This window comes from Clinocottus analis, unplaced genomic scaffold (assembly GCF_023055335.1).
Source record: "Clinocottus analis isolate CAN_PGR_092001 unplaced genomic scaffold, fCliAna1.0.p SCAF_24, whole genome shotgun sequence".
NCBI lineage: Eukaryota > Metazoa > Chordata > Actinopteri > Perciformes > Cottidae > Clinocottus > Clinocottus analis.
The window spans coordinates 6552136-6833001 of NW_027175976.1; the positions used below are offsets into that span (position 1 = coordinate 6552136).

Consider the following 280866-nt stretch of genomic DNA (forward strand, 5'->3'; position numbering starts at 1 on the left):
GCTTTAATCTAGATAATAATCATGCTGAGGCTTTAAAACCATGTGGTTGGTAAACAGCAAGCTGCTGACTGGTTTATCATTACAGGCGTCCACTCAGTTGCCAGGTAGCGCAGGTACTTTCCAGATGCATGTTTATCAAAGTGTTTGTCAAAGTCTATCAAGGTACTGTGTTACACGTTTCTGCATAGTCTCCTCCCCCTCAAATATGCACAGCCCACAACTCACTCACTGTTTACACTATGTTCACTATCTACTGGCCATGTTAGCCCCCTGCACAACGCCCCTACTAGCTACTGGCTATGTTAGCCCCCTGCACAACACCCCTACTAGCTACTGGCTATGTTAGCCCCCTGCACAACGCCCCTACTAGCTACTGGCTATGTTAGCCCCCTGCACAACGCCCCTACTAGCTACTGGCTATGTTAGCCCCCTGCACAACGCCCCTACTGGCTACTGGCTATGTTAGCCCTGTGCACAATGCCCCTACTGGCTACTGGCTATGTTAGCCCTGTGCACAATGCCCCTACTGGCTACTGGCTATGTTAGCCCCCTGCACAACGCCCCTACTGGCTACTGGCTATGTTAGCCCTGTGCACAATGCCCCTACTGGCTACTGGCCATGTTAGCCCCCTGCACAACGCCCTACTAGCTACTGGCTATGTTAGCCCCCTGCACAACACCCCTACTAGCTACTGGCTATGTTAGCCCCCTGCACAACGCCCCTACTAGCTACTGGCTATGTTAGCCCCCTGCACAACGCCCCTACTGGCTACTGGCTATGTTAGCCCTGTGCACAATGCCCCTACTGGCTACTGGCTATGTTAGCCCTGTGCACAATGCCCCTACTGGCTACTGGCTATGTTAGCCCCCTGCACAACGCCCCTACTGGCTACTGGCTATGTTAGCCCTGTGCACAATGCCCCTACTGGCTACTGGCCATGTTAGCCCCCTGCACAACGCCCTACTAGCTACTGGCTATGTTAGCCCCCTGCACAACACCCCTACTAGCTACTGGCTATGTTAGCCCCCTGCACAACGCCCCTACTAGCTACTGGCTATGTTAGCCCCCTGCACAACGCCCCTACTAGCTACTGGCTATGTTAGCCCCCTGCACAACGCCCCTACTAGCTACTGGCTATGTTAGCCCCCTGCACAACGCCCCTACTAGCTACTGGCTATGTTAGCCCTGTGCACAATGCCCCTACTAGCTACTGGCTATGTTAGCCCCCTGCACAACGCCCCTACTAGCTACTGGCTATGTTAGCCCCCTGCACAACGCCCCTACTAGCTACTGGCTATGTTAGCCCCCTGCACAACACGCCCTCTCCCTCCATCCCAGCCTGGACTTCTTCTCACCCAACTTGTTTTTAATTTTTCTTTGGATAATCCTTTTTAATAGTGTGTGCATGTACATATTATGTTGTGTGATGTCTTGAGCTACTTGGACCCTGAAATTCTCTTCGGGGGTCAATAAAGTAATTATCTATCTATCTATCAATGGCTGCATCACTATTACACAATATACATAACTTGGTACAAAATGGACAATTAACCCTCAACCTTTGCCCCTTTGGAGTCTGATCTTAATGGTTTTAGAGCGTTATTAAACGTTATAATGATGATTGGTTGATGATTGAGGACAGAGCTACATATCTGAGATTCTTCTTCTTCTCCTCCTCCACGTAGAGCAGTTAGGTTCTTTCCACCTGGAACTAAACACTTAAGAGGAATTACGCACAGTGACTTCCCCTCCGTGCTATTTTCCAAACAAAAATTTGGTGAGCACTTTAATGATGGTCACAGATCTTATCACAAACCACCAGAGGTGTGGTAGGGACGTGTGTCACACATCCTTTGCAGTGAAGAGATTCTTCTATATGACTATAGAAGAAGCAAATACGGGACTGTATGAGGATGAGGATTACTAAACATGACATCATTCAGTTCAAGGGGACATATTTGGCTCATTTTCGGATTCATACTTGAATTTGGGGTTTTTAAATGTTTGATTCCATGTTCTCTGTTTGCACACAAGTACAGTCTTGACTTCTCATCAAACTGGAGTCACATGTTACGAGAATTTGATTACAATAGCAGAGACTTATACTTCTGCTCTGGGAATTTTTCTGACCCCTAGAGATTACTGGCGCGGTTGCAAATACAGTACTAGCTACTGAATACAGTAAGTATGCGATTTACTGGACTCCACTGGAATAATAACAATAAAGAAAAGAGCAGAGTGAGTTTCAAATGATACTCATTCAATGTGCCCTCGCCATTTGCACTGTTATCTCGTGTAGTCAAATAATTTCATCAATAAAATATCGCATGAACAGTCAATAAGAAGATGTTTTACCTTTATAGTCCAGCGTCAGGGATATAGTCTTTTAAGGATCATGTTTATTCAACCCTTCTCTTACTAGCATTAATCAACCATCACGATGAAGCATTCATTGCTTGAGGTCTTAGAGAATTCCCCTCCTCCATCTTTCAGTTTCACTTTCAAGCTTTTTATTAAAGCTCACAGTAAAACTGAAAGAGTCTTGTGTCTGACTGTAGAAGATGATGTTACTCCTGATATTCACTGCTCTCCTGTTTAAAGGTAAGTGACACCGGCACTTTACATTCCCTGTAGTAGTGTTTATTATATTTAAGACTATAATCTTGTATGTATGTTAGTTGCAATCATGTATCCAACTTTTCATCTTTAAATAAATATGCTAAATGGATAAAGAAATGGATTTTGTTCTTCAAGTCTGCTTTTACACCCAGCTGTTTGTATGATCAGCCTCCAGGTCGCAGATCATCGGTTATGGAAATACAACAGCTGTCTATGGTGGAGATGCACACTACGCATGCTCAGAAGCCAACCCTGCAGGTGAGAATTCAATTGGTTTAAATGCCTTTTTTGCCAGTTAAGAAGTATTGAGATCCTAAACTCAAGTAAAAGTACCTTTACCACTGTACAAATCATTTGTAAAGCTGTTGAATAAATAAAGCTGCAGCGGTACAGCAGCTCTCACAGGAGATGTACCTGTGTGTGTCTTCATACCTGGTCCATTCCCAACAGGTGTGCTGCAGGTCACATGGCAGAGGCTCTTCAAGGAGGAGTCTGTAGAGAATTTGGCATCCTACAGCAAGCGCTTTGGAGAGCAGGTGAACGATCCTCACAAGGGGAGAGTGATCTTCACGGAGGCGTCGCTCGGCTCCACGTCCATCACTCTGAGGAACGTCACGTGGGCGGACGAGAGCTGCTACATTTGTTCCTTCAACAAGTTCCCTGAAGGCTCCAAAAGAAAGCAGACGTGCCTCACGGTGCGAGGTAAATTGTAGGATACAGGAGAAAAGAAGAAGACTTTTTCTAAAAGAGTTCAGTTAGTAGGCCTTCATTTGTGGCGTCATAATGACAAATTATAATTCTCTCTGAAGGGACATTGTAGCAATGTTGTGGCATTGCATAGTGTGTAAAGATACAATGAGCCATACTGTTATTATTATCATATTGTATCATATGTATCAGAGCAATACTATTATCATATTTTTGTGCAATACTGTTATATATTTTATATTTTGTGCCTTTATTTATTTTTTACCTTAAGTTTAATGTAATTCTGTGTTAGGAGGACCGAGCAAAATAAGCTTTTCAATGTATAGCATAACTGTCTGTTATCTGTGCATGTGACAGTAAAACATCTTGAATCTCTTAAACCTTGAAAGGGATATCCGAGGTGAAGACAGAAGTCCGTCAGCAGGACGGGGAGGTTGTGTTCCTCTGCTCCGCGACAGGAAAACCAGCTCCGACCATCGGCTGGGCCTTCTCTCCGGGGGCCAGCGGCTCACACCAACTGCAGAATTCGATGATAACCAACGGCGACCACACGTTTACCAGCAGCAGCAACGTCACCCTGCGAGCCCCAGCGGGGTGGACGGGTCACGTGGACTGTGTGCTGAACAGAGGAGCGGCGGGAGAAAGGCGGGAGAGGATTCTCTTTTCTTTACCTGCCGGGAAGGAGGAGGAAGAGGAGGGTATGCATGTCAATCCTTTTGTATGGACCAGTATACTCTTTCTCTAATGGGTGCAACGCATCCTCATATGAAAAATGACTCACCAGAACAGGCGGGCCGTGTAGAGGGTGTCAAGTAACTCCCATTGCTTCAAGGAAGCTGATCTTTGAGTACATGAGAATGTGTCCTGGAAGATCAGCTTACTTAAAACTTCCCTGAACTTTTTTCTCAATTATTCTGATGAACTGGAAAGGATGTGCCACATCCACCTCGCACATCCTGGATACAAACACGTTTACCTGTTGACTTTGGAGTGCCACTTTACATAAGAGTGACTCAGAGCAAACAGTCCACATAGTCATCTGTGCAGGTCACACGATGCTTTTAGTTTCACTTCCGTCTAGCTTTCATGTCACAGGTCAGTGGATACTGACTGAAGCGTTCAGTGGAAGTCATGTCATAGATTGGGGAAGTTCACCCTCATCATTTACACAGCAACCATGTGACCATATCAGTGTCTCGTTGTCCTGTTGTAACCCTGTTGTTTGTCTCCAGGGAAGGGTGTGTCATCATTAGGGATTGCTGTTGGAGTCGGTGCTGTGTTGCTCCTTTCATTGCTCCTTGTTGCCGCTGTAATGGCACGACAGAGGTGAGATATTTGACAACGATATCGTGAATGTACATATAGTTTAATTCTCCTTCATAATAAATTTGTTTTCTCTCTCCCCGGCAGGTTAAAAGCTATAAGACGAAGGGAACATGTGTGACGCTGCCGTCCTGGATTGTGGACATTGAAGCATTATTCAAATCTGCATTTTATCGCTTCTAAAGTTTACAGGTGAACAGATAAGCTAAGAGCTGTTCCACAGGTAGTTTGTAAATGCATCTTTTCTTTTAAATGTCAATGCTCAGCACTTTAACTATTTATGGGGATCCAAGCAAAGCACATTTGCTGAACTCAAAATGATATAGGAGTAGAACAGAGCAACTAAAGTGAGGAGAACGACACGTGGTTTGCATATTTACATCATCTTTATGTCGTTGACTCTGCTCTTATTCACAGTCACTGTGACCGCAACATTGTGCAATAGTAAAGGTTTACTTTTATGTAGCAGATTTCAAGCATGACCAGCTGATGAGTTTTGGCAAAAACAAGGAAATGTGAGGTGGAGAAATGACGCCACCTAGTGTACTTTGTGAGGAAGATGACAAGTCGAAATTCTCTCCAAAGAATTTGGTAGATTTCAATATGTTAGTATTTTGCAAAGCAAATTGGAACTTTTTATCTGATTAAGTGATGTTTACTTTTTGTGTGTGCAAGATTAGCACATATAAATCTAACTATATGTATACTGAATATTATTCATAATATAGTAAACAATAGGCATAGTTGCACTTTAATGTTTGATGTTCGTGTATTAATGTCATTTATTGCTCAATTGACTTCTCTAACATGTTGACTGTAAGGTTGTAATTATAAATTGTATTAATATTGTTTGAATCCATCACTGTCAAAATGTTCAAAAGATCTTTCATTCAATATGTTTACTATTTATTGTCTTTTATTTATTCTCTGGCACATAACAAAATTAAAATAGCACTTTACAAAGCCCCTCGGTAAGGTCAATGCTTTTTCTGATTATTATTTTTGGTTTGTTTAACTTATTATAAACAATGAAAAACGTAATACAACACAAATTGCTTTGACAGACAATCTTATTTATTGCTTAATGCACCCTGATGTAACACATGTAGGCTTGTGGTGTTTAGAATCAGGTGAGAATGAAACCTTGTCAAACACTGGAAATGAATTAATAAAATGAATGCTCTTAAGATGTTGGTTAAGTATTGATTGTTATTATTCAGTCCATTTATTTCTATGCAAAACAGTTGTTAGTCCAGATATGTCTCTGAACAGTTACAGCGCCGCCCTCTGGATGTCAATCATTAACCCAGGAAGTCCATCTTCCCTCCAAAAATATGAAAATAAAGTGTGTGGTGGAAACAGAAATGTGTTATGTTCCTCTTCACTGCACCGACCTGCAGACTGAGACTCGGGATTAATAACGCTTACAGAGAATTACAAGAATGTAGCCACCATTGGTTGTTATATGAGCCAGAAGGTATTTATAGGGCACGAATCACATGGCGCATGCGCACCTGCAGGGCAACAGTGAGAACTTTCACTTTCACAATTTCAGGCGGGACATTTGAATCAGTGGAGACAACATGTCACAGCGAGCAGTCCTGCAGTTCCTTTGTGTGTTGGAAGTCTTTCTCAAAGGTGAGGACGAGGCACCGTGAGATGTGTTTCACAACCTTTATACCGGACTGTGTGATTTATTCCATTTGAATTAAAGTGTGCCTCTTCTCTTGTATATTAATTGTTCATGGCAGTTACGTTTTTGGCGGCTAATGTGATTCTAACATATTCTATATCACATTTTGCAAAAGAAACAAATTATTTGTGTTAATCAAACTCCATCATAATTGGACTTGCAGTATATTACATCGATAACGGGACACAATTAGATCCTGATGATCGTTGTTCTTTTCTCCAAAATGGGTCAGTTTAAGTTTGCTTATTATTAGTATGTTCATTTCAATAGTGTTACATTTTGTATGTCATGGTTCTCAGAAGGAAAGTGACGGTGATCTCTCTCAGAAACACCTTTCATGGTGTTTCATTGTATCTTGTGTGCGCCTGATGAGCAGCAGTGGATTCTGTGGGAGTATCTCACGATGCACAAGTTGTGTTTCCTGCAGGTCAGACCGCTCTGATCCAATCCCAGCAGACTGTGACGGCAGCGAGAGGAGACAGCGCCGATTTGAACTGTCAGCTGACGCAGTTGAAAGACGTCGTGCAAGTCACCTGGCAGAGAATCTCACCTGGGGGGAAGACGGATCTCGCCACTTACAACAAAGGCTTCGGTGCGAAAGTGATGACTGGATTTCAAGGACGAGTGGAGTTTAAAGATGCCGGACTGCAGAACAGCTCCATCGTCATCAGGAACGTGACGGACCAGGATGAAGGATGCTATTGCTGTCTGTTTAACACCTACCCTGATGGTGCTTTCACCGGGAGGACATGGCTCCACCTCTATGGTGACAACCCTGCTGCGTTACTGCAGACGCTCCCATCGTCCTCCGTCTCTTTTCTCATACGACCACTAATATTGTTTCTCTTCCAGAGCTGCACGAAGCCTTCCTACATGTCGGAGAAGCAACCTCTGCTGAAGAGCTGCTTGTGTCCTGCTCAGTCACAGGCCGTCCTGCTCCCACGGTAACACTGACTGTCCCTCACCACAACTCCACCAGCGTCCCCAACGCCAACGGCACCGTCACCGTCACCACCACGGCGGTGCTGTCTCGCCTCCACGTCAACAGCACGCGGGTTGGATGTGCGGCGAGAGTGCTCTCTCTCCCTCAGACAGTCGTGTATGCGGCGATTCCTGAGGTCAAGCACGGTGAGACACACTTCTAAACGCACAGATGTATAGGTTGATGAACACTGCGGAGCTCATTTGGTTTTGTCTCCAAGGTTTGGATGTGGAATCTGGATCTGATGTCTGGATCAGTGTGGTGGTCGCGGTGGGGATCTGTGCTGCTGCTGCTGCTGCTGCTGCTGCTGCTGCCTTGATTGTCTTTATTAAACGGAAACACCAGAACAGGTAACTTTAACTTTTAACTCGCCACCTTCCTTGTATTAATACCAGCTCCTCGCAGTTAATACGGTAATGTCGGATCCTAGTCTTTTCAAGGAGATTCCACAAACGATTCCACTGGGTTTAATTGAATCTGTCATTGTGTTACAAGAAGACTCTGAGGAGAACAAGAAAGACACACCTGAGTAAGTCAAAGTATTTATTTTTCTCGCAACTTGCTAATAAGACTAAACTATAGAGTCACTTCATTCATTCAGGATGATCCAATGGGTCAGAGGTGTTGAACCAACATGTGATGGACGTTATACTCTGCGTGGACCGTTGTGTTTAGTCTGCATGTTTATTGATTGTTCTGAATGATTTCTGACTTCCTGTTTTTGTCTGATGTCCCAGAACACCTTCAATGAACTCAGAGAACAAAACTCGGCTACGGGCGTCCACTAGAAAGGATAAAAGCAGCTCCCACACTAAATCATCTTGGAAAGGAAAAAACCTGTTCCCAGTCCGACGTGAAGACCCTCAAGACTGAAGTGCCAAAACAAATGCTGCTGGAAAGTCCTGAAACCCTGGTTGATGTTTGCAGTAGTTTGGATTTTGAAATAATAGTAATTCTCTGCTGCATTTGCGTCCTTTGTTTTTACGTCTTTTATAGTTGTTTTTAATTTTGTACTTGTTTATTTCATTTAAAAATAAACTAAATTTTGAGACTACGGGCATTTTTACTGGATTCAAATATTGAATGTGGATGATTCTTGTGTTAAAGGAGTGTTAGAAAGGTGTCATCAGAACACACCTCCGATCTAATAGTCAAAAGTATGGACTTGTAGACTTTGAATATAAATATTGTTCATCATTACTTTCTTCAAGGAACAGTTAACAAATTAAGATTTTAGTGCAAATGAAAGTCTCTTAAAATATGTTTTTTTTTTTCATATCTGGAAGGAAAAACATATTGTAACTCAGCTTTGCACGAGGAGCGCCTGCTGCAGGTTGTCAGCAGCAGATGCGCCACGTGGCCACTAGAGGTCGTGCGTTCCTCAAATATACTGCGGAGGAGTTGACGCTGTTTGAGAAATCGGGGACTGAAACTTGGCAGCAGGAGACGCGACGCAGCTGGGCGGCAGTTCAGTCTGCAGCATGGCTCCAGTCTCTCCTCACCTGGAGCACAGACAGCCTCACAGCACCGGGAGCTCACTTTGTCTTTCCTCTGTCTGCCGGTGAGTTCCGTCTTTTATTCTGAAAGAGTCTTCATTTTAGTTTCAGCAATATTGATTCGGGGTTTAAATGTGAGGAGTTGTAGACTTTCTTTCTTAATCCCGTAAATGTTAACACACCTAAAGTAGTTTGTTAGTTTTTTTTTTCATGAGCTCTAAAGGAAGATATGGATGTTTAAAACTTTGATTTCACAGAAAATATTCAACTTCTTTCAGATTTTTTTTCTTCTCTCCAACTATATAATGAACAGACACTAGAAAACTAAACTTCTTTGCCACAAAATGATTTCAATGATCACACTTTTAAACAAAACATTTCTGAAGAGTTGATCGAGCTGTAGAAAAGCTTTACTATGTTTTTTTTTTACCTAACAAGAGACAGATTTACAACCACAAAATTGGTTTGATTATTTTTTTTCCCACTCACCAATCTGTTCAATAAATCTCACGTATCATCTGTTCTCTGGACTGGACCAGCTGTGCTTCACATCTGGAAGTTTAGGGGCCAACGTTCAGGTACCAGTCTGGTTTCAGGCCCTCTCTTGGTGAACATTACATCTTCAGCTCTATTGAATGTGACACCTTCTACTTTCCTTCAGCTGTAGCTTCTTGAATTTCACAATAAAAGCCTGGGGAAGACTTGATTTTTGCAGTGAGACATCAGTGGCTCTTTTCTAGTGTCAAACATGATTTAGCATTTGCCCAACAGGAGCACGCTGCATGCTTGAAGCCAGATGGTTGGAACTGTAAATGAGCACAAGACGCCCGTAAAGCTCTGAGGTCTGGACCTGCTCTGTCTTGTGGTTTTTAGGCGTTTTGTTTGAGTCTGATCAAAGGCCAGATGCTAGAGAGAAGTGGTCTGAGAGCAGAATTCTGACATCACACACACACACACACACACACACACACACACACACACACACACACACACACACACACACGGCCACTGTAATTTATTTGAGAGTGAGGTATTGATTTTGAAATCTCGAGGTCGCTGCTGTCTAGACATCAAAGTGTGGCAGCTTGTTTTGCTGCCGGATGATTGTGGCTGAACTGTACTGTGTGTGTGTGTGTGTGTGTGTGTGCGGTGGATTATCATGTAAAACCTCCAGGTGATGTTTCATGACTCACCAGCTGCTGTTGTTGATGCTGACACATTGTATTACCCTGGCAACTAATGTCTCAAAGCTGCAAAAAAAAACAACAACAGTAAATTCCCTTCCAAGCAAAACGTGTCGGGATTTACGAAGATGTGTGATGGTGCTGAGAGGATGCTGTCATTGCTCATGTCGTCCTCTGGCTTCATGTTTCCCATTCCAGCAGACGGTAGGATGCAGCTGCGCCTGTGCTGACCAGCAGCAGCAGCTCTAACAAGTCACCACACTGGACCGCTGACGGGGTACGTCTGCATCACAGCCTCGGCATGCACCCTTGTGTCTTTACTAATGCTGTTACGTTGTATGTGGTCACAAGCCAGGAGAAGGGTGTTGGTTTTGGTTTGGCCTGTCTCAGCTCTCTGACAGTGTTTTGTGTTTGCAGCTGCAGCCTGGATGTGATTCTGGCTCAGCGAGTGAGTGGGTAACCCAGCCTCAGTGTGCGATGTGTGGACCGGCCTCGTCCCTGTGTCTGCTGCTCTGGACGCTCGGAATGGGAGTTTACAGGACGCAAGGTACGTCCTGCATCCATTTGGGGGACGGAGAGAGATCTGCTGTTTTCATTTTCTGCTACTTTATACTTCTACGGCACTTTTTCATCTATCTGAGATGGATTTGATCGTATTCAAAGAACATTTTCAAAATACAAAAGGATTGAACCAGCGGTTCCTTTTGGCTTATGGCTTTTTTAGAAGCGTCTTGTTGGGGCTCAAAAGAAAAGAGACCCCTCGTATGAAGGACTACATCTTGAAGTTGATTTTATACTGTTGTAAAAGTAAATGTTCTCACTAGCTCTCTCAAAACTGTATTCTTCCAGTACATGAAATTGTAACGTCACATGGTCTCTAATAAAACTCAGGTCAGGTCATGGCTCCTGCCAGTCTGAGGGCAGAGGTCGGCCGGCCCCTGCTGCTCGGCTGCAACGTCACCACGGAAGCAGGCGAAAGCGTCCGTCAAGTGCGCTGGCTCAACATGCACAAGAAGGTGCTCCTGGCGTACCAGCCGGGCACGCCGGTTCGGGTCAGCCATCAGGAACCCGACGTGCAGCTCACGGCGTCGCGCAACGACGCCAGCTACATCACCATCAAGAGGGTGCGGCCTGACGACGAGGGCTGCTACCGGTGCATCTTTGATGTTTACCCCAGGGGCTCGCTGGAAGGCAGCACGTGCATCAGCGTCCCTGGTCAGTTTGGGGGTCTTGATCCGTTATCTGAAAGAGCACGTTATCTTCAATACACGTCTTCCAGTGCCGCAGCTCACACTAAACACCTGAACCGTTTACGGGTCACAGAGGCTGTTTGTTTTTCTCGCTGGACCCCTGAGGAGACAGGAAGTAGTAGCTTAGGTTTGAACTAGCGGACCAGCAGGGGAGACGGGCCACCCACCCCGCTGGCCTCGGCACTTCCTGTTGTTGCTCATAAATGTGCACACACATTTTTACCAAACCCAGACTCCTCTTGTTGGACAGAAACGGCAGTCCTGTAAAGTTTTTACTGTACAATTTGATGCCAGCAGAAATCCACATACACCCAACACACAGCCATCGGTCCCCCGATGTTAAGAAGAATAACGGGAGCATTCTTTGTCCCAGGTGAAGTGCGTCTGGAGGGGAACAAGACGGCCGTGAGCGGGAAGCCGGCCACCCTCTCCTGCTGGTACAACCACCCCGAGAGGGTGCAGCAGGTGCTGTGGAGCAAGACGGCCGAGCAGGGCGACACCACCACCGTGGCCTCCTTCACCAAACGCGGCCACCAGAAGACCGAGGAGCCGTACAGGGGTCGGGTTCGCTTGAGCCCAACCCTGGGCGACACCCAGCTGACCATCCAGGCGGTCAGGACGGAGGACGAGGCGTGCTACACCTGCGAGTTCCACACGTACCCTGACGGCACCAGAAGAGACACCGCCTGCCTGATTGTTTACGGTGAGTAGCTGCGTGCCATCTCTTCCCTCAATCGAGAGCGTAATACTGTTTGCGCGCCGCATGTGTCTCCACTCTTCTCCTTGCTTTGTTGATGCATTGCTCTGCATTGCGCTCATACGGCGGTTAGCACCGCTGTCATCGTTTGCACCGTTAGCCGCGAGCTACCGGCTGAGCTGCCGCCATGTTCACCCTTCAGCCCTCTCAGGGGACGCCACTGCAAAACGAATGAGCATGTTTGATCGAGCTTATTTTTTTCCAGACTGTTCTGAATAATCAGATCAAAATAGTGAGATGTTTTCCGTTTGTTCCACTCCTCTTTGCTGTCTTTTACTGAGAAATAATGACGCTACTGGAAGCTCTGAAGCTCTGATCTAGCGCCTAAAACACACATTACCAAGACTTTCCACTTGGACTTCATTCCCTTAATGAAAATATTAAATACAAATACACAAAACTCAACAATGAAATACATATGGGACAGCATAAAAACTATATTAAATTGTATTAGACTCATGGATTCGCTTTTGAATTTGGGGAGCTATAAATGAACCGAACACTGAATACTGAATACAAACACCTTCGGGATTATTTTCCTAACAATCTTGAGCGTATTGTAATGGAGATGTACTTCAAGCTGAGAGGAAATGTGTGCTACTGTGTGTGTGTGTGTGTGTGCGTGTGCGTCCCGTACACAGCTCAGGAAAGGGAAGGAAGCTCTGTGAATAAACAAACCCTGAGGTGAGAGTTTCCCGAGTGGGTCAATAAACTGCAGTTTTGGTGACGGCGCTTCGCGACCCTCGCCAACGCCAAGCCCCGCCCCTGTTTCCCCGCCACCGCACCAGAGGGGTGTGAACCACAACGTTAAAGAGAGCGCGACCTTTCTGAGACGTTCCAGGAGTGCGAGTGGCTGTTGATCTCATGCGTGTGTGTGTGTGTGTGTGTGTTTTGGGAGGGTGTCACTGAGGGGAAAGGCGTGATTAATTAATCTGGGAGAACGCCCATGATGGGGATGAGTGGCTCACTGTTTCCCCAGACACAAGGCCTCAGTGTGTGTGTGTGTGTGTGTGTGTGTGTGTGTGTGTGTCCTTCTCCTCGCTCTGCTAAACAGGCTTTGTCTCAACTGACAGGAGATCCAGACGCACAAACACAACCACACAGAGTTAGTAAAAGCTGCTTTGCTTCTGTTTTCTGGCGGCCCGTCGCAGGATAACTTGTGTCATTGTGTCCTCGGGGCGGGGGAGAGATTGACGGGTCTGTGTTTTCTGTTGTCTGTGATTTGCTCCGAGAAAATACAAAACGGATGCTAATATCCACACATGCTCTTTTACTGATGGAAAAAAAAAAAGCACAAGCAGCCCCTGAACACCGTCTTTCTCTCGCCAGTTTTACCCAAACCAGAGGTGAGTCACGTGACCTCGTCCTCAGGGGTCACTGAGGCCAACTGCACCGCCCAGTCCCGCCCCGCAGCGGAGGTCATGTGGGACGTCGGCGGGGACAACCGGACCCTCGGCCCGCCCGTTTCCTCCGCCTACGAGCAGGGCGACGGCACGACGGTGGTGACGAGCACGCTGCTCTTCCAATCGGCGCTGCTCGGTGATCTGTCCTTGAGGTGCGTCGTGCACCACCCGGGTCTGGAGAAGCCCCTGACGGTGTCCCTGAACGCAGAAGGTGAGAAACCCGTAGATCCTGTTCTGATGAGTCCAATTCATCTTTTCTCTGACGTCGAGCGTCGTATCCTATTACGGCAGCGAGAAGTCAAGAGTGCAACGACCTTCCCGTGAAAGCTCCGCACACAAGTGTGTTCACTTTTCTGGGTAATTAGTCTTGTATGGAGCTTTTCTGGGAATTGTAGTGAGGAATCCATCGAAAGAACGGTGCAAGAAGACGCCCCAAATGCACATAAAACACACAAAAAAAACCCGCAGACACATCAACAACATGGATCAGCTGTTCCAGCAGCACAAGAAACCGTCCAGAAGTAAATCGACGTACCAAAGTGTCTCAAATTGTGTCGCATCCAGTTATGTTTCACATTCTTGGGTGCTGAGGTGAGGCCTTTTGTTTTCCACATGTGTGTATTCGCAGCTATTTTAGTCTCCGGCAATTATGGCGGCTTCGATGGAGTCCTGGATCCTGTGTTGTCTCGGCATGCGAGAATGATTATTTTTCACTAAAGAAGGTCGTTATTCTGGTACCAAAGCACTTAACATGTTTAGTCCAGATGTCATAAAACATAAACAGTAGTTTAAATATAAGTATATTGTGTGTCTGTGTGTGTGTGTGTGTGTGTGTGTGCTGCAGTCGGTCCAGTCACGGTCATCCTCCTCTCAGTGTGCGGTGTGGCAGCAGTCCTCCTCCTCTGTCTGTGTGTGTGTCTCTGCAAGTGCTTCATCTGTACAAACGGTGAGTCCCCACCGATATTCACTCCTTCACGCCACACTCACTCGCTCACAAATGACTTGATGAAATGTAACAGTTTCTGTCCACGTTTGTTGAGGGGCCATTTTATTATTTAATCCACCTTAAACAGGAAACGGTATCGGTAAAATACCCAATGTTTTCAGCAGCTGTGGGCAACAAGCCTTCATCCCAAAGGCATTCTGGGAAATGTGCAGGGGGGTTGTTGCAAAAGAGTAAATTACAGCATGTCCTCAAAAAATACTGTAAATCCTGTTGAATGAAGGAGGATGTTTTCTTTTCAGGCTGCCAGCAGCTCAGGAAAAACGTGGGCGAAAGTGAAAAGGGCACTTTGAGTAAATCCTAAACTGTTTCAGAGTTCAGCAGAAAACTGAGGTTGTTGTGGGCGGCTCTCAGGAGCGACTGTAACTGTAAAAACATGCTGGGCATCTTTTCCATCAGCTTTTCTTTATTACAGGATCTCCATTGTGAGTCAAACACCGACATGCAGCGCATTGTTTGTCTTGTGGCCTGCTGTGCCGGCCAAGTCTTGAGAGCCTCTTGTCATTGTAGTGATTCTGATGAAGTATTTCTACTGGTTACATAAACATGGAGCGCACGGTGGAGCATTTAGCTGCTAAATATAGAGCTGAAAGGAGGCCAAATGTTGGACTGAGTAAGTAAGGCGTAATGTGTTTTCGTTGGCAATATTGGCAAGAAAAAGAATATGTACAACTTTCATGAACTGTAAACACACTGTGAAGAGTTCAAAGTTGCGAGATAAAAACTCCCAGGCCCCTTTTCAGACCCGCAGGTTGTTGCGAGAGAGAGAGAAAGCTCTGAGAACGGGAACAAGGGCGTCATCAAACCATGAAATACCTCACATTTCTCTGACGACGCACTCAAAAGGTCAGCGGGGCTCTCAGCAACCCTCCACGCCGAGGTGGCGCTGCTCACTCATGTGTCATAAACCTTCCTTTAACATCCTCTCATCACCTTTCCCACAATCCTCTCTGGGTGTCGTGGAAACGCTGTGGTGCCAGTGTAATGTGGCGTGTGGACCACGGCCCCGTCTCCCCCTTATCTTACATTTTCTGCCCACCGAGGAGAGGCAGGGGAAGCCAAAGTGAACGCGGCAGCGACAGAAGCCTTGGCTGACGTCGCCGCTTCTGCCGGCCAAACAAGAGGCACGAAGGGAAGAAAGAACAAAAGTGGGAGCCGACGTGTCGAGGTCAGAGCGGTCCCACGGATAGTCTCGATTCGGTAATGCAATATTTGCGACCCAAACGGAGTCATGCGAGAAATCCCAACTAATATAGCTTATATTTATATCTTAGGAGGTTTTTAAAAAGGTCACGAGTTCTTCTCGAGCAATTCATTTCCTTTCCCTTCTCAGCTCCTCCTCGTCTGTGTTTTCTTGTGCGATAAGATAAAAAGGGCCCACATGCGCCCATTTGGAAACACGCAGACACGTCGCTTTAATTCCTATGTCAAGCTCCAAATTCCACATTCGCCCGAAACAAAGGCTTTAATCACGCTGTTGAGTTAAGATTGTTTGTGTTTTTCTCACGTCCCAAACGTTAAGGGACAGTCTTGTCATCTTAAATACTGTATTTGCATGTGATTGATGGTTTTGTGTTGACCCAGAGCCTGCTCAAGCATCTGTGGGATGTCTTGAATAGAGCTGTGTCACTGCAAAAATAGATTTTTTTTCTCCCGTTCGCTTGAGACTTTCCACACTTTTCAACTCCGTGCACCCTGAGCTGAATACCAAGTGGTTGTGCTGATTGTTGTGCGTTAGCAGCCGGAAGAAAAGGCCCTTCTTTCTCTGTCTAATCCTTTGGACCGCGGGGTAACAGACAGACATTCAAGGCCTGGAGGAGGAAGCGGTGACGCGGAGGAACGCAGCTCAAAGTTGAGACCCTGCCCAGTTGATAACAACACTCGACTGTACAGACACACGCGCGTTACGTCCTTCCCGGTCTCGGCTTGGCTGAAGTGTGCCGGGAACGCAGGCTTTTACTGGGATGGGATTCAGATTTCAGTCGAAGGGAGGAGAGCTGTGATGCATCGGTCCTTATTTGGCGCGGGGCTCGTTCATTTTTGTCCTGTCCGTTAAGGCTTTTTAAAAATTGCATCATACAGGCGGAGAGCACACACACAAAAGAGTAAGAAAGAGGTGCAGAGAAAGCCACTGTGGACGTCTGGGATGTATGCGGCCGCAGTGGAGCCACGAGCTGACCACAAAAAGGCTTTTGTGGTTCCCCTCTGAACCAGTGGGCGTGATTCGGCCTTCAATCACGGCTGGGAAGTAGAGCCGAGGCTCTTCCAGTAAAATCCTGCTCGTCTATTTGTGTTTCTATGTTGTTTTTTTCGGTGTGGTTGAGATGTACAGACGATACGGTGCCGTGGTGGCCCAGCTACGAGAGCAGGAAGTTAACCTCAGATAAGAGGAGTTTGTTTATGAAAAGCCAATGTTCTCGGTGGCACCTTTTTAATCTGCCGCACCACAGGAAGCACGGGGCAGGGACCACATCCGGTCATGAGGGGCAGAACTGAACACTGATTTCTCCTTCAGAGATCAGACGGAGAAAACACGCCGACCCGAGCGGCGCACCTCGTGCGTTAACAGGATGATAGTGACACCTGCGGCTCGCGCGACGCCTTCTTTTCCGGACACGTTCTGGCCTCTGTTGGTTCTCTTTCTCACACCTAACTTGCCACGCTCGCTCTAATTGGCTTTTTGGGCTCCATATGTGTCGATTCAGCCGCCGCGAACACTCTCACGTTGCTGCCACATGCGCGCTGAGGAGTGGCAGGCGCCTTAATCACGGCTGAGGAATTTGTGCCGTGTTTCATGATTTTAGCGCACGCGGCCTTTTTTGGGTGGATGCGAGTGGGGATGCGTGTGTGTGCTTGCTGTGTTTATTTTTGCATTCCTGTGTAGGATTTATATTGCGTAAATGCAACCCCCGCCCAAGACATTATGACATTTTAGAGAAACTCTCGTTCTTTTCTGGTTTGAAACTGCAGAAACAACATTGATTTCCTGCCTTCATTGCCGGCCGTAAACCTTCACCCCAACTTCCACCTCATACAAGTAGCCGACTGTAATTATCTGATTTGCAAGAATTTGTTAACTTGTCTGAGCTCTAATCTTTATTGTTACAAATCAAAAAGATGGTTCATGTCCTGTTAGCATTTAGCTGCAGAGAGCTGCTAGCATCTTTTTAAGCTGTATGTCTAATTATTAGAAAGAGTTGGAGAAGATTACGTTCATTATGATACATGTAACTTCCTAATAACCTGATGTGTCCCAGTGAAACCTCAGGGGTGCTCTGTCAGGAAAAGGGTGTCACAGCCCGACAGGACGTGCGGACTGCTGAGGAAAGATTTGTGTCGGTTCATGCAAGATTGGGAAATGAAACGTTGTGGAAAGTTTTCCAACCGTCTGACAGTGTGTGTTCTCCTCTCTTTCTCCCCGTCCAGACTGATTTGGAGGCCCGACGTCACTGCTGCTTCGACGAAGGTCCGGCGGCGCTCCGAGCCTGACCGAGCTGCTCAGCATCGTGCTCAGAGGGCAGAGGAAGAGGAAGAGGAAGAGGAACGGGCAGCGAGGCTGGTTCTGCTCCCACGGGCCGGGAAAATTCTGCAAGTGCAGAAATACATTTATTTTGTCATTTACCACAACGTAGACCGAACTAAAACCACATTGTGTAATGCTATATGTCACACTTGCAGTATGAAGTGTAGTGATTTGATGAACTGTGTGTTTGTGTGCGTGTGTGAGCGTGTGTGTGTGCGTGTGTAATCGATTCTCAGATGTGATAAGTTATATATTTTTTATATTGGTTGCTATTTTTACATGTCTAGCTTCAGAAGGGTTCTCAGTTGGTTTGAAGTGTTTTTGATTTTGTCACATATCTCATTCAAAAATTATTAGGAAGTAAGCTAAAGTACATCCAAATTAACACAAACCAATCATTGATTAGTCGAGAATCGATGAGTTCCTATTCAAAAATAGCACTAACATTGTCTGGATAAATTTAAAGCTGCTGAAAACATTGTTTTAAAATCTTCATTCTTTCTATGTGGCATTGTTTTTTTAAACTTCAGAGGCACGTTCGTGGCCATAGCTGCCTGGTTCAACCCGCCCACCGCAGGGTGCTACGTCACCTACAAACCCTCCATTAGTGGCTGTCAGTGAGACAACCGATTCTGGACACTACTGTAGAAAAGAAGGGTGACTCGAAGGACGCCGTGCCAAGACTGAACTTACAAGTTCCAGGAACGGAGGCTGAAATGTGACTTTTAGTGAACCGGCCCTGGTGTGACAAATGTGTGTAGGAAATAATGAAAGGTGTGTTATTTATAGCTGCTGTGTGGTGTGGGACGGAGAAGGGTGGTCGACTTGTCACCCTCGCTCGGTGGCTTTACTCGTGGCGGCATTGTTGTGCAGTATTTCATGACATACAGAGCCGCGCTGTCGGGACCACCAGTGTTAGAATCTAACTTCTTTATTTGGGAAAACACTAATGTAGGCCGACAAGTTTGTTGAAAATATAGTTGTTGGATTTTTTTCAGTATTATTTTAATAATCTTTCAGTAATTATCTGTATATGAAGTGGATTATAAGGATTTAATGTTAATAAATGTCTCCATTGAAGTAAAATAAAGTAATCTTTGTCTACCTACTGTTTTCTTTTTTTTTCTCACATTGATCACATTTTCAATATTCACCTTTTTTAGTATCTGTATGATTTAATAACTAGCTTCATGGTCTAGTGCTGAGAAAAATATGAAGTTTAAAGTGACTCTGAAGTAAAACCTGAGACTTGATCTGCTCTTTTGTTTCACTGCTTTTAAAAACACACACATATATATATTGTCTTTTGGAGATATTGATTATGAATTCTAAATGTTTTCCTTTCAAATAATTCCCTCAAAAACTCTCCAAAGCCGCTTGAATTCCTGAGATATTGTTTTGTTGTGATATTTGATATTTGATCGTTAGCTAAAAGTAATGGGAAAAAGGTTGAATTGGATCAGATAAATGGTGAAAAGGGCTTATTTGTCGAGCTTTATTTTGATTGGACTTCACATTAAAAGCACTATTATGTTTTTGTAATGTTTATTCAATAATGATTAAAGTCGTTATTTCACTTTTCCTAAAACTGAATTCATCCTGTTTTGAAAATTTCTCTCAATTGAACCATTGTAACATTTTCCCCAAACATCTGTCACGTAAACAGACATTTTGTTTCCTGTCACAGTTTCCACAAACCACACAAAGACAGGAAAGGGTAGTCACTTTGTTACGTGAAGGCACTTGACATATTTATTTTATTTTGTATCTAAAGCCAATAATTGGACTATTAACAAAAACAGGGGGGCTTATGTGGAGGAAACTGCGAACCTCGAGCGGACTTCACAATAAAACCCTTTTGTTTTGGTCCCTCGTTGCTTCACGGAGACGCTGGTCAGAAACATTCATACTTTCATAAAACATTTGGCCCGTTCAGAATCCTGAGTTTGACTCTTACACCACTAGATGGTGACCATGTTTTATTTGCTTTAAAGTGAGTTTTTCAAGTTGTCCCATTCAGCTTAATTCCCATTCCTGTGCAGAATATCTCCACTTCCACTCCACCTGCTCAACAAAATGGAGAAACGAGCATAGCTGTACTTCCTTGTTTGTCCCTGTAGGGGGGCGACGCGTCCCTCTCCCTGCATGTGTCACATCAAGGGTGGTGGGCGATGCAGTTTTTCTTGGGTGGGATGTTTGCGTGCAAGTGTGAGTGAGTGCCTGCGCCATACTGTGCAAGCAACGCACGTCGACTTTTAACACTTTCAAAACCACAAACATCCCACAGGAGAGTTTTGGTTCAGTTGTCATTGGCAATGTAGCGGGTTTCAGTCAGAAATGAAAGGTGCTATTTCCTGGATTCACAGTGGGAGTTGATCGTGTGATAAGCTGAAATACAGCAGCGAGAATGTTTCCCCCCCCCCCGGCCGCTTGCTCCAAACATGCTTTCACACCTGTCCGTTAAGGGTGAGTCATACTTAAATAAGGAAGGCAGTGATTTTTTGGAACCTTGGACTACTTTTAGTGTCAAAATCTCAACGTTGGAAATGTCCAAGTAATGCAGCTCTCCCTGCAACATCAGCATTAAAGACAAAAGTATGTTTTGTGTGCAGAGACTTGCGTTAAATCGGATAACACTCCCTGTTGTCTTTCATTTTCAAACGCAACATAATTCAATAGACAGTAAATAGTCATGGTGCAACTTTTTTGCAGGAAATAATGTGCTCAACATTGTTCAAATCTTCGCTAACGCCGTTAGCTAAGCCTCACCCTCGTTTTCGACTGCACAGCACACGTTATTAGCTTGCTAGCAGAAAGGTCACCTGGTTGGTTTTTGTACTAATACCCATCAAATTCTTCAGTATGTATTGAAGATGAAGATTTATTTGAATGTCTTTCAACTCCGAAGGCAGACTGAAATGTCTCATCTTTCTGATGGATTTAAAATATATGTCACTGTGTACAGCTAGTTATGGTCCCCAGAGGATGCATCCTTGTGACTTTGGTGAAATATCACTTGACAGGAAACACAACTGTATCTGTAAATGTGTTGCATTGTGCACACACACACACACACACACACACACACACACACACACACACACACACACACACACACACACACACACACACACAGTGCAAGATCAACAAAAGTGGTTTCTCATGTGAGAAATTTCACACCAGTGCAATTGCAGTTTGATTCAAAGTGATACAAAAAGAGCAAGAGGGAGTCTACAGCAATATTCAATGTTATCACAACAGTTAAACACAAATATTCATATTTTGTTAATGTAAAATACTTTTTCTAAAGCCATTAAAACCCAATCAATAAAGCATGCTACATACAAAATACAAAGCATAACACCAAAGCACCTTTTTGAGGGATACAGATCGGTAAATATGTGAATAAATCAGATGCAAGTGGCTCGTAATCTTGAAATGATGGCGATGAAATGTTTGGATATGAATCATTTTAACTAAGTGGATGCATTTCAAGGCTCTACAGATCGTTGTCATAGATATGAGAGGGAGGCGGAGCATCTCGGGACGGCTGGCGGTTCGCTGTATTCCTGGATTTATCTGCACAGTTTGATTAAGAGGAAAGATTAGTTATTGTTCCCATAATTATTTTAGGGAATATGTACTGTATTCTTGTAAAAAAAAGAAAAAAAAATACAAACAATTCTCACCATCACCCCCACAGCATGCGAAAACACATAAAATTATTATTAAGACGGCAATCACTCCGACCCCGACAAAACGGAGAATAAATGGGAAGGGCTTTTTCGCAGTCACTGCAAGATAAAAGAGAATATTTGAGTCAGCATCCAATTCAGGCCATGTAATAGAAATGTTTCATGTGAAATAGTGACGTCATTGTGAGAGAGTGAATTATGTTCTTTTACCCAATTTTGAAGTTGTCCATGTAACAGTGGTGAGTTCCTCTTAAAAAAAGCATCCAGATAGTTTATTCACCACATAAAAGTGACACATCTTCACTCAGGTTATTTGGGGATACACTTACGGCTTCGAAATTAATGATTCATCTGTGTAGATTTTGTCTTTCTGTGTAGAAAGTCTCACGATAAAGCTTATTTTTACATCCATACATGATATATGAGCGTGACAATGTGAACGTGCGTTTCTTCAGTGTCAGCTCAGTCCAGTCAGGATGTGTTACTGTAAAGATCTCACTCACCGTGGACAGAGACGTTGATATTGTGGCTGATACTTCCTCCACTTCCACACTGATACACACCTGCGTCGTTGCTCCGAACGTTTTGAAAGATCAAAAACGCTGTCCCCACTGAACGTTTTACAAGTTTCCACTCTGTTTTAATGTGACTGCTGCTGCTGACGTTAACAGGGACAGCAGTTGTCTCTTGTTTGTACCAGAAGACCCGAGGCGGTGAACCGCTGCAGAATTCAACTGTGCAGTTAATCCGAAGGTCTTCTCCAAGGACAGCTGCACGAACTGTGTTTTGATGGACTCTGACTGCAACTTCACATTCTGAATCTTCATCTGCAAAAGGAATATAACAACAAACATACAAATAAGAAATTATTGCAAAAAGTATTTTAAAAATCAGTCTGTAGGCCACAGAAACCGCTCTGTGGGGTTTCCACGCTGCAGCTGCATGTAACCGAAGATCCAGGTCAGCAAATGGTCTTTGTGGTGAAAGGTCTTTTAGTGACTTCTGGCTAACTGAAATCTATCACATGAAATAGGTTTGCTTCAACTGAATGTTAGAGTTTGGGTCTTGAAGCCGTAGATGGGACGCAAAGCTAATTTTATACGATTTAGTGGCTGAAATGTAAATAAAGAAAATGTAATATAAAGTATGGTGAACATTTTCCGTCAACCATCTGCGCATATGGATATAAAAATCCCCCTGAGGTGCAAACAATGACCTAAAATCACCGCCTCGTAGCATCAAAGAACCAATTTCTTTGGATTCGGAGAGTTTAAAAGCCATTCATTGATTTTCTTTAGTTTTTGACTGAAATGTTGTATAATCTTTAACATGCAAGTCATCTGATTCCTGTCCGTGAAAACGTTACTTAGCGACAGAGAGACGAAAACCTGCTCAGATTAAGAATGAGCGATGAAGACAGACAAACACAAACTTACCTCCAGCATCCAGTGGGAGGATGAGCGCCGCAAAGGTGGACACACAAAGGACGGTCAGGCAGCAGTTAGGTCTCATGGTGGGAATGAAGTCCAGCTACGACTTCTGTGAAACAACTATCAGTGAAAGTCTGCTCTGGATGTGAGCGTCAGTGGCATGTGGTTGACTTCAGTTCCTGCCTTTGAGCAACGTGGTCTTTGGCCTTCGCACAACCCCATTGCACTACCTGTCGTTGTTTTAACTCGCTTCAGCTGCATTTTGGTCGTCTTTCTGTGAACATTTTTGCTTCCTTCTTTCAGTGTTTTAAAGACAAACGGTAGAAAAAAACAGTCCGCAGTGAACGATGGCTTGATTTAATCTTAATTTGAATCCAACAGTTCTGGAGACACGTTATGTGATTTCATTGCACAAAATGATGAGATCATTATTACATTTTTACTTTAGTTCATAACCAAATGCATGCCAAACGAATGACATTCCCAACATCCTCAGCTGCTGTTAATGTTGACTTCTAATTTGCACGCCAAACTTGATGTGTTAGCATTTAGCTAAAAGCAGTGTTTTGGTTAAGGCCTCACAGTTAGTCTTGTTGTTAATAGTTGGCTCACTTTATGATCAGCTAACTTGCCTCTTCACATGTTAATAGCTAAATTAGTCAAATGTGTATTCTTTACTGTGAAACAACCTCCAGCTTTAGTGTCCATATGTGACGTGTGGTTTAAATCTTTTTCCTGTCTGTCTGTCTGCTCCATTTGACACAACAGACACGGGAAGATACTTCAAAAAACATCAGAATAGTGCATAAAGACCAGAGATCCTAACAAAAAACACACACACACACACACACCAGTATAGATAAAGATACATTTTTTAAAGGACAGCTGCACCGGTAATGTGAACACAAAGAGTTACACCTTGACAGGAAACACAACTGTACCTGTAAATTTCACACCTGTGCAATTGCAGTTTGATTCAAAGTGATACAAAAAAGAGCAAGAGGGAGTCTACAGCAATATTCAATGTTAACACGACAGTTAAACACAAATATTCATATTTTGTTAACGTAAAATACTTTTTCTAAAGCCATTAAAACCCAATCAATAAAGCATGCTACATACAAAATACAAAGCATAACACCAAAGCACCTTTTTGAGGGATACAGATCGGTAAATATTTGAATAAATCAGATGCAAGTGGCTCGTAATCTTGAAATGATGGCGATGAAATGTTTGGATATGAATCATTTTAACTTAACGGATGCATTTCAAGGCTCTACAGATTGCTGTCATAGATATGAGAGGAAGGCGGAGCATCTCGGGACGGCTGGCGGTTCGCTGTATTCCTGGATTTATCTGCACAGTTTGATTAAGAGGAAAGATTAGTTATTGTTCCCATAATTATTTTAGGGAATATGTACTGTATTCTTGTAAAAAATAAATAAAAATACAAACAATTCTCACCATCACCCCCACAGCATGCGAAAACACATAAAATTATTATTAAGACGGCAATCACTTTGGCCCCGACAAAACGGAGAATAAATGGGAAGGGCTTTTTCGCAGTCACTGCAAGATAAAAGAGAATATTTGAGTCAGCATCCAATTCAGGCCATGTAATAGAAATGTTTCATGTGAAATAGTGACATCATTAAGAGAGAGTGAATTAAGTTCTTTTACCCAATTTTGAAGTTGTCCATGTAACAGTGGTGAGTTCCTCTTAAAAAAAGCATCCAGATAGTTTATTCACCACATAAAAGTGACACATCTTCACTCAGGTTATTTGGGATACACTTACGGCTTCGAAATTAATGATTCATCGGTGTAGATTTTGTCTTTCTGTGTAGAAAGTCTCACGATAAAGCTTATTTTTACATCCATACATGATATATGAGCGTGACAATGTGAACGTGCGTTTCTTCAGTGTCAGCTCAGTCCAGTCAGGATGTGTTACTGTAAAGATCTCACTCACCGTGGACAGAGACGTTGATCTTGTGGCTGACACTTCCTCCACTTCCACACTGATACACACCTGCGTCGTTGCTCCGAACGTTTTGAAAGATCAAAAACGCTGTCCCCACTGAACGTTTTACAAGTTTCCACTCTGTTTTAATGTGACTGCTGCTGCTGACGTTAACAGGGACAGCAGTTGTCTCTTGTTTGTACCAGAAGACTGGAAGCGGTGAATCGCTGCAGAATTTAACTGTGCAGTTAATCCGAAGGTCTTCTCCAAGGACAGCTGCATAAACTGTGTTTTGATGGACTCTAACTGCAACTTCACATTCTGAATCTTCATCTGCAAAAGGAATATAACAACAAACATACAAATAAGAAATTATTGCAAAAAGTATTTTAAAAATCAGTCTGTAGGCCACAGAAACCGCTCTGTGGGGTTTCCACGCTGCAGCTGCATGTAACCGAAGATCCAGGTCAGCAAATGGTCTTTGTGGTGAAAGGTCTTTTTGTGACTTCTGGCTAACTGAAATCTATCACATGAAATAGGTTTGCTTCAACTGAATGTTAGAGTTTGGGTCTTGAAGCCGTAGATGGGACGCAAAGCTAATTTTATACGATTTAGTGGCTGAAATGTAAATAAAGAAAATGTAATATAAAGTATGGTGAACATTTTCCGTCAACCATCTGCGCATATGGATATAAAAATCCCCCTGAGGTGCAAACAATGACCTAAAATCACCGCCTCGTAGCATCAAAGAACCAATTTCTTTGGATTCGGAAAGTTTAAAAGCCATTCATTGATTTTCTTTAGTTTTTGACTGAAATGTTGTATAATCTTTAACATGCAAGTCATCTGATTCCTGTCCGTGAAAACGTTACTTAGCGACAGAGAGACGAAAACCTGCTCAGATTAAGAACGAGCGATGAAGACAGACAAACACAAACTTACCTCCAGCATCCAGTGGGAGGATGAGCGCCGCAAAGGTGGACACACAAAGGACGGTCAGGCAGCAGTTAGGTCTCATGGTGGGAATGAAATCCAGCTACGACTTCTGTGAAACAACTATCAGTGAAAGTCTGCTCTGGATGTGAGCGTCAGTGGCATGTGGTTGACTTCAGTTCCTGCCTTTGAGCAACGTGGGCTTTGGCCTTCGCACAACCCCATTGCACTACGTGTCGTTGTTTTAACTCGCTTCAGCTGCATTTTGGTCGTCTTTCTGTGAACATTTTTGCTTCCTTCTTTCAGTGTTTTAAAGACAAACGGTAGAAAAAAACAGTCCGCAGTGAACGATGGCTTGATTTAATCTTAATTTGAATCCAACAGTTCTGGAGACACGTTATGTGATTTCATTGCACAAAATGATGAGATCATTATTACATTCTCGATTTCCCAGTCTGCGAAAAACAATAATTATGAAAATAATACAGTCTGCAGTCATTCGTATAGTCAGACAATGAGTCACTGGTTATTATGGAACAGTTTGTAAGCCCATGAAACCATTACTGTTATCAGGTTAGAGGTTACTCAACAGAGTAAATTCAAGTCATGGATGTGCATTAGCACAAGGTCACAGTTTTAACCCACAGTGAGTTTACGGCACAACACATTCAAACCCAGATCGCGAACAAACCCATTTTAGTTGGATACAGTTTAAAAACTCTGTAACAATTCATTTATTTTGGGAAGAGAAAGAGCTGCTTTTGGCCTCTCCAACATTCAGATTTACAGCTGGAGGACTTCATAGCCTGATTTCTGCCCTCATGTTCGAGGATTCAGTATTTTTCTTGTCAACAAATCCAATAAAATACAAAAATCCAACACAACATCGATCCAGCTCTCAACTCTTTGACTTCCCCTCTCTGTGGCCCCGAGCACATTGGATCTTACTGAAGACAAAACACTTAAAAAATGGAGCACAATATTGTTGCATTGTTGAAAAGTGGTTTCCTCAAACAGAAAGGCCCTGTCGGGTTTAGCAGAAGTTACTAAGACACGAGTAGAGGATGATATGGACACCAAACTCGACCAGCACCGAATTATGAAGATGCTAATTGTATCCTTGGGCATATCTTTCGGAGGCTCAGATAGATAGGGTGTACGTTTGTATCTGCAGCCCCTGTTTGATCCTCTGAAATGTGGTCCTCTGCTGAGGTTACATCAAGGCGCCTCGGCCCAGCGTGAGATGTCTTTGTCTCTGAAGTGATTTAGTCTGGTGGTTGACGGTTCTTACACACGGATAGCCGCGTACTCTGACGGCTCTTCCCTCGGCCTCCGTGGCCGAGCAGCAGCAGCAGCCGCCGATGGAGGCTGATGGTTGAGAGCGGCGTACACAACAGAGCTACCCACTTCCTCTCTCGTCTGGTCGTACACGTTGTCTCTCAGTGATGGCGGCTCATCGGGCTGCGAGGGCGAGGTCTTCCTCCGGGTCGAGCTCCGGGATGGCGGCGCAGAGGGACTTTCTCTTTGACCTCGCTCGACCAGGGGGATCACCATGTACTGCAAAAGAAAAGCATCTCGCATTAAAATTTTACGAAGAAAAAGGAACGTAAAGGTTTGAAATGCACTTTTGTCTGACCTGGTTTTCAGTTTGCGTCTGTTTCTTCGATTTCCCTGCATGAGGACATTTAGCTGATGTTAGCCATTATTTTTAGAATCACAATCATGTCCTGTATGAAGTCCTTATTCAACATCTCACCTATACAACCTCGCATTGATGCGACCGATATAATTATCACGATGATGACGAACGCCCCGATGCCTGCAGCGAAGTACAGGTACAGCCACAAATCTCTTGTGGGTTCAGGAGTTGTTCCTGCTGGAAGAAGTTAAGATGAATGTGATTACTCTTCAGAAGTAAATATAGATTAAAATGAAGACATAGAAAGCCAGTGGATTTAGCCACATAGTTTAATCTTACATGCATCGTTGTTCTTTGTAACATTGGTACGCTCACCAACACCTACAACACAAAGCACAGCAGCAATGCTAAGTTTTACTGGAAAGAAGACAGAAATGTTCATTTATTATTCAGCAGTTGGAAATATGAGTGTCAGGATGTGTTACTGTAAAGATCTCACTCACCGTGGACAGAGACGTTGATATTGTGGCTGATACTTTCTTCACTTCCACACTGATACCTACCTGAATCGTTTCTTCGAACGTTTTGAAAGATCAAAAACGATGTCCCAACTGAACGGTTTAAAAGTTTCCACTCCGTTTTAATGTGACTGCTGCTGCTGACGTTAACAGGGACAGCAGTTGTCTCTTGTTTGTACCAGAAGACCCGAGGCGGTGAACCGCTGCAGAATTCAACTGTGCAGTTAATCCGAAGGTCTTCTCCGAGGACAGCTGCATAAACTGTGTTTTGATGGACTCTAACTGCAACTTCACATTCTGAAGCTTCATCTGCAAAAACAGCAAACACAGACATAAAAAGGTTAATTCCTCCATACTTTACAGTTTACCGTCATGTTATCATGTCGCAATACGATCTGATTCCAGCTCTGCTGAAAGAATTAGGGCTGTATATTATAATTTATCATTAAATGGAATCGTATCGCAATTCAATCAAACATCGAGATATCACGATACACAATTACGGCGTCAAAGTTCTCTAAAAATATGTTCATTAGTCAAGGAAACCAAAGGTTGTATCTACTGAATCACCAGAAAACATGCTATATTGTTATCAAGATATGAAAATGACCGATATATCAAGGCAAGTATGAATATGATATTAAATCTTGAACAACAATACACTTTAGGTGACCAACAAATATTTGTTTCTGCAGGTAAAGCAAGTTTGGCCATTTCAATACCACATAACATTTTAATAATTTTAATAACTGTTTGGGTAAATATAATAAAACAATCCATTTTGTCAGTACTTTGGAGCAGCATGTAACAATAATTTTCTAATGATATAATTTAGAAAAGTAACACAACTTGGATCCAGAAAAGTAGATGCAAGAGTAAGGTTCATTTATTTTGTTTAAAAAATCAACACTTTATTATTTTAATGAAACGTAAGACTTTGATACTTTCTCAGGCTTCTTCAAGGAAACTGATTTCAAGGCTTTTTAAGACTTTTCAAGATCTACATGTACGTACCTTGAAGAGAATGTTTTACACTTGTGAAAGGACACCGAGCACTAGAAACAGTCAGCAGCAAACGTGGTGCACGACTTATACAATCAAACCAATGAAACCAACTGAAACTGACATTTAATTGCATGATGAATGGAAACACAATTTGCATAAAAAGGAAGTGAAAGTGACCAAAACACGACTTCTCAAAGGAAACTTTACTCCATCATCAGAATCCAACCCTCAGTTACTTTGCATGAAACCTGCACCTGTTTGTATGGATTTAACACCAGAGATTCTGCTGTTAATGAAAGTTGATTGAGAGTTAAATCTTAAGCTGAGGAACAGAAGTCTCTTATCACGTGGTCCAATTCGCTGTTTCGGAGGTTTCAGACATAAAAGATCTTTAATGACTCCGCACAGCTAGAAAGTTTAAACACACGCATTTTCCGTGACAACTGTTCGTTGAAGAACAGGGAATAACAGCCTTGGTCTTGGCTTTGTGACGCTTTTAATGTCAATGGAAAGGTTTTTAATGGTTTATTTTAATATTTTCCTATATCGTGACTATATAGTGAGTAGGAACATGAAGTGGGTAGACGACTTATAATGTGTTTCTTTTTTGTGCCATGTTTTTCGTAAAATATATCTTTCTGCCTCTTTTGCGCAATCTCTAGTTTCCATCAAGCTCCCATTTCCACCTGTTCTACAATTAGTGGTTATTTTTTCATGTCAGTTCAACAGAAATTCTTGGTTAAATTGACAGACCTTCAGAGACGTTAAGATTATATTGTTATACTTAAGGAAGAATAACCGTCATGACTTTTACACCTTACTGATCTAACTTGTTGGGTTTTGGAGATGACTGCGTGCCAACTTCTTCCTCTTAAAAATGGTATAAGCTGCTTGTAAACTCTATTATGACATAATTTTAAAGTTCATGACCTCTTCAGATACCTGGCTTCCAACCGTCGTCATCAGAGAAGTTGCATTGTGGTCACAAAGCTGACTTTTTAGTCCTTTGGCCCGATTAAACACGTGTCAGACCAGAGAGGAGGAGCGACACTGCACAAATACTGAGTCAAAAAAATACTAACTTACCGCCAGCTTTTAAGGGGAGAAGCATCCCTGCCAAGATGAACACATGCAGGACGGTCCAGCGGTGGTTAGGCCTCATGATGCCTCGGTCGTAGCCAGTTCAAGTATGAAATGTTCCTCGGAGCACATCATTATTTGGTTAACAAAACAGAGAAGTGCTCAACATGATGTTGAAGCCACTAAGGTATGCTGCTTCCTCTTACTCTTTGCACGCTACCCTCCTACCTCTGCCTCTTTCCCCTTTAAAGCAGAGGTGGTGGGTGAGTGCACTAGAGGGGAGAAAATGTTGGTGGATGGGCTTGCTTCTCTAAATGTCGCAGGTCCGATGTAGTAAAACATCTAAGATTAGGGGGATCCCACAGTTTCAGGTATTAAACTCGCTACGATACATCTGTATAGCAAAGATCTTTCTCTCTCACATTACCTTTCTTCATTTCCGAGTCTTGTTTCTGTCTTGTGACTTCTTGTCAATGTGGTTCACTCTCTTTAAGCTGACTTCCTCCACCCTCTCCCATCCTTTCATCTTCGCCATTTGCATCTCCTGCAAGCGTGTGCGGCTTGGTGCACAGCAGTGTGGTTTCAGTGGAGGATGCACAGCGCACTAAAGGGGAGATGGGGACGCTGTGGCCTCTGTAAATGCCCAATCTGTTGCATGTGTGTAGATGCTATCGGCAGTATCATCAGCTGCTTATTTGTCAATGAGTCTGCCTCATTCAGGTTTAAGAAGCAACTACACCAACTTTACACATGAAGTTGTGTTTATTTGTCACTGACTTGCTCGCTTGTTGTTTAAATTATTCTGTGGCTCTTTACATAACTTATATAAAATACAACTTGTGTCCATTTAAAAATCTTGAGAAATAAGTGTAATAAAATACTGATAAATACTGCAATAAAAGCTCTGCATTCAAATGTATACCCACATGAAAGTACATAAGTAGTAAAAACGTTGAGGCCCACCTTAACACCTCGAACAATGCATTGTATGAGTTTATGTGGAGCTTATTATATTAGCGTACTATGTTTTTGATATAAGACCTTGCTTTATCAGATTTTAAGTGGAAGGAAAGCACACTGTGGAGATGTATTCGGATATTTTGCTGAATTAAAGTTAACAATACCTCACTGTGAAAATACGCTTTTATTATTCATCGACAACATGTAATCAGGGTAGTTATAGTATTATTAAACTCATATTGAGGTATTATCACTGATGCCTTTAGTTATGATAGACCTCCCTATTATATACCCTGAGTATGTCATCTGTATCCATGCATCATATGTTATGAGCAAAAGAAAAATAAAGTAGGCTAAATGAACTTGGTTTAGACTATTAGATACACCTGTTGTTCTGCACACTTCAGAGGAGAAGGTGGATATATATAATTATGAATAGTTTTAGAAATATCTTGTTTCGATTCGTGCAATGATACAAATATGGTTATTTGAGGTAATAAGAACATCATTGTTGTTGAGAAAAGAATATAGATTTTCTAGAACAACAGCGCCATCATGTTTCGTTCAGGGTCAGTGCACGTTGTTGGATGGTAGCGACTGCGCAGTCGCACTACTCTACGTAATGACGTAGTCCTTACGTCTCCAACGAGCCGAAAATGGCGGAGTATCTGGCGTCCATTTTCGGCACAGAGAAAGACAAGTAAGTTTTATTTAATATGCATCGTATTTGTCGTGTAAACGGTGCATGTTATAAGGAGTATGATTGTAGCTGCGCTTCTTTGTCGCCAGTTGGACTCAGATTGTAGCCACAGCGCCGCTGAACGCTACAGTCAACCTAACATTAGCAACAGGAAGCTAACTCCGAGCTAACGCATTGAATGAAGCTGCAGCTGCTGCGTGCTGTTGGTTTGCGCCATAATGTGTAATTTTTTTTAGTTAATTACAACATGCGTGAAGATCCTAAACATGCTTTGTGGGTTATTAAATAGCCAGTTAATGTGTAATCAGCTTGTTTAATCAATGGGCTGGGGTGGCAGAATGCCGTTTGCTGGCGGGTTGTTTTGTTCTGTTTCACCGGTGGAGAGCAGCAAACTGCGTCCTGCACACGATTTACTGTCTGCAGTTCGGTTTGTTCATGGTACGTTTATTGCAGTAATGTCACGATTACTTTGTGTGAGACAGCTATTTTTTTTTACATTTCAAAGCAAGTCACGTAAAGTGGCTCCCCTCATTCAAATGAGTGGAAATTGTTTGATCTGATATTTTCAATCGATTAGACGACAATAGACTCATAGACAACCATAAACTCGGTCCACAGTGCACAACACACCATAAACGCATTACAAAGTATAAATAAATACAGAATGTATGTAATTTAACTACACGGCTAGTTGATATTGTCAAGTTACAATCCTTAGTTAGGTAAGCTAAGTCACATGTTGCCTGTGTATATATTGCTAATGCCTAATGTAGTGGTTCCTCTATGCAATAGAGAGCCATCGTTATCTAAACTATGTTATAAACACATCAGTGAACCAAACCATTGCCATGGTGCCCGAAAGAAAGTGCACCAAATCCACTTCTGAAAATAGTCCCCGTAAATACACTCTACTCCCAATACTCTTTTAAAGCAACTTTTTCACAATCCTACGGTAACAAATGTTTTTTCTTCTTTTACAGGGTCAATTGCTCCTTTTATTTTAAAATTGGCGCTTGCAGACATGGAGACCGCTGCTCAAGATTGCACAACAAACCAACCTTCAGCCAGGTGAGGATCCCATCATCGTGTTTCTTCGTAGAATAGTGTATTTCAGTTAATGACATATAATTGTTAATGGTAAATAGGCTGCTGTTATGTGGGCATTACTCCAAGGAGCTTTTCAATTTGCCTCTAATTCAGCCATTAAGACACAATCCTCACTTTCTTCTCAGGATTTTGTGTCTGCATAACTATCAAAAGATATTTTCAAGCTAAAATAGAAGTTTATGATCAGAAATAGCACAAAACTAAACGTTCATCAAAAGAGCCCGTCTGATCACATGCTGCTTTGCTCTTTCTCTTGCAGACCATCTTGATTCAGAACATCTACCGTAATCCCCAGAACAGCGCACAGACTGCGGACGCTTCTCGCTGTAAGTTATAAATTTGTCGGAAAATCTCCCTTTTCTGTTACCTAAAAGTGGTGCTTACATAACAACAGTTTTTAGGTACTGCTTCACCCTTTTTAAATGAAGACCTGGTTGTGACCTTATTATCTGCCAAGTATCCCAAACCAAATATTGAGTTATTCGTCAGGCATTACCTTATACCAACAGAAAGAACACCTGCTCATGATTCTTCCACGCTCTGGAAGAGACACAAACATTACCTACAGACTGTGCTGGTCAGGGTAGAATACTTAGAACTGTGTGTACAGTAAATTTGTTAGCCTAGTCTCCTAGAGTTGAAGCAGTGCCTCTCATGCAGGTAAGTGTAACTGACTTGTGTGTTTTCCTCTTGTCCCCATTTTGGAGTTATACATCCAGAGCATTTTAAAGCATTGCACTCACTCTGCCATTGATACACGATACATTTGTATTTTCAGCATCTCATATGACCGTCTGATTGAGCTGGTAAATTGTCCTTTACTTGGACAAGAGGCTTGTTTTACCTGTGGACTATGAAGTCTATACTACAAAGTTTGCTGTTTCTTATTATGCATTATTAAAAAACACTATTAAAAGCAAGAAAAAAGTGCGCGCCTTAAACTTTTCAGCTTGTATACAAACATGTGACCTTACTGTGTTTGATTGTTTTTGTTTTTCACTCCAAAGATAAGACTAAAATTCTTTTGACCTTGTTTATGTAGCTACGCCTATTCATGCTTCACTAATCAATATGTACGTTTGCCATAGCTTCTAACATAAAACGGGAATTAGTCCAATAATACAGTCAAATCCTCAAACTGTAGCAAATTTTAAGACATTTATCTGTTTATATTATAAAAATGTAATACAAAACAAATGCTAAAAGTAAAGGGAGAGAAGCGAGTATCTCAAAAACATAAACAGTGAGGGTGCAGGCAATACGCTTCTCTTCGAACAATCATAATGATAACAGAGTGGCCATATCTGAGCTTTTTAACGCAGTTTTATCCATCACAAAATTAAAACCTGGAACTGACAACACCTAATATATATCCAAGGGCCGCAATTTACTTACAGAAAAATATCTAATCCAATATTTTCCCTCCTCAGCTCTTTACTTTTGGTTGATTCATGTCACAGAAGTTTGCGTTTTGTATTTCAGACCAATACCCTCTTGAACATTTACCTTCATAACCTTCCAAACTCTGCCCAGTCTGCTGATGGTTTACACTGTAAGTTCTCCTTTCATCTGCAGGACCCTCCGGCACTGACTGTACTTGATTTACTTCATCATACCTCCCCATATCAATTTGGCTGAGTGTAGGAACATTTCCTCCAGAGATTTCTTAACCCATCATTTCCTGGAGATAGAAGAACAGGCCACGTGCTGTTCTGCATGTTTCTCTGGCTTAACTCAATCTAATGTACTATGATGTGTAATAATGTGCACATCTTTGGTGTCAGGTTCATTCATTTTGCTGATGGGTTAGACTTCAAAAGGCATAATTGACTTACTGTTCTTTGCTTCACACTTAACCGTTTCACACCGAGTACACAATTTTTTCTTCTGATTCATTGACGCAGGTTTTTACTAGTGCTGTCCTCAACGTAGGAAACTCTCCTTTATGTTACAGCCAAGTGTTGTCATGCAGGAGTCGAATAGTGTAAAACAAAACAAAAAACGTTCTTTGGTATTATGTCATGGCCCCTCTGCACATGATGTACACATCATTACACAAACAGATTTGTAGAGAAGGTAAATAATTTAAAAGTAAAACCCGACTAACCAGAAGGGAAAAAAACAGGATCCGCTCTAGGCCATTATTAAGACGCATTATTTGTATGTTCCTACAGTTAAAATGTGTTTGTGAAAAGCTACATAGCCCACAAGAAGACTGTCTTTTACCACCAGTTTCCATCTGGCGTTGCCCTGAATCCCTTGTTGATGTTTTGTAGGTGCCGTCAGCGATGTGGAAATGCAGGAGCACTATGACGAGTTCTTTGAGGTTCGTGACCTTTTGTGCCGCCGTCTCTTCTTCATTTCACATGTACGACGAGAAAAATTGTGTTATCTGCTTTTTGTAGCAATGCTCAAGGGAGCAAACTGGCATTGACCAAACACATACTGTTTGTGCTGAAGTAAGAGTCATTCAGGAGCTAATATTTACACAGGAGGAATATGCAACAGCTGCTTTTCTATATGAGAGGTTACCATATTTTTTTATTCCGTTTATTGTCAATTACATTTTTTATAGGTTTTTATATCATTCCGTAACCTCCCTTTGGTGTCTCTTGATATTATTCATTATCATATTTATTATCACATGGTTGAGTGAGAATTTTGATTTGAAACTCCCAAAAAAGTTCAATAACCTTCCTTGTTAACATCCCGTTAAAACTAAGCAATAAGAGCCTGTTTACATCCTTTATGTTTTTGTTTTCCCCCTCTCATTCTTATTTCTGACATAGGAGGTGTTCACAGAGATGGAGGAGAAGTATGGCGAGGTGGAGGAGATGAACGTGTGTGATAACCTGGGTGACCACCTCGTCGGCAATGTCTACGTTAAGGTTGGTTGCTTTAGTCTTTTGACAGTTTATGAATTTTTCTAAATGGTCCTTTTATTGTTACTTTTTTCTCACATTAATTGCCCCAAGTTGTCCGTTATCCTAAGCTGTCCTTGTCTATCTTTACTCTGTGCTCTCTGTGTGAAGTTCCGTCGTGAGGAAGATGCAGAGAAAGCCGTCATGGACCTGAATAATCGCTGGTTCAACGCCCAAGCCGTCCACTCTGAGCTCTCCCCCGTCACTGACTTTAGGGAAGCTTGCTGCCGCCAGTATGAAATGGGGTGAGTGGCACATGGTTAACAATGTGCTCTAATGTAATGACTCCTTTTTAATACAATGATTGTGTCCAATATTTCAGTGACTCTAGAAAAGCAGGAAACACCTCACAGCATGCACATATATGTAACGGTGAATCTTCACGCAGCATTTTTGTTGCTTGTTCATTCTGCTCGTCACTTCTTGTTTCACTGCTGCTACTAAACTGTCTGGGATAGCATCTGATGTGCTATCTGACATGATCAGGACCTTAAGGAGGTTGCCTCCTTAAGAGGCTCTCCCTTTGAAATGACAGTGTGTGGTCAAATCACCACGACAGTAAACTGTACACACTGCACACCGGATGGGTCTCAAGGATCTTATTTCTGCCCCGAGCACCTCTAGCATGTAAATCATGCCCGGCCAGGAGCGAGATATGACTGAAAACATGACAGCTGCATGGGTTCCCTGTGCAAATTATCACATTTTTCTTTCCACTGTCCTTGCACAGTGGGAGGAAACATTTTCTTTTTCTTTTTATGAGTCCCTCAGTGTTTTTCCATTTAATCAGTGGTTTGTTTGCTCTGCAAGTGATAGGACAGACTTGTGTGAGACTGAGGGGAGAGGGGGTAAAGATCATATGTTCTACTTGGTGGACTTTTCCTTGTGGTAATACTTCACCACATGCAAGCCTCGCAAGTTTAACCCAACCCTGTTTTTCCTACAGAGAGTGTACCCGTGGTGGCTTCTGCAACTTCATGCACCTGAAACCGATATCGCGGGAACTTCGAAGGGATTTGTACGGCCGCCGCAGGAAAGGAGGCGGAGGAGGAGGCGGAGGAGGTGGAGGGGGCGGCGGCGGCGGCGGCGGAGGAGGAGGAGGAGGAGGAAGAGGGTACAGAGATATGTTAAAGCTTAGCATTCATATTGGATCAATTGGGATTTGTCAATTAATATTTTTCCTCTCTCCCACCAGCAACCGCTCCGGATCGCGCTCCCGGGAAAGACGCTCCCGCTCGAGGGACCGACCGCCGCCGCGGCGTGAGCGCGAGAGGCCGAGAAGGTCGAGGGACCGAGAGCGCTCTGGACGGTTCTGAAAGAAGCCACGACTGGTCCAATGTCCTACCAATTTCCCCCTCTTAAACCCAGCATTGATGACAAAGTTATTTTCTTTATTGGTGAATCGTTGGAAGTGTTTTTCTTTTATTCCCTTTTTTTAAGACAAGCTTGTGTCGCTTTCTCAATAAAACAGATTTGTAATTCTGCACTGGCACCGCTTGTTTATATGAACATGAGGTTATTTCTTGTCTGATTTTTGGTAAACTGCATGCAACATGACAAATGCATGTATATGAGTCGAGTTTGAGTTCCTGTCAAGAATGAGTGGTAATGATTTTGAAGGCATCTCATTCAAACTGTGTTCCTGGAAAATGTGTAGTCTCACATAAAGACTAAAGACTTTAATAAGGATAAGATATATATCTTATCCTTATTAAAAAGGATAAGATATTGATCTTATACTTATTAAAAAACATAAGATAAGATAGTCCTTTATTAATCCCGCAGTGGGGAAATCGCAAAATTACAGCAGCAAGAGATAGTAGTAAAAAATGAAACCAGTAATAAATATAAGTAAACAGTAAAATGGTAATAAAATCCACAATAGCACTATTATATATACAGGCAGAACAAACAAGAATTTAAAAAATGTAATTTTACTGCACTAGTTTTTGGAAAAACATTTATGTTATACTTTAAGCACCAGTTATTTTTCATATAATCAATCATCACCTCTCTTTTATTACTCTTAAATTTACTAACTTTACAACAATCCCTGGTCTAAATGTACGAACTTTGCATATATATATATATATTTGGCACCAATATGAGAAGGGCTCAATAGGTCACATGCGTCAGAAGTACACGCAGTCAATAAAAGGTAAACAGATGGCGGAGGTAACTTTTAAGGCGTTTTCGCGAACCCTTATTAAGAAATCTGTCCCCTGATTGGTGGAGATGATCAAACAAACGCCCTCGCTGCAGCCAATCAGAGAGGGGCCTAAAACTTTCACCCCTCCCCCTTCGTCCGGTCCACGTGTGTCTTTGTCGACAGGCACTCCCTCCGCATTGTTGTACTGGCTGCCCGTGTACGTGGGGGTCCTCAGTGATTTGTATTTCATTTTACAGGAGTTATCGCATCATCAGGTGAGTGAGAATCAACGAGTGCCTGAAAACATATGCTGCAAAAAAAAAAAAAAATAGTAAATCCATGAGTCAAATCGCCGTGGTTTTCGGTGGGTCCGAATTCTGACGCAACATCGCAACTGCGTAGAAACCATTTTTGTTTCATCGTTTGTCAGCTATTTTGGCTCATTTCTCTGCTTGCACTAAACCCGAACCATGTCGTTTTTGTGTAATTATTCTTCGTTAATTCTCACGGTTACGTTTTGACTTTCCACGATGTCTGCGCTGAACTGTGCATTTTTCGCTTTATTTTATTCCCTCAATATATATATATATTTTAAATTATTTATATTTTTTACATCAGCTGCCTTTTATTTTGACATGCACTTGTCCTGCTATATTTCTACCGGATGTTGTGGCTGTAAAATAGGGCCGCAACGAACTGTTAATGTGACCTTTATTTTATTGACACAGCGACGATGTCAATTGAAAAGACGGTTTTGTGTTTCATCAGCAGTCCAAATTCCAAATAAATGTTTATTATTGCAAAAGATGACGAAAAGCAGCAGATATTCACATGTGAGCAGCTGGAATCAGTGAATTATTGGCATTTTGCCTGAAAAAAAATCACAATTGCTGTAGGATACGCTTATTTTCTGTGAATGTAGGGCTGAATCTAACAAGTGTGAGATCTGCTAATCAACCAAATGTAGTTTGAACTATATTATAAGCATTTAACACATGAGAAGAGAACCTGAGGAGATTTTTTCTTCTTCTTTTTGGCAACTAATCGGCTTCATTATAGTATTAGTGTTCCCACTTAGTTTTCCTCTTTATGACAGCTTTTACACTCGGTAACATTACACCTGTACATTTAATATGTGAGCTCCTGACCATGTGGGTAGTGTCCAGGTGTGTATTCCCTGCTTTCCTGTTTTACAGGCTGTTGTTGTTACTGCCAGCATTCCTGCTGCTCCCATTTGTCCTCCCATTTGTAATGGCTCAACGAATATCTATAGGCTGCTCTTCCCGTGCTGTTGGACCAGCTGATACTTTGATGCTGGCAGAGCAGTTGTTTGACTTTTTTTTAAAATAAAAATTGCCACTGTCCCGTGTTCATTATGCTTGGAGAGCCCTGCACATACCGAAGGAGATTAGAAGTGCTTCAACATAAGCAGATCAGCATGTCTGATAAGTGGGAACGGTCCATGGATTTGTCTTTAGATTGGCTTCGACGCTACTAGGCTCAGATCAGGTGAATTCAGCTCTGTATTGCCTCAGTCTGGATCGGTATTTGAGGATTTGATTCTCGGTTTAAGTGTGGCTTTTTATCAAAACAAACAAAAAAGAAGAAGAAGTTTATTCTTGTTTGAGCCCCTGCACGTCTCTGAGCCGCATGTGCTCTCACAGGAGGATCATATTGCCCCCATGAACCCTGCATGGCCACCAGATACACCACCCTGGTATTCCTACATTTGCCACCTGAATCAGCAGTAAGGCGTCTGGTGGCTGCAGAGATCTGATCTCACGAATCGAAGTAACGTGTGTTGGACTTTTAAAATGTGAAACAAATGAAACAACTCATAGTTTATCTAACATTGGCTCAAATAGTGCTTCACTAACTCCAAAGCATTCTCTCCCACGCAGCGCTGTTAGCTTAAGAAGATGTTGTTTTTCCAGTGCGAGGACGTCGTCTGAACTCAGCCCAAGAGGGGTTTTAACAGCTGGCCTCGCTGTGTGCACTGCGTATTAGTGAAGGTTCATCTGCGCCGCTTTGTGCCCGACAGTGGATAAGCCCAGTGCACGCATTAATACGTTTAGAAAACATCTCCCCATGTGTCGAGGAGTTGATCAGGAACAATTACAGATGACTAGAAAGCTCATCACCATTTATTCAGCTACAAATCCTGGTCATTTGTTTGCATTTTTGCTTGATCAAAATATTTAAACTATTAATCAACGACAAAAATCATTCCAGATTTTTTTCCCCCCATCTTTAAAGCTCCACCGGAATGAACACTCCCGTTTACGATTATGTTGAACATTTAGTTACTCATTTGCGACTTTTACAACATTGTCCAACATTGTAATGACTGGGGAATGAGTCAGTTCAGTTTTTTTTCATTCACAAACACAAAGATAATGTGAGATAGATAAGTACATGTCTACACATTCAACACAAGCAGTAGGAGATTTTGGCTCTTAATACACATTATTGATCTTTTTTCATGCATTAAATGGATGATGCAACATTAACAAAAGCTTGATCAGCCAAGCTTCTGGGACTTTCTTCCTCTCTAAATTTCTGTTTTTTTCAGACCGCGATGAGCAGAATCTACTTGACTAATTTGTTTTGCATACTAAGTAGCGTCTATGTGTCAGAGAGCAAATAGGTGGGGGAAGGTGGGGTTCCAGTGTTATGAAGCTTTATTTATTAGTGTTAGGATGACTCAGCGTTAAAAGAAGAAAGGAGTGGTTCAGTGTTTGTTTTCCATTGGCTGCTGCTTACATGTGGTAACACATCGATGTAGTGAGAATTCATTATAAGCCCTGAACTGGCTGGAGGCTGCCCCCACGGCATGTGCTCAAACATTTGCATAAAGAAAGTTACATAAACCTATTTCCTCTTCTTTGTCCAGGGTGAGCCATGCCGTCAGTCCCCTCAACCAAAGAAACCGCCGTGTGCCCTCACGCCGCCAAGCTGCTCCCCCACAGCAACGGAGATGGCAAACTCCGGGAGGGTTCGTTGCTGCTGAAAGGGGTCGAGAAGCTGACGGTGGACGCCGGGGACCCGAACGGCACCATTCAGATCAACACGAAGAACGTTGCCGAGAGGAAGTGGATCCGGCCCGACCTCCCCAGCCGCTGCACATGGAGCCTGGGAGGGTCCACAGCCGAGTCCCCTCACACACAAGTCCCAAGGTCAGCTCGGTGTCTGAAACAAAAGTAGCGTCTAACATTTGTTATTGTGTATAAATGACTTTTTTTTTCAACCAGTGGCATGTTCTAACTCACGGGAAGTGACTCATACCAATCAAGCTCTCAGCGCCAGAAACAAGTTTTGTTAACTTAGGCGGGTGGGACTGGAAAGAAAACAAGTTGAGTAAGGTTGTTGGTGTCATTGTCTTTGCGGTGCCTCTAAATGAGCCTTTCTCCCTGCTTTCTCCTCCCAGAGCCATCGCTCCAACCATCCTACCAAACATCCTGCACAGGATCGGCGACACTCCCCTGGTTCGCATCAACAAGATCCCCAAAGTGTTCGGACTCAAATGCGAATTATGTGAGTACGCATTATCCCATCAGACGGTATGCACATTAGCAAGCAACTTACATAGAAGACACACAAATATCTTAATGAAAAATACTCAATATATACAACAAAACAGCACAGTGTATTCTTTTAGGAAAGAAAACAATAAAAAAGGGCAAAAATGTGCAGTATATATAAGTATGTACAGTGACTAACTCAACAACAAAAGTGGTGCTAGGGCTGTTGATGTTGAATCAATTGAGGTGATTTACTATAAAGTCTAATAGCTGTGGGCAGGAATGTTCTCCTGTAACGGATCTTTCTGATGCGTGTTTTTGCAGTGGGGAAGTGTGAGTACTTCAATGCCGGCGGGAGTGTCAAGGACAGGATTAGCCTGCGGATGGTGGAGGACGCCGAGAGAGCCGGGGTCCTCAAGCCTGGAGACACCATTATCGAGCCCACCTCTGGAAACACCGGTAATTGTCTGCATGTGTTGCTATGGGGGATGGGAGGTATTTAAAGGTACAAGCGGTATGTTGTTAGATTGAAAGCAGCAGTGTTGTAAAACCTCTATGTGTGTTTTAGGTATCGGGTTGGCCCTGGCTGCAGCTGTGAAAGGCTACCGCTGCATCATTGTCATGCCTGAGAAAATGAGCATGGAGAAGGTGAGTTCTCAGTCATATTAAAACTGTCTCGCAGTCTTTTCCAGTAAACCAAGGTCTCACTACTTCTGTTCAGTCGCCAGGCCGTCTCTGCTGGCCTAAACAGAATGAAAAAGTTATATCTATTTTATAATTTAATTGTTTTCCATAACTACACTACATGTATTATAATTATTTCCCCCTATTTTTTTTTAGCTTATTTTCTCATTGCACAGCTCCCGACTGTTCCTCAGCTCAGGCCAGCAGCACTGACTGTCCCGTAGCTGGTTACGTACAGCTCATCCAATCAGATTTCACCTTTTGTTTCTGTGTGCAAGAGTAGTGCGTTAAACATTAAACAACATGCTAACGGCCGGCTAGCTAGCGTTAATATCTGCTCGCTTTATGGACGTTGTGATTAATCACAGCGCACCATTAACATGTGTGTCCATTAACATGTTATTGGGCAGTGTGTCAGTACACACTCTGGAGCTGAACTCTGATAAACTTTACAACCGCGTCGCTGAACTTTTTTTTAAGGAGAGAGGATGGACTTTGTCTTTAATGAACACAATCTGGTAAGTTTCCTGCTTTTTGTGTTTTTTCATCTGCTGTGGCGTTGTATTGATGTGTTTATGGTGCTGTTTTTACTGGGTGAGGTTGGGCCAATCAGGTGTATCAGTCAGGACGCACAACATCACCGAGGCGAGGTCGGAGGCGTCCGACCGAGCGGCGCTGCGTAACTGTGCGTTGCTCGGCGGGGGTGTCCACTGGTGGTAAAAGCGTCTTCGTGGGTCGGTCCACGCGCCCCGTGTGAGCTCCTTCCGAGCCCAGAATGACGCTCCATTAAAGCGCATTGCTTATGTGGAGCTCGCGGGGCGGTCCCCACGCCCCCCTCCCTCCATGCTTGTGGTGGTGCCGTGTGGCGGAGTGGGTGTCGGCTGTCCACACAGCTGCAATGCCGCGGTCAGCTGTTAAAATAAACAGCTTCTGTTGGTACCAAATCCACGGCCCGCCACTGCTTCTGCTAAATGCAGACAAGGGATGCCCGTGAGCTGGCATAATGTGATGATTGCTATTAAGTGAATAATAGGAAGCAACCTTTGTGGTGTGTTTGTGTCCCCAAATTCTGGTTAAAGGTAGTAAAAAAAGGTGCAAATCCAAGTCCAACGAAAATGACGCAATGTTACAGAAAGACCAATTTTGTGACATTGCATCATTTTCTGACGAACCTGCTGAGATTCTTTGAAACCGTCATAGTGATACTGAAACTTGATGATCCTCACAAGACACAAAATTGTGTCTCATTTGCTCACAATGGCAGTTTATTTGCAATAAAATCAACAGTAAGATGTAGTAAAAACAGGTTTATTTCATCAGCAATGTTTTGATGTATGTATAGCTCAGATGTTTCCTGTTTATTTTCTGAACAGGTGGATGTTCTGAGGGCACTTGGGGCCGAGATCGTCCGCACACCCACCAGCGCTCGCTTCGATTCACCAGAGTCTCACGTCGGCGTCGCGTGGCGCCTGAAAAACGAGATCCCCAACTCTCACATCCTGGACCAGTACCGCAACCCGAGCAATCCTCTGGCTCACTACGACACCACAGCGGAGGAGATCCTGGAGCAGTGCGGTGGTAAAAACATCTTTTAACTGTCTTCATCATAAAATCTTGAAGATGATTGATGTCAAAATGTACTGTTTGTTGCCTCAGCAGAAACCTGAATTTTCTCGTACCTCCTTTCCTCCTTAAAGGAAAACTGGACATGCTGGTGGCGGGAGCAGGAACCGGGGGGACGATCACCGGCATCGCCCGCAAACTCAAAGAAAGATGCCCCAACATCAAAGTAAGTCAAATATAATATTAATATCATATTGCTCACTGTCTTTGGAGTTACTCGTTGATCATGAACGGTTTGCGCTGTCTGCAGATTGTTGGTGTTGACCCAGAAGGCTCCATCCTGGCGGAGCCCGAGGATCTTAACAAGACCGATAAGACCCAGTACGAGGTGGAGGGCATCGGGTACGACTTCATCCCCACCGTGCTCGACAGATCCGTGAGTTCCAGGAGATTTTTTTTCTCTCACTTATCTCCCTTTTCTTACGTTTCCCTAACTCAAAATGTTCCGTTTTATTTTTTTCTCTCTGTCAGGTAATCGATACCTGGTACAAGTCAGACGACGAGGAGTCCTTCAACATGTCTCGCATGCTGATGAGAGAGGAGGGCCTGCTGTGCGGTAAGTGCTCAGGTTCCAACGCAAGCTCCAGACACCTCGGTGAGCCAGCGAGGTTACGAGGTCAGCTAACGTTTCGCTCCTTTACGTGACAGGTGGCAGCTCTGGGACGGCCATGGCGGCCGCAGTAAATGTCGCCAAAGAGCTGAAGGAGGGCCAGCGCTGCGTGGTCATCCTGCCAGACTCGGTCCGCAACTACATGTGAGAATCCCCACACGTCAATACCCAATCAGTATATTTCTGTAATGGCACACTCTTTGAATACTGATCTGTACTGAAAACTACTGAAAACTACAGAAAACTGTACGTACACCTGATTGTTCATTCGGATACTCCAAGTCAATTCATCCTTCATCATCCGACTCTTTTCAAAAAAAGAAAAGAATAATTATCATGAATTCAAATTGTGGGATTTCTGCTTGGGGAACAGGTGGTTGAAACGGTGGAGAGAATATTCTTGAGCTACTCTTAGCTTCCCGCCATAGCCAATCAAAGTAATCTGATCAGTCTCATATATCACGTTGAAAAGTTGGAGCGCTCCTCAGGAATTACACAAATAAGGAAACCGTGTGTGGTTCCAGTTTGATAATCAGGGTCATTGCTGATGATTGCAGATCTTTATTGTGTAAACACAGATGAAGCAAGTATTGATTTTTTTTTTTCCTGTAGGTCCAAGTTCCTGAGTGACAAGTGGATGGTCCAGAAGGGCTTCCTGAGTGAAGAGGACCTCATGGTGAAGAAACCATGGTGTGTGTGAGATCAGAAGGCGTAATATCCTCTTGTGCGAAACCTCTTTCATGCCTGCGCGCGCATCACCCGCTAATTTCTCTCTGTTCGTCAGGTGGTGGAACCTGAAGCTGCAGGGTTTGAACCTGTCCGCCCCCCTCACCGTGCAGCCGACCGTCACATGTCAGAGGACCATCAAAATCCTGAAGGAGAAGGGCTTCGACCAGGCGCCCGTGGTGGATGAGGCCGGGTGAGAGTCCAGAGAGAGAAACTGGCCGACTGCCACGCTGACATTCTGCATGTCTCGACCTTTGTGTTTTATTGCGGTGCCTTGTTGTGCTCCGCAAAGGCGTTAACTTCAACCTGTTTGTGTGTGTACAGGTTAATTCTGGGCATGGTGACGTTGGGGAACATGTTGGCCTGTATTCTAGCAGGCAAGATCAAGGTGTCAGACCCCGTCAGCAAAGTGCTCTACAAGCAGTTCAATCAGGTCAGGCACTCGCTTTAACATCTCTATTCGTGATGCTCTCTGGATGTTTCCTAAATGATTTAAAGGATGATATTGGAGACTAAAGTATTTATTCGGATTAGCTGACAGCAGCAGCCAATGACACCAACCAGTTGAGGGGAGGATCTCCTGGTGAAAAGGCTTTCAAAATAAAGGCTTGGCGGACTCACTAAATGGTTTTAACAAGTCATGGTGTAACTGGAGTTGGTCCAAAACCAATTGTAAAACAAGATAATACTACAATCTAATTTTGCCAAGCAACTGTAAATAAAAAACGTGATAGCGAGAGGAAACAGTTTTTGACTCAGTGGAAATAAACTGAACAATTTTCCCTTCAGTAAAAGTACCAAAATTAAATTGCTGGCAAATTTCTTACTGATCCAATACATTTCATGCCACTTGATCACAAGTTGCTTTCATTTTAATAGAAATAATTCTAATGTATAGTTTTATTTATTGTCCTCATTAAGTGCTTGCCTTTTTTTTTCTTTTATAGATTCGTCTGAATGATAATTTGGGAAAGTTATCCCGCATTCTGGAGACTGACCACTTTGCCCTGGTGGTGCATGAACAGATCCAATGTAAGTACATTTTTAAACAGTCATACGAACACGCTTCCTACATTCAAATGCGCTCATTTACTTAAGACCTTTGACTCACCCCAGTGGTTGTGTGGAAAAACACACTGGAGCAGAAAGCAGTGCAAAACGCGCCGTTGAGAATAAAATCAGTATAATTCTAAAGACTCAGATTAACAGCATTTTATTGATCTAATTTGTGGCACACGATCACGACCAGTGTCTATAGTCAAAACAATTTGGCTGAGTTTATATCTGCAGGGTCAATGTCTTTCTCAAGGACACACTGTTGACTGCTGCAGCTCAAATGTTCAAATGTTCTGATCCTTCCTCTCTAACACAAAAGTACTAAAGCCCCGCTGCAGAGCCAGCATCCTGATGCATTTGTGTGACTTGTGTCCAGTGTCATAAACCATCCTATTTTCCATTGATTGAAGTTGTTGAATAAGATAAAAGCAAACATATTTATTTACTGAGTCAATTCTCAATCTGCAGGATTTATAAGCATTTCCTCTTCTCTTCATCTCCTGTATTATAACAATAATAATGATAATAATAAAAGCTGCACACAAACTAACTGAAATATTGTGTAAATTCTCCTACTTTATACACATTTTAGGGGCACTGTTACATTTTTAGATATTGAATTAGTGGCAACACTTTGAATACAAATGTTTTTTAATTTTATCAAACATTCACACTTGAAAATAAAGGACAACTCATCAAGCATGCTAGTCATTCCTAGCAACACTTCTCATCCTCTTCATCATGTTTTCTTTCGTATTGTTCTTTCACCAGACTTGACGGACGGCTCTCCGTGTCTGAAGCAGATGGTTTTCGGGGTGGTGACGGCCGTTGACCTGCTCAACTTCGTCACGGGCCGGGAAAGGAGAGAGCGCTCCATGTCGGAGTCCACCGACGAGCTGAACTGAACTGATCCAAACCACTTGTACATTTCTCACGCTTAAAAGAAAAACCAGACACCATGACAAGTTTGGTAGATGTATTTTAAACATGGCAAATAATCTTGTGAAGATTTTTGATTGAGGTTGCCTTTTTAAAAACAAAAAAAAGTCTGATTAATTTGTGTTTAAAGTTCTAATAAGCAAAATATGTCTTGCCACGATGTCAACTTGTTATACGGTTACTTATTATTTTAAACGGTTGATTATGACTCATTATATGTGGTTGTAGTGCTCAAAGGAAATCTGAAGTTTGTATTTTAGTTTTCTAACTTGGGTCTTGGGTGGAGGCGTCTGCGTTGGTGATTTTATTTGTCTGATAAGTACACGATTGTTTCGCTTTGGCCTTTTGTATCAACCTAACAGCAGATATGACGCATAGTTTTAAAGCCACATTCAATCATTTAAAAAGAAAAGACAAGTAGATAGCTGCTGTATATACGCACATTATCTTTCCAGTGCTGCTCATGATGTGTTGCCTTTTCATTTGTGTTGTACAAACACAAAAACTGTAATAGGTGATCGGATTTCTTTAAAATTATGTGGTGTTGTTTCCCGTTCCTTTTTCCAGCGCCTGAGGTGTAACTGTAAAGTTGCCTCGAATATTTAATCCAAACGGTGTCTGAAATGTTTTGTATTGCGTCTTTTTTGTCCTCAATGAATGTGTATGATTTAAATAAAGTTTAAAGGAATTCTTTGACTGCTTTCAGACAATTTTTTGTTTTAATAAATTGTGCCTTATTCAAGAGACTTATGAGACTTATTCAACTTAAAAAATTTCTCCTTGGAGATTAATAAAGTACTTTTCATTCATTCATTATATATCACATAGATGTATATTAATGAATGTATTATATTATATATATAATATAATTCATATATAATTATGAAATGACAAGTATACGATTTCACAGTAATGTATAGTTGTGTTAATTAATTGAGATGTATGCACTACGTTTTTTGACATCAGAATGACTCTAATGGCCTCGTTTATGAATTGTCCACGTTTATGCAAAGTGACGTGAACTAAAAAAAATTAACAGTCATTAAGCGCTGTGTTTGTGTCTGCCATGTGGTTTGTGGCGCATGTAATAGGCTCCTCGCTGTCCCGTGATGGCGGGGCTTAATTTAAAGGCCATCTGTTTTTATTGTGGAGCTCAGACTCCGCCTTAACAAGCTCTCTCCGGCACCCGCCGTCGAAGTAAAGGAGCATATCCCTTTACGTTGGCAGTAGCCAATCAGCGCTGTCAATGCCGTTGCGATGTATGTGTTGAGTGGTGGCTGCTACGAGCAGCGCTGGACGGGCAGTATGGCGGAGGAGGGCTGTGTGTACGAGTCAGAGGGGCTCGAGGAGCAGTTGGGGAGTTTATTGAGCCGTTACTCAAGTGGTGAAACACGGGCCGATAGTAAACCGTTCTGCTCTGACTTTCGCAAGGTAAGGAGCCGTCGCCGAAGTTGGTGACAGGCTTGTTGTCGTAGAAACGAACCGTTCGCCGAAATCCCCCTCCCCCAGAACTGTCCGTTACACTAGCGAGCATTAGCAGTTTGGCTTGTTAGCATCCAAGCTAACGAGTCCGTAGTCGCTTTTAAAAACAATATATATCGCTGTAGCGCCCTTTAACAACACGTGTGATAACCCAGCTTCAGATTCAGTTCACGTTATCGAAGCGTCAGAGTCAGTAAATCAGTCACATTTTCACAAATGAGTGTTCACTGCACAGCTAGCAAGCTACATCGGCTAACCGTGTGAGCCAGCTAGCACAGGATTTGCCTGCAAGTTCGCTTAGTGCACCCACTGTTTACTAAACTATCGAGTGGACAAGTTTCCTGCACGTCTGTGACACGTTTTGTAGTCGTTTAACTTTAGCTAATGTGAGCTAACCTCTCACGTGAGCTTGTTATGCAATTAGTAGCCTGCATTATTAAGTATTTGACAGAAAGCCCAATCTATTTTAACCTAATAAACATGCATCTATACGATGTGACGTTATAACATGGTTATAACATAGTGTCCTCACACCCTGCAGTGCTCATAATGCTGCGAACAAGGCAATGCATCTCGTGGGAAAGTACATTTAAATGTCAGTTGGCAAATAGTTGACTGTCACTGAAGAGATTTCTAAATAGAGTTCAGCCTAAAAACAAACTGGGAAATAGTCACGTCTCAAGTTTTTTTTGGTTGACAAATACAAACTCATATTTTGCTGCAGGGCTAATGGCATGCCATGCATACGTTGTATTCGAGTTTTAGCTCTTTATGAAAACACAGTTTGAATACTCATGAAAAGTGACTCTCTCGATGCCAGCATTTTTAATCAAATAAACTGAAAGTTTGTTTGTACTAAATCTAGTAGAGATTTAGTTTGACAAATTAAACAAAAGCCTGAGTGCTAACTTGTTGACAGTTTATATTCACATGTTTCCAGTGTCGCTCAAGAGTGACACCTTGGATCTCCACCATGAGACAGCAATATAAACATTGTATTTTAGACATTTGACAGATCAATTGTAAATATTGTATAACAGAGAACTAAATGTCCTATTGTGTTGTACACGAGTCACTGTGTTTAAGGGGAATTTGCAGACATAACTGTTCAGTCACAATGTCTGCACCAGGTCTCGCGTCACTGTACAGTGAGTACTTTGATATTAAGCAATATGATAACAGATGTTTAGCTCAGGCGTGCAGATTGTTCTTATGTATTAGTTGCTGTAAGTGCATTTGTGTTAGCAATCTGTTATCTCATGGTGTTATCTATCTGCTTGTAGGGCTCCAAGTTCTTAAAACAATGGTCCAAATCGCAAAGATATTATATTGACAATGTTATAAAACTGAGAAAAGCTGTAAATTGTAATATTTAAAAGGCTGACAACTGGATCTTTTGGCATTTTTGCTTGAAACTTAGACTAATTGTTGCAGCTCCAATTGGTTACTATTGGTAACACTGTATATTTGCCACTCGGCTGAACCATATTCCTCTTACATCACCACTGTACCTATAACTGCAGTTTAAACATCTAAAATCGCCGCAGACTTAAACATGCTAAATAGTACAAACTGTCTTTGTTTTGTCTTTTCTTGGTGCAGCTGGTGGAGGAGTACGCCTCTCGCTGGCAGGTGCCGCTGCCTCAGCTCAGGATCCTTGAGATAGCTCTCCGCTACTTCGCTCGAGCCTCCACCTTCTTCACATCAAACTGTGATCATGTGCGACACACACTCAGTAGTCTGGCCTTGTAAGTACACAGAACCCTTGAGTAATTACCACAAATTTTACTTGGTGCCACAATATTGTTACATAATCTTGCACCAGTCCCGATTATGTAAAGTGTGATTGCAATGCACCTCTTAAGATAACTATGAATTTTCAGTAGGTGATAGCAGCACAATGTGCTAAAGACAGAGCGATGCCACCAGGCTTTCATATTGTAACTCCCCCAGCTTCCATTTCTGAATCTCTTTATCATTTTATGTCAAGTAATATCTTCCTTTAGAGAAAAGTTTCAATGTTTTTTGAGGTAAACCACTTAATCTGAATCATATTTGCTGTTGTGTGTCTATGAAACTGGTTCATGCTTATCCAGTGATGATTGTGATAGTAGTTCACTTTAACAGTTTTACAATGAAAGGATGTTGTGTTTATTTTGTAACTCTGAATGTGTTTTCCTTAGTTTGCTGTAATCTTTTATTATTCTTCTTACTCATCACTCGTGCTAGCTAAAATTTAACCAGCAGTTATAACTGTGATCTAGTTGGCAGTAGGACTGTGTTGAAAAAGTAGTGCTTGTACTGCTGTACTTATTGTTCCTGCTTTATTCAGTTTTCCGCTGGCCAAGTTTCACATCAGTTTAATTGTGGCTGAATGAATAAAAGCCTTTATTGCCCTTTAAGGGACTGGCCTTGCACAACGTGCCCTTGGAAAAGCACACATAAAACGTCAGACATTACATGCCTCCTGAAAAAAACACATCTGATGTTGATAAGACATTTATAATACGCTTTTGTTTTTATAAAACAAACGTGCTATGAAATATTCTGGACGAAAACTTTCAAAATCTATTATAAACACAAAATAATAAGACTATTCCCATAGACAATATGTAAAACCTTTCTTTTTATATATTCGTCAACCATCTCTGTAATCGTCTTGTATATTTGGAGACTGTTGATTGCAACATTTATGGAATTGAAAGTTGATTGTTCCTTGGCTCGAGCAACTAAATTTGTGAGCCAAGAAAAACTCTGGCAAGCTGCCAGCTGTTGACCTTACTGCATCCATGAATCCTCCATCCTGTGCCCCCGAGGGTTTCCCTCTGCTTTCCAATTAAGTGCGTTCCTCTGCCTCTAAACCTTTTCAATAACTTTAATCTGAGTACTCGCAGAAATGCAATTCTTTTCGTGGATATAAAAAAACTCTTTGATAAGTTGTTTTTTTAAATGTGGATTTGTATAGTTTTTGTTTGATAGGATCTAAACAATTTTGATCTCATCACAGGAGTGTTTTTGAGTTGCTGCTGTTCTTTGACCAGAAGGACTTCTGTCAGGAGCCACTGAATCACTTCACTGTTACATTCCAGGTGAGAATGATGTGCAGATCATCTTCTTAGGAGAACAGTGTTGTTTATTGTGTGCTATACCTCTCATAACAGTTGATTATGTAAAACCATTCACAACATTATCTAAAGACGAGATGGCAGTTCTTTTAATATATTCATGGATATTTGGCCGCATGTTCTTTCAGGAATGTTACTCGGCACTCGCGAGGCATCAGAATGTTCACTTGCTTCAGGTGGAGCGTTTGGTTCAAGGTGGTGGGCCTTGGGCCGGCCCGGCCTTACAGGCAATCCTCAGTGAGTCCAGTTTACCTCAGAGTGAAGGTAGGTGACATGGTATTATGCATCAGTAGTAGTTGTAGCACTGATTTCAAATGGTTTGTCTCCAAGTTGTAGCTGAATTGCTCCTCTACAGTGCAGTTTATCTAAAAAACTCCCCCTCATCTCTCCTTTTTGCCTTCTTGGTTGTACCTCAGTGGACGGGTGCATCAGCTCTGAGCTGCCAGTGTTCTTTGAGCTCCGGGTGCGCTACCTCTTATCCTGTGAGCGGGTCAGTGAGGCTATGGCCCTGGCTAGGTGTTGTGCTCGGCATCCCACGGCAGGACAACAACACTTGTTCTTCCTTCAGGTCTACCTCACATGGCTTTTTAAAACTTCACAACAGGACCGCCTTAACAAAGAGGTGGGTGGAGTGGCTGTTGGATGAGGACGACTAGCATGTTTTTCTGAAAAAATGCAGGATTTTCGGTTGAGTATGTTGCAATTGTTGCTTAGCTACCACACAGTTATGTATGATAACTATCTGTGGCTGAAACTAATGCCATTGCTGTCCTCTGTTTTTCAGGTGGCTGAATTTAATAGTAAAGATGCAATTCATATAATCTGTAGTTTGGAGTGTGAGGAAAAGGATGAGTTGCTACTAGCTCTCAGCAGAGCCTTCCTCTCCCAGCAGCTGCGAAGGGGTGACATGTACTATTTGTGGTAAGTGAACTTAAATCTGATGTAATGTCAAGTTAGTTTATAACACTAATTCACACCTCACCATTGAAGAATGCATTCAGAACAAATTTTAACTCTGTCCCTTGCAGTGATCTTGTTTTCATATGGAGTAAACTTCACAGTCGGTTGAACACATCCAAGAAAGCTCTACTTGAGGAGAGTCATCAGCTGATGTTGTCTGCCACCAACGTCAACTCAATTTTCCCATTCATCAGAGCCATACTGCAAGAGGTAAGAGAGTTCAACTGCTGTGTGTGTGTATGTGTGTGTGTGTGTGTGTGTGTGTGTGTGTGTATATATATGTATATGTATATGTATGTATGTGTGTTTTTAATCAATTGAAGTTGATTGTTTTAGATGCATTGAATTGATATTAAATCTTTTGTTGTATTTGTTCCATTTTTGTGTATCTCACTAGCTGGGTGAAGATGGTATCCAGTTCTGCGTGGAGCTTTGTGCTAATGCTCTGGGGTCTTGCCTTCCCTGCGATGTCATCACCAAGTCCCTAATCTACAAAACCATCACCGGCCTGCTCCCCAATGACTTGGAGGTTTCCCGGGCGTGCGCCCTTCTGATCTTCTTCCATGAACGCACTGTTGAGACCTACAAGCTGGTGTACCTTCTTTACATGCATCCTGATCAGGATTACCACGTGGAGTACAGCCCTATCCGAAATCATGTTCGCTTTGAAACCCTGCAGGTAGAGCACCTTTTAAACAAATTGTGATATTGAAAATGCAGCGTGTGTGTAATTTAAGACGAGCATTTTTGTAATTGATCCCTATTTTGTTACCAAAACATTGACCTTTCTATCTCTCCTCAGGTCTTGAAGAAGGACCTGTATTTTGACCCAGAGTTTTGGAACCTTATTGCTTTGCGGACCAACTGTTTGAAGCTGATGAGCGAGAAGGTGGTTAGTGGTGACCTTGAGGAGATCATGGAGGACAAATGGATCCTGAGCTATTGTGCCAAAGAACCTGCTTTGCGATCAAGCTCATCAGCATGTCAGAAAGGGAGTAAAGGGGCAGTAGCTAAAAAGCGTCACCATAAAGAGGGTGGACCTTATGACATTGACACTGCATCCAAGAGATTAAAGGGGAGCCAAGGAAAAACACGGCTTAATGTTGACCACACCGGAAAGAAGAAAGGCAGCCAAGGGTCATCATTACCTGAACCTTTGAGGCGTTCATTTTGGCAGCTAGAAAGACTACAGGACAATGTAGCTGTTGGGTATGGAGAACTACGACGTACTACAAGACTCTCAGAGAAGAACCCACCAAAACGGAGGATTAGACAACCCAGGTGGCTTCTTGAGGACTCAGGAAATCTTGGAAGGAATAATGTTCTTCCAAAGATCAAAAAGCATGGGTTGAAACATCAAAAGCACCATGAATCTAATGTCGTAAAGAGGTCAGAAACTGTTGAGCTCAAGAACAATGCCAAACACAAACCTTCAGTGAACTCTCATTTATTGGCAAGAGAAAAAAGCAGCAAGCACCAGAAGGAATTTTCATTAGAGCCCCTTAGACCAGCCACCCTTCCTCAAGTAATCCTTGAGCTCTCCCTACCAGACAATGAACTGTTGGGAATGTTTCACGAGGACAGTTGCAACAGACCGAGAGGTTTCCCTCAAGTGCTTCTCTACAGACCGACAATGAAGGTTCCTGCCACGTCCGAACCTGTGAAGACTGTGCACCGCAAAGAAGTGATACTGAGAGCGCGGGATGCAGCCATGTTTGCACAACAGTTGCACTGTTATGCTCGGCGGCCGAAAGGTAAAGGTATTCGGCCCAATATTCAAGGCTCAGTTTCAACAATCACACGCTCCTCAGTGCAAGGAAGTCCTCCAAAAGATCCAGAGAGAGAGCTCTGTGACGAACCTGCCACTGAGACTAAAGGTGAAACTACCCATCACACACCAGAAGCAGCTGAAGTTACAAAATCCCTGGAAAAAGTCATTCAAGCTCAAACTCCAAAAGCAGTCTCACGAAAGACATTTTCAGAAAGAGAGCTCTCCGGAACGTCTGCTGCTCTAATGAAACCCACCATTGCGTCACAGACTTTAGCAGCAAGTGAAGTTACAGAAGCCCCAATGTTAGATAAAGTCCTGCAAGTTCAAGCCATGGCTTCAGCAAAAGAGCTCTGTGACGAGTCGGCTGTTGAGATGAAGGTCACTATTGCCTCAACAGCAACTAAAGTGACTCCATCCCCAAGTTTAGATATAGTGTCTAACGCTGTTAAAGATGCTTCAAAAACTACAACTTCAGCTGTGATTTTGCAAACTTCACCTTTGGTCAACAATCAGATGGTAGTTCTTGATAAAATCCCTGCAGTCTCAAATATGGCCAACATTTTAAGCGTGGGAGCTGCTGATCCAACATGGTCTCAAGTTCTTAAAACAAGGAGGCAAGAACTGACGTCACTCTCTTCTCAGGCTGAAACTAGTAAAAATCCTGTTGCCCAAACAAAAGCAGATGGCCCAAAGGTGCTCACCACTGTCTGTAGCGGTGTATCTGAGCTGGACGTTACAGATGTTCCACCAAAATTCCCAAAAGAACAAGTGCCTTGTGAAAATGACACAAGTGGAGGAACAACGGGGACTACTTCTACAGATCAGGACAGTATAAATGACATATCTGCGCTCACATTAGTAACAGAAATGGTAACTGAAATTGAGCCTGAGGCACTTGCTCGAGATTTGGAGAAGCGCAAGGAGCCAGCTCCAGGGGATGGTTTGTCCAAAAAGCCAACATCTGGAAGTAAATCCAAAGTTCCTCACAAATTACAAACTACCTCCACCTGTTCTTCAGTTGCTGATGTCCAAGGGAAGGAGGAGGAAACTCAGGATTTTGATCCAGAAGCACCTGAGAACAGTGAACTACCAGAAACAGAGGAATCCAAGTTGGAGTACTGTTGTACTTTCTGCAACAAGGTCTTTAAGGGAAGTCGTGTTGCAGAACATGCTATGTTCCATTACCGTAAGGATGAGTGCATGTTCTGCGGGACAATGTTTAAAGATGATCTTCTGGCCATGATGCACATGTCTGACCATATTGAAAAGCTGAAGAGGATCAAAGAGTTAGAAGGTAACGGTGTCCAAGAGACCAAAGACATCTCCACATGTAAGACCTCTTCCAAAGCTAAATCCACAAACGTGTCTTCTGAACGCCGGAGTAGTGGGAGATCGAGGAAATCTACAGACATTCCTAAAACAACGATTCTTCCACATTCAACCCCATCTGGGTCCAGACAGTTGAGATCTAATGGCAAGCCAGTAGACGACAAGAAACCAAACGCGTCAAAGCACCTTCATAGTAAAACTCCTGTTAACAAGGTAAACGGGCATATTGGGAAAAAGAAAGAGCTTGGCCCACCGAAAAGGGACACCTCGAAATCTAACTCGCAATTTACACAACATGCGATCTCTCAAGAAAGAACTAAGGATGGAGCTATAAACTCAAGGTTGCAGGAAAACCAAGATACAGAGATGGATTCCTCTGCAACATCAGCACAGGTGGTCAAAGCGGTCAGCTGTTCCAAGAAGACCAAATCAGTGCAGTTCCTGAAGACGGGTGCTGAAAAGAGAAGGAAAGTTGTGAAGAAAAAACATGTGGAGCCACAAGAGAGCGTTTGCTGTCCTGTGGAGGGTTGCAGCTGGTTTACGGACCTGTCAAAGAAACGCGTTGCACTCCTTTACCACGCTCTCGAAGACCACTACGGTGAGGTCAAACCTTTAGAAGTGGCGTTCCGTGTAGGCAACGGCAAATGCAGTAGTTGCATGAGGGTTATGTGGGGTTTCGAACATTTTCAGCACCACGTAGAAAGACACAGAGTCTCTCCTCGGCATCCTTGCCTTCATCAGGGATGTACTTCCAGGTTCAGAACTGGAATCGAAATGAGACGCCACGCCAGGAGGCACAGTCCGCTGCAGGCAGTGTGCTGCGTCCCTGGCTGTTCTCAACTATTTATTTGTCTCTGGGCGCTGAACCTTCATGAAAGAGAGCACTATGCTTCCAAATCCACCAAACCAGGCAAGAATGCAAATGAACAAATGGGTGACAAACAGGATAACATGTCAGTTGGAAAGAAACAACTGGATGATAGGCCAAAAGATACAACTGCTACCACTGCTGTAAACAACACTGTGAGTGTGAAGGCTGCTTGTAAATTAGAAGAAGAAGACACACAAATCTCCTCCACAGAAAAACAAGCTCCCCTTCCCACCACTGTCGGAGCATCCCTATTGAAAGAGGAGTCGAAAGAGCGAAATGAGACTAAGGATTTACATGTTTTGAAGAATCTTTCCAACAAGGACACGTCCTCACAGCCCGCTGGCCCTAATCTGAGATTAAGGCAAACATTAAGAAAGGTAGCACATTCAACCAAAAGTCACAAAGTCATCTCAACGTTGTTGTTAAAACAGAATATCAAAGTGACGTACAAGTTCAAGAAGGAGCCGGTCACAGAGAACACGAAAGGGCCTAAAAGAAGAGGGCGTCCTCCGAAGTTAAAGGAAGCTGTGCATGATGAAAATACTACTGCCGGGCAAAACAATCAAACTGTCTCTCAAAAAACTGCTCAGATCGCGAACCCCCAAAAAGCAGCAGAGGGCTCAAATGTTGAGTCGAGAGAAGAAGAGCAGGTCAAAGATGTAGTCAAAATTAAAGAAACGTCAACTAACAAATTAGAGTCTAAGAAATCAGTGAACAAGCAAATAAAGAACAATCACACTCAACAAAAGGATATTTTAAATGATACCCTTCCAGCTGCTACGACAGCAAACACTTTAAACCAATCAATCAGCAGCACCTCAGCAGAAAAAACACACAATTTAACAGCTAAGAAACATAATGTGAAAAAACGCTCCATTTCAAAAGAAAGTCCAACTGCTTCTTTAAACTCGAGCAAGTCAAAGAGGCACAAGGTTACAAATGGCGAAGCCAACACAAAGATAGTCAAGAAGAAATGTCCTCTCGGAGAAGTAGAGGGGAAAGCAGTGGACTCAACACAAAGCGGTTCAGGTAACTCTGCGCCTGCAGCCCCAGCGCTCTGTTTAAATGAGAGGACTGCACCACCAACCACCTCAGGAGACAAAACACAGGAGGTAACGGGAGAAAAATCAAAGAAATCACTCATGAAAGCAGGAAGAAGGAAAGAAAAGAAAGCTCACAGGGCTTCCTCAGACTCAGACCAGACAAAAAAGAAGCACAAGGATATTAAAGAAGACAAGAAAACACTGAAGGGAAGACGGAAAGATGCAAGCCAAACATCTGCTTTGAAAAAGAAAGCCAAGCCGAAATCTGTAGACCAACAGGTTGAGGCTCGAGCCGCAGTCAAGAGCTCACCTGACGTGAAAAAAGAAGCAACAGATGCACCTCTTTCCTCCGTCCCTGCTGCCACTACAGCTAGCGGCTTCAACGACATGACTTCTCCTCCCACTGCCGCTGAAGAGAACACACAGAAGGTAACAAAAAAGGAAAAATCCAAGAAATCGCACATCCCCAAAAAGTCAGACCCCAACGGAGTAACTAAGAAGCGCAAGAATGTCCATAAAGACGACGACGCAAAGATTGTCAAGAAAGAACGCAGAGTTCAGGCCGTTGAATCAGCGTCCGAGAAGCCGGAAAAGTCCCAAACCGACGCCCAACCGCTCGCTGAGGTGAAAGCAGAGTTTGTCTCTGTTGGTGAAGACGGGGAAACGCCACAACCTAAAATGAGCATCTCTGGTTACTCCGTCATAGCGAATGGACGAGCAGTTCGGGAAGATAGCAAATCTTCAGTGTTACAGAACGCTCTTGCAGGATATAGCAACAGGCCATACATGCGTCCGCCGCCGACGGTGTACCTGGACGAGAAGTACATCACCATGCCAAAGCGAAGGAAGGAGACTTCGGTTCACCAGTCGTCTCAGAGAAGCGCCCTTCCGCCTCACAGCAACGTGACAAAACCTCCGCAGAGACAACGGTGTGCCAACTGTTTTTCTACGTTCAACAGTGCCGAGGAGCTGCAGGGTCATCTCCAGCTGCAGAAGTGCTCCAACCTCTTCGGATTCGACTCTGACGACGAGGGTGAGTCTTCATTGGAAAGTTTAAATCTAAGAGCCAAATGCTTGGATTTTAGGAATACAGAACGGCCCAGATTATCTAAGATTTTCTAGCATCTGTGTTGGAAAAAAATCCTTTAATTATAGCAAAACACTTGCATTTAATATTCATCATGCCTGAGATATCCAGAAATAAACTTCACATTATCCCGCCATGTCGGCTGCTCCTTTTACACAGATATTGATCCGTCTCTGGGACTATTCTGTGTGTGTCTCTTTTATTAAGGCGTTTGAGACACTTTTGAAGGGCGTAACAAAAATGATTTTGCGTGTTTTGTGTCATTTGTTTGGCCTGTATATGTAATTGTGTAGTCTTCAATTATAATACACAGCTCCATTTTTTTCTAAATGTCAAAAAAAGAAAATATGTGTTCAGTATGTTCGTGAATGCGAGCACAGAATTTTAATTTGTGAAAGTGTCTCAATAGGTCATTGTGTCACTCTTTTCTCTCTTTCCTGTTTCAGGAAACATTCTACCAAGTCTAATAAAGTAGGAGGTAATTGAAGTTTTGGATGCATCGTCAACCGAGCCGCGGACCTGCATGGAGCCACCGAGCGGACCATACCTCAACGGATCGGTGCTCTCTGGATGACTTGTTCGTCTCCGAGCAGCAACGACGGCGTTCATCTGGAGACATGAGAACTGAAAGGGTCGCCCGACTTTCACTGCAGCACGTGCCTCTAACACGAGGTCCGGGGGGCGGCCAGAACCCACGAAACAGCCAATCCGATACAAGGAGAACTGAACTGAATCCATTCAGACTGTTGGCAGAACAGCTAGTACTGAAGTGCCTGCTCTGGAACCGCCGTGCTGTTTCCAGCTGCATCACCCGGAACGGAGATTTAGAATTGTGGCTTAAAGTCTCGACTCTCTTGAAAGCTGTGAAAAGAAAGAAAAAAAGACTGACGCAAGACGACGAGGCTGCTCCTGCGATCACTAGGATACATATTTTTCACATCAGTAAGCCATATGATGCCATTGTTTGCTTTTTGCACTCTTCTCTTAAGATTTCTCACAATTTCTTTCTGCTTAAACTCTCCAAGTGATGGAGACTGTACAACGATTAAAGCATCTTAAAATCACGCTATTTTAACATCTTATGGTTGCATATAATTTTCTAAACTTTGAAAACTTGCCGTATCAGAATCTTCTTTGAGGAAATGTTATGTATAACTCTTGTTTAAATACTAATTATATTTCTTCCATCCCGAAGGGTTTAATTAGGTCGGCGCTTGGCCTCGCCTTGAGTCACCAGTAGGGGGCAGTGTGCACCAATCTGTTAATGTTTTTCCTTTTGCAAAGCATAAAATGTTATTATTTGCTCTCAACTGAACTAATTTCACTGTATTTATCACTGGACGGACTTGACAGATGGCTTCGCTTCCAGTCAACATCCATCAAGCTGTGTTTCCTTTAGCAATAACTACGACCAACTACATGTCCCACTAATATTTTGCCTGGTTCTGTCATGATGATCTTGGGGTTATTATTTGCTGACATTCTGGCTCGTTTTTTATTTTGTCACTTAAACATAGATTTGTATCTTGACTGAACTGTCCAAGACCTTAGAAACATTGTGATTTATCTTTCCTTTAAAGAGAAAGTAATAAACAACCATAGTTTTAAAGTGTTACCAGGAGGCCGCAGGCTATATTTATTTATCTTTCATTTTGTATCTTTTGTAAATATTTGAAGAGTTTCAATCGCGGATTATATAAGGTGGGTGTCGGAGCCGGGGTTTATATTTTGTTCTTGAAGTAAAAAAATAAAACTTATTTCAAATTGCATCTTATCTGTTGGACTGTGAAGTGATACCCGATTACATCAGAGAAGTGTGTTTTCATCAGAGGAATGAGCGGTTCGTTGCAAAAGGAGGAAATATATTGCTTCGGTGCGCTGGCAGCAGATAAAACATGACTGTATTGGACAGAGAATATTGAATTATGTAGACTTGATCACTCCTCACCTCGTATCCCTTTCGCCAATGCCAACATTTGCTATCCACCATGTGAAACTACTTAAAAGCTAAAACCAGAAAGAGTTGCAAAGTTGCATACCCCGCCATGTCTTTAGCCATGCTATTGAAATATTGAAAATCATATGATCTGACATTTTCCTCATTTGAAAAGGAGCTGGAGCCACAGCTGCACTGGGAGGACCTCCACCAACTGGAGCCTCCCGCTGCCTGGATCTTCATGGACATTACCGTGCGACCTTTTGCAAACTGTGTCGTATGACTACCGTAAGTGGAACAGCCAACGTGGATATCAACCTTTCTGAATATGATCTCTTCTTCTGTCCCCACATCCCGAACTGAAACAGTCAGCTGAGGCCCGATGACTGGAATAACGTCGGCCATTAATCATGCACTGGAACCGGCTAATGATGCACACAGGCAAGTGGTGAGGCGTTTCCAAAGGCAGACTGTCACGAGGGCCAGACGGAAAGGTGATCTCTTTCCCATCTGAGTCAATATTGTTTATTGTGGTAGACGCAGACGGAGGAAGAAAGGGAGACCGAGGAGGAGAGGAAGAAACAGGAGACCACGGGAAGAGTCAAGTTCCTCCCCTCAGGTGTGGTACTTTTCACTTGATGGTCATTTGAAACATGAGCAAAGCAACATTCATTTAAAATGCTCTAATTCCCAGGAAAGCTTACATGCAATGGTTCATTTTTTAAAGGAGCAGTGACACAAAAGTATGTTTTGTTATTATATGTATTATATTTCTGGGGAAAACAACATACAGAGCAACGACGTATCGCTTGTCATGGATTTCTCCCACATCGTTTGATTGATTTTAAAGATAAAATTAGAATAAAAACAAACACATTCTCCACCAAAGTTCTCATACCTGGGAATAAATAGCACATCGTTCCTCTTACAAATGAAAAGTTTAATCCATGGGCAATAAAATAGACAATTGCTCAGTTCAATACATTCAGGGGTTCTGCTGCTACAGCCTTTGGTCTGCTATGACTGTAGCACATGGTCGCCGATTGTTGCTACAAATATTTATTATTATTCATCGTCTGTTGTAGCCACAGTTGCCAGTTTTAAGCAAAAGTTACATAGTTTTGCTTTAAATGACAAATTAAAACAAGACATACAGTAGATGCTTTTTATATTTCTCACAGGTTGTCGCCACCAGAGAAAAATAATATTTTATCCAACATTTTAGTTTCTTTGTTGTAAATTACACCCAAGGGTTGCATCATTCAATTATTTCAGAAACAAAAAAAGGAATAACAGTTTTCTATTTGACATGTTTTATCATTTTCTTGGTAAAAGGAGGGACACAAACATATCTGACAAGGATTTGATTCGATACTTCATACCTTAAATAGTTAACAACCGGAAAAACGATGCTCTACATCCAACAAACACGACAATAATCTCTACACTGCAATGCATCTTCAAGCAAACTTTTTTTGTTTTTAAGCTGTATGGTAGAGGCTAAAATGTTTCTTGCAGTGCAGGCAAATGGACAATTAAAACATAATTCAAATTCACAAAGTAGAAACTGGAGGATACAATAGCTGCTTGTTTAAATTAGAGTTTAATTAAATAGGGTCTGACATTAAACATCTTCTCTCTTAGAAAAAAATGAGACGGTTGAAGTTTAGACTTTTATGCAAAAAGACATTGCATCTGCATCTCGAGCTTCACGCCATCCCTTTCAGTATCGTTGTTAAACTTCAAATCTAGTGTTGGAAACACCCTGGGGTGCTCTGACTGGATCACCCTTTCCACCTCTGCTAAAAGAGGAAACATAAGACCCCCGGCAACAAAACATTACAGGATTTCTGCAAAAAACATCCTTCAACCGCTCATGACTCAATGCTGCCAAAGTGCCTGAAGCTTATTTAATCTTAAAAAAAAAAAACAACAGCCATGGAGTCTGGTCTGTTATTATTTTTATTCCACTTTCCATTTCTCACAGTCGTGAGCGGTGCCTCTGCAGCATGCCGGTGGTTGAATATCTTGCTCGAACACGTCGCAGCAGGGATGAGCGCCGACTTGCCGTCTGATTGGTCCATCCTCGCTGTCCTGCTTTTAGCTAAGTGTGATTGGTGTCATAAATACCAAATGTATCTCCTCATTTTGTCTTTGGCTGAGATTACTCCACTTTTACGAGTTTAACTGCACACGGGTGGATATTTGGTCCGTGTTGTTTCACTGGGTAGCGCTCATGTCTTCTTTTGAGTGTCGGGAGCACAGGCAGCATTAATACAACTCCTCTAAGTGCTGTGGTTTTAATCCAGTACATGTGTTCCACCTTCCCCTCAAGAGGCACTTCCTCTTTGATTTCCACTTTCTTTTAAGGCCAAAAAGCTTTTTGGCTTCATGTTGAGGGGTGATAAATGGCTTCACCTGCATGCAGTCTTGCTCCTCTGCCTGCCTGTGATTGGTCAATTCCACTCAGGCCTCATGTAGTTGGGGATGCACTGGCAGACCTGGTGGCTGTAGTAAAAACCCGTCTGGCACACACGTCGGGGCTTTCTGCAAGGCAACCTGTAGCAACTAGACAGAGGAGGAAGAAGGATGTGAAAGTAAGGAAGATGGAAAGTAGAACGAAGAAAAAAAGAAAGTGATTATAAAAAATGAATTCGAGTTAAAGTGCAAGGAGAGAAGAAAGAAAGGAGGATTGGAAAACAAGAGTTTTGAGGGAAGGGTGGAGAACAGAGAAGAAATAAAAACACTGGGGAGCTTATGCTCTCCTGGCATGAATACTATCAATTATTCAGATCTTCACATCCCTTTTGGATGAAAACCCCAAATCCAGGGTGCATCAAACGATTCTGTGCGTGAGAAACAGTGGGAGTAACGCTCGAGAGACGGGAATAATATGGCCAGAAATTCCGGGAACTCTCATCTTCAAAATCACAGGAGGTGTATTGTCTTCTGTGCGCCACCTCCTGTGACCAGATGTTGAATCCGGCTTTAAAAAAAATATAATATACGAAATATAAAATAAAAATATATCTGCCGTGAAAGGTCCTCTGTGTGTGTGTGTGTGTGTGTGTGTGTGTGTCTGTGAGCTTTCCCACATTAGATTTGGATTAAAAGTCCCTTATATCGAAGCTCATGTCTGCATTTAATGTTTTTCCTTGTCACTCCATCCGTCTCTGCTCACTGTCATCAAGTTCAGCCCGTCTGCCTCTCCGCCGGCCCCTCGGGTCAGAGGCGGGTCGAGCCTTTGCGTGCCGGCTGTGGGAACGGCGACACGCATGCGATACACGCACACGCAGCCGAGACCGAGCGGCCGAGTGTTCTGTCCACCATGTGTCCATAAAAGGTCTTATGGAAACGTGAGCTCTAGAAAACGGAGGAAGAAAGTTGTTCTTTTGCGCGTTTGGAATGTACGACATGTCCATTGAGGGTTCGCTTGCTTTCTCCCCCTCTAGCTCCCCGTCGCCCACAGCTCTGCTTTTCTTTCCCCTTTCTCTTGCACAGATCCCAGGGTGGCTAAACCAAGCCGAATACAAGAGGCAGAACCAGTTTGCCCAGTATATACCACTGGTTCAGGTCCCTCACGGTCAACTGCATTTCAATTTGGAAAAACATTAGAAATAGTTGTTTCCAAATTGAAGTTGCTAGAGTCATCTAAACATGCAAATATCAACCGTGCCGATACAGTTATGTTACTATTTCTAGTTCCTTCAATTGAAGCAATGAAAGTGTTATGATTGTCAAAATCAGAACAGCTTGACGTTTTCAGGAACTGCAGATCATGAATTTTATAACTCTGGAATTAGAAAAAGAGGAACGAATAACCTGTAGATGCATACAACGACTAATATATAAAATATAATAAAGTACAAGACGAATGACAGACAATTACTTTGACTTTCGAGACCCAGAGGTTGGATTCATTGTAAAGCTTTACGCCCCAAAGGAGATGTTCTGTGTTTTCTTTCCCCAGAGAGAAAAAGACCGAGGGGGGGGGGGTTAGAAACCAGGACGAGGACGGACCACCGGCCGACTCGTACGCCTACCTGCAGGAGTTGGGGTTGAACCTCTTGCCCTGCCGCAGACACGACTGCTGGCTCTCTCTGCACTGACACAGGCAGGTGTCGGGGTTCAGGGGCTGGTTCCCGGGACACGCCGCGGCGCACACGCAGCCGCACAGCTCGTCGTCCCACCGCTGGCCGGTGGGACACCACTTCCCCTCACCTTGACCTTCACACTGGCATTCACCTGAGAGGAGAGAGAGAGAGAGAGTTTCTTATCTTAATATGAAATTCAAGCCCTGTTGGTGCTGCCAAATATCTGGTGGTCAGGTTCTGACTCGTGGAGAACTACTTCCCGAAACCTCCCTCTGTCTGCGTCTATCCCTTCTGGTTGCTTTCCCAATGACGAGGCTTTTCTTTTGTCGCAATTATGTGTGTTTACTGTAAATTGATCCATGTGAAACCGGAGGAAGCCACAAAAAAAATCTGGTATTTTCTCTTTTGGCATCCTATTCTAGCGTGTGACTCTCTCTGGTTTTCCCTCATTTCTTCATTCTTTACATTCCCTCAAAAAAAACATCCTCACTTCCTCTCTGACTCTCTTCTCTATCACAGACTTTTCGTCGAATGTCAAATATTTTCAGTGACTGAAACCCTCCTTACAGGTGTTGTGGTCCAGTTTCCATCCCGGATCGCAGCTGTCCTCGGTGAGTCCGTTTCGACAAACGCACTCGCAGGTGGACTCGTGCAGAACCCTGTTGGGCCCGCAGAGCGCCAGCAGACCGGAGTCCAGCGCATCTGGAAGGTAAAACGCTTCTTAGTTTTCAGTCTTTCTGCAGCCACATGGTGCAGGGACGGCGATCAACGGACTCTCATCATTCACTCGCTTCCCAATCGGCATCTTTGTTCAATCAATAAGCTCCGCCAGTTTATCATTAGCGAAAGGAAAAAGGAGCTGGAGAGGGAAGGCAGTGTAGTTCACGACATGATTGTACAAGTGAAATGCCACAAAGACACTTTCGCCTCCTCGTGTTCCAGTAGAATAAACATTCCCTCCAGGGAGAAGTCATTTCAGATCATTTCATTTGCCGCCGAGGGAGGCTTGCCCATCATCATCATCATCATCATCATCACCATCATCACACCAGGTTGCGGTGGTGGAATATTTGATTATAATTCTTTACTGACATCTGGCCCATGTCCCAAAACCTGTTCAGTGGGGGATTAAAGTTGTAGCCACGTTTTGGATGACTTTGCATTTTCACTTCGAGCTTCTTTCAGTTCTGTTCACGAGTTTTCAAAAAGCTTTTAGAAGTAAAAGCTTTTCTTTTATAAGATAACAGGTTTCTAGTCTCCGCCCTTTATTGAGCCTGTAACGTCAATTATGCTGTCATTTGTACTTGTGATTTGTTTTGCTTAATTCTTATGACCGATTTCTAGCATTTGATGAGTGCAAAACTTTGTGAATCTCTGATTAAGATCACTGACATTTATGGCTTGACCTTAGAAGCAAGCAGTGTCCCCTCGTGATTAATATGATGAACTTTGGACGAAACTGTGTTTGAGTTTCTCAGAAAACACACAGATATGTAAGAACAGTTGAATAATTTATCTTGAGTCCCCCGTGAAGTTCGTACTAACTGACCAACGTGACTCGCACACACTCACCTGTCTCTCTCTCTGAGTAGGTTATGGCGTCTGTGGACACACACACACAGTTCACTGGATCCCACAATGACCCAGAGGCGCAGGGAAGGTCGGGCGGGGAACATCTGCACAGACACACGTCTTATAAAATCCACTGAAACGTGACGAATTGCTCAGAAATGTGCGTAAACACACACGCGCGCGCTCGCGTCACTCCTCGCTCTCACTCCTCGCTCTCACTCACAGGTGATCTGTCGCGGCTCGTCTTATGATGGAGTGCAGCGGCCGCTTGGAGAGGCATTCGCACGAAGTGTGGTTGACGAAGGTTACCATGAGAACGGAGCGATCCATCCTGGGCGGGGAAAGTTCCATCAACTGGCAGGAGGAAAGAAAGAGGAAGGTTAGAGGTGTGTGTGTGTGTGTGTGTGTGTTTAGGAAGTGTCTTTTCCCCTTCATCTGTCTTTACAAGGAGGTTGTGAGTGATATGAAGTGTTTCGGCTGACGTCATTCGGTTGCGAGTGCGACTGTGCGTGACTCTGGGCTTGATGTCCAGTTGCAGCCAAAGGGTGTAACGTCGCTGCAGTGGGGCGGGTTGCGACACAGACGTGTTGCACAACTGGGCAGATCTCTATCTGTCCTCGTTCCCGAGGCCCTTTTTGAGGTGCGAGGGCAGTAAAATACCAAGACGTGTCGGACGTTGGGGACCGACGGGGCAGGGAGGAGAGAGACGCCACGCGGCGGCGGCGGCGGCGCTCACCGTCTTGTTGACGAGCGCGTGGCTCGTGTTGGCGCAGTAAAAGGCCTCGTTGTTGCAGCACCCGCCGCACCGATGCAGCGCCACGCAGCGAGGCAGGAAGAATTGACTGGCGGATTCTGGGTATTCCTTGGCGACCTCCACACACACCTCTCGGGGCTGGCACGAGGTCCGCTGGATCTCCTCTAAGATGACTGAAAACATGTGTGGTCAGGGAACTGACGCTGGAGAGCTTTGATGTTATCTGGCATTAGATGGTTTGGGTCGATGAAAGGAAAGTATCAACCGATAATGCATCTCATTTTCATTTTAAATCTAGCTTGGCTTCCATTTATTACATTTATTATCTGTCTCCAGTGCAAATACATCTGCCTGGAATCCTAGAGACTGACCTGATTGGAGTTATCTGGTAATAAACAGGCTCAGAAACCACTAGTTTGCGTTCTATCGAAGCAACGTCTTCTCAATTTACTGGATTGCACTTTTTGGGAGTAATCTCGACGTTTACCTGCCAGAGGCCCGTCCATTTTATAAAGAGCCTCCTCCCTCGGCTGACCCCACAGATCCTCATCGTTAGCGTGGTGCGAAGGGCTCGCTGAGGAGAAAGACGGGGCGGAGGAGGCGTGCCAGGATTTCTTCCTCAGGCACTGCTGAAGCAAACTGTATTCTGGGTAGAGAAGCTGTAGCAGCTCATCCACACTTGTCACCGAATCCAAACTGGGCTGGTCATCCGACAGTTCTGGAGCCTGGATGACGGGAAACAATCGCACAGACCCATGTGACAATATTTAGTTCAATATTCAGGTGGTGCGAGAAAGTGTTGCAATCATAGATAACATCACTGAGAGGGGGGGGGGGAGATTAGGTTAAAAATGTCCTGTTTTTTTGTTGTTAAATACAAAACTCTTTATATGTTGAACTCTTCCAATGACAGGATTTGTTCCCAGTTTGTGTTTTTTGGAGGAAAACTATTAGATACTGTAGAACCTACAAACCTACAGTGTAAGCGTCGCTGCTTTAAGCTGGATAAACAGGGAATGCCTCACACGGCTAGCAATGTGTTGTAACATGTTGCTGTTGGCTACTGTTACACACACACACACACACACACACACACACACACACACACACACACACGTTGTTGCATTTGAGCACTCGAGAAAGCTGCAAACGCTGCCTTTTCTTTATGCCTTAGTTTTGCTGTTCTTGCTCTTTTTTGTGGTTCCCTCTCAAAGCTTTCAGATGTCTATGAACTTAAAACCGAGTCACAAATTGGAAATTACTTTCCCTGCTGCTGCTGCAGTGCCCTCGAGCAAGACGCTGTGATCTGACCCAGTTTCCCAATGGGGCTGAATTTGTGTTCTACATCTGTGAGTCCTTTTGGTTGTCTTATCAATCTTTTGTTTCTTCCTGGTATTCTTCCTAAAAGGTGAAGCGTGCCAGACTTTCTGTTTACAACATTGAAAAAAATCCAACTTGCATCATCAACAGGACGTAAAGAGGTTACAGTGATGACGTCAGGTTTTTCCACGACTATGGAAAAACACAGCCCCCGGTTTGTGTCAGAGTAAACACACAGATGGATAAACTATGAATCAACGCTGCAAGTGAAGATTATCAGATATGAGAGTTTTGTTGAATTTTGCAGTTTCCTGAACGTAACGGATGACTGTATGTACATCCAGACAGCTGTAGAAGTGAAACGTCGCTCCCTTTTTTGTTCTGAGCATGTGGCCAGACATTACACAGTGCACATTTTTAATGTGTCTATGACAAGCAAGGAGCTTCTGAGGAGTCCTCAAACGCAGCATTAGGCCTGCGTATGTGGTCCAAACAGAGCGGAGATCGTCAGCTCAGCCAACAACCGCATTAATATTATTATTATTGTACAGAGAGGGCTTTATGTGCGGGACCAAGTCTATGCAGGAAATCTCCGTTTACAGTAGCTCCGTAAACATTTCCCGCTGTGAGTCATCCCCGTAATGATTTTTCTGCCGTCATGATAGATGACTCGGCTCCAAAGAGACACAGCAGATCACAGATCACTTGTGTAACAGACTGGCTGCCGGATCATCCGCGGGGACGAAATGTCAGCTGCGAGTCGGCCGCTTCAGTATCACATATTAGATCTTCTCGGGGGGGGAAGGGAGCGTGGTTGTTTCGTTTCCCAGGCTGAGAAGGAGCAAACGGGTACAGCTGGCATCACCCAAACAGAAACCAGACCTCCGTCGTTATCAGCCGCTCCATTTATCTCTTTCTCTCTCTGTCTACCTCCCTCCCTCCCTTCCCGTTTCTTTCCAGACATCTCATATGTCTCGACGTAAGCGTAAGCTGTGACAACAATTGTGACCACAGAAAACACAGCGCTACGAGGCGACAGCCAGAGTGGCTCTTTGAGGAGGAACCGCAGCGCTAACATGCGCAGATGTTTGCATGCCATTATATAATATTGGCATGCAAACATCTGCGGGCTGATGGGAATGCCATGACCCAGAGAGTGGAGGAGAGGCTACAAATGCCGGTATATTTTCTTTAAACATCACTGATTTATGCACACATTTTTTGCAAGTGTATTTATTTCAGCGGGGCAGATTTCGGTATTTGCACTCAGCTAATTTACCCCCAAAGGTTACATAACTCTTAATAGTCGAGAAACACAATCTATAATAATATTGACGGCATTTGGGAGGATGGATTCTTCTCTCTTTCTTTCAACATTTTCCCAGCTTTTCTCTTTTTTCTTTGTGTTGTTTGGTGATTGCATGACATGAGGTCATCGCTGTGGGAGTATGAGGTCATGATGGACTAACAACCCGTGCTCTGGGGTCCAGCAGTGTAGAGGCTGCTGGCACACAGACTCACGCACATGCACACACCCATGCATTCGTAACTCGCTCCTTCCAGTTCAAACATGTTATGTCTGAACACACAAGTTTACTTTAAACAATTGATAACTCGCTGGTCCGCCAAAATATGTGATTGGCGTTCATTCATTCAATTCCAAGACGTTTGATCTCTTCTAGTGCATTTGAACACAATCCCTCGTAGTAAACCTTTTCAACACGAAGAAAAGACAGTGAGGGTGTGACACATTTTGGGTTTTCCACACAAAAGCGGTAAATAGTTTCCTGGTTTTCTCAGACTTTACAGTAAAGGAGACGGTTGAAACCAAAGTAGATTGTATCTTTTCCACAGAACTGTGCTCAAAGTAATGAAGTCACAGAAACAAGTTGTGACTCAACAAAAAGATTTCATCAAAAGTTTAAAAAAAATGCAATTGTCTCTCTTGAACAAGTGTTTGGTTTGTCCCTTCTGGGCTACCGTAGAAACATGGCAGCAGGCTCCGTGAGGACCGTGTGGAGATATAAACGGCTAATTGTCTGAAAAAGTAACAATTCTGAAGGTGATTATTCAACTTGCATTTCTGTATATAGAGTTTATTTTAATCATAGCGATATACATTATTAGAACTTATATTGAATAAAAAACCCACATAAAGCGTCTTAGAGATGATGAACACATTGCAATAACACTTGGGACCTTAGGGTTAGTCTGTCTGGAGAAGGGATGGGCCGATCAATACTTTGACCTGAAACAATAACTCCTGCAGCCGGTGTTGTGGACGACTCTGGTCTCTCTCTGCCAAGCATCATTCTTTGTAGATCTGTACGAGGCTTTTGATCATGTTAATCAGAATATGATATTACAACCATCATTGGTTTTGATGATTCTTCTGAAACCTGTTTCAAATCTTTTTGTTTCGGCTGTTGCTCTGAAGTGTCAATTGTTACGCCGACGATACCATCTTGTGTCTTAATTAATTCCCTGTGTGCAGTGGTTAAATGCAACCAAGCACATTTACTCAACTAGTACATTCACTTGAGTACTGTACTCAGGCATTAAACACAAGAATTACAATATTTGCATTTCAAAAGAGCTTTGATGACCCTTAAATAGCTCTTTGCTCAAAACAAAAAAAAAGCCTTGTACTGGAACAAAATAGACAAAACATCATATAATTCTCTCTACACTGGATCAACGAGTCATTGTGTGTCCACTAATAACCCACAGGATGGATTATTGTGTGACTGAACTATCTCTTTGTGATGTTTTACACACACATTTGTCTTCATGAATAAACAGAGCTCAACTAACAGCGATGTTCCAATAAATAGATATTCTAAAACTCCCACAGGTGTTAAGATAGAGATCTAGTGAAGGCCACAGCATGTGAATCAAGTGTAATCAATAGCAGACACACATTCACGTGCTGTAGAAGTTAGTGAAACCACTCAACAGTTTGGTCTCAAATGTATGAAATGAAATGTCTCACCTCGGTGCCCATGTCTCCAGTTTGGTAATAGTCCGAATAGTCTTGTCCTGAGCACAAATTGCTGATATTAAGCATCCATAGGAGCAAAGCTGGTATCCACATAGTGAGGAGATGGAGAGGAGAGGAGATATCAGGGCAGAGGAGGAGGAAGTTAATGAGGTAAAAGAAAGTGAGGGAGGAGAGGAGGAAAAGGAGGAGCGGGAGGGTATCACAGACTCGGCAGGTATCTCTTTGCCCCTCTCTTCATTCTACCCGGGGACGAAGTTGCTCTTCCGGCGCAGGTTGTTTGAAGTTGGGAAAACAGCTGAATAAAACATGATGAGGAAATCGCAGCTCCTTCTTCTTCTTCTTCTACTCCAGAGGAGGTCTCACCCCGCGCTGCGTCTTCATTCTCGCTGCGGTGGTTTCATGTGACGTCAGGTGTCCGCTTGCCCTTTATCTCTGGGTGTCATTCTTGACCTTCAACTGGAAAATTATTTCTTCTTTTCAGTCTTTTTTCCGTCTGTCTCTCCCTTTTTCTCTCCAGCCTTGGTTGTCTCCGTCAGTCTCTTCTCCTTCGCCCTTCACACTTGCCTTCTTTATCTGTATTTTCTCTTCACACAACAGCTGTGCTCTTCCCCTCCCTCTCCCCGATTATCCCTGCCTCTTTATCTGTCTCCTGTTTCTTCCTCGTGAACCTCCAGGGCAAAGCTCTGTCTGTCTCTCTTTGGACTTTTTTTTTTTTTTTTCTCCTTCTAAATCTGTCACAACTTTTTTTGTCTGCCTGCCGGATCCTTTGAGAAGCATCAAAGAGAAAGAGAGAAGAAAAGAAAAAAAGGGAAGAGCTTTTTTTTCCAAATCCTGTTTCCAAAAAAAATAAAAAGAAGTAGTAGCAGGAGGTTTTAAAAAAGAAAAGAAGGCCAAGCAGCGTGAATGTGCGTCCTGCTTCTAGACGTCATGCTGGAGTGAATGAGGAAAAATACAAGAATAGAGGGATTGTATCTTGTGGGCGGAGTGAAGGATTTGAAGCAGATGATTCTGCGTTATAGCTGATTATACTGGCACACTTCTTTATTCCCCCAGAAATTGCAGGCGATACTGTGTCTGCAGAAGCAGGCAGCGCCTCGGCACCAGACATCCTTCCTCTTAACACATGGCATCATCCTCCTTTTATGTGATTTGGATTCATGGAGAGCCAATTTCAGCTCTTTTGAACTTTCTAAAAAGGTGGGAAAAAAAGATGTCCGATTGTCAGTCATGAAATCAGATGAACCTCACATGTCCTTTCCTTATCACTCTTTCCTTTCTCACAGATCTGTTATATCGGCGTCTTTGTTCTTCCATCTTTGTAATCCCTGGTAATGGGAGCAGCTGCCGGTAAGACTTAAAAAACGTGTGTGTTCAGTAGCAGCCAGTGGTGATGCATGTGTGAGTTGCTTAACTGCAGCACTAAGTGCCTTTTTATGAGCTGCTAATACCTTTGATGTCTCTCTCTCTCTGTTTCTGCTTCATGTCAGCTGTCGGCAAGTCCTGCTGGTTTCTCTATTTACCTATTTCCAGGTCCTCTGGCCTCTGCGTGAGAGACAGACGAACATAAAACCACAAATTTGGTGTCACACACCTGCAGCTCCAAACACCTTCTCTGCATCTATTCACACGTCTTCACGCTCCATCAATGTCTTCCTCCCTCCCCCTCTGGCCTCTTCTCTTGTTCTTTCTCCCTCTGGTTTTGCAGTTCAAGGTCCTAAAAATGGCAAACTTTGCATACCTCCTTAACTATGCTGCCCCAAGGCTGTGGGCATGTGGGTCTGTGTCATGGAGGATGAGGAGGAGAAGGGGAGGGCACGAAGAGGTGAGCAGCAGCAGCAGCACCTCTGTCGAAGTTATTCTATCTTCTTTTCCCCCCTCTCTCTCTCAGGGGAAAGCAGTTACAGACAACTGTAAAATAAATTATGGGGAAGGCAGACGGACGGACGGACAGATGAGAAAAGGAGGAGGGGAGACAGAAGGGCCGGCAGCGACGATGAAGGAGAAAGAGGTGTGTCTGGGAAACTCTCGATTGAGAAAACATCCGCTTCTTGGGCGTCACTGCCGGCCTTTTGAAGGATTAAAGATACAAACCCCCGCACACACGGCGACAAGTGTCTGCTTGCAGCACGCTTTATGTGTTGAAATCTGAGCAACCAAATCCACATTCCAGTCATTGCTTTCTCCATTTCATCATGTGAGCTGAGAGCAAAGAATTTGAGATGATAGAGAGCGAAGTTTATCAGCTTGATTTATCGCCTTCAGTCGAAGTCTGTGGCACCAAGAGCCTCGCTGACAATTAATCTGATGGATGTCTATGATAAATACAACGAGACCGTGCACAAAAAGTCATAAGTAAAACATTAATGGAAAGGAAACACTAATTTTGCATCCTCACTCTTGGGCCTGCAGTGCAAGTGATTGTCATAAACCACCAACCGTGATCACTGCTTCACATCACAGGAATCTCTGTTAAACTCAAACTGACACTAGTGGCTCACAATTGAACTATTTGAGGTTCATGCCTCAAACAATTACTATAAAGGCTGATATCAGATTTTACACAGGATAACAAAATAATGGAAAAGTATGTGTTGAATCACCACATCCCAAGAGAGGGAAACGACACAGTTGTGCTAATGCGAACAAGGTTAGAAGTGCATTTATGACGAGGAGCGTTGTAAAAATCCACTCGGACGACCCACAAACACCAACTTGCGTGTCTGAACTGGAAACAGACAACTCCTTTGAGCTCCAGGTGCCTTATGGGTCTGAGATGTTGTACAAAACAGAGAAACCATACTAGTGCAATATTAATAACACATTTTGTCATTGCTCTCTGAAACGGACACAAACTTTTATTGTTTTGCATAGTTTTTTTTATTTTCCTTAGTGACCACATTTCATCATCGAAACATACAAAGAGCAACAAATGTATTTTAACATAATGTTTTTTTACTGGATCTTCCAACAACTTTTGGGATTTCTGAAGGTTTTTATGAGATGTAGAAAAACAAACAAAGATCAAAAGCAACTTCTTTTGAAAATATATTTGATTTTCTACACAAGCAGAAAACATCCCTTTAAAAGCCGAGGAAGCAAACACCCACACCAGTGATTTAATTTGTGGCTCGGTTTCTCTTTCCCCAGACGCCCATGCTCAGCATTGTCTCCGGTTATCCAGTGGCGTTCCTCCGTCGCGACATCCCGTGCCCTGCAGAAGACATAGATCCACACAGCGGCACCATTGTGCTCCATAATTGTGGAAAACCTCTTCTCTTTTCTGTCAGCGACAGTTTGGAGCATTGACGCCTCTTCACTGGGTTCGTTCATCCGTCTCCGTCTCCACGCTCTCGACTTTTGGCGTCGGTGTGGCCAGCTTGCTGTAGATGGTCATGGCCTGAAGGGAGAAGAATGCAATAGTTAAGTGATGAAAGAAAACTGAACAAACAATATTTTTTTCTTTTTTTATAATTCTTAAAGAGTAAATCCCAAAGCGAAACCAGTGTACCTGTGTGACCATTCCACTAACGTCACCGCTGTTCGACGGCAGAAGCACAGTGTTGGACTTTTTGGCGAGGTTGGAGAAAGCAGAGACGTACTGCTCGGCAACACTCAGGGAGGCCGCTGCACTTCCGTTCTGTCAGGGGCACAACCAGCATTCTGGTTACTGTTACCGCTGTTAACAAATAACCCAGGAAATAACAAATAACATCGTATTTACTTCGTACCTGATCAGCCAGAGCAGCTGACAGCAGACGAATGGCCTTGGATTTGGCTTCTGCTTTGGCTAACACAGCTTGGGCCTCACCTTAAGACAACACACCGTGTAAAGGAGCACCACAGTTGATTTGTTTGGGATTTACAGCATATTGTGGGCTTCAAACCTCTCATTTCAACATTTCTCTTGAGTTGCTCCTCCTCAAATGTGCTCGCATGTTTGGTTTGTTTAAAGTCTGAATAAGAAGATCCTTGTGTAGTCTTGTAACACAGTCTGCAGGCACGCAATTAAATGCTTTGTGGATTTAGAATAATGACGGTCCTCCGCCAACGAGACCTTCAATTACATTTGTGATCGCATGATTCATTTCAATGAGAAAATCTCAGTCTTCTGAGTGAAAAGTAAATGCACCAACCGGCTGCTTTGTTTATCTGCTCGGCCTTCTCTCCCTCCGAGGCGAGGATTTGGGATCGTTTGCGACCCTCCGCGATGTTGATGTCTGCTTCTCGCGTCCCTTCGGACTCCAGCACCGTGGCTCTCTTCTTGCGCTCAGCCTCCACCTACGCAGCAAACAGAGAACAAAGACTTGTCAAATACTTCTCCTCCAGGGAAACAAGACACTAAAATGCTTTTCATAACCAACAGAAACTGTGGAGTTGTCTTTGTCTGTCTCACTGTTTATATTTAAACACACAATACAACTACCCACCTAAAAACATTATAGGGATGAAAACCAACGGTTATTTGTCATGGTTATGTGTCTTGGTTATGTGTCTTACCTGCATCTGCATTGAGTCTTTAACACGGGGAGGAACTTGTATATCTTTGATTTCATAACGCAGGCAGCGGATTCCCCAATCGTCTGACGCCTGGTTGATGGAGTGGACCATGTTGGAATTAAGAGACTCCCTTTCCTTGAAAACCAGAGAGGCAGCAGGTTTAAAGGTACACTCATGCATCATTATTTTTGCTGCGGTGTAATACACACAAGGCAGTGCAGATGTTTCTTACCCTGAATACTTTATCCAGCGTGAGTTTGCCCAGTTCTGAACGCATGGTGGTTTGAGCGAGCTGAGTCACAGCATATTCTGGATCCTCTACGCCATAACTGGCCTGCAGAGACACATCACTCATTAGTCTTGTGTATAATACAGTTTTCTGGCGCCCCCTGCTGGTAAATACATATATTACGCCAATCTGTTATGTCACTTCAGCCCCAAACTGTAAAAAAGTGAAAGTAATCTAAATAAATAATAATAGTAATGTTTCTGGAATTCAGCCAGTTGATGGGGAGAATAGATTTTAATGATTACTAATAACTCAGGTCAGGCACATTTAAAAGCCAGTCGACTGGATGTGATCCCCAACATAATCAACCAGGTACTGATGACAGAATAATGTGCTCGTACTTTTGAGTATGTCGTCACTTCTTCTTTGCAACCTACCTTAAAAGGATCTAAGATTCTCAAATAAAGGACTCCGTCAATTTGCAGAGTCACGTTATCTGTGTAAAGACAGGGAACATATCAGTTCATTCAGCCATGCTGATGGTTAATTAGACAAATAATAAGCACAGCTGTTCGTTGACTTGAGAAAAACTTACCTTGTGACACAGCTGACTGTTCAGGAATGTCAATGACAATCTCTTTCAGGCTTTGCACATAACGAACTTGGTCGAGTATGGGAATGAGGAAGTTCAGCCCCTGTAAGAAAGGACAACAAAATGGGTTGTATTCTGTTAGTGCTCTATAAATATACACCAATACATTGATGAATTGTAGCCACGCAGAGAGAAAGTAGGCTCCTCTTAAAAACTTGTTCAAACAAAAAAGAGTTACCGGCTCTAAAATGCGGTGAAAGCGGCCCATCCTCTGGACCACCCAGGCCTCCTGCTGTGGCACAAACAGCACCACGGTGTTCATGGGTAAGCGGGAGGCCCATCGTTCCTGGACTGTAGTCGGCCACAGTCTGGGCGCCGTCCGCTGGGAGTTCTGCAACGACAGGAGACACATAGTGATGTACAAATCAGTTAATCTGTCCCAATTATAACTATATTTACATTTGTCTCTAAGAAGATTTCCTACTTCCTCCTACAAAGGGTTTTTCGGCAAGTGTCCAAGTGTTGTTTTTGAAATAAATGTGTCCAATTTGTCCGCAAATACAGAAGTTGAAACAGATCTAAACCAAACTGTTGCGTTATAATCTTGGGTAGCTGATCATCGAGAAAATGTTATTATAAATCTGATTCCAGAGAGTTGCAATATTAATTGACGCATCCTTTTGTCAGTTGGTGGTAGAGCTGGATAGGGTGGAGTTTTTGGTTAATGAGATAGCTCTATATTATTTTGACTGCTTTGTGGATCTTAATATTGTAAAATAGGTATTTTGGTGATGGTTGCAAGAATTTGAAAGTTATTATGTGTGATATTATGTTTTTTCCCTTAGTATATTTTTGGCTTGTTGATGTTGTAGAATATGTTCTTTAAGTTAAATCAGACTTCTTTAATTCAGTGTCCCAAGTGCTCGTTAAGACAGTGGGGGAGTACTTCCGGTTACTGACGTCATCATGTCATTTATTTACGTAAACGCGTAGCTCCAAGTGCCGCGGCTGAAATGTATTTATTTTTTATTATAATGAATAAACTAACTACTAGTAGTAATGGTGGTACAGTAGCGTTACGGATATATTTTTTAAGGGGTTTAGATTTTTTGTGAAAAATCATATTTAGGATATATGCGTCTTATAAATGTACCAATACCTAGTTTCTGTAAATACTAGCACTCTGCATTTCGCGTCAAAGCTACTCTTTTGCGCAGGTAACGTTGTGTGCTGGTGCTCTCGAAAAATTGCCGTGGTAATTGATGTAAATACATATATAAGAAGCCTAAATGTCATCATGTAGCGTTAAAGTTAGCATGCAGCTAGTGAGCCTACCGGTCAACCTGCTCAAAAAGACTGAAAAAGAGTCCAACAAACAGTGTATTTACCTTAAAGACGGCACCGCCAGCCCGACACAATGTCCGTAACATGCTTTTAATAAAAGCAGTTAAATGATATACAAGGTTACAGCAACGTTAAGGCGTTAAAACCGGACTGTCCCCATTACTTTTAACAGCGTGAGCGCTCAACTGTTACAATGCAACATCGCCCCCTAGGGTCTCGGGTGACCTCATGCAGCTGAGCGTCACTGACGAAACCTGTAACAACTAATAGTATCATTATAGTTGTAAAACAATAGTGAATATATAGTGAACCTTTGTATCTTATGTTATCAAAGACAGGCTATAAAATTACATGTTTTATGTTGCGGTCCAGCAGCTTAATGCAAAATGGTATAATGTATTGTTAGATTTAGATATAACTGGTACACTGTGTCTTTACATGTGTATTTATTATATTCTATATTATGTCTCATTTGAAACTGTATGCAGCCTAGGTAAATTTAATGTGACACATGTTTGTTTTTGTGCACTTAGTTCTGTAATATTCTCCATTGTTTCAGAAAAAGAGGGGACAGTATCAGTTGTGGTAAAATCTGTTTTGCATTTCAGAGGGGAACCCTGTTGTACAATGAAAATGAAATAATCGTGTACACTTAATTCTACAATAAATAAATTCATTACATTGCTGTCTTAATAGACATTCCAAAGAGATATTCATATTTTTACATTTCAAATGGAATTTATTAATCATTTTCTTAAATAGTATGATTTTGCAGTCTTGCTTCCCAGATAGGCAAGACATCCTACTTTACAATTAAGTCTATAGGTGAATAACACAAAAGTATAGCACTACAGAGAGTGTTACTGACTTTGTCTGGTTAATTTATTTTTGATTAGATTTTATTATTGCAATGCCAGTTTTTGCTTGGCAGTAATTAACATGTCAAACAGCACTACAGCATGGCAGAAATTCAAACTGGCTTTTATTTTTTCATTTGTAACAGAAAATAAATCACAGCAGAATCAAAAACAGCACACTGATGTTTTCAGCACAGCTTGAAAAGAAGCAGCCGTAAAAGTTTTGTGAGCTCACACCAGACATAACATCTTTTAGTGAAGAGTATTCTAAATTGAATACAGACAAAAAAAGTAGAATATTTGTCTTTACACTGCAAGCTTCAGAGATAAAAATCAATGACATGGAAATCTTTCCAAAGCTCTTAAGTCATATATGATAAACAACATCCTTCTGTAAATTGTAGAACATTCTTTCCACTTTGAAATATTAATTTGTCTTGTATGTAATATTTTTTTCTGCAGTGTGTGACAGAAGCTGAAGGCCCTGTCACAGGCATTGAGGACCACACAGTGAGTCTCGCCACACAATTCTCTCTTTCACACACACGCACAAACGCGTGCGCGCACACACACACACACACAGGTATACAGGTGATACAGACAGCCTGTTTCATTTAAAACACATATGTGACCAATCACAGATAATTTAGTCTACATGACTTTCTCCTGCCGGGAGTGATGATGCAATATTTTTAGCGTGATGATGAGTTTGATAGCTTTTCTAAACCAGGGGTAGAACAGAGCATAAATCAGAGGGTTCACACAGGAGTTCATCATCATGATCCAAGACAACACTGCTGAGTATGACGAGCTAGTGGAGCTTTCTTGGCCTGCTAGAGAAGGAGAGAAATAAGGGCAGAAGCACATTAGAAACACACAGATCACAATCCCAAGAGTCCTGCCTGCCTTCCCCTCTGATCTTTTCGCGGTCAGAGCCAACGTAACAGTGGCAGTAGTGGTCTGCAAACGAATAATGCGCTGCTGGGAAATGGCAACAACAAACACCTTCATATAGAGAACAACCATGACAGTACAGGGCCCAAGAAAGGTGAAGAAAACGTCAAGAACTCCTGCGACGTTGCTGATGACCAGCACACACTCCCCATAGCAGGAGCTGGATCTGTCCGGCTGCTCTAAGTGTTCCATCAGAATACAGCCGTTGTAGAGAAGAGAACAGGCCCAACATAAACAGATTGATGTTTTCGCTTTTTTCAGGGTGATCTTGGTGGCATAGAGCAGAGGGTCACAGATAGCCACATAACGGTCTATAGATATGAGCACCATGTTGCCCACAGAGACGGAGATCAGACAAAAAGAGACATAAGCAATCACAGCACACATCATATCACCCAGCAGCCAGCACGTCTCCAAGTGGAGCAAGCCATTGATGGGCATCACCAGCAGCCCCACCACCAGGTCGGACACGGCCAGAGACAGCAGCAGCGCGTTGGTCGGGGTGTGAAGCTGCTTGAAGTGGGAGATGGAGATGATGACGAGCAGGTTGAGAGTCACGGTGAGCAGAGAGATGGCAGCCAGCAGGGTGTAGAGCACAGCGACCTCCAGGTGGGGTCTGTGCAGCCGCCTGCAGGAGGAGTTGAGGTCGGGGAAGCACAGCAGAGGGCTCTCGGCGATGTCCATCAGCCATCAGGGAGGAGGGGAGCAGTGACGAGCTGAGGGAAAGAGAAACGGTTAAACTCGCGACGAGATGGCTAATTTATCCTCCTGATCTCCCTCCCGCTTTTCCAATCGAAGAGATGATGTAACTTCTGTCCCTCATTATCGTAATCTTAAACATCATTACCCCCCCAATGCCCCTCCCCCACATGTGTAGTAATTAAGCGTGTTTACCAAAATGCTCAAATGTTGTTTCTGTAATGACAATAGCTGAAGTATTACAAGTACAGTGCCCTGTATAATTACCACCCTTTAGTAAAGACTTGCAAAGAAAAATGCAAAAAGGTCTTTATTGTTTATCCTCATAATAACCTTTAACTGAAGGAAGTCACATAATTGAAAAAAACATTCAATTCTTATCATATTTTTCTCAATATTTGTGCCACAATTATTATCGCTTCATTTAATATTTTGTGCAGCCTCCCTTTGCCAAGATAACAGCCAAGTTCTGTGTAAAGTATTCTTTCAATACGATTACGAGTTTTGCATTTTTGCTCTATAGCTTTTGTTTGTCACGCTGGAAGTTCCAACATTCCAACATTTTGAGCTTCCTGGCAGAGTTTTTTATTTAATATCTGCTGGTATTTTGACTCCATGATACCATGTATCCTCACAAGATGTCCCGTGCCTTTTGGAAGGAAAACCGCCCCCACATACTTCACATGATGTGCTTCTCTATACGGCTATCTTTCTGTCTACGCCAAACACACTTTTGATGTTTGTTGTCAAAAAGCTCTATTTTGGTCCCATCCGAGCATTCAACCCGGTCCATCCAAAGTCTCAGTGTTTTGGCAACCTTCCCAAACAACTCGTGGTGATGTCTGATGGTAGTTTTGGAGACCTTCTAACCCGTCACGGGCTTCCAAGCCTGTAAAAACCTAGACGCTAGAATATCAGGACTTCCTTATGACCCCTTTCCCACAGAGGTTTATGTGCGTCTGGTGAGTGAAATGCTGATGATGTTACTGTTTTTCTTTTTCATTTGCAGTCGTATTTAATCATAAACAAGCCACAGTGCTGTTGTTACTGCTGCACCTGGGGGCTGCTGGTGCTTCTACCCGCGGCCTCTCCTCGGCGCGGGGAGAGGTTGCTGCTGGCGCAGCTGTGCTGCAACGTCACGTCTGCACTGTGCAGGGTCAGTGTGGCGGTTTTGTTATTGTGGAGCGGCTTCGTGGGTCGGTCCCCTCGCCCCGTATGCTCGTGGTGGAGCCGTGTGGCGATCACAGCTGGCCTGATGGCCGACACCACGGACCGCCACTGCTTTTGTGGAAGCATCCTCCTCGTGGAGCGTGGGCTCAATGTACACACGTCCTCTTCAGGCTGATTCTTATCATCTCCTGTCGCTTCATACTTAATAATTATCGCCCTCATAGTGGAAATGAATAATTTAACAGTTTAGAAATTTTCTTATATCCATTTTGTGATTCGTGCAGCTCAGCGAAACAGGAAGTGATGGTTGACCACTTAGTTCCTAATCAAACAGGTGAACTTTAAAATGTAAAACATGACTAGAATTATACTTCAGTTAGATTTTAATCATGAGGTTTTCTCTGGGTGCCAATGATTGAGGCACATGTTTTGTAAAAGAATGTTTATTCAGTGTCAATATTGTCTGTTATTGACCAAGAGGAAACGGCAAAGACATTTACATCACAACAACACACTCTGAGTGGCGGACAGACGAGATCTTTTTCAAGAGATGGTTGTGTCATTTCACTTAGATCAAGCTCTTTTAGCAAATCTGCATTTTCTATTAATTCAGCAAACTCATGGAATGCTCTTCCATCACACATACGAACAAAAAGAAACCGTAGAAGACATTCAAACAGCCTCAGGGGCTTGTTGCCAATCAGGTGTGCAAGCATTAACGTACTGTTTGTCCTGTCTTTGCGGTGTTAATGTATTCTGGGCCCCTGGTGTTTTATATATACATATTGAATGAATTAGTTTTGTGTTATTATAAATGTATTTTCAGGCTGCCATAAAAAAAAACTGTCCAGGGACAACAGATGAAAATCAGCCTCTCTGATTCACTTACAGTTTTACTGTTGATCAGTGTGTAGTGTCCCTGTAAAATAAACAGATAAATACAATTAAAAAAAACGTTTTCTCACAGCCTGTTTTGCTCATATTTACTACGGTGCCAATGATTCTGTAGGGCAGTGTGTCTGTATCTTGAACTCACAATCTCTTGGTTTTAAAATATGTTGAATTACCTCTTTTTTTTTTAAAAACCAGACAAAGAAGCCACAGAAGGAGCGAAGCTGATGCTGATCGCTCCGTCTGGCTTCATCGCTCATCACGGTGTCCCCGAGCTCCACATCTCTTTGAAGGCCGAAGACCAATAAACCGCCATGTTCTGCACATCTGGGATCCAAATGTACAAACATATCTAGAAAACTACTCAGTGTAATGTGTAACAGTATGCATATGCAGGAGTATGTGCATATTTCATGCACTTAGTTGTGTGTATATACACATATATATATACACATATATATACTATTATATATAATATTTAAATATTATATATAGTATAAATATTTATACTATTATATATATATATATATATATATATATATATATATATATATATATATATATATATATATATATATATATATATATATATATATATATATATATATATATATATATATATATATATATATATATATATATATATATATATATATATATATATACTTCAAGAGTGTCCTCCCGAAATACCATCAACACGGGAACTTTCCGACAAATTGCAATGTTGTAGCAATGCATAGTGTATAAAGATACAATAAGCAATACTATTATCATATTTTTGTGCAATACTGTGATATCTTTTATGTTTTGTGCCTTATTTATTAATTTTGTTACCTTAAGTTTATTGTAATTATGTGTTAGGAGGACCGAGCAAAATAAGCTTTTGGTTGTAAAGAATAACTGTCTGTTATCTGTGCATGTGACAGTCAAAACATCTTGAATCTTAAAGTGTCACAGTACATGCATACACAGGAGTATATTTTCATGCACCAACAATGTGTGAACACAGTTTCTACAGTTAGATTTCAGTCTAACTGACATTAAAGTTTCTTTATCCACCGGCATGACTGGAGGTTGGAAGACTGCTCTGAGTGTCAAAACATTTTGAGGCATGAACAGTGGCTACGTGACTTGTTTACGTGTTTCCATGCCTGCAGTTTGTTTTTTTAACACCTCAGATTGGCCCGGTGCCTCGGTGGTTTAGTCGTGTCACATTGGAGACGAGCTCTGCTAACGGGGTTCCTCTCGGGCAGGAATCAGTGTTGGTTTAGCTGCAGGGTGAGAAGCTGTAATTGAATCTCAGAGGTATTGCTCCCTGTGTTTGTGTACATAGTGGCATGGTATAATTTACATTTTACATGGAAAAAAAGAGAAATAGTTATACTTCAAAATATCCAAAAAGTTAAAGTCATGTTATAGAACAGGTCAAAAAAAAAGTTTAAAAAAGCCATTGTAACGAAAATACTACAAATCTAATAGCAAGATGAGAACGTCCAGAGAAAAATGTTCATCCTATTATTGACATATATACATGAAGAGTGAAATAGTGATACTTTAAAATATCCACCAAAAAAAACAGACTGATTGAGTTGAAGAGATTTGTTTTGGTTTTCAAAGTTTTAAAATCACCACAAGGGAATTGTGTTTAAAGACACACGCGCGTACAACACACACACACACACACACACACACACACACACACACACACACACACACCTTGCGTTACTTTGCAAAAAGGTTAAAAAAGAGAAAAAAGAAGAGACTGCAAGTCCCATAATGCACCTCCAGTAGGCCAGTGCAGGCTGCTGATTGCTTTAAGTGGCAGCAGCTGTGAATTGAAGGTCTCACAGCAAACATTTCAGCTGAGACAGAAGAGGAGTCAACTCGTGGAACAGACAAAGAAGCCTCTGGTAATATAACTATTGATTTTGTTCATGGAAACTGTTTAAGGTTTATTTACATGTTTGTATAACTTTGTGCTTTTTTTGTGTTTGAAGGTTTTCAACCTAAATGGACCAACCAGCCAACAATTGAGAAACAATAAGAGAAACAATAAAGTTGGAGCTTTGTTGGAAAGAGTTGTCCCGTGTGTCCTTTGGTCCAAATGTACCAGCCAGTCAAGTTGGCAAGAGTTGACAAAAAATACATAGCACCTTGACACACACACACATGTATATACCTTGTGCCTTTTTAATTTGTTATATTTATCAATGATCACATTTTTGTAAAGAACTTGCCTTCTTTCTGTCTTAATGTTTTTGTACCCGTTTATCTGTTTTAGACAGTGTGTGGTTGGGTTGTTCAGAGTTTTATTTGAATGGTGTAAATGTAATGGATGAGTTGAGAACCAGGACTACAACCCATCGTGAGACGAAAGCATCTCTGCTCTTATTTTCACGGAAACCTGGCTTTCAGACAGCGTTCCCGACTCTTCACCATCTCCGACCATCCAGCTCGCAGCACTCTGTCTCCCGAGTGTCCGCGTGAACAACACGTGGTTAAAAGACACTGCTCCACTGGTGTTGAAGTGTAGACCTTTCTACTTGCAAAGGGGGTTCAGTGCAGTGTTTATACTGGCAGTTTACATCCCACCACAGCGGACTGCGCAACGGCATCGTGGCTGCTGCATGACGTCATCAGTACAGAAGAGACTGGACACCCTGACGTTGTTTGCTGCTGCATGACGTCATCAGAAAAGAACAGACTGGACACCCTGACGCTGTTTGCTGCTGCATGACGTCATCAGTAAATGCCGGCCATGTCAACCATCACAACCTCAAGAGAGTCCTCCAGAAACACCATCAACACGGAAACTTTAGCACAAATTGCGATGTTGTAGCAATGCATAGTGTATAAAGATACGATGAGCAATACTATTATATCATATTTATCATAGCTTTTTCATAATACTATTATTATATTTTATATTTATCATAGCAACACTATTATTGTACTTTATCATAGCAATACCATATATTATATTTCTGTGCATAACTGTTATATCTTTCATATGTTGTGCCTTATTTATTTTTTACCTTTAGTTTATTGTAATTGTGTGTTAGGAGGACCGAGCAAAATAAGCTCTTCATTGTAAAGAATAAATGTCTTTTATCTGTGCATGTGACGGTGAAAACATCTTGAATGTAATAAAACTTTTTATATTCAAAAACCTGCTGGCAGTTATTGTAATCACAATAAAGATGATGGAAAAATTAAGTACATTCACGACGTACTCTCCATGAACACTTAAACTCCTCTATCATGATAAATATTTTTCTACTAATGTGCAGAATCAGTTAATGATACAAAATCCAATTAACATGATGATTTCTATAGATTAAGACTCCACAAGCCACCAGTGGTGGAAAAGGTTGTTACAACTTTTACAGAGATACAACTAGTAATACAACGGGGGAAATATAGAGGTACAACCTAAAGTAAAAATACATGACTACCACCAAAATGTATCATTTAAAGTACCAAAAGTACTCAAATTAAACTTCTAGGTTATGACCAAATATGACCCAAAAACAAAGGTTATGACCAAATATGACCAAAACACAGAGCTGAGGGTCAGAGCTGATAGTGTGATGAGATAGACAACTGTGTGGCAGACTGGAGGTTGTGGGTTCAATTCTTATGCAGGTCAGTACTTTTGGGTCCAACACCCAAATGAAGAAGACAAATACGCGCAGAGAACATGTTCAAGTCCGCGGGAAGTGGTGGCGCAGTAACAAAGCTCCCGTTGGGTCAAGCGCATGGTCCCGGGTTCGCGCCTCAGATGTGAACCCCATCATGATCCGCGAAGGGAGTCAGAGGCATGAGCCTCCTCCCCGGTTTCCAGAGAAAGAGACGGAGAGGGTTATGAGTTTTGATTGCTCGACCCATGAAAAAAAGCAACAAAAAAACACTGCATCCTGGTCCAATCTTTTTATTACATACAAGACATGACACACCTAGATCTACATGTAGATTTACATGTGACATGTAGAGCAACATGTCACATGTAAATCTACATGTGGATTGGCCGCTTCCTCCGGCTCTGGAAAATAAAAAGAGAACAGATAGTTATTCACCAAGTTTTGAAATGACACATTGCAGTTGTACAACAATACAAATACTTGAAATTACATTTTACATCTAGACGACAGCAATATGAAGCAACTGGCTACATCTAGATGTGTTAATACAGCAAAGATCAAGGATTAAAGCTTCCAGAAAACTATTTCAAACAGAATGACAAAACAGTGACACTTAAAAATCAGGACACACAATTCTACTGTTCCCTCTCATAAATATTTATTCTAGAGACTCACTGTAATCTGGGTTTTTGTCTGAGTCTATATAGACACAGACAAAAACCCAGATTACAGTAAGTCTCTCTCGTGGCAAAGGAACATATATTTATGAGAGGAAACAGTAAAATTGTGGGGATGAAAAAAAAGTGTATTCTTGAAAACTCACCGGTGAATTGGACATCAGGAAACTCGGCCAGGTGTCCTCCTCCATAGAGCCTCTCTGCAGGTCCAGCAGCTCTTCAGACACGTTCTTCTGGTAGGACGGTCCTGCATCCACAATGCCACCAGAAGACCTGCATGACCTAAAGCATCAGAAGAGGAGAAGAAGATGTAAACGATTGAGCAGCAAGGACTGAAATTCATTTGTATGCTGAAGAAACCCAAAAGTAGCTCTTGTCATTTTCTAGGCTGGTTAAAGATAATATTGCACCAGAGACGACACTCTGAGGTTCCATCTGTTAGGGATGCAGCGATTGTAAAATTCTGGGTCGATACAGATATCTAAAAGAACTATTTGTTCGCTGCTGATGATTTAGTTGTTTCTGTCGAGGAAAAATCAATCGTGTCACTCTGAGGAAAACATATTATAGCTTAGAAACTGTGATATTTGCCAGATGTGTAACTGGATATCTGTGTCTCCAATTCATGTAAATAGTTAGAGAGAGACGGAGAGACAAGGTGTTTACTTTCATATGATCTGTGCTCCTTTCCAGGTAAACTGTGGCATGTGTGTCTCTATTCCCTACATATAAGTTGACTATGCACGGGGTACGATGCCAGAATCTTCTGTCTCTTCTCTGGAGAAGGAACATTCTGGACCATTCAGCTGAATGTACCACGACTGGTGTCCCATTTCATCCCAATCTATATTTTCAAAGTATGTACATTTCATGTGTGTCTACGACAAGAGGTGCACGACATCAACTCACTTGCTCTTGGTGTTGTAGTCTCGGATCTTGTCCAGCAACAGTTTCTGGATGGGGTCAAGCTCCTGGGCCCGCTTGAACAGGACCACGGACAGCCCGAGGTTGCGGCGCAGGGTCACAGAGCAGCGCAGCACAGCGCGGCACGGAGGACAGCGGGGATAAACGGTGAAGCGCCATCTGAAGGAACAACAAAGACACCGTTGCGTTGATCACGTTGGGTCATAGCCATTTTAAAACAAGATTTCAACCATAGCAGGTTGTCCTCCCAAAATACCATCAACACGGGAACTTTCTGACAAATTGAAATATTGTAGCAATTCATAGTGTATAAAAGATACAAGCAATACTATTATCTCATTAATTATGTTATTATATTTTTGTGCGATACTGTTATATCTTTTATATTTTGTGCCTTGTTTTTTTTTTTTTTAAACTTAAGTTTATTGTAATTCTATGTTAAGAGGACAGAGCCAATTAATCTTTTCATTGTAACTGTTATCTAATAACTGTTATCTGTGCTTGTGACAGTAAAAACATCTTAAATCGTGTTGTTGTGCTTGGACGTCCAGTCGCTACATCATATTAAAGTTAACGAAAAGACGTAGCCTGACATTTTACATGAGGAATTATCTGCCAACGTAAAAGTTATACTGCAAATAATGTGACGTGCTTTATTATTTAAATGAAGGAAATTCATTATTGAAGAACTCATTCACCTTTTAAACTTGTGACGTAGCACAGAAAGACGAGCTGATGGTTAGCTGGAGCAAATTAACGTTAGGGAGAATCGCTAACGTACCTAGCTAGTTAGCTAAGCTACAGTTTAATGTCTTTAAATTGGCTATCATTACACACTTAACAGGTACCACGTAGTACTCTGACTGATACTACATATACAACTATTGAGTCACAACACCACCGTGCAACGTCCTTCTAGCTGCTAAGTAAGGCTGAGTGGTGTTTGCTTTAATAACACTTCACCAGCTTTAACGCTTAGCACATGCTAACATGCTAAGATAGCTTTAGCAACTTGTCCTCTCTTGTGCTACGACAAGTCACGCTAACGTAACACTCGCTAATAACAAGGATAACGTATTCAGCAGTATGTACAGTTGTGACGAATAGGACACAGTGACACGTTTAATAGCCTTTGTTTTAAAACTCAGTGACGCTACTCACCTCGGGGCTGACACTTTCAGTATAAGATCCACAATCTGTATGACCGCGGTGGATTGTGGGAGTTGTTGTGGTGTTCGTGGACGTCAATGTGGCGCCTCCTTTGCGCAGCGCTGCGCATATTTAGGTTGACCTCACGCAACACCAAATAATCCCAAATCGACCAAAGTAGATATATGCGAAGACATATCTTGAAATCTAGATAACTTTTGACATCCTGTGTTGCCGTTTATATTGTAATAATCACTCCAGAAGGCACAGAGTGCACAGAGACTTTGTGCACTAAAGTGTCCACAATGTGCACTAAACTATTTCAATTAGGAGAGACAGCGAGTGCATCATTTCAAGTGTTGATTGTGTATATATATATATATATATATATATATATATATATATATATATATATATATATATATATATATATATAATGTTTATTATGCCAGATGATGCATTATGGATTATACAGAATTTATTTGGGGCTTAAACTCCACGAGGAGATATTGAGATCGCGCTGTTGCCCTGAGCGGCAACAATCTGTAAATCCCTGAGGAGACGAACACTGGTGCTGGTGTTTGGAGGTTCTGCTGGAGTTGCTGGAGATGCAGACCCGGTTATACACAAGTAGTATACACATTTAATTCTGTCCTGATTAACACTTGCAGCCCATCTTTAAAAGGACGGATCCCATCCAGCTCATTTATGTTCAATCAACAATGTATAAACACAGTTTATACATACAAGAAGTCTGGTTGCTTGCAAGCAACATGAGTCCTTATAGTCACCCAGAATGAGTGACTGGCACTGTGGCAAAATGAGTGAGTGCCAAAAATATATGTAAACAAGTATTGGTGAATGGCTCAGCAACCTAGTAGTTATAGGACTAACACTGCTCAAGCTGTGCTAAAGCCACCAAACAGCTTATAGATGAATGACTTTGAACCAGTGACACAAGAGGGACTGTGAAATAAGAATTTAATCAAAGTCTCATCTGGGGATCAAACACAGTAACTGTTGTTTGAAATGCGACTATAGCAGTACACTATGTAGGTCAACGTACATATTATGGTGTTACATGTACAGTTATATATGACTGGCACTGGCAGATAAAGATAACATAGTAAAGTCTCTCGTGTAAGTAATAACTTACTGAGTCCATTTAGTTACCTTTTTTTTTTAAAATGGAGTGTCTTGTCCAAGGACATTGACAAGTTGTAGCCAGAGATTGAACCAACAATCGTCTGATAGGACAACCCAGCTCACCACTGAGTTATAGTTACTTTGTTTTTTAAAACATTTTCAAATGATAGGCAAAAGAAAAGAGTAAAATAGTTTATTGTATCAGTAAAGATCAACAGAAGGCACACATACAGTATCTGAGGGTAGACGTCACACCAGTGTCAGTATCTTTCTCCAGCCTCCATCACATCCTCTCCTTTAAAACCACCACGTGGCCATAAAGCAAAAGATACACTTGCATCCAATTTCTATCTGCTGGACTAAGTCGTCCATCTCGGAGAGGCTGGAATTGATGCAAAACATTAGCAGGCTAAACTTTGCAGCTCATAGTACAACGTCAAGCAAATGCAGCCTTTTGCAAAAATATATTCATATATAATTATACAGCTTTTCTACACATTGAAGCAAATCAACTATACAAAATGCAGAAAACTATCTCGGTACAATAACTGGTGAGCCGGTTGTAAGAAAGTCCATGCTTATTATTAGCATCTTAGTGGCAGTATTACATAAAAATAGCAGTACCTTTGTCATAAAACAGTTTAGGAAAGTCCATATAATGCCAAAAATATTAGCTTTGAAACAAGTACACAAAAGACATTTCAATATACATGTTTATATGGGGACTATAACATCTGGAAAATACAAGTGTGTCCCTTTAAAGCAGTATAAGGTTTACCAAAGAGGAACAATTGGAACTAATTTAATTAGTAAAAGGAGTGTCCGTGGTTTTAAGATACTTTTTGGTTGAAATCCCAGAGTTCACGTATACGAGGACAACAGCGATGGCCGCGCTACAAAAACTACAGCCGAGCAGGTCGTAGGGTCACTGTGACAGGCGGGGAAACATCTGTGATTCGAAACGTAAAATTGAAATATTGAGAAAAGAAGTTGTAATGTTTTGAGAGTGAAACCCAAAAGTAAAGATAAGTCGCGATTGTTATGGCTGTTACTGAGACAAATTGTGAACTAGTGAATTGTTATTTTTTCTCTCAAAATATGGACAGACGCATCTTAAAATATCAACTTCTTTTCATAATATTACTTCTTTATCTCAAAATAGATCAACTTTACAACTTTTTTTGAAAACAGTGACCCGAACCCAACAAAAAAAAACAAACTCATCAGAACAAAAAAAATTGCTTTTTTTTTGCTAAGGGAGTGAGTTCCAACAATTTCAGTCTGATTTTGGCTCAAAGAGAGGCTGACGGTCAATAAAATAATTCTTGCCTGTTGGGTATACAAGTGAAAGACCTCAAACACTGCTCAGTACTTCAGGTTCCTCCTGTAAAATCTCTCTCCTTTCCTGCCGCTGGCTGAGGAGTCTAGTACGGGTAGCTGTCGGGGAAAGCCAGTCCCTGGACGCACTGCTCGCCTCCCTCAGCCAGGTACGGCCCCTCCTCCTCGTAGCTGGGCGGGGGGAGGCCGTCCTCCTCGCCGGGGGGCCGGACGGCGTCCGGGTCGGCCTTCAGGCTCGGCCTCTGGTTGTCGGGGAACGCCAGGGAGAAAAGCGCCTCGGGGTTGCACACGAACTTGTAAACGTACCGTTCCCCAGCCACCTGCGGGACGAGCCAATCAGAGGACAGCGAGGAAAATAATCAGCATTTTAATGCAAATTCCAAATATTTCATGATTTATTTACTACAATTGGACAAATAAAATATGACTTTTACTGCATAATAAACAGTGAAACCTGCCTTTACCTTCTGCATGATGCCCTTCTCGTAGTAGTACCTCAGAGAGCGGCTCAGCTTGTCGTAGTTCATCGCCGGGCGATTCTTCTGGAGGCCCCAGAGCCGAGCCACCTGCACAAGACCGAGGGGAGAACAGTCAATAAAACATCCAGCTGGATTCATATTAAAGTGCGTCTTTTTTAATCAAGCATTATACAATACGGACCAGTCCATAATGCCTGCAGCTACGCATCTCAAACCCTTTATACATTTACATTTTGTTGTCCAATTCATGATGACTCAAAGTGTGGAGCGAGCAACTGATATCTTCTTGCTCCCTGGGTTTAGCGATGACTGACCTCCTCTGGATCGACGAGTTTGAACTCCATGTTGCGCCCCGTCCAGACGATCAGGTGTGCGTTGGCCGGGTTGTCCAGCAGTGTGAGCAGGAACTGCCAGAGCTGCAGGGAGCCGCGGCGCTGATACGGCAAACCCTCCTGCTTCACTTTCCCTGCTCACAGAGTCAAAGAAGGCGCGGTGAGCGCACCGCTCGCCGATTCTGGGCACGAACGAAAAAGCCGCCCCACGATTAGATCTTACCTTCCAGTCTTTCTGGCACAACGCAAGTGTCGTCGTAGTACAAATGCTGCTCTCTGTCATGGCCGAGACCTGTGTGAAGAAACATTATTAGAAATATTGACTCTATTGGGAAACGCTGCGGGCTCAGACACCACGGCAAAAACAGCTTTCATACGACACAAACTCACCGACGCCGTTATTCTGGTACAAGACTGGAGACTTCCCAAATGACGACTGGCAGGTTTGAACCTCTGGAAGACGAATGCAAAGTGTCTTTCAAAGTTTCAGGACTAAAATTATACGCCATTTAATCCCAAATCATAGTAATTTAATATAAAAACCAGGTTGCTATTATTGATTGTTTTTTAATACAGAAATAGCATTCAATAAGGAAAAGTGTGACTCGCCCACCTGAGTCGAAGCCGAAGTCTCTCGGCTCTTGTTTGATTGTGACGTGGTTGTAAGCGGTCCGGGCCCGGGCCAGACTTAGCCCCGGTGGCCCCGGCTCTGGGTACCGCGGGTCCACGAGCTCCTGTTTGAAACCCCGGGAGACTTGGGGGACCAGGGGCTCTGAGAGGTGGCGCTGGTACGTCGGTCGCCCGTCGCCGCTCGAGGGCTGGTACCCGTTCACTGTTTTCTCCGGTGGGAGGAAAGGCAAGCAGGGCTCCGACAGCTGCCGCTGAAACCTGAAGGGTCGGGGACCACAAGGGGAAGGTCTGAGGCTCAGAACGGGATTCGTTTGCAGCCGAATTCACATCGAAGAAGAACTCACCTTTGTTCCGTGGTGAAGGATGAAGCGGGGCAGCTGACGGGGGCGCGCGGCAGAGCAAACTGCTGGCTTTGGTTGGCCGGCGGGAGGTTGTGGTGGTGGGAGGGGCTCAGGGTGGGGGCGTGGCCCGGGGGGCAGTTGTTGGTCAGCCGGGGGTCAGACGGTTGTAGCTGCCTCTGTACGGATGGAGGTCCAGCGGGATGGGAGGAGCCACAGTATGCTGGTGTGGAGGCTGGAGGCAGAGCTTTGAGCCCAGCTGGCTTGTTGTCACAGGCACTGAGGAGAGAAAACAGGAAGCAGATGAGTACTAAGAGGAATGATATCCTTAAATCAATTTAATGAGTACCTTACCAACCAATCAGATGCATTAAAACACATTGAATGCATACCTGTAGCTGTAAAGGCACATGTCAGCGTGGGGCGTCCTGCAGGGAGACGGGTCTTTAGACGGACTGGACTCCCTCTTCACTTTGCTGACAGGTGGTCCATGAAACATCACTGCAAACACAAAATATGAATAATCATCATCATCTGTTGTATATATTTCTATATTTTATATCTCATAATAAAAAATTTATGTGCTGAGGTTTTGTGATATGTATTGCAGAAACCTCTTCCATCACTTCAATACAATAGAAGTTTTACAACAATAAGAAAGCTATATTTAAAAATTTTCAAATTTAAAAAAAAAGGGACAAAAATGATAAAAACGCGACTTGTGAACATCTGGCCTGCTTCTTACAGAATACCAAAGGAATTCAAAAGGATAAAAAATAATAAATCCAGCCGTGCGGCTCACATTCAAGCCTCTATCTGATCTCAGCCGCAACGTTTCTATCCACAACACAATCAGGTTTATTGTCCGTGACCGGGAGTTGTTCACTTAGAGCAGCTATCAAGCAGCAATAAATACATGCAGTACGTGTCAGGCAGCGGCACTCAATGTACCGTTTCCCAAGCTCTGGTCTTATCTGTGACATCATGATAACCCCTCTGATTTCCTGCACCACCATCGTTTAATTGGCCCGTCATAAAGAGTACTGCCAGTTGTATTTACACCACCAATTGGAGGGTACTTGGATTGTATCCACTCTCTCTCACACACACACACACACACACACACACACACACACACACACACACACACACACACACACACACACACACACACACACACACACACACACACACACACACACACACACACACACACACGAGAAAAGTAGAACGCAACTTTCTACTTCTATAACAATAAAACGGGGAATATTGTACTTAACAGACTTTCCAGAGTACACATTCAAAACATAAAATTGCGTGAAATGTTTAAGATGAATCAACCTGTAAACAGCATCAACATACTGATTTTATGTTAATAAATCAGACAGAATATTCCAATATCAGAACCCACTGGTTTCTACTGAAGACTTCAACAGCTGGGAGTAAAGGGTCATATGTTCAGCATGTGCGTTATTCTATCAGGAGTTCACTCTCTGCTACTCACACTTATTGGACTGGAAATCTGGGACAAACTGCTCGTCATCAGGAACCTGAGCTGTCAGAGGGGAAAAGAAAAGACATTTAAGGACTCTGCATCAGATTCTCACACCTTGAATCCTCTCATACGTCACCTCTCAGTAACGTATTTTCTATATTTCACGCTTTCAGGTCTCACCTTCTGCGATCCATATTTCCTGGAGCTGGATCAGGTCTTGGAAGAGCTCTGCAAGAAAGTCACAAACGCATTACATCAAAACTCAATATTCATCAGGGGAAAAATAGCAACATTGCCTTCACAAACACAGTGAGCTCTTTCCCATGTGGCCCTGATGAGCCTACCTTCTGTGTCCTGAGCCAGCTCCGTGTCCATGAACTTCCTCTTACGGTCGCTGAGGCATCGCTCTGCTCCCCCCACGTGACATTTCTGGAGGTTTAACGATAATTAAATAAAACACGTCGGTGAATATTCATTGTAAACACAAAAGTAATGAGTTGCCGATCGTCTCCGTGCAGTAAACTCACACTCTCGGGGACCACGAAGGGGACCTGCTGGTCATAAAAGCCGTCCATGTCTGAGGAGTCTTCACTCTGGAAGAAAGAGGGGCAGGAGGACAGATGAGGGAAACTTCCAGGGAAATATAGAAAACAATATAATAATTACAGCATTTAATCTTCAACAAAACTATAAATCTACACCTTGTCCTGCTTTGCTATATTCCACGACCCCACAGCTGCTTTACAGTGGCTATAAAAGCCTTGTTGTCAACGACTTACGCAACTTCCTGTGCGTTAAATCTGACGTGAACCGTCTCCATGAGGAACTGCTCCTCGGAGATGTTTGAACAGGTGATGCTGGTTTTGAGGAGATAAACAGAAAGCAGCTGTGTAGTTCATAAAGACTCTGACGTCTTTTCTTTAGTCTGGCTGCACTCGTTCGTTAATCGTTCACGTCGTTTCAGTAAATATTTGTTTTAATGCCACAGAGACTAATGATAATGCATTTCTTTTCAAAAACACAGAAAGACAGATACGTTCAAGTGGTTAAACTTTAAACAACACACTCAAATAAAGCTTTCCAGTCTGCTGAAGAATTGGTGGATTTATAAATTAGAAGAACATATTAAATGTATATTATCACAGTTTGTGACAATTAGACAGGTTTTACAGAATAAAATAAACTTAACGCAAAAGGTACGCTAACTATATTTTTGATCAGCTTTCTCACAGTTTTTAGGAATCAATTGATTGTGTACCGTTTTCATTTTTGTTTACAAATTATAACCACATTTACTTTTCAATGTGAATTGTATTTTTTACCCCATCAATTACTTGACATGCCTCCCGTTAGAATAGATGGTGGTGGAAATTAACGTTACGCAACAAAAAAAAAGTGACATTCATGCATGAATGATTTTAATTCAATAATGTATTTATAAAAAGAGGATAGTCTGCATATTTTTTGTACTTAAGTAAAATCCTGCATGCAAGATCTTTAATTGTAGTATTTTCTTTTTGACACAAGTTTCTGGTCCAGCAAGACTTTGACTCAATTACTATAGTTGCTACTTTTTTTCTTCAGATATTTACTTTTTAAGTGCCCCATGAGGCTCTTAGCTCAAAAGTTACTCAAACTACAATATGCAAATTAAAGCTCTCACGCTTTCGTTTTCATAATTGTTAGATGGTAATTAGAACAAATGGAAGTCACAAAGCAGACTGTTTTTTCTCTCCCTTTGATGAATGCAGAGGGCTTCCGTAGGTAAACAACACCTCTCAAACTGCTTTTGTTACAAGACTGTCGCGTTAATAACAAGCGAGAAGTTGTAACATAAGTTTGGTTGGTATCCTGTAACGACTCAAACACCACATAAGACGACAGGACTCAAAATAGTGCTGCTTTTTCACCCCTTCAGATGAGAATTAATAGAACAAAAACAAAAATCTAAGATTGGTGAATGGCATTAGGAGTGACGCACAGCAGAGACTCCTTGTTTTTCTCAATGAAGTGAAACTTGATCCTCGAGGAGGAGGAAGAGGAGGAGGAGGAGAGGGGGGGGGGGGGGGGAAGCTCACCATTGATAAATTTACCACACAGCCCAGAGAAAGATTCACGACGCTAACAGGCCGTAAAGACAGCTGCTGCAGACGGAAACCGCGCTCTGCAACGCTGACAGATGCGGGGAAATGGACGCAACGTTGCCTTTGATTTATAGAAAATGGCGTTCGCCTCTTTTCCCATTTCTGCTGCCCTCGCAGTCAGCAGCAACAAAACCGCGACGATGCGCTTAATGTGACAAAACGAAGCAAAAACAAGCCCCTCACGCATGTACACTGGATTGTATTAAGTGATTTAATAACAATTCAGCACTCACTTGGGAAGTGAAGTTTCTTGTCAGTGTGAAAATGCAGATTTCCTCCCCTACATCCCATGAAAGCTTCTCGAATAAAACACGGCTGTGGATTTTTCTCAATGAAGAGCTCTGACCGCTGGATCTCGACTAGAACCCTGTGCTGCTCTCCCATTGGCTGGCACACAGAGTCAGTCAACGGGCGAGCCAATCGTATTCGAGACTGCGCTGACGCGCGTCCGTTGTGTTTTTTATGAATGGCTGCGTTTCATTCATGTCGCCACAGCTCTCTTAAAGGGCCAGAGCGACCATGCCATAAAATAAGCAAGTCAATAAAGAGCTGAAAAAAATAATTAATCAACCAGCACTCATTAATTAACTTCGCTGTTCTAAATGTCTCCAACATAATAAAATCATCGTACAAATATTAGTGGAATGATTTAGCTGATTAATTATTTTAAGAAATATCTACTTGATAGTAATTTTACACTTATTTTATTTGAGAATATCCCTTTATATATTTATTTGTGCCATTCATCAACTATATATTTGTCTTATTGGTCATAGTTTACCAAAATTACTTGTGAATAGGATTTGCCATAATTATATAATAATTGTTTGACTACAATAATTATAGGCTCTAACGTATTGTACTACACTATTTCTCTCTATCCCACAATTTATTGTGCATCATAACTTTGCATGACCTCCGTCAGGTGCAGACATACTGTCCTCACTGTCCTTTTTCCAAGCCATTACAATGAAACGCAGTGTTGTTGCATGTTTGATAGATTTAACCCAACGTCACACATGACTGCTTTTAAGTGCATTCATCTCAGTGGGTGGGAAACTGTTTCCCCACTTTTAATTCCACTTTGCACTCTTTCCGCTTCATTTGCTGCAGAGAGCGTGCCTGATTATGTATTAAGTCTGTTATTTAGAAAAAGATTGTAAAGTTGCTCTTACATAAAAACATTAAGAAATATAACAACAATAGACATAAAGGTCAAATGTGAATCTTGTGTATTATGTTTCAATATATGGCAACTCATGCAAAGAAACTCTTCATGCAAGTTAAAGAAGAGTTGTTCGGATTGCAGTGATTGTTTGTGTTCTTAGAAACTGCTTGATCAGCATCAGGGGATGCCAGAAATGATCTCTGTGTGTGATAAAAGTTCCAGTTAAAAAATCAGCTGAGCTCAGCAGCTCTGTTACTGATTTGCAGCGTCTCCTGTTTACTCGGCCATCACACGTCTACTACTGCGTAGCCATCACATCAGACTTTTATTTATTCGTTCTGGCAGATAAACCAGCGTGATATGATCAAACACATCCTGTGTGTCAGGAAATTACAGTTTCTTATCAAATGTGTCAGCATGCTGTGTTTATGGTGTTCTGTATACTGTTCCTTACTAAAAGTCCACTTGCTTTTTTCTGTAGTTCTGTGGAGGGACTTTACTTAATGACCTTTTTTGAATTGTGGAACAAAATATAATGTAATATGTTTTTTAAATTGTTTTATTGGATTTCATCAAGGTTTTGCAGAGCAAAATGCACTACCGATAGCCACGCAAACAAGAGAAGAAGAAAAGGAAAACCAAATGCATAAAAAAGGAGGATATTTGATGAATTATACAGTATCTTTTTGACTAATGTTGAAAAGTTATATTCTCATAATCCTTAAAATGTCTCTCAAAAACCAAGTAATAGTATTCGACAAGTTCTAAACACCAAATAATTACTTTTTTTGTTTTTATTTTTACTTGAAAAGACATTGACATTAATGCTCTTGTCCTGTAATGCAGCTCTGTCACCACTAGGTGGCTCTTAAATTTACATCCTAAATGACTCCTGTACTTACAATATACAATATACAATAATATTTCTGGTATTCTAAATGCAGGACTTTTAAATTGTTGTATTGCTTCTTTTACTGACGTTAAGGATCTGATTAAGTCTCCCATCACGGTCACGTTCTACTCAGCCATGAAGTCTGCAGTTATGATTGTTAATAAGTAATAAATAATTAGGGTCACAAGGTTCTTACTTTCTGATAAGTCAACAGAAAAAGTAAGTTAGCCATCTGTTATTACAAATGTTAACGTACATTAATAAAGCCTTTTTTTTCGACAACAATCCATCAGGACATTCGTTGTAGATGTTAGTCTATATACTCTGCAGCACCTTTACAGAAGGTCAGAGGTCAAACAAGCCATTGCAGAGACTTATAATGAACTGGATCTAAAAAGACAAAGCAAGTGCAGCAGGTGGTATTATAAGTCCGAGAGCGGCTTGTGTCTGACACACTGTACCTTTTGACTTGGTTGGGTCTGTGCACCAGCTGGATGGTGTGTTTTTTTTTTACACCACATGCAAATGACACTCAGTCTTCTAAAATGTGTTTAATTTAGATATTCATCTTCCCCCGAGGCTGGATCCTAACGTTTTTTTGATGACTCCCTAATAGTTTGTCCAATAACAGGTCAAGTTTCTACTTGTAAACCTTTCACTCAATGTCATGCTGAACCCTCGAAGGTTACATGTTAAAAAAATCTCTATTTATTTGTTCCGCTCTGATTTATTTTGTCATCACACCAAATACACATATTTCCCCTTCAGCTTTAGTCAGTGTGTTTTATTTTGCAGGTGTGTTATAGGTTTCAGGATAAGTGAGAAACAGGAAGTGAAACGGTTTAAGACGAGTCCACAACCCGTCTGATGGAGCCCACAGACGGATGAAGGGCCCCCCACTCTGCGTGCCGTCTGAACTCGCCCTTCTCCAGCAGGTACTGGCGCCCCCTGTAGTTCGGATGCTCGTAGAAAACCCAGACTCCGTCCTGGACGTGAGCCGAGTGAACGTCCTGGTAGCGCCAGCGGTCCACCAGGTTGGGCAGATCCTCGCTCAGCTCGACCATCTGGCCTGCGAAGTCCGGACGCTCGTAGATGCGGATCTTGTGCATGCTAGAAGGCTGGAAAATGAAAAACAAACCAAATATAATGTGCTTATTAGTGAGCTTTAAAGGTGGGAGGTTTTTAACCTTTGGCAGAGCCAGGCTAGAATATATATTTTATATTAACACAGACCAATTTGCATTATTCTTGTTTCATCAAGCAGCAAATCCATGAAAAAACAGAGCAGTATTATCACCACTAGACCGTGACGTCATGGGATTAAACAGCACATTAGTAATGTAATGTAAGTTAAGGGCATAAACCCATAGCTGCATTGCTATTAGTGGGTGAAAAATGATAGAAACTAAAAAGCATACACTACATGATCAATGTGGATTTCTGTTCTAAAAGCTGTTTTCCAGAACTCACATGTCTGATGAGCCGGCAGGAGCGGATGGTGTCGTTGAAGCCGTTCCAGCCCTGGTAGTTTGGGTACTCCCCTCTCATGAGCACGTACTGGTTGCCCATGAATTGGGGCCTCTCGTAGATGACCCAGGAGCCGCCCTCCACCCGGATGGAGTTACAGCGCTGGAAGTGGGAGTTGAGCTCGGCACAGTCGCTGCTGCATTCATAGTGATGACCCTTGAAGTTCTTGTCCTCGTAGAAAAAGATCTGCAAGCAGGACTCTGTGAGACCATCTCGTAGAAATAACACCAAAGCAATGCACTTGGCCACAGTGTCCTTTAATGTTGTTCCCTTCTGTGTCTGCTGCATGTGTATGTGGGCAACTCGCTGTTAAAATGTCATGGTTTCAGCACGTTATGCTGCAAACAGAAGCCCTTTCTCACAAATTAACAAATTCTGGAACCAATAATTCCTCCTGGCCCTTTTGCACAGTATAATTAAATATGTTTGAAGAGTTAGAGGGAATATTAAACCATTATTAACATCGTTCTCACTCAAGGATCATTTAGCCGTCAGTATGAGAAGCATCATGGTATCAAACAGTGATACTCACCTTTCCCGTGCGCTCCATAGTCACCTTATGTTCCTCCTCAATAAATCAAATCAAAGCCCCTCGTTCACGCTGCATTACTGATGCTCCACTTTCATATAAAGGCTGATGAAATGCACTGCCAGTCGATTCATTGTCATTCAAATGAGCTCCCCATTAACTTTGGCACATTAGCTGATGCTGCAATTGTTTTAAAGTACATGGCCGCAGCTCGATTGCTGCGGGGGTGCTGCTGAAATTGTGACTGGATGCTGTCAACGTTTATGTAGTCGAGATATTGCATTTTAAAATAGAACATTGAAACATCTGACCTGTTTGTTCGCATTACTTAAAGGCCCGAAAAATGCGCTTGACTTTTTAATCATTAGTCTTTACACACGAGACAAACCAATTAAATCACACAAAACAAGAAAAAGTTGATTGTAATGTAATTGCAGTAACATATCAAATGAAAGGTATATGTTATAATTATTAAGGCAGTGAACTAAATATGAATGTGTATATATTTAAAACTACTCGGGTAAATTTTGAACAGGTTAAACTAACAGCAATCTAAGGCCTACTGGAGGGAAGGGAGACTGGGACCAGGACTGAGCCTCCAAGGTTTCTTAAGGAGACTCTACCGCTGTTGTCCACAGGGGCCACCATAATCCAGACTAAATGAAAGTTTCTTGCAGCAGCTTTAAAATAAATAACTGATTGTGTGAAACGCATATATGTGACATTGAAGATGGCATAATACAGAAGTTTAGAAAAGAAAAAGAAACAGAGTATCACTCCTTATCTTGAATGACATTGCTCGTGGTCCTTAACCCGACGGATGGATCCCACAGTGGGCTGCACGCCGCTCCACTCGGAGTACCGCCCGTACTCGCTTCTCTCCAGCGGGTGCTGGCGCCCCCTGTAGTTGGGATGCTCAGAATCCTCCCTCCACTCGGATGGAGTTGCAGCGGCTGAAGTACGTGTGCAGGTCGCTGGAGTCACTGTCGCACTCGTGGAAGCGACCCTGGAAGTTTCTGTCCTCGGAGAAGATGATCTGGAAAGAGAATGCAAGCAAATACAATGTGTTATGTACATGTGTATCGTTTGCACACATGCACCTTTAAGAATACTGCGTAGGTTGTGCTACATTGCACCTTCTCCATAGTAGCAATAGGTTTGGTTGTGTTTTATAAAACATTTAAGCAGCCGAGCCTTCAATATTCTCTTTATACAAAACAAGAACAATAAAACTAAGCACATGGTTTGCTGTGTGTGAACTTGAAATATTTATCCAGGCTTATCACATTGTTCTGAAGCGGCGAATCCAGTTACCCCAAACAATGCGAACGCAACGTGCAAAGCAACCCCAAAGCCACTGGATGCAGCGCAGCGTGCGGACAAAAACGAGGCCACTGCAGGACATGGGGTTTGATGTGAAGCGCTTTGAGCTGAGTCAGTGGCACCGCAGGGAAGGCTCCAGAGACTCGGCACACAACATAACTGATTCGTATCAAACAAGTCGCATTCTTGACCTCAGTAATTGTTGTTTAATGGTTTTAGTGTGGTAATTGTTAGAGGAGATGATGTTATTCTCTCGGGGGGGAAAAAAGCTAAAATGTATCTGCCAAAAATGCAGATGAAATGAAACATTGTTGTGAGGAGTTAACGAAATAATAAATGCTACTCTCGTCTGTTGAACAGTATTCATACATAAGATGAATCCTAATCCAACAGATGACCAGCAGACACATCCATGTCCTCAGAGGAGGAACCCTTTTGGACACTTCTTGTCCTTTCATCTGGCACTAAAACCATTACAACTGGTTAGGATGAAGGAATCTTGTTATCACCAATATGCAGTGATTGTTTTCCTACACAGGGTAACACAGGGAAAAAATGCACTGCATATTGGTGAATGACAAGATTATTGCACCCTAACCGTGTGTGTGTCTATATTGATATAATTGCTATCAAGCCCTCTGCTCTTGTTGAACTAGTGCAAATCATTGAAATAAGGTGCAGTAGTGTTTGTTTGGGGTGAAAACATTTGTTCATACAAAGCCAGTTATGCTGGGATTATCTTTTTATTGCTGTATTATCTCAAGTCATCAAGTTTCACCTTCACATCTCTTGACATTAATTCCCCTAGAATGTGCTCTGTTATCCTCTTTTTGTTCATAAAGATACCTTCATGATGAATCTCAGACATTTTAAAAGGTCATGCCACCAATTTGACATTCAACCTTTAACAGGAAACATGTGTTAGGAACTGGGAGCATGTGTTTAAAGGTCTGGGCATTAACCAGGCAGGGATTGCCGAAGGAAAGAGGCTGCTGAGTTGCATTATGGGAGGACCAAAAGTCAGGAAAAATCCCTGTAGTACCCTTTAATAACTGAATATGTGTTAACTATGTCAAATTAGTATACAATTATGAACCAGTGAAACATATGTGGAGAGAATCCATGAGAACGGTCACAGTTTGCTTCTCATTTATTGACGGTGTTGTGCGGGCGTGGCCATCGGGTAACCCCTTGAATCACTTGCTCAGGTTAAAACTCTGTGATCCTGCGGAGGGAGCCGACGCCGGGCGAGGCCGCGCCCCAGTCTCCGTGCTGCCGGTACTCTCCCAGCTCCAGGAGGTACTGGTGGCCCCTGTAGTTTGGGAGGTCGTAGAAGACCCAGGCGCCCTCGACCACCACGCAGGAGTACGCCTGGCGCAGCTTGTAGGTGTCGTACACTGAGGGACAGTCGTCGGAGCACTCCACCATCTGCCCTCCGAAGTCGGGCCTCTCGTAGAGCCTCAGCTTCCACGCGCTGCCGTACGCCTGAAAAGCACCCGACACTGATGAGACGGACACATCGTTCTGGGGAACTCGCTGTAGTTTCAGGTCACGGGCTAAAAAAGTACAATCTGTAAAATTACAAAGCGCTGCGAGCGACCTCTTCGACATCAGTCTCGTGGCCCTTTGATAATATATTTTTCTCTAACTTGTATAGCAAACGGCTGCCAAACACTGGTGCTATTGTCTGCTTGTTTGGTCTGCTGTCCACTGAGCTCGGCACTGTTTAACTATCCAAATAACATGCTGCAAAACCTCAACTCCTCCGTTGTATTTGACCTGAACGAGGACTCTTACATTCTTTATGGCGCGGCAGGATTTCACGTTGTCGTTGAAGGCCATCCACTGCTGGCTGTCCCCGTACTCCCCGGGGCTGAGGATGTACTGGAAACCCTTGTAGTTGGGTCTCTCATAGATCACCCACACGCCGCTCTCCACCCGGAGGGAGTTGCAGCGCTTGAAGTACGTTTGCAGGTCGGCACAGTCGCTGCTGCAGTTGTAGCAGCGGCCCTGGAATTTCTTCTCCTCGAAAAATGTGATCTGTGGCAGAAGAGGAAACGGTTTAAATACACGTTGCGAGTATTTTCCTCAACAATGAGGAGTGTCTTACCTTCCCCATTTGGATGCACTATAAACCTCATTCTTTGCTGCAGCCCCATCAAAGTATTTATCGATCAACAAAATGTGCACAGCGTGGCAAGCCTTTCATACCCAAATGAGGGAGATCTACATATCAGCAAAACGGCTTGGTGCTGTTTGATTTGCCTTTGTTCCAGTCTGATGACGACTCTATCAAACACATGCTGGAACAGGGAAGTTCGAGGCTCAGTGTCCCACAGTGAGGGAAAGAAATGATTCAGCAAAGTTCAATTTTCTCCTGTATACTGCAAATGATGACCGTACAATGACTTTAAACCTCTGTTCCTGTGTTTGCTTCTGAGCTGCCAGTCGGTTCTGCGTTAGATTCATTTTAACACCTAAAATCTAAGGTGTGTAATTCAAAACTGTCACCGTGAGCTTGTGTTGCAAGTCATGTAACCTCCATCCTGTTTATAGTGTGTGCAAAGGTGAGGTTTTTTTTTGAGAAATTAGACTTTTTTAACAAGTGTAGTGTACAATAGTGTGTTTATTAGTGTATGTGCAACACACATAATTACAGCTTTTTGTTTAGCACCAAATGTGCTTTGGTGTTTTTGTCCTTTGTTGAGTTCCCTTTAAAGCGACAGTGTCAAGGATTTAGCGGCATCTAGTGGTGAGGTTGGGAATTGCGACCAGCTGAATAAACCACTCATCTCTCCCTTTTCCCAAAGTGTGCCGGTAAATGTTTAATTGTGGTGACGTCGTGGTATCCATCAGGACGAACGTCTTTAGGAAGCAACACTTTGTGGCTCATGACGCTGCACTTTACCGAGCTTTCATTTCAGGGTCATGAGGTGCAAAGATGCAAATGTTTCTTTCTGCGTGAGAAGACATTGAGCAGCGTGTCAGTTTGTTGTGGATAGTTTCATTGCTTTTTATTGTGTTTCACTTTTACATGAATATATTGTTAACTATCTTCAACACTTTTCATCTATGTTGAAGGCTCCAAGCATTCAAATAAAGAGCAAGAAGAACTTTGGAAAAGGTTGATTTCATGAGGGTTTAAAATGCCTGACATAAAGGTCAGTGATTCAAAACACAGCTTCAGTGTTTGGACTAAATAAACGTTTGCAGGCCAGAAGCTTCAGTTGCTTGTGGGAAGCAAATCTTTTTAGTGGAGGAAACATCTAACGATGCCGTTTACAACCTTCCTGATTACATATTGCAAATGAAAAATGTTTGTTTTGCACCAGAAAAACACTCAGGAATCAGAAACATTAGATTTCAGGTTGCTTTATTTTTCCACCCGGTACATTCAGAACTAACAGGAGTCTGTGATGCGCCTGATGGAGCTGAACCTCGTCATGTTGCTCATCCCGGTCTCCCTGAGGTTCCTGTACTCTCCGGGCCTCAGGTACAGCATCTTGCCTCTGTAGTTGGGCTGCTCGAACATCAGCCAGTGGCCGTCCATCACGTTGCACGACTGGCACTCGGACATTCGGAAACGATCCACCATGTTGTCACAGTCGTCCATCAGCTCGTGCATCTGGCCCGCGAAGTTCTCCTTTTCGTAGATCCTCATCCTGAAGGGTCCTCTGTGCTGCAGGTGAGGAAACATCAGGGAAATGACTGCGTGGACCCGACCTTTAGATCGACACGTTAGTGTGTGAGAAGACTGGCACACTTCCAATCACAAAGTGGGTTACTACCATTTTGTGTGAAGCAATATTTGTCCCATTTTGGGCAGAATCCCCCAAAAAGGTATTCCCCACTCAAAGGCACACTGACTTGCTTTTCGTATGTCACAACCTTCCTTCACCTGTTATCTCGTAACATCAAAGTTTGACACTTGGGTCACGTGATGACAGGTTCAATTCGTGGAAGAAGACTGTGAGAGACGTTCGAAAGCCCGTAAGGGGACCGACAGATGGCGACTCCTGCAAGCTTTTTGCATTCGCCCCACTTAAATTTGTGCTGTCGACCGAAAGAAACAATTAACGCAGTTTGAGTCCAACAAGTCAAGGTGGAATTTCCAGAATCAGATTCTTGCTAATGTGAAGGCATCTCTCCGGTGGACCTACCATGGGGATCATGCGGCTGGACCTGATGCAGTCGCTCATAGTCATTCCCATCAGGCGCTGGTTGTCGGGATACTCGCCCCTCCTCACCAGCGTCTGCTGGCCCATGAAGTTGGGCTTCTCGTAGACCATGAAGAGGCCGCTCTCCACCCTGCAGGAGTTACACCTGCTCAGGTAGGAGGTGAGCTCGGAGCAGTCGTTGCTGGTCTCATAGGAGCGGCCCTGGAAGTTCCGGTCCTCATAGAATATGATCTGCAGAGAACGATCTTCATCAACATCTTCGATCTTTTTAAAGTTGCTGTGTCTCTGATGTTTTGAAAGCTTTACTCACCTTGCCCATGGCCATGATGATTGTGAGCTAATCCCAGACGTACTGCATCAACATCGACCCTTTTCCCTTTTTATACATGGCACGGCCGTAGCATTTCCACATGGCTTGTGCTGAAACCTTTGAGTCATCACTCTATATTGTGGCACAGGGCAGCACTATAGGGTGGCAGACTTCACTGTATGTCAGAATCTGCAATAGTTATTGTGAATATTGGGTTTCATGCATGCTTCCAGAAACCTTGACTATTAAATTCTCTCCTGTTAAAATCTACGTGGTGTGAATACCAGATGTGAACTTTACGGTGACACCAAAAGAATTTAACAGATGGCGCACAAAAAAATAAAATACAACGTTTTGCTTCTGTGTTATGACCCAACTTGACCTCCCAGACATTCAACGTACAATAATAACTATTGAGGTGCGCTGTGAAAAAATGAAAGCAGGCCCACGTGCACCTCGTGATGAGTCATGATGTTTCACACAAAGCTGTGCAAGAGGTCTGCAGCTCATAGTCTATATAAAAGTGGCGCCGGGTTGGCAGCATTAGCAAAAAAACTGAAAAGTGTCACCATGGGCAGGGTAATATTCATCATGTGTTTGTGTCATGTTGGGAAATCTGAAACAGAAATGCATTGATTAATAGTGTACAGATGTGTGTGTGATGCAAACTGTGTGCAAGGGCTCTTTATCCTTTCCTGTGTGTTGCTTGCTGCAGATTATTTTGTACGAGGAGAGGAACTTCCAGGGTCGTTCCTACGACTGCAGCAGCGACTGCTCCGACATCCACACGCACCTGACCCGCTGCAACTCCTGCAGGGTGGAGAACGGCTGCTTCGTGGCGTACGACCACCCCAACTTCATGGGGAACCAGGTGTTCTTGAAGAGAGGCGAGTACTCCGATTTCCAGCGCACCGGGAGCATGATGGGCATGATGGGAATGGCGATGATGGACACCGTGCGCTCCTGTCGCTTGATCCCCATGGTAAGACGTCTCGGGTGGTCCGAAGACATGCACGTTGGGTGAATATGAAACGGCGTCGCCTGTGACGGAGCCCGATGCAATGTCTCGTCCTCCTCCAACAGCACAGGGGGCAGTTCAGGATGAAGATCTACGAGAGGGAGAACTACGGCGGCCAGATGCACGAGCTGATGGACGACTGCGAGTCCCTCCAGGACCGCTACCTGATGTCCGACTGCCAGTCCAGCAGCGTGATGGACGGCCACTGGCTGATGTTCGAGCAGCCCAACTACAAAGGTCGGATGATGTACGTGAGGCCGGGAGAGTACAGGAACCTCAGGGAGACGGGAGCCAGCAGCATGACGAGGATCAGCTCCATCCGGCGCATCACGGACAATTGCTGACTGCCGTTGAAAATAATAAAGATCATATTTTGAAGTATCGCTCTGCGGTTTTGTAGTTTTCTTGATGCTGGGTGAAGACTACATGCTTTGCAATGAGGCGGTGAGGAAAGTCCCCCCAGAGGTCAGAGGAAACATTGATATTGATTCCTGAATAAAGATTTAAAGGTGATTTATGTGTGTACGTGTTTACATTTTGTGGGCGCTTCTTTGAGTACAGCAGAGTCCTTTTTTAACAAAATAAAGTATATATTTTGGCACATTTCGACAACAAGACAATTCAAAGTGCTTCACATAAAACTATTAAAATCATCAAAACATAATGCAGAAGGAAACAAGACGTAAAACAATTAAGAACATTCATTTTAAAACATTACAATACAGTCAAAAAGCAAAAAAATAGAATAAAAGTTGCAGTGCAGTTTAAGAAATAAAATGCAGTAATGAGATGCAGAGTTTGATATCATTGAGTCTGGTTTAATTAAAGGCAAGAGCAAACAGAAAAGTCTTCAATGTGGTTGGAAAGGAGACCTGCAGCTTTCAGGGACCTTGTTCCTTATTTAAAGTCAATTCTCTGTTATAATAACATGAAGGCATCACTTAGACTGTCCATCGTCAGCATCATTGCTCGACATCACTGTGAAACAACTTCCTGGTTCCACTTTGACAACAGCTCTTATGGTCCTTATGTGCACATAATAAAAACACCTCGTAACATTTCATAAAAACATTTCAATAGTAATGGATGATACGTACGTATTTCTTTTTTGCACATTTGCATGCTGGGGATTTGCCAGTTGCCATGCAAAGTCTATCCTTTAGGAAAAGTCACGTTATTAATTAACTCTAAAAGTTTTATCACCCCCTAACATGAATGTACTCAGCAGTAGACGGACGTTTCATATTGGTGTCAAAACCATTTCAAGGTTTAATTTGAGACAGCAATATCCATCCGAAAGTAATGAAACATAACTTTGGCCCCAATAAACTGGTCGTACCAGCAGGTACGACTGGAGCCGCATAAATCCTGAATCTAAAGCCACGGTGGGCTTTGTTTCTCGTGAATTCAATATTTGCAAAAGCAGAATTTTGTTATTTCCGCTTTCAAAAGGAGAAATATTTCAGCTTTAAATCAAAGCGTTTGATTTAATCTAGCGTGTGCTGTGTGCTCAACATAACCGTGTCCAATAAAGAAAATGATGGCACAGAAATACAAAAAGGTAATGCAATAACTATAGAGTTTGCTTTGTCACCGTGAAATCTGCACCACTACTGTTTAATGTGTCCGCGGCTTCGATTGTATAATACAGTCAGGGACATCCATGCAGATGTGCTGACTCGGCCATTTTCTACTACTGAGGGGCAGATTCTTCTGATGTCACATGATGCATAAAAGGCAGCGCGCCAGTGGGAACAACAACAGAAATCAAAAAAGCGTGACCATGAGCGGAAAGGTACTGCAGGGTGCAGACCACTGCAGCAGCCAACTGACCGGCGCTGCCTCAGGCTCAGAGTTTCACACTGTTTGTGCACCCAAAAATACTGCAGCGCGTAACGCCGGCCGTGTGATTCGTGTTGGTTTGTCTCCGTCTCTAGATCGTCTTCTTCGAGGGGAGAAACTTCCAGGGCCGCTCGTATGAGTGCGTCAGCGACTGCTCGGAAATCTCCTCTCACCTGGGCCGATGCAGCTCCTGCCGGGTGGAGAGCGGCACGTTCATGGTCTACGACCGGCCCAACTACACGGGCCGGCAGTACCTCCTGACCCTGGGAGAGTACCCCGAGTACCAGAACACCATCGGCTTCAACGACTGCATTCAGTCCTGTCGCATCGTCCCCGTGGTAAATATGAGCGTCACTAAACCGGGAGAGACAAAGGCAGACATGGGAAGGAACAACAGGAGCTATGTTTGGTCTCGGAGGAGAATATGGAGATGAGTCGAGTCTCATTTTGGGTCGACCTCGACGTGCTAACGTCAGAGCAGATAGGTGAAACGTTGAGACGGCAGCATGTTGGATGCCTGCATGTTTAATCTGACACGTTCTGCCTTCACAGCACAAGGGACCTTTCAGGATGAGGATCTACGAGAGGGCCAACTTCGAGGGGCAGATGCAGGAAGTGACGGAGGACTGCGACTCCATCCAGGACCAGTATCACATGTCCGACATGCAGTCCTGCAACGTGATGAAGGGCTACTGGTTGGTGTTCGAGCAGCCGAACTACGAGGGGCGGATGTTTTATCTGAAGCCCGGGAAGTACAGCAACCTGAGAGAGACGAGCAACGACGACACGAGGTTCAACTCCATCAGACGCATCACAGATTCCTAACCCATCACTTGCATTTCGCTAATAGGTTTTGCAGATGCTTTGTTTTATTGACATGAACAAGATGTCGAAGCGAGAGGCAAAAAGAAGCAGCCTTGTTTTTATCCTGAAACTGTGATTTGTGCATTGTTTGCATGTAGTTCCAGTTGTTCTGTGCAATCCAGCCACGATGAATTTACCTCTATCACTGTGTGATGCGCACAATAAAATGATTTGACGCATATTTAGTGTGGATGTTTTTTTGGCCCAGATAGGTGGCCTTTAAACTCATAGAAAGATTCACAAACACGTCATCCTGACTCAACTAATATGAAGTGCTTTAAATTAGTTAAAGGAAAGAAGGAGACTTCATATTTAAAGTAACATTACAATCCCGGCTTCATATTTATTTTGGGTATGAAAGATGTGATAAGATATAGTATACAGCAACTAGTAGAGTAAATACAGTAAACCCAGTAATGAATAGATTGTTAAAAGTTATTAAAATGCTGCATTTATTGACCATTTTTACATGCAAACTATAATATCACTGCTGCTTTTACCATGATAGATATTAATATCATGTGTAAATGACCTTTACACAACAACACCTCCACTTCCCTTCCTGCCTCCGCTCTATTCGATAGCAGCATTAATAATGTACATTTACCTTAATAAAGTTCAGTCATGTGTCACACAGATTATGTCACATAAGAGATTATGTCTTCTTTTTATCTGAAACAAGAAACTTGTTATTATACTTCAGCAGTTATAAGAGTTTTAAAGAATGTTAAACCACTAATAGTCTTATTGCAGTAATTCATGATAATTAATTACAAATAAATAATCACAATTTGACTGAAAGTGTAAAAACATGTGCATGCTCGTAGATACGTGTTACACTGATATTCTTTTAAAGCCAGTTGCTGCACATAATGCACTTACATAAATGAAAGATATTCTAGCATATATGTTTAATAACTATTTAATCGCTCAGTTGAGCAGCTCTACTGTAAAAATCCTCTGAGAGTCGGCTGTGTTGAAGCGGCTTTCTGCAGCTTAGTCTATAGAGGATGACACACTATGGGGGGATTGCTGGCAAACAAAAGCAAACCTGAAAGAACGAGCGACCACGTAACAACACGTCGTTATGCTGACAGAGCGAGAATGACAGTCTCTGTATCCTAAATCATATATAAGCTGCTGCCGTGTACAGAAGCAAGGCAGTGGTTGCGTTCGCGTCACAGGAAGTTGGGATACTCACGCCGGCATCTGCGACCTTAAATCCTAAAATGTCGCACATCTGTCGTGCCGGATGTTGATCTTTAAAATGGTCGCAATGACTGCAGTCTGTGCAGTCGCATCATCTGCATTTACAGGGACGGCTTTGATTTTATGTCAAACATAATGTGCTTTAATGTACAAAGACAAATATATATGTTCATTGGAGATGGAAAATAAACTTTGTACAAACAAACATGAGCTTTCCCACGGGTTTTTTATAATTTCATACAAAAAAAAAACAGTCTAATGTCTGTTTGTTGATTTGATTTTAGTTTATTTGTCCATGAGCGTTTTCATCATCTACCGGAGCAGACTGAAAGGGAAGCCTCTGCTCAAGGCAGCTGATTTGCTCCCTAAAACAAAATAAAAACAGCTGACGAGCACGGCCATTGTTCCGAGTCACAAAGACACAGGTCACCCGTGGGTTATAAAGGCAGCGCGGAGCCCACGGCTGTCGTTGCAGTGTGACGAAGGTTAGCCGACACAATGGGAAAGGTAAGGCTGCTCGTGTCGCTGTGTGCCTTTTGTGTCTTTGCGTACCTGCGTGGACTATTCGGACGTAGCTGGTGAACCTTGAAGCGTTCTTACGTGGTATTGTATTCCCACACTTTGATTTCTTTTTCAAATGAAATCCCTCGATTGGTGTTCCCAGATCATCTTCTACGAGGACAAGAACTTCTCCGGTCGCTCGTACGAGTGCACCAGCGAATGCTCTGACCTGCATTCCCACTTCAGCCGCTGCAACTCCATCAGAGTGGACAGCGGCGACTGGATGGTCTACGAGAGGCCCGGCTACATGGGCTACCAGTACTTCCTGAGGAAGGGCGACCATTCAGACTACCAGCGCTGGATGGGATTCAACGACTGCGTGCGATCCTGCCGCATGATCCAAATGGTAGGCCTCACTCTGCCGGTTCCCTCTTAAAAACAGACGAGAAACCTTCGATAACGCTCCGGTTCTCCTCTCCGCAGAACCAAGGCTCTCACAGGATGATGATCTACGAGCGCCCGGAGTTCGGAGGCCGCACGATGGAGCTGACCGACGACTGCCCGTCCCTGAGCGAACGCTTCCACTTCAGCGACATCCACTCCTGCAACACCATGGAGGGCAACTGGATCTTCTACGAGCATCCCAGCTACAAGGGACGCCAGTACCTGGTGCGCCCCGGTGAATACAGGAGGTTTAATGAGTGGGGAAGCAGCAGTTCTCGAGTGGGATCCATCCGTCGCATCGCTGTGTGAGGAAAAGCCGACGTCCTGACACGGTTTATCTGAAGCACTGTTAATAAATCTATCCAATCAATTCAGTTCTTTCAACGGCTGCTTTTGTTTTCTTTGGGCTCTTGGGAGTTGAGGGGTTAACTGTGTTTGCTTCGGCGACATATTAGACTCATTGCTTGCTCTCCAACATTTTGGAGATAACTATTATTACTTGTGGGTTCCATATTACAGGAAAACAACAAACAAATGATGGAAGCATCCTCAAGTCTTGTAGATACAGACTCACAATCGCACATGTTTTAAGCCCAGCATGTTTATTTAGAACAGAGAGGAAGAAGTTGTTTCTTTTCATAGACTTTCTAGTTGAAGTCAGTGATTCGCCGGAGCGAGCCGATCCTCGGACTGGCGCCGCCCCACTCGCTGTATCTGCGGTACTCGCCGGCTCTCACATAGTAGGGTCTTCCCCGATAGTTGGGCTGGTCGTACATCAGCCAGTGGCCGTCGACCACGTTGCACGAGTTAATGTCAGACATACGCAGGCGGTCCTGGACGTTGGGGCAATCGTCGATCACCTCCTGCATTTGGCCGCCCATGTCTGCACGCTCATACAATCTGATTTTGTAGGAACCACGGTGCTGCGGGAACAACAGCATTTATGAGTCAGGCCGGTTTAGTTTGGTCTCACTACACAGTAGATTGTGAGCAGAACAACACATAGCCAAACAAACAATTATTTTAACCCACAGATGTTGTGTTAAATCTAAGCAATCTTCTACCACAGCTCAGAAGGATGCGTTTGCTTAAGGAACACTTTAAGTTTATTGCATCATAGTTAAGATTTTTGCAATCTTCAAGGAACGCATACAATTATGTAGCTGCTTTTCAGTTTCATTTAAGACAGATTTTGTGTCTGAACTGACACATATTTGTACAACTGATCCCAGTATGTGAGCATCTGATTATGTATGCATATATATTTCCTTTAGAGGTACACTGTTTTAAGCTTATTCTTCTACAAGCGAAGCATTAAAAATACAGGTTTTACCCTGAAATGTAACTTTAGTCTGAGTATTGTAGGCTCTCTCCCTGTCTTATTCTCATTATCGCAATACAATAAATCAGCTCGCACACATGGATCAATAATCATCCTAATCGATACTCTTTGGCTTACCATGGGAATCACGTGGCAGGAGCGGATGCAGTCGTTGATGCCGATCATGCGCTGGTTGTCGGAGTACTCCCCCCTGCGGAGGAAGTACTGGTGGCCCAGGTACTGGGGTCTCTCGTACACCATGAAGCAGCCGCTCTCCACCCGGATGGAGTTGCAGCGGTTGAAGTAGGTGTGCAGGTCGGCACAGTCGCTCACGCTCTCATGGTGCCGACCCTGGAAATTTCTGTCCTCGTAGAATATAATCTACAAAAACGTTCGTTGAAGCTCTGATTAACGACCAGCTCCCCACGGGTAAAAACACCTGAACGTGAACATGTTTTCAATCTGTATTTTCAGAAACAACACATAACAAGCTTACCTTTCCCATTGTTACATTAGTGGGGGCCAGACTGGCGCTCAATAGACGCTGTGCGTGCCGTGGTCCTTTTATATAAAGTAGCTGTGTGATGGCACAGCATAAAGTATTGTCATCCAAATAGGTTTTATAAACACAAATCTGGTTATGTATAGCGACGCACCGTGGTGTGATGATGAGTTATTGTTGTCCGGTTTTCACATGTTCATCAAAACACCAGTGTGCTAGTGACCCAGGGGTCAGCGCTCACAGTTCCAGCAAAACAACAAGCGTGATTTCTGTCCTTTTCATCCATTCCTTATGTGATATGCCAGAGACGGAGCGAGCCTTCGCCCCCATTCCTTTACCACCATGTCGGAGTATTTAAATGCACCTGAAAAACCTAGTGAGCTGGAAAAAAAGGGAAATGTACTCTTGATGTACTCTGCACCCCAACAACTAAGTAAACTAAACTAAATTGATTATTCATGTGGTGCAGGTTGCATCCCCTGCACTAAACTTCTAATTGGATCTTTGAACATGACATCTTTCCATGTGAGGTGTTTAGGGCCTTCAGGATCCATTGAGGAAGAGACAAGAATGTGAGGTGTTTGGATTCAGGATCTTATCTTCAATCACATTTAGTTTGTAAAGCTTTTGGAATAATAATGTGCTTCACAGTCTGACGACCGATCTTGTAGATCAAGCCCCAATTACAATTTAAGAAAGTCACTCTCAACAGTATAAAGCTCGCCATGCACAGACAGCTGACGTAGAGACACACAGCTGTTCCATAAACCGCAATCCGAGGTCATGAGATTCAACCTGTTGTTATTCGAGTGAGCTTGCGTTTGCTGCTTTTGCAACCCTGCCAAGGACTTGATCCCATTCATACAGATTAAAACCCTGATTCATCAATGTTCGTGGACTAGACGGACACATTATTGACGGCAATATTGATGTTCAGTGTAAAGTGAAATTACAATGCAGGCTTGTTCAGGCTGACATCTGCCATGCACTTGTACATGGCCATGAGATTTTACTGTACAGTTTTGAAGAAAAGTGACGACAAAGTCAGCTTTCATGTAATAATGATATTAATAACTTCACAATTTCCAATATTCAAAGCGCTATAAAAAACAGATCCTTGAACTTGAAAAGTGAAATTACAATGCAGTCTTGTTCATGAGGACTTCTGCCATGCACATTATTATGTCATTGAAGCAGCTGCTGCAGACAAACTCCCTGCGCCACAGCACCTCATACACAGCTGGATGGGATCTCACAGCGAGCGCTGTCCCACTGCCTAGCCGAGCTGCGCAGAGGCTGCTAGCCTAGCTGCACCAGGCAGCTAGCCTAGCTGCGCCAGGCAGCTAGCCTAGCTGCGCCAGGCAGCTAGCCTAGCTGCGCCAGGCAGCTAGCCTAGCTGCACAGAGGCAGCTAGCCTAGCTGCACAGAGGCAGCTAGCCTAGCTGCGCCAGGCAGCTAGCCTAGCTGCGCCAGGCAGCTAGCCTAGCTGCACAGAGGCAGCTAGCCTAGCTGCGCCAGGCAGCTAGCCTAGCTGCGCCAGGCAGCTAGCCTAGCTGCGCAGAGGCATCAACAGTGGGGACTGGCGGAGAGCCAAGCGGGGTAAAAAACAACACAAAAAGCAGAAACAACAGTTGACTCACCTAATGTTGTTCACTTTATAAAAGACAAAGTCCATCCCCCTTTGTTAAGAAGTGGCTGCCAAACCGCCTGCCAAGTCCAGTTCATCAACAAAAATGTGTTGAGGAAAAAAATCGAAAAATGAATCAGCCATTGAGTGTTAAAAAAATGTAAAACACTAAAACATAACTTATCTTATGTTATGTTTCAGCATGAACTCTTCTTAATCCAGCGAGGTCGCTAAACCAATCACAGCACATGTTCATGCTCACAATGATAGCAGATACGAGCGCTAGCTAGCTGGCCGTTAGCATGTTGTTTAATGTACTAGCATAGAGAAACAGGTGAAATCTGATTGGATGAGCTCTACCTAACCAGCCATGAGGCGCAATGCTGCTGCCTGAGCTGAGGAAGAGACGAGAGCGCTGACATGAAAACAAAAGATAATAGGGAGAAAAAAATATATAATACGTGTAGTATATTATAATTGTAAGATTGCTTTCATTTCCTCCAGGTAGCCACTGGTTTCGATTCAGTAACTCAATCAATTAATCACACTTTGTTGCATATGAATGCAAAACTCAGCCACTTCACCAATGAAACATTTATTTCTATTCAAGAACTGGAAACACACTGAACTGAAGCCTATGTTGTTAGAGCAAAACAGGTGATTGGTTGTCATGTGATACAGAGTTAGTATTACAGAGTTAAATAAGCAGATTGCCCTTGAAAAATATTTAAACAAATCACAAACATATTTGAGATTGGGTTATTCTTTGGTTATACATTTCACTCTCATCTGCTTTCAAAAACAAACCTGAGGTTAATTCCAAGACAAACTATATGGAGTACATGTTCCAATAAAACAAGAAGCAATATCATATCAATCAATATCATGAAAAGCAAATCAACGTCTACATTTCACATGAATTATGACCACAAATACACATCAAAATGAACAAATATGAAAAGGGAATTAAAGGAATGAGTATATTTGCAATAAAACCTTTCGGGGAATATATATATATATATATATATATATATATATATAAATAAAAGAAGAAGAAATATTTCAAATGTAATATAATTGATATTTAATTGCAGGGCAGGTGTGTTAAATATCTGGAAACAGCTAAACTATATGAACGTTTATAACACAAGAAAAGTAACTGACAAACTAATTTACACTGAAAAACGACGAGGAACACACAACCTTTGAGAGAATTTTGTCCAAAAAGTTGCTGTGTAGGTAATTCTATTACTACTTTATTTATGAAAATAGTAAGCAAGCTCAAGGAAATGTGACGATGTCGCTTAGAGGGCGCGGCTGTGATTACAACTCTAATCTATTTTATATTTAGAAATATAAAATTATGATTCCTGATATATGAAATTACTAATTAACTGGTATTCATGGATGAGTATTGCTGTCAAAAAACAGCTAAATATACACTTCAACACTTTAATATTGAAAATACTAAATTGTCATGTTGTTGCTTCTTTGGTACTGTTTCATTAATATAACTGCCTTCTCCTGGTTGTCAATTATTATGAATGAATCAATTAGAGCTGGTTTCAAACTGATAAAAGCCTTAGTCCAGTAATAATACTTCAAACTAATTTCCGTACATCATCATCCTGAAAAATGGTCGAAAATAAAGTTTGTGTGGATCAGAGGATCCTGAAAGGTCCTGACACTGTTAAAGTTAAGAGAGCATTAACTTGAGAAGGTTTAGCAGCTTTTTTAGAGCATCCAAATACTGCAAGATTGTTTACTTAACTAACAATTATACTGATATATAATCAGTGTTGCTTTCTTCATATCCCCCTAAATAAATGTGATGACTGATCCACGGAGGATGTGCTTCTCTGTGCAGGAAGGTAAAAAGAGAAAGTCTTGACATGTTAACACATCATGGTGCGTGCATGGAGCTAAGAGATTCCTGCTATTGCAACATTACAACGGCATGAAAAAGGTTAAAAAAAAGGGTTAAAGTTTTGTTCAAGTAAAATCTTTCAGAAGATCGATATGAGCTTAAACGAACTCGTCACCGTTTTTTAGCCAAGTTTATATTTGTTAAGTTTTAAAGTGTAATTGTTTGATTTTGAATTTTTTTCGGTTTAAAATTAAATTCAGTTTATAAAAAGAATACAATAAATGTCAGGTACAAAATGCCTTTAGCATCACTGAAGAAATCTGAATAATCAGATTTAAAGACATATTGTTTCATTTTTATGTTCTTATTGAAAATACTACAGTAAATGATTTACTGAAAAACTCATGTTTCATTGCTAATTTTGTATTAATATAAGGTTATATAAGAGAAGTGACTATAAATACTGTTACATACAGTATGAATGTGAGCCACTACACTGTATTAAAGCATCAACACAGAAACAGATCTGTGAGTCTACACGGTGAGAGCTTGACTGGAGTTGGTTGGAACAAGAGCAAAAGACAAGATCTCATGTCATGAAACATACTGCATTATGTTGTAAGGCACAGGTTAGAAAGTTGATCATATCAGTGTATATTATCTCAGACAAGGAAGAGAGACCACACTAAGAGGGATTTGTCCCTTGACGAGCAGCTTGTTTAGCCTACATGAGAGGCTGGTGAGTGTGAAGCATGTCTGGTGGCTCTTCCGGCAGGTAGTGGTAGTCCTTGTGGTGGATGAACCGGCGGTACTTTGGCTTTAGATGGGCCTGCGCGTGTGGACACATCAGATTCTGTTGAGAAGAAGGTGACATCACGACTTGGTTAAGGTTTGCAGATGGAGGGTGACACAAAAACTATTTTATGTATATATATTTTTACCTTTCTCGGGTCGTGTTGCAGAACAAAGGGTGTCATTCCGTCAGTCCTCGGAGGATAAAACGGGTAAACCTGCAGCACTGTGGGCTCCACGAACTGCAAAACAATGGGAACACACCAAAGTGAGCAGAACAAGTTTACTGAACACTCGATATTTGTTCGCTCCACCAAACAAACGTATACATTCCCAAAAAGTTAAAAGAGCAAATTCACAGGGAAACAAATGTGTCGGTGGATCACATGTACCTCTGGTGGGGCGTCCTCCATGACGGGCAGAGGAGGCGGGGCACCATCAGCAGACTGATACAGATATTCTGGCTGCTGGGAGTACACAACCGGACTGGGGGGCATCGGCAACTGGACAACAAAACATTCACTACAGGTGAACAACTGGCTAAATTTTCCTGAACTCAAAGAAAAAGAGGAATGCCTTCATTTCGCCTACCTGGACGACATTCCACTGATACTGGTTTGGGGCACACTGGGAGAGGATGAGGAGGAAAGAAAGCAGACTGTTAAATAAAGTTAAAATCCCAGCAGTTTCCGTTAAATGGCGACATGGTGAGAAATCAGTGGATGACTAAAGGCCTGCGTGGACCTGGTGGTGGTGAAAGGCCGGTTGCTGGTACACAGGCTGATGCGATTGAGGGAGCATCACTGGTGGGGGGGCAGGCTGCTGGAAAATAAACACACACAAAAATCATATATTCATCTTAGTTCTCACTTTACAGCCACACACACATATGTGGTGTATTAAACCTTTATGTTTTCACCAGTGAAAGGTGGATGGGACTCACAGGCCAGTGGTGGGAAGAAACAGGGCTCATGTTGGGGCATTGGAAGTAGGCCACTCCGTTGTGGTAGATGTAGGGAAGGCCTGCGGACGTGGTCTCATAGGACATCGGCCAAGGCATGGTGGAGTCAGGGAAGGTCACAAGAGTACGTTTAGCTGTGAAAAGAAGAACACCGCACAACAGTAGTGGCATTTCAAAACCATTGCAAACTATTGAGTCACCCAGTCTTGGAGAGAAGCCAGCACCGCCTATTGTTGCCCTGATCTAAAACAGTTTCAATTACTTTTATGTTGCATTTAAGTGGGGCAAAAATGACTTCTAATCATAAATATTAAGTGAAATTGCATCTCTAACTCGTTAACTAAAGCTGAAACGCTGAATGGAAGGTGAAACAGTGATGCTTGGCAGTGCCACTGTGTGATCAGGGGAATGCCGAGTATCATAAGGGAATTAAAACAGTCTTACTTTGCACTAAAGCTTGCTGCCTGCGGACAGCCTGACCAATGCTGAGCTTCTTGTCTTTAAAACAGACTCCCTTAACCTGTAATATAATAGTTGAGGGAAAAGACGCTGCATTAGACAATAGATTTCGGCAGATGAACTCCATTATTATATGTGCTTTAGGTTTAGTTGTAAGATACTTTAATGTCCGGCTCTACTTACATCATGAAGGATTTTCATTGCATCATCTTGTGTCTCAAATGACACAAAGCCATATCTGTTCAAAGAAACAGAATTAAAACTGTATTAATCGACTGACATTATGTATCCTGATTAATGTTTAAAAACCAAGGATAGAAAGTCACCAACTGTATATGACAGGAACGACAACATAAACTCACCCCTTTGATACTCCTGAGCGATCCGTCACAATCTTCACCTCTTTTACTGCTCCGTGTTGAGAGAAGACGTGTCGCAGATCGCTCTCACTAACCTTTAATAAAACACACACACACACACGACAGGCATAAAATTTCTATTTCCTTAATTATATTTCAGACAAAATGTACAGTCAATGTTCAAATTAGGAGGCAACAGGACAGAGAAACAAAGTATACAAGAAATTATGTTAAAAGCCCAAAAAACAGATAGTTCTTGGAGCACTTATGTTACTTTTAATGCTCAATTTTAAGGGATGAATCGAGAATTACTGAGCACCAGTAGGCCTCCTGTGCACGATGTATATTCTCAGCATGACCTTTGCTTTCTCTCGAGTCTACCCTTCCGCAATAAGGCACACACACACACACACACACACACACACACACGCACACGCACACACACACACACAACAAGACACTTCAGTTTCTCTGCCAATGAGAGTTTACTGCTCTCACCTTGTAGTCAATTCCCCCAACAAAAATCCTATTGGGGATAACAGTGCCTGGACGGTGGGTACCAGTGCCGGGACGGGGGGTGTAGTGAGTCGGGCCGTGATCGTGGTTCTCTTCAGGCAACACTTCTGGGCTGGAGGAGAAGCTGCTGTTCTGGGATGGACAGCTGGACGTGCACTTCAAATGTAAGAAAAAGAAGCAATGACTTTACTCAGAATGAACCTGGTGAGATAAAGTTCTTTCCCACCAGAAAGGAGCCTGAGAACTAGGACTTAGAATTGTAGGAGTACTTACGAACCATTTGATGTACACAAGAAGAGTTTAAGAATTGAAATGTTGTGGTGTGGATAGAAGGATGCGCTGTTTATACTTTCAACCAGATCAAAAGAAAATCCCCAGCATCACCCTTTGGGACCAGACAACACCTAATGCCAACTTCTTAACCAGTCATTGAAGTCTAACAAATAAAAACAATAAACAGTGGGAATTTGAGTCTTTCAAGTCAGACTGGGAGGATGCACCTGCTGGCTGTAACGTCAGGCACCACCAACTATTCACTGAAATTAACAGTTTCATTAAGGTGTAATTAACATGTTCTTTTGTTTTGTACCTTTTTGCACTTCATAATTATTATAATTATTATCTGTATTCACTTTATGTTGGACAGGAGAGAAACGTATTTTCAAATCGTCTGTATGTTTGCACATGTGGAAGAATTGACATTAAAGTTGACTTTGAACAGTTTCATGAAGGTGTAATTAACAATTTCATGAAGGCGTAATCAACAATTTAAGGTGTAATGTCTGCAGTACGAGCTCCAGTGGCGACATTACTGCCAACTGTTTCACTTGAGATGATTATAAATGTATCTTTTCCCCCCATTGGCTAGCTTTCTTGTAGCTCATCGGTGAGCTAGCTTAAACATAAAAATGACTATTTTACACACAAAAAGGCCCCACAACATAGCTAATCACTGAGCTAACTCCGGTACAATTCCTACTTTTCTACCGTTAACTTAGGCAGCTTTCATTTTCAATAAACGAAGGGAAAACAGTTCATAATGAACGATTAACTAACGGTTACTTAATTACCAAAACGTTGGTTTGCTAGCTAACGTTGAAGCGTTGATCGCTGACGTCACTCACCTCGTTCTGGCTCTTCGCTTCCATCATCCGGGTAACTTCTGCCTCTAAAAGACGCGTGCTGGTTATAAAAACGATTTAAACATGGCCTCGGGGAGATATCGATAATAGTTCAGCTGACTGACGGTCCTCGACTTCGTGAGTGACCTCCACGCAGCGGCCTGATCAATGCGTCGCTCTCGCGCGCCTCACGCCCCTCACGTGTGACCTCCATGTACGTCACGTGGAGCGTTACGTGTTTTTCGCACGTTATCTCGCAACAGGTTGCATCTTCAAATGTTTTTGTTGGTTGTTTTCTTCTTTCAATATTTTCCACAGACTGCAGATCAGTAAACTGTTGCCGGTTCTTTGCACTGTCTTAGCTATAAACCATGTGACTTTAATTATTTTATACACAAATTAATGAGGAACGGAAAACGGAGCTAAGCTCTCACCTTTAACATATCTTTGAGACAATTATGTAGTTGAGATGCGGGTATAGGATCAAGCAACAGCGCAAGGACAGTGAGGCTAGAATTGTCAGAATGAGTCTCATAATTAGTTAAATTCACCATGTGTGCAGTTAGCCAGACAACAGCAATTAAGTCTTCCAAGGAGGTGATTTATACACTCTGCAAAAGAAGAAATAAATCATGGTTTTATTATATTGGGACCTCAGTGGGGAGAAATAAGTTTATTTTTGAATACATATTTAATTAATGTGATATACAGTTAAGAGCAACGAATTCAAATCTGAAACTGTCTCGTAAACTCTATTCTTGTAAATTGTACTTGAAGCCAGATTGGTGCAGTACAGCACACTGTCCACACGAGGGCGACAGATCTCTATGAATAAAAGATGTCTTCCTGCACTTTTTAAAACTGATAATGAAAAGAAGGACCTTGGAAGTATTGGTCTCTCGGGGTGCGTGTACAACTAAAGGCAGTTTCCTTTGACCAAACTCAGCACATATTATAATTGTCTCACCATTTAATTTGAGAATGTGACTTTGTTTTATCCATTTTTAAAGGAATAATTGACTTACTAACTTTGGTCCTACGTTTATAAGACAATTTACAATTACTTAAAATGTGTGCTTTTAATACACTTCTCTTCGGATTATGAGTCTTTCATTCCCAACTTTAGGAAAGCTCTATTTACGCAAGCAAGCATTCAGGCTGCTTGCGTAAATAAATGGCTGGAGAGATTTTACAGGCAGGAAAATCCTCAGGAAAATCACATATCCACAGAGAACAGTCAGAACTACAACACAGCTTCACTCTCAACCCTCAAGAAGCCACTTTATATGTTGCCTACAAGCCTCATGGAGCTATAATTTCTCCATGATTGGCGACAAAGTGCTGTGAAACACTGTCATTTGCATCTTATGCCTCTCCACCTCTTTCCCCTCCTTCTTGAAACCACAACAAAGCAACAGTACAAAGCCTATAAAGTGTCTCCAACTGAGAGAAAAGCCACTAGTAATGAATAAATAACACAGAACAGGGGGAAACAGGACTTAGAATTTTCTCAGATTTTCTACAATGCGGATACATTTGCAAACATCGTTTTAAATCCCATATCTCTCTTCAAAAAGCTCACTTGCACATTTCCCATCACTACAACCTCCTTTCGCCAGATTGTTTGTCCTCATCTGAGTAATGCGGGCCACGCCATTACGTGTCATTCATCTACAGCTTTTTTTAATTGTCGGATGAATTTGCCAACGGGTTCTGAGAAGGGCATGTTTGATAATTACAGCAATTTACCAGCTAAAAGTCCTTTTATACTCCATAAAGATCATTTGAGACACAAGTGCTGTCAGGACAACTTGACTGGCTGTTTGAGTTTGTGCCGCAAACAAAAGAGCCGAGTGTGGGAGTTTTATTTATTGGCTGTTTTCGATCTGCTCTCTGTATTGACGAGTTTCTAGCATGATTCCCTGTAATATTGTGTTCTTGTTCTCATTAAAAGTCTTTCTTGTGTGACCACACATGCAAGGTTCTGTTGTGCCAGGGTCAAATTGTTTAGCAAAGAGTCGATGTGTTAAACGCCTTTTATTAGTGTGTTTAAAAATGTAATTTACTTGACCACACGTGGCATGGGACATTTTCTTCTCGTTGGAAGCTTTACTTGTTTTTTTCGATGCAACATTTTGTCGCCTGTCGCTCGCTGTTTACCTGAAGCATCAGGATAACGTGATCCCCCAAACTGACACGTGTTGTCTGCTCTGATGCCTCCACCGGCAGGCCATCAAAACCACGACAAGCGACACGTCACACGTGTGGTTTCTCTTGTGAGAACATGTTTGTCTTCTCATTCAACTCTGCATTTGGCGGAAAAAAACCAAGGTTATTTCCCAAAACTTTCCCTTTTGGATCTTGAGACTCTTTGAGCAGAACAAAAAAGCAGCAATAGAGGTCAAATATCAGGTCAGGCGTGCATTTCCCATCCAGAAAACAGCCATTTTATCTCAGTCGGTCAGTCAGTCAGACAGTCGTGGAGACAGAGGTTGATGAAAAACGAGCCATAACAGAAGGGTTCGACTCCGGCTCTGTAATTACTCTACAAATCTCTGATTTCCCCTCCTTCATCTGCAGACTATTTATAGCCGCTGCATTCCTCTCGGAGAATAAAATGATCTCTTTGAGACAGTACAATGCCAGAAATAACAGGTTAGGACAAACATTTGCTGAGGCGTGGTGGGCCTGGCTGACCATTACTGAGTTCCACTGTGGTTTCAGTCGACTGTTTTTTTCCCCCCTCGTCCATTTATTCGTCTGTTATTCTAAATGGCAGTGGGTTCGCTGGGGGAGGCGGCGGCGGCGAAGATGTGATGGTTCAACAAAAGAGCTCGTATGAACTGCGATGGAATCACTTTGTAGTCTGGCGGAGCGCAGCGACGTCGGCCGTTGTCTCTCATTAGAGGGTCCACGCACACACACGAACGCTCACAAACACACACACACACACACACCTTCATGTCTGCGAATACTCAGGTGACTACAAGGCTCAGACCTCCCTCTTTGCGCTCCATTTTGTTTATGCTGCAATCATAGGACTTCACTGGCAAATATGATCAACTTAGACATGTGGCTTTGAGTGTGAATATGTGTATATGCAATCACGTGTGTGTGCGCGTGTGTGTGTGTGTGTCTGTGTGCGTGTGAGTGTGTTTAGGTCGTTAGAGGAAGAAGGCTTTTCTATCGACTGTGTTTCTTGTCAACTTTTGTTTATCATGACAAAACAAAGATCATATGTCGCCAGCGTAGCATCCTGGCTCTACAACCAAAGTGTTCCCAGTGGTATTCATGCCATTACTGGGAAAATACATTTAAACTGGCTTTGCAGGAGAGGAAACCTTAAGGAAGTGAACTGCCGGCATCGATCTTCTCTCAAGATGAGCCATTTTGCCAAAACTTTGAACTGAAAGAGAACGAGGGAGAATCTCAACTAGCATGTACACACATGTGGTCAAAAACGTTCCTTAAGATTAAAGCTATTTTTTTTTGTGTCAGATTTGAGACAAAGAGAATATTTGATCGACTCCCCAGATGACCTTGCTGGAGTATCATCTGCCGGTACTCTTTGTTATCCCTGTTTTGTGGTTGTTGACGTGGCTTTTATTTGTTTGTTTCTCGATCTGCTATGTTCTCAGCACCTGATAGATGGCAGTGCAGCACGGCTGAGATATGACGCCTTCCCGTCTTCGCGTCTCTCTGGAATCAGGTAAAAACCCTTCACTTCAGGCCAGCGTGCGGTTTCACTTCACAGGTGTAAGAGTCAACATAAGAGGCCGTTTTCACAGCAGACATTTTGACTCCTCGGGGAAGGAAAAGCACAAGTGGTACTAATAAAATTATACTGCTTCTAAAACAACATTTAGTAAAACAGCTGATACTAAAACGACTCTCTCTGGCTTTCTCCAGTGGTTGTTTGCTCTTTTGTGAAAACGCTTCACCACAATGGCGTCGCATTCCACAGCGACACCCGATGATTTCTCTAAATGTAGACCTATTATTTAGGGTTTTATATGCTGGGGCCCTGGCTGTAGTTAGTGGGTGTGTGCACACACTGACCTACAATAAAGTAAACACACTCAACTGAGCTCTGGCCAGGGAACTAAAAGTGAAGCCAAGTCTCCTCGCTGTTTCTTCTACACCTCCCTTAATTCATTTTTCTCGCAGGTAAAAACAATGTGATTACCACCCATGAAGTCCAGTTCTGTGACATGGAGTGAAAGCTGGAGCTCATATGATCATATCTGTGACTCTTAATACAAGATATCATCTGGGAGCCTGGCTGGTGATGGTTCTTTTCAGGGGTGTGGCATTACATGAAGTATTTAGTTGTGTAAAATTGCAGAAAAGGTTATATATAAGTCAAGGCCACTTCTTTCCTCTCATCTGCTGTTGAATCAGGCCTAAAAGTCCTCTGGGATCCAAGCAGAGAATTGCCAATTGTAGCTGTACTTATTTACTAGTTTATGCTCCATGTGACATTGTGAATAAAACATGGTTCACGGGGGAGAGTGACATAGACCGAGGGGATGACAAGTCGAGTCTTTGCTATCATTTCGGATGCGGGATCATGAATTATTTGGCGGCCAGATAACACTAATTTTGCATTAGATTCACGGCCCAGTGCACCTGCAGACTTTCACCCCCATCACACACTCATTTGTGCCCCTGCCCCTCCTGACACCCTGTTGTTTGTGTATCCTGAATGTAGGTCAGAAATGTGTGGACGTGTGTGTGTGTGTGTGCGTCTCTCCTTGTGCTTGTGTTTACTGTATGTGGCAGAGATGGACGCACAGTGTGCTCTGGAGGTCTCCTGACACATCTACAAATACAAATCCACACACACACACACACACACACACGCGCACACACAGACACACGCGCGTAATCCAGCGGTAGGTCAGTTTAATATTTCATTTGGCTGATGGACGGCGTCTGCTGCTCTGTGAGCCAAACGTCATTACAACACACTAAGTGACTTAACTCTAATTAGAGCTGAAAATCACATTAAAGCTGCTCTGTGATACAGGAAGTGGCTCACCTTTTCCCAGCGCTGGTTTGGGCTGCTTTTTGAAATGCACGTGGCGCCTTCAGGTACAGTATTAAAGGTTCTTTGTGCGGCATTCAGAGCATCGGTGTAGCAGCGCACTGAGCAGAGGCTGCAGCTCTTTGCGCTGTTAGCGCTGTTAGCGCTGTTAGCCATGTCGAAAAGCTTTGAATGCGTAACTGATTCAAATGAATCAGTGTCAGTAAACATATTGCGTAGAGCAAACAAACAGCACAGCAGAAGTTATAGATAGTGTTGGGAATAAAAAATAAAAAAATATATGGACATCACCTTATTTTATCTTGAGTTATCACCATTCGCACAACTCATTTCCATTTTCCTGCTAATGCTAATCGAATAAAAGCATTTTTCTTTTTGATTTAAATTCCACGATTGGTGCTTAATGCTAACTCTCAACTATAACTACAAATAATAACTAATAACTAATATTGATTAATCAGTTTTTGTCCTGGTGTTGGAACTTAGAAATAAAATATAAGCAGAGCACTTTTTCCCAGTGATCTTGTGTGTTCGGATGTGTGTGTTTATGTGTATAATTTATGAACGATGAGGGAGTAAACAGCTTCCACTTTGGTAACATGCTTTTGCACTTTGATTGCATGCTTGTGTGTGCAGTCCTGGTGTGGATGAATTAACCGCCTGTTTATAAGTCTTCTGTTTCTTTGTTTCATTCCTTTTTCTTTTTTTAGGTTTCTTATTCTTTTGTTGGTCTGTGGGTGTTATTAGATAAATAAAATAGGTCAGTCATGAGTTGGACATACTATGTTGCCATCAGGAATATTGAGCCCCAATGGAGGTCTGGAGGTGCCGTCACATCGCCACAATAACTCTCACAGTAAACACGAAACAATAACAGCCATTTTTACTCCTCATGTGCCGTGTCAACAGCAGCTATTTTAACAAAGGCAAAAGAAGGGAAGCGCCCGCGGCGTCTCACTGGCATACAGAAAGCCCTGATAGATGTGTGTCGAAGGAGGTGGAATGAGCAGTGAAAAACACAAAGGTGGGAGCAGAGGATGTTGCAGCGCTTTAGAGACTTAGAAGGTGAAACAACAAAAATATTCCCGCAGCAGAGGAACCCACAAAACAACAAATTGGTCCAAGGCCTTGAATTTAATTTTGGGTCCATGAGTGGCTCGTTTTTCTCAAGACAATGGAAGTCCTAAGAAAAGCCTTGTGAGTCTCTAGAGGTCTCGTGTCATTGATGGTTAACTTCCAGAAATGGAAATCTATCATTTGACTTAATGTGTCTAAGATTTCCACCCAGTCGCCAGAAATAAACTGTCGGCATTGTATGTTTCTGCAAACCGCGCGTTACGTTTCTGGTGCAAAAATACATTTCATTACTATGTTTTGTATCAGCCTCGTATTAAATATGATCTTTTCAAACTTGCCATAGTAGCTACCACACCATCCTCCTCTCGCCATCAGCATCCTTGTTGGAATCCTGAACTTTAAAAACCCCACCAACCGCCTCGTTCATCTCCGTTCCCCTGCACAGCACCATGCTTCACCCATGGCGGGAGTCAGAGATGTCCTTGTTTTCTCCTCCCTCCATCCCTTCATCCCTCGCTGTGTTTGCTCTGAACAGATGCCAGCGCTGGGTAAAGTCCTCTCCAGAGGGGCTGCCAGCAGCATATTGGTTTATAATTAATGAAATTAGGGCCGCTGTCTGCCGAGGAGGCTTCAGTCCCAGCGTAGGATAGACTGCTGCCTGCCAGGAAGACAGACGACTGGAGAGATCGAAGAGGACAGACTGAGAGAGACACGTTGTCGATCCACTGTAACTCCATGGTGGTTCATGCAGCGCATTCAGGATCTTCCTCTTCTTTATCCTCTCGACTTCTTTTGAAAAGCAGGATCTGCTCCAGTGCGTGACACATATATTTTTTTCTCCTCTTATCTGTAGTTTTAACAGACACAAAAGGGAATTGGTGCCCGCGGATTCTGTTCAGACCTTTAAGACCAGGAGAATCCAAAATGGAGGACGGTTTCTACACAGTTTTTGGAACCGGTTATCCAAGATTGAAAAGTCCCCTCCCAGACAAACACACACAAATACAGTGGAGATAATCGAGGCGAGCGCTTGTAACCAGAAAGCCACTTCAATGCTATGCACGCCTCCGGAGATGAGGAGGCCCCTTCCACTCTGGCCGACATGAAGAAATAGAGGAACTTCCTCTCAAACTTCAAGATGTTGCTTCACCAAACCAGAATATAATCCACCTGCGGCAGGAAAAAATAGTCTGTTTATTTATGAAGCACACCTCATTTAATCCAAGTAACATGCAATCCCTTTGTTCTCAATACTATACAAAAATAAGTTATGGAACATATGAGTCCCTCATGGACTGCTAAATAAAATAAAATCGCCATTCTATGCAAATTTAAATGCATATCAAATATTAACACTTCAATTAATAATTTGGTACGTTTTGAATTAAATATTTAACATTGTTTTGTGCACATTACTTGACATTTATCAGCTGAAGTCCTCGGCCAGATCCTGCTTTAAAAATAATGGCCGCAGAGAAGACGTGAGGATAAGAAGTCTCATGAAAGAGTGCCGCCAAAGGCCCCTTTTTTTTTTCACAGCAGACATTTTGACTTGTCACAGGAGGAAAAGCAAAGGGTGTCGCTAATAACATTAACGCCGGTTTTGTTCTATTCAAGTGTCCCAGTCAGACATGACAGTGTGACAGTGAGCCGGCGCGCACAATACCAGGACCCTGAAACCGAAGCAGCTTAATGGAACTCATTCATTGTATTATTTACACCTGAGCTTTCCCTGCTGCGACATGTCAAAATGTCTCCTGTGAAAAGGCCCATTGTGTTTGGTCTTCAGAAATAAAGTCACATAGTCTGTGTGTGTGTGTGTGTGTGTGTGTGTGTCTGTTTCTGACAGAATAATTCAAGGCCAGTTTTGATCCGTGGGTGATGCTGCGTTACTGACAGTGGTCATGACACACGTACACACACGTACACACACGTACACACACGTACACACACGTACACACACACACACACATATTCATGCCCACTAACCTTATTTTAGTCACTTGCGAGTTCTCCTCCCGGAGTAAATCCAGTTAGAGCTGCTCAATCCAGCAGCAGCCGTTAATGCTCTCCTGCTGCGCCCCGGTGCAGCCGAACCTTCACTCCACCTGAACGGGACATGAAACCGCGGCCACAGCAGACAGCACGCACTCGTTTGACCTTTTTTTTTCTTCCTTCTTCAAGGTTAAGTCGCCATGAAATGTGCTGTGCTTATTCTCCATGTTTTTCTTGACCTCTGAACATTTGCTGCACCCTGAAGCTCCGATCAGACATTATTGTTTGACACAGAAACACGCCTGATACGCTGCAGCATATTCCATGCGTCTAGATGCAGGGACAACTCCACAGGGATCAGTTTTGTGGCATGTCGGCTCTTCTGGATTCAAGCGCTGAATATCCAACTTGCAAACCAATCTGTGCAGCCGGGACACACATGAATATTTCAAAAGCGAGCAGTCGTAACAGAGCAGACAAAGGGATTTGGGCCTCGCTGACTTGCAGGAGATTCGGTTCGTGTGCAGACTTCCTCTGTTCTCCATATCTGCTGCACCAACTGTCTCTTTCCTGTAGTTAAGTGCAGACCTGACGCTCAGGCATCATGTTTATAATGCAGCTTGTTTGTCTCAAAACTTCTCTGTTATGACATTTGTATTCGATCACATTATAAACGGGCAGTGTGGCCGGCTGGCAATGCCGAACCACTAATTGTTGTAATTGTTAGCAGGCTGCGAGTATATGCTGCCCGACTGAAGGTTTATGTGCATGTATTCGTGTACACGAACACACTCATCGGTGTGTGTGTGTGTGTGTGTGTGGCTGTATGTGTTTCTTTGTGCGTGCGTGCATGTGTGTGTTGTATTGATTTGTGTGCAAGTGTGATTACAACTCTGAGGACTTCCTCTCTCTGTGTTTACATCCCAGTTAAGCTTCAAACACTCATGGTTAGATATCAGATAGACAGAGGAGAGGAAGGAAGGAGGGAATATTGAAAGGAGGAGAGACGGAGAGAGTAAGGAAAAACAAAAACAAAAGCATTTTAGGAGAGGCACACACACACACACACACACACACACACACACACACGCACACACACACACACACACAACTACCTAAAGACAGTTTGACATTCAGGTAAATGCTTATTGGAGTTCTCGCCAACAGTTTGATGATACCACTCGAGTGTCATTACGCTAAATATGAAGCTAGAGACAGGACGGTTAGCTTAGCTTAGCATGAAGACTGGACCTATGGGGACACAGCTAGCCCGGCTTTTGCCACAGGTAGCGAAAGCTGCCACGAATGAACTCTCAGTCAGCCGAGAAGCAGTTCGGCACGAGGCCAAGACTCTAACATATGAATCAATGAGAAAATCAGACTCGAATGTGACTCAAAGTAAACTTGAAAACAAATCCAAACGTGCACTTTGTTCCGCCTCGTGCGATGGAGACGAGGAACCCGCCGGCAAGCAGCGAGGACGTCCGCCGTGCGGCGGCGGGCCCGTGGCGGCGCCGTGGAGGAACAGCCGGTGTTAATCCAACCCGGTGACGGTTCAGCAGGCTGCAGTGGGAACCAGTGGAGGAGGGAAGGAGCGTGAAATCCCCGACACCTGGTGGCTCTTTCTGCACAAGAGTCTGCAGCTGGTGTCGAGAGAGCCCACAGCCACCCGGCCAGCTGTGCTTCCTCGACGGCTCCGCTGGCTCCCACTGAGGTTACGCGGGCCGGCCTGAAGAGTTAAAGAGTTCACCCGTGGTCACTTATCCTCCTTCTGAGTCATGGACACCGTGTGTTTGGAGAAGTGATCTCTGGCTTTCCTTTTCTCCTCTTTATCAAATAATAATACTCTGTTCTAAGGGAAGGTTTTTGCTTCCCCAAAGCCTAAACACTGCTTTGCCACACTGAACAATACAACCCTTTTGTTTCTCACACACTATAATCAAACCTATACAGAGCATTGCGTGCTCGTAAGTCAGCCAACAGCTTCGTTGAATGTAATGGTTTAGCTGTTGGTGGCAAAGGAGACTGATGTTTGAGATTGCTTCAGTTTATGACTAAACTAACACGTTATTTTATATCCAGTAGAGTGCAATGCATACTCCATGTGTTTAAAAATGTAAAAGTTGCTAGCGAACTGGACTTTTTCTATATGAAGACTGTTGGATTTCACCATTGGTGGATATGCTGTGAAATCCAGGGTGGTGAAGCGAACTCACTGGGCAATGACACAATTATTTACAGAGCGTGAATCAAGCCATCGCTGCCTTATGTAATCACAGAACTAATAGCTCATTGACTCTCAGTTTGAGCTTGTCAGCAGGCCGGAGCTGTGTTCAAAGCTCAGGGAGGCGTTAAGAGCTGTTTGTACAGTCGTTTTAGTTTCATATGAGAGATAACAGATTGTTTTGTTGGTGGTGAAGAAAGAGATGACTCTCTTTTCACCTGATTGGTCGACTTCAAGTTGGCATCGGTACTGAATGGCGTCTTTGAGTGTTAACTCTCTGCTCATGAAGCAATTCTCGGCCTCGTCTGAGGTCACAAGCAGCTGAATGAGGTTCCTCCTCAGGGTTTTAATAAGGGGCCCAACACACGGCCCTGTGGGACTCCACCGGACGATTCCAGAAGTTAAGGATAAAATGATGATGAGGCTTAATAAAACATTCATCATGTGCAGAGAAACAAACCACATCAGAGACATCAATGAGAGACCGAACAATGATTTCCCCATTCTTTCCAAACAGAGACTGAACACTCTAATTTAGCTTTTAATTTACTGGCTGGATATTTATTTTTAAATATATATTAACAACAAATATAGCTTTTTACTGCTTGAAATAAATGGAACACTAAATTATCTGATACCAGACTGCTAGAAGCCTTATTAGTCTTTAATTGTTTGCCATTTTTCTCTCAAGGGTTCTGCTTTGAAATGTCTTTTTGGGTGGCGTAAAAATGTTACTGGCTCAATGTAACGTGATTCAGAGGCGCCCATCAAAACCTGCTGGTCGCCCACTAACGCACCAGAGCCGCCATAATGAAATGTTTGTTTTTTGAGGAGATGTGATGTGGTTGTTTTCTGACTCGTTTCATCTTTGGGTGTTTTAGGAGTGTTTTCACCATCTGTGTGTGTGTGCGTGTGTGTGTGTGTGTGTGTGTGTGTGTGTGTGTGTGTGTGTGTGTGCGTCATGGACTAAAAGTTACGTGTTGAGTGTGTTGCATTCATATTTTTAATACAATCTAAATATCTAATATGTCAAAGGTTTTGCTTTTTTTTTTAAAACCAGTTACCTTCCACTCAGTTAATACTTTTATTTCATGGATTCATGGATTTGGGATGTTGCCAGTTGCGTTGCTGGACAGAGTTTTAAAAAGAAGCAACTTGGAGTTTTACAACGGATAAGTCAAGCAATCAGAAAACCAGACGGGTTGAGCCTAAACCACTTCATAGTCTAAAGAAGTAAAAATAAAGGAGAACATCTTGCATTGCGTTATAGTATGGTGGGTCAGTGTTGAACCAGGAAGTCAAATGCTTAAAACAGACTTTAACTTTAGGTAATAACTTTACAATACCCCTTTGTTGTCCCTTCTGAATCAGTGGTTTAGAAAACACAGGGTATTAAAGTGATAAAAACACGTCCGATGCCTCGTGTGGTTTTTCCTTCTCCTCGGTTGATGAAGCCGTGCAACAGACCAGATATCAGCATTGAAGCTGGGGACTAAACGTTGGGCAAAAGTACACAAATAAAACTAAGGATGTTAAAAAAAATGATAATGCTAAAATGCTTAGGTTGGGCCTTGATGGTACACACACACACACACACACACACACACACACACACACACAACTTTCCCTAATGAGGTTACAATGCCTCACTGTCCTTTACTCTGGATACATTACAATGCACACACACACACACACACGCACACACACACACGCACACACACACACACGCACACACACACACGCACGCACACACGCACGCACGCACACGCACACACAGTGCCCACGATGGCTTCACTGATTACCGTGTGTTGTGTTCAATGGTGTGTAAAGCGCTGCCGCTGCGAGTATTAGCCTGTTTATCAGAGTGTGTATTAGCGTGGGGGCACAGCGTGTGTGTGTGTGTATGTGTGTGTGGGTGTGTGTGTGTGTGTGTGCGCGTGTGGGTGTGTGTGTGTGTGTGTTTGTGTGTGTGGGCCCGCTAGCAAGGGATCACAGGTGTGTTTGCGAGCTCCACAGAGAGCTTCCTCTCCCCCCGTATAACCCATACGCCCCCCCCCCACCCTGAGCATCCTGGGTAATATCAGCGCACCAAGCACCTGCGTCCCCTATCCCACAACACACACACACACACACACACACACACACACACACACACACACACACACACACACACACACACTTCTAATGGCCCTGTATCAGCCTGCCATACGCCTCTAATAGCCAGCTGTGTTAGCAGAAATGCAGTGGACCGTACCAACACTCACTGATGCAGTTGTAATATTATGTGAGTTAACTACGATGAACACACTAAACCAGGACATTTAAAGCGTTCGCTGAGATTTCCTTCAACTAAACCGCTTTCTAAAGACCCGCTGCTCGTGTGCATCCGTCTCCTGAACATGGAGAGGCCTGCGTCACGGCTCCCAGCGGCATCCTCATGTTAAATTCAGTTGCTTTTCCACGACTTTCCGCAACAAAGCCAACGGTTTCCCGTCCTGGTTTCCACTCCAGTTGGTCTGAAATCATCTAACGTGATGTGAAAAAAAAAAAAAAAAGAAGAAAAAAAAGTTGTTCATTCTCCGCTTTTGTTAATGGGAGCAAAATCCATGAAGTGAGCTCTCGAACTCAAGTATGAAAAGTGTTACTATACCTGCAGCATCTGATGCCCGTCAGGTCAACACCTGCAGCCAGTGTTTTCCAGCCCACACTCACAGTTTATCACGCACACAACGGCACATGAATGCATCGCCGTGGTCTCTGTCGAACCCAGAAGTACTCTCAATGTAGAAGGGCTGTTCAGTTTTTATATGTGTATTTGGATCATTTCCATCAGCAATAATAACATTGTTCATTCAAGAAGCCTATAGTGGGAGCAATCAGGCAGGATTGACATCCTCAAACGTTTGAAATATTTAAGAACGTTTTTGAAAATGTCATCGAAAGTGCTTGAATTTATATGTTATGTGCAACAGTAATCAAACTCTGCAGTGTTGGCTCCTTGAATTGGAGGGAATCTGAGGTGAAGCGCTGCACGAGAGGCTCAACGGGCAGGACCGCTGGGAGCTTCTCGTCCGTTCGTCCGGCCTGTAAATTATTATCCGCCGTGTATTCACGTGAAGCCAAACACTTCATCGGCTCGAGGTCGACAGATGGAGCAGCTGCTGAACTGTGCTGCTGAACTGTGTCAAACTGTTGTCAGGTGTCCTGGCAAGTGAAGTCGACAAGAAGCCGCACGGAGTTTACTGCACGACTCGTAAATTAGCCCGGAACGATATCCCAGAGCGAAGAGGAGAAAGCTGCAGATCACATGCACATGATGATACATGAGGGATAGAGTATTAAACAGACAATATATCAGGGATACGAAATGATGCCTGATAAGAAAAGGCCGGGTTTTTGACAGTGTGACCCAGAAACTAAAGTGCCAGTGGAAAGGTTGCACTCGTTACTAGATGATGGACGACAGATTGTGGACTCCGTGTGGGTCAAGCTTCACCTTACTCTCACGAGCGACAGCTGAGAGCTTTGACCCCTGAGGACCGTCCCCTCGCAGCATCGTTCCTCATCTCCACGCTGCGTGCTTCTTCATTTGGGTCTTTGTCTCGTGCTCAGGAGCTGAATTGGAGAAAGACCAGACTGCCCCCCCCCCCCTCTTCTAATTGCATTGTACACTTTGTATTTGGCATTTTACAGCGGCTGTTTTTACATTCATACGTCTGTGGTCAGGTTGAGGACTGCGCAGTGTGTGTTTGCTGCTCTTTTTATAACGCGTGTGGTGAGAGTTGAGGTATGCGAGGGCCGAGGATCGGGCGGAACGGCGACTTTCTCGCACGCTCTTACGCGATAACCCCGATTGGCTCTTTTACATCGGAGCATCTTAAATCAGTATCGAGCGAGACTGAATGAAAAGGCAAACTTTTCCACACACAGAATGCTTTGGAAAGGTTTTTTGTTTTTTTTTATCAGATCTTCACTTCCTGCAAAACAGAATCAAAGGACAACGGTTTAACACCAGGACAGAGACCATTGTCAAACTGAAATAATGTGATTTCAAACCGCGTCGCTCGTGTTACAAATGACACTCAACAGTGGCAGTGACAGTGGTTCATCCCACACATGATGGCGGGTTCAGTTTGGCAGGTGCCTTGTCAACATTTACATCACAATGTACATACACCTCTAGAAAAAGGCTTTATTTCTCTTCCAGTCTGTAAAAAAAAAAAAAAAATCAATACTTTTAAACGGTGTAACACTGAATTCCCACTTTCTCATTTTTTCTCACATTTACAAGGACTTTTGAAGTCAAATCAAATGATAATAAAACTATAATCACAACAATAATACTCAGATTTTAGTAAATAAGTCAGTAATAAATATCGATGGGACGGTAGTGATTTCCTGTCAGTGAGGGCTGGAGTTTAAAATGGAGCGTGTTTCTGTATTTAACGTTTGGGTGGAGGTTCTAGTTTTGTTGACCTGCGTGTCTCTGTTGCCCACGAGGGACTGCCCGTCTCACGAGGTACGACTGCCCCATGTCGGGACATTAATGTTTGTTTATTTCCAGTTATTTTAATACTTAAAGAGCTTTGTTGGGGTGAGTTCGTCAGGTTGGCGTCTCACATGTGGGGCAAACTGCGACTCCAGCTTTGTTCATTTTAAGTTAAAGTCAAACACTCCTCAAAGTTGACTTTCTCCTACATGCAGCACAACAACAACAACAAAAGCCCAAAAGCAGTCACATTACGCCCCGCTTACAGTATTTCTTGTCATAAACTTGTCAAATTTCATCCCGTGTGGACTCCAGTGCCAGCTTAACCTGCCTCACCCTACCTCAGGAGGAAAACTCTGACAAACTCTGAGTATCAAACTTAACGCTGAAAATAAAATAAAGACATTGTACATAAATAAACATAAACCCCCTGAAGATGTTACATTTCTCACATCGCTCCTGCAGCATAATCCACCGTAGTTTATCAGCATCCATCGGTCTAAATCCTAAACATATAAATGCACAGCTTCCATGTTGCACTGTTGCATTTAGCCGATGGTTGTGTGTACTTTGTAATACGTTGACAGAGCTGTAAAAGCAGTGGATTGTGCTGCAGAGGTAGTTCGACAACGACTGTCGCCTTGAGAACCGACAGAGGTGTTGGGGAGATTTTGGTGTCGCTGCACTTTAAAAAAAAACATGAAACTCAACTCAAGGAATCTGTCCATCAAATCAAAAGCACTGGTCGTAACCTTGGATCCCCTTTTTCAGTCAAACCTGAATCTGTTCGCACAGTTCTTCAGATATTAACGAGCTCTGATCGTCAGCTCTGGTTAAGGTGATGAAAGTGTGTGTGTTTATTCACGGGTCGGCCGTGTGCGGGCTTCACAGTTTGATGGTGTCCATTGCTTCCATCGAATGTCTCTGCTGTTATCTCTGCTGCTCTGCAGAGTGGGGGCTGTCCAGGCTGCTGTAGGGGGACAGGGAGGATGTCGCTGGCCCCGAGGCTTTCCCATCATCCCCTTCTTCCTTCTCCACCTCCATCTCCGCCTCTCCTTCTGTTCTGAACGCCTCCACTGAACCTCTCCCGTCCTCGCTCGACTCCTCGGACGCGGACAGACCCTCCTCCCCTCGACTCTCCGCCGCGCACACGCCCCCCTCGCTGGGACTCGAGCTCTCCCGGTCGTCCTCCCCGGGCGCGGGCTCCCGGACCTGGTTGTGGTGCTTGACGTTGTAGCGCTGGTTCTGGAAGAACTTGACGATGGTGTGCTTGGGGAGGTCCAGCTGGGCCGACAGGGTGTGGATGGCCTCCTGGTCGGGGTAGAGGCCCACGTCGCCGATGAAGCTCTGCAGGGTTCCCAGAGCCTCGAGGGATATCCGCGTCCGTGAGCGGGCCTTCTTCGGTCCTCCGCCTCCGCCGCCGGGGCTCATCCCGCGCTGGGGCCCGTCCTCTGAGCCGTGCAGGACCAGCAGCTGGATGGGCTGCGGGTCTTCACGGACTGGAGACGGAGTAGTCAGAGGGGGCAGCGGCGGTCTGTGGAGCGCCTGTAGGGAAAATGATTGTACATTTTACATTTTGCAAAGATGTTAATAAGGGCTTTTGAAAGATTAGCAATTACTGTGGAAGTTCATTTAAGCTACTGATGATGGAAACAGAGGAGGTCAACGTGGAGACGAGAGCGTGTGAAGTACCACAGTTCTGATCACATGAGATTAAAACCTTTTTGTACTTGTCGCACTAATGTAAAAAGTAGGACATGTGGCAAACAAATGTTGAAAGTTTCACCATGTTGTGTCTCCTCTGAGTCATTTTTAAACCTTACAATAAGATGTGAATGTAGAAGACATGCTGTTTTACGTCCATCTAAAAAAGGCAACGGGACAATGATAACGCAACAAAACATTGCTGCAGATTTACGGGCACATGAAGACACTTTCCGGGATTCGAGACAACCGGCTTCAGTGCAGAGACATTAAGGGAAATGTAGTACAAGCGGAAGTGTCATCAACTCGCCTCCGTCAGCCGCCAACATGCACACACAAACAACCACACTGCCACAGCGTATTAGCAGGGTGGGGTGACCAGCACACCCAAACACAGGAATCCAGCGCCATAAATCTGTGGTCCATCGAAATTAAAGGACCTAAATAAAGATAATGGCAATTCCTTTTTGCTCTGCTTCAATAATTACAGGGAATGTTCTGAATAATATTGAGGTTAGGGCCAGACTGGAGGGCATTTTGGTTTTCGGGGGAGAGGGTGGGATGGAGGAGTGTTTAGCAGGAAACGTGTGGGCCGCTCATTTACCGCTTCTATTTCCAAATACTTATGGGACACAAATATGACGACGAGGAGGGCCGCTGAGAGGAGCAGGTGGCGGGACGAGACAGAGGAAACTTTTTCCCGAACATCGAGGAATCGGACGCTGGCGTTCACGTTGTCTGCTCGTAAAACACTCTGATTTGAGTGTGTGGTTTAGAGTGGTTGTGTACTTCTTTTTTTCCTCTTCACAATCACCACAGATGAGTTCCCTGATTGCATAGAGAATGAATAGGAACTAAACGTAATGATATCTAGGTACATCTGACATAACAGTGGGACTAAAAACAGCGGAGCACCTAACCCGGGGCGACTGGCTTTGTGCGTTTGTACCTGCTGTTCTGGCATGTGCAGGACGGTGTGGAGCCTGTCGCTGTGCTGCTGCCTCGACTCCTCTTCGTAGACCTGATCTCTATCGGCCTGCGTTAACGCCAGGAACCTCCTGATGGTGCACAGGTTCTCCCACAGGGTGCGGTTCTCTGGGCTCGGGCTCTCTTTCCACCTGAGCAGCTCACACAGCCAGCCCTGGAGGAGATTTAGGTGTTTAATCACTCAACGTACGATGATTTAATGACTGCACTTTCTGATGAGCTATTCCGGATGGATGACGATGAAAAAAAAAGAGCTTTTTAGTGGCAGATTTTTGTTTGTTTTGTTGGTCCTGTAAGCAGTATTTGAACAGCTTTGGCTCGACTTGATGCGTGTGATTGTTTGTTTACTCGGTGTATGTTTGGAGACGACTTTGTGTGACTGCGGTCTCCTTCCCGGCTGGGCTTAAGTCACCGTTTACTGACATTATGTTCTTCTGAAATCAGCAACATGTTGCTAGTTGATTCTGGTTCAGCCCATTTATTGGCTTTCAGTTCCACTTCTTTTATAATCATTATAGTTTAAAAAAAGGGTTAATGATACTTCTAAGCTAACTATGTCACACAAGTTGTCTTTTTTGGGAGTATTTTATTGCCAAATTCTTAAATAAATAAACGACTTATTGTGATAGAAGAGAAGTTGTTCCCTGAGAGGAGAAGCAGAAGGAAAAAGTCGGAGGGGAGCAGTGAGAGTCTGCAAGTGTGTATGTGTGTGTGAAGATTAGATTATCTCTGCTAGGCTGACCCAGGATCTGCCACCAGCTGTTGTTTATGCGCAGCCTTCAGCCTGGAAATTAATGGTAATAATGTGATCATCCCTCCGTCATCTTGTCTATCTTTTCCTCCGTCTTGCATCCTTCTGTTCCTCCTTCTCCGCTGAGTTGCCTGTCTCATCCCTCCATCAATTTCAGTCCATTTACTGCTTTATCATCTCAGACTTCTTAGCATCTCAGTGTCTCTACACACTAGTTCTCAAACTATCTCTGTCTGTTGGTAATAAATCAGTCGCAAGAAAAAGTAAAGGCCTTTAAACTTCCTCCCTTTGTCTCCCGCTCTCTCCCCCGACAGAGCAGACTCTGCTTTGATCTCCCCCTCCATCACCCGCATTGTTTATCTGAGGATGGAGACACGATGGTCGGCCAGAGCGGGTAATCAGATGCCCCGCTACTCACACACACACACACACACACACACCTGCATGTAACACCCTCATCAACTCCTTCAAACATCATCAACTCAGCCCGACGCCGAGTACGTGTGTACACGGATGTCTTACAGGAGGTTCACGTGTGTAAACTCTGAAGAACGTTATCACCGGGAGACTGCACGGTTCAAACACAATCCTCAAAAATCAAGGAATGCATCTCGAAGCGCTAAAGAGTGTTGTTTCCTCGGTACTGACCTGACTTTTATTGGCAGCCACCTTGGCGAACAGAGCCTGGGAGACCTTCGCCCTCTTCATCTCCTGCTGGATCTCGTCGTAGATGCCGGACGAGATGTTCACCAACGGGTCCAGCTTCATCGGCAGCTCTGCAGCAGACATGGTGCACTTTGTCTGCACAGAGCGGGACGCAGAGGCCGAGATGAGTTTGACAACTTCAGATATTTCAGATTTGTATCTACATCAGTAGACGTTTGGTGTGTAACTGCTTTAGTGGCATTAAGATCTGCAACATTATTGCCAACATAACAGTAAAAATATCACATAAAATGTGTTCCAACCCTTGTATACTTCATACTGTATTATCCATAATGTACTGCACAGCTGTGAATAAAATGCCCGTGTGTACCTGTGGGTGTCTGAGCGTGTTGCTGTTGGAGATGTGATTGGTGGGGAGGTTGTGGTTGGAGTTGGCGCTCCGCTCCCTCTCCTCCTGGTAGATGCGGTCTCGCTCGCCCTCCGGCAGGTTGAGGAAGCTCTGCATGGCCTTCAGGTTGACCAGCAGGGACTGCGAGGCCGAGCGAGGGTCCTCCTCCTTACGCAGGATCTCTGACAGCAGGCCCTGCGGCCACACACACGGACGCGAGCGTTAACGGAAATGCTTCACCTCCGGGAACAGTCAGGCGGTTTCATCTCAGTTTACCTGCGTGCGGTTGAAAGCCACGCGGGCAAACACCGCCTGAGAAATGCTGGCCCTCTTCAGCTCGTTCCTGACTTGCTGGTAGATGCTGAAGGAGACGTCGGCCCCCGAGCAGTTGAGGCCGGGCTCGGCGGCGCCGGCGGCCCCGGGGCCCTTGCAGGTGCGCGAGATGGGCGGGTGGTGGAGGAACTGCTGGTTGACTCCCTGTGGGTGCTGGTGCGTGAGCAGGCGGCTGACGGCGAGCTGCTGGTTGATGAGGTGCGCCATGGCGAGCTGCTGCCGGACGAGCTGAGGGGAGAGCTGGGGCGACAGGAGCCCGCCGTGGCCCAGGAGAGGAGGAGCCTGGGGCCGCAGGGGGCCACCCGGGTGGTGCTGGATGGCGGGGTGAGGCAGACATTGAGGCTGGGTGTCCCCGAGGACACTTTTGATGGACAGAGCTCCGGGGACGCCCAGGGAGCCCAAATGGGTGGGGGAGGGGAGGAGAGAGGGAGGTCGATGGCTGAGGGCGCTCAGGTCCAAATCCCTCTCCACTGCGTCGCCACACACACACACACAGACACACAGACACACACAGGTTTGTCAGCATGCACTATACTAAACCTGACTAACATAAAAAATCAGATTGGGCCTTCTTTAACCTTTTAATCTACAGTCTAATCTGTATTTCTATTTAATTTGGTCACTGAAGCCCTCAAGAGGTACATTATGTCACAAGAAAGTCATCAATAAAAGATGAACGTACCTTTAATATCTGACTTGTCCTGAGCTGACCACATCTTCTCGATGTATTCACCTGCGGGGGGGATATCAAAGGCGTTACTAGGTTTTATATCAACCAATTTCAAAGTGAAACCATCGATCTGTTCTCACACAATAACATTTCTCTCTTCAGCCTAAATCCGGCAACGTTTAACAACAACCTCACATTTTCACAGCATCTCTTTGGGTCTAAAATGTGTAAGTTTAAGTCTGAGTAAGTCTATCCAGAGGCTTATTGTGAAGGGATAGCAGGGGGAATGTGCTGCTCCTTTATGTGTAAAAAAGTATTATCCAGAGGATGAGCTCATTACCACAAAGTCCTATTTCCACTCACTGTCTCCACTATTTCCAGATACGATCAAATAAGTGCGTCCTCTTCATCGCCGCATTGAACTTTCCTGCTCTCCTAACGGCCTCTCTGCTCGTCTCCACATAAATCTGCTTCCTATTACGCGTCCGCTGGGTTTGGTTGAGAGTCACATTTTAGGTTATTAGGGGAATAAAAGTTGGAGTGAGGTTTGGCAGGCCTTCAGATTTTTACCTTCCCAGTGCGTGTGTGTAGAAGAAGTGTAAGAGGAGCTCTTGTTCCTGGGTTTTGGTAGCGTGTGTGTGTGTGTGTGTGGGGGGGGGGGGGGGGGGGGGTTGCTGCTGTTTTCCATTAGGAGTTAAGAGCATTTAGTTTTGTCATGTGTATTAAGGGTGACATTAATGCAAACCATGTGTGACAGTTCGTTCCTACTGAGAGCTGTCAGTGACAGACGTCTCATGCAGCAGATTAGACACATGGAGGCTGACGCACACACACGGGGGGTGGACAGAAGAATGGGGAAAAACTTCCCTAAAAAGTATCACATTCAAAGCAACGACATCATAAAAACAAAAGGCAGCCAGGCAGGTGAGTCATATTGAGTGGAGTTGTGATCCAAAGTGAGTGTCAGCTTCACAAAGAGCTCTGACAGTCTCCACTTCTCCAAGTAACGGGAGGCCAATAAAGTATAAACAGCTGAAGAGTTGATGGTTGAGGTGCACGAAAGAGTTGGTCACTGGAAGTGAAGTTTTTAACAATGCGGGAGAATTTAACAAGGGAAACGTGACAATAAATCAGCTCACAGACACTGAACAGTGGAGTCACTGAACAACACAAAGCTTCCACCCAAGTGAAGCCACACCTGTGACGGACTGCGCTGACACACAAAGAACCAGGTTACTGTGAAAAATGTGTGTTTATGTTTCAAGTTTTTCACCCATGTGTTTTATAGCAACAGTTTTCTCTTCAGCTGTTGTCACCGATTCTATCATTTGTTTCACTTCATGCCCGAAAGATCAATCCAAGGCTTTGATTTCAGGACCTTTAGCGTTACCTTTGATGCGTTTGTACCTCTTGTACCAGCGTCCAAACTCCTGGCACTTAGAGGTGGAGACGTTGATGTAGTAGGAACTGTTGACGATCGCTGAGATCATACTCTGACAGAAAGACAGAAATAAACATGATGTTGCAGCTCAACAATCCAAATATGAAACACTTCGAGGCATTTTATTATTCATTTCTGCTCTTTGGGTGAGATTATGAGAAATCTCAGCCGCTGACCAACTCGCTGCGGATTTATTGAAACTCTCAGTCCACTCTCTCTTTCCCAGCATGCACTGTGGTCACTTCGACAGAGCGGGAGACGCACGCGAGTCTCCACGAGCGGTCGAAGCTCAACATGGGAAACACTCAGGATTAAAACTCACATGAGTCAGGCTGCAAACACACACACACACAAACACACACCACCCACACACTTCCCCTAATCACTAATTACATCATGACTAAGTCCTGTGTATAAATCATGAGTAGAAAATGACACACTCTCAAGTCTAATGACTGCAGGGTGTGTGTGTGAGGAGGATAATTGACGTGTGCGTGTTTGCATCAATTCCCATGGGACGGTATCAGTGTGTGTGTGTGTGTGTGTGTGTGTGTGTGTTAGAGAGAGATTACACAGTGCTCTAAGTGTGTGGTGAACTGAGGATGAAACCGCATGTGTTTAGAGAAAATACTTAACAGCATCTCGGCTATCTGTGTGTGACAGAGACAGAATCAAACCCAGATTGACATTTACTTCTAATGAAAAAGAGGTGATCTGTTGTCTGAAGTCTGAATACAGACTCACAACTTTTGTGGAGGCTTCATTGGCCGTGGATGCGGGGAGAACATACCTGGGAGAGGGGACACTCCTTGGCCAGCGCGCTCTGGTTGGTCTCTCTGAGCAGCTCTTTCAGGGCGTTCCTCACGGTGGCGTGGGTCCACTGCTCCGACGGCAGCTCCTCCAGCCGCGCAAAGCTGCACGCGTGAGGCGCTTTGTTACTATACATATTCATTCGCTTTAAGGCAGAGGCTGTCACATCAACCAACAATCTGCACTCGTTTCAAAGAAGCAGTGAGTGATTTCCCTAGTTAAGGGTTAGTTAATAACTCTTTGGTCCCTGCTCTGAGCTTTTCCTCATTGTTCGCTGCTCTAACTTTTGTCTTTATCCCTCTTCAAAAGATCAATTATTCATCCTTTTCCTGTTGTGTCTCCTTGTAAAAAATACATCAAGAACATGAGCGGAAACCACAAAGCAACACTGCTTCAACCACAGCTGGATCAACCTGGTTGGGGGCCTAGTTACGGCCACAGCGGACCTCAGATGGTCGTTTATTACTGAAAAGTCACGAACAAATGTGCAAATGCAAAAACAGCAAAACCAAAGTGCGGCTATGTGTTGTACACATTGTCCTTGTTGCCGTGATACAAAATAAAGGATACTTGACCATAAAGAGGGATTTTTCTTTGTAAGGAGATATTAAAAAGATCGGTCCAAAGCAGCAACTTGACATCAAAAAGTCCATCTTGTCTATAAACCCCGTGTCATTTAAACCTAATAACGATGCAACGCGTCAGACCTGTGCAGCAGGATCCGCAGTGTCACCATGTGGTAGACGTCCAGCAGCATGTCAGCCACTGTGGCCTCCGGAGCGTCTGTCAGGTAGTGGATGGGCATCGGCTTCCACTGGCCCACTTTAATGATGCCTGCAGAACACAAGAAAACACACATAAACATATAACTATAATAATGTGTCCATCATCTGTTTAAAAGATTTAAACGCCAGAAGTCAAGTTTTCATGTTCTCTCATTTATGTAGACCTAACCTGCTTGTGTGTGTGTGTGTGTGTGTGTGTGTGTTGGGGAGTTTAACAGACGACACTCCCAGTCTTGGAGCATCATCTTGGGTTGAACATTCCCCAAACCTTCCAACCACCGTGACTGGAAGCGCAAATCTAAACAGGCCTAATCGCGTTAGGATCTGCTAAATCAAACACAGACCTTGCCTGGCCTTGGCCTGCCAGCCTCCATCGTGTGTACGTGTGTGTGTGTGTGTGTGTGTGTGTGTGTGTGTAGGACGAGGATGGTGGTGATAGGGGCAAAAGAACAAAGGCTGTTCTCTTGGGACTCCACAGTTGATTAATCAGAGGAGAAATGTAAAATCAGCGCAGCATTAAAGACTGAAGCAGGCCGAACGAGATGTTGATGTACTGAATAAACACTGTGAGGTCACTGATCTCCTGTCTGACTGCACCATATTATATTCTCATATCTGGCAGTTGTTGTGTGTCCTGCAGCTGACTTTGCTTTAGTCATGATTTCAAAGACTCCAACGTGTCATCAACAGGTTGCTGGTGTGAGTTGCTGCTGACCTGATTTAACATGTTTAACTACTTCTTGGTCCAAAGTTATGTTAACAATTGTTAACATAATTCATATTTTAACTTCAAATCTCATTTCACCACCAACGCACACTCTTCTCTGCAGCCCAAACCATACACTGGATGCCGATATCATCAGCTGACTTTATCTTATAATGATCTTTATCAGTGACATCAGTATCTGCTGGCATGTTGCTCAATAATTAAGAGTTTGCAATAGTTGCTAAATAGTCAGATATAACATTTTTGCAGAAATGTATGACATTACAAATAATAAAACAGCTTTCAGAGACATTGTCCCCAGTGCAGTATGTTGTTTTTAAATAGAGTTTGTGTTGTTTCTGGGAACCTCTAGTGGTTTGCAAGCCCTAAAATATGGTAAATGTTTATTTCTAAGTGAGTAATATCAGTAAATGTGTCCCAAAACATGGCCTTTTTTTGCACAGCAATTCACCGAAGCCCATGTTAAATCCAGAGCAATAACCATACACCCTAAATTAGAAATAGCTTCTTTTTAATTAGCCATAATGTGCGAGTTAATTAAAGAAAACCCCCCCGTGCCAGTTAAGAGTTTAAAAATACTCGTCCAGCCAAAGTTATGCAAGATGCAATTCAATGGCAGAAGAAAATAGAAGAGACTCTGTATAATTTTGGTTGTGACCACACTGGAGGGAAAAAAAAATGCATGACTCCAGCCAAAAATTATTTATTTGAAAAGAAAAGGCTTATTTCTCCGAACAAAACCAGGCCATTTGGGAGAGGCGAGGGGGGTCGCAGGGCGTCGGCCGCTCGGTTAGAGCGCCCTGTGTTTACGGGACACACCAGGAATGTCAAACTGCCATTTCTTCCAGTGTGTGTGTGTGTGTGTGTGTGTGTGTGTGTGTGTGTGTGTGTGTGGAAGCTGTTGTTTCATGGTTGACTGGATGTTGTCTGCCTTCTTGTTTTGATCTCAGAATGATGAGAACAAGTTTTGGTGCTGGTCTGCGACACAGATAGTGTTTGGTTTCACCGCCACGCTGCCAGACGGGTGAACAGACTCTCATCTGATCAGGACAAAAGACGGCGCATTTTTCCTCGGAATACCTTCTTGGCAAATACCTTTTCTGCGATCGTCTAAACATGTCTGTACTCATTGCGCCCATGTGGCGAAACCCCACCCATCTGGAAACCAGTCATACTCTATTAAACCGCTGCTGGAAATAATTAATTTATCATCAATTACCAAAGAAAGACTGAAACATGAGATGTTTCCAGTTAACATGTAATAATGGAAAACTTTAGATTCTTGCGTTTCCCAGATGTGATTAAAAGGCAGAGGCTGACGACTTTTTGTCAACAACTGAGCGCACCGAGTAGTTTTTATGAATATGTTGCTGTCAATAACCATGAACTGCAGCAAAACAGTGATGTAACACGACTGAATCCAACTCTTGCTTAAAGGACGGAGCTGACGTGGAAACCTCCCTGAACCTGGCTGTCAATCAAACAAATATGCCTAAAGACGCGCCCACCGGAGGGGAAAACAATCTACAACCAAGATAGTTTAGAAGTTGTGCATTTAGATAATCTGACTCTCTGACTGAATTAAGTTATTATTCTCGCATTTTTAAATGCTGAGAATTATTCTTCTCAACTCGTCACAGTTTTCTTGAGGTACATTAAGAGGAATTACAACTGAAGACATCAAAACTAAAGTCATCAGTTAATAAATAATCCATCGTTGTATTTAAATTGTCGGACTGGGTTGCACTGTGATATTTATTGTCACAGGACGTCTGTCATTTATTTTGTGTGAGAGAAATTGGAGCGGCTTCATACCGCACTTGTTCTTGTTTTGGTGTGAATCCGGAGCTTTAGTCCTGTTGCCTAATCTTTTAATGTTTTTAGCTGTGTTATGTGATTTCTGTGTGTCTTGTGACTGTTGAAACTTTTTCATGCTGCTGTCTTGGCCAGGCTTCCCTGGGAAAAGAGGTCATTGCATCTCAACGGGACCGACCTGGTTAAATAAAGGCTAATAAAGTAAAAAATCATACTACCTGAAAATAGAGTCAACATGAGTATGGTGAACGTTTTTTACTAGTACGTCTGTGTTTAAACTTCCCAATCTGGAGGAAGGGATAACTGGAGAGACAGAATAAAAGATGCTAAAGATCAGATTACTAGCAGGGGTTCAAATCTGAAGAGCAGACGAGACGCGAAATGATTGCATGAGACATTTGAGTGGTGCTCAGAGAATCTGAATAGGAATGCATCGATCTGGACACACACACCCCCACACACACACTCTCTACTTACCACTTGCCTGTACAGCTGAGCTGTGCGAGTATCCCAGAGCGACCAGTGCCGTCTCCACCAGCTGCGTGAAGAGCACATCCTTGTGGACCAACACAAACTCAGCGTGGCGGTCGCCGTGCCCGCCGCAGTCCCCCGCCACGCCCACGTCTACGTGCTCCACCACGCAGTAGACCGGGATCATCAAACCTGCCAGACGGACGGAGAGAGAGTGACAGGACAAGAGGGTTCAAACACAGCTTCTCGTGTGTTTTGTGTAGCCTGTGTCCTCCTTGTTGTTGCTGTATGTTGTCATAAAAGACCATGGAAGAGTTGCCCAATTAGGTCAAGCAATGTTGGGGTGCAAACTGCATCTGCAACTGAATTAAAAGCGCCCTCAAAATGTGGAAAAGGGAACCAAAAAACAAAAAAAAACAAGATAGCCTACAGATAAATGCACTTACAGCTGTTCATGATTCGCAGCAGCATCAGTCTAAAAGTTCAGAAAGTCGAAGTTGTAGCCGAAAGCTTCTTCAGAAAATTACATTTCAAGGCGGATCTGCAAATTTTAAATCCGAATATCGATATCATATGAATCAGAGAAAGGAGCACAGTGTTCTCATCCTTTGTCTTTCTATCTGGCCGCAGTGACTTGTGAGTGGAAAGCTCCAGATTTAAACCCCTTAAATTAGTTTGAACGATAATTCCTGTCACTCTGTTATCGTTCAGGTGCTTCTGAGCAAGGCACTGAACAACATACTGATTTTCTCTACATTCACGGAAGTCAAATGTGCTCAAATCGGGCAGCTTGCAATGTTTCTGCAGGATTTTTATACGCTTCCCGTTTGTCATTTAAATCTCAGTGTTGCGATTCCCTCAGAAACCGAAGCTGACAGCGACAACTTCCTGTCTGTTCGGTGCGGCGGCGTGTCAGCGTTGCTGCAGCAGCGCGGCTGCTTGGTGGTCTCGGTGGAAGCCTGAACTGGGCAGCTGCCAGTGTGAATGTCAGTCAGTGTGAGATTGTACAACTGTATTTGTTTCCACCGCACATTAAAAGCCACAACGGATAAGACCCGCTTCCAGAACCGCTCTGAAAAGCGCTGGACGTGATATCTCCGTCGCCGATGATGCCACGACTCCAGCGGTGACTCGTCATTGGGCAAGTCCCGCGAGCTCCTCCTGGTTCCATTCACACCCCTGCAGTCCACTGGTCCGTCCGGCGGGAACGGATAATTAACAAGCAATCAATCCTCCTTCCTGACGAGGCAGCGACAGATCAGCCGGAGCCAAACCGCAGCGGCGTCAGGCACGCTATCGGCCAATAAGACAAGCACTCAGGGGAAGGGTGGAGCGAGGCAGCCCAGCCGAGAATACGTGTGTGTGTGTGTGTGTGTGTGTGTGTGTACTGCTGCAATGTTTGTGTGATGATGCATGATGATGCTCTCAACTGCATGAGAGAATAATGGGCATTTGTGCGTGAGTGTTTTCTGTGTTAGGTATTTCAGAGTGTACATGCAGCTCTGCAATACCGATGAATAAGGCCAACCCACCCACGGACAGTAGACACCCTGACATCCTCCACATGTCCTCGGTAGACTTGGTGGCGGTGCATCAGCTCGGCATCCACACACACACACACACACACACGTTTCAGCGCACCACGATCGAGCCAAAGAACTGAACACGTTCTTTACACGATCGGTCCTCAAAGGCGTGGACGGTGTTCGCACATTGAGCGATGGAGTTAGGTAGGAGCTCAAATCCTGACAAGCAGTCCAGTTGAAGCTTACTGACAAGTGCTGATGCCTCTCCTTGACCGACATGAGCAAACGACGCCTGCTGCAGTTAAATGAGAGGCTTTCTATAAGTTTTGAGTCGTTGTGGAAAGACTTAATCCACCCATTAGTGCAACATATTCTGCTTGCATCGTCGGTACATTGCTTGCTGGGATTGTGTCGTCGCGTGAATGTTGTTGCGCTACATTCGAAACAGGGCGATGTTACTTTAACCCTTCATAGTGCACTCATTGAAACACTTTGTGAGGGCATTTATTTTGAAGGGTGCCGGTTATTAACACTCCATGTTTTCCAATAATTCCTGAAGTGTTGCTCGTGTTCATACTTCACAATGTGAAGTAATGTTTTTGCCTTTTTAACAGGAAATATTTCGCTGGTTTTATTCATCAACTGTGTGTGCACCTTTTTTGGACTTTTTACGAGAAGGGTGCACGTCGCCTAACCTCCGAGTGGTCTCAGCTGTGTGCCGTTCAGTCGGATCCGCGGGGCTGCCGGGCTGCCGTTGACCTCCAGGCGGCTGGACTTGCAGGGCGGGGCGCCGCTGGAGGCGGGGCTCTCCCCTCCCTCCTCTCCACTGGCGCTGTCCCGAAGGCTGGGGCTCTCCGTCCCGCCGCCTGCACCTCCGCGCTGCTCCATCCCCCTGAAAGCTCCAGGAGGAGCACCCAGCACCGAGTGGGAAGCTGGGAGGAAACACAGAGTGCCGTTATTATCAGGGACTCCCTCCCGGCCGAAGACTCTCCGCACTGATCAAACTGAAACGACTTCAAATGCACCTTGACACTGTGTATAACACATCAAGTGTATCATCTTTCACACTCTGCCAGTGTTGACAGTGAAGAGCCATTACAGACGGTTTCATCAACAACTGGTCGCTTTGTTCGGCGCACGCATTTATTTGTTATTCACATTCGAGAGAGGCCGGGGCGACCACAACAGACAAGAGTCCCAGGCATCTGGGACCAATCACAGGTCACGCAGACTAAATACAGACAAGTATATTATTCTCTGTTTGGACAGATTGGAGTAAACGACACATAATGACAGACACGACAATGCACTCTGTATATACTGGAGGAAGAATATTACAACCAAGAAAAGCATTTAGAACAATTAGACTCATTAAATAACATTTCATCAAGTCCTTTTTTCACGATAAAGGTTGTATGAACATCAGCTATAATGTTTTGTATCTTTAGTGTGAAACTCTTGTTGATTAACGAGCTTTTGGAGGTGCTCGGTTATTTCGTTTCCTTTGAAGCCGGGCTAGCTTTTCCTCCCCGTTTCAAGGGTTCATGCTAAGCTAAGCTAACTGTCTCCTTTATACTTAGTGCCCAGACGGGTAAGGGATTATTATCTTGACTCGCTGCACATTAACACACTCATTACACGGCTACTTAGCAGAGTAATCTATAATCTGACACAAACAAAAAATAAATAGTCCTCTTGCTTCCATATCAACGCTCTGTTATTTATAGCAATGGCCCGCTATAAAACAATAAGAACACCGTAGCTGACCAATCAGAATTGAGTATTCAACAAGGTCGTGTTAGAGAAGACTGAACTACATAACTACGTAAGTTTATTACCCAAACTGTCAAACTCGTCCTCCAAAAGATGATATTGTCCTATGAGATCCCTTAACGGGTCACAACATACACGCAGGACTCCCGTATATATATATATATATATATATATATATATATATATATATATATATATATATATATATATATATATATGTATATATAAGCCCTCTCCTCGTGCCGTGTGGTTTCCTTTGGTTCGACTGTAACGTCAGCAGCGACCCAAAAGTGACACGTGATTATAATCAAATACACGTGCAAAAGTATTAGCTCAAAAAAAAACAATTAACTATTTGAGAGTTTGGAGCTTGACGACGAGCGGAGAGAGTGAGCGAACACCCGATGAAACGTGTCTCTCACGGCATTGAGCTGAGGCGTTACATTGAAAAATGCATTTCAACGATGTTCAAACATAGTTTATGTGCGTTTGGTCTCACTTAACAGTCGACTCCCTCGATCAATTTCATCTGTGTGTCTCATTTGCACAGCGGGTTGGGGCGTGTTTAGCGTAGCTTAGCATAAACATAAACATTAGGAGCACAAACGTTTTCCTTCCACCAACTTCTTAAACACAACGGCGACCAGATAAACATCGTATGACTACGAGAAGAAGCAAAGAAACAAAGAAGCTATGGAGGCCAACACCAACACTAGAATTGAGTTTGCTGACAACAATAAAGTCATTATGTTTTTCTGCACTGTATGATTATGAAGCAGTTTTATTACGAGGAGACCACCATGCTGCTGCTGATCTGTCCCTCTGAATGCAGCTGTCCCTCCCACACCCCACCTCCTTTGCTAATTTACCCATTAATCCTTTATCATAAAACGGATTTCATGATTGCTGAGTATTTTCCAGGCCACCAAAACCAAAATAACGTCAGAACCCCCCACACACACAAAAAAAATCTGTTTTCCTCTGCTGAGACTCATTTTCTCTCCAGGGAAGAGAATAACTAAGTGCTTTACATCCGTCTAAGTCATTTTCTCAAATCAACACGCACCACACAAGGGCACAACGCCGATTAAACTCTGTATATTTAATTTAAATGTGCGGGACGACGCTCGAATAGACTCTTCACACACTTTATCACGTCAAGAGCAACTGGAACAGGAAAGAAAGGTGAGCGTGGAGACGTTTTAAATTGCATGAAATATAAGCGGCTTTCTCTCTCCTGCAGTTTGTGTTTGTGTGTCTGCTTTTAATAAACACGTTTGGAATATTTGGGGAATAATCAGCCTCCTTCTCTCCTTTAACCAGTTCAAGTCATTAAGGAGGAGACATGACGTGTGGAGGAATAAAAAAACTGCTTGTGGTGTTTGAAGGAAACTCCGGGATTTGAGCTTGCTGACTTTTTAGTCTTTAAAAAAAGAAAAAAAGGTGTTAGATTGTGGGAGATTTGTTGGACAATACAGCGAGAAAATGACCAGACAAGGACGCCAGGAGTTCGTCAAGTCCGTCACATGACGTGAAGAAACCAAGTTCCCCCTGAAGCCACCAGACTTCACACGCAGGAGCAGCTCCACTGGAGTTAATTCACCACCAACGTGCTGACTTACACCTTATCTTCCTGTTACATGTCAAAATGTCTTCTGTGAAAAAAGCCCCTTTGCAGCCACATATATGTGAAATATATGAGAAAAAACAATAGCTATGGTTTGATTTGAACATTTTCATGTATTAGGGACTGTAATCACAGATGCTGCAGGTTTAAAGTCAAGTTTAGTTTACTAAACCTGCATTTAGTCTCTCGTTCTGATGTTCAAGTTTAATTTCAGTATAACATCTACAACTTCGCCACGACATTTTTATATTTATTTAAACCGAGCGTCATATCTGTGAGAGGTCGTCCTTGAATTGCATATATTTTTGTTTATTCTAATTGACTGTCTCTTATTGCTTATTCTGTTGTTTTTTTCTTCATTATGACCGACAGAAAATAGTAAATGTCTTTACGAGGCTAATATACTTTTATATCACTAATGCAGTAAAAGATAATAGGGGTAAGACCTTGTTGCGATTGAAAAGTGTCTTCCACTCACTCGTTCACACACATGAAACCACTTCAAGAGACCACAGGCTTTATAGCACACATGGAGGCCAAATGTACCGTCACACTCAGTAGCCCCCAACTGACAAATCACGTTGAAACACACAGAAAATCCTCCGCTGGCTCCAAAACGCTGTGGCAGATTAATTTGGGCAGGGTCTAATTTACGGGATCTCTTGAGTGTCTTTAAGAGAGCTCATTTTAGATGTTCACTGTAATTAAATGAAGCTGTGAATTCTCCATGTCGGGACGCTCACGTGGAGTCTGAGGACACCAAGGAGCCCTGCAGAGAGTGCACAGGGTCCTGGAGGTGGATTTGACTGCAGTTCAGTTCAGTACCACTCATTGGAGGACTGGGGACGCTCACGAGTTGGTGGCGACGGCTCGAATGACCCTGCGTGGGACCCGAGGGCCCTCGAGGAGGTTTAAAGCGTCGAGTGGCCCTCGAGAGGATTTCGAGGACGTCACGAAAGCTCTGGGTCCTGGTTTTCGTTCGCCTCGCGTGCAGAACAGCGAACGCTTTATGAGGAGGGGAAATCATTCGTCGCGTTTGTTAGATCTCAAGGATAAACAAAACACACAGTGGATGTAAACAGAACTTTTTGTTTGTTTACTGGGAAACTCCACGAGGCACCTTTAAAGCTGCTCGACCAGTGAGATATTACCCAGCTCACGGATGGACTCTTCACCAGTGAAAAGAGGCATGATGGCGCAATGCAAGCACACTTAATACCAGACGGGAGAAACCTGTAGTGTCCTCAGACCGTGCAGGTACGCTACATGCAGCACATTGAGTATCAGTGTACTCTCATGGGCCATCACGCAAAACAATACGCAGAGTGACTGCTCTATTTACAAATACCACAAATGTATATTTGGGTCAAATGACAAAATAAGGAATCAAAAGTAATGTTTAGTACAATTGCGGTTATTCAGGGTTAAAATATTTGGGTTTAATTTAGGTTTTGTATAATATTAATATAAATTCACCTTGTACTTTATTTTGAAAAACTATCTAAAGAATATACATTTAGGTCACCTGCATATGAGACAGTGGGATTACTATGTATTGTCATTATCCAGATTTTTTAAATGTATCCAATATTCAAGCTTTAATTAACCTGACAACCCTCTACTATAATACTTTATCATATTAGACTATAATACAACATTACTGAGTCTCATTTTGCTTGTAAAATGTTCATAATTCCATATTTCATTATTAAATAACTGGATTGCTGAGGCAGCTGCTTCACAGCTCGTCTCAACAGGGATGAAGCCTCTTTCCATTCAAATCCCACTCAAATAAAAACGTGTTCATTATTTATTACTCGCTATCTGGAAATACACAATAATTGAGAAGACCGACTGAATCTCGAAGACGTGCCGGAAAATTCGGCGTGCACGTTGAAGTAACCGCTGACGTTATCGTCGCTCAGTCTTCATTTTAAGAACCGTAACTGTCTTCTTTTCCCCCAAACGCAACATTTACGTGACGTAAATTAGCACAGAAGCTTTTTTACCTGACGACGAACACAGCTGCAGCTAATAAGATAATAAGATGAACTAATTATGGCTCTGTGTAGTTCAGGTGCCATTGCGGACTGAAAGTTATGTGAGTCAATATATATTTTTATTTAATTGAGTTTGGCTTCCTGTGTGCCGTTAGCAGAACAAACGTGGAAGGTAACGACTCGTTGGGTCTGGATTGATTTTATCCAACACCTTTTTTAATTGTTTTTAACTTACTTACACAGTCTATTAAAAATATAATTAGCCATGTCTTCATGTTTTTAATAGATGGTGAATGCAATATATTAGTAATAGGACTTTAATTGTATTGATTGTAAACATACAGCAAAGTTTTGACAACACTTCCCCTTTTACCAATCTATGTTCAACTCTTCACGTTTTATAATTATCTTATCATCATATTATTTATATATTTAGTTATTTCTTTATGAAACCAGTTTGCACACATTTTCCACACAACATAAATTGCCCATTTTAGAATATAAAAGCTGATTAGAGACTATAATTTGATTAATTTCTAATTATTTGTGACCCCTCGTGCCAATCCAAGTGATGTGTGATGTGACAGATTGTTAAACTCAAGTCAGGAATACATGTTAAACGCTCCAAAGAGGTTGTCAAGTTATTTGAAAAGCTATTCTTTGTAAAGCAAAGACACTGTAAGAGCTACAATATCAGGACTGTGAGAGGGCGAGAAAATCACCCATTAACATTAGAGGAACTAGATTTTAGTAAAGAATTACTTAAGTTCAAATATTTATTTCAAATTGATCAAATAAAAAAAAAAGTTGAACCCTTTAAGTTTTACTGTGTACCAACAATATAATAAAGCTGTTACTTCTTCATCATTAACCAACTCATGTCATTCATAATATCTCATAAAAAGTGAGTGAATAAATAAATATTACTGTCTAACCATAAAAAACACAAGTATGTCTTTTTATGGACAACGTTAAATTTGGTTAAAGTTAAGGTTCCACTTACTTTACTGTAATACAACTAAATAGTTTAAGTCAGAAAGATGAACTGTTAGTTGGATATATAGTATTAAAGAAGGACATTTAAATATATATAGATATGGATTTTTTACATTAACTGACTCTAACATTGCCATAAACTGAGCGATGTATCAATCTAAACTCCCATTCAAGATCGATTACTTCATCATTAACAATTGTCCCCGTAGTTTCAATCAGCTGTCAGGTGAAGAAGTTCCCACTTACTTTTCAAGAAGTCACCGTGCCTGCTGGGGAATAAACTCCATCCATTGGTGAGAACGAGGGAATCCAGCCTGAGAGGGGGGGGGGCTTCTCCAACGCGTCCCCTTTGTGTCAAAAACAACCCTCCGCTAGAACGAGCGAGGAGATATGGAGACAAGGAGTGATGAGGACACACTGCTGCTGCCTGCGGAGCAAAGAGCAGTAAAGTGACACATGTGGAGGGAGGGAGGGAGGAGAGGAGGGAGGGAGGAAAGGAGGGAGGAGGTAGGGTTTGGGAGGGAAACCCAAAGAGAGACTGACACATGAGAAGATGAACAAATGTTGCATTTATTCCTCTTCAGATACGAATACGTGTTATTAAAGCTCTCTAGCAGGATAGAATAAAACCAATGACAGTGCAAGGAGTGAAGTTGTGTTTGTGTTGAGCTTCCTTTACTGTAGAAATGAATAATGCGATCACCGATTGAGAAAAGATAATTAATTTCCCAGATGTCGTGATAGCAGAGAGCAGGAGGAGGGAGGGGAACAGCGTCGGCATTCAGAGGCGCTGAAGAGACTCACGTAGAGTTTAAAAAGAGTTGTCCATGAGGTGAATGGGTGTGATGGTGGAGCCGGTGGTTTGCCCTCTACTGGCAGAGAGAAACTCACACTGCAGGACTGAAAGGGACACAAATGTGTTTTAGGAAGTGTGAGAGTTTGTATCTGTGACCCCGACTCTCTGTCCGTGTCTGTTTTGGGGATAAACCGCTTCATAAAAGTCAAATCTTCAGCGGACGGCTTTGCTTCTTAACCCTGGAGAAAAGGTTTCAACTCCAGCTCCACTTCAACAGAATAAACAGCAACTTTTTGTGTCTGTTATCGTTGTTATTGTTATTATTGGTGCACCAACAAAGCTGCTCGCTTTCACTGTTTGTTTTTACCAGAGGTCACTTTTATGAATGACAGGGTAGAAGCTGTATTTGACAAAACTATTTTATACATGGAATCTTTTTTGTGAATAACTAAATAAATATAAAGTACTGGTCTGTAAAGTTGATTAGTTTAATTCTCTGTGTCTTAGAACATCTAAGAGCCTTTATATTGTTATTACAACTTTCATCTCATAAATGAGTAACTTACTCTCCTAATAATTCGGACTTAAATCTTAAAAGTTCTGTCTTTTACATCAAAAGTCTCTGATTGAACCTTAAAAATGAGACAAATGACCAAAAGCTCACTTTTGTCCTCAAGTTGTGAAGGACTCAAAATCAAAACAGCACAGATTTAACGGCACAGAAACACAGTAACGCTGCATTAATAGTGTTTTCATTGTCGTCACGAGTGAACAAATGCTTCGCTTTTACATAAAAGGGGGAAAGTGTTTGCAGATATTCCGTCCATCCATCACTCGTGTGTTTGTTTGTGTGTCTGTCCAAATAGCCGGGCTGGTCAGCTTCCCTTCATTTACTCTGGATGGAAGAATAGTCACCTATCATTACTACTGCGCCTGTCTGCCTTCCTGTCGCTCCTCCTCTGTGGTTTGTGTGTGTGTGTGTGTGTGTGTGTGTGTGTGTAAACTGCCAACACTTGTCTGTCCTACATCATCCTAAGTATCTTTGACAGCTCACCACAAGTCGCTCACCATGAGCAGATACTGTGTGTGTGTGTGTGTGTGTGTGTGTGTGATGGAATGCAATTAAGGAGTGCTTTCACGAGGCTCCAGCAGCTCTTATTACCTGTTCACTACGGCAGACACTGGTGACCAAAAGCTGTTTATAAGCAGAAAAAAACATTTTATACAGAATCAGTTTATACTGAATTGACAATTTTTTTTTAGGATTAAAAGTTTGTTTTCTTTTTGCTATGTGTTTCATTTTAATGGCATGAAAGTCGATAACATGTTTTTTTTTTCCCCATTTATTTAATAAATGATTTAATAAAGCTGCAACTAATGTCTTATTTTCACATTTTATACATGTGGGTTTATTTCCAGAGAAATCAATTAATCGTCAATGTAACAGTGAAAAAAAAGATCCCAGTGTGAAGTCATCAAATGTCTTGTTTTTTGTACGACCAACAGTCTAAAACCCCAAAATATTCAGTTTCATTCCTTTCGCTGCAGCAAACAGTAAACCTTGTTTAAAGCTTAACGCGTGTTGTCTCTTTACTGATGAAATGCTGCCCCCTTGTGGTGGTGGTGGTGATGACAGGTGAGAAATGGCCTCACACCTGACAAAGTACAGACAGTTACATAATCCTTTTATTCTTTAATTACTTTTATTTTATTATATAAAAGGTAGATCCTGTTTAGTCATAGTGAAACACAATTATTTCTGGAGTTATTACTGCCCATAATATTCTTTTTTTATTTGGGTTTTGTCCGAGACACTCAGACAAATCTCTTTCTGAGACATTATAAGTGACTTAACTTACAGTTTAAGTGTCTTATAAATGGGGGAAAAGCCAGAAAAGGTTCTGAAAGCAATTAATTTATTTTAGCTGCATTAATCTTGTTATTGTTTCTTCACAACAAGCTAGAAATCTCCCACATGTTCACATTGTGTGTCATTTAATAAAGTTAATAAAAGTTCTTTTACGTTTCCACATGTTACCAATAGAGTTGCATTGCAGAGAATCTGGCTGGTTTCAGGTAAAAATGAGATTAATGGGGAAAAGAAAATGTGAAACAACATCGACATCTAGTGGCCGTTTGATGAACTGCAGTTTGCTCTTTTTGTTCAACAGTTTAACTTTTATATAATCATCAAATAGAGACCCACACTAAGTGTGTTTGTGCACATCTCTGTGTGTGTTCACAGTCTATAACGAGCAGCCCAGGTCTTTATGCAGCGTAATCCCACAGCCTCTTTCTGGAAAACATGACCAGCAAAGGAACCACTGACTCAAATTTTGGATCTCATTCTCATGACAAAGCAGTTGTCTCGATCATAGAGGGCTCTGCAGCTATAAAAAGAGGACGAGGACACACACGGGCACACACTCTCTCACGCAGCATTTACACTGCTTAACTCACACACACATATTTCACACCACATTGACATATTTATAGTGCTGAGGTGGAGCACAGCTGGTCCCAGGATGGGCAGGGTGAGTAGAAGCTAGTGGAGCAAGTGTTTGGCGGGACATGTATGAGCAATATATTACCATTACAATCACTATGCACTCAGTTTTTTTGCCCCAATGATGTAATATTTCCTGATTAGGTTCACTCATGTGCCTTCCCCCCAGATCATCTTCTATGAGGAAAAGAGCTACCAGGGCCGCCGGTACGAGTGCAGCAGCGACTGCACCGACTTCCACTCCTACCTGAGTCGCTGTAACTCGGCCCGAGTGGAGAGCGGGTCCTGGGTGATCTACGAGAGGCCGAACTACACGGGCTACCAGTACGTCCTGACCAGAGGAGAGTACCCCGACTTCCAGAGCTGGATCGGCCTCAACGACAGAGTCTGCTCCTGCAAGATGATTCACTTCGTAAGCCTTCGAGTCACTCAAGTTTGGAAGATGCTGAATTATGTTGCGACAAGAAAATCTCCTTTTTTTTTTTAAGATTCTGATGCTCATTTCTAGAGAGAACGTGAAACCCACCCGGTCACCGCACTTCTCCACCATGTCATCCACCACACACCCTCTCTGCATTCATCTCTCAGTCGACCGGTTCCCCTCCCGTCCGTATTCGTCCCTCCAAACCCGTCTCTTTCTCTCTCTGTTTCCTTCTCTCCGACCTCCAGGCCGGTGGCGATCCCTACAAGATCCAGCTCTACGTCAAAGGGGACTTTGCGGGTCGGGTGTTTGAAGCGACCGACGACTGTCCCTCCGTGCTGGAGACCTTCCGCTGGAGGGAGGTGCACTCCTGCAGGGTGCTGGGAGGCTGGTGGGTCTTCTACGAGCACCCGAACTACAAGGGCCGCCAGTACCTGCTGGAGAAAGGCGAGTACCGCAAGCCGGTGGACTGGGGCGCCGTCTGCCCCACCGTGCAGTCGTTCAGAAGGCTAACCGAGTAGCTGCTGTCGTTCTCTCTCCACCCTTTCATCGGCCGCCTCACCGGAGAGATGGCTCCAATAAAACTGAACGAAATGTAAACTGCTGTGTCATCATTGAGTCTGAGTGTCCGTACCAATTAGTGAGCTAAACTTGCTGTTTACAGTTTGTTTGTATAATGAACTATAAAAAAGGAGTTTATTAAGCTGTCAATCAAATCCAAATGAAACTGTAAAACAAACTATTTTATTATTATGATATCAGATCTGCATACAGCTTGTGCTCATGGTCATCGCTTATACTAGTTTAAAATCGATGTATTTACACTTTGAACTCACATGCCAACCTTTGGACAAATGTTTGTCATGCAGTAAGTTGTGCGGCATGCTGGTCGGTCCTGTCTGTCCGGATCTTCTTCTTCTTCTTTTTCATTTTCTTCACACCGAGGGCTGTCCTTCATTGATGAAGCTGAGCTGGGCGGTGTGCTCCACCCACTCCACCTCCTGCAGGTTCAGGAGGGGTTCTCGGGGGTTTGAGGTCATGCTGGAGGGCTGGAGGAAGGGCTGGGGGAGGGGATAGGACCGGGATGTGAACTCAGGCTGGGACAGGAAGTGGAGACGGGATTGAGGTTGCTCACTATCGGGTCCTGACAAGTCGACCAAAAGGGGAGTGATGGATGACGGGTTGCTGGATGAAGAAAGAGAGGGGATGGAGGAGGAAGAGGAGGAGGACTGATGTGGCACCACTGTGTGCTCATGGGGAGAGCTGTTGAGTGACGGGGGAGCTGAGCGATGGGAGACTGGGGGATGATGGGAGCTGATGGCGCGGGAGGGCGGAGACTGGAGTGGGTCAAACTCTCCTCGAAACTCCTTCGTCGCGCTCGGCTGAGGAGAGGACAGTTCGGGCCCCCGCACGGATTGATCGTCCGAACAGTCCACAGGTGCACGGTGGGTGAGGCGGGGCGGGGCCGGGGAGCAGCTGTATGACGACACGCTGGCAGGCGGAGTCACGGCGCTGGGTATCAGCAGCATGGAGGGGTTGTGGAAGAGGGGCTTGAGAAGACTCGTCATTTCCTGCAGCTCCTGACTGACGGCGGTCACCTGACGGGAGAGGACGCTCATCTGGAGGGACGAGAGTCAGGAGAGATGGCGTGTTTGGGAAGCATCCTCTGAAACAAAGTCAATAACACCTCAGTGTGAAGAGCATTACCTCGTGTTTTAGCTTCGCGATAGTCTGCATAGTGTCATCCTCTTCATGGGCGCCTGTGGACGGAAACAGAAATACATTTAATATTCATGCCAGACAGGACTTCAACCGCTGATTGATGATTCAGAATAAATAGTTATTCATTAAAAAAAATATGTTTTTGCAGCTCTGCAGACCGTACAGTGTGTGTTTGTGTGTGTGTGTGTGTGTGTGTGTGTGTGTGTGTGTGTTAACCTGAGGCTACTGAATCCGGGCTGGGGAGAAAACTGTGAGTTGCACTGGGAGAAAAATCAAACTTCGGGGCTGAACCGCTTCGGTTTTCTGTCTCGATCCCGTCGACAAACCTGAGGACGAACAGGAAGAGTGAGTCGATGTATTTCACACCGGACAAGAAGGACAATGAAATAGGAAACCTACATGTACGCACAGTACTAGATACCACACATCCCTAGTGGCCTTACATTATTCATACACACAAACTGGACATGGTTTAATCTCCGAAGCGACAAAAACATAACTCATTCATTCACAGAATCCAAGAGTATTTCATGTGAAGCCTCTTCTTCTGTGGTATTCAACTGCCAGATTGGCTGCAAAGCTATAAATAACCTAATCATCCAAAGATCTTTTCCTTTCTCATCTCCAGGACCCTGATTAAGATCCTTTAACCCTCTGACTACCAAGCACTCGATTGGTGTTTCTCTTGCTTCTATCACATTTTTTTATTTCTGTGGCCTCGTTTCTGCAATATATAAATCCTGAACCTCGATGGAAACAGCACAATTGTTGCTACAAAGAGAGAGAGCTCTCTTGTGCAGTACAACACGCTGACAATTTCAAAAAGGCAATTTTAAGGCTACATTTTGTTGCTTTTTCGGATGGAAGCGTTTGTCACGCATGATGTGTTCGAGGACCAACGGAAAGATGACAACTTGACAATAATGTTGTTTTCATAAATTCATGAATTTATAAATGGTGTGCTTTCACAGATCGTTTAAATTAAACATGCCTTTGGGGTTCAAAAGTTAAACAAATACATTTCCTTTTAAAAAGAGAATTGAACTTCATTAACTCAGCATTATTTATGCACCCTCATACATCTCTACCTCACCAGCGTCTGGCGCCAGCTCTCCAGGGACTCCCTGTATGTTTGTGTGGATAAATAATGCCATAAGTCATCAAGAGTGCAAGTCAAACTCCCGCAGCGGCTCACCGCCCTGAACGAACAAGCTAACGACTTTACCCCAGTCGGTAAATCAATGAGCGGTTCCTCACCGAGGGCTGAGGTCCGGCTGCAGGCAGCTGAAGCTCACCGCGGGGATCTGCAGGCTGGTGGGCCGGATGTGATTGCTCGCCGCTCTGAAGGCTCTCGGCGGCAGCAGCGGGGAGCGGAGAGGGGAGCGCAGTGGGGAGCGCAGGCCTCGGCCCAGCCGGCCCAGCGGAGGCATCTTGGGGAGAGGGGAGTGCTCGCCCTCGGACCCGGATCCCTCCTCGACCTCCTTGATGGATGGAAGCTTCTTAACGATCCCTCCGTTGCTCTCGCAGGCCGCCTGAAGAGTGGAGAACAGCAGTGAGCATGCAGTTTTGAGTATAAGTTTGCAGCCTTTCCGGTGGGAACACACTACAAACTTAACCTGCTTATTGGTGCGCAGTTTCCCATTCATGTCAGGAATGTTGCGGTTACGCTGTGACCAGAAGGGGGAGCTGCTGAGCCACTGGAAGTGTCTCTCAGTGCGAGTAGTCATTCACAATAGCTGCACGGCTGCTGGGAGCCATTCAGTCTGTCAGCAGCGCTGCTAAGGAGCGCTCTCATTCAAAAAGCAAGCGAGCACCGACGCCATTCACTCCCAAAGACATTCAGCTCTAAGGATTTCTATAATCTCCGCTGAAAGATGAACCTTTGTGGATCTTTATGACTCCTAACAAAGTGATATCTTAACAGATGGTCCTTTCAAAGTAAAATCCCTGCTGTCAGATTGTGGTGGCATGTGGAAGGTTATTGGCATTATATTCACCGCATCTTCTCTGTAATTTAAAGCTGATTAAAAAACTGGCAAACAAATCCCATTCAGCCTGTCCTCCTCCCCTCCTCCCGCCCCGTCGCCACCACCCTTCCCCTTCTCTCCCCTCTGTTTGTTGTCTCCCCCATCTTGTCTTTGGCTCACGTGCCTGGCTGGTATTTTTAGATCGCAGAGGTTTAATTTTAGCAGTGGTTTGCCTGAAGGGTACCGAGCGGAGAAGCAAATGTTTTGAGTTTGTGTGTGTGTGTGTGTGAGAGAGAGAGCTCCTGCACGTGGCACCCTTGATTTGCAGCATGCCACTATAACATCATCAGCCAATTATGCGCGCGTCTTTGCAGGCGTAAAGAAAGACTTGCATGTGATAGATGTTGAAATATGGCCACTGCACACTGAGATGTGAAATGGGTCAACATATATATCATATATATATCAACGCAGCATGCAAGTTACATGTGAGTGAGCATGTGTGTGTGTGTGTGTGTGTGTGTGTGTGTGTGTGTGTGTGTGTGTATCATTCTGGACCAGCAAGGACAAATGTGCTGTGTTGTGGTGTGTTGATGTGTGAGAGCTGTATGTGTGAATCTCTGCAGAGAGTGTGCGGGTGTTCATGTGTGTGTGTGTGTGTGTGTGTGTGTGTGTGTCGGCACGTGAATGCAAATGTCACTGAGGTTCTTCCTCTTCCTTCTTCTTCCTTCCTCTTCCTTCCTCCTGCAGCTTCCTCTCATCTGGATGTTTTCTGGTCTCGCCTCCATCTGGTTGTTGTTCTATTTTTATCCAGCCAGGGGATGACCTGCCCCTCCCCCTCTTCTCTGACAGCGCTATTTTTAGTCCCACGCCGCGCTCAGTGGAGGATAAACAACTGATGTCTCTGTGCGGGCATGAAAGTATATGTGTGTCTGTGTGTGTGTAAGTGTTATGTGCTTATCAAGGGTACATTTGAGTTGTGTACACTGATTCTTTCAGTTTTGTTGCTTTCAACAAATTTCTCCAAATTTTGAAGGAAACAATCAGTTGAGTTTGGAGTCTCTGAAGCTTCATTTAGTTACGATGCTTCACACAGTTGGAACTAATGGATGATCTTGAATGCAACCCAACTTTTTAATTTTTGTGCGTGCCTTCAGTTGATTTATTTTCTCTCCTGCAATAAACAATTTCCACATTGTTTTCATCGATTTTGTTTCAAACTTTAAAAAGAGTAGATGGGATCTTCAAACTACCGAGAAGGTCTGAATATTTAGGAGCGGAGGAGATTTGGAGGATGCATTTATGAATGCCAGAGGGTTTAATCCAGGATCAATAATAGGAGAACAATTGGAGAAGAGGGAAGATAAATGGTGGAAAAAGGAGTAGAGAAAAGAAGCAGTAAGAGAGAGAAGAGAGGACAGAGGAGAGAGGGGAGTAATTCTTAACAAGTTTGTTGATATTCTCAACATGATCCGAAGGAAATGAGACAAATAACATTGAGGAGCAGCCTCAAAACAACCACTATTTTTTCTATTTTAGTTGACATTAGATGACGATAAACAGCCCTATTTGCAGCTTCCTTTGTTGACAGATTATATGCACTTTATATTCATGCTATTCTCTGCTCAGGAAGCTTTTTTTATACTTCTAAGCACAACCAATTTACATACTGTTTGTGTGGCATTTAACCTTTGCTCCAGCTGCTTGAAAATTGGATGGAAACGCCAAGTGAGGCTTGACAGTCGGGGCCAAATAATAGCTGCAAACGTCACTTATATTTCCCCTCTATGCATAAATTAACTGCATCTTTATATTTACCTGCATCTGCTCATTTTTCTTCACTTCTTTTTATCGATAAGTGTATTATTTAAATGAAATGGACTCAGTGCATTTACAGAGTGGACCTTATTTTTTTTACCATCAAGCAGCATGTGTCAAGGCTAGATATGAAAGTGGCAATAAACTGTCAAAATGCTTTAAGAATCAAATGTATAGGAAGTCAATTAAGTGTTATTTATATAAATGTCATGCTGCTATACTGTCTCGTCCCTTGGTATTTCTCTTGGACCTCTGCTCTAATTAGCAAGCTTACTCACAGCGAAAATGGGAGTAATTTCCAGTATACGCTGTTTATTCATGTGTACGCTACAGCAGAGATCCATCAGTAAATCCCTGGCATCGGAGTCGTCCATGTTTAGTTCATGTCTCTATCTGTTGGCTGAATCTCAAGCAGAAGCCGTCTCTTCTTCCTCTTTCCCAGTCCAGATGGCTAATCCCCCTTCAAGTGCATCACTCTGGCATTGCGTAAAATGGGTGGAGGAGGTCACAGCTGAGTCTAATCTAAAAAAACAGAAGGACTCTTGTGAATCTCACCCAGAGTTTTCTTAAAGGCGTGTAGAAGAAGATATATATGAAATGACTGTATGCTTTGCAGTGTGGTAATATTAAGAATGTGAAGAATAAGTATAGTGATAATAATACATCTACAAATAATTAAAAAACAGAAACGTTCTCTCTATTTTGTTGCTACTTTCGCTTGTTTTTTCGTGTGCCACCTGATGAGGGGTTTGCATTACGAGGCGGGGACGAGGATGAAGAGGCGTGCTCCGAGGGATGTTCAGAGCATGTTCCACTGAGAGGAGATCCTTGAGAACATGCTGCAGGGACTGACATCTGGGAACATCTTCGTATCCCTCAGGAGGAGCCTGCTGCCACTTCCACCCAGACCCAAATAAGTGGCGGGAAGTGGATGGATGGATGGACACCGCGACACTTTTCTGACACCTTGCCAACTTACTTGCATTTAACCTTCACAAATAAGATGTTTTACATGCAGGGGTACTAAAAAGGACACAAAAAAGCAGAAGCGGCTTCTTGTCACACAAGCCTGAAGCGTTCTCGTACCTCAGTGTTGTGTCCCTCCCGGAGGTTGTACGTCAAGTCGTGCTGGATCTCAGTGACGAACTTCTGGGCGTAGTCGGGGTAGAGACAGAGCACCTCGCGGAGGCCTTTGAGGCTGATGTACTGCAGGTCACAGTAGGTCAGGGCCTTCACGCAGGCGTTGGTCTTAATCACTTCCTCCTGGGTCAGACAGTCGGAGCCAATCAGGTCGCCCCGACCTGGAACGCAGAGATGCGATGTCACATGACCTGAGAGCTGATAGGACCATAATGCATTGCAACTCATGCATCTACAATGTGGTGGAGAGTCGTTCAGCACATTTTCAGCTGCATTTCCATGCTCATGCACTGGAAAAAGAAAAAAACTAAAGCATTGTCATCTATTTACTGAAATGTTCACTTAAATAACCGTTTCAGTCCAAACAGTTTTATGCTTCTGTACGATTTCAAATGAAGGACTATTTTTTCATTGTTCTATTAGTACTTTTACTTTAGAAAAGGATCTTAATTTGTATTCCTTCAGCCTACAGGAAGAACTATAATGCATGAGTGGTCCCAATAAATTTACAAGTCCACATCAAGACAACCCAGATAGTGCTGAATATCCGGACACATTTAAAGAGTGTAACCCCCCAAAATATGAATATATAATATTGTTACTGTCGTGGGATAACATTGAGAATAACACACTGTAGAGCAGAGAGGTTGTGTGTATGGGGAGACAATTTTATACTTGTGTCATAAAGCGTTGTGAACACAACAGAAGGTTTGTATTATTATATATTCTGCTACCTCTCTCTACCTCGCTGTTTTCTCCACAGCTGTAAATCTAATGTGGCAATGCCAAAACAATTTGTGTGTGAGAAGAAGACACAGGAGGGAGGAAACGAGGCACAAGAGAGTGTTTGGATGTCTGTTGGAGAAATGTGTGTGTGTGTCAACATACTGTGTGTGCGTGTGCAACATGCTAATGAGTTTCTTCTATCGGCGGCAGAACTTCATTATTTACACCAGTCGCTAATGTGAAAAAATTATGTTGCCAATTTGCTCCCACTGCTTTGTATGGAGTTGAACTGATTCCAGAGCTGTTTGTGAGTCTGTTTGTGTTTCTGTATTCTGTTTCATCGATGCATTGCAGAAAGGAAGGAGGACAAAGTTCTCTTATTCTGGAGGCAGATTTCTGGTTCTCAACTGGCTCATTGCAAATGACATGCAGATTTCCTCTTTATTCATGACCACCTACTCATCATATTTTGGATGTAACTTGAGTGTTATTAGATTGGCATTGGCATACGTTGGCGTTGTCATTTTTCATAGTTTCTCAAACTGCTCAGTTCCAAGTTATTATTAACTGTAAAAAGACGAAATAAAACAAAAATGGTGACGTTTTCCTGAAATATACAGATTGAATTATCATGTGTAATATAAAAAGAGGTTAAACTACAGATAATAATGATACGTAGTAAATCCACTGCAGACAGACAATGTTCTCTGTGGAGTAGCAGACGAAGAAACAGATATTTCCCTCAGGAGTTAGTAGAGACTAAAACACAGCGAGAATTTGGGTAAATATTAAACTTATACTGATAAGAAATATGAGTCCATCTCTGCTGGATGTGAAGCGTGTGTAGCATTAGCCATGACAAGAAGATAAATGAATGCTGTCAATGGAGTTCATGTTGTTCTTCTGGCTTCGACCCAACGTGTCCCATCAGTCTCTGGGTCAAACTCCATCTTTCACTTGATGGGGTGTGACGTGTTTACAGTTCATTTTGGTCATTGTAGCAAATTGTAGCACCTTCTTCATCATGTTCCTCCTCATAAAAACTGTCTGGCCAAATATTTAATGGTGGATGTCTAATAACTTCCTCGGGAGTAAAAGCCCCTCCTCCTCCTCTGCTCATACGGCTGCCACCAGACTGCAGAATACACCAAGCGTACTCTTAAAAGGCACTTCATGCTGTTGCTCCAGCATATTTTGTGAATTAACTACAAAGCACAATATTGGCTTTTTATATTCTCTCAACCCATCTGTCATCAAATATGAACCATGAACCTTTTCCAGTAAAAATAATAACAATTTCAATGCCACTTAGGAAGGATATTTGAATACTTGTCTGCGGCTTGCGGATTAGATTTTACGCCATCTTCTTCTTCTTCTTCTTCTTGCAGCACTTGGACGCAGACGGCGGAGTCTGAGTCACTTTACTGCCGGAATCTAGGAGGGCTTCTACGGTTTGGAGTCCAAGACAGAGAAGCCCTTCATGATTCAGGTCGCAAAATGACTCACTCAGACTGCAGGTCCAACAGGAGGATTGCCCCCAAGCCCCCACAAGCAGAGGCCATTGATGCGCTCACCTACTTATTTAACCTGGCTCTGAGCCGGTCTCTCAGAGGAGTTAGTGTGGAGGACGGATGGATGGAGCAGGGTGCTATCCGTGGTGCTGAACCTCAATGCTGTTGGCTGTGTGATATAGGACATGTGTTGCATTGGATATGATTATGTATTGATTTGTCGAATATGAGCATTTATAATGTCAATGTATCAGCATGAATTTAAATATATAGGTTGCTCACTTTAAGAAACCATTACGTGTTTTTGATGGCTTGATCGACAGTTATATTAGTTGTACTAAAACAGCTGATTCCTAAAAATCAACAATAAACCATGAATGAATACATATAATGTGATTATTTGTTATTTACCGAGAATGGCCAGCACAGTGTTGTCCTTCAGTACTTCCATGGAGCCAGAGCATACAAAGTAGATAGCCTGGAGCGCGTCACCCTGCCGTATGAGGAACTCGCCAGGTGCGCAGAAGGAGGTCTTGATGATGAGGGAGAGGGAGCGCAGACAGCCCCTGCTGGCCGATTCAAACAGCGGCAGCTGCAGCAGCTCATTATTCAAATGCATCGCGATGTCGGCCCTCAGCTCATCCGGGAAGTCCTTCAGTAGCTGTGAAGGGAAAGAGAAGGACACGTTTCCCCTCTGCACTGAAACAAAGACAAACACAAAGCACTATCGGATTTCTCTGACCGCACGCTACGGATGAGTCCCTGTCTTAGTCTTCCCTTTGTGTGTCATCATTTGAATGTGAGTGTGTGGGAAGGTGGAGAGAACAGGCAAAATAAAACCTTTCATTTTCCCACATAGTCACAACTATTTATTGAGCATTCCCACTGTATGTGCAACAGAGACCAGAAGTAAAAGGCTTTGCAAGGGAAAGTTGTTGGATATTACCTTAAAGCATTAGTGTCTGTCCCCCATCATGTTATCTCTTTAAAAAAGGATTATCTCAATTTAAAGCCATGGTGAAACACATCCAGCCAGTTTAGAGTCCATGAAGTCATTAATCCATGAAATTAAGATAGCTGCCCCCATTCCCTGGTTTCATACAACCCAAAACAAAACCAAAATCCTCTCAGTGACTTTGAGCCGTTCCTTTAGTCTGCTGGGAGGACACGTCGCCTGATTTGGACTTTCTATTTTAGAAGCATAGCCAGTTGATCTCAGTGTTTCTGACGAGGTCAATCAGAGCCACAAAGGTCATCAACCAAAGGAACAGACGCACAATTTCAGAAATGGGTTTGTAACATCATCTGTTCACCTTTGCTCGTGGCAAAGACATTTAATCACTTAATCATCTTGAGCAGTCCCTCCTACCTCGCTGACGTCGATACCATTGTTGACGGACCAGGTCGTCTGGAAACACTCCATCATGCGTTGCTCAAGGGCCTTGGGCAACCGGTGCACCCGGATGAAGTCCTTCAGGTCCTTGGTGCGGGTGGTGTAGAGGGAGCGGCGTGAGTACATCCTCTGGATGATGGCGGTCACATTTCCAAACACCACAGCGTGCATTAATGCTGCAGACAAGCGGACAAAAGCACCGCTGGATAAACAAATACTTTTTTGTTTTTTCCGTTACATCTATGCTAACCCTAACCCTACGCTTTGGTGTTTATCCCACCTCCAATCAGCATGGTGCAGATGGAGAAGATCTTCTCAGAGTCTGTGTTGGCTGAAACGTTGCCGAAGCCCACGCTGGTCAGACTGCTTAGGGCAAAGTACAGCGACGTCACATAGGAGCTCCTGACAGATGGGCCGCCGCTCAGCGTCGTCCCCGAGCCGCCGGGCGTCCTCGCTCGGGCCCTGCTGCCGTTCCATTGGCCCGAGCCCAGCAACCCGGCCGCGTTTAGCGGCTCCAGCCCAGAGCCGTTCCACTGGCTGTAATTGGTCAGCGCAGCTGACACGCTGCCTTGAGGAGAATCAGAGACCCCCAACAGGGAGGTCAGCGGTGCCAGGAAGTATGGCGTTCCCAGGCGTTTGGCCAGTTCATGGAGCCAGCCTGGTGGGAAGAGGGTCGATAAGAGTTTGTCAGTTTAATGAGATACCTCATTAGATGCGCCTAGAAGGCTGCTTTGGCAGTGGGTAACAAGGCTGGAAGGGCCGAGTAATCACTTCAGTGCTGGTGCAGGCCAGAACATGTCAGCTTTCATTTGCATTTACACATGACGGTGCAAACGGTCTCTAGATTTGTCTGCTTGTCCGTGTTTTTGCAACTGTTTTGGCGATTGTTTTTATATATTATTGGTTTTTAAACTTGCCTCAGCAACCATTATGATGGATATCACATGTGTATTGGATGTTTTAAACTTGATTAAGTAGACCATATGCAATCAATACATGCCAAGTTTTGACATTTAATTAGCCAGATGAAAGAGTAGGGCACGACAAGACCAGCTTGAGAGCCAGACTGAACAGGAAGTAGAGACGGGAATATGAATTTATATACAGGGCAACATTTTCCTCTGTGAACTGTAATGAACATTGCAACCTCTGCAAATCACTGAGCCGTAGCCAACCCATGTGTGCACGTGTACATCAATGGAGGCCTTTTCTTGTATATCCCACCCCCCACTACTGTTACCCCTCTCGTCTCCTCCAGTCTCATTCCACCTCACAGTATTGTTGTTTGGCACCGCTGAGCGCAGTAGGGGAGTAGACAGATTTCCATAATTAGAAGTGTTTCCTCAGTAAAAGGACACACACACTGCACGCTGTGTGCATCCAACCATGTCTTCATACTCACAATCGGCTAAAATCACACAGATGAATCTATGTTTTGGTCTCCGTCTTTCCAACCGTTAAAGATTCTGCCATGAAAGAGCAACAGACACAAACCTATATCCCAGGAGGCGGGGCTATTGCTCTCGATCTCGCTGCGTCCGATGAAGTACCAGACGCACGCCATCCAATGGCCGAGAAGGGCGAACGTGGACATGAGCAGGGTGAGGACCACGGCGCTGTACTGGGAGTAACGATCCAGCTTCTGTAGGAGGCGCAAGAGGCGGAGGAGGCGCACCGTCTTCAGCAGGTGAACACCGAAGTTCTGCGAGAGAGAGAGAGAGAGAGAGAGAGAGAGAGAGAGAGAGAGAAAGGTGTCATGGGTTTTAAAGGTATGAATGTTGTGTATAATCTTCAAAGTTTCCCATCTGGAGCCAATTAAAAACCACCCATGCAAACTGAGAATTTAAATCAGACATCATGACAGTGAGCTGCGTCACCGGGAGACAACATGTTTAAAGTTGCTCCACAGATTGTCTGAACCTTGCAGCTCAAATTGCAGCTCAAATGGGATTAAAAATACTCCAGAACATCGAAAACTTTCATCTGCAGCTTTTACAACACAATCCATTCGGAGGAAATCACAGCCATTATCATCCAGGACTGGAAAAATGCCCGCGGTCTGCCTGAGGTAAGGATTGCCTGATCAAACATCACCCGTTTATTGATTTTCTCCCTCACCTCTATATTTACTGCACTTGCAATTCCCTGCTTGTTTCAGTGCCCGATAAGGTCTGTTAATTGAAACCGCTCTACTTTCGTCACCATGAATTTCATCTCTGCTCTGATTGGATTTCATTATCTCGATATCTGAAAATGGATCCATTCAGGGAATTTAACTCAGTCGAAAACAAAACTGATCATCACATGACGTCACCTGTTGCCAAGCAAAGGGTGAAGAAATGTTAGAAAAAAAATTAAGACAATTAACACTTATTAACTTATTACAATCTAATAATCTTGTGTTCCTTCAGATTCAATGATCTGGTATCTATCTCACTGTGTCTGTTTCACAGCTCTGCACTCTACAGCATCCGGCTAATCTATTTGCTTCTATCTGTAATTTGTAGTCAGCGTACTCGTTCATCAGTTTAATTACTGGTTACCTAATAATGAGTTTCTTGTTGGAGCTAAGACTCGCAGTCTTCTTCCTTTGAAGCCTAAACAGCAAATACTGAGAGCACAATTTCAGAAAATGATGGAAGAAAAAGTCAAAAAATAAAAAAACATGTTTGGTGACTGTGGCTCTTAGTTTCTTATTCGTGCAGCATAATGTCTGCTGGCTATGTGACCGTCTTATTAAATTATTGTCGAGCAAGAGTCGAACAGCAGGAGAGAATGACGTCTTTTAACACTGGCAGCACTCATCGAGCCTGTGCCTATACATCACACACAAACACACACACTCTCACACCAAGACACACAAACATGGAGGATTTACGTGCATTAGTCCAATAATCAAGTATGCACACATTATACAACAAACCAAAACTATCTGTATGTGTAGACACCGTGTGTGTGTGTGTGTGTGTGTGGGAGAGACCCACCACACTGATATTGAAGGCGTAGAGCAGGTCAAAGGGCAAGGCGGCGATCAGATCCACAAACAGCCAGGATGTGACGTAGTGAATGCAGATGCAGCGGGCGTCGTACACCACCTGGCCCGATGTGCTCACGAAGGTGGTGCGGAAGTTCAGCACGATATCTAGCACACAAAGAGAACTAATTAACACATCATATTTGTCCGTCTCTTATATATTTTTTGTGCTGGTTTGGATTTCATGAGAGAGCTATGAATCTTAAGTGATGCATCCTGATTCCCATATATACACTGAGCGCACTTTTGAATATTTGACAGTGTCTCCAAACCTCAACAAGAATATTGTTGGTTTAAACCCAATGATTTGTGACACTAGCTGATGTTTTTGCAGTCAATGGAGTCCAATCTGTACGGCTTACATCAGGCTAACTTACAGGGAACACTGATCCAGGTTCCTTTAACAAGCCTTCCTGAGGCGGGATTAGTGGATTAGAGCAAAGAGGGCAGGTTGAAACCAAGTGGAGAGGAAGTGGAGATCGTTAAGGAGGATAAATTAGCATACGGCTCTCGTGTGTCAGGAGGAGTTGGGAGTCCATGCTAACTGGGCCAATTAAGAGAGAAGGAGTGGTGCTTTAAGGGTTGCTTGATTGGATTATGCGAACCAAAAAAGAGAAAGCGGACGATAGAAGAAAGCTGAGAAATGGAAAGGACCTAGGATGCATAACTTAAAGCACAAGTCTGCTGATATTCTTTCTTATTGTCGATAAATTCCATGAAAAGGCAAAAATAATTATGACTTTATTTACCAGACAAGTATTGCCTGTGCAGCTATATCAAGATAGTTTCTTCCTTTGATAACAAAGAAGAAAACCTGTTTTTTTATCCCCAAAGCGGGGAAAGCAGCTTTACCGATGATGAAAAGTATCTCCACCAAGATGTCGCTGACACTCGGAGGGTTACGTGCCGCAGAGGCGCCGTCCTCTCGTATCTCCACCGCGGTGAAACAGACGTTATAGGGAACGGTGACGGCGACGTAGAAGGTGGCCAACAAGATCAGCCAATCCCAGCCGGCCTTGAACGCACCGTAGTGAAGGAGGATGAAACGAGACCGCTGGATGTCCGCCACCTTGTACTCCGGGACCGGGTTCACATTGGCTCCGAGGACGCTCTGGATGTGGCGTGTGGAAAGACACACAGAAATGATTGATGAAGACATATCTCCGGTATTAGGGTGTATGTTTTATATGAATTGATCAATAATTGATTCAAGAATATCTCCACCAGCCAGCATGAATATTTCATTACCATTAGCACCACTGCTACTGTTGGTAGAGTAATATTATTCAAGACTTCACTTGAGACGTTGCATGGTTTGAATTCCACATAATTCAGAGGCAAATCGAATTTAATTGGTCATACTTTGAAATGATTTGCCTTCGACGTCAGTCAATTTGTTTATGTGCATAGTAGCGAAAGAATACAAATATGTTTCTGGTGTTGCAAATGAGCATCAAGTTAACAATCCCTGACGCAAGAGGATGAAACCTGTTAACAATGATACCTGATCAACCGGCCCCACAATTACTTTAAATGACTAATGAGAGATTTAATGGTAATTTCTTTCCTCCAAGATCCTGGGTCATTAAGATCACATTGCCGGGGCATATTTAGTCTCATCTTAGTGCTTGAATTTACAAGTTTTAGTCTTACTCACTTTGAAATGCATGCAAATCAAGTTGTGTTGCAGATGAAGCCTGGAAAGGCAAATTGCCCCTTTTAGCAATGCATGTGTGTAAAACTAATCTGCTGTCGCCAAATAATATTTATTCTCCACCGGGGAGGTAAAATCCTAACGAGAACCGAAGGTATGTGAGTCTCACGTTGTTGATCTTCAGCTTGCTCTTGGTTTTGTCCTGTTTCTGGAGGTGGCCAGAAAGCTGGTAGAGGACGGCGCGACTGCGGCGGCGATCCATGTTCAAACCTGGAGGGCGGCTGATCTGGTGGACCTCCAAGCCGGTTTCCTCGTCTGAAAACAAGAACACAAAACGAGTGAGACAAGGTGGCGAAAACTGCAACTGAACGATTCTGCGGCTCCCAAACTCAGATCTAGAAACTGTAATGTATGAATTATTTATTACTAATTTAGAAAATACAACTGATGCACAGTTTTTGCTGAAAAAGCAGACTCTGTTATTTACTTGCCGACTGCTCCCACACCCCCTTCATAATATCACCCGTCATGTCTGCTGATATATTCGTGCCCCGGCAGCAAAGCCTCTATTGGATCATTTCATGTGAGTTATAGTGGAATTGGAAAATGCCTGAGTTTCCTCTGGATGCTTTTTCTCACCAGTGTCAGATTCATTGCCATGGTCCTGGTCCTTATTTTCTGTAATGTCCTTATGTGACACCAGGAACAGAACCACCTCGCTCTTCTCGTTCTTTATGGGCACAATGTCCAGCAGACACCAGAACTTGGAGCCTGCTCAAAGAAAAGAGATCAGGTTTGACGAAAAGGATAAATTGTCCTCACACTGCCAGTATTAAACCTGACTAAACTTTCCTAAATCTTCCAGCCTTCTCTTACCTCCCTTCTTGTACAGAATGATCTCCGTCTTAAACTCCCGACGTTCATCCAGAGCTTTCTGCATCTGCGAGGTGAGGAGATCGCTGGTCTCGCCGCCGTACAGGAAGTGACACATGCAGCTCTTCTGCATCAGCTCGCCACGGGCGAAGCCGGTCAGTTCACAGAAGCCATCGGAGCAGTAGACGATGGGATAAAGGGACTGGACCTGAGCGTTCCCCAGGACGAAGTTACTGTCTGGTTAGGAGGAAACATAGGAAGGTGGTAGGAGGGAGGAAAGGGAAGTGGAGAAAAAGAGAAGGGATGAAGGAAGCATGATTATGAATTAAAGTGGCAAACAGTCTGAGGACCACATGAATCCATCACTTTGTGTTAAAGTAACTTGAGATGCTTGATGGTGTTTCAGAGTCTCCAGAAACAAGCACACACACAACTGTTTACTTTCATCACTGTCAAATCAAGCAGAAAATAACATGTTTTGACAGCAGCTGTTATCGTGCTAGGCTTTAATGTCACTATAGTGACACTAGACACTATACTATTAATGTAACAACTTGAATCCCCTTCTGGGACCAAATGCTGGTTTATAAAGACATCATTTGGTATTTTCAAAACCTTATTTTAGTCTCACTTTTAGAGTGCATTTACTCACTCAAATCTCTGTAAACAAAGTCATTTCACTGGCCAGCTGCTAAATCCAGTTGAGAGAAACTAACAGGAGCCTCCGGTCATAGCAGCTCGTTAGCTAGCTGGCTCTACTTTGACCTGTTGGTGGGTTTTTTTCGGAAACGTTTCTACAATTAATTCGGAAATAATTTAAAAAATGTCATGGCAAACCTTCAAATAATTATCGACATAATTCAATATAAAACAAAGACCGATTTTGCAAAGTTACAAAAAGTGCTGACACACTTATCGAGGGCTAATTATCGTGCCGGTTACTGAAGTAAAACTACTTCCGGTGCGGCGCTTCAATGTCCATCTTAAAAGTAGGACACCTGATTACTAACAACAAACGAGATATTATAACGCCAATATTGTACTAAAAATAACATATTTTTTTTGGCTGTCTTTAATAGGGAAAGTATAATAGGCATTTTATTTGCGAAGTTGATGTAAATATATACCATAAATGTTTATAAATGCAGATAATGGCATCTACGTTTTATGTGAATACACAGCTGCAGTGCTGTTTGTTGCCTTTTCTCTCAAACGCTCCCTCAACGCCTCATAGGTGATATAGTTGTTAAATGCTAACAACATATTAATACGCATTATTATCAAGACATCTGGAAGATCATGTTTCAGTTGTGAGCTGTGACCTTTAGATGGCAAACAGTGTTATTGCAATTCACATGCACGCTACATCCTTCAGTCAATGATAGGGTCACCCCCCACAATTTCACAAAGATATCCTCTTAATTCAAAGAAAACAGAATTAAAATTTCATGCACGCCTCTCTTTTTTTTCTTCAGTGTTCATTCTGACTTTGCGTTTGTTTATGCCCCCTGAAAGGCTTCAGAGTTATTCTGGTCTTTGAAGAGCTTCACCTCAGGGAGAATTTATCATGCTTGCTGCTTTATGATATTCACTTCATCTTTTCTTCTCCGTCATCCCCTATTGTTCCCTTCTAATCATCTTTTCTTTTTCTGTGTTCGTCCCATGCGTCTTCCCCACCTCTCTGCCTCTAAACCATCTAAAATATTTCCATTTTCTGCTATTAAGCAAAACACAAATGAACTCCACTTCCTTTTTCTGTAGAGCTGCCACATTCACGTCACATTTAGATCATGAAAGTAATATCTGTGTGTTGGAATCTTGCCTATCACAATCAATTTTAGCTTTATTTCCCAAATATAAGATAATGTCAAATGGTTCTGGAGACAGTGGTCTGTGCAGCAGAAGTTAAAGCATGCATGCAACCGCATTGTCTGTCAGTAGATTGCTACATTGTGAGGTCTGACAAAAGGTTTGACAGCTTGATATATGGGGACAATCTTGAATAATTCATTATGAAACTGAATTAGGTATGATCGGTGACAAACACAGCCAAGGTATTTATTCCAGCGGGATCATTAAAGTCCATGCATAAATGAATCTGGAAGACTGGAACGCTCACTTTGAAGAATGGGAGCAATATAGGACGAGAGAGCAGGCGAGCAAGTGATTCAATGAGGGATCGGCTGAGAGAGAGAGAAATTAACTGCGACACAGAGAAAGTGGTTGCATGAAGACCCTGTGACAATGAAATTGAATAATGCATGCATTAATAAAGCACGTCCAGTGTAAATGCTCTGGCCAAATCTCATTGAAACAGCAGTCAGGCAAGAAACTGCAGGAGGATCATGAGAAGTCACGCATTTCCCAACACTTTATGAATCACAATGTTAAAACTAATAATAATGATGTCCCGCCACATAAAGTGATGCGTTGCGCAATACAGCTGGGTGGGGCTTCAGGTTCATACACATTCAAACGTAGATTTCAATTTTACCGCCACTCACACTGAAATTACTTTCATGTCTGTAAGTTACATGCAAGGGGACAACTACTTAGCTTAGCACGAAGACAGCTAGCCTGGCTCTTTTTAACTATAATCAGACAAAGTAAAACATTTTAAGTTGTGTTTTATGACTTTAGGAAGTCATTGCCAGACCAACTTGTTGATACACTTTGGTTATGGTGCGGGGTAAACACTTAAGATATAGCTCTTTAGACGCCAGGCTAGCTGAGCCTACCGGTTTCGTGCTAAGCTAGGAAAGCCATCTTTTAGCTGTAGCTTAACATTCAACAAACAAAAACAAAAATAGTATCAACCTTCTCCCCTAACTCCTAACTGTTTTGTGTGTTCTGTTTACTGGATGGGAAGGATGGAGGATGATTTTATGGCGTCATACAGTGAAGGTCAATACATCACAATGACATTTTGTGCAGCTGTTTCTTTTTTCCCTGCTCGACGTGCAACCATGAGAGCAGCGCAGCACTGTGGGACTCGAGATGCAACAAGTGTGAGGCCGTGTTACTCATAGACAGCCAGATGGATTTGTAGTGACAACAGCGGCAGCGGCGTTGCCTGAGAAGCAGGCTGCCCGCGATCCTCAACATAGGAATGGTGCAGCCGGAGATTTTGAAGAGTGGAGACAGAATATGATTGCGTGAATCACTTCTCCCCGAAAACAAAAGAAAATCGTTAATTTGAAACGATTAACTGGTGGAAAGGAGGAATATATGAATACTTAAGAGCAGTGAGCACATTTTTGCATAAAACAAGGGTAGAGCTTTTTATATATTATTACTGACCCTCTGAAGCAGAATGCTTTTATAAGAAGAAAGCTCAGATTTGATTCTTGAGTGTCAGAATATGATAGATAGATAGATATACATACATACATACATACATACATACATACATACATACATACATACATACATACATACATAGATAGATAGATAGATAGATAGATAGATAGATAGATAGATAGATAGATAGATAGATAGATAGATAGATAGATAGATTGAGAGATAGATAGAGAGATAGATAGATAGATAGATAGATAGATAGATAGATAGATAGATAGATAGATAGATAGATAGATAGATAGATAGATAGATACATAGATACATAGATAGATAGATAGATAGATAGATAGATAGATAGATAGATAGATAGATAGATAGACAGACAGACAGACAGACAGACAGACTTAGATACATACATACAAACATACATACATAGATACATATATACTTTATTTATCCCCTAGGGGAAAATACTTTGCCACAGTAGCGGAAACTTACACAGAAGACACAACAAATATCATGAATGCAAAATCCTCAACATAAACAACAAAAGTTTTAATTTAGGAACTTAAACAATAAAGAAAGTGCAAAAAGGCAAAGTATGTGCAGTGTATAAAAGTATGTACAGTGACTATTGACGCAAGGGCTATTGATGTCTTCTGTGAATGATTTCCAAAACATTTCAGAACCTGGCTTCAGGTGTTTTCTCACGCTCAGCCACCAGCCTCAGGTCCGCTCCATTCCTTTGTGTACCTGGCTGCGAGCGTTGGGGCATTGTTCTGTCCAAACAGGAAATGACTCGCTTGTTTCGCTTCATTATTCTGCCTGACATTGTGTTCCATGTTCGCTGATGTCTCTGTAGGAGTGGGCTTCTCTTGTTTTTGTTTGCCTTGACCAGTCAGCCGCCTGTGACTCATCTGTTTGTCCTTTTCCGTCGACACAGAAGCTGGAAACAATATTCTGATGTATTAAGTCGATTTACGAAAACCATGTACAAATAGCCCTCATTCCTTGTCGCCGTTTTAGTGGACATGTGTCTATTGATGTTATTTAAGCCTGTGGATGTTTCTTACAAAGCGAGAATGTGCATTTGGAGGCAGCACGGGATTACATCATGCACATTAAATATGAAAATAAGAGGGATGCGGCCCCGTATCCTGGCACCTGGGTGTGTGGTTCTCTCTGCTTCGACACTGTGTGCAGGGATGCAGCGTTCCCCATATAAAGTGGTCGGCCCCACACTTACATGTGCATCCTCACCCCAGGAGAGATGATCTGGTTTTACAGAAGCAGTCCCACTGTGCTCCATCTTTCTCCTTCTCCTTCTTCTCCGGCTCTACGCTGTGTGCTTGTTTTCCTTTGTTGTACTCATTTTCTGCACATTCCCCAGGCTCTATGCGGGCCTGTCACATCCGCACTCCGATCCAGGTGTAATAACGTGAGAGCTAAAAGTACAAAACCACTCAGACTCAGCCCCTGAGCAGCTTAGGGAACCCCGATAAACCCCGGCTGCTGATAACACTGAAAGCGACAGGCCGCCACAATACATTCACCACCGCGCACAAAGAAAGCCAAACACACACAAATATGCAGCACATGTTTGTTTTATGCCACCTTTTTTTTTTAAGGACACTGCAAGGCCCTGTCCTTTAATCCAACCGCACCTGACGCATGCAATCAGAGCATCGGAAAACTGCAGACTGAAAACATCATAAATCTGGCAAACCATAAGGACATGAACACTGACAGTGAGATGATTTCTGCGCGCAGGGTTGTTCGGGAAGCGACTTCTCCGATGTGTTTCTTTTAAAACGCAGTCTCCCTCTGCATCATCTTCATATCGTTCCAGCTCACAGCTTTGTGCCACAACAAAAGACACCAAAATCTGTCACAATGAAGTCACTCTTCGGTCTCATTGGCTCACTTCTGTGAACTAATTCTCACTAGAGCGCGGAGACGCATCCAAGCCCAATCATCCTGTATGACCAACACATAACATTTGTAAAGGGATCTGGCATTATTGTATGACATGTTACATGCCCAGCAATAAATTGTTAAAAAGGCTATAAATTATTCTGGGGATAAATAACCCTGAGTGGCGGCCGCAGCTTGTCTGTGCAACGCTTCATAGCAATCCTTCCAACGGAAGTTCAGTCTGGACAACGTTGACCCACTAACAGCGCCGTCCCTAAGTGATTAATTAAAATCCGGGACCTTTGTCCTTATAAATATGCACGCAGTGTATTGAGATATCTCAGGGTTGAACCTGCCTCTGGCTGAGGCGTTCCTCGGCTCGTAAGAGGGAAAATGTAGAGATTTCCCTGGAGTGCCCGCGCTTATCATGCTGCATTAAAGTTGCATGGCGGAGATGGAAGATCCCGGCTTCAGACCTGGAAACACTGCTCTGCTCAGCTGAGCGCTTGAGAATCCGCCATCAGTCACAACGGGCATGTTGGGTATTCTGTTATTGAATGCGCAGAGTGACAAACACAACAAAGGTTTGGTCCCGGTGAGACGCAGCGTGATCCTTCAGACTTGGCATCTCTGCACTGTTTTCCGGGCTATTGCTTTGAATTAATATGGCATCGCACATCTTTCTCAGTCAATTTCGCTTGCTGTGCTTTTGCATGTGTTTTTCTCGACATGCACACACTTTCTTGGCCTTTCAGCGCCCCACAGACAGCTACAGAATACGAACAGTGGGAGAGATATTTGGTTGGCGAAGCTCCTCATTAAAATCCCCCCACTGTGTTGTTTTTTGTCTTTTTTTTTTTTTTTTTTACCACGGGGCCTGCCAGAGGTTAGGAGCAAAAATATGATCATGAATGAAGAATGAGCATCTCGCTATCGACTTCACCCTTCTATTATGAAACAACGGACCCCTGGGCACAGACATGTAAAAAGCCCCACCGGCTATATGAGTCAGACACTCCACTTTATAGTTGTTTAACCTGCTTTTGTGGTTGTTTTGTGTCTTTTTGTGGCCATATTGTGTCACGTTGTGGATGCTTGGTGTCGACCTTTTGTATTTTTTGATGCATCATGTCGTTTCGGTCTCTTTGTATTTTTTTTGTGTCTCTATGTAGTCACTTTTAATTCATTTGTGGACATTTTGATTCTCTCTCTGAGTGGTTGGGAACATTTTTTGAGGCCCCTGGGCCCATGATGTCCATTCAGTAATGCATCCACGCCTTCACTGCACAGATGGTTCAGATGCTGATTGATATAGACAACCATTCGTCCCTCATGTCATCAAGATCCTTCTTCAATGCAAACTGCTGTGGGGGCCATTAGCAGCGGCCCCTCCTCACACTGACGCTCCTGCAGTCTCCCTGCACACTGTTGCACTCTCCCGTCAGAGTCGAGCTCGTCACTGCTGACACCAAATGAAACATTCTAATTGAATTAATGTTTACTCATCAAATGTTGCCTTCGGGGGACATGCAGGACACATCAAATACCGATCCCCTCGTCCGACAGATATTCCCACAGCACCATCGCAGCAGGAACGCTTCTGTAATCTCCACAAAAAAAGAAAAAAAAAAAAAGACTTACATCTCTGTTTCGGAAAATAGACAGATCCCGCTCTGATTCCTTGTATATCAGCTTCATCCACAGATTCTGGCTGCTGCCGAGTGCTGTCAGTGTGCGCCTTTGGGACCGTGTTACGCAACAGTGTTAAGCTATGATAGCTGCGGTTTGCATATTGATTGACAGTGTAGGTTTACATAGGGCAGGCTGATGTGCAGGATTCTGTCGTGAATTGTGTGAGAACATTTAGTAAATAATAGGTCGGATACGATTCTGTCCACCTGTCACGGACGATTATGCAGGATGATGATTGTTTAAGAAAATGAACGCCAGAGTTAAAGGAGTCCAGGTGCCACTGTTTTCTTTGGTCGCTGACGTAACGGTTTGAAATCTTTCATTCAGATCGAGACACATTTAAAAAGAGAAGACTTCCCAACACCAGTCGCTTGAAAGGCATTGAGAGTGTAAGATAGGAATCATTTGAATTGATTAACATCTTCAAATGATTGATTGACAGTTCTCAGATGCTCAAATCGATGCCTTCGAATTGTATTGATGCCATATTGATTAACACAATGCATCCTTTGCTGGGTTCACTGACACTCAAAGATTGCACAGTAAATTCAATGCAAAAGAAAAAAACAAAACAATGAAATGCCTTGACTCGACTGCTTTCTGTGCACACAAAGACAAAGAGTATAATATTTCTATATCCTCTCAAAGGACAAGTGGACTATATGGTTCATTCATCTTGAAATTCAGTGTTAAGGTGCTGTGTCATGAATTATGAATGTGTTAAACATTAGTCTGGGCTGCTTTCATTCATCATAATTCATTCAGTATCAGCGTGCTTATGTCTTCAAGTGGCCTCAATCCTCTTTCAGCACTTTGCAGGTCTTTGGGGGACTTTGCATTTTCAGAGTCAGATTAAATAAACAGCTTGAAAGATCCATTGCGCCCGATGAAATTAAGGGATTAGCGATAACTCAGATGTACTCACGGGTACCGTCGAAACGCGTGGCGATGGTATCCAAGAAGGTGTTCTGTGGCGCGTTCAGACCCCTCATCACCGGCATCCGAGAGCGGGTCGAGCCGCGTCTCTCCCGCCGCTCGGTGCCTTGGCTCTCGGCGGCGGGGGTCACAAAGCCCGGCAGGAACCTGGACGAGGTCCCCGGCGCTCCCCCTAACCCCTGGAGGAGGGCGCCGAGCCGAGTCACCCGGGACTCCACGGTCCAACGCTGACCACGGACCACCGCGCAGGTGATCCCGGCTACGAGGAGGAGAGAGAGAGAGAGAGAAAGGAGCCGCCTGGAGGCTGGAGGCTGGAGGGGAGAGGACGCAGGGATGGAGGGATGGATGAGGAACCACGGCGAGGATGGTCACATTTACGCACGGGTGTGCTGCAAAGCGATTCCCCTCTCCTCCTCCTCCCCTTCCCGCTCTCTCTCTCTCTCTCTCTCTCTCTCTCTCTCTCTCTCTCTCTCTCTCTCTCTCTCTCTCTCTCTCTCTCTCTCTCTCTCTCTCGCTCTGTGCACCCACCTCTCTTATCTTTTGATGGATTTTTTGATTGGGATGGATGCCTGTTTTAAATTAAAGTGTTATATCGTCTTCATTTTTTTTCAATTTTCTTATACATTAACATATACAGCTCTGTCTGCCATCCATCACACTTTAAACCAATCCTTTATCAGGTTGGATACAAGATTCAAACGTGTCTCTTGGAATCATTTTGAAGATTGTGATCAATTCATTAAATTAATATATCATATTCCACAGGTGAGTATTTCACATGTTCTTCAGAGGACAAATTCACATGCGCTTCTTTTGGAACAGCCCTCTCACAGTAAGACGAGACCTGTGGATGCATTGATGGAGGCATTGATGGATGCATTGATGGATGCATTGATGGATGCATTGATGGATGCATTGATGGATGCATTGATGGATGAGTTGATGGATGCATTGATGGATGCATTGATGGATGCATTGATGGATGAGTTGATGCATGGATGGACGTAAATAAAATTGTTGCACGCCCCCCAATCCGTTGCTTGGTGTTTAATTACCCCTGTTTGTGTTGATCATGTCTATTTCTGAACATGTTAATTTCCTGCACATGTAAATAGAAACCCAGTATCATTCATGAAAACACATCTTAGTGTTAATGGCTACGAGGATGCTGCTGGAGACAAGTGATGCTGAGCCCATTACTTTCCCCATGGGGACAATGAAGCATCTCATTTGATCGAATCTCAACGCGTCCCTGCAGTTCTGTTTGTTACAGGTAATCTGTTTTACGGCCCTGCTCCTGCTTCCCACTGTCAATACATTTAACACAAGCTGTGTTAGCCTCCTGTAACCTTTAAAAGCTCCATGTGCTCTTGGCGGTTGGACGTGTTAATTCACTCTTATAAATTAAATGCATTAAAATACATGAAAATGGTGAAATGCTAACACAATAAACTCACACAGACGGACCTCCGTCGTGCTTCAAACCTCCAGGAGTCATTCAAGCACAACAATTGATGAGAAAAAAAGCACAAAATCTGTCTCCAAACACAAATCCTGAGACACTTTTCCTGAAGGTGGAGACATTTTAACACGCAGGTGCACTTTGGCTGCCTCAGGGCTCAATCCCATTGGTCCTCTTCTCTCACTAAATTCAAAGGGAAACAGTCAGAAAGCAAGAAAACAAAGCAGTTTTGGAGCTGTAGCACCAAAGCTGAGCTGTCTGCAGATGAAACTAATCTCAACGAAGACATCCACACCTGCCAACGCCAACGCCAACGGATGGGAAATGAGCTCTTCACCAAACCCTTCCAGCAGATAGACGTCGATCAGATGAAGCCGGTTGTACTAAAAGTGTATTATTGCACTTTGGTGATGATGTTTAAAGAATGAATCATTGCAACGTTGAGTTGGTCCTGTTCACTGACACGTGGAATAGAAACCATGGGAAGTATTAGTAAGGGGATAGCGCCATCTACAGGAAATGAAGATCCAGTGACGAGAAGTTTAAAGTATTTTAAGGGGCAATCATCTAAAACCCTTTGACTGACTCTGACAACACTTTGTTGCAACACATTGATCCAGATGAGTTGATTATTGTTCATATTAAATAGGTCTTGGTTTGTATGAAATGTTTGCCTTTTTGATCCACAAATTTATTCCAAATTTCACAAATGCCTGCTTTAAAGTTGTAAATATTCTCGAGCCATTCACCAATGCTTTTCATTTATTTGTGAATTAATGTAATGTGTACTACTTATAGATGTGTTTTGTATTTGTTTTACAGCTTGTTCCTGTATTTGCAAATAATTTCTGGGAATTTACATTGTTTTATTTGTGGGAGATGTTTAGTTCATTACAGATTAACTCATGATCGGTCGATCATTCATACATATAGTATTGATGAAACATATGTTGCAGTCCATGCACAACACCAGCAGATGTCAGTGCAGGATTAGTTGCAGCTTCAGCATCTCCGGAGTGATGCAATGCAATGCAGTGTAGAGGGAGAGCAAAGTGTTGTTCATTTGTGTATTCATTTTTGCATATTGTCTTTTGACAACTTTCACAAAATATTTAAACTTTTTGTTTCGGTTTATTTTCTTCCTTTTCTAATAATAATGACAATACGTACAATATATGCTATTCACTGAATTCAAACATGTCAAGACTATTAAAGATTAAAAAAAAATACAAATAAAATGGAATAAATATTGATCAATAATGCCAAATATAAAACATTCAGGAAATAAAAAAAAAAATGTTTTCAACTTCCACGGCAGCCAACAATGCTATTTAATTAAACGACCATATTATATGACGTCCTCATGTGTTGTTTATTGAAACCACAGAAGAAGAAGCCCCAGAAAGCTGCATTACAGTCCATTGAACCAGCCATTGGCTCAACATCTGGCGCGCGTCTCCGCCTCTCTCATCATCCCGCTCGCTCGCTCCCGCGGCGGATGCGTGCGACGGCACGGTCTCGCGCCCCGCATGTCCCCCCCGCCCCCTCCCACCGCTCTCCATCCTTCTCCGTCGCGGAAAGAGGGAAGATTAACCACAGCCACAATGGGAGGATTTACCGCGTGCGGCTGCTCCATTTTATTTTAAAAAACAAAGTCAAAGCGTCGCGTTTGGGTTTTATTCCCTCACCTCCCGTGGAAAATGGCGACGGGGGCAGGCTGGCAGCCTCCGTACAACACCTCGAGCAGCACCACCAAATACAACGTTGCCCCCTCGCCGGCGTCCAGCATGTTTTACGACGGGAGTCTGACGCTGGATTACAGCCAAGACCTGCATCTGAAGATGAGCAAGAAGATCGCGCAGCTGACCAAGGTCCGTAGGGGCGCGTGCACGATGCGGGCTTGCGCGGCGCTCAAGTCCTGCAGAGCGCCGGGATGCGGATGGAGTAGTAGTGCTGTGTTGTGGAGAGGCTCGTGCTGGGAGGTCAATTTTGTGCACATGCTGATGAGGAGGGAATGTGGTTCATGTTGTGTTGTGGTGTATGTGTTCGGTGCAGGTCAGGAGGGGTGACGCTCTTGTGGTTTGAGGATGCTTCACTGCTCTGCGCCCCTGCAGGGTTCATAGGTCACCGTTAAATACTGATGCACGGTTTTGCTTTGGATGCTGAGCGGCGTCGTTTTGAAGGAAGTGAATTCGATGTACACACACAGAGAGAGAGAGAGTTTTCCTGTGATTACTTACTCCGGTGTGCAGGCTGGTAGTATTCTGTACTCCGCTTTTACTCTGCCTGCAACAAAACAAACAACTCACCCTACTGTATTTCATGAGGGTTATTACACGGGTGCCGCTGAGAGTTTTCCAGATGTGCGGCCGTGATTTCGCCCTCTTTACCTCGCCGCTGCTTCACCTGTGCAGTGTGCACGCTCTCTGCCGTCACAGGGCTTCCATCGCTGCTCAAGGGGCCGGGGAAGTTATGTAATCTTGGAGGGGATGCAGAGGTTTGGCAGAGCTGCTTCTTTGTACTCCACCTGAAACCCTAGTGGAGGAAAACACGGGACGCTGTGTGTGTGTGTGTGTGTGTGTGTGTCGCTCTGTAGTAGAAAGACACAGCTCGCGGCATCGATAGGCTTTTGATTTAGGGGATGAAACGTGAATAAAAGCAGATTATGTGATCGCGCCGTGTCGGGGGAGACAACAGCAGAGAGGAGAGGACAGAAATATTTTACATAACAGGCACGGTGATACGATCACAGCACAGAATTAGGCACTGTGTACAGTAGGATGAGCTGTGAATACACACAGCCCTGCAAATAGATTAAAATTGTGGCAATCCAGGAGGATTATATGGCTGCAGTTGATTAAAATGGTTCGTGGTGGTGGACAGATTGGCCACAAACGGCAGATTTTAACACTCTGAAGGCAGTCAGAGAATGTGTGTGGACACGGTGGGCTCACTGGGACGAGATGCCGCGTTCCCTCTCCTGTTTACATCGATCTCCTGCTCCTCAAACCAAAGAAATGCAGCTTGGGTGAACTCCAGGATGACGGGGAGAGACCTGACAACCAGTCCAGGGCATGTGGGGCCTGCTATCAAGCAACCTTCTGCTACACGGGGCTAACTAGTCAAACTCACGATCACACGTTTGGTTTTTTTTGTTGTTAAGGAGTGAGCGACTGGGAATCTCCTGGTAGCTGTCTGCAGCTGTCCTGCAGGCAGCTCAGTTCATTGAGGTTATTTCACTGAGAAGAATCAATGAAAACATGGCGCCTGAACTCAGAGCCAGAGACACAAGCGGCTATTTTCCTGCTAAAGTTGCTGCATTAATTGCGTGATAGTGCTACGTAATAAGATTAGAACAAGTGCCGTTGTAGCTTTTTATAATAATAATAATAATGTTGTCAGGAGGAGAAATTACTTCCACTTTATATGTAATATACAGATCATATGCAGATCAATCAATAAGGCAAATAATCTTATGATCGGATGCAGCTGATGAAGCACTTCTCTGTGCGGTGTTTCCAGATGTGTGTTTCCTCCTTAAAAATTCAAGGTTTGTGTGTTTGTGTGTCTGCAGGCTCACTGGTGGTCCTCCTCTGACGTCTCTGCGTTGCTGCTCATGTGTTTCATGTGTTGTTCTACTTTGTGCGTGAACGTGCATCCTTGTTCTCGTCCCTCTCGGTGTCGCTGACGGCTTTTAACTACACGTTAAAGTGTGTGTGACTGCAGGCGCTGCCTTGCTTCCTCCCATCATGCAGCAGTGCTTTGAGCTAGTGCAGGTAGAAAGTAGGACACAGTTGTAGAACACATGAGTCCCTTGTGTTTGACTTTTTTTTTTATTTTTTAAAGGAAGCAGCACACCTTACCTTGCGATGGAGATGAATTAAACTCAAGCCCCATTTCCGATGAGGGGAACACCCGCACGGCCCGGGAGGAGACCGCCATCGTCACAGTTCTCACTGAGACTTTGACTGCATGCTGCGAAGATTTCAACAACACATCCGGGATTTTGTCTTTCGTCCCGTTACATCATTTTAAAAATTTGCCACGGAGCCACGTCGATGTTTAAAAGTACCATCAAAACTCCTGGTGTCAGAGCCCCCAATCGACGCCTTGAATAGCTTTAATTAACTTTGCAGGAAGTGCTGAACTCCGACGTGGGCCAGGTCACTTTGATTGGCAGCTTGGTGTGTACACGGTCACCTCCATCTACAGTACGGCTGTAATAACAGTTGCGAGCTCTACATGCATGCTGGGAGGTCGCAGCGCTCCCTCGAGAGTTCCCCAAATTCACGCGTGAACCCAGATTACTGTAAAGCCATCAAAGCCTTCGCCTCGTTTCATAAACGCTCTTATCGTCTGGCTCCATCGTGGATGATGAAGAGCAGGCGAGATGATTTCATCTCAAGCAGTCGCCGGGGAGAAGGTTTTGAGAATCGAGATCCGGTCGTCGGATACTGTTTTTACAGAGCTTACTGGATCAGAAGATGTTTACTTCCTCGCGTCTGAGTCCTGAATATCACAGAAAACACTCTCGTCTATCAGAGAGACTCAGCGTGCCCTTGTTTTCTCGCCTGCTGTGTTTGCGAATGAGGTTGTGATGTGGTGATGCTCGGGGTGGGGGGGGGGGAGGAAGAGGAGGAGGAGGAGGGGGTAAGTCAGCGCCGCGGGTCCTTGGAGCGTCGGAGCAGCACGACAGCGAAAGAAGGAAACAGATGCGAAGTGCCTTCACACCACGACTGGGTGGACAAAGTAAATGCGCCGTGCGCTCCGGCTAATTGGTAACAGAGACGGCGTCGCCACTTCACGGAGTGTCTGATGAAGGGAGACGGTGGACTAAGAGCTCAAACGTCTGGGGATCCCGTTAAGACGACACAGCACCTCCGAGATCAAGACTCCCATTAATCCTTTAATTACCGAATGTGACGGTAATCCTCCCGGAAACGAGGGGAGCGCAGCAACAGGGTTTGGCCGCAGCCGAACGCTGCGACTTCTCCTCCCGCAGACGTCACGGATCTTCATGCTGAAGTTCAGTAAACCGTGAAAACGTCCGCCCTGGGTCCACTGTGCCCTCGGTTTGACGTCAGCCTGTAAACCCCGTCGAGGATCGGCCTTTTTGAGGAAATCCAGCTGCTGGCCAGTCCTCTGTAAAGACACAGTGCATTGTGATTGATCACACGTTGATCAACGCTGCCTCTAATGATCCATTGTAATGAGATTCTAGTGCGCTGTCATGGTTTAAATCTCCCCTTCTTCTGACAGGAAGAAAGATAGTCTATGTTATCTTTTTTTGTTGTTGTAAAACTCCAGGCAAAAGAATCATTCTTTTTAAATACTTTGACGTATGACATCACTACCCAATAGGAGCAAAAGTGATCGTACAGCTGCATGAAAGCTCTGCATGTCTTCTGCTCCGCTCTCTCTCTCCGGCTGAAGCTCCTTCAGGAGAAGAAGCAGCTCGGGGGGGGAAATCATAGGATTCGGAGGAAGCTCACACTGTAGTCGCCTCTCCTGGAGCCAAGAGAGAGGTCAGTCCTGTGATGATGCTCAAAGGGAATTCACAATACACGCCTTGAACGACTGACTGTGACTGCGGCTGCTTTGATTGGAGCCTCGGTTACAGAAAGAAGCTGCGTGCCGTCACTCCCTTCATCTTGCTGTGTTGTCAGAGTAGCGAGAGCGAGGATGGACGCGCGCATCTGCTTCTCTCACTTGCGAGGTCGCTGACTTGATTGATAGAAATCTCGCGTTGACGTAAGGGGAGAACCGCATGAGGACTGCCACATTAATGATGGCCGCCGCCGCTCTGCTGCTGTGGATGTTAGTCAGCTTGTTACAGCGTGTCAGGTCTCACCAGTCTGGCCGACACATTTCAATTACATCTGTTAGAAGCAATCGGGCTCCAGCGCAGTGGAAGAAACACATTTGCACGGCAGCGTTTGCAGTGTGCGCTCATCGGTTTGCGCTCCATCTTTTGCCGGAAACTTTGGGCTGCTGCGACGGACAGCAATGTGCATCAAGTTACAGATTTGAGTTTCGATGTCAAGAGAAATCCCCCGAAATTGTACTTTTTTTTGAGGACGTCTTGCAGGTTGTCATCGGAGTGGATAAGCTTCTGAAAAAAACCACAGGACGTTAAAACTCTGGTTAAATTGCAGGATTTAAATAAGGCTCAGCTGAGCTTGAGGGCTTTCTTGTGCATAGATTGTATAATAAATATGCAATATAATCAATGAGTTGGCCTAGTTTTAGTCCCCGCTTACCAAGTTTCATGCTAGAAAGTTCTTCATTCAGTTGTTGAAACCAAGAAGTTGTATTGAAACACGCACCATCTATACTGTATGTTCGGAAATTACATCTTAAATGGACTTTAATGCTCCAGTCTATTAAGAAATGTAGAGTTTCACCAACAAGCTTGAGCTACCAAACCTTAACCATACCATTGTTTCCATGCACATGTATTGATATTCCCAAAAAGAGAGATTTTCACTCCTAAGAACACATATTCTGTCTTCTTTCTGGCTCCTTTCAACCACAGTCTCCACCTGAGAGAGGACCAGCAACGCACTGGCTAAAGGCCTCATAGCTTGGACTGCAACCAAGGATCATGTTCATATTGATTCATCTCCAAAATCATGTTTATGTAATGTATCGGTCCAAGGACACCTTTTTCAATCACCAAATGTATTTTCCATCCCTGGTAATTTGCTGAATTTCCGTTGCAACAAAATCACGTGAAGACAAAGAACAAAAATAATTGGCATTTATTTATGGAAGCGCGCTTCAGTGTTTGACTGCAGACACAGAGAGTCATGTGAAGTATCCTTATTCCTGGGAGAGAGAAAGAGAGAGAGAGGAAGATGCAGAACAAAAAGGGGGAGAGATGAAAGCAATGGGGAGAGGAGAGGGAGATGAAAGCAGCAGGCAAAGCAGCGTCATTAAAATAATCATGTATAATTGAGGGAACGCTTCCGCGGCTGACTTTCCTGCTGGGAATCAGGAGGCTCGCGCTGGAGAACAAGGAGGCCGACAACTACCTCTCTCTGAATTCATCCAGCGCGTGGCGGTAAATACAAACATCCTGGGACTCTGGGAGAGACCGCCCCCAGGCGAACAACATCAAAATGAGACCAAAGCAATTATGTGGACGCACTTTCTTGAAATAATTCCATGATAATAACCATAATGATACAAGTTATTTACAGAGCACTTTGCATGGAACCAGAGACGCTTTGCATAGTAGGAAGAGGAGGATGAGGAGGAGGAGGAGTGATGTCGGTGATGCAGGGTCCTGCTTGTGGTTGGGCTTTGAATTGGACCCGTCTGGCGGCAGACTTCTGGATGTACCGGAGTCAATTGAAGACTTTTGCGTTGATGTGCCATAGAGAATGAACGCGTGCCGTGCCGCACAGCTCTACTCCGGTCATGCAACAGTTGGCTGCGACGGCGCGTGAAATAAAAGTGTTTTGGCTAACCCTCGTCTCATTTGCGGTCATTAGGGACGGCTTCAGGGCCTCGGGACGCTGCCGGCTAAGTGCTCGTCAGCTCACGCCGGCCGGCCGGCTGGCTGGCTGGCTGGCTGGCTGGCTGGCTGGCTGGCTGGCACCCTCCTTCTCACAACTGATTCAGGGTGGCGGGGAGTTTTCCATCCCACTTGGCCAGGAGTGTCGAGGCAGAGTTTAATCTTCTCATCCTGTCACGACCGAGCGCGACGCGCCGAGCGTCTCGGAGGAGACACTCCTGAAACGCTTGAGACGCGTGTAGACAAAACACGTCGCGCAAAACCTGCTGCTGTGAAGCACACCGGGGCCTTTTGGTTTGGTTTGGTTTTGCGAGATTGCCCTTCCTTTTAAAGCACTTCACCTCAGGCCTGTCACTTCAGGTGTTCCCCCAAATAAAGATGTCTTACGGTATTTACAAAGCACTTAACAATGTGCTGAAAAATATTAAACTCCCTGCAGGAAATGGACAAGAGTGCAGGGTTTCACATGAAGCCATGACACCTGAGACATTGTAATTTGCACGCTACATAATTGATATCAGGAGTTGAGGAGTTTTTATTTTCGTGGAGCTTTCAATAAAAAAAGAAAGAACACCCAGCTGGTATTACGAAGTGGTTTATGAACGACAGAAAGTACGACTTACATGCGTGTGTCACGAGGCCTTCTGGAGGGGAATCACCGTGTGTGTGTCCATTACACGCCGTGTGTAACTTCTCACCTCGTTCTTTAAGTGGAACAAAATGTGGAGCCTCCAGTTCTGCAGGGCTGTAACACCGCTGACCATGACTGAATATTCGCTGCTCACAGGGGGCTTCAATTTGCTGAAGCTTAAGCTTTTTCTCTCTTTTTTAAAGCTCCTGCATATCATTTACCTGCAGCACATATTACCTACTTATCTATCAGGGTGAGGGGGGGGAGGGTGTGACTGACAAGATGTTATTCACTTAGGCTTGTTTGAGCGCAGCGGCTACAGCAGACTCTCTCTCTGGTGACCGTATCCGAGAGTTCTGGTTCATTTTTGGAGATGACAGCATCTGCACGCTTATCTCCTGTGCGCCAACTTTGTTATCTGAGCTTCCGTCCACTTTGTTGTGGCTTGTTTTGTGTGTGGACAAGGGGGGGGGGGGGGGGGGGGGGTGTGAGGGGATATCCAAAAAGCGTCTGGCTTTTCTTGGCTTTCTTTCGGAATTGGAAACGTTGAGACACAAAACACGTTGCGTGTAACACACAATTTAATCAGTGTGCGAAACCTATTTCTCTCCCTTCCCATCAGGTATGGATCGGGTTGCTCTCTGAATGCCGAGCGGAGCTTTTTTTCCCTGCGCTGTGACTATTGATCTGATATTGAAACAGTTTACAAAAGCTTTATCTCGCGGCCTCGTTCTGACATCTAATTCCCTTCCTGTCTCCAGGTCATTTATGCCCTCAACACCAAGAACGACGAACACGAGGAAGAAATTGAGTCTCTGAAAGAAGCCCACGAGGACGAGGTACGAGCACGGCACCTTCTCAGTGCATACACACTCGCGGAAAATAAGCGATGGAGAGCATTTGTGTTTAAATGTGTGTGTGTATGTGTATGTGTGTGTGTGTGGCAGTGTGCTGCAGTGGGAGGAGAGGAGCAGGAGGCAATCCTGGCTGCTGTCACACTGCAATTTGGGTGTCAACACTGACCATATTTAAGCTGTCTGCAGGGAGCAGATCAATGCTGCGCCGTGAAGATAATCCCACGGAGACTTCTCCAATGTCGCAGAAAAACATTGTTTATTCACGCGTTTCTGCGTCACCTTCATTTACTACTGTGCATCGTAATTACACCGAGAGAATATAGTGTCTTTTTAAAAAAAAGAAAAAGAAATGAAGATAGAGTAAAGATTGATTCATGTCCTTCCAGCATCTGTTATCTTCAACAGTTTACAGGTTTGAGGCCCGGCGCTGTCGGCTGATTAACTCACTTTGATGCTGCGTGAAAATGGCGTGTGCAGATGGCTGCCAAATGAAAAGGAAGAAAACAACATGAAGTGTGTGTGTGAGGGCGGCACCAAATGTTCTTTTTCCTGCTGTATACGTTGCCATTTGAATACAAAATGTCACAGAAGGACGACTCAGTACCCGTTTCTGGTCGACATTGTTCCATCTGGAGCCAAAAACACTTGATTTAATAAGACTTTGCGTTTCCTTTTTGCAACCAAATCTTCCTTTTTTTTTACACTTTTTCTCCTGATCTTTGTTGATTTTCAGCTTTATGTCACTAACTAGTGGCGTTGGTGTTGGACACGTTGCTCCAAAATCTCCCTTCTGTGTTCAGATTGGTTGAAATATGGTGACTGACTGGAAACCAGATATGATTCATATCATTTTGATGCTCTCTTTAGAGGCATCCGTATTCATCATCTTTCGCTCCAATCATTCATTCAGCTTTAATTTGTCACAGGTACAACGCATCTGCTCCATCTCCGGTCTATATTTTGAGTGATGCACATGAGCAAAAATTGATTATTATGTCATATTGCTGCTTGTCGCCTTGAATATAATCTTGTTTAACTCCCAGCAGCTGCTGCAAAAGAAACACAGTTGTGTTCTTCATTAAATGCTCACTTTATTTTCTGCACTGCTTTCACAGAAATAGTGAAATCCAGAACCCTGATCTCCATTAAAAGTTTGTTAAAGCACGAGACGATATGAAAGCGGTTGAAACGCCGTTGGTTTCATTTGTTTTGCTCGCTCAGAGAGCAGCTCGAGAGCCCCGCGCTCCTTAATTTGTGTTGCTTTCAAGTGTTACAGTTTCAAAGCGGGTCTTTTCTCCCCTGCCAAGAAAACATTTGGAGACAGCAGTTGTTGTGCTGCCTCTTAGTTTTAGTTATTTCCACTTTGTTTCCACCCACTTCGCTTCGCATGTGGGCTCTGGAGCTCCTCCACACGCTGCAATGCAACGAGATAGTTCAATGTTTCTGTGTCATTTCGCATTACACTATCAAACTGGAACTTCTGGCCTTCTTGTATTGAACTTATTTCTGCAGATTTCAAATGTTTTTTTCCCCTCTCCTCCTCCTCCTCCTCCTCCTCCTCTTCCTCCTCCTCCTCCTCCTCCCTGCTGCTGCTGCTCAGGTCCAACACATTGTGATCGAAACCAGAGACAAGATCATGCAGTACAAGAGTAAGATGGTGGACGAGGTGGACCTGAGGCGGCGGCTGGCCAGTCTGGAAGAATCTGTCGAACTCCACGAACACATGAAGAGACAGGTCATTGACTGCTGCCGGGCAACACGTTCGGTTGTGTTGAGTTTGTTTCTGCTGGTCCAGCTGCATAATTTACAGAGACACGTTATGTCATTAATCTTCCTGCCATTGCACGGTTTAATTAAATCTGCATAAATCTGGATCGACTGCCGCGGCGGTTGCACGAAATTGCAGCCGCGCGACGTATCGCAGTCGCTGTCGTTTAATGTCACGTCATGTAACGTCATGCTGTTTTGTTACCGTCAGGCTTTAGCAGAGTTTGAGATGTACAGACAGAGAATGGAGGATTCGCAGCTCTGCACTGAGGCCCAGCACACACAGAGAGTGGTTTCTATGAGCAGAGAGGTGAGGCTTTACACACACACACACACACACAGACGCACACAGACGCACACACACGATCACACAGCCTGTTATGTCCAGTGACGAGGTAAGTGCGAGCAAGACGATGTACGTCTGGGCGGTTGTTTTGTTGGTTGGGATGTTCATTTTAGTAAAATTAGTAACGTCAGCGTGGTAAGAAGACATGTCTTCATCTGCCAAGTGGCTTTAAATCTATTTAAAGTAACCAGTGTCTTTCTAGCTGTCCTGTTGACTCTGGCTTTACCTGAAAGATCCAGTAAAATACACTTTAGGCAGCTAAAGGTTGATGGTTTCAATTGCATGTTTGGGAAAACGCGAGCTATCAACTTCATTCTTTGCTCTGGACGCCATTTTTCAATGTTCAATATCTCACATATAGCACCTTAAAGTGAGACGAAGCACAAATGTGCAAGCACGCCACTTATTTCCATCTTCTTTAAGACTAATATCTGTGTCGTTCCATCAATATTTACCACTTTTTTCATTTGACAGAATCAAAAGTGAATAGACATTTTGACATAATTCTCCAGGTTATAGCTAATTTGAATGTCCGAAAGGTTTGTCCTTGTGCGCGTCGTAAGATCCCATCTCCTCCATTAAGCATCAGCATCTTTAAGATGTGCAATAGATCCAGTTAGCAGCATTCAGCATGGATCATACAACGTTACAATGAAACCACGTAGAATGTCAGAAGATGTCGGGGTGAATCCATACGAATCCCATATGATCACATATCTCATGTCATGCATCGTATATCATCGACGCCTGCTTTCCCAGAGTCTGACGGCAGTGAACATGAATGAACTCCTGAGCTGGTGGCTGAATGAGCTCATCCGCAGTTCATTATGTTGGGATTAGTCATCGCTGGTGATGCCGCCGGCTTCGCACCGTCCACTCCCGTCTTTACCGAACCTGTGCTGCCATCTCATCCCATGACATCACGTCCCAACTTACATGTTTGCACATTTTTCCCGCCTCATGTCCGTCAGATCTTTTCGACGCGACAGCTTCTTTGTAACCGTCGTTTCCACACGTTGGACGAGCTGATAACGGATGAATTAAATATTCTGCATCTTTCAAGAGATGCTGCGAGCGCTTAGCTCGGCACAGGTCGAGACAGAGTCGGCGTCAACGCACGAGCGACTCAGACGGGATGGTTTATGTCTCGTGGTTTTCAACAGGTGGAGGAGATGCGTCGGGATTTCGAGGAGAAGCTGCGGGCGTTCAGCCAGACTCAGGCCCAGTTTGAGGCGGATAAACGGCGAGCGCTGGAGGAGCTGAGGTCCACCTACCGCCAGGAGGTGGAGGAACTGCTCAACAACCAGCAGAACCAGAGCGCCACCTCCACCGAAGACCAGGAGAAACTGGCCGAGCTCCATAGACAAGAGGTGGGCATGTTCTCTATGTGCAGAGTTTGTGCAGCAAGTGACTTCATGGAGTAGTTGCTGTTTTGGAGGCTTGTTCAGTGTTTTGGGCTTTTGTTGGTGCAGTTGGTTTATAAATATAAGGTCGTTGTTGCATGTCATCCACTTGTTTTATTCCCATTTTTCCTTTTCCTCTCAACTGGTAAATATCCAATACAGCAGATTAACTTTTAACAAAGCAGCCATGATGGTAAATGTGCTCAATATCTTGTGCGGTTTCATTCCAAAGCTTCCTTAATGTCCCGTGGCCGCTCTGACTCCCAACACCACAAACACGTGTGTTCTCATGAGCCCGTCTCTCCGTGTAGGTGGAGGCGTTGATGGAGAGGGTGGAGGAGATAACGAAGGATAAGGTCCGTCTGGTGGAGGAGTACGAGGCCAAGCTGGGCAAGGCTCAGGAGTACTACGAGAGGGAGCTGGAGGCCATGAGGAGAACCCACCAGCTCACCACGGAGAACCTGCTGGCCTGGAAGAGGACCGAGGTACTCCATGCTCCCATCTCCTCAGGGGAAAACCCATCGGAAAGCCCCCGCTGTGGCCGGTTGATGGTGACGGGTGTCATTCTCTGCTCGTGTGAAGGTGGAGCTTCGCAAGGAGTTCCAGGCTCAGGAAGCGGCGCTGCAGCGCTCGCTGTCCAAGCTGAGGAGCGAGCTCCAGAAAGCGTACGAGGAGGCCAGAGAGAACCGAGACAAGACCAACAGACTGCAGACGTCGCTGGCCAACGCCGAGGGAACCATCAAGGTGTGTGTGTGTGTGTGTGTGTGTGTGTTGTGGACTTGTCCTGCTCAGACAAACTTCTTGTATTTAGAGTATTCCTAAAACAAAAAGCACAAATGATGAAGTATTTTTTTTTTTGCGTGTGGGTAACTGCGGGTTGGAAAGTGGGCTAAATTGGATGGAAACAGTCGCAGGAAACAAAGACCAAAGTGAAAGCCTCCGGGCGAAGACGGTTTTTCAAGAATCTCTCTGCGTGAAGAGAAATCTAATGTGGTGTGCGCTGATGGTCCTGCAGGCAAATCTGCAGAGCCTGAATAGCTGGGGAGCTTTCTGTGACTGCAGGCTGCAGTGGGGGAGATAATACGAGTGGGTCTGTTTTGTTTTTAAACTCCCGCGTGTTGGATTGCTGTGGCGCGATTGTGCGAACCATCTGCGTGTTTGTGTGTGCGCTGCAGAACCTGCACAAGCAGCTGGAAGAGGCCATCCAGGACGGAGAGATCTGGGTGATGCAGCTGAAGGACACCGAGTACGAGCTGGACGGCAGCAGAGAGCGAGTTCAACAGCAGGCCACTGAAATCCTCCATAAAGCTAGTAAGAGGCTCCTCGAACGTCACAGCGTGCACAGATATTTTACAGATATTTTAGCTTCTTGTTCAGCAGAGAAGGTCTACTTCCAGGTCAATTGTCTTCTGACTCTCCTGCTCCCTTTATTTAAGCATGTGGTTGTCGCTCCTCTTCAATTTAGATGTCACTGGAGGAGGTGTCGTATTTGTTTTTAGGTTCCCAAAGTGCACACAGCGTGCAGACGTCCTCCAAAAGAGAAGCTCCAGGTGTGGCTGTTTGCAAGAATCAAGAAACTCTGTGTTTGTCGCGGCAATTTTGAAAGGAATAACTACCAACTTCTGGTGTCACACAGCTTAAAACTGTTTAAATTCACCACTACAATGATGAAAAATAAGATGGCTTGTTTTCTCTTTCACAGGAGGTTTTGATTGCCGGATACTTCTGCGGAGATTAACAGAGAACAATGATATAACGGTGGAAACGGTTCTGATTGCCTCTCTGACACACTTTGACTGTTCCCAGGTCAGATTGGCTCCTTGCAGGCCACCCAGATGTCCCACGAGGCGACCATCAGGAACCTGGACCAGGAGCAGAGCCGGCTGAAGGACAAGCTCAGCCGGCTGGAAGAGGAGCGGGAGGCTCTGCTCAACCAGAGCCAGGCCTCCAACGAACAGCACAAACAGCAAGTGCTGAAACTGGAACAGGTGATATCATCGGTTCCTTAATCCCAGTCCAGCCTGCGGGAGGAAATGAGGCCGTTAATCATTTCAACGCTTTTTCCACCCGCCTTCGCCTTGCTCCTCAGTCTCTGCGCGAGGAGCACCAGGGCTACGAGAAGGAGCTCTGCAGGCTGAGAGCGCACTACGAGGAGGAGATGCACCGCTTCAAGGAGGCGCAGGTCAGAGCGCTGGAGGAGCTGGAGGGGAAGCACCAGTCCATGAGGGAGGAGGCCCAGCAGGAGAAAGAGGACGAGAAGAGACTCCTCATGGCGGTTAGTCCAATGTTTCCAAGCGGTTCTTTGCACGCGGCGTACGAGCTCGTGGTCGCACCCAGGAATTTCGATTTCAAACACACGTACGTACAGTTTCTCCATACTGCTGCGGTTTGAGATCTACAGATTGGTTTGAAGGGATATCGCAGACGTGACAAAGTTATTTATTCCTTCAGAGAAGGAAGCGCGGTGACAGCTCTGTTTTGTCTTCGCAACCACGCGGCGGATATTTATTTACACACTGCTGTCAGAACTGCTGTCAGGTTTGACATATTTGAAGATATGTGGAAACACAGACCAAGGAAAGCTTTCAGAGCTCGTTCGTCTTGACTATTTATTCGTTGTTTACCCTTTTCATGAAAGCTGACGTCTTGGTTAAGCTTATATATAGCTAGTGGTGGAAGAAACGCTGAAAAGGTCATAGTTTTGATATGAAAACAGTAATTACATCCAGCTCTTGAGCGCTGCTCTCAGGGTTTTGTATCTCTCTTCAGTGCAGCACCGTCAGCAATTACATTTCCTCCTCAGTGCAATTGGCCTCAGTCTATTAAGGAATATGTATCCCTGAGAAATGAGCAGCTCGCTCAACTGACTGCGCACATTTAATTAGGTTAACATTAGACGTGAAAACAACATCGCTCTCTCGCCGTGTGTTTCCCTCGGCGGCCTTCATCCTGTCGCGTCTTCTCCCCTCAGCGTTCCCCCTGCTCTCTGCTCTCCATGCAAATGACCTCCGTGCGAACAAACGCGCATCAAATTACACTGTTTTAATTAATTCACCCCGATTCCTTCACCGCAACCGCATTACGGCTCCAGCAACAACATGCTCGTACGCAGCTCGGGGAGGACTGACCCGTCTCCTCCTCGTCTCTGTGCGTTCGGCCCGCGGGGATGTGCTTCACATGCGGATGTGACGCAAGCCACTGGCTCGTCCTACAGTATGTCCACATCTTGTCATTTGTAACACAGAGGAGCAGATTATGCCACTGTAATGGTAATCCAGGCGGAGTGGGGCTTAATTCAATCCACCGGAGTTCTCCGTGAGCGTTCTGGCCATTATTGTGATCAGCTGATCGCTTCCTCGGACGCTTTTTAACCCCCCCGGTGTGCTCGTCGCTCTGGTTCGGTTGGTGTGAAAACTAAACCGGCGGACCGAGAGCGACGTGTTCGCCGGAAAACGAGACCTGGAAAGATCTCCGGCGCAGCTCGTTTGTGTTGACGCATGGAAAAATGGACCCAACACGGTGTTCAGCAGGTCGGAAATATGTAGTTTTACACACAGAATTCATGATGTCAATGAATGAACTCAGGAGGAGCAGTCGGATTTAGGTTTTCCCCCACGTGGGTCCGCGAGGTCGTCCGATGACGTCACCGGAAACGTCCAGTCGCTCGGCGGCGAGAGATTGGGCTTCTCGTCTCCTGATTGGTCGGCAGATTTTTGTCCTCTTCCCCCGGAACGGTGGAAGAGGAGGAGCGCTGGTTTCTCTCCCGCTCGCAGCCCTCACAGCACATTACACCCGATGTACTCACGCTCACATGGCTCCACCTGCATTCAGCGACCATTAAGAGTCCCATTCATGCTGGAGCGTGTTGACGTCCAGTGGAAGTGAATTGGCTCAGAGGCACGAAGGCAGCGCGATACAGAGCAACTCCCAGCATTGTGTCTCAAAAAAAGACTATTCCTTTAACATTGCGGCTTATTTTCCGCCTCGGATATGATTACACAGTTTAAAATAATTTTGAGCTCAATGTTCTCCCCCTGTCTCTTCCTATATCGCTCCTCTTTCGTAACATTTCTCTCTCCTTGAGCTCATACTTCCAATGCTGTTTGAAGCTGACTGCTAATTGGTTGATTTTCATTGACATTAAATCCTGCCTCCGAGCCAGGCGAGAGTGGTGCGTGAGCATGTGGGTTGTGGGTTTCGGAGCGATGGAGAGACCGGATGGAGAGAGGGGCAACGATGAAAAAGGGAATATTATGCAGGCCGAAGCGACGCTGTGCGCCTCGTCCTCTTTAGATTAATGTCTGACTGTTTTTATACAAAGAAAAATGAGAGAGGACGCAGGAAGACGGAGATGGAGACACGGAGATGGAAAGACAAGACAAAAAAATGTCATTTTTATAACAACGGATTTAATCTTCATCTTTTTTTTTTTTTTTTTAACTTTTATGTCTGTCAGCAGGATATTAACGAGTTTCCGAACAGAGGCAATAAAATGACTAATTCTCCAAATTGCTTGTTCTGTATTAATTCATAATTCAGCACAATCTACTTGAAGCAATTTGAGACGGCAGCAGAATCAAGGCTTTTGCATTCATATCTCTAATCTCCCTGCTGTCGATCGTTCTTCTGTGGACGTTAGCAAATGAATGAAATCATCTGATGGAGGTGACTCTGACGCAGTAAACTGTCTCTAGCTGTTGTCTGGACTCCGCTGGTCGCTGGGCGAGAGTTTGGATCTGGTTTCAGTTCGTACTTTGCGACTTTGGCTGCTCTGAACAATTCCTTTCATGGTCGTTTAATCAGCTTAATCTGATTATTGCCTCTCTAAAACATCCGAATTCCCAGAACTGAAGGCAACGCAAGGTCTAAAATCCAAATATATTACATTCACCATAATGTAAAAGCTGAAGACACCAAGTGTTTGCTCTTAAAACAATTAATTGACCAACAAAATAGTTGCTGATTAACCATCTTTTCGTTGCAGCTTTAATTAAAAAACACAAAAACAGACTTCTCTCTAAAACCCCACAAGGAACATGACGGCACTTTGTTTTTAATACAATGTAAATCCTTGTTTTGTGTGCCCTCGTTTTAATAAGGCGTAGTTTAATCTCGTTTCTATCTGTGTTTGTCGTGAGTATTTATTCTCCGTGTTTTTCGCGGATGATTAAATTGCACCTTGAACCTGGTGGAAGGCTTAAAGCGGCGTGATACCGGCCCGTCGACTGTAACTGGGTGAGAGAATGAGAACGTGGATTACCGGTCGGCTCCTGTGTGGATAAGATAAGACGGCCGGGTGCTTTATAGTTCCTTCACGTCGGATGGGAAGGGAAGTAAAGCTCGGGTTGATCCCCCACGTCACAACGTGCGTGTTTCACCCTTTACAATGAAGCAATGCTGGCAATATGAATTAAATATATACATTTCTATATGAGGATATTGATTGAAAACGTTCTGTAAATATGATGTGAATAAAGTGACGCAGTGCATACATCGTGATGTTCAGCCCGTCTGCTCGCACTGATCTACGGTTGCACGATAATCAGAGTTTATATGAGTTGTGCGTTCACTGAATTAGCTTTACTTCAGCAGATGTTAGGGAAACACTTGAAATCCCTGTGACATTATTAGCGCTTGAACTCCATTTCACCAGCAATCTGTCTCTGAGGATGTTACAGTGCTGTTTATCCAGCAGCACAGCATTGTTTCTGAAGAACTGGGACAATACACTCAAAATAAAACACATGCAATGAATGATGAATCGACAGCCGAGGCAAACCAAGGCGTAGAAGCAAAAGAAAGGAGCGCTTCATGAGAGACATCCAGCGAGGCCCGGGGAGGATTTGGTGCTGTGGTTTGAAGGATTATAGAAGCCGTTTGGTTGGCTGGGTGGATGAGATGGCCTTTTAAGTTACAAATGAAAAATCACGTGTTCCCGTCTTCATTCAGCCGCCATGCTTCACGCTCAACAACTGCCACAACTCCATAGTACGGACCCAATGGGATTTACAGGGCTTCTTAACTCCCGTCCTCTTTTAGAGATTATACTCTGAGAGGGAATACTGCAGGAATGAAGAGGAAGAGCAGCGAGGCCTTCGCGGTAAACATAAGCAAAAATAATGTATCTTTTTAAAGCGTTTGAGTGTTTTTTTTGTCAGTGAGATTTGATGATACAGTTTCCTCTTCTTCTCATCTTCTTTTTCTTTGTCTTTCTTTTCCTTCTTCTCTCCAGAAAATGAGTCAGGAGTTTGAGATCAAGCGCATGTCACTGGAGGAGCAGCGAGATCGCCTGCAGCAGCAACTCGACAACTTGAAAGAGGAGCTCTCGGCCAAGCTCAACATGTCCAATCAGGAGGTGCAGAACAGTGAAGGAATATTTGGTTCAGATGTTTAGAAAGTGGGGCAGCGTGAGGTACTTCTCCATCGTCAGGGTTTTACCCCAGTACATGGAGTTTGGGTGAAGAGACTCGAGACTTTTTGTATCGGCCAAAATCACAAATCAGCCTCAAACCAGAAGTTTGCCTTATCATCTGTACATATACGACATCCTCTGGACCGGGAGTTAAGTTAAGCTGCGTTGAGAAAGTTAAAAAAAACTATTTTTAGTATGAATTCAAAGTAAAACCCACACAAAAAGTCACACAACGACACAAACTAATGAGCCAATGGAGGCAGCAGGAGGCCAGCAACTTCTATCCAGCAGGTTAAAATCTGTTGCGGCGTCGGAAAGGGTGTGAAAATATTCAAAATATACCGTATCTAGACTGACCCTCCTTTAAGTCAAGTCTACCTTGAGTCCTGAAACGAAACCAGTCTTGTGAGGATGACGATGCGATAACCTCTGTGTCGGTCTCTTCAGGTGTCCCACCTCCAGGAGCTGGTGAGGGAGGGCGAGCAGAACATGGGCTCAGCTCAGACGCAGATCGGCTGCCTGAGGGAAACGCAGGAGAAACTCAAGATCGAACTCGACGCCACGAGAGCCCGCGTCCGAGAGACCAGCAACCTGCTGACTGACCTACAGGTGAGGGAAATGCATGAATACAGCGCCATAGACGCTGAGAAATTACTCAACAATCGTCGTTGATTACAGGGGAAATATTAATGTTTTTTTACCCTGAGGAAAAATCAAATCATTCCTTATTCATGTATCAATGGAAACTCTGTTCTCCTTTTCGGTAAACTAGATTACCTATCGACAAATGACACATTTTTGCGTGTTCAGCTGAAAAACTATCAAGATTAGCGCAACTAATAAGTAGTTGGAAGCGTAACAATTGAGCTCTACTTTACTTATAATGAGAAGTAAATACAAATCTGACATAAAGTCAGTCTCATTGTGACAGTAAGTCTATCTAATACTCAGTCTGATGTCATCTGAGCAGCCAAAATAAAGCTAAACTCTTAGCGTTTGCTGACGGTCAAAGTGTCACTAGATGCGCCGAAGTTTGAATGAAGCAAAGAGGGAGTGAGGAAGAAAGAAAGAAAGAAAGAAAGAAAAAGGACGGATGGGAGAGAGAGGAAGAACGTTTTGAACGCAGGAAATGGGATTTAACTGAGACGTAAGTGCAGCACTGAAGGCCAGCTGTGAGATAATGATGATGAGGCTATTTTGAGTCGAGCGGTCCTGTGTTCAAAAAGAGAGACGAGAGAGACGGGAAGATTATGTGTGTGAGCGTTAGAGAGAGACGAGGAGACAGCCCGGGCGTTGTTTATTCATACCATTAGTATGAATAATTAATGATGATGTTGCCAGTTGAACGTAACAAAGTGAACAACACCAACGTGAAGTAAAATAGTTTGTATAAAAAGGCCACAGCTGGTGGAAATTCACACATGAAATCAGTGCATACAAAATGCCCAGTGAACGACAGAGAGAGGGGTAATAAAAGAGACAGAGGAGGACGGAGGGACTGAATGAGGAGCGATAATTAAGAGCCGGAGCCTGGTTCTATAAAAGGAGAGGATTTGGGTGAAAAGAGGAGCACAGGATTGTATCTGGTGTTCACACTGAGCTCATTGCAGGAGAGACTGAGCCAGCTGCGTCACGGTGAATGTAGACCAGCTATTGTTCAGCCGGAAACGTGGGATCGCTTATTAGTTTACATGAGGAACAAACGCTGAGAAAGTTCAGCAAAACTTTTGTCCAAACCAACAAATTACTTTCCACATGGAAACATTGTGTCTTTATTTGTGCAAATTAGTAAAGTGTATAGTGAATAAAGCGATTGTAACTGGTTTTATTGTGACGTGCACGCGCTGGCAGACTATCAGTCCCAGCTCCATGCATAGTACTGAGCCTCATACAGGGACAAGACACAAACCTCTAATTAGCTTCACCTGTGGCCAATTAGGCCTCATCAACCACACCTGTTCCCTGAGCAGCCCCTCCCCTCTGCAGCTGAGCGAGCCACGCCCCCTCAGCCATATCACAGAGGACACATTTAGGCTCATTGAAATGGAAAATGTCTTCATGAACATGATTTCCTGGCTTTCTAAACACTTCACCCCGAAGCTGAACAGACGAGCTTCTCGGTCTTTCACTGAACTCTTGAGCAGATAAACCCCGAAGTGGAAACGGCTGACCTGGAGAAGTTGTGTTTTCTGCCTGGGAACCAGCATACTTTAAATGCCCTGGAGCGGCGGCATTATAAATAGATGTGGACGTGGGCATTATGAGTCATCCAACACTCAGCTGTTGAAATGCTGCATCAGGTCATAGATAACAATTTGAGAAGATGTTGCTTACTTTCAGGAGCTTCACGTTGTAATTATTCATGAGTCAGCACTCGTTCACCGAGTGGCAAACACTTTATTGGACATGGAATAAAAGAATAAACTCATTATTTACAAAATAAATGACGAAACAATTAACACATTTAAGTCCTGATCACAAACAACCTTATTTGGAATATTTTGAGATAACATATGAATGACCTGTTTGGATAACAATGTTAAAAATGATCTGAATAAAAGTTTTAAGCTAATAAACTTAAACCTGGCCATTTGCAGGGCAGTTTATTTTCTTCTTGTTATCTGTGGACTCTCTGAAGAGTCCTTTAAAGAGAGAGGGAAGGTCTGCAGGGGTCAAGCACCAGGCATGCAGGATAACAAAGCAAAAAGAGCAAGATAATAAAATGTGTGCACCTGTTTGTGTCTGCAGGAGGAGATCGAGACCCAGAGGCAGCAGCACGATGCCAGAGTGATGTCCATCAGGACAGAAGAGAAACAGAAGATGGACAAGATGGCGGACGACTTGGACCAGAAATGGAGAGATGCACTGCGGTAAAAAAAAAAAAAAACCTCATCTGTGTTACACTCTCTGTCGGCCTGTCAGTCTCACTTTCTCCTGTCTTGCTCGTCTCATTGGTTCTCTCATCCATCTCTGTCATGTCTCGCCCACTCGGCCTCGCAATCACACTTGTTATTAGCGTCAGGGATTGTGGAAATGAACACAATTGGAAGCAAGAGGATGCTTACAGATATCCTTTTGCCGGAGAAAACGAGGCAGAATGGGCATGAATAAAATAAATCTCATCACGCCTCTCTGCAGGGAGGAGGTGCGTCTGCTGAAGGAGGAGCTGACGGAGGAGTACGAATCAGACAAACAGGCGGCGCAGACTCAGATCTCCCAGCAGAAAGAACTGGAGATGATGGCGGCAAGAGAGGGCTGGCAGAGGAAGGTGGAAGACCTGCTGGAACAGGTAAAACACATGTACTTGTACTGCATAAAGACACAACAGAAGGTACATGCATGCAGATACTCTTTGATAGTACTTCACTTGAGGGTTTCTGTGTTTTATTGAGAACAAAAACCACCAAGCAGTCGATTCTTGGCACAAGAACTCTGACCTTTAACCCCCCGATCCCATTGGGGATCCCTTTGATTGACCGGAGCAAAAAAAAAGGGCCCGTCCGAGGAGATGCGACTGCGCCTCGGACGCACTCTCCCGGGCTCAGCGTCCTCAAAGCTGACGGCGTCAACAAAAACCCCTTCAACCGCTTTACGATTCACATTATTCTCACAAAGGATTTCACTTCTCTTCCTGTGCTATTTTTGTCCAGTTTCTCGGTTCATCACCGAGAGCGAAAGGAGAAAAAAAACACACACACACACACACACAAAAAACAGTTTCTGTTTTTTAATTAGTTTTCCCCCAAAGCCCATATCTCTCTCACACATACATGTAAGCTACATGCATAACCACACACACACACACACACACACACACACACACACACACGAATAAGATCAAAAGTCCTGCTCTCACAGCTCTCTAACGGGAGTGGAAATTAGCGGCGGCTGCTCATTTCCGAATGAGAGCTCTGTAGCAACAGAGAGATTCATTCGAGGCTGGTTTTAAAGCTCAGGCGCTTGTCTACTTATCCTCGTGTTCCCATCCGTGCTGAGCATACTGCCTCTGGGTAATTCAGAGCTCAGCTGAGTCACAACTGAAACCAGAAAGAGCCCCGTCCTGATTTTCTGTTTTTTGCCAAGACGCCGGTGGCCCTCAGATAAACATTTTGTGACAAGCAGGAGCCTCGCTTGGCGACTCTTCAGACGCCCTCGACGCCCCGATACGCAACGGGAGAAGCTCGCGGCGACGAGTACGAAGCTAAAGAAACGCTCCGACTTGTCCGTCTGATTAAAATGTATCCTAACGAGATATTTAAATGCGGATGCATCCTTGGTTTGGAGGCAAAGCCCGTGATGCTCTGTGTTTGATCGCAGATAGTTTTCTTAATTAAATGATAATAATTTAGTCCATCAAATGTCAAAAAATGGAGCAATTCTTCTCACCAGCGCGAAAAGAAACCCCCAAATCCTCAATTCACTATCACGTAAAACTGAGAAAATTCAGAAGGTTATTTCCACTTCAGCTATTATCATAACATTTTGAATGTAAAACAATAATATAGTGAAGATATCTGACTCTTATCTTCTGTGTAAATGTGAATCTCAGTACAAAACGCTGCATTTTAAAGTGATCATGCAGAGTGGCTGCAAATAAACATCAAACAATGTCATAGACCAAATACCTAAGGAGCTTACACACTCTTTGTGTTTGAGTGTGTGTCTGTGTGTGTCTGTGTGTGTGTTTGTCTGTGGTTGTGTGTGTGTGTGCTTCGTCTCATCAAAGGGCTTTTGGTGAATTGTCCTTTTTTTAAATTTTGGCTACAGGAAGGCACAGCCCTCTGAGGTGTGTGTGTACATGAGTGTGTGTGTGCTAATGCTAGCGTCATAAAACACACATATCCTCTTTATTTTTCAAGAAAAAGAATATGTTCGCTGTGAGAACACGTGTATGTATCTTCAGACCCCCGATATGTCGGTGATTATGGAAGCCGAGGCGCTTTATTTCACCTGAAATCAGCTGTTCTCATCATATTTAATGTGCATGAGGGAGTGCGCTTCCCACACAGAGCAAAAGTCTGTCCATGAAGGCTTGAAGCGAATCGTTACGCAACAAACTTTTTACACAATGAAAGAAATAACTGAAGTAGTGCAATGATCAAATCAGTCGAAACAGATGGTGGGAAATATATTTTCATAAGTAAATGTAATAGAAACGTCCTGTACAAGATGCAAAGACAGTGTTTAAGTAGATATATAAGGAATACGCAACAATTATAAAACAATAAACCTCTCTTTAACAATTTTTCCATGCAACAATGTATTTTTCCTTTTCCTACTGTAGATTGAATGTCGTTGGATTTCTGGTTGGACGAAACAAGCATTCAGCATTTTTCACTGTTTTCAGACGTTTTATGGATCATGCAATAATCGCTTCATCAGAAAAGCATTATTAAAATGAATCCTCAGCTTCAGGCCAATGCATAATAATGCTCTTTCCAAACCCTGCACCTCATGCACGCACACATTTTGCACCTCTCCACAATATACATATTCATTTAGACGAGACTGTGCAGGTACAACTGGGCCGTTCTGCACTGTCATGACCTACTTTCAGCGGCTCTGGGGGCTCAGAGACGAGGCCGTCACACGCCGCTTCACATGTTCAGCGTCGAGCGGCTCTGTGACTCTTCACACAGGCTGAAACTAACAGCTGTCAAAGTGACAAGAGAAAGCTTTTCCGTGTGATGGATGACTTCTCAGCGGCTTCAGAATGATTTGGAGATGCATTTCACATGTCTTCTCAATGTCCTAATTCGACTGAAAGTCTTTCAGATCAATAAATCAAGTGCGGTCCATCGAAGATCAAACTTCAGCCGCGAGCATTTGATTGACACGACATGGCGTCCACACCTTCAGCTTAAGTGGAAGAGGAAATATTTACTGGATATATTAACGGAGGAAAGTGTGTGTGTGTGGGTGGACATGCACCCTTATCTATAATGACTTCTTTTTCATTTTGATATTTCCATTTAAAGGTTTGAGCCCCTGGCTGCAGCGTGTGTGTGTGTGTGTGTGCATGCGTGTGTGTGTGTGTGTGCAGGTTGTTTTTTCCACCTTCATGCCCTACATTTTTTCACACACATATTGGACACAGGAAAGCAGGACTCCGCACAGGTCATCCATCCGTTTTTTTTAAATCCATATCCGGTGTTGAACCTCATCTCAGCGCTGCTCCTCATCCTCTCATTTTAAATCCATCTTACCTTTTGCGGTCCCTAATGTCGTACTCCTACAGCACTAAACCCCGCCGGGGATTTAGCTGCGGCAGCTTGAGGAAGAGTGGCGTGTGGAGGACCGGAGCCGTCAGCCTCGGCCCTGATGGTCTCAACATCTCCCCGAAACGAAACCCTTTTTTTTGCGCGACGCTCGTCGGCGTTGATGTCCCTCGGTTCTGTGTGCTGTCGCTCGTCGTCTCGTCACGAGCGGCCAAATCTCCAGCTGCAGCTCTCATCGTTTGGCTCATATCCAAGTGTCGATACCCCCCGCCGGCGTCTGGAAGAAATCAAAACAAACTGTTGGAGGAAAAAAACACATTTTCATGTGAGGATTTGAAGAAAGAAAGACGCAGGAGGAAACAAAATATGTTTTCGATGTTGACCTAATTAAACCTGGTGCATCTTTGCTCTCAAGAAGAAATTGAATGTGACAGAATGACAGTTTTTCTTGTTGAGCACATTGTCCATATTTGCTTATACTATCTCTCCATCTCGTTCCATACTCTGATGTTTCTCCCCACAGCATGAACATCAGCTACTTCATCTGCTTCTCTTCTCTGTCCAGATCTCTCTCTTGAAACAGTCTCTGGAGCTGCAGTTGTCCCAGTCCCAGTCCTCCCTCCAGCAGCTGCAGTCTCAGTTCAACCAGGAGAGGGAGCTGCTGAGCCAACAGCTGAAAGGTAAGCCGGCCCGCGCCGCCACCCCGCAGCGACAAAGCGGGCGGCAAAACATGCAATCTGACCGTGCAGCTGCATGAAGAGGTTTTTCATGAAAACGCGTGTCTCCTGTCATCCGTCTCGTTGAACAGCGTGTGTTGCGTGTTTGTGTGTGTGTGTGCGCGTTCGCAGAGATGCAGCGGGAGCATCAGAGGCGAGAGCACCGACTCCAGGAGGCGCACTGCTGCGCCCTGAGCACCATGGAGGAGGCCAGGCAGCACCAGATAAGAGTACGAGGGCCCACAAATGAACACACTGGTGTCTAGTTTTGTGTAACTTATGTTTATGCCAGAAACACTTTTTTTTCGCAGTTGCACATATATCAGTGCATTTTACACTTATTCTGCCTATACCTTAAGGCGCTCATGTACTGATGGCTTTGATGACATACGAGACACACACACACACACATACACATACAGACACACACACACACACAAAGCAAATATATATGAATGTACATGATGCTGTTCACCTGTGAAATTGTGCTTTTCTTTTCAGTATATGTGCAGCTGCGATGTTCTTATTAAAGAGTTTTGGGCATAAACATAAGTTATACAGTTTGGAAATGATTTATTTATGTATAGAATTAATTACTTATGAGTCTGAGGGATTGTTTGCAAAACTACCGACACTCGACACAAATAGATCACGGAGTTTTTCTAATCGTTAGTTTTAATTGAATTATTCTTTTATCCATTAGCTCCATCTTTTAATTTCACGCATTTCCTGGCGAAATGACATTGAAAATGAGCCGTCGTGGTCGCAGCTTATTGTTGACTTTACGGTTGAAGCGCAGATTTAATTACACGGCAGGTTTGAGGATTTTTCTTCCTGCCTCATTGAACAAAATGATTATAGCAGCAAGTGATGTGTCGGGTACCATTTAATGTTAATGATGTCATGGATCACATCATGCCCCTTTATGGAAATGAGGCTGTGTGTGTGCGTGCGTGCGTGTGTGTGTGTGGGTGTGTGTGTATGTGTGTGATTTCATGTCCGCTCAATGAAATAAGGCAGCTTTTTGGATATTTCTTTGCTCTTGTTTCTTACACTTGTTTCAGCCATTTTAGAAATCTGAAACTAGAGCTTTCGCTTGCGTTACGTCGCTGTTTGTACGGCACATGAAGGATGCTTTGTGGGTTTAGCATCTATTATGTTTAGCATGTAGTTACATACGTCATGACCGTAACACATTTTTCATGATTACAATTCGTCATCGTAATTTTTTCTCCAGGAATTACACCAAAATCAACTATTTGGTGCAACGTTTCCTTCATCCAGTGCATCGTGAGACAAATGGCGTCCGACAGCGCGCTCAAAATAGGAGCGGATTAGTTCTGATTAGTTTGGACTGTGATTAATTGTCGTTCGTTCGTTTTCACCGAGTGACCGGACGAGAATCCGTACACAAAAGGGACGCAGCGTCGGCGTTCGTTCTCGCTCATTGTTCGTCTTCTCGGTTTAATTCTCCGACAACGCGGCTTCATTTGACGTCCTTTCCGACTCTTCCTCTAATACTGTAATTACGAATGCAGGCCCTGGAGGAGCGCCTGAAGCAGGAGCAGCGGGAGGAGGTCCACGCTCTGAAGGAGGCCCACAGGAGGACCTTCGACATCCTGAGGCAGCAGTCGGACCAGGAGCTGCAGACGCTGAGATTTGAGCTGGAGGACGAGGGGAAAGCCAAGCTGGGTAAGTGATTCTACACTTAAATGTAATTGCTGTAGTTTAAACGAGCGCACGGCGCGGTTTTTAAACTACAGCAATAACTCTTCTGCCTTCGGCGAAGATGTTTCTTCCCGGGGTGATGATGTCTCTACCTGCTGCGTTGATGCTTGCTGGGCTGTTTCGAGGACTGGAAGGAAACACAACCAGCCTTGAACCAAGAGGTTCGGAAAAGGCTCATTGAGAAACTGCACCGGGGTTGAATCAGAAGATTGCATTCGAGAAGAATACTTGGCATCAGGATGACTTGATTTTGCAGAACAAAGGCTTTCCGAGTGAAATGAAGTCACGTTTGATCTTTTTTTTCAACTCCTAATCCAAGTAGCGGCAGATTATTTTGTCTGTGATCTGTGAACCGCTGCAAGTAGTAGAACTGAACTTAATGTTTAAATATCAGACATAAGGAGACAAGATGCAATGGAAGATAATTGCTTTTGATTTTAAGATGATTTGGAGATTAAATCCCTCAAAATGAAGAAGTTTAAAAGGAACTCAGATGAGGAAAAGATCCAGAAAAAACAACGATGATTCATTTCTACTCGCAGTCCTTTGGTTTTTATCCTAACTCTTCTCACAGTGAGCGCACAGCTTCCTCCCACGATGCTTGAATCTTGTACTCTCTGTCCGGCAGCGTCTCTCCGTGCAGAACTGAACCACCTCCACGCTGCGTCCATCGAGCACCTGAAGCAGCACCACCACAAGGACAACACCTGCGTCAAACGAGATCTGGAGAACGCGATGGAGCACAGCCACCAGCAGGTAGCCGTCTCGTTGTCCTCTTTCGTTCAGCTGCTTTAACACCTTCTGACTGGCTGCGTTTCATGTCTTTTCTCCCAGGAGCAGGAGCTCCTCGTCCGTATCTCCGACCTGCAGGCGGAGCTGTGTTCCCGGAGCAACCGCATCACCGACCTGGACCACGAGATCCACTCTCTGAACGAGACCATCGACACTCTGACCAGAGAGCTGGAGATAAAAGGCAAAGAGGTGCTGCGGGTTCGCAGCGAGGCTAACCATCAGATAAGGTACGCAGCCGCCGGGCGGTCCGTTTGTAACGGGTGTGACGTCGTCCGGAGGCGCCTGACCGATCGAGACATCTGTCTGGTATTAAAAGTTACCGACTGCAGCTCTGTCACTTCCTTCCTCAGGAGCCGCGGATGTTATTTTGTTTGCGTTTCCGGTTCCAGCGCCGCTCTTCAGTTTGCAGCTGCACATCGTCCTCTGTAATTTTGTATAAATGCGGCATCGAACGTTCTGTACCGAGGAATTAAGTGTTGGTGAGGAAAAAAAAACGCACTCGAGTGATGACTCGGAGCGTCGCTGCTGTATCATGGAGATAACATTTTTACAGAAACTCGACTATAAATCGTGTGTGAACCGGATATTTGAGAGCAAACTGGGCGGAGGTCGCCACCACGGTGCCTGTGTGTCCTATGAGTGTGTGTGCGTGACCTCGCGATACGTTGTGGTTTATTCATTTGTCCCTCTCTGCTCTAGGGCCCACGAGCAAGACCTCTCCAAGAGACACGAGCGGGATCTGGGGGAGATGAGTATGGTCCACCACAGAGAAACACAAATCATGCTGGCGGACTTCAACAAGGCCCAGGAGGTCCTCAAAGACAAGATCAACGCGCTGCAAATACTGTGAGTCGCTGACGTGTGCGATGTGAGTCTGTCGTGCGTCTCTGGCGGCCGACGGCGTCGCTTTTTCGCCTTGTGCTGACGCCGCCCGCCTGCTTTTTCTGCGTCCCGTCTGTGCGTTTTCAGGCTGCAGGGCACGGAGGAGAAGCTCAGGAACAGAGAAAGCCGACCAGAAGACCTGCACGTGATCGCAGAGCTCCGAGAGATGGTCAGCGAGCGAGAAGCTCTGGTGAAGAAGCTGGTGGTGAGTGGACCGGACACGAAGCTCCTTCTTCATCTGTGTGTATGCTCTCATTGGATTTCTGAACTGTGGATGTGCACCTGTATTTGTTTTGGGGATCCCTTCAGGTACCGCATGTCCTTCAAATCTCTTCAGCGAATGAAAAGGTGCAATGATTTCAACAAATTTGAAAAAAGTAAACGCACACAAACACGTTTTCTTTTTAAATAAAACAGAATCTAGAAGAACAAAATATCCCATGTGTCCCGTGAAGATGTCATCACGAGCTTAAAAACACATGGATGCGAAAGACAGAAGCCTTCCTGCTGCAGGAATAAAAAAATACTCGCGCATGTCATGGATTTGATCGTTGGATCCATTGCAGCAGGATCCTGCAAACAAGAGACCGGCCTTCAATGGGTCCGCCCAGCTGAGTTTGATACTCGACGGGAGGATGAACGCCTCAAAATGTCGTCTTTTTCTCACAGGACGACAAGAAGTTCTACCAGCTGGAGTTGGTGAACAGAGAGACGGGCTTCAACAAGGTCTTCAATTCCAGCGCCAACGTTGGCGTGATCAACCCGCTCATCAAGGTGAGCGATCCCACACTGGACGCTCTGCACGTCGGGAAGGCTTCCGCGAAGGCCCGCCGGTCTGCAGCGCTCCAGCTCACGCACGCATTTGGACACTTTTCAGATCACAAACTTAATCAATCCCAATATGACATGCATTCAAAAGTGAATCCACAAAGGGCCCGAGAGCCCCGAGGCTTGGCAGTTATCCACCGTCTGTACACACTTGCCAAATAACATTATTGATCATTAATCAAAGCAGTAAAGGTCGCTGTCATGATAATTTATGTACAGTGTACAGTTGTCTGCCTCATATTAAAATTGATCCGCACTGAGGGACATTGTTATTGCACCTTAATCAGGTCCAACACGGCTTTGCTACACAATATAAGAAGAAAGCATCATTTTGCTTGATTTGATGAGTGTTTTTTCATCATATATTATTCTTCACTTAAATGTGTCCTATTTTTTTGAGCGCTATGAGTCACTTAAACATAACATCACAATCAGCCTCGCATCGAGTTCATCTTCAAGACTGATCTCTGAGCACGCAGTTGTCGTACCTTCTGTCTCCTCCTGGGAGTCATTCAGGAGCAAGGATGCTCGATTTCAGCCTCATACCGACATCAATCCTCTCCTTCTTTCCTTTCCTTTCCTTTCCTTTCCTTTCCTCCTCCTCCTCCTGCTGTTGTTGCTCTCTGCTCTCTCCCACGTGCAGGACTAGAACCTTTCTGACGTCGGACATTGTGTGTTTCTCGTGATGAGTTGCAGTCTTGATCACGCTGTGCAACACAATGTTACACAGTGATTGTAACTGTAACGAGGTCAAAAGGTCAGGTGGTTTGTTGAAGCCGTGTGCACGGGGCTGTGGTGACACTTTGGATGGTGGTTTTGTCTTTTTTTTTAGCCTTTCCAAAAGTGTAAGAACCAGATGAAACTGGGTTTATCTGCATCCACGCTGCAGTCGTTAGCATGACCAGCGAACTAGCTTACTTCAAGGGGCCAAGGAGCACGTCGTTAGCTAAGGGGTTAAAGGTCAAAGTGTGGGAGCCGGTCCTGGATGCTACTTTACCAGACCTGCGGCTAACGTCAGCGATGTGCTCTTCAATGGATCACATTTGCGTCATCTTCCCCTAAAACCCCGCCTCTTTAGGTGTAGCTGTGATTGCCAACAGGCTCAGCCAATCAGATCACCGCTTTCCTAGCCAGTCAGCTCGTCATGAAGGTGAGGAAGAGGAGGGACGGGAGGTGGAGGAGGTGTGGGCCACCGCCCTCCCTCCAGAGGTCCCTCCCCAGACTCAGCAAAGCCCTCCAGCTGTTCAGCCCTCTTCCTCTTTCTCCTCAGCATCCTCCTCCTCTTCCTTCTTCTCCTCATCCTCCACATCATCCCATGCCAAGCCTTGCTCTTCCTCATGCTCCTCATCCTCAGGAAGCCCTGGTGCAGCATCAGGGCCCGCAAAGCTTTAGGAGGTGAGAACTCATCGGTCTTGCTGCCACTGCTGCCCTCCGTTCACCTTCACCTCACCGGGAGCGAGGGAGATGTTTGCTGCCCCCACCGTCTGCATATCTCTCCTCACTCCTTCGTTACCTTCCTCCCTCCATCCTCACCCCTTTAACCCAAAGCTAAAGAAGGGCTTATTTCCTGTAAACTATACTATACAAACCTGCATTCAAGCGAGCTGCAGACATATTGTGAATAGTTAAATTAGAAACTTGTCTCATCTTTTCCTCACCAGATGCATGCCCCTTGAAGAAGATACCTTCTCCAGTTTGCTGCATACTGTATTTTACCAAAATGTGCGTAGGGTGTCATGGGAATCTTTTTATTTTTACAGAACGCTGCAGTCTGTCTCCATCAGCTCAGGGTCAACCGAGACGTATAATGAAGATTTAATCTCTTTTTGATCCTTCATGCCATATCATCACATTTTCCCCTTTTTGTATCACTGAACTATCACGCACACATCGCAGACCGAATCTTCTTTGAAACAAACTCTCAGACAAAAAAAAAGGAGCCAACCCTGAAACTTTGTACTTACAAATCAGTCTCCGTGGGACTTCCAGCTCTGATGCGGAGAAAGAAATGAGGGATTTTTAAAGCGCTGCAGTCACTGAGAAGTGCGAGCCGCAAATGTGAAACCATTTTAGATAACGCTTTGGTTCTCCAGTGAAAGGCAGTGGACACACAGTAGGAGAGGAGATAAAGGAGGCTTGTTGGCTGCCAGCACTGAATATAAAGCATAAAAAAAATGTTCTTTTGAATTGAGAGGAGGGAAAGTCGTTCCACAACTTTTTCAAAAGTCTTCATCCTCTCTGTTTTTTTTTTCTTGTTGTTGTCCGTTTCAATTTCACCAGCAGAGCCGAAAGTGATCCGGGTTTAGAAACCGGGCGGATGAGAGTGCACTCGTTGCTCCTGCGTGTGTCAAAGTGTCCTTGCATGTGGAGGACGAACTATCTCAGTATTGTGGACATCACACCAGCCTTCACTTGTTTTCTATTAAATGTGTCACAAGCACTCACGGGATCTATTATGCGCTGGTTCTGCCCACAATCCTCTACACAAAATGTTCTCACTCCGCTGTTTTCTGCTGCCTAGCAAGCTGCCATGCTTGTAAGCTTGCACACACACACACACACACACACACACAAAGTGTCTGTATCTCCTCATGTTCAGTTTCTCTCCGTCTCATCCTCCTCCTCCTCCTCCTTTCTCCTCCCTCCCTCAGCCTTCCTGAGGCCAACGCCACGACGCCATCAGACCTGAGGGTCGTGGAGGCGGGAAAAAGCAAAGACCTCGTGGTGAAAGAAGAAGAGCTGTATTCCCAGTACTTCACTTTCTGACCGGCAAAAAAAAACCCACCAAGAACAACAACAACAACAACAATCTGTCAAAAAGAACGAGGTAATGGGGACAGAGAGCTAAAGTCGGGCAGCGAGCACACTGTCGGTTTTGAACGTCATTTTGGGGCGACATTAATATCAAACTGCTCATCACAGCGCTCCCATCCATCACGTGCAGCACAGAGTGCAACCTTAGGGCTTCCACACACGGTGAGCATGACGAGTGGCGCAGCTTGACGGTGCGTCATCGTGAACGTGTGCATGGTAGCGGGATATATAAACGCTTTTATACCACATGCTTTTGTGCAAAAACGGGACATTTGTATGAGCTCTGAAGCGGCGAGGGGTTACAATTTATTTTAAACCTTGAAAAGGACTCATTTTGATGAACTCGGGCCCAAAAGTTTAACTCTGGATAGAAGTGTGGCGGTAATGAAGAGGTCCACTTGCTCACTTTAAGAGACGCGTTTTGAATTTCACTCTGAAGTTTAAATGCGTGGTTTCCACACAGGGATTAGATCGCATAATAAGGAAGTGGAAGAAAAATCTGTCATTTTTTTCCCCCAAAATTGAGAAACAATATCGGCCTTATATTTGTCAGGACTGATGACATTTTTATTCACTGATAAAAACTTATTTCTGTGACACAAACGCAAGATGAAGGCTGTAGTCTCAGTCTCAACAGGAGACAGGAGTAGTCAGTGTTAAAGGATAATTATGATATGTTACGACTTGGATGTGACAGCGTTTTTCTTTCCTATCAGAATAAATAACAGCGTTATTTACAGCGTCACCAAAGTAATTGTTGAAATGTGAGAACATGGCGACATTTCTCAAAGGAAGTTTGACCAGAAAAGAACCGCAAGCAGTCTGACGGGAAGAGAAAATCAAGTTAAGAGTTAAATAAAAGTGTAGCTGATCTGAATTATCCTTTAAGACTTTCAGAAACAGTCTCAAACCTCCATGAGAGGATTTCCCTCTCTCCTCTCCGGCTTCTCTAGCTCATACAAAGACGTCACAAACAGTGTTGCAGAGAGAATAAAGAGTGACACGAGCAACTGTATATTGGGAGGAAATGTTTTCAGCTCCACATACGACGAGTTTCCTTCTTTTTATTTCTTTTCTTACATCAACATGTGTCTTACAAGCTGTTATCTGACTGGAAGCGCTTTGAAAAGTTGAGCCAGGAGGAAAAAAGTGATTTCTGCCTTGATACTCGCCTTCATGCTGTGTCTCCATGTGTAAATACACACAAACACGTCTTTGAGGAAGAAGGACGGACCTAGCTGATGATTCTGGTTGTTTTCTTTGGCCTCTACCGTACGATGAACTCCAGTACACCACGATATCGACGCCAGCCACGACAAAAACACCCACCCACCCACACACACACACACACACACACACACAATACAAGAAGACTAACTTTAGCTTGCTGTCCCAGGGCGTCGACCGTGTACATACGGTTCATGTTTGAAAGTCACCTTCGAACCTCTGAACCAGCCGAGGGGCGCTTGATTCGCGTTCGCGGACACCTCAACGGGCTCAGGGGGGGCGGGGCGGGAGGGGAGGGGGGCGGGGCATCGAGGGAAAAGTGGATCGAGCGCCCGTGGTGTTTTAATTATTCCAGTATTTATAATGTAACGAGCTACTGTTTTTCTACGGTCTGTTTGTGATGCCGGTGGACACGAGGCGCGCGGGGAGAGACTTCTGTCCGCATGGAGAAGTTTTTTTTGTGTTTTTTTTTTTTTTTAGTGTCCATTACGTCGTGCCGGCGGTGGGAGTCTCTCGCCGTGTGTCTCTGCCTGTGGGGCAGGCCCTAGAGCATGTGAAAACAGAAACACCGTCATAACGCTGCTGTCACTCACTTGAAATCCTCACATTGACGTTTTCCATCCTTCATTTGTCCGTTTGGTTTTTTTTTGTTGTCGTTGTTTTTTTTAACTTGACTTGAAATTCGACATCGTTCTCGCGCCGCGTAACCTTCACGGCCTGAAGCTGCGTGAAGTCAGCGTACAGTGTCAAGAAGCGTGGACCGAGCGGGAGTTTGCTTCCTCTCGCTCGGACGCCACCGGGGTGCGTTCAGCAACGCAAACGCATCAAACCGATGACCGTCTTCCGTATCAGTGGACTGGTGATGGTCCAGGAGGTGTTCGTACTTTCATTGTTTGAGCTCGTGGATCTCGCAGTATTTCAGATGCTGCTGAACAAAACTGTCCAGTAAATTCTCAACACGGTAGAAATACCAGAAGATATATTAATCTTCTCATCTGACTGCGCGTAAGATAATATGTCGTCATATTTCTCCAAATGAACTGCCAAAGTAACACTTCCTGACACCAGTTTCAGACATTTCTGTATTTGCGTCACATGGGAAAGTGTCCTAATCTCCGACTCTCCCCTTCTGCCGTGAACGCAGCATGCTGACATTGAAGCTTTAACACGCTGAATGTCATCATCGCTGATGCAGCACATTAAATGTTTGACCTGTAAATATTGACCTTTAATACGGAGAGAGGGCGGTATCCTCTCCGGGATCGGACTCCCGGCGCTGAACCGCGGTTGGTTCCTTCCTCCACGCACACTGTGAAGATTATATTTATTCCAATAGCGACGCGAATATACGGACATTTACGCTTCGACATCTGCATCAGACGATTCAGAAGTCTTTTATTTTCCCCTCAGTTCTTTCTTATCGATGCATTTTCTCACAATCGCATCGCTTTGTACTTCCACTCGTTTTGTTTCCCCGCTGATGGTCGTTCCATCTACTTGTCTTTACACGTGAAAACTAAACCAAGAAGCACATTCTTCCACGTCTGTGGCCTGACAGTGGAGGAGCTTTAACGTGGCAATGAAATCCACTCGCAGAGACTTTATGTTGTATAAAAAAGGCAATATTACAGATCCAAAAAGAAACGTGACAGAAGGCCAATCACAAAAATCCGTCCGCTGCTTCAGCACCACGGACAGCGCCGCGGACGCATCGACGCGTCTCGGCCGCTGGCATCCGAGAGAAACGGTCAAAGTTGTAGATTCAAACCTCCGATAACGGATCAATGAGTCCAGCAGAAGACGAGACAAACTAAACTAAACTCCTCCTCTGCCTGTCTTTACTCATTGAACACAATAAAAGCAGAAGACGCTCACTCTGATGGATTAACTCAAGTGACTTTCAAAGTGTTTCTTTGCCTGCAATGATTCATTCTTGACCTTGAATAATCACCACGAGGTCATTTTTAGTGGCTTTTCTGGAGCTTTCTAATCACGTAAGAGCTCCTAAAAGGACTTTGTGGTGAGATTGTGTGCTATGAGCTAATAAACACTGTCAGGAAATAGAAAGAAATGATGTGTTTTTTTTTAATGTACTTGTTCCCATTCCCATGTTTGTACTGTTTGCTTTGTAATGTGTGTATTTTCTCAGAGCAAAGTGGTGCATTTGATGCTTTTGTCACGCGTCCCACACGTGACTGGACTGTTTTGAAGTTCAAGTCATGGCGCGTGGTCGTCAGCAGAGCTGCAGGCGTTGCTGTCACATGACCTTTGTCCGGCGTTGGCCCGAGGTTCACCAAGGTCTTTTTGAAATGTTGCAACCTTTTCCAGATGAACTGTTTCTCAACACCTGCAGGATGGAAACTCCTCTCATTTGTTTTCTCAACATCAGCCGAACCATCAACGAAACACTGAAACTGCAGCTTATTAAAACAGAACATGTGGGTTTAGTTTTTCTTTTCTGTGAAAGTGATTGGACGTCACCCTTGTGACTTATCATTTTATGATGTCTGTCTTGCTATTTTTAAAGTGAAATATATAACGATTATAGCAACAATATTTATTTATATTTATATCATTTCTGTTGTATGTTATGGAACAGTAAAAATATGATTGTGAGATAAAGCCTTCTCTTGTGCTCCTTTTGGTGTGTCTGTGTGTGTGTCTGTGTGTGTGTGTGTGTGTGTGTGTGTGTGTGTGTGTGTGTGTGTGTGTGGAAACTCCCTCAACACCTTGTTTGGTGCTGTTTTTTGCAAAAGGAAATTAATTCATGCCCCCTCATTTATGCAAATGTCCTTACCTTATAGCTCAACCTTGTGTGTGTATATATATATATATATATATATATATATATATATATATATATATATATATATATATATATATATATATATAAACAAGCTTTTACATAATATTATAAGCAAGTTAAATCATTTAAACTATTTCATGAGTTGATTGGTCTCAAATACAAAGGGTCTCATGTATTTTATGTTTTAGATAAAAAAAATATTTACCACACAATGTATAATGTCAAGATTTGGCATTTCTATGGCCACTAATAAATATACAATTCAACATGCCTTTAAACTAAATTAATGTGAACCAAATTCATGAATATGTAAATACAAATGCATAATGTTAAGTGATGAATAATAAAATGTAAACACAAAATAATGCTGAATTATTTCATACTGACACATTTGTGTATAAAAGTCCCCCAAAATACATAGATGAGACATTATGAAATAACATTCACTGGATTTAAATACATTTTGACGAATTAAACAGCAGAAGTGAGAATAGAAATAATCATAATCCAGGATAAGTTTGCATGATGTGCATCTGAATGCACATTTCCCAAACGTGATAAATTATATATGCAATAAATAAAACATGTTTCCACACTTGCAGCAGCAGAACCACTTTAATTTGATTGACATATTCTTTGTTCCATAGTTTAAAAGTCTCAACATAGAAGAACAAAACCACACTTTTATCTCGATAATGTCTTCATTCCAGATGTAACTTCAGGTTATGGTTTATACATGTTCGTTACGTCAATGAGGCTGGTGAAGATGTGAGCACGTGCTGTAATGAACCAAAACAATAACAAAACATAAAATAACTAGACACATAAAAATCATTAAGTTCAATTACACCATGCAAAGAAAAGTCTTCCTCACTACCGATGAAGAGCCAGGTCTAAATCAGAGGCTGTGTGTTTAAAACTCTCTACTTTCATATATATATATATATATATATATATATATATATATATATATATATAGTGAACTATGTGTTCAAGCAGCCCATCAGGACTTTCAGTGTGTACTCAACATACTTTACAGGCTGACAGTACTGAGAACGATCTCTAAATATTAAGTGTTTTGTTATGTATTATGTATGCCAAGCAACGACAAAAAACAAGGCGCAGGAGACGCTGTCATCAAATCGCCTTCGTGAATGGGCTTAAAACAACACGCTGTGGTGTAAGCGGGCTGCTAGTCTGGAGGAGCGGGAACACAAACACGCAGTGAAGCTCAAGCTGTGGAAGGCGGGTCACGTCGGATCATTCCCTTGAGAAAGAGAGGCAGGACAGCTGATCCCTGACCAGCTCTGATGGAGACATTCATCACAGTTTGACCATTCTTGTGTTCAGCCGGTGTCAGACTGGGTTCGGCTGACACACGCGGACGCTATTATTGCTTAATTAGAAACACGGCCTGTATGTCAACGCGAAACGAAGCCCACATCTCAGCCAAACCCGCCGGCACCGGCACAGCCGGACTCCCCTCTCAGCTGCTCAGCAGCACGATGATGTAGATGAGCAGCAGGCAGATGAGGATGAGGGTGAAGTTGACGAAGAGCTCCTGCAGGTTCCTCTTGACCTGCGGGTTCACCTCGATCTGAGACGCGCGGCGGATGGCCGACTTGGTCATGTGCTGGACGCGCTCCATGGAGGCGGCGGACCGGTTAGATCTTGATCGGCCGGGTGGCGAGAGGAGGGAGTCGGGTCAGGCTGCCGGAGCCTGTCTGGGGCCGAGCGGGGCGGGGCCGAGCCGGTCAGCGCTGTGCTTGAGGAGGGGAGATGAGTTCAGGTCAGTCCTGCAGTGACACAACAAACACAGAGGCCTTCGTCTCTGGGCTTCTCCCCGCTGCTGGAGAAAAAAAATAATAGAGCAAGAGGAAAAGGTCAAAGACATGGATCGCTGTTCGCGCCTCGCTTTGCCGTTGCGCTTTGAAAGATGAAAACACGAAAGGCAAAAGCGCTGCGACGCCCTCGACCGGGTGGGGAGTCCTGGTCGAGGCCTCGCGCGACCTTCTCCGTATCACACGGTGTGAAGATAAGAGAGCAGCTCAGAGGCGTCGAGTCAGACTGGAGGAGCAGCAATATGCCACCGACAAGGTGGTGCCAAGAAAAGACATGAACCTGAACGCACCGTATAACACATTTTAAATAGGATAAACTAATGGATATACAATAACCACTGACAGCAGTCACAAAGGGGCGATTATAATGATGAATACACGTTGAAGCCCTCTAAAATCTTGCTTATAAAAACCCAAACATAACATATTCATGACTAGAAAATCCACAATCAGATTAAAGTATTAAAGTGTTATCTGCTGACTAAGTTGTTCGGTCAAAGGTTTGCCCAAAATGAGCGTGTCGAATGAATAAAAGACGAAAAAAACACTAAATGAGCTCTCCGCTGAATCCCTTCTGTCGTGTGATGCGTGGACTTTCCCGAGGTCAAGGTCACCTTGACGAGGTGACCTTGGGCCTTTGCATCAGCGGCTCCCCGTGAACGCTGAAACGCCTCAACCCCTCAACCCCTCGTGCGTCGGCTCTGCCAAGTGTTGGGCTATTTTTAACCCAGATTAAAAGTCCTGCCGGCGGCCCCCGCTGTGTTTTCTTGTAATACAGAAGCGGAGCAGCTCTGGACTCCTGCAGCCACGTCGTTTTGGAGACGTCCGATGTTCGGCTGGTGATCTGCGCAGCACATCCTGCGAGCTGAGGTTCGCCCCGAGGGCGGCGGCGGAAACAAAGCGGCCGCTTTGTGCTGCCACGTTTTCTTTCACCGTACCATTAAACACACTTGCATCCTTGTTTTCCTCCTCCTTGTTTACTTCGCTGCAGTGTGGGACCGGCAGCAGATCACGGGAGTCTACACCGACAAATCAACACTTCTATTTTTGTCATTTCACTTCGGTAACTTTCACCCGTAATCTGCTTCTGAGTCAGTGCTTATCGCTTGACGTGTTAGCACCTTAACACACACACACACACACACTTGGGAATAGCACCATCAGTCGGCTCCTCGACCTCTTGACCTGACTGAAGTGTCGGCTCTGACAGCAGGAGCTTTGTGAGGTTTGATTCCTGAGCCCTGAAGACTGAAACAGATGCGAGAAAGCGTGCTGCGGTTTGAAATAACGCCTTCGATTGAATACACTCAGCGGCTTCGTTTAGATTGAATTGAAGAGATGAAGCTGGAGGGACTGAAGCAGAGACAGGTGAAACATTCAGGGTATAGGTGTGATGATGAAGTAAACTTTAATAGGAATCAAGCTTCAGGAAATAAGGCCACTGAAGGTTTGTTGTCTCAAGATTAAAGAGCACTTTATCTCGCGACTGAGTTTAATTTGTCTTTTTATACGTTTAAAAAATCCCTATCAGAGTTTTTATTACATCACACCCCTGTTTTCTCTCCTAGTGGCCATTCGATGAACTCCAGCTGTGGCGGCTTGCCCGTCCTCGGCCTCCACGCAGGCTCACTCTGGACCTAAACCCATCCCAGTAATCCCGGTCTCAGGCAACACTTCAGGTCATAAATGGAGCTTTCATTCGTCCTGCCAACACTTTGACCTTCGACACGTTGCCCTCAGATTACGGCGGTCTCTCGCGTGTGGGCCTCTGCCGCTCGACGCCGTGGGACTGACGCCATGTGAGCGACTGGTGCTCCGCCTTATCCCCCGCTTGTCTGTACACATCATTATGCGCCGAGTGCCGACTGTCAGTCATTTTCATGCCAGAAGACGGGCTGTAATCCCTTATTTCCACAAAAGGGAAGTTAAATGTTGACAGGAAATACACCCAGGCTTTCTTCTGTCGGCGGGTTAATGACACACGCAGCTCCACAATCCACCGCCAACCTTTCTTTTCTTTCTTTTTTCCCTGTCATCACTTACTCCAATTCCTCGATATCAACCCATTTCCGTTATAAATAGCTGCCGCATATCGCTTGCAACTCGTGGCACATCGTCTGAGAGAATGATCAAGGAGCAAAATGTAGGTCGGACAGATGCATGCTGGTCCGTTATCAGAAGTGAGACGTGGTCAGCCGCACCCATTAAGTTATTTTTGTGACTTTATTCCCGCGGAGAGAAGATGCAGAAGATGCTACTTGCCGCTTGCTTTATTTTTGTTTCCCTTTTACATGTTTTATTTATAACTAGGTTTGTTTACCTCCAAGAGAGGCCACCATGAAGTAGAGGAAAGCAAATCGGTCGCCAGGATGGAAGAGTCCAAACACATCGAGGTCAACTCTGACTCTCATAAAATCATCTCCACAAGTTTCGCTTCCGCTGAAGCAGATCTGATCAATCACCATTAAGACGCGAGCCGTCATATCAGACCTGATTGATTACGCGAGGTAAAGTTAAACTGTAGACTCGATGCTCCTCAGCGCTCTAATATCACATCATGTGCTTTGGAGATGAAGGTTTATCCCTCTGGGAGGTTCAGTCAAGTTTCCATCCCCTCCTCCTCCTCCTCTTCCTCCGCTCAGAGCTCTATGTGAACATTAAACAATGACTGTTTCATCAGAAGACCACATTCCTCCAGTTTCTCAGTGTATCTTAACATCCAGCTCACTGTTACCCTCACATACAGATCAATGACGTCTCCATACACCAGCTGATAATAAACAAGTGACTGGCTTAAACATGCTCCCTGAGCCACGGCGTCATGGTCATTGAATCCACTAGAAAGGACAACACTTCATGCTTTCTCGCGACTCGTCCTCCGCTGTCATCGCTATCGTCCACGTCTGCTGTTGTCAAATGAAATGAGGAACAACAAAAAGCCGGAGCTGCTGTTTCTGTGGAGGATGCTGGATCTTACCTTTCAGATGGGAACAGAGCTGGTTGGAGTTTGAGAGAGAAATGTCAGATATGCAGCGCTCTGCGGGGCTGTAAACACAGCGAGGGAGAGAGAGAGGGAGAGAGAGAGAGAAAGAGAGAGAGAGAGAGAGAGAGAGAGAGAGGCAGGACATCCTAGAAAAGATTTCTGGAGCCATGTGAGGACCATGTGAGTTATACGCGCTGTAGCACATTTAAAAAGCTCAAAGTTGATCAACCAGGTTCCTGAGACCCGTAAAAGGTCTAAATGCACTTTAAATAATGTCAAATCATTCACAAATATTATTCGACATCGTATGACTGCGTTCAACAGATTGTTTTTGGGCATTTTTCACTCATCGAGCCCGGGGGGTTCGAGCGGAGCTTCGTAGAAACTAACTCACTAAAAATGCAGCGTTCAACTCAAAAAGGGCCACATCTTGTTGTTGTTTTAAAAAAAATGTCCATTTTCATCAGACATCATTTCCCAAAAGCCCAGAACCTTTGACTGTAGACACATTTACAGTGAACAAAGTTGCCATGAGCTCAAGCAAATGGAGCAACCGACACAGTTATCATGACACATTCAATCAATAAAACTGTATTGCTGGTATTATAGTACAAATGATTCCTGATACAAAGTGCTTTTGCAGACACTGATTTACGAGCTGATGCATCGTGAGCAACCAGGAAGCACTCGTGGGATTCATTTCCATGCGCTCGTCCTCCTCTTTGCACTTCCTGTTGCTGAGCATCCTGGACGTGATGGACGCGTTTCCAGAGGCCAGCTCGAAGTTTGGCCTCCGATCAAACATGGTGGCCGCACTCCTCTATTGTCTTCATTATCCTGATAGGCAGCTGATACGCGCGGCGAGCAGCTGATGGCGCCTCTAAATATACAGCTCGGCCAGGACCACGCAGGCAAAGAGTCTGGGATTTGATCCTCTGGGATGCGATGTTGTTGAAGCGGCGGTGACAAAATCATTTCCCAAATAGCCGTGTTTTCTAAATGCGTCTCGTGAAAGTAAAAATCCATGTCACAACACCCAGAAATCTGTTATTTTTGCTGCCGGTGGAGAATAAATAATAGATGTGTCTGCTTGTTTGGTGGAGTTCAAGAGCACCGACTTCTTGTGTCAGCTTATCCCATCGGCTCCTTTTTAAGATTTAAGATGATTTCTTCCTGCCATCCTTCAACCTGAAGGAAGTCATAGCTGAAGTATGACTTGTGACATACCAACTGATATCATTATGGATAGAATAATAACTTTGTTTACCATGCCATAAAGGCAAAGACTGCGACAAAACCAAACAAACAAAAAGAACTGCATGAAAGTACATAAAAGGACGACATCACTTCGAAGCAATTCCATAAAAATGGGGTTTCAGAAGTGATTAAAAACATAATTTTTTACAGCATATCGGTGAACGCATGTTATTTCGGGTGAAACGACTAACTCCGGCTCTTTGGCAGAGTTCATGTGTGGCGTCCTGGACAGCATCCTTCACTTGGACGGAATCAAAAGAGACAAGCCCTTTTAAAAGAAAGAAAAAGTGGAAAAAAAAAGCCAGGGAAAAGTAAAAATAACCCCCCCTGCCGCGGCCCAGAAAGCTTTGCATCTGCCTTAAAAGGCGACCGTGCGTGTAAACAGGCTGCGTGTCTCGTACCGGGCCGGTCAGCTCGGTTGCTGCTCGGCTGCAATAATCACAGACATGTCTGCCGGCCTCCCCTCACGACGACCGGACGTCTCCAGAGATAAGACGAAGCCGCTGGTCGTCCCTCTGGGAAGTCTGAGGAGAGGACAGGCGAGTGCGTTCAGGAAAAACAGACCCCCAAAACACATGACGTGGGAAGGAAGGATAAAGTTTGTGAGTTATTAGCAGGAGAATCAGAAAAAGCATGTTCCCGATGTTTACACAACGACAGATCCGTTTGAAAAGAAAACGGCATAAACAAAAGGCCTGCTGTTATGACAGTTGCTCAGGATTCATCCCTCTGGAGGAGATTACAGTGTTTCCAAGTTGTGTATCAGTACCTTGATGAAGTTCGTCTACCTTATTCCCTCAAGCAAATGGAGAACGTCTGTGTGAAGTGACAAAGTGCTTTTCAGGCCTTTTCATTAGAAAGGAAAATACGGATCATCCCAGAGGGTTCAAGGTGCTCTTTTAAGACTCAACTTTGTGATGTGATGACGTCAGACATGCACGGCGGTATCCAGAAATGCTCGGCTCAAACAAAGCGACTATTGGAAAGGACATCTCTCGACAATCTGATATAGATTTTGTGTTTCCTGCGTTTGCTTGTAGCCACGCGAGCGGCCTCTCTCTCTGTGGAGGCTCTGTCTGTCAGCGTGCTAGCGCGTTAGCATGTTAGCATGCGGAACAATGTGTGATCTTTGACAAACTCGGGTCGATATTGCAACAAAAAAAAAACTGCCTCCGCTGTCAGAACTCTATCCGATGATGCATCGACACAAACAAACTGCGTTTTTTTTTTTTTTATTTCCAGCTGAAATGTTGAAAAAAAATGTTCCACAACGTTTTTTGGTGGGTTTTTTTTTTCATTCGTCCCAGGAGCAGTCGAGCTCTGAAGCCTTACATGGTGAAACCCCAGACTCCCAGAGAGGGAGAGAGAGAGAGAGGGAGAAAGAGGAGGAGGTCCTCATGAAACGTGTGATGGACGTCCACACACAGAGGCTGAATATGACGCCGCGTGGGTCATGACAATGCCACGGACACTTGGCGACGCAGCGGGAATGTCTGACAGAAGGAAGTGTCGAGGATGTGTTCACTTCCAGAGGCCGCTGTCCCGAGCCCGCCGCCTCTCCTCTCGTCCTCCGACTGACACCAGCATTACGTTGTAATTCGACGGCACGAGAGCCGACGACACCGGCGCTCATCGCGCTTTTAAACCCCTCTTTGTCGCTTTGTTGATGTAATTGTCGCGTACTGCCGGCGGCGCGGGGGAGAAAGAGGCCGAGGCAGTGAGATAGGCGATGAGAGAGAGAGAGAGAGAGAGAGGAAGGGCACTTTCGGGGTGAGGAGGGGAGGGTGGGGGGTTTACCCCATCAGCTGTGTTTACTCTGGAGGACTTACTGCTGCTGTTGGCAGCTTCACACACATTCTCGCCTTCCCTTTCTCTCTCTCTCTCTCCCTCTGTTCTCCAGATATAGCCAGCTATGCGGAGAAGCCCTCAACCAGCCTTCCCCCCCCCATAGAGGTTTCACGGGTTCATCTGATATGGGCTTTTTTTGAAGCACAACCCCCGAAACCATTCCCCTCTGAAACTACCTCTAATGACGTTAAAGAGTTTGCCAATAGGATTTTGAAAAGATTCAATTTGGAGAAATCTAATTTCGAGACTCTGGCGGGTGAAAGGGTCCTTAAGGCAGCGGAGGACTGGTGTTATTCAACATTGCAGACGGGTTAGAGCCTTTCCCGTCCCAGGGGGTAAATATGAAGCAGAAGAAATTGTTTGATGTACAGTTCAAACCTCTAAGTGACACGCGGAGCTCTGGTTTTAGCTTCGTTAAAACGGATAATTAAGAGTTAGGAAACGCTAATGCACTGAACATAATGTGATTATGCAGATGAAACACAGGCCACATACACCGTAATCTGATTTTAATGAGTTCTATGGGTTGTTAAAGTCCTGTGGTTTTTCACTTTTGCCCATATTTAGGTCACAGATTAGAATTCAAAGTGTTCAAAACCAGAAGAACAGACTCTCAGGTTTCTGTGTTCAGAGGAAACCGTGAGTGACTTGATTGGTTGTAACATGAAGGAAGTGGAGCGGGGGCAGTCTTCATACTCTTCATCACTCTTATGGTACCTCAGTGGGTCGTCACAAAGGTGTAACCTCCAATAAAAGACATTCAGAGTGTATTATTATGAGGAAAAACATGTGTTTTGTTGTGATGAAGGCCAAGGGTTGGCCTTACATCCACTCTCATTTCATATTATTTCATAAACGGGCTCTTTATCTCGGCCGAAGCCTTACTCGAGGCCTTTTTCAGGGCGCGACCATGCATGGTGGCTGGAGAAGTCGAATGTTACATCCCGGAGGTATTCAGACTTAATCCCATAACTCTCTGCGTCCATGCTGATGAGGTTGCTGCTGGGAAGATGCTCCGCTCTTCTCAGGAAGTGAAGAGTTTCCTCCTCGGGGATCAAAAAAAAACAACATAAGGTCCCCGGTTACTGAACATGGCCACAGCTGCCAGTGCTCCCAATATGCAATAACACCGAAACAAACACTTTAAAACACAGACTCAATCGGATATCAACAAAATGCTGCACACTGTCTGAGGCGTCCATCTTTAACATCTCCTGAAATAATCTACTACCATAAATCAAACGCACCCAACCCCGAATGAAACGACACAAATCCTCAATAGTTTGCCTCCCCGTGCCATTTTTAATCCAACACACTTGATGCTGAATCTCGAATGACCGCTAACCCATCCTGCTTATGTACCACAATAGCTGCAAGTCATCACAGCAGGCTTCTGTTGTAACTCTAATCCCGGCATGCGTGTTCGTACTTCTTCAATAAAGCCGCATAAAAACAATGCGCAGCCGGGCGTCTGGAAATAAAACCCCTCGCAAATCTGCAGCACCTGATGGCTGTCTGCAAGCAGCGCCTCCAAACGATGGCGTTCCCCAGAGATGCCCGGCAAACAATCACTCAAAGACAAAATGCCTCTGGACACCCGGCATCCAAAAATAACCTCAATCCAGTGCACGAGGATCCTTAAACACACTTGTCATTCCTCTGGAAATAGAAAGCCAAATCTGCTGTGTGACATTTGTAACAATGCACATGACTTGGAGCAAACGCGCATACATAATCTATAACTTAGAGATGGTTCTGTGGCGCTCAGAGAGGGGAACAACAGGAGGTGCGTTGTGGATGATGAAGCGTCGCTAAATGTCCTTTTCGCCGGCCGCCGTTGGCGCTCACTCGGCATTCTTTCCACGGTGTCGTCCATATTGTGTCATCACATGGAGGCTTTAGACAGAGTCACAAAGGAGTGGACAGCCTGTGGTGAACTGGCCTCTGGTGGGAGTCCTGGAAAAAAAAAAGCTTTCAGTGTAATTAAGATGCAGCAGTGGAGGTCAACAACAGCTTCGCAGTCAGAGAGTTATTTTACGACTTTAATGTAAATGCATGGGGACCGACTCCCCGACCCATTTACGACTTGGCAAAAAGAAGTGGGTTAGATATTTGGTATGTGGTTTTATTTTTAGGGCTTTCATCATAATCATCTTATCTTAACAGATACACCTGAGATTTGCTTTTGATGTAAGAGAAAAGAAAGTTAGAAAGTCAGACAGACAGCAAATAGTGTCTCTTTCCAAGTATTGCCGTGTATTCCCTCTCCTCCTACATGGATTTATGGACTTGTGAGAAGTTGGGCTCACTTAAATAACTCTCACTCTGCTGCAACAGAAAGAAATACAGTGCTGATCTTGTACGTGTCTTTTGAATGTCTCTCAAATAATCCCACTCTCTTTTGTCATGAAATCAATATCACTCATCTCGCCACGGCTTCAGTCACCGAGAGAGCTCTGATGTGACGATGAAGTCGTCCGAATGGCGGTGATTGGCTGTTGAGGCCAACTTGGAGGGTTGTGATTGGAGGCCGAGGTATCTTTGATATACAGACGAGTTGGATGAGAGCAGTGGAAAAAGAACAGCTCTATTTATAAAGGCCCGTTGCACTGCAGAGGGTCATCTGTTTCCCTCACAGGGACACAGGCCGCCTTGTGCCGCTTCCAGGAACTCCTTCACAGCATCTCATCTGGTCGACCGTCTCTACCTGGGTCCTCATTTTTAATATATGTGTTTATAAGAAGCGCATAACCGCGATTTATGAGTGTTAGAGCCTCGTCTGCCGAGCTCATAGAAGCAGTTTACACAAACTGAGCTGCACCCGATGAAAGCAGAAGCTGCTCTCAGCCAAACCTCCACGTCTCTGCGTCGTGAACAGAGTCTTGTTTCTACTCTTAACTCGTGGAGTTATATTAAAGACATGTTTTTGAAATTATTTCTGATCACTTCGCAGATCATGAGTGTCATTAAATATGCAGTTTCCAACAGACGCACGGTGCTTTGTTTTTCTTGAATGAATCGTGAATTCCACCATAAGAGTGATGCCATATTTTGTCTAATAAAGCAGATGTTGTAAGAAGTAGAGTTTGCAAAAAAAAGTTTGCAATCTGGAGTATTTGACGAACAGGTATTTGAATATCACAAACAGCTCCACCTTCGCCATTGATATCTGACGCTATTAAAGGTCTGTTGACGTCTGTGATGTTGAAACAGTAACGTAGCAACGACAGCAGCGTCAAAGTATTTCATTACATCATACTCAATTACACAAATACTAAATAATCTCTTCTGAATAAGACACATCCTCATTAGGTAACATCATTGTACTTTAGTTCATGCAGCTGCCGATGTACATGTTTGCATTTGGACATTTCAACTGATGTTTCATGCAACGTTACATGTCTGGTGTTGGTTGCGTCATCATGAGCCACGCTGCAGGGCGAGGGCGCCACCCTGTGGACAACATGAAGACTTTGCTGTTGCAGTCAAACACTGACCCTGTTTATTACAGTTGTTTTCGATTGCGCAAGGACAGTGCGCACATCTGGAGTCACATGTGCAAAACTCTAACTACAGTCTGCACTAGCAACAGTCACCTGAGCTCAACAGTTCACATCACCTGCAAAACTCAGTCCAAGCAACACAACTCTCAACACATGGCTCAACACACGCTGCAGTGCAGCCCAACACTGTGCACAACCCTCACTGAGACAACACACACTGTCACTCAGAACACACTGAGAGGAAACACACGAGCATCAAACACCAACACGGAAAATACAAACATCATCTTTACAGTTTGAACTAGTTCAGTGACTTCATACAAAATATTTTCTTCAAAGAAAAGAGTGACATTCTTTCCAAAATGAGTCTTTCTGAGCTCTATATATACTTATATACTGTAATATATATATATATATATATATATATATATATATATACATATATATATATATATATATATATATATATATATATATATATATATATATATATATATATATATATATATGTGTGTGTGTGTGTGTGTGTGTGTGTGTGTGTGTGTGTGTGTGTGTGTGTGTGTAGCCTTCCAGCTGAAGTTGCAATCAGCAGTGTTTAAAGGCACGAGGCTGAAATCTATTGTTTTGAATGTGTGGTTCACAGTTTTGACAGCAGTGTGTCAGCATTTGAACAAAGTGCTGTAAATCCACAGTGTTGTGCAGGTTGTGGTTAAAGTCACGGGATAAGTGTGTAGAGTTTTGAAAACTGTGTTCAAGCAATGAAAAACCAACTAGAGTTTGGTCCCCATGAACTGCTGCTGAGCAGACTGGAGTCAGAGTTTTGCACATGTGACTCCAGTTGTGCCGGCTGTCGTTTAGCAATCGGAAAACACTGTAAATTGAGAAAAGTGTCACCAGCGCCGCCGCTCCCATAAAGCGCACTACGCGCAGTGCGCAGGGCACCAGGCCTGGAGGGGGGCACCAAAAAATATGCACCAAAAAATCCTCATAGTTATAACAATTATAATGCCGATATTGTTTTATTATATACATATTGGGCACATATTAAGCACCTTAGGCAAAGAAACGGCGAGATGATGCCCGCGCGTCTCTTTCAGGTCAGTCCATCATTGTTAAATACGGGAAATGTGCGCTGCTAATGTAATGCTTATGCACACACCTGGAACTAGCTGACGTTATTACTAATGTTAGCAGGGCTCTGACGTCGCCAAATACGCGCCTCGCGCCGGACAGCTCCAGTCGCGGGACTGGAGCTGTCCGGCGCGAGGCGCGTATTTCAATCACAGCCTTTTTTTTTTAAATTTGTGTCCGTGAAAAGAGAAACATATGACAGTGAAGTGTAATCTGTGCCCTTGAGCCTGGCGCCTGACTCCCTGTGACAGTTGCCTCTGCACAGTGAGCAAGTGGTTCAAAACTAAAGCTCATTAAAACACACCTGCGTTCAACAATGGGGCAGGACGTCTACTGTCACCAGCATCAATGGTGAAGTGGGTCAGAAGCTCAAATGATGAGCTAATTAGTGATTTTGCAGCAAAGAAATGCAAACGAGGAGAGAGGAGTCGAGGGAAGGGGTCAATGAGACATCCTCTTTTTAATGGGGAGCGTCCTTAAGGGAGCGTCCTTAAGGGAACGAGATATATTTAATAGTTGTAATTGCTCAAAGTGACAGCCACAAATAGCACCGGACATGTGATGGATCGTTTGTTCATATGTGATGTCCATCAGAATAAAACCCCAGATTTGACCTGTTGGTGCGTCCAGATACAAACACACAGAAACATACAAACTCTCTCTCTCTCTCTCTCTCTCACACACACACACACACACACACACACACACACACACACACACACACACACACACACACACACACACACACACACACACACACAAGGTCCGAATCCATCACCAGAAGAAGAATTAGCTGCAGGAGGATGTGAAACGTCATAAACTACATTTTCTCAGCGGCGTTAAGAGCCGCAGTGAGTTCTTTGTTCCTGTCGTTGATCACGAGACAGAAGGGGAAATATGGACCGAGGCTCCGGATTGATGAGCTTTCTGTGTTTATGTGCCTGTGCAGTTGTTGTGCTGTTACCATTCACGATGATGCAACTTTTATTTAAAGCCAGAATAAACAGCACTTTTTTTTTTTTTTCGAAAGCTCTCAGAAAACATGAAGAAACGGAAAGGACGGAAAATGGTGATTAAAAAACCAATGCAGTCTCTTTAACCTGAACCCCAATTGTTTAGGAGAGGAAGTGGTTTCCAAACATGCATGCTTTGAAGCCTGAAACACAGGTTACTTAAAAATGTAAATGCTCTGTGTTTGTGTGAATGTTGTGTGATGGTCAGGGTTATATTTTTAGTGACTGACGCAGTAAAGCCGTCTGAATATGACACTATCTTTGCTTTCTTTGTTCTGAGACAATGAAAGTAGATCGGGCCCCCTTGGATCACTTCCTTTAGAACCCATAAACACACACACACACACACACACACACACACACACACACACACACACACACGCACGCACACACACACACACGCACACATAAAGGAGGTGATGTCGCTGCTCTGACAGGAAATAACCTTGATAATGGAAAGCGGCTGCTCTTCTTTCTTTTTGTGTGTGATGAAGACGGGGATGAAGATGGCCGCCGTCTCCGCCATCTCGGTGCTGCTGCTCTGCTGCTCCGCCATCTCCTCCGCAGGTACGGCTCAATTCACGGACCCGCTCTCCTCCTTCCGCAGGGACACCGTGAGGATTTGAAGGATTTTAATCTGACTTGAATAGAAAAGCAGGAGATCTTCTTGAGTGTCAGAAGTAACTCACTTCCTGTCGCCGTTCTGATTCTTAGCATTTATTTTTAGACAATTTTTAAAAGCAAAACCTTTTCTTTTAGAGGAATAAAGCATGTTTAGTCTCTCTGGCCAACTCACAGTAGTAATTATATATTTTTTACTTCTACTTTTCAATCAAGGTGTCAAACTTTCTGTTATGTTCTTACAAATCTACAAACACAAATGTATTCTTTTTTCTTTTTTTTTTCCAAACAAACATGTACATTTATTTCAGAACAGTATTTCATTCACAGCTTTAAAAATGTAATATTTCCTAAAGCTATTGGAATGGAAACACCAACAATTACTTAAAAACAGGATTGTAACAGTTCAAAAAGCTAAAAAGATGTTTTTTTTAAAATATATATAAAGAAACCGTGATTTCCATTTATGCAAAATACACAAAAAAACTGTCCTATAAATTTGACTCTGTTAAGATGCTTGAAAAACCTAAAAACCCTGTTTTCTAAATCAATAAATTAAGAAATTGCTGTATCGTTACGGTCAGGTTTGAAGGTCCAATTCCCTGCTGAGGATCTGTAACGTGAAAAGGTTGCATATATTCATATCTGTGCACCGACTGCTCAGAAGTCATCGCATGGTCGTGCGGTCACGTCGGTCTGACATCAGGCTCCAGAGGACAAACAGGAAGCTTCAGTATAGAAGTGACCTCCTGCAGCACAGAAACCTGATTTCAACACCTCAGGGTGTATATATATACATGAACATACAGGAAACTATTCGGCATGAATGAAGCACAAATAGTCACGTTTGACACAGTGATGGTGTAGCATCTTGAGGAGGGATGGAGATAATGTTCAAATACACGATCATCTCATTTAAATCAGGTGAAACAGGTCAGATGTGTGACGGGTCTGTTTTAGAAAGTTTCACAATAAGAGTTGACGGACAATCTGTGGCGGAGCAATGAATCGGTCAAATATTTTTGAAAAGCTACCGCAGTTTATGTTTTTTTTTTTTCATGTGAATAGGAATGCATGTAGTCTAGTTGCTGCAGGTGTTTCTTAAATGTCAACGTTGATGTTTGGCCACTTTCGTGGTTGCAGCCTCTTAGCGGTAAGGACGTGGCGTCATCTTCTGTTTCCTGCTATCGATCAGCGGTTACGAAGCGGCCTCATTTAGTCATTTGGATCCAGACGTCCAGGTGTTAATCTGAGATATTTGAGTGTTCTCCAGAGATCCAGATGATAAGTCCCGGGTGGTTCTGGGACTTTGAGAGGTCCCATTATCCCCAGACAATAAAACATTTTAGTCGTGTCGCGTTAAAGCAATTAGTGATATCTTCAGTCATCTTTAAATTAATGGTGAAAGGTGATCAGTCCGTTATCTTTAAGGAGGAGGGAACAAGAAATGTCTTCGTGGTGGATATTGCACTTTGAGATATGAAGTCGAATTGGATCATCGAGCTGCTCTGAGTTGGATGGAGGAGGCAAAGTAACGGAAAGTAGAAAGTAGATGAGATCTTCAGATATGAGGAGGAATGGAGAGATCCCACCAGCCAATCAGAGGAGAGGATCGGGTTTGACAGAGTGCAACTGTTGTTCTGAAGAAGCCCACATGTTTCTGTTCAGGCGGGTGTGGAGGCAGAAATTACCGTCATTATATGATGAAGGGAAGCCTGTTGATTTGCCACATACATGGGGAAATATTGCCACGCCTGCTCGTCACACGGTGACTCATGTGAGCATTAGTTTCCTTTTTGGGTAACCGTCACAGAAGATATTCAGAAATGCAGACAAACTCTGGTCTGATCTTCACCTTTAACACAGAAAAACAGTTTGGGACACATAATGGGGGGCTCTTTTGCTGTGTGTGACAGGATACAACACACACACACACACACACACGCACGCACATGTCGTTCATCTTCAGTGCACTCTGCAGACTTTGCGATGACGTTCTCGACGCACTCAGGATGTGGGTTCACATCTCGAAGGCCTTCACTATTAGTTCTCGGAACGAGTGAGCTAATACGACGGTGAACTTGTCAAATGTGCCGTCCGATTCTCTGAGTGTCTTCTTCTCTCTTTCCGGTTCGCCAAAGATTCCAAGGAAGCGTGCGACTTGTACGCCACAATAGGCGCCGACTTCAGCGTGCCGATGGCCTCCAGGGTGGAGCGGACGTACAACCTGAAATGGTTGCACAACGATGTGGTCATCTTCTATCGAAAAGGGGAAGCCGTGATCAATGCGAAGAAGAGCGTTTTTGAAAATGGAAACCTGAAGCTGACCAACGTGGCGACGAGCGACGCCGGCAGCTACAGACCCGAGGTTTTTAGCAGCGACGGAAAAAAGAAAGGGGATTTTAAAGCCCAACATTTATGTGTCATGGGTAGGTCCCAACTACACGTGAGCAAACATGACATTTAAGTCACTTTTTGATCCTGTTCTTGTCTTCAAGTGTGTTGTGTTGTCATCATCCGAATCAGGAACACCATTTGGTTTCACACCAGGTCCTCTGTTGTCAAAGAAATGATAGTGTGTGTGTGTGTGTGTGTGTAATATTGAGCACCACTTTACATCCGGTCTCCTCCGCTCAGCCCCGGCCCCTCAGCCCTCGGTGAAGACTGACTGTCAAACAGATGTCCCGGACGTGGTGTTCACCTGCGATATTCAAGGAAAGGTGAGACACAAAAGTTCAATGTCTTTTTTTTTCCCATCATGGGGAGACGTGCGCAGGTCCTGCCAGGTTCCACTGAGTGTTTTCTGCTCCGTATTCCCACATGAAAAACCTCCTGATCCGCCCATTGATGACTCGTTCCCCCTCACCCCCCCCCCCCCTCCCACCTTCCAGCCGGTCAAGGATCTGCAGTTCACATGGCTGCAGAACAACAACGTGATGGAAAAGGAGAACGGTCAGACTCTGAAGATGAAGAAACCAGTCGATCAGGAGAAAACGCATCCCATCAGCTGCAAAGTTTACAACCTCGCCAACTCCATGACCAGTGCACCTGTTGCACACACCTGCATCATCACCAGTAAGCACCCAGAGGGATGAGCTCGTCTTTCAATGAACTCCGACATACTGTTTTGCTTGTGGGAAGTTGTTAGATGATGCTGTTTTCAGCCCAGTCATCCTTTCAAGCAAAACCAGTGAAAAAGCCCCAAATCAATACCCCGTTAATGTGTTTCTTCTCCTCCTCTTTCCCTCTCTAGCATCCATTTTCCTCAAAAAAATATGGGGAATTGACATCTGGATTGTGGGCGCTGGCGCAGGTATGTCTGCTCTCCGGTATCTTTTATCAGATTTTACGACTAAAAACACCATTCACACTGTGTATGTGTATATATGACCATGACCAGCTCAAAGTTCCTCACAGTAACTTAATGTCTATCGATGAGGCATTATTTTATTGGACATTTTGTCATTTCCGGCTGCCGTCAGAACATCTGGCCGCTCTGGCTCACTTGCACTTTTACTGTCGATTGGTGCGCATTGTCCCTGCAAAATGAAGGGAAATAAAAAGGAAATTAAAAGACACAAGTGCTGAATTCCCCAACGTCTGTCCGTCCTCGCCAGGTGTTGTTCTCCTGCTGATTATCGTCGTTATTGTCTGCTGCATCTGCACTAAGCGGAGGAAGCGCCTGCGACGGAAGGGTGAGGTTCTTGTGTGGATATAAAAACATGCGACGCCCGTCCCCTCATTGAGGAACTCCGCTGAACGTAACTGTTTCCTGACTCGGCAGAGGAGGGCGAGCTCCGTTTGGCGTGGACCAATGACCAGCAGCACGGTCATCCTCCAGATCAGCCTCTTCATCATCACACTCATCGTGCCCAGCAGCAGCAGCAGCAGCAGCAGAAGCAGCAGCAGCAGCAGCCGGCCGGCCACACCGGCCCTCGCCAGCAGCGCTCCAGACAGCAGCGCGAACGGCAGCGAGGCCCCGGGGCCCCGGAGCACGCCAACCAGTCCATCGCTCGCCCTCAGGCCGGCCCCCGAAGACCCGCACAGGTGGGAGGAGGTCCCATGTGGGCATGTGGGAGGAGCTATTCTCACCTGATGCGTCCCATCTGACCGCTCTGTTTCTTCCCCCCCCCCCCGTCCCCTTCTTCAGGCCCCGAGACCACCTGGTCAGATTGACGAAGAGCAGCCCCCTCCTCTTCCTCAGCCCAGGAAGAACGCTGCCAGGACACAAAGAGTGTGACGTCATGTGAGTGTTGGAGTCCAGAAAGTCTAACCGCGCCTGCTTTTCTTTGTTTATTCAATTTCTGGATTTTTTTTTCTTGAATTCTCTATGAATGTTTTTGACTCCGACAGAAAGATCAAAGACACTTTTCTCCTGTTGTTTATTTTTATGGGTTGATAATCTCTAAAGCAACGTAAAAGTTGACTGTGAATGATCACTTTATTATGACATGAGGAGAAATCTTAGACTCCCTACTACTAGTTTTTTTTTTGTCATCAAGATATTATATTTCCACTTTAACTATTAAATTGTCTCTAAATTCTCAAGATATTAAACTGCTATCTCGTTATTACAAATAAATCAAATAATTATCCCAAAACAAATATAACTTTTCTCCTCTTTTCCTCTTCCACGTTGTTCTGCTCTTATATGTTTTGTTGGAAGAAAGACTCATTAAATTAAATAATAATGATTCATAAATAAAAGGCAATAATAATAATACCGTAACCGTAATGAGGAGATCTTACGTTCATAATCTCAAAGTAGTTTTTGAACTTTTTCTTGGAACAGATAAGAAGAACGTTATTTGAAAGGTTTTCTTTCTGAGTCACATAATTTCTGTTTTACACAAACTCTTTTTTGTACATTTGCAGTTTTTTATCATCTCTTTTTTTGTATTTGTGTGTGAACTGGTGAATAAAAGGGAGAATTTATTACCAGAGACATTTTACATTTTCTTCACCCATCAAACTATATAATAATTACTCATTAATGCTTCATTTTTGTTAACTACAGGGTTGGCTCATGAAAGGACAGACATTAATCTAATTATGATGGGAACAAATGTAATGTATTCATAGGTTTATATGCAGTAAACATAAAAGGGATCATAAGATGCGTTTGCATTGTATCCATCAAAGTGTCTTCTTTTAATGTAAAAATGTAAATTCAAACTGCGTGCAGTGAAGTAAATGATGTTTATTCTGATAAAACATTAGCGAGGAACTTAATATTTTACACTGCGTCATCGTCATCTCTGCAGCTCGCTGTTTGTCAGTCTGAACGCTCAGAGCGATGCAGGCGAGTGTGTGTGTGTGTGTGTGTGTGTGTGTGTGTGTGTGTGTGTGTCACATACCCTGTGTCTTTTTGCTGAAAATGTGTTTGTGGTTAAGTGCGTTAAGCTGTTTGTGCAGAGCTACCGCCAAGTGCAAGATGATTATCTGGTGTGTGTGTGTGTGTGTGTGTGTGTGTGTGTGTGCGTGTGTGTGTGTGTGTGTGCGTGTGTGTGTCTGGTGGTTTTCCTGTACTTGCAGCTTAATTATGGCAAAAGTAATTTCCAAAATTGTACATCAAGGACAATGTTTGCAGCTGCAAGTGATTTCATTTTATTTGATCTGTCTTTATTTAAATGTGTTTTTGTGTGTCTGCTTTTCTTCTTGCTCATTGTGTTTGGCGGCTGATAATTTTCAGACACATTGTGCTGCTGCTGACTTGTTTTCACACCTTTTCCTTCCATCCATTCAACACATCAGCCAAAAACAACCGTGAATGTATTCTGCGTTAATTTATGCAAAGCATGGGGATAACATTATCACCCAGACTTGTAATACGTATGTACAATATGTTAGTGAGCTCTATCATTATCTTACTTTACTCTACTTATATGTTTTTTCTTCCTGTATAATTTGTATTGCCTTATCCGCCGAATTAATTTCCTTACATATATATATATATATATATATATACTCCTTAAATTACAGTTAAATTTGCTTTTCAAATAAGAAAATACTTGTTTTAATCCAACTCTGTATTTGTTGCCTTTAACACAGCATGCATGTATTTAATGATATTACATTGTTCATGTGATTAAACTTTACAAACATCCGCCCTAAGCAGGCATGTCAAGGATGCAAAATAAAACCATTGTTTCTGATTTTTAAGTGTTTAAGTCTGCACTGGCTCGTTTTGTCCACTAGGTGGTGCTGCAGCGTCATGGATTTGGCTCCGAGCAAGTGGAATGTACCAAATGTGTCAAGCTCATCAGCTTTCATGCAGTTTAGCTACATTAATTATTATTATTTTTATCTTTGGTTAAATATTAAATGCTCCTTTACATGTTATGACAATTCTCCAACCTCCAAACCTCTAAAAGCTCACGGGAATGTCCAAAAACATGAGTCCAAGAAGGTCATCCTCAAATCTTTAAAGATTAAATTCATTTTGCATGAATGTATACATAGAATTCAGCCTCATATTGATTTATTTCCTAAATCTGAACCTCCAATGTTATTTCTTTGAGGCCACCAGGTGGCGCTTTAGGTCCGTGTTTTCAACAATTCGTCATTTTATTGGCTTTTAAAGTGTTTAATCCAACTTTGACTTAGTTCACACGTTGATGCCTATTTTGTGATTCAAAGCATGAGCACAAAAGCTTCAAAATGAGTTCATGGGCGTGTTAAGTTTGTTAAAAGGCATTAAAATGCACCAAACTTTGCAGGATGGTCAAGTCTCATCCAACTTTTAAAAAGTTGCGTATTCCATAAAGTGAGGAGGAAAAGCCGTCAGATTTAACTCTGAAGTATGTTTCCCCTTCATGACTGAACTATCATCCACTTTATTATGTTTCTGTCGAGGAGCTAATTAAAGTCTAGATTCCATTTACGTTGAATGAATTTCTACGACTGCAAATACGAGCATGACTAGTTCAGATTGTACACTTCCCGGAGTGGAAAAAGAGGTTTCGGTGTTATCATCTGAAATGCGTCATATCTGAGGTGTCTGCTGGTGACTGGCTTGAAATTAAACTCGGTCTGTCCATTAAAACCAGATCCTGTGCCAAGAATCCAACCTGGTTAATGACTGACAGGAGAGGAGGGCAGTAAGATAACACTGTGTCCGGTGTGTGAGTGAGTGTGTGAGTGAGTGTGTGTCAGTTTGAACAGATGTTGTATGAGGAACAGACCCCACTGTGTTGAGACCACATACAGGGTCCACACTTGATTCCTTTCTGCCAATCACACACACACACACACTTTTAAAAATAGGATTGTCAAACATCACAGCAGATGCCCCATGAAGTTTTAACCTTTGACCTCTGGCTGTGAGGTGGCCTGCAGGGTGGCTCTGTGCAAACCGTTCCCACTGGACTGGACGTGTCAGCCTGGTTAAAGACTCGGCCTGCGGGATTCATGACAATCGTGGGTGTTGAAATATGATGAAAGGCAGTCCCTGAACCACAAATAGATCAATAAACAAGACGCATTGATTTGAAGTCCATGAAAGGAAGAATCCATCAACGAGGTGGTCAACGCTGACGGGTAATAAAGACTAATATCTGCACCATAAACCTTGAGACAGATTGATCTGGGAATCTCTCTCTCTCTCCACCTGGGACCTCCCCGCTCCTCCTCCAGACCGACACCTAACTTCCGGCCCCTCTCCCCCCCCCCCCCCCCCCATCAGCCCCTCTCTTCCACTCCCTCGCTATCAACCTCAAACCCTCCTCCTCGTGCACACGTTAAACCGGTCCAGTGTCATTAGTGTGAAAACACTCCCGTCGGGAATTCGACACCGTTTTTTTTCTTCCCCTCTTCTCTTCTCCCGGATCAGGAGTCACTCGTGTGCATGCGTTTTGCATCGCGGCTCCGCCCGGTGCGCGGTGCGGACTGACTGCTCACATCTGAAGAGTTTTATTGGATTGACCGACAGCGGCGGGAGAGGACTGGTGTCGCCCCACGCAGGACAAAGAACACGGGGGGGAAATAAGCACAGGAAAAAGACGAAGAGAGGAATGAAAATGGATAACTGTCTCGTCACACTCGTCTTCGGTCTGTTAATGCTCGGTAAGAAACGTTTCTTCGCGATTGATAATTAACTCGTGTACGTGTCGGTGTTCCTCCAGCGAGGACAACCCATTACCAAACCCTCTTTAGAAATACGTCAATTTAGCGTTTACTTGTTTGTCGGCAAACGTATATGCCCAGTAAAATAAAAATTAAAGTATTTTTCGTTCCTACAACATATATTAATCAATCCGGCATGCATCCTGTCTATCAAGCATCGCTTAATTTTAATAAAATGTAAACCTTTTGACTGGTTACACTGCTAGCTGCTGCCATTCACTCGGTATTTTAATGGGAGAAGTTCGGTGGGGGTGCAACAAGCGAACAGGTTAAAGTTCACATCTAAGTGAATAATACGTGCTGCTTGGTGTGTCTGGGCATGCCGAATTGGAGACGGAATTCTAGATATTGGCATGCATTAATCAGCTATGTTTGCCCGAGATATCTGCTTGTGACGTCAAGCAAAAATGCTAAATTGACATGTTCCTAAACGGGGTTTGGCACGATAGTGTCTCCCTGTGATAGGTTCTGCATTACCCACCTTATCACTGTGTTACAACTGATACTCAATTGAATTCAGCTGATGTAATGAATTAATGTCGATAAGTGACAAATTATTCAACGAGTTTGAGGTAACATTAAACAGCAGCACATCATGAGGACGAAGACATGGGGGAGAAACCTCCATCTCATTCTCCCATTTTACACACAGCGGGAAATAATGCTTAAAAACTCTATTTTTAAGAAGAGAAAATAGTCCAAGTGTAACGTGTTTCCTCCAATCACTCTGTGCTGTTCAGCCTCTCATTACCCAACTGTACATCCATTTATTATCCAACACTGGGTGACCAGCTCTGACAAGGTCCCATTAGTCCCTATTAGCCTGCTTGAAGTCAAACTGTGCTGGCCATCACGATTATCCTTTTTTAAAAATAATTTGCCTTGTATTCATACCAGTCAAACCAGGCTGACTAATTATCTGACTAGTTGGAAGCAAAGTGCCAGGCTGCTTAGTCATCAGGCTGGTTTCCACCACAGGGACAAACCAGGGCTTGACTGAACCAGACTGAACACGGCTTAACCAATACTGAAGCTGCCATATGTTTGAGAGTGTGTGTGTGTGTGTGTGTGTGAGTGTGTGTGGGGGCCTTGGCTTAAATTAGTGCAGTGTAAGATGATCAAATGTCGCCAGCACTCCTGTGGTGTGTGTTTCTGTACGTGTGTGTGTGTGTTGTAATGCTGCAGATGGTAAAGTCGCCATGGACACAAATCACTTCCCTAAACATGAACTCTGTTAAACTGCATGTATTGCTGCCCTGATCCCTGACCTCAGGCATCTGCTGCCATCATTTCTGAAGTGGAAATGTGAACATTAGTGGATGTTCTGTCAGCTGGGATCCGACGTGAGCCCGTACAGTTTTGGGGTTTGGGACAGATTCTGAGAAAAATACAAGCGCACTTACTATTAAGCTTTCAATTTGAGAGGCATTTATTATGCAGTGTGCTTCTATTGTGCACAAATCTTACATTCTACGATTTTGCCGTTCATGTCAGAGAAATATTTCATGACTGTCGGGTCAGGCCAAGAGAGCATAGTGCTGTTCGAATAAAGTAAAATAAGTTCCCGAAAGTTGAGGAGAGCCGTGTGTTTTTGTAGTATTTGAAATGTGAATTTTGAGGCAGTAATGGAAATATGGATCATTTATTCTCGAAAGATAATGTACCAAAGCCCTTGAAGTTAATCTTTGAAAGACACAAGCTTAAGATAGGTTGGGACATGCACCATGACTGACTCTTTAAAGGAATTTAAACGTTTCCACGACCAAGTGGCTGAAAAGATTGGACAAGAAAGATATGCTATTTAAATAAGTGATCTTCAGGGGTGCTCGAAGGCAGCTTTTGGACACCTTTTGGACAGAGCCATGCTAGCTGCTAAGCTAACCTCCTGGCGTTAGCTTCATATTTACCACACAGATGCAAAAGTGATGTCACAAACACAAAAACCTGATGGCGGTGCGCTCCACACGTGCCTGCCCATGCCACAGTGACATAACAAATCTTGCACTGTGCAATTTCTTCTTTTTAACTCCAGATTCTTGACTTGATTATTAAACTTTCTGAGTGTCTTCAGGCTCCGCTGGCTCTGCAGTATTCCTTCCAGGAGAGACGGGCAGCCTGGGAAATTGAGTTAGAAAACCATAAGTCTCAGCACCTGGCCAAGAAAATTCTCTTCTCTTATCTGTTTTAGTGATGTATGGCCCTATCACCCCCCCCTCACACACACACACACAGAGGTATACTGTATATGTTGGTCATTTTGTGATAGGGCATGGCAGGAATCTCATTCTTTTGAGACGCGCAGGACTAAATGCAGAGTGTATTTGGGCTGCTGCGCCTCCTCATGCCGTGTTTTCTTGAGTTGAATGAATCACTTTGTCACAATTGGCTTGATGTGCGGCAGCAACCCCCACGGTAGACTCCAGAGCGTCGGACTTGTCTGACGTCATATCGCCGGCGAGTGTGACATGATTCAGGTTGTTTTGGTTTTTTTCGTATTTTGCTGCAACAATAACGAAGATATGGATTTAAAGATTGACGGAGATGGACCACAGAAACTGAAACATGCAGTTTTTTTCCCCCCCGTGGTCCGTATTTCATTGTGACTTGTTACTTACTAAAGCAGAAAAAAAGCAGCAGAAAAAAAGCTCTCACTCAGCAGGCTCTCGCACACATAACACCCGGCCGGCTGCCAAAAACTCAAGTATTGATGGACTCTCTCAAGTATTGATGGACCATACAAGCTCAGGACTTGTTTATGGGACACTTTATTTCTTTTTTAAAACTAGAGCTGATCCAGTTTTCTGAGCAAAGGACCCAGAAAGAAGACATTTGTGTTCTGCAGTGATTATTAACACTTTCCTCTCAGAGTGAAGCAAATTAGAATAATCCTCGTGGCTTTATTGCATGCAGCATCTGCACGTTAAGCTGATCTGAGTGCAGACGTCGTGGTGGGAGAAGTGTGTGTGTGTGTGTGTGTGTGTGTGTGTGTGTGTGAGTGTGAGTGGAGGCCTGCAGCTGCAGATTCCACCAACCAGGAAGCCGAGTGTCAGACGGCTGTGTTGCTACTCGCTTCACTCGGCTGGAATGTCAGAGTTTTACACTTAAAAAAAATAAAAAATGTAATGGTGGAGAAGCAGGAATGTAAAGCAGGTGGCTTGATTAACGTCCCCGTTTCTATGACAAACAAAACCGAATAATTTTACATCAGTCTCTCGCCGCTGGTTTCCAGCTTTTCAGGCGGTCGGTGACAGTCAAACAACATGATGACAGTGTGCGGAAATACTCAGATATTTGCATAGTCATAATCATAACTGTTCAGCGCCAGACATGTTTCGACATGCCCTGTGTGTGTGCTGCTGACTGTTTTACATTTTGAGATTGGTAATCCATGAGTTTTGGTCTGATATTTTATTCATATTGGTTTTCCCGCTGTGTTACTCAGAGATTAATCAATTAGTTGTGAGCTATTTGCATTCATCGCCAACTATTTCTAGCGAGAAACATTCTCAGATTCCAGCTTCTGAGATGTATTCTGGTTTCTTTACTCCTCCGTGACCTTAAACTGAACATCGCTGCCTTTTGGGAAACATTTTTCACCATTTTGTGGACCAAACAGCAGAAAATAATCAACAGATTAATTTCCAATGAAAGTAGTTGTGAGTTGCAGCAGTAAGATTAGGATCTTACTGCTTTTAACACAGATTGTCCTTTTAGTTTGTTATTGGTCATCAGGGTTGCTTCTAATGGAGCATACATAATACTGTACAGATCTGAATGCAGTCTTTTTATTGTATAAATTATATTTCCTTCACACTGTTGTGTCCTACTCATGTGTTTCTGTCTAGTTACTCAAAGACAGTTATTTTCTTGCGTTTCTCATAAAAGTATTCTCTCCGTCCCTGCAGGTGGGTGCTTGGCCCGCGTGGTGAAGGTGTCCCCTGGTCCGTTAGTCCGGGTGGAGGGTCAGCCGGTCTCCATCCGATGTGACGTCAGCCAGTACAGCGGACCTCGCGAGCAGGTGAGTCGCTTGTCAGATCCCACCTGCAGGTGCAGGTGAGCTCTCCGATCACCGGTTTTTGGTCATTGACGACTTGCGCTGAATTAAATCAGCCAGGGTTGCACAGTCCGGACAGTAGCTGCTGGTTGCCAGCCTCAGGCAGACCAAATCATCATCAGTCATGGCGGAACGCTGTTTGGGCTGAATATTTTTCACGTGGGAAAAGGCTGACTCGCATAAATAAGGAGAGCCAAATAACGCAGTCAAGAAGGTCGCACGTTTCCTCCTCATGTTCCAACACTGTCCATGAGCTCTGGGCTTCAGCTGAACGTCAGCCTGTCGCGTCAACATCTCTCAAATTCAGCTGAAGCAGCGCTGCAATTTTTCCCCAAAATGCGTAGGTAGCACATGACTGTAGCGACTGGCTCCAGTAACGCAAAGTCTCGAAAGCGTCTGTCGAACTCTGAGAGACGCTTGTCGAGCTGCGCTGTCGAAGTTGAGCACGAGCCTGCCGTCGCGTCTCCGGCGCTGACGCGAGGTTTTGGAAGTTCCCCAAATCATAGCGCTGCAGCTTTTTGAGGACAGATGAAAAGCATCAACGGTGCTGACCATGTCAACCACGGTTTTGTCTTTTCCTCGCAGCTCTATATCAAGCCCATTCAGCATGTTGGTCAGAGGGAGGAGCTCCTTTATCTCCGGACAGAGCTCTACTAAGCTCTGCCGCACAGAACGGCCGTCTTTGAAGAGCTCTCGCTCGAATAAAACGGGCGATCTTCGTTGCCACATCCGTGATCTCCTTCATGTTTAGCGTTTTAGCGCGTGATGCTTGTCGGTGTGTTATGCAGTGGTCATTAAATCCATTCATGCCGCCGACCATTGCGGGCGTTCGTGGTGATTGACATTAATTTGCACGCTGGGAGCTGGCTTTTGTCGATAAAGTCTTTGACAGACTAAAAAACATAGAATTTCTTTGACTGGCGTGCGATCGACCCGCACTACCTCTGCGATCGACGTATTGGGCAACCCTGTTGTGCAGTGCCTTTGCTCCACTGTTGCCTCAAATATGTAGATCTCTAATCGCAACTGTGCACTTTCGGTTTGAGCAAACGTTACTTTGCCGTTTGTCTAATTGCACGTGGAGAACAAAAGTATGCAAAGCACCGCTCACGGTTCCTCGACCTGCTCCGTCCACGTTTAGCTCCCAGAATCCCTTGCAATTAGAGAGCAGTTTAATTGTCCCGTGACGACGGCGCGTTTTAATATTCTGTTTTTAAAGAATGCGGAGGGAGCTCCAAGTGGATCATGAAATAGTTATATGATACTCGAACCTGTTGTATTAAACATGCATCAAAAGGATTGGGGTGTTGGCGAGTCGTGAAAATCGGATCACTTGCTTCTGATTTATTCTCTTCGAAGTTTAAACACACACACAAAAAAAAAAGGTTGGCACCTGATGAGAGCTTGTAACGTCAGCAGTGTTCCTCCTCTGAGCGGGAACGTCCTCTTGGTGAAATTCATAATGATATTTGTTGAGTATAAATGAGGATTTTTGACCAGACGAGAGCACCAAACGATCGCTGTCCCACTCTGTCCGGCAGGATTTCGAGTGGATGATGTCCAGGGAGCCGACCAGTGGGCGGATAAAGATAATCTCCACCTTCGACGCCGGCTACTCCCACCCGTCGCTCAGCAAGCGCGTGGCGTCCGGCGACATCGATGTGGCGCGAATCCAGGACAACGAGGTGGAGCTGAAGATAGCCGAGGTGAAGGCGCTGGACGCCGGTTTCTACTGGTGCCAAACGCCGAGCACCGACTCCGTCATCAGCGGCAACTACGAGGCCCGGGTCCAACTCACTGGTACGGAAGCGCCGTGTGTGTGTGTGTGTGTGTGTGTGAGATGGTTAATTTAATCCCCCGTGTCTTACTAATACTCTACTGACCATGTATATATCCTCCCTCGCTCGCTCCCACTGGTTTAAGACAATTACTGGCTCCTGATTTTGGCTTTCACACAGACGCACCTCGACACTCTGGCGTCGGGGAGCAGATGTCAGGTGGGAGAACTGGGCTCGTGTCAACCGAGGGCCAGGGAGAAACACAAAGGCAGCGAGGAGAATATAAATACCACGAAAGCTGTTCACATTCCACGCTGTTAAACTGTCCGTCGTGAGTGGAAACGTTCGTTGCAGTTGGGAACGCTTAGAGAAAGTATCCGTCAACCAAACGCAGCATTTACGTCCCCCGTCCTTTTAATCAACTCTGAAACAATAACAGTAATAAGATATTCTGCACCCTGTCTGCTTTAAGAACGTCCTCATCCGAGTAGAAAGCCAATATTACATTAAGCTGCTGAAGACCAGCACAGCAGGGAGGAAATGGAGCAAAGTTATCTGCATACAAAACGTGAAAAGATAATAAGATTACAACCCCAAAACACAACCTTCTGTACAATAATTTAACTAACAGGACAAGGCATGCATTTAACAGCCAAAGCGTGCAGCATAACTCCGCTACTGATGTGAGGAAAATCAGATTCGGCGCTTCCTCATCCAGCGCTGTCTCATAAAATATAATGTATTGGTGTAAACATGCGTGAGGAAACGGCCTCATATAACCCGAGGAACAAATACAACAGAGCATTAGGTTGGTTCAACTTCCCAATTTGCAAATGGACCCATTCGTGGACTTAAGATCCTTTTTAAATGAACGTGTTGGCGTGTGGAAAACAGAAGATTGAGGTATTTCCATTGAGATCAAATGTATTAATAATAAATAAAGGGCCAGTTTGTCATATTATGTGCCCCTCAGACAGTCATATACTGCCAGTCTGTCCAGAAACAATGTTCTAGTTGCATTAAACTCGTCTTCAGAGCCTCGCTGTGTTTTTATTTTTTTTTTAATTTGGACTATTTTCTGACACAGAAACGGAGAGAACGAGGAAAAACCCGTATTCAGCGTTTTCCTTTGAATTTAATTGAGTTTTTTTTTTCCCCCCCTCTCACAGCTATCCAGTCAGTAATTACACACACATTTTTGGCGACTCTGTTGATTCGAATCCTCTGTTTAACCAGGCCCAAACACACAGCGCGCCTAAAAAAAAAAAGATTATCCATAAGAGGAAGAAAAAAATGAAACACCAGAAGGGCTTCAGGAGCGTTTCACCCGGTGGAAACTCCACATTTGAGAGTTGAAGTTCCTCTGAGGGATCGTCTGACAGCAGCAGGTTAGTTAGCTCCATAATGCGCCATCATGTTCAGCTGCTTCCCAGCACGGCTCCCCAGACACCTTGTTAAATTTAGACCTGAATTAACTAGGCGGCCGCTGTTTATGTGCGACAGGAGACGCCGCGTCGCGCATATGTAAAGCGCGTGATTAGCGAGTCGTTTGTTTTGCGGTGTATGAAAAGTGTGCGTGCGTGCGAGAGATGACGAGGCAGATCTGTTGCTGCAAGGTCTTCACCAGTCGACACACACACACACACACACACACACACACACACACACACACACACACACTGCCCCACTGAGGCTGTTTGGTTATGTAAGAAACAAGTGGAGTGCAGGTCGCTGAGGGTTTGAAAAACTCCTCTCAGGCTAATTTTAATTGATGGAGCAAAACGCAGATTATTCGCGCTGCCTTCGTTATCTGCCGTAGACGCTCTCATCGCGGCGGCGCTGTGTCCTCTGCACTCCCGCTACAAGTGTTACTGGTGTCCAGTACGTTCCCATTGTGGCCACACTTCACGGGTTTAGCGATGGAGAAAGATGACGTGCCCTGTTTTTTTATCCCCGTGACAACATTATCCATCCTAATGTATCCCGTCGTAGAAACAGACAGACAGTAGGGGACCAAATGTCTCCAAATCAACACGTTAATCATTTATTCATGAGCAAATGGATTCTTCTTAAATATCCATTAGCGGGCATATTTAGAGGTCGTAAAATGTTGGTTCTTATTTAACGTCTAAAGTTGAGATGAACAGTTTTTTTTTTTTCTTCCTTTTTTCTCCCTAAACGCTGGAAATGCCATCCCTCCCACCGGACGTGAATATGGCATGAATGCAATTCCCACAATGCACAGCTTCGCACTCCTCATTCTCAGCCATCTGCCGCTTCTTGGATTCGTTTGTAACACGACTAGAATTAGCTTTTCGACAATAATTATTCACCATTTTATGTAAAGTCCGTTGGCACGAGACGAGAGCCATGCTTACTACACAATGTTGCATTATGGGTTTTATAAGTCCATTCATCATTAAATATCACGCCGGAAGTCAGTTCAGCAGACGTGGGCGAACCCTCCCTCATAATTTCACTTTTTTTTTGGTGACATTTTGTGTTTTTTTGGGACGCAAAAGATCAAATCAAGCATGTGATGGTAAAACAGAGCCTGCAATTGTGTCATCCCGCCTGCCACTCAGTTTTATGATTAACCCCCCGTGGCTGCGCTGCAGCCCTGCCATCCATCAAGGCATCTAATGCACATTTCACCTCCCTTTGTAAGCAAAGTCGCGCTTCCCCCACCGGATATCCAGCGGTGACGAGTTCCCCAATTCTTTTAATTTCCCCTCACGGCGGTGACTCATCAGCCTCCTTGATGCTTCAGAACAAGGAAAGAAACAAAGCAGGGGTGAAGATCTGCTCTGTTAAGACCTGCTGCGACTCTGGAATGCCACTTTTCCATCGCCGGAGCGAAACAAAGCGTGAAGGAGCGTCTCCCGTGTTAGCCTGAGCGGGCAAGTCCTTCACCTTTACAACCACTCCTCTGGGTGTGTTCTCTCTGACGGCCTTATCAGGGCCTGTTTGCTCACTTAACTCTGATTCACACGCCGACCTTCACCCGAGTCATGCTTGTGTTGTATTCAAAGTAAGAGTGAATCCTCATTATTTAGGTTTCTGTCACTCCGCCTGATAAATACCTACATTTGAATGGTTTCATTCAACTCTCTTTTTAAGCTATTTCATTTTGTGCACGCATGCACTCCCCTGTTAACATGTCTGTTGTTAATCAGAGGTACCTCTCGGGCTCATTTCCTGTACACACACACTGAGTTTTCCCCCGCTCTACCTCAAACTGCCAGGGGATTAAAGAAGGCAGAAAGGCATTGCTTACCTTGATTATGCTGTCATAGTCGTTGCTTTTGTTTACTGCTGGTTTTCACCCTTAAAATATAAGCTTTTTTTTATTTTTATTTTTTTAAATACTGGAAATTGGTTTAGACAGATTATTGCAGTAAACAAGATCTTCTTGCACTCGGCTCAGAAAATGCCTCCAGTAATAGCCGATGAAGAAAAATGGGGAGAAAATGCAAATACGTTGCTGATTATCCACCAAGCTATGTACAAGTAGCACCAAAGAAGACCGAAAAAGAAATGAAAAAGAGCGCCCAAAAAACAACAAACACCCATTTTTAATGAGCAAGAGGTTTGATGAACACTAAACTCCAAGAGGCCTGAGCCTTTGTAGAGTAGATTGAGCCAACATGTAACCTCAGTTCAGATCAAGCTAACTGCGCTAAACGGCTTTCACTTTCTGCAGCCGCTTCCCAGAAAAAGCCATCAAAGGTTTTACTGTAAAGCAGCTGCAGGAATACAGAATATAGCAAAAGAAGCTGCTGTTTACACACACACACACACACACACACGCACACACGTGTGTATATATACACAGAGCTTGCAGTTTCTTGCCTGTGACATTTGTATTCGGAGATATCCTCCCGTCACTGTCAGTCCTGTATTCCTAAAGTGTTTGTTGTGCTTCTTTCCCCGTCAGTCATCCCCAACACCCTCAGGGTCTCCCCCTTGACCCCGCCCCCAGTGGTCCCGGAGGGAAGTGACCTCACGCTCTCCTGCAACGTCACCCGGGAGCTCACCCACCCCACCTACCTGTCCGTCACCTGGTCGGTGAAGAGGGGCGCCACGTCGGAGGACATTTTGATATTCGGCCCGCAGGGAGACGTGGTGACGGGGGCCAAGTACGCCCGGCGCTACGCCGACGGAGGCATCCGATTGGTTCCCGGGAGGAACGGACTGTTCGAGCTGGTGATTTCCAAAGTGACGACCTCCGACGAAGGGATTTACGAATGCAACGGCACCGAGTGGACTCACGAGAACGGCGGGAAATGGATCAAGATCGTGGAGAGCACAAGAGAGATGGGAACGGTCGGCGTGACTCCCACAGGTAACGAGAGAGAGAGAGAGAGAGAGAGAGAGAGAGAGAGAAACGCGTCGCTGCAAATGAATCATGACTTTTATGACTGTTTACGGACCAGAGTCGCAGTTCATTAAAGCTGGTGCTGGCGTTTACACCGGAGATTTAACACGGACACTAGTATTGGATTTATTTTGTTATTGAGTGCAGGTCTAACACTTTGAATGCCTGACTCCCACTCATCTGGATAGTCCATTGTAAAAGGTCTTCTAATACCCCGCTCATAAGTTTACACCACCTGTTCACCCTCACCAGCGCTGGACAATTGCTCCCAGCTGCATGTAGCCCATACATCTGTAAAACCTCTCCTTGGCGTCCTTAAAGAGCCGTTGTCGTTGCAGCTAATTCCCTGTATGTTATAGGTATGTCGGTGGTTTATAGGCTACAGGAAGTTGGTTAAACTTGGTTTGAGGCTGTACGCTATGCTTGCATGGCTTGCAATAGAGGCTGCATTAGCCGCATTAGCATCTCTTTGAGGTGTTTCAGCATGTCACGTCACAACCCTGGTGGTTTCTCCACCGCTTCAGCTCCGTGCAATGTGCAGTCTTGCCAACATTGAGACCCTCAAAAGCAGCGGCGGGGTCTGGAGGTCCTCCCCCAGAAACACTTGAGTCTCAAGGGCTTTGTTTGCTGTGTTCTGGTGACGCGGCGCAAAGCACCTCTCTTCTTGAAAGGGCTCATACGTGGGAGACTTATAGAGGAATTGTGATGGGATGAAATCAGGAGAGAGCAAGTGTGTTATATGCATCGTTACCAGTGACACAATGTTAAATAGTAGATCCAGGCTACAAAAGCTCCTTGAAAACTACCGGGTTTTCTACATGAGAGGTTTTCAAATGGAAAGAGAGACCCGAGGCTTTTTTGGTGTCAAAATTCGTACTTACTTCTTTTGAGTCATAACTCAAATGTGAGCGAACAGACGTGAGCTAATTCTGCACACAGTTTTCAGACCCTACGGGTCACATATGCTAAGTACAAATGATCCCGTGCAACATAAACTTGGCATTAAAAGGTTCCCTGCTCATCCTTAACAGTAATTGTGCCTGTGGTAATAATATGTTGTAGATAGTTGCTCTAAAGGGAGCAATAGATAATCCTCAAATCTCAGTCTCGGCTCTTGATCACAGTTTCCTGTGTTGGATGTGGAGAGATACTGGAGGGAAATGAAGGGTGAGGAGAGAGAGAGGGGGGACGTGGGAGAGTTCCCTCTCTTGTGTGGCTGTCTTTTATTTTAATGGCATCCTCTCCTCTGTGAGACTTTTTTTCCTCTGGCTGCCTCGCTGTGTCCCAGGAGGCTCGTGACCCTCGCTGTCTGTCCTCGGAGAGGCCCCCTACCCTCACCCTCTCTCACCCGCTCCCTCTCATTCATTCATTGTGGTTGCTGTGGTCACCGTATCTTACATCTTTCTGGGCCACCATATCCTCTTTAAGTGTGGGAGAAACACCCAGTGGTTTGTAATGAAACCAGAGATGAGCGACGCACACACGGGTCCCAGATCCATTGTGTGCCAGTCACTTCATATTGACTTACCGACGCGGGTAAAGAGGATGAGAAAAGGCAAACAGAGTTGGCTTTGTGTCTTTTGTTCTTTCCCAGACACCGTACACAGACTCTTCGCCACATTCTGCTCGCCGACTTTGTTACTGGAGACCCTGATCCAAGAGCCGAGGATGCACTTTGCTCTTTAATAGAAAGTTCTTCTTCGGCATCGCAGCTGAGAGGATCCTTGGGAAAACAAACTGTGCGTTCGTCTATCTCTGACATTTGTATATCGGGTTTACTTTGTCTTTTAACATCCCGTCGTCCCTTTGCGTCTGACGGACAGGTTGACCTTTTATCTTCAACTGTACACAGTGCAGTTGAAGATTATCTTCCTACATCATCGCCTTAAAAATATAGTCCCAAAGTCCAGTATTGTTGCAGAATAATTCAGTGTTTCTATCAGGATTAGGATATCAGGATAGCACTATTTGTTGTGCAGTATGTTGCGACTGATCCTCTGTCTCTGTCCTCTCAAGGTCAGTCCCTCAGCGTGAAGGCTTCGTCCTCCTCTCCCTCCTCGGCGCCGCCGCTGCTCTCCCCCGGCGAGACGCTGACCCTCCTCTGCTCCGTGGCGGCCGACAACCTTCCCGCCCTCGCCCTGGAGGTGGCCTGGCTGGCCGACGGCCGCGACATCGTCACCATGGAGCGCAGCGGCGTGGTGATCTCCAACACGTCCTCGGGCGGCGCGCAGGGCAAGAGGGCGGAGGCGAGTCTGGAGCGGACGGGCGCCGGGGAATACCGGCTGGCGGTCAGGGGGGTGAGCGGCGAGGACGCGGGGGCGTACGCCTGCCGCGTCCGAGCCTTCGTCGAGAAAGGAGGAAGGAGCTCGGGAGGAGGAGGGAGGTGGCACATGGCGGCCGAGAAAACATCCGGCGCCGTGACGGTGAAGGTGGCGCAGACCAGTGAGTGCTCATCTTATTCATTTTCTCCCTCGTTTCTTGACATTGGGGCGGTTTTGCTACTTTTTCGCAGACGCCGCCGTTCTGGCGTCCAGCACTGTGGGTTGAAATTCGAGCGACTAAGAGGACCGCGTGCGTGTCGCGTCCGTGTGATGTCATGACTTGAGGGTGTGTAACGGTGCTGCGGTGGCACATGTGAGTCTGGAGTCTCTCGGGGGGGGGAAACGCTGTAATCCTCCAGTCCGCTGTCGACGCCTGCTGCGAGGACGATTGATTAGTCATGCCTGTCCTGCACTCTGCTACCTCTGGGTATGCTGTTTGTGTGTGTGTGTGTGTGTGTGTGCGTGCGTGTGTGCGATGCTCTGATCCTGCCTCTCTAAAGAGAAGTGGTGTCAAACACAGTCGACACAGCAATCAATTACTGGCATGGTGGGTGGTTTCTCTGTCTGTCTGGCTCTTCTCCTTCCTCTTTCACTGCCTTGTTTGATTTTACATCATATCATGGCTGCCAAGGTGAAGCGTTGGATATGGCATTTGTTTCTTTTTCTTCCCCTCCATATAATGTCCAATTAGGACGCTCATTCACACCTTTTGTTCTTTCGTATTCCCTTTGATTTTCTGGAGGAGGACGTGCCAATCAGCCCCCATAGAAGCAAAGCTCATCACTGATTTTTCAAGTCCGAGACGAACCAAAGCTTCTGTTCTGAAAAGGTTACACAGGAAGCTCATAAGAAGCGGTTCAGTAAGTTACAGACACACAGGATTGGATCGTTGGAGACTCACCTGTGCATCCAGACAATGGAGCAAACTGCCACCGCTGCAGGGCTGCAGGGAGCGACTCCCCCGTGTGAAACCTGAATTAATAAAGCAGAAAGATTCATGTCAACGCGAGAAGCTGACTCAAACTTACTCTTAAAGAAGCAAGTTTACATATCCAGCTTTGTCATTTTTACAATAAGACCTAAATCTAGCTTGTGTTTTCTTGAATAAATGACTTTCTTTTGTTTACTGTGACGCCAAAACCCCGAAGACGTCACAGCAGATGGATTTCTGACAAACGCCTAATGAAATGGCCTGAAATTAATAAATAAACCCGTGTTACATAATTTCTTCAGCTACAGTGCTAAATTGAATGCGTTTGGGAATTCCCAGCAAGTGTTTTGGCAGATCGACTCGCTAGAAGTCTAATGTTAGCTCAGGTTTCATTTTATTTGAAGGGAAGTGGAAATTCCTTTTTAATTATAGTTTTACAAACTGGACACGCGCTACGTACATGCATACATGCATGCATACATGCATATATTAATATATCGATGGAGGGATGGATAGATCCAAATCACACACACATGTGTGCACAAACACACTTTGTGTCTTTTCTGTGTGCGCTGTGGTAGTTTTCAGAATAAAAGGGTCCACTTTGCTTTGGAGCCTCTTGGCATTAATAGCGTGAGTTCAGTTCAAACGCGCCTCACTGTTTGGTTCCCTCTGAAGAGGTTGAGGTGGACGGCTGCCACGCCATGCTGACGTCAAACTAAAAACACGACTAATATATATATTTACTCAGAAAGTACCGTGTCATTTGGCCATACAGTCCCACACATCGGGATTCGTATCACTCAGAACCTGCATCTTCTCTCCTTCGTCGTGAGGCAGTGTTGTGATTAATCATTCAGGAAATCAGGTCTGCAGGAGCAGGAAACGTGACGGTTATCACACTGATCTCCTGACTGTTTACGTAGCTTTGCTCTCACTTCCCCTCTCGCGCGTCTCCTCCGTTGTTTGACTTGGCTGCTCAGGGCTTCCTCTCCATTCAGTGTTTGTAAAAGATCTTAAACGCAGAAATAGCATTCAAGGTTAACTATAGTTGTTGTTTCACATCAAAGGGCTTGCACCTTCACGCGACGTGAATGTTTTCCTGCGTATCTATACGTGTTCCCACACAGACATCCTCCTCTTTTGTACCTTTGAACCTGCGCTAACTTTTATTTGACTAATCTAGTCGAGCTAAACTGAGTGTGTGTCTGTGTAACAAGATATTTCAATTTATTGCAAAGCTTTTATTTGCCCAAATTGAACGGCGAAGATGCAAATTTGCTTCGCCCACAGGAAGCGAATGTTTTTCCGCCCCAACGGCTTCGCCGTCGCCTGATGGATTTGTGTTCAGCGAGCTTTCATTTTGCATCTTGTGTACAGATTGTAACTACGGGGAGGTGTAATTCTCGGGTTACACAGCCCTGCTAAAGATGTTGTGCAGACCTGAGGCCAGTTGTTTTTACGAATGTGATTACAGCAGGGTCGTTTCAGAATGGCACAAGATAAATTACTGTAAAAGTCATGCACATTGATTTTAAAAAATGACCGAATGTCGTGGTCAGAGGACGGTATGGAGGGTTTTCTGGTTGTAGAATCCCACATCCTGTACTTCATGTCAACAGGAGCCTTTAGTTAAAATAACAACCATCTCTTGGAGACGCACAGAAGATTCCTGAAGCCTCGAGGAGCCGTGTTGCATTTAGAAATATCAACCGGCCTTTATCGACGTGCACGTTCCTTCACTCGTTAGCGTGAGGGCACAGCTGAAGTGTGTGTGTGTGTGTGTGTGTGTGTGTGTGTGTGTGTGTGTGTGTGTGTGTGTGTGTGTGTGTGTGTGGCGGCATGAGTAAAACTAGGTTCGTTGAAGGCCTTTTTCCAGTGTGTAAATACTGCACACACACATATGCTTCAAATGCTGCGTGTGTGTATGCATGTGTATGTGGGGGTGTGCGGGCGTGTGTGTGTCCCACATACTGAGGGTATGAGGCTGTTCTCGCGAGTCTAACTCCTACATTTTGGCCTGAGGGTGTACATTCCTCCTCACTGCCGACACACACACACACACATGCACACACACACCATGAGAGCAATGTTTCTAATTGACTACAACTCATATATTTCATCCTCTAGAGTATCAGCTTAAACTGTGTGTGTGTGTGTGTGTGTGTGTGTGTGTTGGTGCGCATCTTGTCAACCAGTCAGTTTCTATTCTGCTGATGTGTGGCCTTGAGGTTGCCCACTCTTCCCACGATCCCTTGCTGCAAGCACAGCCAACCAGGAAGCACAACAAGAGTAGGAGAACTTGTTTCGGAGTTCCCCACGGCAGGAAAACACACACACACACACACACAGTTAAATTGTGTAATTCCTCTCACCCTTGGCGACACTTCCCCTGTGTGCATGTTGTTGTCAGCTGAGCCACTTCAGTCAAAAAAAGCACTGCTCACGTTTCATACTTCTCACAGCTTATCAGAATATATATACACAGTATTTATGAGACTGTCTGTATGTTTATAGATATGACTTATTGCTCATATTTACAGAGAATTAATGGCATATTTCTACTGTTGTAGCAACTTCTCTCACACCAAGCAGGAAGTGTTTTTTGTTTTTTTTCATTCATTTCAACTGAAGGAAAACTACAGCTTCCACAAATCTTCAGCGTTTGGTTTCTCAAATAACGACAGTCATAAGCTTGTATATTGTTTTTTTTTTTTAATACAAAAGTAGGATTAGGGAGCTGAGCCGGTCGGCGCTTCTGCTCCAGGCGGCTGAAGGTCAGCCGCTTCTCGCACAGCCCGAGACGACCACCGTGGACGGAGTCCGGTTCAAGGGGCGTCCTGCACGCAGTCAGCCAGAACCGAGGCTCCTATTGGCTGCCAAAGCCTTCACGCTGTGATGATGATGATGATGAAGCTGCAATAATTTAGCAGCGAGGCTTACTGCTCATTTGTCATTCAACCGGATGTTGGGACTCATAAATGTTTGAGATATTTCCGTTGCGGCGCGCCGCAAACATCCCGTCTTTCGGTCCCGTTGATTTAACAAAGTGACGGAGAACAAATGTTGACTCGGGTACACGTCTTTTGTCCTCTTTAATTAGCCACGAGGCGTACGAGGCAAACGCGACCGATCTCAGGCCCGACTCGAGGAGCGGCTCAAACGTGAAAATGATCCCGACGAGGATCAGACTTCAAACCGGGTCGATCCGCTCAGAAGGAATTCTCGCTGCGTGAGTGTCTCTCTGTCTCGGCTGCTCCACGCCAGAGTGAGGTCGCGCCCTCTGTCGTTCTCCAGCATGACTGATCGGAGACCTCAAAAACCTCGGCGCCGACACACAAGCGGAGGGATTGTGTCTCCGGGCTGACGTGCGAGGGCCGCTGGAGGAGTCCGGTCGTAGCGGCGAACCCCCCCGGAGCAACAGCACAACAACTCTGCAACCTCCGCATTTAAGATGTTTGCAGCGTCTCAAAGCTTTTGCCTTCAACACTCAGTTTTTTTTTCCTTCATTCTGCTGTGTGTGTGTGTGTGTGTGTGTGCAGGGATTACAGTATGTTTCTGGAGGCTGGGAGCCTCACCAGATGTGTCCCTTCAGGTACAAAGACGATGAATTACAAAGTAGATCCATGACTTCGAAGGCGCTTTGCAGCTATTATATTATTTTGACTCGATAATTACAAGATAAACAGTAGAGTTGCACCCTTCGGGGGAGTTTGCGCGAGCACATATTTGATTGACATTGAGTGAAGCTGTGTTCGGGGGCGGGGGGGAATTAACTGAGCTGTTTTTTCGGGAATGAGGGTCCGTCGAATGCAATGCGACGATCTCCAGTCATGCTAACTTTAATTCATACAGGGTTGACTGATGGAAACCACTTTCTTCCCTCGGGACACCATTTAAGACGCTTTTCCTGCAGCTCTCCAGCAGTTTCCTAAACTCTAAAATCTGAAAATAAAGCGGCTAATTTAAGGAGGCTGTGCATCGCCACAGGCTGTGTGGAGCTCCAGTCTGTGCTTTTAGGATGCTTAGCATAAATAATGATGGAGAGCCTCCATCTTCATTCACCAGAGCAGGTTTTGTCTGTGTGGAGCAAATGCTGCCACTTTTTTTTCACACTTCATCTATAATTTGAGAAGTATTTATTATTTACCCTTCATATATACATATGTATGTATATTGCATGCAGTGCGGCTCTGCAATCTGCATAAACCGTTGCTTGTAAAACGATAGTGAAGCCTCTCGTAATGAGTAATCTGATTACATGTTGTTCTAGCTGCAGCCCGCGATGTGAGACGTACAGCTGTTCGGTGCATGTTCTCCCCCTCCGTCCTGGGAGACGCACCGAGTGTTGACAGAAAGAGGGAATGGCTCGAGTGGCTTATTCATATCTGGTTTTCCCCATCGCGCACACACACACACACGCACACGCACACGCCTGCACACTCCAGTGAAACCGGAGTCTCGCACGCCTCTGGTTGTTTTGGCAGAACGCAACATTTCTTCTGTTCCTGGAAACGGCCAACGCCGCCACGGTCGGGGGACTCGGGCTCAGCGGGCGTCGCCGCCGCCGCCGAGGTTAGCGGCTCACGCTCGGTCTCTTCCGCTTGTTAGCAAACACGTTGTGGCGCGCGGCCCACCTGTAAATGAGCCGGAGCCGAAAAACACGCCGGCCGAACCGGCTGCGGGGCCCGCGTGCTACGTGGCCCCGGATCGACCCCCATTTTTATGATAATAAACTGAATATGTTTGGGGAGTGTTTGGTTCAACAAACCCATACACTTGAAACAGCACAACGGGCTGTGGGAACTTCTGCTGGCTGACAATGTAATCGTTTATTAATTGAGAACAAAAATAATTGGGAGATGAAATCCGCACTGTGAGTAAGAAACCGGAGAAGAGCTTTCCCCCCTCTCCGAACTGAGCAGTCGGCGTGTTTGCTAACGGTTCAGCAGCAGAAACGCAATGAATGAGATATCGCGGCGTTCGGATCCAGTCGGAGGCAAAATGAATGTCACCGTTACGTTCCCTGCAAACTAACCGAGAGCCTCTAGCTTCTTAAAATGAACACAGTGCGTGAAGATGAAAGCGGTTTGTTGTGTTATTGACATTGACCTATTTTTCTCCCTCTCTGCCTCCCCGAGCCACACACTAATAGAGCCTTTTCTTCTTTTTAAAGCCTGCTTTTACACAACTTCTGCTCCGCTAAACCCTACAGAGAACAGGACGGCCAGAGGAGTCGGCCTCGGTTGAGAGGACATGACATGAGGTCGACGGCATCACTGGCTTTTTAACTTTCTTTTCTTTCTAAGAGCAGATTTATTCAGCAACAGTTTGGTATTTTCTACTGGAGGTGTCACTTAAAACGTGCTTGAACAACTCCTTTTTGTTTCAAAAAAACCAAACAAATAGCCGACCTTCACCCGAACGTGGCGCCCGCTGCCTCTGCTCTCCGTGTACAGTATTCTGCATGTAAACAAACACCAGCTGCCGGCGGCTACAGCGGATTAACCTTCTCGAACAACCCTGAAATCAGCGGGACGTGTTGTTGATTTTTGAAGGAATAAACGGAAACATATCGTCTGTGAATGATTTTTTTTTTTTTTTTAAAAGAGACAAAAACTCTCTGTGATTTGCAGTAAATCGTCTTAAATATGAGTCCTTAAACAAACTTGATTAAAATGCATTGACGTGAAAAGTCTTAAACATTTCAATAAGTCACTTTTATGTCCTGATGTTTTCTTGTTGCATTTGAAGATCTTGACAAAGGCTTAAAGTCCAATTAAATGAAACTTGCGGGCTGCTTTGGGGAAATGCTTTTTTTTGTGGGATCTTGACACAAAGTGCTAGTGGCAATAAACAAGTGTCCTTATTGGCTTTAATCAAATTTATACATGTGTACGTCTGTTGGATCCAGCATACTGAACCGTACTGGTGCTGCAGAAAGCCACAGCTCCTGAACTGGTGACGAGTTGCTTCACTAAACACGGCAACGTTTCAGAGAGAGGCGCGTGGCAAGATGGCAGAGAAACTTCACACATGCACTTCCATCAAAGTGTGTGTAAGCGTGTGTGCGCGTGCATTTCACAGCAGATGGTGACTGTGCGTGTGTAACTGTGTGTGTGTGTGTGACGTCCAAATGACATCACGCAAACCCCCTTCCTTTGCCAAACACACACTCGGACACACTCTTGAGCATGTGCGTCTATTTATAGCGCGCGTGTGTGTGTGTGTGTGTGTGTTGGGGGGTTTGTGTCAGTGACTACTTGGATATACATTTAGTGCGTGTTCATGTGTGTGTTATGTATATCTCACAGTCGGGCAGGTGGAAATCTCTGTGTGTTTCCTGCTCGTCGAGGCGTAAAGGTGCAATCTGGATGTCTGACTGAGAGGACCTGCCTCACACACACACACACACACACTCCCTTTTAACACTGCGATACGCAGCTCCTCTCACACAGTAAACCGTGTTATTTCGGGTCTATTTCTGTGGCCCGGCTCCTTCACTCGGTTGAGGACCGAACCAGGAAAAAGATCGGGATTCACGTCTGCATCTTTCTGGAGATTCACGGCTGTTGTGAAATGACAAAAACCCCCGCAAGACGACTGATGAGAGAAACGCCCCGCTGGGACGGAAATCATTCCTCCAGAGGCAGCGCGGCGCTGTAACTCGATATATTATGAGGTTTGAGTTGTTGTTCAATCATCAGGGTGCCTGGAACTCGTATTAATTTCAGCCCCGGTGATACCGACGACAGGGATAATTAAAAAATGTACTCTGTGCATACTCTTAGTCTGACAGGGGCGAACCAATTCGAGAAAGCTGAGCCCTGAAGCGCTTTCTCTTTGACGGCACAATACCCTGTTTTTCAGCAGCAGTTGTTTGGTCTCTCAGAGGGTTTGGGTTGGGCTTTTGTGACATTCTTTAAGCCTTGTGTTTAGTTTGAGGTGTGTTTGCTGGTAGTGACAAGAGTCTCATTCAGCCGAGGTGCTTGCAGCCTGCTTGCCTCTCTTCGTCGCGATTGTGTTGCTCTAATAGCGGAGCGCGGTTGCGGCGCCTGTGACCCGGTATCGGGCTTCAGAAACGCGGCCGTCCTCCTCCTGTGGGTTGGAAGTCGGTGAACGCTTCTAAATGTAGAGGTTTTTTTTGTGTTTTTTTCTGTCTCCTCAGAGCCGAGCTACACGGTGAGCCTGGTAGCCCTCCTCAACCCTCAGGTGACGGCTGAACCCACGGAGCTGGCGTGTCACGTGACCAACATTACCCATCTACCCCCGGCAGATCGACTGGGCGTCACCTGGGAGCACGCCACACTTCCTGGTACTGGTAACCTCTGAATAAAATCTCCAACTGGGGCGTCCCAAGACGTGGCGAACCACCACCGCTCAACGTCTCCCGTTCCAATCCCCAATGCAGGTGTCGGGAACGACCCCCAGGCCTCGCATCCCATCGGCTCCCTGGACGGCCACGGCAACCTCTTGCCAGGAGCGATGTACTCTGACCGGCTGAAGAGCGGCGCCATGACGCTGACCAGAGTCCAGCCCCACACGTTCAAACTCCGCTTCCTCCGCACTCAGGTAAATACGCGTAAAACGCCGACGAAGACACATGAGCCGCGCTGAAAGTGACCGTACTAACGCCGGCCGCCGCCTGCAGGAGATCGACATGGGCCAGTACGTGTGCAGCGTGTCGGCGTGGAGCGTCAACGGCCAGGGGGACATGGTGAACACCGCCGTGCACCAGAGCTCGCAGCTGGCTGTGCGATGGGATACCAAACGTGAGGGGCAAACGCCATCTATCTGTTGTTTTTTTTGGTGGATTACGCCGTGCTTCGAGCGATGCACTTTCCTGTTTAAATTTCCTGAACACATTACCCGTAAAGGTTACTTCAGATTGACCCGGCGGGCACAGACAGAATCAATTAACTGTGTTTCTTCTTCGGGGAAATCAACACTTCCTCCAGGTCGTGTTGTGAGATTTAATGAGCTGCTTTTGGGAGAAATTCAGAAGCGTCAACTCGCATTCAAGACTAAGCAAACTCGAATACTGCGGCCAGCCGGTCACAGTAACCCTGCTGTTTCCATGAATACTCCCGAATGTCACGTCTCATTTTCCAGACTTCATAGTAAAAAGCCTCCAACATAACAACAGACCTCTTGTCTCTCTCTCACACACACTTCCTCTCTTTTTCAACTTGGTGCCCTCCCTCAATTTAGCTAATTGAGCCATGATGTCACTGCATTGCTGTGTGTGTGTGTGTGTGTGTGTGTGTGTGTGTTCCTTTTAAATCAGAAGTTCATGGCGTAATCGCTTAGCACTTCCTGTTGGGGATTATCCCCTCTTTCCAGACTCTACGTGGGCTGACTGTCGCTCGTGGAGTTGATTGATCGATGTCATTTTCAGGTCCCACTCTGAACGTCGTGGCCAAGCGCGTCCGCGAAGCCTCAGTGGGCGGGGCTACCTTTGAGATGAGCTGCACCGTGGCCACCGGGAACCTCGGGGAGGCGGGCTACTCTGTGCTCATCCAATCACAGGACAGCCTGGAGGGCACCGTGAGAACCATCATGACCCTCAGCCCCGACAACGTCCTGCAGCACGGAGGAGCCACGGACCCCAACAGGAGGTACGCGTTCAGACTGACGCAGCGACACGCGTGACCCTTTCAGGGGAGCTTTATTTTGAAATGCCTTTCTCTCTCCCGGTCCACTCAGAGACAGTCTGGTTCTGACAAAGTCCGGCCCGGCAGAGTTTCGCTTTCGCCTGGCCGGCGTCCAGCTGTCCGACAGAGGTTTCTACTGGTGCGACATCACCGCGTGGACCAAACAGCAGGCGGGACAAGCGTGGACCAGAGCCACCAGCGCCGAGTCGAACAAAGTCAAGATCGACTTTCAGGAAAATGGTGGGTCCAATGTGTGCGTCGTGTGTCCGCCTGTCCATTGAAGTACTCCGACAAGCCCTCCTTCCTCTTTGTTAGACGTAACCTTGTACGTTTCTTTACTTCCAAAGACGTCGCACTCATTTAGTAAAATATCCTTCAACCGGGCCGGGAACAGTGAGCACAATAGAAGCTAAATGCTGGGGAAATACTTTCTAACGCTAGTAAGATTCATCAATAATTTAACTTTCATAACAATCTGAAAAGAAAAAAAATCCTGGAGTAACTGTCTTAAGATAGAAATATGTAAGCAGTTCTGTTCTGTACATTTCTAGAAGTTATACACACACGTCGTCCACCCAGGCAGTGTTAACGATAACGAACATAAATGATCTAATGAGGTACAAAAATAAAGAAACACACACACCTTAAGCCCTTTGACGCCCACCACAGCCACTGGCCTACTTTACTTTCTTTGATCTGACTGGGAAGCGGGAGACGGGAGGAGGAATAGGAGCGTCGGAAAGGAGAGAAAGAAGAAGATGAAGAGGGAGGCGACAAGGAGGAAGACAAAGTAAAGCAGGTGGTGAAGTAGGCTGAGGAGGAGGGAATGAAAAGGTGACGAGAAAGGGGGAGGAAACACAAAAGGAGTGTCGGAGCAGAGCGGGATAGGTGAGGAAGAAAAGGAGGAACAACATGGCGAAAGAGGAGGATGATGAGAAGAGATGATGCACGGAGGATAAAAAGAGGGAAGAAGAGCAGGTATGCAGGGAACTCACCTTTTCAAAACAAAAGTTTCACAATAAAAGTCTCAAAAGCAGAAAATATCAACACAAATTCAAACGTTATTGATCTGAAATATTTTTCGGCCTTAAAGGTCCAGTACGTGTCGCCCTGTACTGGGAGCAGTTACTGGTTCCTCCCTCCTCACCACTTGGCTCTGAGCTGCAGTGTTTTCAACCATCTGAATGATGCTTGTAGGAGGAAGAAACTGATGCAGCCAAGAGAGAAAGAAAGATGGACTATCTTCTATCCTTCTCTGGGGAGGGCAGCAGCCCTTGAGCATTACTTCCTCTCTCTCTCTCTCTCTCTCTCTCTCTCGCTATCACTGGCTGTTTTTTCCTCCCCCGTTCTCACCGCCATCCTTTCACTCTCTCACCCGCACTGTCTCCCTCTACCTCTCTCGCCCCTCCCTCCCTCTCTCTCTGGGACATCTTCAAAGTGAAGCCCTTTGGCCAATCAGCCATCTGCAGAGAGCTGCACCGCTGCTTTCCTTTTCTTTCCCTGCGTGTGTGTGTGTGTGTGTGTGTGTGTGTGTGTGTCTGTGTGTGTGCGGTTGTGTGTGTGTCTGTGTGTGTGTCTGTGTCTGTGTCTGTGTCTGTGTGTGTGTGTGTGTGTGTAATCTTTGAATTGTTCAATTGTGTGTATCCAAGTTGAACGTTTTCAGTTGATCCCACACAGGGCAACACACACACACACACACACACACACACACACACATACGCGCGCTGACGGCGTTCAAGCTTCAAGCTGAGACGTTTTCAAGAACCCCTTATACTTACCTCAGGGGGCGGAAGTTGTGTGTGTGTGTATGAGAGGGGGTTGTGTGCGTGTGTGGGTGTGTGTGAGTCTAACGATCACGCACACACAAACTGGCGAGCCTCCCAAGGTTCCAGCTGTATCTTGAATGTTTCAGACGTGTTGTGGCGTTCCTGCCGGTGCAGGGATCTCTCCTCCGACGGCGCTCATGGAGATCCAAATCTCAGCAGCACGTTCGCTGTTAAATAATTCAGCGTTTAAGTGATTTAGGAGGACGGAGGGTGACATAAATACAAAGAGTGGCCAGTGTAAAGATTTTCCAATACGCCTCTTCTTAGGTCGGACTTCATGGCTTTAAACTTTTAAGGGAAATTCTGTATTTTTTTCAGGCTGAATCTGATATTTATAGTTCATTCCTGTTTATTCTTTAATCTCCAACTTCACCACTGAGATCTGGAGACTCTACAGAAATCACACAACCCGAGGCGCTCTGCTGTAATTGTTTGGTGCCGGTTCTCCTTTTTTTGTTTTTGCTTCCAAATAAGTGGTTTACACAATCCGGTGAAACCGCCCGAGTAAATATTTTAGCCATTGACCAAACATGAAACCCGCGTAAGTAAACTCCTTATTTATCTTGAGCGCGGCCTCTGAAATCGCTGACGGCGATGCGTCAACGTTTAGGGCGTTGATTTGTCGTGAAGAAGTGTTGAAAAAAATAATATTATTGCAGGTTCCCTTGAGAAGTTTACACAATCCCCTCATGGCAAGAAGAGCTTCCAAAGCGCTTCTCGTCATAGAAAGTTAGAAACAACTCGAGAGATGAGCCAGCTGCTAAATATGCAGCTGAAGAAGAAGGAATAAGTCAGATAATATCTCATCGCCGCGCTCACGTCGATCATTTTGATGCGTTTCCTGTTGGATTCAAGACAGCTCACCTGTGCCAAGACCCCGGGCACGTGTTTCATATCCCTCCACACGGTGCATGTATTATGTATTATGTATTGTACAGTAGATTGTTTACACGTGACAGCCGACTAATGCGGCGCTCTCGGGGGGGGAAAACTGTCAGAGTAGTCTTCAATGCACTCGGAGACGACTTGAAAGTGTCCACACACTGGAAAAAAAGTGTTGCTTTCACACTTTAAATGTGAATCCATTTGTACAGTTTTACAGGCCGTTAAGCATTAAACCGGCAGTTATGACCAAATAACCAGAGAACATGCGTCTTTGTGCAAGAACAGCACTGTCGCGCCTCACTGGGACACTTTGTTATTAGTAACACCTTCTCATGCTATAATATAATAATATAACTCAACATATCTGCTGTGAGAGAGTCCCCGTTTAACGGTAAATAAGTCGTAAACTAAGAGGCAATCTATTTGCGATATTTTTGCCGTATTTCATCCATTACTGACCTTACTCTCTCCTCTGTGTGATTGAGTATCCACTTAACATGCAAAGATATTCAAGGATTATTTATTGTTATTATGCAACACGGGGATGCACCGAGCATCACGTGAACGCAGAGTACGAAACGTAGCTACTTACCGATGCAAGGACGACGACGACGACGGCCTGGAGTTCTTCCTCACATCCAAACGCGTCACATGACGCCGCCGGACCCAGGAAGTACGACGGATTGAGAAGCCGCGAACTTTCTCTGTCCTTATATCACGCTCTGAGCTCAATCGACTACGTTTACCATCCACACTGACTGGACATCTGTCTGAAAGGTGCAGAATTGTCCTTTTTTTTTAATGTTTTCCCATTGAAAGTAAGCAAAACGGAAACCAGACGACAGAAACCGACGCGAGCTGGCGAAGGGTCGAACTCTCCTTTTGATCATTTGGGGTCTAAAGAGTTTCCTAAATATATTATTTAAGTTCATTCACAGCTTAAATTCTTCAATCTCTATCAGGCGCTGATCTCCAGCATATCAGACACACTTTAGAGCAGTGTTTACCATCTGCCCCCCCCTCAGGGACCTGAAGGCAGGATTCTGGTGTGTGTGTGTAGGTTTAAAAACAGTCGCTGTGTAAATGAGTCCTCTTGATCGGCGCCGGGCTCCTCTGATGTCGGCCATCTTGTTTGAGCTGCTGCGTTTGGTGTTGCAGGCCCGTCCTTCGCCGTCGACCTCCTATCCGACACCACCATCGTGTATCCGTGGGAGACGGCCAAGATGGAGTGTGCGCTCAGCGTCTCTGGATCCTCCCCGAAGACTGGCGCACACGCAGGTAGACCACACACACACACACACACACACACACACTCTCACTCTCTTACACTTGTTTTCTCACATCCAGCCAATGAATCACGATCAGCTGCTGTTTCTGTTCAGTTATTTTTTTTTTTCCCCTCCTGAGTATTTTAAGAAACACGCACTCGTACACACTCTTTGTGTGCGTTCTTCACCTGCCAGCCTGTCAACGGCGCCGCTAATAGGAATGATGGCTCCTGCATTTCAATTGGTTGTAAAGATGAAATAGACTCACCGACTCTCGTTTTTTATTAACACACACACACACACACACACAAACATGCACAAACACAGCCCTATAAATTCTTCCCCTCTCTTTTATGGGTGTGTTACTTGTTGTGCTGCGGATTGTCGCACCGTTCTGTCTTCGCTGTGGTCTGATGAGAGTAACAACACAACGGCGTTGTATCATTTCGGACAGCGCTCCTCTCTTTGCATCGGATGCCCCATTTTCAGGAGCGACAAAACCTTTTGAAGAATGACCTTTTTTGCATATATTCCACGTTGTATACATTTTTGTGAACAGGAATGAAGGTGCAGATGAATGTTTTTTTTAGTGTAAACATCCCGCATCGCTCTTTCCCTTCAAGAACGAACCATCCGCAGGTCAACTCGCAACTATTTCTTCTTCTGTCCCACCCCCTTCTTTCCTTTCCTCCCTCACTCTCAACATCCATCCATCGTCTGTCCTCCCTCCTCTTCGTCACTCCGTACTTCTTTAACTTATCACATGACGTCACGCGCGGCTCGCCGCCGCCGCCTCCCTCGGCCCATCTGTCACCATCTCTCCCACGCCTCCTCCTCCTCCTCCTCCTCCTCGCTATGCATCTTTTTACCCCAACATGTGTTTTCTATATTACGTCCTCGCCATGCGCTGATAAAAAACACATCACAAACCTCTCTTGTCCGCCCGTTTTGATAGTTTCAAATTATTTTTGCAAACACAAACGGCGCCTCCTCTGCTCCTTGAACATACGTGTTTCTTTGCACCTGCGTCTTCACAGGAGCGTATGTATGTCGAGTGTGCGTTCAATGTACGCCCATACATTAACACAAATGCGTTATCGCAGCGTGGATTGGCGGGTTGGTGGCGGCGGCGGCGCGGGCTGTCACAGACAGCTGCTCCACGGGAAGAAATCCCCCCTCAGCATCACAGCTGATGGGGAAGATACGCATGGACGTGTTCGCTATGGGAGGGAGGGAAGAAGGGAGGGAGGGAGGGAAGGAGGGAGGAGAGGACGGGTGTAGGACGCATAGAAGTTCAGTCTTTTCTGGAAGACTAAAACAATGTTTCTTCATGGACTAAAGTGTCCTGGTTCCTCTGCATAGATCTCACTGTGAACAGGTGTCACTGGGACTACGTTTGAACAAAGTCTCTTGAAAGTGTCCCCCAGTGAGGTCTGTGCTTTTTTTAACGGGCACACTGTGTTCTGAGAGGCGTCTTCCTGTTGAATTTTTCAACCTGTTTTTTTTCTAAAATGTTTTCGAGGCGGATGTATTGACACTCAATGAAAGGCGAGAGACACGAACTGGGGATATGTTGTGTCTGTGTGACCTCGTGTGAACCTTTTAAAAACATGTCAACCCATCATTTCAGCCTCTTTATGAGGCTGTTTCCTCTGCACATGTTGTTTCATGGTGTGTGTGTGTGTGTGTGTGTGTGTGTGACCTGTGTTATCAGGTTTCGAGGTAAACCACATCCAACTGAAGCGCTGCTCAGGAAGAAATACCGACAGCAGATGTGCATTTGTCGGAGACTATTTTCAGCTTGTGGGTTAATGCACATTTTAGTGCCCCAGTGAGTATTTCCAGCATCAGGATGGTGAGCGTGGGATCAAAATAAACAGCGTCCATGTTCATAATGATGAACATTTAAGTGTTTTTAATAGATTTTGGACTCAAATGGAGCTCTACGGCACAGAGGAACGGGACATTAACCCCAAAATAAAAGGTGGACGATCACCAGGCCCATCCTGCTTTATGCTCCCTTCACATACGAGGACGAGCGTCTCAGGCGGGTACCTCCAGGGCAGAGACGGTAGCGGGCGGTGTCACGAGTGTGAGCGACTCACACGCACAACGTGACACGCTGGGACCAATTAGCCGCCAGGTATCGAGTGACGTTTGTCCACAAAAGGCGCGGCGCTTTCGTTTGGTCACCGGCCAATGATCCGCTTCCTCAGGTGTTTCTTAGTCACATGCACGCACGTTGAAACTGTATTTCTGCAGGGCGTGGCACCGTACGGTTGTTTCGGAGTCCAGGTCTATACAGTTGTCCCGTTTGAGTGATATAGCTGTGTCATAGCGTGTGTGTGTGTGTGTGTGTGTGTGTCTTGTGTCATCGCGTGTGTGCGTTGTTGTGCAAGCGATTGGTTGATTAGTTACCAGCTTCCCTTTTGTAGCTCGATGTTCTGACTCAATAACATGGGAAGGGAACTTCAGGCCTTTACTCAGAAGGTTGAGCAACAACAAGTGTGTGTGTGTGTGTGTGTGTGTGTGTGTGTGTGTGTGCGTGTGCGTGTGTGAGAGACACACATTCCTAAGGGATGGCTGAAAACCGCTCTCCTGTTGGAGCTTGTTTTTCTGATGGGCACAGAGAGACGCGCTCACACACAGAACGTCCCTCATTATTTCCTCATCAGTTTCGTGATTGTAGTCACTCTGCCGTCTTTTATTTATATATATATATATATATAGATAGATAGATAGATAGATATCTCATCATCATCATCTCATCATCATCATCATGGCTGTGGCTCAGGAGGTAGAGCCGGCCGTCCTTTAATCACAAGGCTGTGTGTGTGTGTGTGTGTGTGTGTGTGTGTGTGTGTGTGTGTGTGTGTGTGATGGCAAGTTGTAAAGCGCTTCGTCCTGGAAGGCAGAGCGCCGCCATATAAACACAGTCCATTTACCCTTTATTATGGACTACCTTCAGGAAAATACTACTCTGTGTGTGTGTGTGTGTGTGTGTGTGTGTGTGTGTGTGTGTGTGTGTGTGTGTGTGTTGTGTGACCTTACTTGAACCCAGATTAGAGGACTAACCTGTGTACCATTTACAGTCTTGTCTGGTTTTGCCCCCCCCCCCTCTTGCAGCGATGCCTGCAGGTGGACTTTGGGTTAAACTGTCGGGTTCAAGCTCACGGAGTCGCCACAGACTCTGTAACCTTGTTTTTTATAATGCGATATTTAAGTCGTGCACCTTTTTGTGGAAGCAGCACTATCGTGGCGAGAGGTAGTAAAAGCTGAAAAATGTGTTACATCAAGATTACGATGCCATAAATCATGAAACATCAAGACACAAGTTCCATTTCTTGGTCTCAGGTGAGTCTATTATTGCTTCCTGGTTGGGCAGAAATATTATTTTCATACAGGATCTAGTTTGTTTTTGGTAAAAAATGTTAATGATTCATGAAGGATGAAGTGATTTTAATGAAATGTTACAATTGTACGCTTCAGCAGTCGTCACATGATTCTTTTTAAGGACAGTCAAATGTCCAAATCCCACTATAATTTCTGTTTTAACAGTTTCTGGCTGTGACAAACTGTAGAAACGTGCGGTTTACAAACCGGCGGGTGAAATGGCTGCGATGGACATTGTCGCTTTGAGAGGCTTCTTGTTGGGTTTTATTCTTTTAAACTTGCCCCCGTACAAACGACACCACCTCCAGACAATAGCTGGGAGGTAATCCGGCGTGCTGTTGGCCTGAGAGAGCTTCAGACATGATCAGTGGTTTAATATTCACTTTACGCCTTCAGTCGCCTCTTTCATCACTTCCTGTCTGGAGATTTGAAACCACAACTGAATGCGGATAACAGTGTCGAACCATCTCCTTCATCGAGAACCGGACCTTCTGTTCTCCCCCAGTTTGTGATCAGTCTTTGTTGTTGTTGTTGTTGTTGTCGTCATTAGTCGCTGTTTGCGCTGATTTACTCAGCGTTTTTTTCACAATCCTAGACGCTGTGTCATCAGCACGGTTTGTGTGCGCCTCTCCGTGTCTCTGACCCCGTGTTGCGTTGCCCTGATGTGTTATCTCGGCGTGCTGCAGAGCATCCTTTACCCGAGGAACGGCCGGCACGCCGTTGCCGTTTGTGAGATGCCGCATACTTAAAATCAGCGGTAATGAGATGACATCACCATTAGAGATATTTTTCCCTGCTTTCTTTTATAAAGCATTGAAGCTGTGACAGTTCAAGTTTTTTCTTTTTTTCTGCATATCGTTTTTTTTCTTCTTCTTCTCTTCTCCGAGTCCTTTTGTTAAAATAACTGCATACGACTCTGATCCTCCTCGGAGGAAATAAAGCTTTGTACTTCACTCGTTCACACACAGACGCTCCTTTTAGGCCAGGAAACTGAGGTACGACCGTCAAGATGACTTAATGTAGATTCAGTGTCAAAAGAAATAGTGTTTTTAAAGGGATTAATCAAGTAAAGTAAACTTGTATGTGTTGAAACTGACAATCTGTAATCTTAAGAGTATATTTTGACGGTTTGTGTTGTAAAACGCAGTATTCTGTGAGAGTATGCGCTGAAATACTGTGATGTGTTATGTTCTTTTAAAGCACCTCTAAATAAAAGGTGGGTAGTCAAAATCTTTCCGAGCACACAGACAAGTTTGCACACGCTAAAAACCTGAAATATTCACTTTACCGTTATAGAGGCGGAAAGGCAAATATTCACTTTTAGGAAGCTTTTTTTGACTCCATTAATCATCGGAGCTCTACTTAATGGTTAATTGCAAACCTGATGAAAGGAACTCAAAAGCATGGGATGAGAATCGCAAAAATTACCATTTCTTCAATGTTTAATTTGCTACTAAATCCAGATTTTGAAGTAGAACCGATTATTAAAACTTGATCCGTTTGCAATTATGAAAATGAATTGTTTTCAATCGAATATATTACAATTATTTAACGTGTGTGTGTGTGTTACTTTCGACTGGCGACGCTCAATCGAAACGCGAGCGCGTCTTCAGAGCTCTCTGGCGTCACGTTCCTGACGCTCATCATCACTAGTTCGCGTGAGCGATGGCTCAAGGGGCGATGTGTGCTAATGGTCGTTGTTTTGGCGTTACGGCACATTTAACTTTCTTCCTTGAGTCTCGATGATCTCAGCGTTGTTTCCAGCTGCAGCCGGCAGCTGTGTTCAGTAAAGAGTGTGCGCTACCTGCCCGGCATTAAGCAGCAGATGGGTGAGGTTGGCGATGAGCCGCTGGAGCATTTGGCCGCTCAAGGTATTTCACAGAGTTCGGTTCATCAGGTGGCCACAAACACGAGTCCTTGTCCTTGTTCAGCGTCGCATCCCGGGATGTCGTTCCGTGATGGCTGCGATTTAACGACCGAGTTTTAGTGAATGCGCCCGGCATTTTGGGACATTTTGCCAAACACCTGGCAACCAGGATCATATTTAAAAATAACTCTGTGGTAAGTTTAATGACACATCCTTCTCCCCTCTCTTGGCTCCTCTCCTCCTCGTATCCTCTCCTCCCTGCCTCGCTCCCTCCTTTCCTCTCCACTCGCACCAAATTACCCAGCTGTCTTTGCAGGGCCGACAGGCAGCCGTTAATTAGCCAATCTCACGCTCCGTTAGCCGGCTGGGGAGACAGAACGAGGTAGAGGAAAGAAAAGGAGATGGAGAGAGAGAGAGAGAGAGAGGGAGAGAAGGTGGGAGTGAATAGGGGAAAAGTGGAGAGAGCTAAACAGATTGTTAAAGTGAGCGAGAGTGGAAGGGAGTGAATAGAGGAGGCAGTAAATGGTGGAAGAGTGGCTCGGAAACGGCATGCAAAGTTTCCTAAAGAGGAGAGCAAGACTGGGAAGAGCGGTTGAACGGAGAGGATGGACACCGGTGAGGGGATGAGAGCAGAAAGACTCAACGATTCTCACTCCATTAACTGTTTCTGGTGAACTGCTGCTCTTATTTTTAAATGGTCTGTGCAGCCGCTTTAATAAAGCTGGTATTTGAGTGGCGTTAGAAAAACCGACGCGGCCTCTTTTTTTTTGTCAGGAATCCAAAAAGCTCTCGGTGCAAAACTTCCCATTAGCTTTCATGCTATTTATGCTTCGGTTCCATTCTCTCACTCTTGATTCATTTGTCAAAAACTGCTTTCTAGTGTTCAGCGGCCTCTGGATGACTGCACGGAGTCAAAACTCTCACTTCTTTCCAGGTGTTCGGCAGAAGCGAAAGAAGAGTCTTGACTGAAAACATCAAACGACGTCTCACTCTGGACGTTTGGAGTAAAAAAATAAAAAAAACTGGAGCAAATGGTGGCGATCCAAACATGGAGAGAGGAAAGGATAGTAAAACCCAAATTGAAAATGTTGAGCTAAACAGCAGAGCCGTGCCATCATTTTCACTCCATTAGGTCTTCCAGTTAAACAGGAATGAGAGTGAACATGCAGCTTTAAAGGAATCCTCCCAAATGGAAGATTTCAGTGGGATTAGACTGCTGGTTTTACCAGAAGTTTTCAAACAGCACTTTTTATTTTGGGTTTCTCGTAACTAAAGAAGAGGACGTTTACGCCATGTTAACTAATATGCACATTTACACTTGCAGTTTGAGACCTTGTGCATTATAAATGATGGAGAATATCTTCATTTAAAGTCTTGTAATGTAAAGATATCTCTGCTGTAGATTTAAATTCATAGATATTCAACATAGATCTGTTAGTTCCACACTGGAAACATTTGATCTCATGCAATCTTTGCTCCACGGCTGCTCATGATCAAATGTATTCAGAAAGATATTAAATCTAATGCTTCATCTGCTGAAATCTGGAAGTTGAGGCGTTGACCCAATGCAAATGTGTGTCATGTATTCAGAGGGCGTCTGCATGTTAGACACGACAAAAATCAGATGAAATTTGCACTTGTTTACTGGAGGTCTGATTAAGCATTCAGCGAGTCAGACGGGGACTTTGCTTCCCAGTGACTTTGTTTCTGCGAGGCTAAATAGTGTTTTTATAGTGTTTAGTATTCCACTCTCTACCAAGGCTTTCCTGCTTTATGGAGCAGAGAACACACACAGTTTCATTAGAAGCTCTGCTGGTAATTGTGTGTGTGTGTGTGTGTGTGTGTGTGTGTGTGTGTGTGTGTGTGTGTCAGGCAGTTGTAAGTCCTGGACTCTCCTCGGGGGATTAATCCAGAGAAATCCAATCAGACTGTCTTCATTTCCACAGACAGCCATTTTGGTTTTATTAGCCCAGACAGGATCCAGATATTCTATTAGACGTACTGTAGTTCCTCCGATCACCGGGGTCTTCCCTCCTCCGGCTTATTGAAGCTGCTTCGCCATCGGGAGAAAAACAACAACCCCGCGACCAGTAATGAAGCTCGGGAAGTTGCGACGGCTCGGCGCTTTACACCCCGACCAAAACTTTGCCCGTCTTCCTCGCGTCGAACGTCCCACCAAGCGTCTGGTGGCGTGGTCTACTTTCCTTCTTGAGACACCAGGAAAGGTCTCTTCGCCGGATGCGAGGTCGACCGCTCTCAAACCCCCGGACTCCCCTCTGGCCCTGAGGACGGGCGCGGCGGACGCCGCCTCTCTCCGCTGTGAGCAGCGGACTCCCACGAGTCGCTCCTCCCACACTCACCTGTTAAACCCCCTTCAGGTGCTCTTTGATCGTCAGTTTCACGCGCAGGAGTTAAAGAAATGCACACGGACCCCTTCAGGCGGCGTGCAGTGAAGCTTACCGAGGAGTCAGAGGTCACGTCGGGCGAGGGAGGGACGTATGGCCGGCGTTCAGCAGAGGAACAGCTGTGGGCACGAGGCGGCGGCGGCGGAGGAGGAGGGGGCGGGGCCTCTGCCGACACCGCGAGGCTCTCCGAAGATGTGCCGGCAGGGCCCCTCGCTGTTGATTTGTGGCGCCGCGATAAACAAAATAATCCTCCTCAGTCACTAAGTATTTTCAAATCCCCCTTCCCTCTCCGTCCTCTCCGCCGTCAAGAACAAAGAAAGTAAAGGATGGAAGCGAGAGGCTTTCTAATTATAGCCCGCGTTCCTCGCGCAGGGGCGTCGTCTCTGAAGCGAGCAGCCAGAGTTCAGGCGTCAGTCCTGCAGACTTATGCAAAGCGCGTCTTTGATCATTAACGGCAATGTCAGCCGCTAACCTGGTGCTACCGGAGCGTCGGAGAGACGCGCGGCTCCTTTTGAGTGTCAGCGTCGAGGTTTTCAAGTGACGCCATTGTGTAAGAATACTGTGAGTGATGATGTCAGGGATTAAAATAGTTTTCACACGTCCTGTCAGCGGAAGAAAATGTATTTAAATGAGTTGTTTTTACACGTTTTGTGGAGAAACACAATGAAAAACGCAACTTTATCAATAATGGAGAGACGTTTAAATGTTGGTTCTTTGTGTTTTGTTCTTGCCCTCTCGTGTGTGTGTGTCTTTGGATTGAGCTCCTATACATCTTCATCACCACCGTCATCGTTGTCATCGTCGGTTCTAACAGAGAGGAGAGATGAGATCCTTTGCTGTCGTCGTACATTTCTCTTTACCTTTTTTTCAAGAAGAAAATAAGTGAACTCTTCTCTGTATTTCAGACTGTTTTTAAGCCTGCTTTAAAGTTTTAAACGCCCACAAATAGTGCACGATAATACGCCTCTACTTCAAATAATATTCATAAATACACAGGTCAAGTCCACGCAACAATGCAGCATTCATCATAAAATCCTGCAGCGGACAATACTATCAATAAAAGTGTGTTTTATTTGCTGAGTCTGCATACTGCGACAGTAGGATTAAGTAAATGTGCTAAAAAAATGAACATTTTGCCGATTTTGCAGAATGTCCTCACTTACTTTAGGGCCACTTATTTCATTTTTTTTTTTTTTTAATTTCAAACGTACAATGTTGGCCTGAAAGTAACGAGAGAGCGACTCGAGGGCCGACCAGAAACATGAGGATCGGTTCAGCAGATTTCATTTAAAGTAATGAAAGCGTGGCCAGCAGGCAGGAAGAGACCCGGACAAAGTTTTTCGATAATGATCAATATAAAGAGACCACGGGACCCGAGTGAACGTAAAAGCCAAGGCCGGTGTTATTGCTGCTGCTCGCGCTACTACTGGTTTTTAATGATGTAGCACTTGAATATTAAAACCATTAGGGAACAGAGGAATTGAGATGTGATTCATTACTCTGCTGTGGGTGAGTTCACTCTTCTCCCCTCTTCATTATATTCTCTTCTCCCCCGTTTCTCCAGCGCTCATTCTTCCCTCTCTCTCTCTCTCTCTTTTTTTTTTTTTTTTTTGTTGTTGCCATAATTGTTTTTCATCATCGTTTGTCTTTTTTTCTCCACGTCGTCGTTCTGTATCCTCTATTTGTCTCGCAAATGTCAGAGGATGACTCAGGCTGCATGGGGTTTTTATTGTGTGTGTGTGTGTGTGTGTGTGTGTGTGTGCGTGTGTGTGCAGGAGGTACAGTGTTAATAGTCCCTCTCTCCCTGACAGACTAATGACTAGTTTGTGCTTCCCTGTCTCTCTCTTTCTCTTTCTTTCTCTCTCTCTCTTTCTCTCACCATCTTCCTTTTTGGAAATAATTAGCTCGCTCGCCCCCTTTCCAAAGATTACATCTTTTATCACAATTTCTCCCTTGTCCCTGTTTTCTTTCTTTTGTCATCACTATCCTCCTTTATCTGTCACATGTCCATCTTTTTTTTTCATCTTCCTCGATAGAGGAGGAGGAGGAGGAGGAGGAGAAGCCGGCGTGTGTTTTTTACTCGCGGTGATAATGGAGCTGCTTCTCTTCGTAGTCATCACGGAGACATCGGGCGGCTGCATTGTACTGAACATCCGAAGATAACGCTCCCTCTCCTTCAATCTCCGTGCTGTAATAAGTGCGGTAACGCAAGATGGGAAAACCTCACAATGCAGAATGAATCTCACTTAAAAAAAAAGAAAAAAAAAAGT

General features: G+C 44.2%; 27 protein-coding genes and 2 long non-coding RNA genes across 38 annotated transcripts in view; 15 read left to right on the plus strand and 14 right to left on the minus strand.

Moving 5' to 3' along the window:
• Window positions 1-2562: 2562 nt before the first annotated feature.
• Window positions 2563-4965, plus strand: LOC137794128 (OX-2 membrane glycoprotein-like). Its single transcript, XM_068590759.1, has 6 exons — window positions 2563-2602; window positions 2789-2878; window positions 3071-3322; window positions 3718-4026; window positions 4561-4654; window positions 4739-4965. Exons 1-6 carry the CDS (start codon window positions 2563-2565, stop codon window positions 4770-4772), a joined length of 819 nt encoding a protein of 272 aa, XP_068446860.1. The 3' UTR covers window positions 4773-4965.
• On the plus strand, window positions 4768-7605 carry LOC137794306 (OX-2 membrane glycoprotein-like; the record flags this gene model as incomplete). The annotated part of the gene is made up of 5 exons (XM_068591058.1): window positions 4768-4843; window positions 6207-6289; window positions 6772-7110; window positions 7197-7472; window positions 7547-7605. Coding segments are annotated over exons 2-5 (729 nt in total), but the record flags the coding sequence as incomplete, so codon positions are not given.
• A 1199-nt stretch (window positions 7606-8804) lies between these two features.
• Window positions 8805-18496, plus strand: sc:d189 (uncharacterized protein LOC100002334 homolog). 3 transcript variants are annotated; one of them, XM_068590656.1, is made up of 8 exons: window positions 8805-8887; window positions 10205-10283; window positions 10424-10553; window positions 10898-11221; window positions 11630-11959; window positions 13343-13627; window positions 14261-14362; window positions 17846-18496. In XM_068590656.1, the coding sequence occupies exons 3-8, from the start codon at window positions 10484-10486 to the stop codon at window positions 17848-17850; spliced, it is 1116 nt and encodes a 371-aa protein (XP_068446757.1). In that variant the 5' UTR covers window positions 8805-8887; window positions 10205-10283; window positions 10424-10483; the 3' UTR covers window positions 17851-18496. The 3 variants fall into 3 exon arrangements, with proteins under 3 accessions (XP_068446757.1, XP_068446759.1, XP_068446758.1); XM_068590657.1 differs by having other exon boundaries at window positions 8834-8887; window positions 10208-10283; XM_068590658.1 differs by lacking the exon at window positions 14261-14362.
• Window positions 18497-27250: 8754 nt separating this feature from the next.
• On the minus strand, window positions 27251-30287 carry LOC137793842 (B- and T-lymphocyte attenuator-like). Its single transcript, XM_068590193.1, has 6 exons — window positions 30212-30287; window positions 28106-28429; window positions 27942-27983; window positions 27720-27839; window positions 27600-27634; window positions 27251-27520 (listed from the first exon to the last, which is right to left on the minus strand). Exons 1-6 carry the CDS (start codon window positions 30285-30287, stop codon window positions 27251-27253), a joined length of 867 nt encoding a protein of 288 aa, XP_068446294.1.
• A 1475-nt stretch (window positions 30288-31762) lies between these two features.
• Window positions 31763-37377, plus strand: LOC137794063 (splicing factor U2AF 35 kDa subunit-like). Its single transcript, XM_068590650.1, has 8 exons — window positions 31763-31865; window positions 32846-32933; window positions 33232-33298; window positions 35249-35298; window positions 35762-35860; window positions 36005-36138; window positions 36840-37007; window positions 37089-37377. The coding sequence occupies exons 1-8, from the start codon at window positions 31822-31824 to the stop codon at window positions 37207-37209; spliced, it is 771 nt and encodes a 256-aa protein (XP_068446751.1). The 5' UTR covers window positions 31763-31821; the 3' UTR covers window positions 37210-37377.
• Window positions 37378-38191: 814 nt separating this feature from the next.
• On the plus strand, window positions 38192-47894 carry cbsa (cystathionine beta-synthase a). The gene is made up of 15 exons (XM_068590889.1): window positions 38192-38317; window positions 40936-41218; window positions 41470-41576; window positions 41888-42022; window positions 42132-42211; window positions 43621-43825; window positions 43945-44036; window positions 44121-44246; window positions 44342-44426; window positions 44519-44624; window positions 45093-45170; window positions 45265-45399; window positions 45531-45639; window positions 46154-46238; window positions 47034-47894. Exons 2-15 carry the CDS (start codon window positions 40944-40946, stop codon window positions 47165-47167), a joined length of 1752 nt encoding a protein of 583 aa, XP_068446990.1. The 5' UTR covers window positions 38192-38317; window positions 40936-40943; the 3' UTR covers window positions 47168-47894.
• A 578-nt stretch (window positions 47895-48472) lies between these two features.
• On the plus strand, window positions 48473-60179 carry LOC137794247 (uncharacterized). The gene is made up of 10 exons (XM_068590974.1): window positions 48473-48632; window positions 50286-50431; window positions 51691-51772; window positions 51937-52072; window positions 52225-52430; window positions 52593-52729; window positions 52837-52978; window positions 53166-53447; window positions 53571-58815; window positions 59316-60179. Exons 1-10 carry the CDS (start codon window positions 48507-48509, stop codon window positions 59342-59344), a joined length of 6531 nt encoding a protein of 2176 aa, XP_068447075.1. The 5' UTR covers window positions 48473-48506; the 3' UTR covers window positions 59345-60179.
• A 1433-nt stretch (window positions 60180-61612) lies between these two features.
• On the minus strand, window positions 61613-72605 carry LOC137794248 (vascular endothelial growth factor C-like). Its single transcript, XM_068590975.1, has 8 exons — window positions 71538-72605; window positions 67713-67950; window positions 67208-67398; window positions 66695-66825; window positions 66472-66575; window positions 65467-65601; window positions 64849-65050; window positions 61613-63373 (listed from the first exon to the last, which is right to left on the minus strand). Exons 1-8 carry the CDS (start codon window positions 71637-71639, stop codon window positions 63262-63264), a joined length of 1215 nt encoding a protein of 404 aa, XP_068447076.1. The 5' UTR covers window positions 71640-72605; the 3' UTR covers window positions 61613-63261.
• Window positions 71694-76006, plus strand: LOC137794251 (uncharacterized). The gene is made up of 3 exons (XR_011078287.1): window positions 71694-72893; window positions 73435-73554; window positions 74694-76006. It is a non-coding gene; the product is annotated as an uncharacterized lncRNA (long non-coding RNA).
• LOC137794249 (stomatin-like protein 2, mitochondrial) lies at window positions 74418-78387 on the minus strand. The gene is made up of 10 exons (XM_068590977.1): window positions 78253-78387; window positions 77103-77255; window positions 76868-76967; window positions 76710-76768; window positions 76276-76377; window positions 76044-76178; window positions 75680-75824; window positions 75275-75354; window positions 75055-75183; window positions 74418-74943 (listed from the first exon to the last, which is right to left on the minus strand). The coding sequence occupies exons 1-10, from the start codon at window positions 78292-78294 to the stop codon at window positions 74860-74862; spliced, it is 1029 nt and encodes a 342-aa protein (XP_068447078.1). The 5' UTR covers window positions 78295-78387; the 3' UTR covers window positions 74418-74859.
• Window positions 78388-79716: 1329 nt separating this feature from the next.
• LOC137794250 (trace amine-associated receptor 13c-like) lies at window positions 79717-80703 on the minus strand. The gene has a single exon (XM_068590978.1). The coding sequence runs from the start codon at window positions 80701-80703 to the stop codon at window positions 79717-79719; it is 987 nt and encodes a 328-aa protein (XP_068447079.1).
• Window positions 80704-84547: 3844 nt separating this feature from the next.
• LOC137793843 (uncharacterized) lies at window positions 84548-84855 on the plus strand. The gene is made up of 2 exons (XR_011078247.1): window positions 84548-84689; window positions 84777-84855. It is a non-coding gene; the product is annotated as an uncharacterized lncRNA (long non-coding RNA).
• A 1839-nt stretch (window positions 84856-86694) lies between these two features.
• Window positions 86695-89235, minus strand: LOC137794307 (ATP synthase-coupling factor 6, mitochondrial-like; the record flags this gene model as incomplete). The annotated part of the gene is made up of 4 exons (XM_068591059.1): window positions 86695-86821; window positions 87244-87379; window positions 88007-88180; window positions 89183-89235. Coding segments are annotated over 4 exons (393 nt in total), but the record flags the coding sequence as incomplete, so codon positions are not given.
• Window positions 89236-90526: 1291 nt separating this feature from the next.
• On the minus strand, window positions 90527-97388 carry LOC137794187 (ETS translocation variant 5-like). Its single transcript, XM_068590867.1, has 13 exons — window positions 97306-97388; window positions 95456-95521; window positions 95273-95357; window positions 95109-95156; window positions 94938-94988; window positions 93826-93934; window positions 93440-93712; window positions 93079-93353; window positions 92856-92918; window positions 92689-92757; window positions 92448-92599; window positions 92119-92220; window positions 90527-91974 (listed from the first exon to the last, which is right to left on the minus strand). Exons 2-13 carry the CDS (start codon window positions 95501-95503, stop codon window positions 91741-91743), a joined length of 1509 nt encoding a protein of 502 aa, XP_068446968.1. The 5' UTR covers window positions 95504-95521; window positions 97306-97388; the 3' UTR covers window positions 90527-91740.
• A 1568-nt stretch (window positions 97389-98956) lies between these two features.
• Window positions 98957-116404, minus strand: LOC137794189 (gamma-crystallin M2-like). 2 transcript variants are annotated; one of them, XM_068590873.1, is made up of 3 exons: window positions 116341-116404; window positions 100603-102224; window positions 98957-100250 (listed from the first exon to the last, which is right to left on the minus strand). In XM_068590873.1, the coding sequence occupies exons 2-3, from the start codon at window positions 100945-100947 to the stop codon at window positions 99975-99977; spliced, it is 621 nt and encodes a 206-aa protein (XP_068446974.1). In that variant the 5' UTR covers window positions 100948-102224; window positions 116341-116404; the 3' UTR covers window positions 98957-99974. The 2 variants fall into 2 exon arrangements, with proteins under 2 accessions (XP_068446974.1, XP_068446973.1); XM_068590872.1 differs by lacking the exon at window positions 116341-116404 and having other exon boundaries at window positions 100603-102954.
• Window positions 103106-116475, minus strand: LOC137794197 (gamma-crystallin M2-like). Its single transcript, XM_068590883.1, has 3 exons — window positions 116341-116475; window positions 104309-104551; window positions 103106-103996 (listed from the first exon to the last, which is right to left on the minus strand). Exons 2-3 carry the CDS (start codon window positions 104351-104353, stop codon window positions 103721-103723), a joined length of 321 nt encoding a protein of 106 aa, XP_068446984.1. The 5' UTR covers window positions 104354-104551; window positions 116341-116475; the 3' UTR covers window positions 103106-103720.
• On the minus strand, window positions 105912-107861 carry LOC137794191 (gamma-crystallin M3-like). The gene is made up of 4 exons (XM_068590874.1): window positions 107793-107861; window positions 107000-107188; window positions 106672-106920; window positions 105912-106190 (listed from the first exon to the last, which is right to left on the minus strand). The coding sequence occupies exons 2-4, from the start codon at window positions 107012-107014 to the stop codon at window positions 105912-105914; spliced, it is 543 nt and encodes a 180-aa protein (XP_068446975.1). The 5' UTR covers window positions 107015-107188; window positions 107793-107861.
• On the plus strand, window positions 107570-108361 carry LOC137794194 (gamma-crystallin M3-like). Its single transcript, XM_068590879.1, has 3 exons — window positions 107570-107578; window positions 107715-107981; window positions 108083-108361. Exons 1-3 carry the CDS (start codon window positions 107570-107572, stop codon window positions 108359-108361), a joined length of 555 nt encoding a protein of 184 aa, XP_068446980.1.
• Window positions 109801-110755, plus strand: LOC137794195 (gamma-crystallin M3-like). Its single transcript, XM_068590880.1, has 3 exons — window positions 109801-109812; window positions 109955-110197; window positions 110412-110755. The coding sequence occupies exons 1-3, from the start codon at window positions 109801-109803 to the stop codon at window positions 110682-110684; spliced, it is 528 nt and encodes a 175-aa protein (XP_068446981.1). The 3' UTR covers window positions 110685-110755.
• On the plus strand, window positions 112431-113186 carry LOC137794193 (gamma-crystallin M2-like). 2 transcript variants are annotated; one of them, XM_068590878.1, is made up of 3 exons: window positions 112431-112439; window positions 112597-112839; window positions 112917-113186. In XM_068590878.1, the coding sequence occupies exons 1-3, from the start codon at window positions 112431-112433 to the stop codon at window positions 113184-113186; spliced, it is 522 nt and encodes a 173-aa protein (XP_068446979.1). The 2 variants fall into 2 exon arrangements, with proteins under 2 accessions (XP_068446979.1, XP_068446978.1); XM_068590877.1 differs by lacking the exon at window positions 112431-112439 and having other exon boundaries at window positions 112524-112839.
• LOC137794192 (gamma-crystallin M2-like) lies at window positions 113227-116469 on the minus strand. The gene is made up of 4 exons (XM_068590875.1): window positions 116341-116469; window positions 114695-114775; window positions 114337-114579; window positions 113227-113800 (listed from the first exon to the last, which is right to left on the minus strand). Exons 2-4 carry the CDS (start codon window positions 114701-114703, stop codon window positions 113525-113527), a joined length of 528 nt encoding a protein of 175 aa, XP_068446976.1. The 5' UTR covers window positions 114704-114775; window positions 116341-116469; the 3' UTR covers window positions 113227-113524.
• A 948-nt stretch (window positions 116476-117423) lies between the features above and the next one.
• LOC137794188 (protein boule-like) lies at window positions 117424-122567 on the minus strand. Of its 4 annotated transcripts, XM_068590871.1 has the most exons (12): window positions 121871-122355; window positions 121559-121717; window positions 121264-121437; window positions 120769-120860; window positions 120590-120644; window positions 120392-120467; window positions 119930-120081; window positions 119731-119808; window positions 119578-119613; window positions 119379-119489; window positions 119136-119228; window positions 117424-119047 (listed from the first exon to the last, which is right to left on the minus strand). In XM_068590871.1, the coding sequence occupies exons 2-12, from the start codon at window positions 121559-121561 to the stop codon at window positions 118919-118921; spliced, it is 999 nt and encodes a 332-aa protein (XP_068446972.1). In that variant the 5' UTR covers window positions 121562-121717; window positions 121871-122355; the 3' UTR covers window positions 117424-118918. The 4 variants fall into 4 exon arrangements, with proteins under 4 accessions (XP_068446972.1, XP_068446970.1, XP_068446969.1 ...); XM_068590869.1 differs by lacking the exons at window positions 121559-121717; window positions 121871-122355 and adding an exon at window positions 122406-122567 and having other exon boundaries at window positions 119731-119805; XM_068590868.1 differs by lacking the exons at window positions 121559-121717; window positions 121871-122355 and adding an exon at window positions 122406-122567.
• Window positions 122568-136813: 14246 nt separating this feature from the next.
• LOC137794186 (DNA-binding protein SATB2-like) lies at window positions 136814-161287 on the minus strand. Of its 2 annotated transcripts, XM_068590866.1 has the most exons (14): window positions 161264-161287; window positions 160254-160399; window positions 156951-157131; window positions 151004-151240; window positions 148789-148974; window positions 145692-145818; window positions 144965-145088; window positions 144124-144226; window positions 142746-142796; window positions 142007-142533; window positions 141713-141925; window positions 141325-141477; window positions 139888-140079; window positions 136814-138779 (listed from the first exon to the last, which is right to left on the minus strand). In XM_068590866.1, exons 4-14 carry the CDS (start codon window positions 151194-151196, stop codon window positions 138165-138167), a joined length of 2484 nt encoding a protein of 827 aa, XP_068446967.1. In that variant the 5' UTR covers window positions 151197-151240; window positions 156951-157131; window positions 160254-160399; window positions 161264-161287; the 3' UTR covers window positions 136814-138164. The 2 variants fall into 2 exon arrangements, with proteins under 2 accessions (XP_068446967.1, XP_068446966.1); XM_068590865.1 differs by lacking the exons at window positions 160254-160399; window positions 161264-161287 and having other exon boundaries at window positions 156951-158457.
• LOC137794308 (gamma-crystallin S-like) lies at window positions 160026-161008 on the plus strand. The gene is made up of 3 exons (XM_068591060.1): window positions 160026-160034; window positions 160176-160418; window positions 160676-161008. The coding sequence occupies exons 1-3, from the start codon at window positions 160026-160028 to the stop codon at window positions 160946-160948; spliced, it is 525 nt and encodes a 174-aa protein (XP_068447161.1). The 3' UTR covers window positions 160949-161008.
• On the minus strand, window positions 161150-184172 carry LOC137794185 (potassium voltage-gated channel subfamily H member 8-like). Its single transcript, XM_068590863.1, has 15 exons — window positions 184097-184172; window positions 176269-176502; window positions 176032-176163; window positions 175562-175707; window positions 174591-174849; window positions 173689-173846; window positions 172199-172406; window positions 170985-171362; window positions 170681-170880; window positions 169723-169972; window positions 167021-167235; window positions 163407-163681; window positions 162366-162475; window positions 162135-162187; window positions 161150-162046 (listed from the first exon to the last, which is right to left on the minus strand). The coding sequence occupies exons 1-15, from the start codon at window positions 184170-184172 to the stop codon at window positions 161363-161365; spliced, it is 3378 nt and encodes a 1125-aa protein (XP_068446964.1). The 3' UTR covers window positions 161150-161362.
• Window positions 184173-187114: 2942 nt separating this feature from the next.
• fam184aa (family with sequence similarity 184 member Aa) lies at window positions 187115-219982 on the plus strand. Of its 2 annotated transcripts, XM_068590572.1 has the most exons (26): window positions 187115-187440; window positions 194481-194558; window positions 196177-196311; window positions 196555-196653; window positions 197853-198059; window positions 198404-198577; window positions 198675-198836; window positions 199268-199403; window positions 199899-200080; window positions 200182-200367; window positions 204325-204447; window positions 204952-205113; window positions 207253-207374; window positions 207643-207793; window positions 211288-211402; window positions 211571-211668; window positions 212977-213130; window positions 213795-213922; window positions 214001-214185; window positions 214658-214804; window positions 214928-215045; window positions 215510-215614; window positions 216629-216636; window positions 216769-216850; window positions 216939-217063; window positions 218320-219982. In XM_068590572.1, the coding sequence occupies exons 1-26, from the start codon at window positions 187270-187272 to the stop codon at window positions 218432-218434; spliced, it is 3468 nt and encodes a 1155-aa protein (XP_068446673.1). In that variant the 5' UTR covers window positions 187115-187269; the 3' UTR covers window positions 218435-219982. The 2 variants fall into 2 exon arrangements, with proteins under 2 accessions (XP_068446673.1, XP_068446672.1); XM_068590571.1 differs by lacking the exons at window positions 216629-216636; window positions 216769-216850; window positions 216939-217063.
• A 3161-nt stretch (window positions 219983-223143) lies between these two features.
• LOC137794207 (cardiac phospholamban) lies at window positions 223144-227375 on the minus strand. The gene is made up of 2 exons (XM_068590895.1): window positions 227334-227375; window positions 223144-224364 (listed from the first exon to the last, which is right to left on the minus strand). The coding sequence occupies exon 2, from the start codon at window positions 224161-224163 to the stop codon at window positions 224002-224004; it is 162 nt and encodes a 53-aa protein (XP_068446996.1). The 5' UTR covers window positions 224164-224364; window positions 227334-227375; the 3' UTR covers window positions 223144-224001.
• A 9180-nt stretch (window positions 227376-236555) lies between these two features.
• On the plus strand, window positions 236556-240822 carry LOC137794309 (T-cell surface antigen CD2-like). Its single transcript, XM_068591061.1, has 7 exons — window positions 236556-236658; window positions 238854-239141; window positions 239350-239432; window positions 239604-239787; window positions 239966-240025; window positions 240330-240407; window positions 240497-240822. Exons 1-7 carry the CDS (start codon window positions 236580-236582, stop codon window positions 240820-240822), a joined length of 1098 nt encoding a protein of 365 aa, XP_068447162.1. The 5' UTR covers window positions 236556-236579.
• Window positions 240823-244456: 3634 nt separating this feature from the next.
• ptgfrnb (prostaglandin F2 receptor inhibitor b) overlaps window positions 244457-280866 on the plus strand; it is a 41369-nt gene continuing 4959 nt past the window's right edge. The window contains exons 1-11 of the mRNA XM_068590999.1: window positions 244457-244776; window positions 248742-248854; window positions 250432-250690; window positions 254606-255013; window positions 257063-257488; window positions 265467-265613; window positions 265710-265870; window positions 265950-266070; window positions 266697-266916; window positions 267005-267192; window positions 270822-270941. Coding sequence (XP_068447100.1) covers window positions 244725-244776; window positions 248742-248854; window positions 250432-250690; window positions 254606-255013; window positions 257063-257488; window positions 265467-265613; window positions 265710-265870; window positions 265950-266070; window positions 266697-266916; window positions 267005-267192; window positions 270822-270941 — 2215 coding nt within the window. The 5' untranslated portion in view covers window positions 244457-244724. The remainder of the gene's footprint in view (window positions 244777-248741; window positions 248855-250431; window positions 250691-254605; window positions 255014-257062; window positions 257489-265466; window positions 265614-265709; window positions 265871-265949; window positions 266071-266696; window positions 266917-267004; window positions 267193-270821; window positions 270942-280866) is intronic.

Coding starts and splice junctions, on each gene's coding strand:
- LOC137794187 (XM_068590867.1), bottom strand. CDS start 95,503: ATGGACGGCTTTTATGACCAGCAGGTCCCCTTCGTGGTCCCCGAGAGT. Junction 92,919..93,078: donor AGACTTCGGCTTCGACTCAG/GTGGGCGAGTCA, acceptor TTCGTCTTCCAG/AGGTTCAAACCTGCCAGTCG. Junction 91,975..92,118: donor AGAAGGGCATCATGCAGAAG/GTAAAGGCAGGT, acceptor CTCGTCCCGCAG/GTGGCTGGGGAACGGTACGT.
- LOC137794189 (XM_068590873.1), bottom strand. CDS start 100,947: ATGCAGCAGACACAGAAGGGAACAACATTAAAGGACACTGTGGCCAAG. Junction 100,251..100,602: donor CCTGCCGGCTCATCAGACAT/GTGAGTTCTGGA, acceptor TTCATTTTCCAG/CCTTCTAGCATGCACAAGAT.
- LOC137794063 (XM_068590650.1), top strand. CDS start 31,822: ATGGCGGAGTATCTGGCGTCCATTTTCGGCACAGAGAAAGACAA. Junction 36,139..36,839: donor TGCCGCCAGTATGAAATGGG/GTGAGTGGCACA, acceptor TTTTTCCTACAG/AGAGTGTACCCGTGGTGGCT. Junction 37,008..37,088: donor GGAGGAGGAGGAGGAAGAGG/GTACAGAGATAT, acceptor CTCTCCCACCAG/CAACCGCTCCGGATCGCGCT.
- LOC137794249 (XM_068590977.1), bottom strand. CDS start 78,294: ATGTTACGGACATTGTGTCGGGCTGGCGGTGCCGTCTTTAAG. Junction 76,968..77,102: donor TTCACCGCATTTTAGAGCCG/GTAACTCTTTTT, acceptor CCTTTCTTACAG/GGGCTGAACTTCCTCATTCC. Junction 76,378..76,709: donor GAATCTTAGATCCTTTTAAG/GTAGGTTGCAAA, acceptor GTGTCTCTGCAG/GCCAGTTATGGCGTAGAGGA.
- sc:d189 (XM_068590656.1), top strand. CDS start 10,484: ATGTGTGGACCGGCCTCGTCCCTGTGTCTGCTGCTCTGGACGCTCGGA. Junction 10,554..10,897: donor GGGAGTTTACAGGACGCAAG/GTACGTCCTGCA, acceptor AATAAAACTCAG/GTCAGGTCATGGCTCCTGCC. Junction 11,222..11,629: donor CACGTGCATCAGCGTCCCTG/GTCAGTTTGGGG, acceptor TCTTTGTCCCAG/GTGAAGTGCGTCTGGAGGGG.
- fam184aa (XM_068590572.1), top strand. CDS start 187,270: ATGGCGACGGGGGCAGGCTGGCAGCCTCCGTACAACACCTCGAGCAGC. Junction 187,441..194,480: donor AGATCGCGCAGCTGACCAAG/GTCCGTAGGGGC, acceptor TCCTGTCTCCAG/GTCATTTATGCCCTCAACAC. Junction 196,312..196,554: donor ACGAACACATGAAGAGACAG/GTCATTGACTGC, acceptor TGTTACCGTCAG/GCTTTAGCAGAGTTTGAGAT.
- LOC137794192 (XM_068590875.1), bottom strand. Junction 113,801..114,336: donor CCTGCCACGTGATTCCCATG/GTAAGCCAAAGA, acceptor TTGTTCCCGCAG/CACCGTGGTTCCTACAAAAT.
- LOC137794188 (XM_068590868.1), bottom strand. CDS start 122,432: ATGATGGAAGCGAAGAGCCAGAACGAG. Junction 120,861..121,263: donor TTGGGGGAATTGACTACAAG/GTGAGAGCAGTA, acceptor GTTTTATTAAAG/GTTAGTGAGAGCGATCTGCG. Junction 120,082..120,391: donor GCAGCAAGCTTTAGTGCAAA/GTAAGACTGTTT, acceptor TTCTTTTCACAG/CTAAACGTACTCTTGTGACC.
- LOC137794194 (XM_068590879.1), top strand. Junction 107,982..108,082: donor CCTGTCGCTTGATCCCCATG/GTAAGACGTCTC, acceptor CTCCTCCAACAG/CACAGGGGGCAGTTCAGGAT.
- LOC137794191 (XM_068590874.1), bottom strand. Junction 106,191..106,671: donor CCAGCCGCATGATCCCCATG/GTAGGTCCACCG, acceptor CCTCACCTGCAG/CACAGAGGACCCTTCAGGAT.
- LOC137794309 (XM_068591061.1), top strand. CDS start 236,580: ATGAAGACGGGGATGAAGATGGCCGCCGTCTCCGCCATCTCGGTGCTG. Junction 239,433..239,603: donor CCTGCGATATTCAAGGAAAG/GTGAGACACAAA, acceptor CCCACCTTCCAG/CCGGTCAAGGATCTGCAGTT. Junction 239,788..239,965: donor ACACACCTGCATCATCACCA/GTAAGCACCCAG, acceptor TTCCCTCTCTAG/CATCCATTTTCCTCAAAAAA.
- LOC137794250 (XM_068590978.1), bottom strand. CDS start 80,703: ATGGACATCGCCGAGAGCCCTCTGCTGTGCTTCCCCGACCTCAACTCC.
- LOC137794128 (XM_068590759.1), top strand. CDS start 2,563: ATGATGTTACTCCTGATATTCACTGCTCTCCTGTTTAAAG. Junction 2,879..3,070: donor CTCAGAAGCCAACCCTGCAG/GTGAGAATTCAA, acceptor CATTCCCAACAG/GTGTGCTGCAGGTCACATGG. Junction 3,323..3,717: donor GACGTGCCTCACGGTGCGAG/GTAAATTGTAGG, acceptor AAACCTTGAAAG/GGATATCCGAGGTGAAGACA.
- LOC137793842 (XM_068590193.1), bottom strand. CDS start 30,287: ATGAGGCCTAACCACCGCTGGACCGTCCTGCATGTGTTCATCTTGGCA. Junction 28,430..30,211: donor TCTCCCCTTAAAAGCTGGCG/GTAAGTTAGTAT, acceptor CTGTTTTTGCAG/ATGAAGCTTCAGAATGTGAA. Junction 27,840..27,941: donor TACAAAGAACAACGATGCAT/GTAAGATTAAAC, acceptor AACTTCTTCCAG/CAGGAACAACTCCTGAACCC.
- LOC137794185 (XM_068590863.1), bottom strand. CDS start 184,172: ATGCCGGTGATGAGGGGTCTGAACGCGCCACAGAACACCTTCTTGGAT. Junction 167,236..169,722: donor CACTGTGCTGGCCATTCTCG/GTAAATAACAAA, acceptor TCTGCGTTCCAG/GTCGGGGCGACCTGATTGGC. Junction 162,188..162,365: donor CCCGGATTCAGTAGCCTCAG/GTTAACACACAC, acceptor TTCCGTCCACAG/GCGCCCATGAAGAGGATGAC.
- LOC137794193 (XM_068590877.1), top strand. CDS start 112,570: ATGAAATCCCTCGATTGGTGTTCCCAGATCATCTTCTACGAGGACAAG. Junction 112,840..112,916: donor CCTGCCGCATGATCCAAATG/GTAGGCCTCACT, acceptor TCCTCTCCGCAG/AACCAAGGCTCTCACAGGAT.
- LOC137794248 (XM_068590975.1), bottom strand. CDS start 71,639: ATGTGGATACCAGCTTTGCTCCTATGGATGCTTAATATCAGCAATTTG. Junction 67,951..71,537: donor CTGGAGACATGGGCACCGAG/GTGAGACATTTC, acceptor CCCGTCATCCAG/GCTCCAGAACTGTCGGATGA. Junction 66,576..66,694: donor CGAGCCGCGACAGATCACCT/GTGAGTGAGAGC, acceptor GTGTCTGTGCAG/ATGTTCCCCGCCCGACCTTC.
- LOC137794207 (XM_068590895.1), bottom strand. CDS start 224,163: ATGGAGCGCGTCCAGCACATGACCAAGTCGGCCATCCGCCGCGCGTCT.
- LOC137794195 (XM_068590880.1), top strand. Junction 110,198..110,411: donor CCTGTCGCATCGTCCCCGTG/GTAAATATGAGC, acceptor CTGCCTTCACAG/CACAAGGGACCTTTCAGGAT.
- LOC137794186 (XM_068590865.1), bottom strand. CDS start 157,251: ATGTGTCAGTCTCTCTTTGGGTTTCCCTCCCAAACCCTACCTCCTCCC. Junction 148,975..151,003: donor ACAGCTGAGACCACTCGGAG/GTTAGGCGACGT, acceptor TCCGTCTGGCAG/GTTTGATGATCCCGGTCTAC. Junction 141,478..141,712: donor ACACGCTCAGACACCCACAG/GTACACACGGGC, acceptor CGCTCTGTGCAG/ACAAAGTGCACCATGTCTGC.
- cbsa (XM_068590889.1), top strand. CDS start 40,944: ATGCCGTCAGTCCCCTCAACCAAAGAAACCGCCGTGTGCCCTCACGCC. Junction 41,219..41,469: donor CCTCACACACAAGTCCCAAG/GTCAGCTCGGTG, acceptor TTCTCCTCCCAG/AGCCATCGCTCCAACCATCC. Junction 42,023..42,131: donor GCCCACCTCTGGAAACACCG/GTAATTGTCTGC, acceptor TGTGTGTTTTAG/GTATCGGGTTGGCCCTGGCT.
- LOC137794308 (XM_068591060.1), top strand. Junction 160,419..160,675: donor CCTGCAAGATGATTCACTTC/GTAAGCCTTCGA, acceptor TCCGACCTCCAG/GCCGGTGGCGATCCCTACAA.
- LOC137794197 (XM_068590883.1), bottom strand. CDS start 104,353: ATGGCCTTCAACGACAACGTGAAATCCTGCCGCGCCATAAAGAAT. Junction 103,997..104,308: donor CCTGCCGCGCCATAAAGAAT/GTAAGAGTCCTC, acceptor GGTGCTTTTCAG/GCGTACGGCAGCGCGTGGAA.
- LOC137794247 (XM_068590974.1), top strand. CDS start 48,507: ATGGCGGAGGAGGGCTGTGTGTACGAGTCAGAGGGGCTCGAGGAGCAG. Junction 52,431..52,592: donor AGGACCGCCTTAACAAAGAG/GTGGGTGGAGTG, acceptor TCTGTTTTTCAG/GTGGCTGAATTTAATAGTAA. Junction 52,730..52,836: donor GGTGACATGTACTATTTGTG/GTAAGTGAACTT, acceptor TGTCCCTTGCAG/TGATCTTGTTTTCATATGGA.